Source organism: Megalobrama amblycephala, linkage group LG1, assembly GCF_018812025.1.
Source record: "Megalobrama amblycephala isolate DHTTF-2021 linkage group LG1, ASM1881202v1, whole genome shotgun sequence".
NCBI lineage: Eukaryota > Metazoa > Chordata > Actinopteri > Cypriniformes > Xenocyprididae > Megalobrama > Megalobrama amblycephala.
The window spans coordinates 56237542-56481334 of NC_063044.1; the positions used below are offsets into that span (position 1 = coordinate 56237542).

Consider the following 243793-nt stretch of genomic DNA (forward strand, 5'->3'; position numbering starts at 1 on the left):
GCCACTGCAAGGTCCTTGTGAATGTGGTTAATGTCTGTAAATTACAGAGGAGTAGGCAGTAGTTATATCTGTCAGCCATTCCACACAGGAAGAACAAACCGAATGCATTTGAGACAGATGGGTGTTAAGGTTGCACCGTTCATCTACATTGTGTTGCTGATGTAAATACAGGCAATAGTGAAGTGTGGATAGCAGGGTAATTACAGCTTCACCTCACAGAATATGGGGTGATTACCGCTGTCACCTTGCAAACTGTGAATGGTTCATTAACAAATACAAAATTGACAATGGAAATTGTGAGCTGCAACCCTTATTTGCAACGTTACTTCGTACTTTGACAGTAGTTGAACTTTAATGCTTGTACACCTACACAGAAATTAAAATAAGGGTGAAGTGGAGCGCTTTACTTATGTTTACTAAAAGCCAAATAAAGGCTGCTTATTATTCATTCTCATTGAATCTTGTAAGACAAAACATGCTGCGAAGCTGGAAAACAAGTAACTGTATCAAGGAATTATTTTGTATTAATCTGTTCAAAATGTTTCGAGGTGTTCGCCATGTTTGGGTGCAAAATCCATTTACACATAGAAAGATTGTGTTTTACCAATCACTGAAAATGCCTCAACACACAAAAAAATTATAATAATGTGATTCATATTTATTTAAAAACAGATAAATCTAGTATTCACTTCAAAGAACAAACAAATTGAAACTACATTATGGAAAACGTCTTTGAACCTCTCTCACTGTACAACATAGGACCACCGATTAAGAGCCACGATCACAGAAATCGCCACGATTGTTTCACGATTGCAGTCTTTCGTCTGGGACAGCCAAAAATTGTGCAGAGTATCCCGGGCTTCAGATTAATTGTGTACATTTGTGTCCATCTTAGATTAATTTCAAAGCGGATTTTTTTTTTTTTTTTTAAACTAATGGTAAAGTTTTGTCCCATGTCTAAAGAATCACTGTTCTGTTCTTTTACTTGCTTTCCTTTTGTCTTTTTCCACTTTCTACTCCACCAACTCACAGCAAATTTAAAAAGCGAGCAGGTGGCAAACCACTTACAGCCAGCAAGTTGCCCTAAACTTGTCTCAATCAGCATCCCTGGTTTAAAGTCTTAAAGAGCAGCGGTCCCTTTCGTGTCTCTGAATTATTGAACCGCATCTTCAAGTGAAGCATTTCCCCCTGGAGGATGTGGGGTTTGAAGATGAAAGGCATGTAAATGACAGCAGCTCTAAAACCAGGACAGCCGCGTTCCTCACTGAGCTTCAACGAGCTGCTGGAACTGCTCAGTAAACCGCTGTGTTTTCTGTATTTTGAGTCCATGTCTAATGTCTCTCATGTTTTTGCTGACTGAGACAGGGACTCAAACAGAGGGATGGTTAGTCTTATCAGATTCAGCCTGGAAAATGATCTGTGAAACCTGTGCCATGTTTTTCTCCCTGATAGGGGGGATTCGTTTCAGTAGGCAGAATCTCTTGTCCTTTGAAGCAGCACATATGATTGGGAATGAGGAAATATGAACTATTCTAGAGCTAACCTATTATACACACTTACTAACATCAGCACAGTCCTCTACTAGCTCTTCTAAGCAGAAGGAGTGAAACTGCCATCAGACAAATGCATGCTGAGCATGTTTAAGTCAAGAAGTGCATTTTTTATTGTCTATTGAGACTGATTTTACTGGTTAGGGTCTCACACACTCCAATGACACATACATCTAAAAATAAAAGTGATGCACCAATATTAAAATTCTGCCTGATAACCATAAATGACAGATTCTATGCTAGAATTTTAATCAAATTTCTATAAATACTGGCTTTCTATACGTTTTATTATTATTGTCTAAATTTAGACAAAATAATAAAGTAGAAAAAGCTCAAATAAATAGCTTTAAATGCTACTAATAAATTTAGGCACCACCATAAAATGTATATAAAATGTACAAGATGGACATTCACTTTGAGATTTGCCATGCTTACATTTAACAGTGTTATTATATATTAGATGAACATTAAATGAGCATTATATGATGGCAAATGTGATCTAAATGTAAAAGAGAAAATGAGCATGCACAGTGTGCACATAACCAATGTTATTGTACTAATGTTTTGTGAATTCCTAAAATAATAATAGTAATTTTGAAATTAGCCTTCTTTCCCATTAAATTCTTAATACGTTTCTATGATCAAAACTCAATATATATGTGTATGCTGTTTCACTTTTGTTTATTCTATTATTTTCTCAGCATATTCTAAGCCTTGAACCCAATGCAACACTACCCTAAAAACCAGCATATAAATCAACCAAAGGGGCGTAAAGAAAACTGAAAACAGGGAGAGCAAATGTCAACTAAATGTCAACAAAAACATTGGGCAAACCAATCCTTTTGTTCATATAGCAGAGATATGGACAGCAACAGTGATGTTAGATAATAGAGATACATACTCAAGTACAGCTTTATAGTGCACAATGTTAAAACATTGCTAAGCTTGGCCTTTTGGAGGCTGGCTGATAGAATAGAAAAGTTGTCTAATGAAGCGGTTAAAAGAAAATATTAATTTTAATCAAAACAAATTTACATATGATTAATTTTCTAACAATAAATTAATAATAAATAAAAAACAGCATTTTAGCGCATATGTATTTGCTTGGTTAGCTCATTTGATTTTCTTTCAGATCATTTGGCATCGCATTATGGTGCCTTGGAAGGCAATCTAACACCAGTATCCTTAAAAGGTGCCTTCTTACAAAATGCCGCCTGTTACTGAGGCAACAGAATATGGTTACTTTTGAATGACCATCAATTGAAAAAGATTTTTCACTATACCAGATGGTGTAGTTCCAGCATCTACCAGGAAGTGTTAATTGGGCCATACTAATCAACCAAACCCCTTAACATTGAATGAATATATATCATCACCGCATAATCAAGTCCGATTTTCACACCGCCAAATCCTATCATTTACATTACAGTCTGCTGGCTAGATTATACATGGATTCTCTTCAAAGAAGCATCATGCCTCACATTCTTTTTGAAGCTTGCTGAGAGTAAGCTGCTATCTTGAACTTTTAAAAATGCACAGCTTTTAAACCAATCTCGGTTAATACAGTCTGAAACAGCCACGGTTAGCTAACCTTTATCCCCATTTATGTTTATGCTATTGCATTACCAGTTATAATAAATTAATAAGATCCAAGAAGACGTGGTTTACAGTGAATATATAACAGCTAAGGGTCATTGTTATTCACTGTAAACCACGGCTTCACAGGGCTTGTTGCTTTTATAAAACTTTCATGAAGTAAAATCATTAAAGGGTTAGTCCACCCAAAAATGAAAATTCTGTCATATATTACTTACCCTCATGTCGTTCCACACCCTTAAGACCTTCGTTCATCTTCAGAATACAAATTAAGATATTTTAGTTGAAATCCGATGGCTCCGTGAGGTCTTCATAGGGAGCAATGACATTTCCTCTCTCAAGATCCATAAAGGTACTAAAAACATATTTAAATCGGTTCATGTGAGTACAGTGGTTCAATATTAATATTATAAAGTGACGAGAATATTTTTGGTGCGCTAAAAAAAACAAAATAACGACTTATTTAGTGATGGCCGATTTCAAAACACTGCTTCATGAAGCATCGGAGCACAAATGAATCAGTGTGTATTAATATTGTACCACTGTACTCACATTAACTGATTTAAATATGTTTTTAGCACCTTTATGGATCTTGAGAGAGGAAATGTCATTGCTCCCTATGGAGGCCTCACTGAGCCATCGGATTTAAATATCTTAATTTGTGTTCCAAAGATTAACGAAGGTCTTACGGGTGTGAAACGGCATGAGGGTAAGTAATAAATGACAGAATTTTCATTTTTTGGGTGAACTAACCCTTTAAAAGGCTTCCTTTTACTGGAAAAAATAGTCCCTGACCGTGAACAGCAACAGAAGTTACATTTATTACACCATTAGATGGCGGCAAAGACTGTCTTTATGAGCGAGTCACTCAGGCCCCATTTACACTGCACGGTTCAAGTGACCCAATTCCGATTTTTTCCTCCCATGTGGCACAGATCGGATATGAGTCACGACAGTGTAAGCAGGAAAAAAGCGCATGGATTCCGATTTTCACAGATCGGTTTCAGGCCTCATTCATATGTGGTTATAAATCAGATATGAATCGGATACGTGCGTTTGCGCCTGCAGTGTAAGCGGACAGATCGGATGTTCCCCTGTAAATGCGACTCCTGCGTCATTGAAAAGTGAGGATTTTTTAACATTTTGCGGTACAGACATTGCTATAACAAACGGAACATCTCTAGTTGACTGGCAGATTATTAATTTAATTTGTTTGAGTTAAATAAAAGGCGATCCGACGTTGAAATGTGTTACTCTTGAAATCACACTGAGTGCTCGTTGCCGCTGTTGTTAGTGACGACGGCTCGTGCACAGACGCGCGCTCCAGTCCCTATTCGTTCCATTGAAACCACAAAATAAAAAGCACACAAACTTGCAACTGCCCTTGATATACAATCACTGATGAATGCATTTGTTTTAATGACAAAAAACAAAACAAAAAACAATTGTATAGGATGGCGGATTCGAGCCCATGAAGCTGTGAATATCTACCCGTACCCGAGTATTATTCAACTCACACGCTTCCAGCGGAGCTGCGTACGTATACTGTCGTGAAGAATTTGTATTATTTTTATGTAGGGATGTAACTATTGCATTAAAAGGGTTTCTATATGAATTCATGTCAATAAATTGCTCAATGTACCATTGAAATTGATCTGTGACGTCATATAGGCTATTTTTGGTACGTTTCGCCAAGTGCAGTGTAAAAAGGAGACATCCGATATAGGTCACTTTTAAAAGAAATGTAAGCACGTCGTCCAAAAAAATCGGATATGGTCAAAAGATCGGATCTGAGCATTACGACTTGCAGTGTAAATGCGGCCTCAGTTGCAATGATTTTTATATTGAAACTTGTTTTGAACACGGAACAAGATGCAAATGCTTTGACTAGCGCTGTCAGTGGCTGCATTCCACTCCACTTTTAGACACGCACTCGCAAACTTCCCTAAGCACTTCCCCTCGGGGGAATCCCTGCCGCCTTTTTGAAATGTGTTCCACTTTGTGAAGTGGACCAGGGAAGTTTATATGGACAGACCCTCGCTCCCTCGATTTTGACTTCTTCATATGTACACTTCAGGCAGCTCCATATACCACAATGCAACGTGATTGTGACGTCATTGCATATCGCGTTTAATTTACCCCACCACAAACAACTCTATGATATATTAATATTTTTTTATATATCTAAAACAACCCAAACACTCCTATATACTTATAGAATGCTGCATTAAACAGTTTCGTAAGGGAAAAAAATTTAAAATAAAAATCAACTCCATAGCACTCCATTGATTCCAAGTGATCAAGGGCTTAGGACGTTCCAATACAGCCCATTGCACGAGTTCCGCCAGTAGTGGGCACTCGAGTCAACAAGACTGAGGGAAGTTAGCGAGGGAAGGGCATAAAACAACAAACTGGTACACAGCCTTTATCAGCAGGGCATGGGAAAAATTAAAAATTTAATTTTCCTCAGCATAGTTAAATAGCAAGAGTTCAGTAAATGGAAATGACATACACTGAGTCTCAAACTCCATTGTTTCCTCCTTATATAAATCTCATTTGTTTAAAAGACCTCCGAAGAACAGGCGAATCTCAACATAACACCGACTGTTACGTAACAGTCGAGGTGTACGCCCCAATATTTGCATATGCCAGCTCATGTTAAAAGGCATTACACAAGGGTAGCCAGTATTAACATCTGGATCTGTGCACAGCTGAATCATCAGACTAGGTAAGCAAGCAAGGACAATAGCGAAAAATGGCAGATGGAGCAATAATAACTGACATGATCCATGATAACATGATATTTTTTGTGATATTTGTAAATTGTCTTTCTAAATGTTTCGTTAGCATGTTGCTAATGTACTGTTAAATGTGGTTAAAGTTACCATCGTTTCTTACTGTATTCACGGAGACAAGAGCCGTCGCTATTTTCATTATTAAACACTGTCTGTATAATGCACAAACACAACTTCATTCTTTATAAATCTCTCCAACAGTGTGTAATGTTAGCTTTAGCCACGCAGCACTATCAAACTCATTCAGAATCAAATGTAAACATCCATATAAATACCATACTTATGCGATTAGACATGCTGCATGACAAACACTTTGTAAAGGTCCATTTTGAGGGTTATATTAGCTGTGTGAACTTTGTTTATGCTGTTTAAGGCAAGCGCGAGCTCCGTGGGCGGGGAGCACGAGATTTAAAGGGCCACACACCCTGAATCGGCTCATTTCTAATTATGCCCCAAAATAGGCAGTTAAAAAAATTTATTTAAAAAAATCTATGGGGTATTTTGAGCTGAAACTTCACAGACACATTCAGGGGACACCTTAGACTTATATTACATCTTATAAAAAAACTTTGGATGGCACCTTTAAAAGGACAAGATCGCAACAGACATTTAAACAGATTTTTTTATTATGAACATAGGACTGACCTGAAGGAAAATGCTAAATTTGAATGCAGGTAATACACTCTGTCACTCGATATCTCTCTCACAATACTCTTCTACATAATACAGTAGGCTTCAGTGAACAAAATCAATAGAGAACAAACATATGTTTACGTTGCTAAGACAAACGCAGCAACACACACACTCAGTGGTGCAGTGATACTTATGTAATGCAGTCAGCTGTATGTTTTCGGGAATTTTACAACATCTTCGAACACAGCTCAACCAATCAGAATCAAGAGCCTGAACTATCCGTTTTATAATTTCAATGTGAAACCTACAGGTAGCTAGATATGTACAATTACACACATGATATATAATCAGTGTAAACATGGGTTGAGTGCAGAGCTTTTTCGCATCCAGCCAGAGGATCTTCACATGACTAATGCTGTTCGACATTAATGGAATGTTTAATTAATCAGAGGCCATAGAGCATAGATAAGTAAAGGTTGCCATTTGTCTAAAACACTGTTGACAGGATATCCCACTCGCCTATAAACCTCTGGTGACATCTAACCTCCGCCCCCATTAGCAAGGCTTTAGTGTTACATCAACCCAACCGTCAGGGCCAAACACAGATAAAAGAGAGATGATCATCCTGACATAGTCTAATGTACATTCTAATGTCACATATAGGCCCATTATACACTAAGGGTCTCAAACTAACAGCCTACGGGTTTATGGTTTATATCAGAATTTGTGCTCTGCATTTCACCAATCCAAGTGTACACATGCAGTAGTGAGTACTGAACTTTGGGCAGCCGTTTTTACTGCAGCACCTGTGGGAGCGATTGGGGGATAGATGCCTTGCTCAAGGGCACCTCAGTTGTGGGTAATGAGAGTAGAAGAGAGCGCTGTTCATTCACTCCCCACCTACATTTCCTGCCAGTACTGAGACTCGAACCCGTAACCTTCAGGTTACAAGTCTGACTCTTCCAGCCACTTTATTTTTTCCTGGCTGACATAAAATTCTAATATTTTATTTACAAACATATGGTAGTTGTGTGCTATTACATTTTTGCAGTTAATTTAAATATCTGACCATTATATCATAAACCAAATCGTGTTTCAAGTCACTTAATAAAACTACCTGAAACAAAATTAGAGTCGCTCAAATCTGTTCATCCATTAATAATAACAACCAACTGCTCTAATAATTTTACAGAAAATTCACAGCATAACAAATCTGATAATATTTATAAAATTATTAAATAAACACAAACACTGTTCTAAAACACAGAATCAGTCATGTAGGCCTACTTGGTGATTTACACTATTACCAACAACAAACAATCCTATTCACTCCCCACCAACAAGATTTTAGTCCAATCATAAATATGCAAAAGGATAGGGCTCAAAATATTACACTCAAAATAAAAAGAAAAGAACTCTTACCAAGTTATTTGTTATCTTAGAATCCTAGAATCCCCATTGTTGTGTCCAAATAATTGACAAAAAATTAATCCACAAAAGAAGGTTGTAAAAAGTTTGTTGTTGTTTTTTTCTAGCTGTACACCTCACCCCCTGGTGGTGAACAACACCTGTCTACTGAACCCCAAGTGACTGAAGTTTGCAAGTTTGAGACCCCTTGTTAACAACTTCTCATTTTTAGTCCAACAAATGAGGGAGAGTAACTGGCAGGATATTTCATGAATAGGCCTTTCTTAAAATATGGCATATATTATCTAAGGTCTAAGAGACCATGACGTTAAAATTCATTCTCCGTTCTCACAGAAGCCTTTTTCTGCATCTTCAGCTATTTTTGAATTGATAGACTGAGCCAATCTTTAATAGCTGCATTCTTTCTTCAGTCACATAATAAGTTGAAAGAAAAGGTAGAGGCTATATCAGCCCTGAGAGGTCTGTTAACCACAGCACTGCAGCAAAAAGCTTAAAAAAATGTTCTGAATCATCATTTAGAGCCATTTACCACACAAAAAAAGATTACTCTGTAAACTTTTATTTAATTTTAAGAACTGTAGGAGGTCATTTACTGTAAACAAACTGTGAATTCAATAACTCGATTATTAAGTTACATATTAAACACTAGAAGATGTAAAACCTGTGCAAGTTTCCCTATTTTCTTAACTTCAGGGGGGTGTGTGTGTGAAACTTTTTGTCAGTAGGCCTACAATGCCCTGTAATTTTCTGTAATTTTTTTTAAATATCAAAAAAATAAATGATTAATTAAATTAAAAATGCAATAATGCTTTCAAACAGGCTTTTAAATTGACGTGTAGCCAAGTATGGTGTCCCTTACTCAGAATTTGTACTGAAGACACACCAAAGCTGTCCAGGTGTCCTCCATCATCCCTCTCACTCTCTAGTTAGTTCTAGACTCGCGAGTCGTTTCATCCTTTACAATGATACTAGAAGCTGTAGGCTTTGTTTGCAATATGTTTTCAGTCTGTAGAAGAACTACAAACCATGACTGCTCATTTGACCCCATTTTAGAAGGAGGGTTCTTTACTTTGCATCTAGAAAGCTTAAATTGGGCTCACTGAAATGGAAGCAATGGACATTTCTCTTACACCAACAGGAGTCTTTGATGTGTGTCGTCCCCTCCATCTCTGAATCCTCTCAGGGAGATGTGGAGCTCTCTCACCCTCAGACTGCCTTTCCCTGCTGAGTGCAGATAAGACCATCCAAATAAACAGCACAGCATTGGAGTGCGTGGGTGCTGAAGTTATCCATTTTTGAAAGGCCCCTCATATTTACAGTTCCATAATCTATTTGTAGACAGTTTTTGCTCCAATGTGAGCAAAATTAAAAAATTAAGTCTTTGTTTAGTATTATGAAACAGGTCAGAATGTAGGCTATGTATGAAATTTGTTTTATACAACAATTATATCTGGTCCTTATGTCTGATTGACTCTCAGGGCCTTGTCATACACCCGGCGCAATGCGACGCCAGGCACAACGCAAGTGTTTTTTGCTAGTTTGCTCATCCCGACGCAGTTATCATTTTCACGTCCAGCGCCACGTTGTTCAAATGGCAAATGCACTCACACATCTGTTCACCCATGGGCTTGCTGGTCTGAAAAAGAGGTGTGTTCAGGCATGTTGCTGTTTTGTGGCAACTGAAAATGACTGTGCCACTGACCAACAAAAACCTGTTCTAAAATCAATGGTGCAGTATTTTTATATATATATATATATATATATATATATATATATATATATATATATATATATATATATATATATATATATATATATATATATATATATATATATATATATATATATATATATATATATATATATATATAGGGTGCGTTAGTAATATGCGCCTATAGACGGGTGCACAGCGCGCGTACACTGCTTGTTACACACACAGGGACGCGCAGCAGCACACAAACATTTTTAAATATTAAAAATTAAAGGATTCCAAAACACACACATTACTCATTAAGATACTAGGTACAACCCTTTTGGACCATGCACCGACCATTTTTTCGTTAAATTATCAAAAGAGGATTGTTAAAATAGGGCCCTCATTCTATTGCGCTTTAAAATAACTGTTTTTGCAGGTTACATTCTAGGTGGTGATGAGTAACTTACTTTAAGAGTCATAAATGATTCCCTCAACTGATTTGTTCAAACACTAATTCATTCAGGAACAAACAAGTGACTACTTTCTATTTGAGTAAGTCATCCACTCAGTTGATTCATTCAACAATACTGATTCATTCAGCATCTAAAGAAGTGACTGTTTTTATTAGTGAGTCACTGAATCATTCACTCAACCAATTCAGTAAAAAACACTAATTCATTCAAGAACAAGACATCATTGCTGTATTTTACACAGAGACGCACTTACATATCGTTTTTAAAGCAGCTTTATAGAAAATGTATGTGTTTACATTACAAAATCAGAATGATCTGTTATCAGAGGTGACTGAGTCCAAGTTATGTATTTAAGAATACAAATCATGCAGTTAGCTAACAATGTATTAGTTTAAAGCAGAAACAATGATCTCAATGAAGTGAAGAATACATGTTGATTCTCTCGAAGCACTAGGGAACTACAGGTGCATCTCAATAAATTAGAATGTCGTGGAAAAGTTCATTTATTTCAGTAATTCACCTCAAATTGTGGAACTCGTGTATTAAATAAATTCAGTGCATACAGACTGAAGTACTTTAAGTCTTTGGTTCTTTTAATTGTGATGATTTTGGCTCACATTTAACAAAAACCCACCAATTCACTATCTCAATAAATTAGAATACTTCATAGGATCAATAAAAAAGAGGATATTTTAAACAGAAATGTAAAGCCTCTGAAAAGTATGTTCACTTCTATGCACTCAGTACTTGGTTGGTCCTACTTTTGCATGAATTACTGCCTCAATTCGGCGTGGCATGGAGGCGATCAGTCTGTGGCACTGCTCGGGTGTAATGGAAGCGCAGGTTGCTTTGATAGCGGCCTTCAGGCCTTCATCTGCATTGTTGGGTCTGGTGTCTCTCATCTTCCTCTTGACAATACCAAGAGGAAGATGAGAGATTCTCTATGGGGTTCAGGTCAGGTGAGTTTGCTGGCCAATCAAGCACAGTAACACCATGGTCACTGAACCAGCTTTTCGTACCTTTGGCAGTGTGGGCAGGTGCCAAATCCTGCTGGAAAATGAAATCTGCATCTCCATAAAGCTTGTCAGCAGAAGGAAGCATGAAGTGCTCTAAAATGTCCTGGTAGACGGCTGCGTTGACTGTGGACTACAGAAAACACAGTGGACCAACACCAGCAGATGACATGGCAGCCCAAATCATCACTGACTGTGGAAATTTCACACTGGACTTCAAGCAACATGGTTTCTGTGCCTCTCCACTCTTCCTCCAGACTCTGGGACCTTGATTTCCAAATGAAATGCAAAATTTACTTTCATCTGAAAAAAGGACTTTGGACCACTGAGCAACAGTCCTGTGGCCAGTTGCATAAACATAGCCAGTATATTAAGACTGTGTCTTAAGTACTAGTATGACCAACTAGTGATTAGTCAAGGGCAATCAGTGTTACTTTTTGGTTTCAAATGATAGCAATCTACGTTTTTATGTACTTGATTTAAAACAGTTATGAACAGTCTTAAAGAAAAAAATGTGATGACTAACTTGTAAGAATAGTCTTAGTAGTTTATGCAACTGGCCCCAGTTCTTTTTCTCCTTAGCCAGGTAAGACGCTTCTGACGTTGTCTTTGGTTCAGAAGTGGCTTGGTACGTGGAATGTGACAGTTGTAGCCCATTTCCCGGTGGCTCTTGATGCACTGACTCCAGCTTCAGTCCACTCCTTTTGAAGCTCTCCTAAGTTCTTAAATCAGCTTTGCCTGACAGTCTTCTCAAGCCTGCAGTCATTCCTTTCACTTGTACACCTTTTCCTACCACACTTTTTCATTCCAGTCAACTTTCCATGAATATGCTTTGGCACAGCACTCTGCAAACAGCCAGCTCTTTCAGCAGTGACCCTCTGTGGTTTACCCTCATTGTAGAGGGTCTTGATGATCATCTTCTGGACAACTGTCAAGTCAGCAGACTTCCCCATGACTGCTGTTGGGATTACTGACCTAAACCCAGTATTTATACCCTGAGAATGGTAATTTAATAGATCTTGAAATTAAATATTCTAATAATTTGAGATACTTATTTTTTTATTTTGATGAGCAGCAAGCTGTAATCCCCCTAAAACTGCAACTAGCATCCCAAACGTAGCTAAACCACAGGCAGAACTAGGTGTCCTGTTACAGATACTTGGAACTTTTACGATCAGAAAGAATTTTGCAGAGACTAGTGACTCTGACTTCATTCTTTCTGAGAAAGACAAATAAACAGTCTTAATCCTATGTATTCTCTATATAACCACTTGGGAAATGTATAAACATGTATCCAATTTTCCCATCTCATGACTTTCCTTTTATAGGCTTTATATGTATTAATTCTCTCTTTTTAACTATTTTGGTATTAATGTTCCATAGTTGCAAATGTATAGTTAACTGAAATCACATTGGTAGCATGTTTGGTATCTACGGACTCCAACTTTCGTTTCCTATTTGGTAATTTATGTTACATGTTACTAACTCTGTGACACTTTAGTATTATAAGAATTTAGAAGGTTCTTTTCTCATTCATCCAATCCAGTGTCTTATGCTAATATCTTGCTACAGAACAAAGACTCGTAAAACTTCCCTCTGAAAGGGAAACTCTCATTATCTGATACACTGAGTATCCTTACCCCTTTTAAAGATGGGCCTGTTAAAACTAAACTGATGATTTGCTCAAGGCTGTTGATCTGCTGAATTTCAAACACTGCTGTAATTTCTTGCTTTCCTGTATTCTGCTTCAGCTCTCTCTTTCCCTTGGTAAACTGTATGCATGTATGTGTGTGAATGTTAGAGTATAGTGTTTAGTCTAGTTAATAAAGTCTTGTTCATGTCACACGTAAAGTTGTCTGTGTTTTGCGCTCATATACTGGAGTCCCTATTCATGCAGATCCTGACTACAGGCTCTTAGTAGTACTGTACAATATGATTGTTATTTCCCATAACCTGGAAATTAACATTTCTTAGAATTAATAAACAATTAATACTGTGCATTCATTGGACAACAGGTTAATTGATTGTAATATTAATTTTATTACATTAAGTTAATTGTATTAACTTATCCAAATATTTATAATTAATTATAACTAGTTATAGTTAGATTAATTATTCGATTAACTAGTTATAGTTAGATTAATTATTCATATTTATTTTGAGCTAATTTGCTACATTCAGAGATGTTTATAGTGGCTTTAAAGATGCTGATTCTATTCTGTGTGTGGATGGAGCTTAACTAGAATCAGTTTAAAAACTTATTTTTTGCCATTTTTACCTGGGCATCCCAAGATAAAAACAGAAAAGCAAATGGAAAATAATTAGCATAACTGCTGTTAATAACATTAAGCAAATATAGTCATGTGCATTTGATCTGACATAACTGGAGTACAACGATATGAGATGCATTATGGGAATGCTTGGCTAAAGAGATGCATCTTTAATCTAGATTTAAACTGGGTGAGTGAGTCTGAGCCCCAAACTTTATCAGGAAGGCTATTCCAGAGTTTAGAAGGCAAATGCGAAAATGCTCTCCATCCTTTTGTGGACTTCGATATCCTTGGTACTACAACGAGCAAAATGTGTGTAAAATATAAATTACTCAGTATTAACTTATTGTTTATTGAGCTGTCATGTAATAGCTACTTCGTACCTGCATATAATATTGTGTATTGAATATCAGCACGGCTGAGGTTCATGGTAGAGAGAAGTCTGATTTGTCCAAGCTCAGGCTTATATCCATAGGGTTTGATCTCTTATTTGCCTTGATGAGATTATCTGATTCTCCTTTAGAAGTTGCAGACTGGATCAATACCCTGATTGACATGTCCACACTTGGGAAAGAGAACCATACCCCTGGCACTGCTGCTTGTGATTACCCCATCTGCAAGCCTCTAAATCAGGCAGAGATAAGAGAGGGGAGTCCTGGTACCGCCTTTAACGAGAAGGCCAGAAGAAATAATGAGAAGACTGTGTGTCAGAGGTGCTTCAGAGACCCAATCAAGCAATTCAAATCACTCCCTGAGATGACAAATGAGGTCTTAACCCCTGTTGCAGCGATTGGACCCCTGTGTTTTTTTGAATAGCAGAGCAAATATGTAAGAAGTAATGCGTGGGCCACAACTCAATTAAATGCCTGCCGTGAATTTTCGCCAGCAGCTCTAAACGTTGTTTGACGCACAGAGCTTTAAATGTAGCTGTGAATACAAAGAGAGGGAGAACAACATGAGTCAACATGTCATTTTGCACCACCACATCAGCATTTATGATGTTAATGGGATTTATAATCTAATGAGTGATTATACAGTGGGTACAGAAAGTATTCAGACCCCCTTAAATTTTTTTACTCTTTGTTATATTGCAGCCATTTGCTAAAATCATTTAAGTTCATTTTTTTTCCTCATTAATGTACACACGGCACCCCATATTGACAGAAAAACACAGAATTGTTGACATTTTTGCAGATTTATTAAAAAAGAAAAACTGAAATATCACATGGTCCTAAGTATTCAGACCCTTTGCTCAGTATTTAGTAGAAGCACCCTTTTGATCTAATACAGCCATGAGTCTTTTTGGGAAAGATGCAACAAGTTTTTCACACCTGGATTTGGGGACCCTCTGCCATTCCTCCTTGCAGATCCTCTCCAGTTCTGTCAGGTTGGATGGTAAACGTTGGTGGACAGCCATTTTTAGGTCTCTCCAGAGATGCTCAATTGGGTTTAAGTCAGGGCTCTGGCTGGGCCATTCAAGAACAGTCATGGAGTTGTTGTGAAGCCACTCTGACTTAGGGTCATTGTCTTGTTGGAAGGTAAACCATCAGCCCAGTGTGAGGTCCTGAGCACTCTGGAGAAGGTTTTCATCCAGGATATCCCTGTACTTGGCCGCATTCATCTTTCCCTCGATTGCAACGTCGTCCTGTCCCTGCAGCTGAAAAACACCCCCACAGCATGATGCTGCCACCACCATGCTTCAATGTTGGGACTGTATTGGACAGGTGATGAGTTGCCTGGTTTTCTCCACACATACCGCTTAGAATTAAGGCCAAAAAGTTTTATCTTGGTCTCATCAGACCAGAGAATCTTATTTCTCACCATCTTGGAGTCCTTCAGGTGTTTTTTAGCAAACTCCGTGCAGGCTTTCATGTGTCTTGCACTGAGGAGAGGCTTCCGTCGGGCCACTCTGCCATAAAGCCCGACTGGTGGAGGGCTGCAGTGATGGTTGACTTTCTACAACTTTCTCCCATCTCCCAACTGCATCTCTGGAGCTCAGCCACAGTGATCTTTGGGTTCTTCTTTACCTCTCTCACCAAGGCTCTTCTCCCCTGATATCTCAGTTTGGCCGGACGGCCAGCTCTAAGAAGGGTTCTGGTCAACCCAAACGTCTTCCATTTAAGGGTTATGGAGGCCACTGTGCTCTTAGGAACCTTAAGTGCAGCAGAAATTTTTTTGTAACCTTGGCCAGATCTGTGCCTTGCCACAATTCTGTCTCTGAGCTATTCAGGCAGTTCCTTTGACCTCATGATTCTCATTTGCTCTGACATGCACTGTGAGCTGTAAGGTCGTATATAGACAGGTGTGTGGCTTTCTTAATCAAGTCCATTCAGTGTAATCAAACACAGCTGGACTCAAATGAAGGTGTAGAACCATCTCAAGGATGATCAGAAGAAATTGACAGCACCTGAGTTAAATATATGAGTGTCACAGCAAAGGGTCTGCATACTTAGGACCATGTGATATTTCAGTTTTTCTTTTTTAATAAATCTGCAAAAATGTCAACAATTCTGTGTTTTTCTGTCAATATGGGGTGCTGTGTGTACATTAATGAGGAAAAAAAATTAACTTAAATGATTTTAGCAAATGGCTGCATTATAACAAAGAGTGCAAAAATTTAAGGGGGTCTGAATACTTTCCGTACCCACTGTATATAATATGTATATACCGTATTTTGTATTTAAATTAATATAATATTAATATTAATATTAATATTAGTATTTTATATATATTAAGGAACAAAGCCTACCATCATTAAAATCTCGTTAGGGCACATCTCGTAATGGAAAAAAAACCTCTGTTATTGAAATATTGTAACGGAACAAAACCAACCATCATTGAAATCGTTGATCAAAACCAATTGTCATTAAAATCTCATAAAAGAACAAAACATACCGTATTGAAATCTTGTGACTGACAATGAAAACCAACTGTCATTGAAATCTTGTAAAGGAACAAAACTGACCGCCATTGAGATCTCGTAGGCCTACCTGAACAAAACTGACCGCCACTGAAATCTCGTAATGAAATGTGATGTTTGTGTGCTTTGCATCATATTTTTCACTTAACTTTATTTCCAACTTTTATATTGTCTATTTTGGTACTAAGGTGCTTTATATGCATTGTAAATGTTGTTAATATTGACATTCACTCTGTCATTAGAAATTAATTTAATTTGCAATGGATTTATTTTATTATTTACCCATGGTAGATCTACAAGGTTTGAATGATTCCAGGTGAATCTCATTCATGCAAGAGTATTTAGAATTTTAATTCTAATTTTTCAGAAAGACAGACCTAAAGGCTTTTTGAAGCTGTAAAATTAAAATCAGCACTGTTAATGAGGGATAATGAATTTTGTAGCTGTTAAAATAGCCTACAGCTGATTTTACTTTTTGGTCAGTGAGAGGACCAATATAAATATAATGTCTGACAAACAGTTTTTTGTCTTCACTATGTGCATTTATGACCAGTTTTGTAAGTCTGCATACAGATATCATTGTAAAACAGATAAAAGCCAAAGAGCTGTTTTAAAAGTAAGAACACATGGCCTAATATATCTGAAAACAACAGGGTGATTGATGCACATCAAAGAGTAGTCTGAAATGGACCCTGAACTAGTGAATAGTTTTATGCTCATTACATATTCTTCAATGCTATGTTTCATCTCTTGCAGTCCTCAGTCAACTCTTCAAGTCTTTAGTCCCTCCATTGTTTCTTGCGTCATTCCTAATACAGTACATTTTTGTGTCCTGTTCAAAAGTTTGGAGTATGTAAGATTCTACAATGTTATGTGATTTTATGGATTTTATAAAGTTGTATCCACACATTCTAAGTTTTACAATTTAATAGTCTGATCTTGACCAGACCATATTTATATAAGTCTATATCCTTAGAAACACACCACAGCAAACATATTTATGTTTAAGAGTTACAGAGTTCAAAGGGGTCTGCGTGACAGGAATGACCCTCTTGTCTAGTTTAGGAGGAGCAGCAGGTCTGTGGAAGGCCAGCAGACCTTTATAGTCACTGGCATGAGGTTTGCCCTTGGCAGATGGCACTCTTTTTCCCTCTCATCCTGAGCTCTGGCAGTGAACTCTTTCCCTGAAGGTGTTGTGAAATAGCATGACATGTCCCATCTCTTCACTTTTTGCTATCACAAATACCCATCATCATTAGGTCTCATAGGTCAGTCATTTTCCACTCACAGTACGGCACTCTGGCCAGAGAGGATGTGAGTCAATAATCTGTCCAGATGATGATAGATTAGTGATCGGAAGACAACCGTGTCTCTGACGGTCCCTAGAGACCGGGCTTATTAAGGACATGTAGAGGACAGTCTGTTTCCCTTCTGCTACATGGAGAATCAGAAACGGCAGCACAGCTGATATGCATTTCTAATTTGTTATTAAACAAATAATTATGCGTAGGAGAGTGAATTTGCACTTTGACTTTGAGAAAACTCTTAAGCCTGGAGCTAATCAAGAGCATGTGGGGGAAAAAATAAACCAAGTACGAAAGGGCCACGTGGGTTTGTCTGCTTCTAAAAGACTTGAAAAAGAGGTCATTTTTTTCCAACATTGTTGGAAAATCACACTCTTCACAAATAATTAACGTAGGCTTTCTGCACAATGATGCTAGCAATAAGCTAATTAAAATTATTTTTAACAATGAAACTAGAAACTATAGCTTAATGAGTGAAGGTAAGTGCCTGTCTGTAAAGAGTATTTCTGCTCTTGTCGTGTTCGCGTTATTCAAAGCTCCTTGTCCCTGTTTCACTATTTTAAGTACAGTGAATCCACTATTGACTACTGTGAACTCCACAACTGTAACAGTTCAATAAGTTTACCTCTGTGAAGTCATTTTTAAAAAATAATGATTTAACATCACATATCTTTGACTACAACTATCCTTGTTAAATAGCAATTATGCTCCAGTTTTGTAGTCTGGTCACTTTGAGGCGATTGGAGTTGGAGTATTTTTGTGAAAGGATCTGTGCTGAACAACTCTTTTAAGCTAACAAATGCTTGTTTACTTTTATGTGCTCATATGTTTTATTGTCGTCTGTAAGTAAAACGTGTTTGGTACTTAAATACATTCTGGAGTTGCTTTGTAGATCTATCTATCTATCTATCTATCTATCTATCTATCTATCTATCTATCTATCTATCTATCTATCTATCTATCTATCTATCTATCTATCTATCTATCTATCTATCTATCGTTCTATCGTTCTATCGTCTATTCTGTCTGTTTGTCTGTCCGTCCGTCCGTCCATCCATCCATCATCCATCCTGGATTTTTTAACCAAACAATTTATTTCAATGCGTTGAAATTTACTTTCCTCCACCTACACAGTTGGGCTTTTGAAAAACGTGAATATGGGCCTCTATGTAGTCCCTGGATGTCTTTCTCTCTCTTTCTAATGTTAAGTCTTGGCTAGAATGTGTGTTTATACACTTGTGTGTGTGATCGTGAAAGTGCATGACTGCCACCTACAGAGCACATGGCTCTTCCAGCAGCCGACAAGACAGACTCACTCCCTTTGGGCCTTATTAAAGCCTTATTTCCACCCATGAGAGGCAGATAAGCCCCAGTTCAGTTCCCCCGTAATTATACTTTTGCTGATTTCTTCAAAAAGATAAAGACTGAAGCTGGAAAAAGGGCAGGAAACTTTCTTAGTGGTTTGCTTTATTGATTGAGATGCTGAAAGCCGATGGGCCATTTCACTGGTCTGGGAGATTCAAACGAGGGTATTATGTCATGCCTGTTAAATCTTTCTAATAAAATATTAATTAAAAGAGGGAGGTTCACAAGGTATTTTTCAGCGACCCTTCCGTTGCAAGAACAGGAAACCATTCGTCTCATTACCTACAGTAGATGGACTATGACAGCAGTGATGAAGAGTTCACTTCACTCCATAATTAGAGGCACAGAAGCTAAAGCAAGACTGCATTGATTTCAAGCTGATGTGCGACATTGTGCTGGCGAATCACTTTATGAATCACGAAGGAATGTGATTAAAGGACTGTGTTTTAAATGGCAGTTACCTGGTTCATCCTCACGGTTATCTCCATCCATTTCAGTAAAACCAAAAAATACAGCCCATCTTTGTGTTACTATTACAAATATCCTGCCCAGGACTTCAGGCCATATAAAGCTATGAATCCTAATTAAAGCAGTAAGGTTGCTGCTCCAATGAGATTTAACTTCCAGTTACCTTGTTTCATGACTCAGCGTATAGTGTACCTCAGAGTAAACTTTAGCTGCTTGTTAGCCCATGGTATAAGCCAACACTTCACTGGCTATTTAACTTATGTCCCTCTTCAACTATATGGGCTTGTTTAGTAAATAACTTCAACTGACTTTTATATAATAGTTTGGTCCACTCTTCCTCTTGTGCTTCGAATATTTTATGCCAAGGGGATCAATATAATGTAATCAGTGTGTATTAAAAACATGTGGATTTATTGCTAGAGATGAATGCAAAAGGGGCATCATGCACCTCATTTTTGAAGTGGCACCAGTTGTAATCCTGGCTCATTTCTTTTTCCTAGGATAGATAGGATGTGACCACAAGAAGGGGAAAAACACCTTTTAATCAACTTAGTAATGTATTTCTTGAGTGTAACATGCTATTCTAGTGGTACTGTTTTTTTTAACATTCAAATCCCAACCTAAAATAAATATTTATTTTAATAAACCAAACAAAATTGCTTCGGAACTTAACAGATAGCGATTCTTTTTCATTTTAGGCCCCTATGGCAAACATCAACTACTAAAATTCAGCTACGGAATACATTTTAGCATATTAAAATAGAAATAAGTTATTTTAAATTGTAATAATATGATAATAAATGAAACAGTTGTATTCTACTTTTGATTGAATAAATGCAGCCATAGTGACAATAAGAGACTCATAACTTAAAAAAAAAAAATCCCCAAATAGAGTGTGGTGTATAATTTAAGAATTATTTTTGAATAATTTAGTTGGTTTGGTTAGTTGGTACATTCAAAATCCATTTTGCTCAAAACTTGAGGAGACTATTAGATGTAAGGCTCAGCTATAACAAAGCATATCACACACTACAAAAAGACATGATGAAACAAGAAAAAAGACTTTCATAAAGCATTAAAAGACCAGAGAAATATTGCAATCAAACCTAACAGCAACCCAATCCACATATTGATATTCATCAACATATTCATATAGCATCCCCTCTTTCTAAAAATAATGATCCTTTAACGAGCTGAAAAGTGCGCACGTCACACCTCTCTCACACAATAAAATTGCTCTGGCCAATTCGACTCGCTTCAAATTCAAGGCACTGACGTTTGCCTACAGAACAACCGCTGACTCTGCACCCCTATACCTAAACTCACTAAGTGCCCTCCAGAAGCTTGCGTTCTGCAAGTGAAGGGTGCCATGTGGTATCATCCCAAAGATGCACAAAATCACTTTAACGGACCTTTACTTTGACTGTTCCAAGCTGGTGGAATGACCTGTCGAACTCAACCTGAGCTGCTGAGTCAACACATGACCCATTAATACTAACACTTACTATTATATATATATATATATATATATATATATATATATATATATATATATATATATATATATATATTGCATTTTAAAATAAAACCTGTAGCTGTAGTTTTCCCCTTTTTTATAAGTTTAGTGTTTTGTTCTTCCCTCATATTTAAAAAAAAATATATATATATTTTTTTTTAATTAAAATCCTCAAAATCCTCAAAACCAATCACCTACGGACATCACTTTTGGCCTCTACTGTGTATAAAGAAATTGGTAATATTTTATAAATGAGTATAATATATGATAATCAGATGCCATTTGTATTCTTTCCACAAACCACAGAATCTAGACTGTATTGTGGAATAGGGCTAATCACACATCTTGCCAAGCTGAAAATAATTTTCTATACATGTATATGATACTGTGGCACAAAAAAGTAAAGGTACACATATACTATATAATCAGCAGAAGAAAAAGTACAATAAATAGGGTGTTGTTGTTTTGTTTTTGTTTTTTGTTTTTGTTAATGGCTAAATCTGTCTGTAAGAATATAGTAAATTAGCTGCTAAGCCCCATTTGCAAAGAAAACAAATGTTTAGGTTTAGCATTTGTTTTAAGGTATTTCAGCATGAGACTAGTGCACAAAGCTTACCCATCCACATGTGATAAACAATCACCTTTCCCGTTTAGATCCCTTTGTGAGCCGACTGAATACATGCATGTTTTCACCTGAATGTGATGTCATGTCTCATCCCATCCTTACACATCTCTTTCACGTGCATGCAATCAGAAGTTCCTTGGCGACATCTAAGGGTAGTTGGCAAAGAGCCACAGCAACACTAGCACCTAAAATAACCATTAAATTTTCATGAGATACAAATGTTTTCCTCTGTGTGCTAAGCTTGCTGTATTGCCTCCTGCAGAAACAGACAAAATTGTGCAGTGTACCACAGAGTGCACCCCTTCCACAACCTCTCTCGTGAGGGAATGTTTTTGTTTATTGGCGCAGAAGGGAATATGTGCAAGTCTGAAAGTGCTGCAGTATGTACCTGGGGGGGAGGACTGATTGGTTTTATGTTGTCTTCCTCTGCTGGAAAAATACAAGAAATCATTTTTTCCCCTGCATATTTTATTATTATTATTATTATTATTATTATTATTATTATAACGCTTTGAACTGGAGTGAGCCAGGATTGCTCTAATGCCCCTTCAAAAAAGAAAGAAAGAAAGTGCATATCACCCCCTGTTGGCTCATTTGTCTTGTTGTTATCATCCTGCTTCAAAATTCTGAATATAAAACCCCAAATGAGATTGAATGCTGCATGCGGAGGCCGTTTTGAACGATATAACAGTGAATTGGTCAGCCATGGTGGCATCTGTGACCAGTCAGGGCTCTGGAAAACACAACTGAAAGACACTGATGTGACTTGACTATGAAGGCAGATAGCTGAAGCGCCGCTGGGCTTTCACTAAACTCCAGCACACATGCGCTCATTTTTATTTGTCTGGGCCTGTCAAAGGTCAGGATAAGTAATAATGATATAATATAATTAATCATTTTTATAAAACAAATGTATATATATTTATTATTTTAAAATCAAATGGATTTATTACATAATGTTTACCCAATATTTAATTAAAAAATATATATATTAAAGTATTTTAAAAGATGAATAACAATAATAATACTATATATATATATTACATAAAACTCCCTCATATATTTAATAAAACAGTAACACTTTACTATAAGGTTTCATTAGTTAAAATGAACTAACAATGAACAATACTTCTACATTTATTAATCTTAGTTAATGATAATTTCATCATTTACTAATACATTAAAATAAAATGTTGTATTTGTTAACATTAGCAATGTGATCTAACATGAACTAACAATGAACACTTTTACTACTGTAACTAATGTTCACAAAGATTTATAAAATATGTAACAAATGTATTGCTCGTTGTTAGTTTATTTTAGCTAATACATTAACTAAGGTTAACAAATGAGACCTTTTTGTAAAGTGTTACAAATAAAACAAACTTTTCAAGTTTGTTCCAATTATTGTTTCAGTACATTGAATACAGTGAAAATGCCAGTCATTTTGCTTGGCTATGAAACAAAACGTTAGCCAGACCATATGTTTACAGCATAACTAATAAAACCAGACAATGCACTGAGGATCTATGTGGACACAATCAAAATATCAACCATCAGAAACCATCAGAAAATCAAAGCCAGCTTCCTATATATGCACTTTTTACTTCTTACTAATATTTGCACAATAAAAGACTATCCTTGTCATTACAGACAAGCAATTGGTATTTATTTGACCTCAGAAAACGCCTCCTCTTTGACAATAGCTGCTCTCATTGGGTCTATGTTATGATAATCAGCGTCTTAGGGGATAATTTCTGTGCTTTCATTTTACAATGATGGACCCTCAAGTATTGTAATCATACATAATGATACAAGAAACGCTGAGACATAAGAAGTACAGTGTATGAAAATTGCTTTGAGAAGATTTCCCTTTCTCTTAACACCCTATGAGAACAAACATATTTACGCTTTTCTCCTCTCAAGGGAAATAAGAGGGCTTTAACGTATCCTATAATGTCTGATGTGGGATGAAAGCATGCTGCTAATAAAGTCTTAATCCTTATGAAGTGCTGAGCCTTTACCCATAAACATGTACAAAGTGTTTTATTGTGGTGTCTTATCTGTTACAATGTTCTCATAATGAATCACTCTTGGTAATGAAATGTTTGATTTATCATTTTGTGAAAAAAGCAGACTGTCATATGTCCAAGCTAAACAAACTAATGCTCTTCAAATGTCAACATGTATTAATCAATAATCTAATGCTACAGTTGTTGTTCTAGTTCTATTTTGGTCTGTTTTGGTCTTTATACTCTGTTCATTGTTTAGTCTCGTTTACATCTGTACTTTGTTACTGAATTTCCTGCGTTGTGCAATCATTGCAATCATAACACCCATGTAGTAATAAACAGCACAAATGTTTGCGTTCAACAGAGTGTCACACATGATAGTATTATTATTAATCATGAGAGTGCAAAGAATCAGCTATAATATTAAAAAATAATGAATGAAGTTGGACAGGAATTGGATAGCCATTTAAGCCTCTTAGATGTGACAATGTTCATTTTATTTAAAGGTGAAGTGTGTAATTTTTTAAATATAAAAATACCTTCTTCAGTTTTTGCCTTTTATTTTTAAGTATACTACCATTCAAAAGCTTAGGATCAGTAAGGTTTTTAAGAAATTAATTAATCGAGGACACATTAAATTGATCAAAAGTGGCAGTAAAGACATTTTCTGTATAATGTTATAACATTTTTCTATTTCAAATAAAACTTTCTATTTGTCAAAGAATGCTGGAAAAACGTATCACATTTTCCACAAAAATATTAAGCAGCCTGGATGCCGACAAGAGGGGTGGCTTAGTCCAAGGAGGAGGCCTTCAGGATGGTACCGGTTCTACAGGAAACCAGGGAGGTACTGGCAGCTCAGAAGGCCACTAGAGCGGCGCTGGTTCCGTAGGCCAGAATGGATCCGGCAGCTCGGGCGACCAGGGCAGAACCGGAAGTTTGGGAGACCAGGCCGAAGCAGGCAGTTAAGGGGGCCAGGGTGAAGCCGACATCTCGGGCGACTAGGGCAGAACCGGCAGTTTGGGAGACCAGGGCGGAGCCATTGGTTCAAGGGGCCAGGGTGGAGCCGACAGTTCAGGGACGGCCTCCTTGGCCATGGACGATCTTTCTTGGGCAGATCTGTGGACTCTGGAGCGGGCCTGTGGGCTGGAGCAGGCTCAGGGATTGGGGCCAATGTATGCGCAGCCACACACACCAAATGGCTGTGGCCATAATGGCCAGCGCTGCAATCTCTGAGGGCTCAGGCGTGGTGGCCATGACGGGACATGACTCTGGGATGGCGGCCATGACAGGATGAGACTCTGGAAGGGTGGCCATTTTAAGACTTTGGAGAAGTTTCAGGACACAGGACTCCATAAGTGGCCAGAACCCACTTAACAAAGTTCAAAAAGGTCCCTTGAGGACCCTCATCTGCTCTTTAAGACTAGTGTGGTAAAACACCTTTGATGAGCAGTCAGGAAATGATGTCAGACACACCAGTTGTAAAAAATCACTTGTGTGGTCCTCAAGGGTTCTGCCTTGTTGCTCCAAGCAGAGTAGCTTTATTGCTGCTGTCGTTGGATCTGGAGACACTGTGACCACTGTAATTGGCAGTGCCATGAGATCCATCTTTGAGTAATGGTCAGATCTTCTGTCACGTAATGAGGTACTTAGAAATTCACACAAAGAGAAATAATTCTACAAGGCAGACTTTAATCATCAAACACTCAGGAACCAGAAGAAAACCACATTACAACAATTAAGAACTGACAGAGACTGAGGGAGAACACAGGGTATATATACATGAGACAAACAAAGGACCTTAACAAGATAATTAACAAGACACAGGTGAGGAAAATGATTACTAATTACACATACTGGTCACAGGGAAACTAACCAAAAACACAATGAAACACTAGGGAAATAATAAAAACAAACTCAAACCGTGACAAGACGAAAAGATGCAAATAATTGTGCACTATATGAAACCATGCAGTTAAGGACACAGAAGCACAGTGCTTGCGTTGTCCTTGGTGATGAACTGTATTTGACCTCAGAGGAATAGAAATTGTATGTAAACTCAAGGTCAAAACTTTAAGCTTTTATATTTCGCATCAAAGTCTGGCTCAAGAAGAACTGAGAGTTCTTTGACCCACTTTGCTTTTGTTTAAAATACATTTCATTAGTACTGGAATCACCGAGGGAAAACATTGCCTCACTCAAAAAGTGCACCAAGACACGATTCCTGCATCTTAATAACCTCCAACGTTAATTCAGGGACCTTGTTATCCAACCAAATATTCAGTTGTGAATATGAAAATTACTCAGCATGGCAATGTCTCTCTCACTGTGTAGTTATCAGAGTGCTCTTTTGAGCCTTCATGCTCTGCTGGTCTTCCTGCAAGTGATGGCCTCTAGTCCATTAATTACCTCACAAATAATTGGTGTTTCCAACACTCTCACTGGAATGCAAAAATGCTTGGGTACCTCGCTTGAGTAATTTCTGCTGACTAATGGGTACATACATTATTAACTATTCACTCAGCTGACCGATCCAGTGCTCTCCGCTTGGCCCTTGAGTTGGACTCACTTTAGATATCATTCATTTTAAATGAAAGCAACTCTGTCCAATTAAGAAGATGTCATTATGTTTAAGCCACCCTATTGGATCAAGTGGTTCAACACCATAATGACATGAAAACTTGAGCGAGACATCCAAGAAGCTCAATGGTCATCCTCCTAAAAAAGTGAACAAAGTTTGTACATATTGTTGGGATAGTTAACCCAGAACATTTAAAGGAGAAGTAGTTTCTGCTAAACTAGTGGCACCTAGCGGATTTACAAAATTACAGCATATTTTGCAAATATGCCGTGCTTCCCCCAACTCTAACATCACAATCACAGCTCTGGGTGCTTGCGAAGGCATGTCTCAACAGATAAAATTAGGCAAAAAGGTCCAACATATGAGGAATACTTTTAGCTGTGTTGTTATGTGTCATGAGTAAGCAATTAACACTGTCTAGAGCAAATGCGAACATCTCTCTTATAATAAACTCATCCAGCGTATTTGCACTGAGCACATTTTCTAAAATGACGTGCCACAACTATTTGAGGCTGACTATACTGGACACGTCAAATATAAACTGGAACTTTATCTTTCTGAATGGGTGCATGATGATTTTGTATTGAAGCATCTACTGTAGCATGCTGCATTGCAATGCCCCTTTCGCTTTGGCATGACCTGTTTAACCTTTAAAGGTCTAAATGCGGCACATTTTGACTTGTACTTCTGTTACTGAAGCTGAATGTCTTTCCCCATGTAAAACATGTCTGACAGCCATGGTCCCACACTGTCTAAGCACCCTCTGGCTCCACCTGCAACAACAGCCACGCCCCAAACTCTAGCTATTGGTTGACCTGGAAAGAGATTGAAAGATCTGAACGGACCACTCTCAGTGTTTTGATGGTGCCTGGGGGGCTCGGTGTTTGCACTTTTGGGGGAGATAAACCCATGAATGGCATATTAGTCAATGAACAATAAACCTGGTTAAGATAATGTATTTTAAAATTAAAAAAAATCTTACATTGGCTACTTTACCCATCATCATTTCTGTCAACATTTAGCCTACTCTGCATATCAAACTCATATTTCTTTCAGAGCAATTGACCCTTCACCGGGAGTTTGATTGACAAGCGATCTAACCAATCATAATGCCGAATCTGACATTTTGTCCAACAAAGCAGTCAGCAATTAGAAGATTAACCTCGGTGGACTTGAACTTGAAAAATGGTGTGTACTGACGTCTTTCCGCATTTGAAACAACATTCCTTCTCATGTTCATTCATGTTTATTTGATGCTATTAATTAACTAGTAGGAAGAGATGATCGGTTCATGAGCCGCTTGAGCTGAGGCACTACAGTGATCTGTCATGACACATTAAAGAGCCATAAAACGGTTTTTATTGTTCGAATTTCTTAAAAAATTACAAGATTTGAAAGCTGGGACTTTGTTTTATATCATAAGTAACCTGTTCTGTTGACGTGTTGTCAGTGTCCTCTTTGCTCCATGATGTATTTTTCACTCTGTGTGGCGTGACAGCGCCATGGCTTGTCGGACAAAGCAACAGTAACCAAGGGGGGGCAGGTCTTTGCGAAGGGTCAATTACAATGAATTTGGACTGAAAGGTTACAAAATCAACATAAAATTGTCATAAACTCGATTTAACTATATTATAAGTCTTCTGCAGTCATACGGTGGTTTTGGCTAAAGTCGGCATGAAATTGAAATTGCAATAGTCTTTTCTTCCCTATTGTTGTGATGTATATCTGAATGAAACGGCTTCTCGAACAAGAAAAAAAAGGTGAGACGGGAGTAGATTTTGTCCATTAGGAATTGATTATGGTTGGAATGTTGTGGTTTGCTACACTGTAAAAAATGACCGTGATTTTAACAGTAAAAGACTCTAAAAATGCTGCGGTGAAAAACTGTCAATTGGTTTACAGAAAGTTTCCGTACTATATACGGTGAATAATTGTAATAGATCTAACAGTACATTTAATGTAATTTTACAGTAAAATACCGTTAAATTCACAGTTTTTGGAAGTGAAAAATAACAATTCATTGCAAAAATTTACAGTGAAAAACCGTAAATTGACATTCCCACAATTCCCTGCGTGACACTTCACATTTGATATATTTTCGTTGAAATAACTCTGTTTCTTCTTAGTTTTTCTCAATTTTTTCTAATCAGATTTTTTTTACAGTGTATCCTTGCACCAGAGAAGACAAGAGACATTGATACAAGGAGGGAAAGATATTTTGTTAAAAGATTATGAGGGCATATTATTTTTTTTTAAAAGGATACATTTATTGGATAAATCATTTATAATAAATACTGCAGTATTTCATAAAAAAATAAGGATTGTCAACATTGATTTCAACAGTCATTTTACTTTCTCTTCAGCCAGTTAACCTTCTGCAAGTGGATCACAGAATCAGTGGGTTGAATCTGTGAATGCAATCATTCAGATTTGAGAATGAATCAACCTTTTGCAAACCTAAAAACTGATTACGATATATTCAACAATTACACACACATTATCAGAACATAGCACGTCCACAGATGACAAAAAAATTGCTATGCCATGAATAATTTACATTCAATGTGTATTGTGCTCTCAGCTACAGCTAATGAAATTGCCCTCAAAGCCACAAAAGAAACTAATAAGCCCACAATTTCTCTTCAATAAAAGCTTCTTAATAACAGACTTTCAATTTTATCTAAATTCCCTACCATGGGAGGCAGTGCATTTTTAAAAGCTGCCACCCAATGAATCAATAATTTAGACATTTTATATGGCAAGCATCCACTCTCATTGGTTAAGACAAGCCTTAACAAAATGTTTTCCATTAGAGAGGGCATGCACTCTAGAAGATATAGTGGACTCTTTAGTGACAGCAATTTTAAAGGGCTAAGTGCTGATTGGGTTATACAGCATACAGGAAACTACAATCTAATCTTATACTAATGTTTCAGTGATTCAATTGTATATCTTTTATTTTAATTTATATGCAACTATACATAGGTATATTATATTATATTATATTATATTATATTATATTATATTATATTATATTATATTATATTATATTATATTATATTATGTTTAAACATCAACCCTAATATCTTTCAAACCTAATCCTCCATTGATTCTGGGGCATCAAAAGGAATGATTGTGATACCATAGGTTAGCACATTTAAACACTTTTGGGAATAAGTGCATTTACACTGTGAATTCTCTGTACAATCAGTCTGTCAGACTGAACAAGGTGTCATGTAAAATAACTCATCTGGAATGTTCCATTACAGCCTGATGTACGCGGGGACTTTCACGTCAACATCTCCAAAGAGGCAAAGAATATGTGAGGATCTACTGCACAGACCCACAAATAAAACAAAACAAAAAAGTTCTCAAATGTTTCATGCCCTGTGCATCACTTTGTGCTCATAGATCAGCTCTGAGGGCAGCATCCATAATTTAAGGTCTGCAGCCGAGGAAGTTCAAGATGGGAAAGTGATGTTGCATTTTTCATTAAATTCAGGGAGACAGTGAAAGAAAATAGAAGACTTGTCAAAGCCTGATGTCTGGAAATGGGGATTAATGCAGAAAATCATGTGCTTTTGGGTCCCCGGTGCTCTACTTCAGGGCTCCTCTGCTCCTGTGACTGTTCCCTCCTTTGTTGAGCGGTGCACATAATGAATGATTCAGATGGAATTAGGAAATATCAACACCGGGCCTAATGCCAGCTTTGAGTCAGATTGTGTTTGTTTCTGATTTTGCGAGGTATTTGTTGCATTTATTTCTGTATTCGCCTCCTGCTTTGTTTTCATATTGCTTTATTTAAGGGTCAGAGCAATAAAGCTGCTGGAGCCCTATTGCTTTTGGTAGGAGGTACAACTATAACAACTATAACTCTGTCCCTATGCCGAAGAGTGAAATGTTGCATATAGATAATAGTAATAATCCCAAATTGATGTGCACATTTGAAATAAAAAGCCATCTGCTTCTAAAAAAAAATGTCAGATGAAGATTATTTGCATCTAGAGATGTGAGATATTATGACAGTTAAAAATGAGTTAATGCAGTTATTGATTTTGAATGTACTTGTGTACCTCAAGATAGTGATCATTATCACTTGTTCGTTCACGTATGGCAAAAATACAGTTTTGTGAACATCATGTGCACAGGGCTTGATGTATCTGACCTCATTACACGACCGCAGGTCATTGTCACAATCTGGATGAGCTGTGGAATGAGTAAGTTAAATGCAGTTTGTTGCCCAATATTACTTTCTTGTCAGGCTCAGTTTATGGGTTTCATAAATTGTTCATGGTCGGTGCCTGATACAGTAACTCCTACATCACTGCTATAGGACAAGGGATGGCCAATGTAATTCAGTACAGAATGTTATATTTCATTTACAACCGCTCCGATGGAGAGGAGAAACCTGCTGGTTTTGCAAAGGGCTGCTGTGTAAGAGTAAAAAGGATTGAAAATGAAAAAACACACACATATACACAAATACAGCTTTATTGTATTGTAAAAACAAGGAAGTTTTGAAATCAATCAGTAGAGGTCAAATTTTCTTAATAGAGGTCCATGTTAATGCACAGTAGTGCTCATTTTTCAGTTACATTTCCTTGCACTCGTCTTAAAACAATTATAAAACTGCATTTTGTTTTTTTTATGGTACTTTTTATCACAGCCATGTGGAAGCTATATTTCCCTGTATTATAAAAAATAACATAACTGAATTTACAGAAATTATCCTCTATTATCCTCATAATAGGCCTACCACCAGAGGCACAACATGATCCCATATCACCTTCAGAAATGGAAGGTTTTTCATGTTAAAATAGTTTTTAAAAAGTCAATATAATATAATATAATATAATATAATATAATATAATATAATATAATATAATATAATAATATCCTCCTGAGACCCAGAAAAAAAAAATTGAATTTAGTATTTTTTCACGTCATTACATTGTTTAGAGCATAAGAAACAAACGGAAATTTTTTTTTTTTTTTGAAAAATTATATTTTATTCATATGTCATGCTATGTCCTCTGTAGTGGACTCCAGGATTAAGTTGTGACATAATGACATGTATAGGCAAAAACAATGGGATTTTTTTTATTTATTTTTTTATTCACCAATCAATTTTTAAGCTAAAATTTTTTTTTTACCAAACTTTGTTTAAAGATGATTTTCAACTATGTCATGAAAGACATAACGGAATGAATTGATATACCATTTTACTTATATTTATGCAATATGTGGGTAAAATAGCCATACATGGGTTTTCAATGCATCTATACACTGTATCTAATTTGCATATTAAGGTGTTCTTGGGGCAAAATGTAATGAACAAAGAATTGTAATGACAGGAGTAATAATTGGCAACATTTTCATAGTAATATCTAATAATTAATAGGAATATTGATATAGAATTTATTTCGCTATTCACTTATTGTGTCTCCCAAAATGCCTGATAAACATGTTGTAAGTCCTGATGTCTTCTACAGTGCACATGTATAAAATCGATGTCCTGTTTCATAACAGAAAGTCAAATTTTGATTTGAAATCCCATAACATTTTCTTAAAATGTTGATTTATGACAAACAATTTGAAAATTAGTCATATGTAAATGATAATAACAAAATATTAGCATTTTCCATAAGGGTGTTAAATTTGATCACTAAATCAATGTCAGTCATATTTAAAGACAGAAGAGAGTGAGTGGTCATGGTGAAACCTCCAAACATTTGGTATCTCTCAAAAAGCCCCGAATGTGCTCTTTACAAGACATCCAGACTTAAAACTGTGACATGTATGGTGTCAGAGAAAATCAATAAAATATAATGTCCACTACAGAGGACAAAAGTCTATTCCTGAGTCCCAGGAGGATATAATATAATATAATATAATATAATATAATATAATATAATAATATGTAAACTTTACCTTGTTGGACTGACCAGGGGTTCAAAATTGAACTAGCCTATGCAAAATACATACAGGGCATATGGGCCGATGACCAGTTGCATAAAACACCAGACTGGGGCTCAAGAGTCTAATCATGCATATCCCTTCAAAAGAGCTTGTTGAACCCCTGGGGTGACCCAGTAAGTGTAGAATTAGGCAACTGTGATAACAATCACCATTGTTCCCATGTGCTAATGCATTTAACCCCAGGGGTTGCTCCAGGGGGTGGGCAGTAGCTGCAATTAGTGAGACACAGTGGATAAAAACACATCTGCTAAATGACAATTAACATTGGCTAGCACCTGCCTTTTGCCCACAAAGCTGCTGATTACCCTTGAAACAGATCAACTGTTGAGCAGACAGACATAATTGTGCTAAATAACTAGTTAGCCTGCATGCTATAGTAGGCTAACTAGTGCAAGTTTCTGGTAGCTATCCAAACTGTTTTAAAATCAATTTCATATGCTAAAAAAAAAAAAAAGTTTTGTAAATGTGATCTATCTTTTATTCCTTTTTCATGGATGCTTCCCACAAGGACACATTCTCCATTTCATGTTGCACTTAAAGATAATTCATCCAGCGCTATGTAGGCCTATGTGATACAGTTGGATACTGTAATGTATGTTGCTGCTATTTGCTATTATTTTCCCTTAATAACCATTTAAATGAACATACATTATAGAACTACATTCATCACTTTTCTAATAATGAGATCATTTTAGTTATGAGAGACTCTGGAGCCTGCTGAATATAACCTTTTATGTGCTTGATTGGAATTTTACCCTTTTCCAATTTCTGCCGTACAGCTGTGACAACAGCGCCATCTAGTGTTGTGTTTTCTAGCTCCAGTCATCAGCCTGAAACCCGCCTGTGTAAAGACATGGCGTCATACACAACGTCCCTCAAACACAAACTGTATAGCAGCCGTACAGCAGGTGCACAGTAAAAAATAGTTGATATAGTGACCTTCCATTCACCCAAACCACTTGAGACCAGTTCACTTGGAAATCTAATGAAGAAAATGTCCTGTGCAGTGTCATCCAAGCGGCTGAACAACATTATAATTGAATTACATTCTTGAAATAATGTCTCTCTTACTTTCATGTCAATTATTAGGCTCATTAGGAGACAGAGGTTAACATGAACATTACATAGTCCTGTCAAAGACACTATTTATGAAGCTGTTGCTTTATCTTGGGTCACATATGTGTCTGCTGATTTTGACTCAGTTAACCACCAGATCCTCCTGTCAACCCTCATGTCGAAGGGCATCTCAGGAACCGCACTCCAGTGGTTCAAGTCTTACCTCTCTCAGGTAGGTCCTTCAGGGTATCTTGGAGAGGTGAGGTGTTCAAGTCGCATCATCTTGCTACTGGGGTACCTCAGGGCTCTGTGCTTGGACCACTTCTCTTCTCCATCTACATGTCATCACTAGGATCTGTCATTCAGGAACATGGTTTTTCCTATCACTGTTATGCTGATGACACACAACTCTACCTCTCATTCCAACCAGATGATCTGACGGTTGCTGGTCGCATCGCAGCCTGCCTGACAGCCATTTCTGCCTGAATGAAGGACCACCACCTTCAACACAACCTTGCAAAAACGGAGCTGCTTGTGGTCGGTGCCAACCCAACACTTCATCATAACCTTTCCATTCAACTTGGGTCGTCAACCATATCTCCTTCCAGGACAGCCAGGAACCTTGGAGTGTTGATGGATGATTGTTTAAGCTTCACAGATCATATCGCTACAACGGCCCGGTCCTTGTACAACATTAGGAAGATTAGACCCTTCCTCTTGGAGCATTCCACACAAATTCTTGTCCAAGCTTTTGTGCTATCCAGACAGGACTAATGTAATGCAGTCTTGGCAGGCCTTCCAGCATGCACTGTCAAGCCTCTACAACTGATCCAGAATGCTGCAGCAAGACTGGTCTTTAACGAACCAAAGAGAGAGCATGTCACAGCTCTCTTCATCAGTCTGCATTGGCTGCCAATAGCTGCTCGCATCCAATTCAAGGCTCTAATGTTTGCCTACAGGACAACCACTGGCTCTGCACCACTATACCTAAACTCACTACTTCAGACTTATGCACCCTCCAGAAGTTATGCGCCTTGTGGTGCCACCCCAAAGGGGCACAAAATCACTCTCACAGACCTCCTTCTGGTCTGTTCCTGGCTGGTGGAATGACCTACTACGCTCGAATCCGAGCAGCTGAGTCCTTAGCCATTTTCAAAAAATGGTCAACAGTTGACCCAGTAATTTTAGCACTTACTTTTTATTTATATTTTACTTTTCCTTTTTCGATTTCTATTCTCTTTCTCCATCTCCAAAAAAATGTTAAAAAAAACGAGCACTTCACTGATGAAACTGTGACTTGACACGGCACATACTGTTGTACTCATGCTGATTTGATTGCTTCTACTATTCTCATTTGTAAGTGGCTTTGGAGAAATGCATCTGCTAAATGACTAAATGTAAAAGTGTATTTTATCTGTATTTCATCATTTCAGCTTTCATTAACAAAGTTGTCATTTTTTGACTGTTAAAACTCCTCAAAGTTATACACCAAGATAAAATAGACAACACTTTCTATAAAAAGGCTGCAAAATAGGGCCTGAATCTCTTCTTTTTCCAACAAATGATCACTGAAAGGAGATGCAGTTTTGTTTTTTGTCTATTTATTTTCTATGAGGACTGGGGTTTTGTGCAAATGCAGTTTAAATGTTTACAAATGCAAATGTTTACACTTTCATTCAGTAGCAATTTGTGTAAAAATGGAATAGGGTTGTTGGGATTGTTAACGTTAAGGAGTAATATTAAGACGTTAACTTTTTAAATTAATAGGGAAATCAGGCAGATATTATTTTATTATAATTAAAATAATTTAATTTAGAATTGTAAAATATGACAATGAAACATTATCTGAACTTTAGCTTTTGTTGCTGAAGTTCATTTAATAATGTATTTTTGTTTAGTGCATTTTTACATTTTGTTCACAAAAATTAGTTTGAGACTGGCAGACCCCTGAACTTTTTTTTTTTTTACTTATTTTCTGTGTTACCACAAGAGGGCAGTTGAGCATCAGTTACTGAAGCACTTCACAACAAATACAGCCCATTCCAATGACAAAACTCACAACAATCACAGTGATTTGAAATATGATAGGTTTACATCAAGTAAAGGTTTAGATTGTCAGGAAGATTTTGCAATCACTTGTGCCTCTGGCTTTCCCATGAACAGTTTTGCAAAACTCACAACTACGCATTGCATACATGTGTGGTTATGTGCAAATTCTAGTGCTATGACACAATAGATATTAAAAGATCCATTTAATTACTGAACAAGCAAGAACCACTGTTTTAATCAAAGGTATACGTTGCTATTATCAGGCTCGTTCGGGTGTGACAAATTCTAAGTAACAAAAACATACACACTTGATGTGAATATACAAATGTAATTTTAATAACTTAGCCTATAACTTTTGCAAGTTTTTCAAAAATGGCAACTGTAGTTTCGTTATGATGATCTGGATAATCTAGACTATTTTACTTTCCAACTTGACTTTTACAAAATGTTAGCTTCGCTTCCTGACCTTCAAATAAACTAAATGCATTACATGTAAATTTAATCAATACGCACTTTTTTTCCAAACCAATCAAAATTAGATGTTCATTTATATAGTATGGAAAACAAATGTTTGTCAAATTAATCATGAAATCAATAACCAAATAGCCAATATTTATATTAAAGAAACAAAAAACAAACTCTCTGAAACATTTGTAACTAAATATGTCTGCATGAAGCATGAAGTTTGATTGGGCTTTGACAGAACATACACCTCACATCATGATTCCCCTCCACCAGCGTTTTCTGAAATGCCAAAACACTCATTAATCTAGAAGTGTTAACATGAGGATCATATCAACTAACCCAATTGGCCATTCTACATAAAGCATATTATATCGAGAAATAAAGACAAGGGCAAAAAGAAAATCCATAATGTTAGATGAAGAGCCCTGCAGAGCCAAAGGAGCACACGCTCCAATCGCCCAGGGGCTCATATCGACATATATTTATATTTCTAAGGGGGTCAGAATCCAGCTTGACTTCTACACATCAGTACAAAGCGGGACCGTACATGTGCAGCTCTCCAAATCCTCTGGCCTGGATTTGAAAAGCACTTAAAGGACACTTCAATTTCAAGACGACACAGTTTTTCTCTACTTCTCCTGAGAGACACCCATTCTTATAGCACAGACTCACCTAACCCCTAAACCAAATCACAACAGCCTTGAAATGTAAAATGTCAACAATTGCACCATTTTTATCATAAGCCTTGCTTCCCTTTTTTTTAATGTCTATATGGTTCAAAAAAAAAAAAAAAAAAACAGGTCTGGCTGAATGCATTAGTGCAAAATCATTATTGCAACCATCTCAAGTTCACACAAACATTTAGATCAGCAGCAGTTTCAATTATGACCAAAACATTGTACATTTCTAAAATGATCTGTCATTCAATGAGTGAAAAGAAAAACTGAAAATATACTGATGGGAAATGAGCTGATGCTGACATTATCTGAAAACAAACATTGAGTTATTAGCTTGGCAATGCTAGGAAGCGCAACTATGAGATACTGTGAACTAAAAATAGCCTATTTTATTTGTTGTAATCTTGTAGTTAATATATTTCCAATAAACTGGATACTGACAGCATCATACAACTCAAAACAATAACGCGGTCACTTGACTTATGGGATTCATTTTATGGAAGGCGCAAAAAGAAACAAGTCAACATGCATGGAGGGGTATGAACTAGCCTCCACCGAACGGCATACTGTACTGAATATGCAAGTGTACTGCGCTCCTTGTCTCCTTTTGAGGGAACGCAAATGTTGAGGATTAAGTGGCTTTTATTTCAAGCAGCACAAAGCATACAGAACAACAACTGAACTCAGAGCATTCTGTTGCGTTTATGGGTTGGGGAGTCTGTGATGACGTCGGCGCACTGGACCGAGGACCGCTTCCTGGTGCCCGCGCTGCCAAGGTGGAGGGCCATTTCCTCCGATATGAAAGTGTTCAAGTCCACATCGTGCAGTCCATTCCGCCTGCGCCCTGCATTCGAGCTGCCGCTGACGTGAGTCGGCGAGCCGGGAGTGCTTGAGCGGACGCTGATGCCGGCCATTGCTCCACTTAGACCTGGAAAAGAAAGATGAGATCTCATTTATCATCATCATCATCATCATCATCATCATCACACACACTTTTTCCACATGTCAATGCCACATTTGCTACCCATGAATAATGATACATTTTAAACAAGTTTGTGGTGGGCTTAGCTGGCTGTGGTTTTACACATCCTCTAAATAACAGATTGTTAACAACTGTAGGTGTGATGTGAATGCAACTTCATGTTTCTAGTGTATTAGAGTGATGCGGTGTTTGTAGAGCTATGACAAGCTGTGCTTGAAAATAAACCTTAAGGTCCTTTCAGCCAGATATCTTACTCTAAAAATACTATGGAACGTACAGTCATGCAATCCTTGTACTTGAACCATGTGAGGGTCAATGGAGAAAATTATCTTTTAAAAGGTCTGACAGCCTACACAAATATTTCTCAACTTGACAAAAACATACATATTACACACATATTGTGTGTGTGTATTATAATATTATATATATATATATATATATATATATATATATATATATATATATATATATATATATATATATATATATATATATATATATATATATTCAATTTTCTCCATATATATATATATATATATATATATATATATATATATATATATATATATATATATATATATAATCTGTGCAAAAGTCTTATGCCACCATTAGATGTTGTTTTAGCAATTATAATGACCATATATAATTAATTCTCAATCACTTTATTAGAATATAACCAGAAAATGCAGGAAATTTGTATGAAGTATTAAAAAACAGAATTTATTTATTTATTTATTTTAAATGACTTCTATAGGCTAAAGTGGCAAGTGTTTATTGACCTCCCCTTACACTTGAGCAATAGCAGGAACCGGCTCTCTTAAACCTAAATGGAATGGAAAAACGCTGGAAGGCTAAGAAAACTTTCAAAATATGATGAGAAGTTTCTCAGATTTTCTTCTTTTAGAAACTGGAAGAAGTCCAGGAGGTCACACTAAATACTGATTTTTGCCTAAAGAAGGCATTTTGTTCTGAATTTTATAATTATAATTTTCTGATTTTGTTTTTTTTACTTTTTTTTTTTTTTTTTTTTTTTTTACATATTTCCTGTATTTTCGGTTTGTAACTTAATAAAAAGACATATACAGTGCATATATATATATATATATATATATATATATATATATATATATATATATATATATATATATATATATATATATATATATATATATATATATATATATATATATATATATAAAAAAAAAATCTTTAAGTGTTGTATATATATATATATATATATATATATATATATATATAACACTTATATAACATACGTTTTTGAGATATTTTTACTAGTGGGTGCAGGACACTATACTTCATTTATGTAAGTGAGGATAGCAAAATAAAGTAAACTGTGATATATTATACCTAAAAAAATTCTTCATACAGTGGACTACCAATAAAATTGATAGAAATTTGGGACCAAAATTTATTCAGACACTTTGACCTGACCATGTTTTGCTTAAAGTGTTATCTGACATAATAAAGATGAATGTTTTCTGACACAGTTTAACTCTGAGATCTTGTCATATTTTATTACCATTTTTTAACTATAGTGAATAAACTGTATTAATGAATGAAATGTTCAAGGTGTCTGAATAAACTTGGTTTTGACGTATATACACACACATTATATATAATCTTTTTATTTACATGTAATACTTATATTAACATTTGCATTTTTTTTCCTTTCTTTCTTTCTTTCTTTTCAGGTATTCTTTTTATATGACCATAAAAAATATTTTTGTGTGTGTGTGTGAAAGAGATAATGTATTTATACAATAACCACCATATGTAGACTACAAAGTGCAGTCACTAAATGTTAAGACACATATATGCAATGTCCTAGGTGATCATGTTCAGTCAGCTGTATCTTAACAATGACCGGGAAATAATATTTACCATGTAGTGCTATGGCCTCACAGAAAGGCTGTAAATCAGTCTCTACAGATGATACGGAGTCCGATGAAGGTGGTCGGTTAGGAGACATGACAGTCAGTTTCGGGGCAGCTCTAGAAGTCCTTGGTGGTGGCGCTTTACCACATAGGAAACTTATCAAATCTTCCCTTCGTATAGTTCTCCTTCGCTTTTTGACCCAGGCCAAAACATCTTTATTACGTCGCTGATGACCAATCTGGATTCCTAAGTCAAAGCTTCTCTTATGTGCATCAACACTCTCTGTTGAACAGATCACATTCGCATTAATTATTTATGCAATTTATACAACAAACAACAGTGTGGGGCACTACATGTGTGCAAACTCAAATCTTTAATACCTTTGTAAAGATTAGTCACTGCTGTTGCAGCATTCTGAAATGGAGACCACAATGACAGTCCTTGCTGATGACAGACTCGATCTGCAAGACAGAAATAAAATCAGGGGCGCTCATGTGACCTTAAAGACAACAGAGATTACCAAAATAAATTAGTTCCAGAAAAGTGTTCAGATAGGATTTCTGTTGTTAACCTTTACACCATAAGACTGGGGAAATCATATATTTTCTAACTGCGTAGATAATGCATGTCAAATTCAGCTGGTTTTGCAAAGAATTAAACCATGTTCATACTATTTCCAAGGAGACATTAAAGGGTTAGTTCACCCAAAAATGAAAATTCTGTCATTAATTACTTACCCTCATGCCGTTCCACACCCGTAAGACCTTCGTTCATCTTCAGAACACAAATTAAGATATTTTTGATGAAATCCGATGGCTCCGTGAGGCCTGCATAGGGAGCAATGTCACTTCCTCTCTCAAGATCCATAAAGGTACTAAAAACATATTTAAATCAGTTCATGTGAGTACAGTGGTTCAATATTAATATTATAAAGGGACGAGAATATTTTTGGTGCACCAAAAAAAAAAAAAAAAATAACGACTTATTTAGTGATGGCCGATTTCAAAACGCTGCTTCAGGAAGATTCGGAGCATAAATGAATCAGTGAATCGAATCAGTGGATCGGAGCGCCAAAGTCACGTGATTTCAGCCGTTGGCAGTTTGACACATGATCCGAATCATAATTCAATACACTGATTCATCTGTGCTCCGAAGCTTCCTGAAGCAGTGTTTTGAAATCGGCCATCACTAAATAAGTCTTATTTTGGTTTTTTTGGCGCTCCAAAAATATTCTCGTCGCTTTATAATATTAATATTGAACCACTGTACTCACATGAACAGATTTAAATATGTTTTTAGTACCTTTATGGATCTTGAGCGAGGAAATGTCATTGCTCCCTATGGAGGCCTCACTGAGCCATCAGATTTTATCAAAAATATCTTAATTTGTGTTCTGAAGATGAACGAAGGTCTTACGGGTGTGGAAACGACATGAGGGTGAGTAATTAATGACAGAATTTTCATTTTTTGGGTGAACTTACCCTTTAAAGTGAGTTTTAAATAATTAAAATAGCTCATTTATTGCTAAAATAAGATACACTTTCCATTTTAAACATTTGTACAAGCAAAAGCTGCAATTAAAAGGACACTTTACAAAAAATATTAGGAATTGACAGTCTATGTCACCATTCACTTCCACTGTATGGAAAAGGACATAAATGCAGTGAAAGTAAATAGTGACTGAGGTACCCAACATTCTGGCTAACATCTGCTTTCGTGTTTGAAAGAAATTCATACAGGTCTTGAAAAACATGAGTTAGTAAAAACCTACAGAATATTCATTACCGAATTAAAGAGCATATGCCATTTTCAAGAGGGGAAAAAGAAAAGGTTCTAACATTTACACTTTTTTTATATATAAATATTAATGTATTATTTAAAAAAAAACAAATAGCCAAATAAAGCAAAGGATGCACTTATCAGTACAACAGACTATGAAAGAACAATGAAAGCGACTGGTGACCGTGCCTGTCAGTACCCAACGTTTCTTTTTGTGTTTCACATAAAGCAAGAACTTCATAGAGGTTTGGAACAACATAAAAGCCTGTAAATAAACAGTTTTCATTTTGGGGTGAACTATCTATCCCTTTAAGAGCGAGTTCAGTAACCCAGACAATGACTGTGTCTCAAACCCTAGTGAGCAGCAACCTGGACAGGACACTTTGGCAATACAAGTGTGTTCTTCTAATGTTGCACAAAGGTTGTGGAGTGCACTAGGTTTTGAAACACAGCCACAACAGGACACAAGCTAGCTCACTAACCGGCAGGGCTTTCTCAAAACGTGTGATTTTAGAAGACTATAAAGCGTAAATGTGTTACATAAAAAAAAAAAATCTTAAAAGCAATTACTCCTATACAGATAGTTTAGACGAAAAGAACAAAAAACTCGAATTAAAGGGCGAGCTAGCCGGCTTTCAGGCTACCCGGTTAGCAATAGCAAGGCCAATATAATAACAACGAACAAACTGTCAAACACAGCCAGACCGGCGCGGCTAAAGCTAATTATCATTCACACGGACAAAAACAAGCATAAAACGGTGCTTTTGGTGACTTTAGTAGCCAAATGATACCGGTAAGTGGTTTTTTGGTCGAAAGGTGTGGTTGGATCGAAGTTTACGCGATATTTTTCTAGAAGCGAAAGGTCTTTTTAGGCGAGCTGCTGGAAGTCGGTGGGCCGCTGATAGGGTCTCTTTCTCTGCCCACAGACCTTTATAAAGTTGCGCCACCGCCGTAGCGGAATTCTGGAAGAGATGCCACAGTTTCTCCTGGTTCTGGTCCACCGCCTCCTCGCTCGGTTCTTCCCTTTCGGCCTCGGCCAGGCATTGACGCTCCCATTTGGAGAACCAGTGTTCGGGTCCGTGTTCGTGGATCTCCGCTTCGCTCTCCTCCTTCTTCTCCTCCATGATGAATACTGAGAAACTTCGGTGAACTTCTGCTCGTTTTTTTGAGTAATTTCTTGATCTTGTGGGTTAATTCGCGTTCATGAAATCACACAACAACTGATAAGCGTCGGTTAATTTCCTTATTTCTGGATTTACAGGTCTGAATTAAAACCAAATGAAGAGAAATGTTTTGTCTTTTGTGACGCCGAAATTTAATTACCCAGGACTGTAGCTGTCTACCCCGGTCAGAGGAGCGCTTTTGCCTTGCGCAGGTCCTCGATGTGGGCGGTTCACATTTAAAACACGCCCACTTGTTCTGCGCATGCCCGTCTCAACGCTGTTGCTCTCTGATCATGGAAAGCAGTATAAGAGTCAATGGGTGGAGCTTAAAGGATTAGTTCACTTTCAAATTAAAATTTCCTGATAATTTACTCACCCCCATGTCATCCAAGATGTTCATGTTTTTCTTTCTTTAGTCGAAAAGAAATTAAGGTTTTTGATGAAAACATTCCAGGATTATTCTCCTTATAGTGGACTTCAATGGACTCCAAACGGTTGAAGGTCAAAATTGCAGTTTCATTGCAGCTTCAAATCATTCTACACGATCCCAGACGAGAAATAAGGGTCTTATCTAGAGAAACCGTCACTTATTTTCAAAAAAAAAATTAAAAATTATATACGTTTTAACCATAAATGCTCATCTTGAACTAGCTCTCTTCTTCTTCTTTATTAAAATTCTGGCAGTGTATATGCTGCTAAGTGTGTTACTGCCCTCCACAGGTCAAAGTTTGAACTAATTGTTATATACTTTCAATATTGTATATGACAATTTAGTTCAAACTTTGACCTGAGGAGGGCAGTAATACACTTAGCAGCATCTACACTGCTGGAATTCAAATAGAGAAGAAGAAGAGAGCTAGTTCAAGATGAGCATTTATGGTTAAAATGTATAAAATTGTATTTTTTTGAGTGATGAGTGATGGTTTCTCTAGATAAGACCCTTATTCATCATCTGGTATCGTTTAAAGCCCTTTGAAGCTGCACTGAAACTGTAATTTTGACCTTCAACTGTTTGGAGTCCATTGAAGTCCACTATAAGGAGAATAATCCTGGAATGTTTTCATCAAAAACCTTAATTTATTTTCGACTAAAGAAAGAAAAACATGAACATCTTGGATGACACGGGGGTGAGTAAATTATCAGGAAAATTTTATTTGAAAGTGAACTAATCCTTTAACGTCAGGATCCCATCTGAAGGTCCAGCCACACCCTAACCCCAACCTTACCCTATCCTTAAATCTAATTTAGATTGAGCTCCACCCATCAGGTCCAGAGAGGGGGAGCTGGACGTCATCTGGCTCTGAAAAGTAGGCTATCACACTGCTGTATGTTGTGCTACATGCTAACATTAGCTTTTTAAATGTTTATTAATACTTTTAAATTATCTGAAAACCATTCATGATAGCAGCTTGTAAAGTATGCCTAATTTATTGGATTAATTTAAAATCATTTATTTGACCCACATTCTTGTAGATAAATTTAGCTGCAAGTTTAACTGGAAACTCAGATAAGCTTTGCTGAGGTTTTGCTCAAACAAGGATTTTAGAAATAATGCTTTGATTACATTTCTGAGCAAGTAATGTGGGTGTTATCGTGAGTAGGCTAAACCACTTCAGACCTGTAGGCAGCAAGTTTGAAGATGAAAGCTCTTAGTGTAAAAATCATGTTAAAACCAATTGTAAGCAAATGCCATTGAAAATCTATTCAAAATGTAGGCTACTTTAAAGAAATGGCATTCACTGAGGTTACACAAAACACATAAAATTATAAAATGTACACCCTGAATGCAATGCAAGTTGCTTTGGATAAGCCAAATGCATAAATGTAAATGAAAACCAGCCATAACAGTTCTTCTCTTTGTATGCTATGTGAAAAGGTTTGATGACTGTACTTTGCATTACAACATCCGTAAACAGGATTAAAGTTTAAGTAAAATACTAGATTATTAACTCTTAAAGGAAATCCCATCCTATTTAGTACCCTGTAAAATATTTTGTAGGATGGTACAAATTCCTGTGAACAAATAGTTCACTATTGCATTCTGACTCACAGTGTACAAATGCAATAAGATATATGCTATATTAAACATAATACAATGTGGAAAAAGCTGTCAAGTTCATTTCAGATACTCCACACATTTCCACTCTTTTTAGCATTTATGCTGAGCTGACAAGTTCACACATGTATAGCCTAATTTATAAAAATAAAAAAAACTGTAATAAACAGATGAATGCGTTATATCACACGGGTAGATGCAACATCTGTCAATTCTGTTATCAATTTGCACTGATGTAGAAAGTATATGAAATGAATGCAAGAACACTTAAGGGAGAGAGCATCACTGAGAAAAAGTTATTTGAAGAATCCCTTGAATTGGTTTTTGTCCAAAATTATTTGGCTGAGAATAAAAGTTTATTTGAAACAGAACACAAACACCTTGGTCATGTTCATTTATTAAGAATACGTCAGTCATTAGAGAATACAGAGCATTATTTTTTGGTTGAATATCAGATAAGTTGCAGAGAAGTTTATTTCTGTGACATTTTCAAAACACGAGTGACTACTTATTACCTTATGCAGACAGGACCCATGCAGCTGCTTGTCCTCCTTGCCAATATTTTTGTGCAATTAAGGCGACCTCCCAAACCCCCCTCACACACACCATCCATACTGACTTTACAATGTTGACGACCCTTCTCAGTCAGCAGGAAATAATCTAAACATATCAACAACATGGTCATCACTGTGAAAAAACAGCATATGCTGGTAGGTATGTTTTGAAGCATGGCAGCTGGTTTGAACTGGTTTATGCTGGTCCTTAGTTGGTTATGAGCTGGTTTAAACTGGTCCTGAGCTGGTTATAGCTTAAACCAGCTCAAATAAGCTGGCATGCTTCAAAACATACCTAACCAGCATGCTGCTTTTTTTTTTTTCAACAGGGATGCCAGAGAAATAAGATAGATCACCCCATATGATCAGACACAATAATATTTTTTTAGAATAATCCAGCACTGACTTCAAAGGATGATGTGATTTCCAAATGATTATAAGCGCCATATATTTTATGGCTACAACATGATAAATATTTACTGTGTTGACAGTGTATTTTGCATAATACAGATGTATTAAATGCAGCAGCTATAAGTCCTATAGCTAAAATGAGGGAAATTATCTCAAACTTTCTTTCTTTGCAATTACTTAAAATGGATAAAAACGAGTTAAACTTACAGTAGATGAATATATATAAGAAATAAAAAAAATAATAAAATTGTGGTTTATGTTCGTCCCCTGTCTCAAGAAGAATCAATGAGGGAGTTTTGTTAAAGATTTTTAAAAAACTACACAATTCCGTAATTTTATATATCCCAGATATGTAAACAAAATATTAAATAACAACCACAAATATACGTTGAAACAGCAAAGTTTCAATTAACTCTACTGTGAGGCAGCATTCGTGTTTATGCTGCTCGCGGTGTGCGCCACTGTTTGGATCTCCATGCGGATGTGACATTTCAGAGAGGAGCGCGACCGCCATTTTGAGTTTTACCTCAAACTGAACACCATAAACCACGGGAGCGGGTGAGAGAGGCTCTGGCCGTGACCGGGCAAAATTATATTTTCTCGTTCGAATAGTCATTTGGGATGCAGCTTCAGTGTGCAATTGGGCGTTAGGGGTTCAGGTTAGTTCCACTAATAACGGCGAGGCGAAACGCGGACATCTTTGTGAGTTTAAACTTCTAAATTAGTGCGATTTCACATTAGAGTCTGGTTTGAATGGATAGGTTTTTTCTTCGCTCCCCCCCAGAAGAGGGACAATCGGAGGAGCACACGGACTGGAAATATTGCAGGGGAAGTTGTATTTAAAATAATCTCTCGGAGGCGCATGAGTCGCGCTGTTAATTGTTTTATCACTTTTGCTAGCTTCAGCTGGGCTATCTGTGTTTTCCCCGGCTGCAGGTTGTTGTGAGTTGCAATCGCCCCGCACTTCTACGGGGGAAAGCCGGGGTTTCATTCATCGGGCCTTCGTGAAACAGAAGCCCGAGGCCACCGACTATCCTTAACGTTAGCATCCCTTCACCCAGGCGCCGAGATTGGGCGAATAGCGAGCAAATACGTCCGCGTTTCTCTGCCTGCTCCCCCACCGGCCTCCCTTCCTCCATCCCCAGCGCTGACAGCAGACAAGGCCGAGGTCGTCTTAGTGCAGGCCCAGCCTCAAAGGCTCGACCTGTTTACCCCACCTCCGCGTCTTCCGACTCCCCACCAGCCTCTGCCCGCGGAACCACCATCAGACCGGCCCGAGGGAGAGAAAGAGACCAGGCATCTTCCCATCCTAACAGCCGCCAACATGAACCACCATCACACGCAGCAGCAGAAAGCCGGCGAGCAGCAGCTCAGCGAGCCCGAGGACATGGAAATGGAGGGTACGTCAAGGCCTCGTGCAAAAATAAAAAGCTCACAATCTTTAGTTTAACATTACAGCCAACTTTATCACATCAAGCACGGTATTTAACTAGTTAACAGTTTATTAGCCATTCCCTCTGTCGCATGTTTTGACCCCAATAGCTTGTTAGCCAGCAGCTAACCGTTACCTCGCTGCATGAGTTTAGCCAGTCAGCAAAAAGTCCATCACTTTTGTTTATTATTTACCTCATCATCTGAGTTATATAGCACTCCTGCGTTGCTATTAGAAACCAAACAGCGGTTGTTTTTTTAAATAATACGGTTTATGTGCTCGTTACGCGAGGTGGATTTTGCTCTATTAGCGTTTGGCTGCCTGCATTAACGTGGCGCAGTCCATCTTTAAGCCTTTCTATCTATCAAACTGTGTCAGATTTTCATCTGATTATGTAAGGAGCCCCTCGGCTACACCTGTAGATCGTGTGGGGAACTTTTGAAAAGCACAACGGGGCAAATGCTCACAGAAGAGCTCAACCGTATTCGCGTGCAGAATGGATAAACGTAAGTCAATAATATATTGTTGTGATTCAAAAGACAGAGACGCGTTTGCCGTTAATGTGATCTGAACAGGGCACTCGCCCACTAACTAGTTCACCATTTAATCTGGCAGTTTACTGTCCTTTCAGAACATCTGCTTGTTTAGACATTTCTGAAACAAGTTGAGGCTTCGTTGAATGGTTTTCATCCATAGTCAGCAAATCCTCGTGTCCCGCCACCGTGTTATTGGCTGTTCAGTGCTAGTGTGGAGTCAAATAAACAGCATCATCGGATGATTGCTGGACAACAGCACCATTTTGAACTATAATTCGCTCCTTAACGACAAACAAGATTACGAGCTTTGCAGGTGATATCTAATCAGTTAAGTTGCACTGAGCATTTACAATGTCTTATCAATGTTACTGTTGTTGTTATTATTGGCTTTGGATGTGATCCGCATATGAAGTTGTGCGGCTCGATTAGGGGGAGTGGATGGCAGTTTTATTCCAAGATGGTGGACTGTATTTTGCACAGATCAGACTCATGAGAGGCCTGCCTGCGTATGTGTTTGTTTATATCTTGGTGACTGGGCTGTCCGCGGCACATGATGGCTCAGCAAAAGAGCCGCGATCCAAGTAATTTACTTGCTCATTAGATAGTCTCGGATGACACTGTTTACCCAGAATAAGAGCTCGGTTTGCGGGTGGAAACGTTAGCAGCTCGGCTAAATGTGTATGGAGGGGGAGGGGGTAACTTAAACGAGAGGATCGAATCAAACGAGTCATTAGTATAGCTTATTATTCTCAGCGACACCCTTATTATTCATAATATGGGGGAGTACCTATGCTGTAAGAGTTAAATTTGGATTTGATATGTTTTAGACGTCGTGCGTCAAGGCCAGCGCGTGGGGATCTGCCGACAGCGCGCGGGGATTTTCTGCTTCTTCATTGTATAACGAGTCATGCTGTGGTACCGCTCGCCATTTTTAATGATTACGGCTTGCTTGTCTGTTTTTTTGGCTCGTGCCCACTCTCGATCGCGTTTATAACTCTTTAAAGGTCCCAGAGCATTGGTGTGTTTTCTTACTCGTTGTATTTTTGGATGCTAAATTTTGCGCTGCGTTTCGGCAAAGTTCTGCAGTGCACGTGTGGGGGCGTATCTGATGCTGCTGTCCAGAGACCCGCACTGAGACCTTTCAACACATGCACATATCACACCGCACGAAGGCCTATGAATGCGCAAATTGAGCGCAAGTTACCACTGTGAAGCATGCAGGTTGGCCTGTTTTTAGTCTCACTCATTCAGGCCTCATTAAACAGCAAAACGTCTGGCTCGCATTGTAACTTATTCTAGCCAAGAACAGCCCACTTATAAACAGAAAGAGAACCTGTTTGTTTTGTCTTTACATGCTGTCATGCGTTAACAGATTTTGTTTTACTTCCCACTTTGAAGTCGTAATTATAAATTTGTTGCATTCAGGTTGTTGGAAAGAATAGGAATTGTGGAGGACAGCATGCTACATTTTTGCCTTTTTATTGGGGAAATCTTAATGAAGCCAAACTTTATTGAATGCATCTTGTCAATATCCAATGGATTTCATACATTGACAACCATTTAAACATTCATGTATTGTATTTATTCATCATGCTATCTAGATAGTTTGCTTTAGGTCAAATTAGGGCTGAGCGATAGGGCAAAATAATAAAATCTTTTTTTTTTCTTTTTTTTTTCCTCCAGAAATATTTTTTTGTTTAACTAGTCAACTTAGTTACTACAATATGATTCAAATAACATTCTCTTTATTAACCATCTGGTTAAGAAAAGTTGTATTCCAAATGCACCACACCTGAAGTGATTAACATGCTGTAAATGTAAAAGAAATTACTTGTTGTTTGTTAAACATCTTTGCAGAAAATATGCATGAAATATGAAGGCAAATGTTGTACAAACTTATCTTAAACGTACTCAGAAATAATATAAGAAATGCTAAATATTTCTTAGCCAAAAAGTCATAGCAATAAATAACAACAGTAATAGGTTATTTTTAACGGCAAATGCTTTGTAAAAACAGAAAATAACAGCACCTTTATGCCTGTCACCATCATGCAAACATGAAATATCAAACATACAGTTGGAGTTGTTTACAGGTTTTTGCATTCCATTGCTCTGTTTTTCCTTTTATGTTTGGTGGACGTGTTTGGCTGTTGCACTCGTTTCTCTTGTCTTTTGCAGCATCTCACCCATGAAATGATCAAGTTAAAAAAAAAAAAAAAACTTGCATTTAATAACTTTTTTTTTTTTTCCATTCCACTGCCTGCATCTTGTTTTTATTTTCAACACAATAACACATTTCTGAGTGAACAGCAATGTATTCTACGTTCATAGGGCGTCACACGAGAGCAGTTAATCAGGCGTGCCATCTTGTGGTCGGATCATTTTCATCTCAACGGTTATCATTGCTGTATTGTCAACATGTCTAATTGTAAAGTTTGCAGCTAACATTTTTATTAAAAATTGCGATTTCTCGATTTAAACAAATTCGAGGCAAAACATTAAATTCAAGTTAATCGGAAAAATCGGTCAGCTCTAGGTCAAATATGCTGCTTTTGCTGTCTCAAATAGATATGTAGCAATATTTGCTGATGAGGGAAGGAGGAGGCAGGAACGGGCAAACAATTAGCATAAAATTTAATCATAAAATAAACAACAAAATGAAAGTAAAGCGGTTGCCCCTCATGGAAGACTTTCACATATAAACATAATAAAACAACAACATAAAGTCCAGGCCTGGTCCTCTCTTGTCTTTCACTGTCTTCACTCCTCCTTTTATTGTTCTGGAGATCCTCCGTGGGACTCGAGACCAGTGTGGCGCGCAGGTGAACACTCACTCCGTTCCCACGGCTCTCGGCCCGGCCCTGCTTGCCACAATATATAATGTGCATCAAATGGTTATTTAGATATGTAGATGTTGTGGGAAAAAAACAAATAAAACTGTAAGTACAGCAATTGTTCTCTCCTCTGCCATGTCTCAAGTTTATGGCCTGCCCAACTCGGAAACTCAGGTATCAATGTTATCTCTGAGTTCTTAGTTGTAAATGTAATTTGAGAGGCCGTTCATATCTTATTTCTGATTAGTAAACTCGTATTTATGAAAATTCTGATAGCATGTGAAGTCCTCCTGGTTAGTTGTGAAGTCATATTTTGATGTCAGGTGCACTCAAATGATCACTTTGATCTGACACAAAAAAATACAAGGTTTTTTTTTTTTTTTTTACTCCTACGAAATGATGAAGAATGTGTTTTTGCTAGGTTTTTATTCAATTTAGGAATGTGCTGTAAAAACAGTTGTTCTATTGTAACTGTACAATACTGTTGTATTTTGCACATGCAACATAGTTTTATTGGAAATGAAAAAACATGTAATTTCATTAATTTTAACAAATCACTATAAACACTACAGCCACTGTATCCAGCATACTTTCTCACCCGCCCCCAACTCAAAAACTCAGGTCTCCCACTCGTAATTACAGCCTTGTGGTGGCGTTCATATGCGTTCAACTCATATGATCTTTCCAACTTGACTTGAATGCACCATCTTTACATTGCTTATTGACTACCTTGAAATGTTAGGAATGCAATTTAAGTCATTTAAAAAGAAGTCTCCAGCAGTGCTTCAATGGAGTCTGATGGTTACAGATGAAAATTTTGCTTTGTCACTGGCAGTTCTCAGTGGTTTTTAATTGTGGTTTGGCAATCTTTTTTTTTTTCTTTTTTTTTAATAAAAACATAAATAATCTCTTTGAGATATGTGATATGAGGAATATATATAAATGGGGAAACATGCAATTTGTTGTTAGAGCTACACATGCTAAATTCTTAGTAATCAATTTTTTTGCTGAAAAATGCTCTTGGGTGCATTTGTACTTGTTGCACAGTGGATCTGAGCAGCACTATAATCAGAGTGAGCTTGCAAAAAATCTCATGGGCTGGTGCTTTTTGCATTAGCATTACAGTTGACAAGGGAATTTCCATTTTGTCTTTTTTTTTTTTTTTTTTTTTAGCTGGGGACCCAGATGATCCTCCAAGAATTCCCCAAAATCCAGTCATCAATGGGAACGTGGCTATGGCTGACGGACACAACAACACAGAGGAGGACATGGAGGATGGTAAGGAACATAATGAAGCTCAGCTCCATGCATGTTAACACTTTTTATTTTTTTAATATCTCAAGTTATGAATGGAAGTAAATTTGCAGCTCTAACTATTTATTACAACATGTCACAACAGACACAAGCTGGCGCTCTGAAGCAACTTTCCGTTTTGTGGTGGAGCGCTTTAGCAGACTGAGTGAGTCTGTGCTCAGCCCACCCTGCTTCGTGAGAAATCTTCCCTGGAAGATCATGGTGATGCCCCGATTTTACCCAGACAGACCTCACCAGAAGAGCGTTGGATTCTTCCTTCAGTGCAATGCTGAGTCAGACTCTACGTAAGCAATCAGTAGAGATTTCACTGATGACCTTGAATTAATGGACTTGTTTGTTCTCCATTTCTCTGTGTAAAGTTAATGAATTTCGCCCTTTTTTTAAAAAATGTTTTATTTAATTGGGAATAGTTCTCCCTCACTTTAAGCAACATTTTGTTTAAGCAAGCCTAATTTAACTAACCAACTGCACATTTGTAGGTCCTGGTCATGCCATGCTCAAGCCATGCTCAAAATAATCAACTACAAAGATGATGAGAAATCCTTCAGCCGCCGCATTAGTCACCTGTTCTTCCATAAGGAAAATGACTGGGGCTTTTCCAACTTCATGTCATGGAGTGTAAGTTAACATATTTTGTGAACGTCTCGGCTGAGCTGGTGTTGTCAGAGTGGAGCAGAGCTAATTAGCTGATGTTAAAGTGATGTCTTTGATTTCAGGATGTGACTGATCCAGAGCGGGGCTTTGTAGAGGATGATAAGGTCACTTTTGAGGTCTACGTTCAAGCTGACGCACCTCACGGTGTGGCGTAAGTCATTTCTTGTGACGTTTCCAATGTTGACAAGCTTTTACAACGATAGCTGATGTCACTGTTTTATTTACAGCTGGGATTCAAAGAAACACACTGGTTACGTGGGGTTGAAGAATCAAGGTGCCACATGTTACATGAACAGCTTACTACAGACTCTCTTCTTCACAAACCAGCTTCGGCGGGTGAGGCGTCTGCCTTTCATTATCACAGACAGAAGGGTTTTTTTTTTTTTTTTTTTTGGTGGGGAATTACAGAATACAATATGTACCACTTAATTAGATGATGTTTGCTTGTGATGTGCATGAGTTAAATCACTATTAAAAACACTAGCCCTACTTTTCAAATTGATTTTCCATTGCCTGCTGTAAGCTCCAACGGAATACAGCCTACTTTCCTACTGCATCCCTCACCTAACAGAAGTAGATGCGTTATGTTGAGGTGATGCAGTGTGTGCTCAGGTGTAGCCAAGTGTGGCAATATTTTGAATCATATTGGTAATGTTTGGTTCTTATTAGTGTCATACATCTCACCAGATGGGGATCCACTTTACAGTGGAAAGAAAATGTGATGCGAACAGAGAAAATTTTGCATATCAGAGCCAGTATCAGTGTGTCCCTGTGTTAGCAGAGCACATTTTCTACAGCAAGACCTGTGATTAGCAGTCAAAAATTTCACCATTGTTTTTATGAATAAGAACATGTAAAATGATAAAAGCATGGTAACTTTTATACACTACCATCCAGGTAGGTGTTGCCAAGATTTTTTTTTTTTTTTTTTATGTTTTCTTACATGTACTTCACATTTATATGGCAGTCTACTTTTCAAATTGATTATGCAAGCTTTGGGTCAGTGGAAGTGTTGTTTTATTTTTTTTATTTTACTTAGGCCTATTTCTTTAAAATTAGTTTTTAATGGCATATTGTTTTCAAATGAAAAGCACAGGTTGATGCTGTGCATCTGTCAGAGAATCTGTTTTGTTTTTACTTTCTAGGCGGTTTATATGATGCCCACTGAGGGAGATGATTCCTCTAAAAGCGTTCCCCTCGCCCTGCAGAGGGTGTTCTATGAGCTCCAGCACAGTGATAAGCCTGTTGGGACAAAGAAGCTGACTAAGTCTTTTGGGTATGTTTTTTGTTTTTTTTTGTTTTGAGTGTTCAGTTTACAAATACAATGAATCAGACACTGACATGTCTGCCTTTTGACATTCTTGAGCCATATGTGAAGTGTGAGTTTCATGTTGTTCCTTGTCATTGTCCTTGAATATGTTTTATACTCAGTTGTTGGTATTCTTTATCATTTTTCTAAGTTACTTGTTGTTCCCAATGGTGGGGAGTTATGGAGTCAAAAATTGCTCTGTTGTTTAGTAAGACCCTCTAAATTGTTGTAAGAAATGTTTTAATAAAGGTGCAGTTTTGCTGACAGATCTTAGACTTAGTCATTGGAACATTTTTGGTTACCAGTGCCATTGTAGAAGAACAGCTTTGTTCATAGTCAGGTGACCATTTATGTGAATCCCCTTTTTCCCGTTCATGTTTATATTTAAAAATGGTCTTTTTTTTTTTTTTTTTTTTTTTTTTTTTTTTTTTTCCCAGATGGGAGACTCTAGACAGTTTCATGCAGCATGATGTACAGGAACTGTGCAGAGTGGTGAGTAGCCATCAGAGATCTCCATGGGTCCCTTTGGGTCATTCTCTTTTAACTTGAACTTGTTGATCAAATGAAGGATTAGTCATGTCAGATTAAATGAGCATGATTTGGGTCCAACCATTTTGCACTTTTGCCAATTCTAGTTGTTGGACAATGTAGAGAACAAGATGAAAGGAACATGTGTGGAGGGTACAATCCCAAAGCTCTTCCGAGGAAAGATGGTGGTAAGTCACCCGGACTCTCTCTGTGGTTTCACTCTACATCTGATTCATTGATTCAGCCTCACCACATTTGGGTGTTTTCTCCATTTCAGTCCTACATCCAGTGCAAGCATGTGGACTATCGGTCAGAAAGAATAGAGGATTACTATGACATTCAGCTCAGCATAAAAGGAAAGAAAAACAGTAAGTGTGGCTTTCTTTGATATTCCGTCTTGCTGTCCTCCCTTCTGGTCTAGGAAGGCAATTCTTGTAATGTGGTCTGTAAATGCATGAATTCTGACATCTTGTTCCAAGGATGTATATTTGATCCAGCAAAATCTGCTAATTCATCTTAGACCGTTTCAGATGCCATTTCAAGAAAAATATTATTGTAGGACTGCACACAATCTCAGATTTGCTTGTGTAGAAGTGTTTTACTAATGCATCTTCTTTGCCCTGCAGTCTTTGAGTCATTCAAGGATTATGTGGCTGTGGAACAGCTGGATGGGGATAATAAATACGATGCAGGCGAGCATGGTCTACAGGTGAGGGGTTTACATACTTTATCACCCATCCATGCTAACCAACCCTAAAAGTGTAGTCACATTTACCTTTGAATTGCAAAATGCAGTCTTCTGTTTTCTTTGAATATGCGAGGCTTCCAATTGATTAGCCGTTATAGGTAAATAAATAGGAAAGTGCCGTAAATGGTAAAATTATTTGTGCTGCAAACCAGTGTTTGATTATGATAAAGTAAAATATGATGAATACCAATTTCCAGCATAATTGGTTTTTGTACAGCTGAAATAACTGGAAGTGGATAACAAATTTTCCCACACAAATTTCACATCGGATTCAAGTATCTTTTAAAGTGACCTGAGTAAGCTTTGCTTGAAGCATCACTACACTATTTACAATGGACAACACTCCTACTTTTTCCTTAAATTTAGCCGAAGTTTTGGTAAAGTGACTGCGCCTTTACTCTGTCCTGTAATATATAACTTGTTGTGGATGATACCAGTTTTAATTTTTGCACCTATTCAACTTGAGTGCTGTTTGTGGTTCATTTGTCTTCTAGGAGGCAGAGAAGGGTGTAAAGTTCCTGACCTTCCCTCCTATCCTGCACCTACAGCTCATGAGGTTCATGTACGACCCTCAGACTGACCAAAATATTAAGATAAATGACAGGTAACAACTTTTGTGTGTGTGTGTCTTGTAGATGTAAAAATGTTTTGCCATTTTGACATTAAACATGTCATTATGAAGACTTCGACAGAACAACTGACATTGATACTCATTACACTTTTGAAATACTTTCTGTGATGTATTGATGAATTTAGCATTGGAATAGAATAAATGCTTGTCCTGCAGAGAGGGAGATTACACTTTTAAAATGTCCTTATGAGAGTGACTCATCTAAATGATGTTTGTCGACTGGAGGGTGCACTTTAAGATGCTCTTCCATAATCTCTCTGCCATACACTCTTGTTCTCTCTCTCTGTGATGATGCTAGAGAAATGGAGGCTGAGCTTGATGTTTTGGTCCGCAGGTTTGAATTCCCAGAGCAATTACCTCTGGATGAGTTTCTGCAGAAGCCAGACGTGAAAGACCCAGCCAACTACATTCTCCACGCCGTGTTGGTGCACAGTGGAGACAACCACGGGGGCCACTACGTCGTCTACCTTAATCCTAAAGGAGACGGCAAAGTGAGTGTCACCGCGCCAATAGTGAGAAACTTTAATTTCAGGGGTCCTTTTTTATTTTTTTGTTTATTGGGTTGGCTTTTTGGGTGGTTTGTGGTTGCATGAAATGTTTTGTGAATTTTAGTCAAGTAAAACTTGAAAGCATTGGAGGGCTCCAGACTGAATTTTGTTTCAGATAGTCTTCCAATTAGTTCTTCACACCATTGCTGCTTGTAGATAAACTATCGTTCAAAAGTTTGGGGATGTTATTTTTTCTTTTCTTCTAAATATTAATACAAGGATGCATAAAATTGATCAAAAGTCACATTAAAGACACCAAATTAAAGACTTTTACATTGTCGCACGATTTGTTGCATTTGAGTCAGTTTTGACCTTAAAGACGTACATAAAAATTAAAATAATAAAAAGGTGTTAATGTAGTGATAGTATGATATTCAATATGGTATAAAGTTACTGATCAGATACAATATGGTTTGAAAAATTAGGTTATGACTGTTTTATAAGCTTACATTCCAAGTATAACTGTTTCCACACAAAAAATTTAGCAGTTCTCAGCTGTTTTCAGTATTGATGATGATAATAATATGAAATGTTTCTTAAACACCAAATCAGCTTATTAGGGTTTTAAGGATCATGGCAAAACTGAATTTTCAGCACCCATTACCGCTTTCCTCAGTGTTACATCACAGTAGTAAATTCCACTTTAAAATGCGTTGAAATAGAAATTAAATAAAAAGGCAATTGTAATATTACAGATTTTACTGTATTTATGAAATGTGGCTATGATCCATAAGAGTGTTTTCAATGTGTTTTCAAAAATTTTTCAATAAATTAATAAAGATTTCAAGAACTTTCTTCAGACTTTGTCATTTTGAGTCTATGGAATGTTTCTTGCGTTTGTCTTAAGGCCTTTGCACACTGAGTCTGAAATTTTCGTATGCGTTTTTTCGTATTCGTAATCCTAAAAAATCGTCACGCACAGAGACCTTGCACACTGAGTCCGATGCGTAAAAATAAATGCGTTGCGAAAAAAATCGCAAAACGATACAAAATGAAGTCTTCAAGCAGTGAGCACGATTTTGTTGTCTCCTCTCTTCTTAAAAAGAGAAAAAGAAAGAGGAAATATTGGGTCCATTCAATTCCGAGATTGCATAGAGAGAAAGGAGAGTTCACCACATCAAGGAGCTGCGTGATTATCCCGAGTGTTTCAAAGTTTACTTCAGGATGTCAGTGCCTCAGTTTGATGCTTTACTACTGCCACAATCTGTCTTTATATTCTGTATCTTTGTATTGCGCACGTTGTTTGTCATTAAGTGCTGCTGTTGTGCTGTAGAAGACGTGGATCAACTTGTCAGATGGCATTCTGGATTTTTGCGTTCGCGTACGGTGGCTCTGAATTGTCAAAACGTATCTCAAAATGCGTGCCATGGATGCGAAAAATGCAGAAAATCGAACCTGATCCGAATATATTTTTGACGGACGAAAGTTTCGGAGGCAGTGTGCGAATTTCGGACTCGTTGTGCAAAGGCCTTTATTGTTGATGTAAAGTAAATTGTGAAGTAAATATATATCAAAATGTGTTTCTGTCAGACCCTTAGCTTCATAGGCAGCGTTCCAACTTAAAGGGATAGTTCACCCAAAAATGAAAATTTGATGTTTATCTGCTTGCCCCCAGCGCATCCAAGATGTAGGTGAATTTGTTTCTTCAGTCGAACGCAAATTATGATTTTTAACTGCAACCGCTGCCGTCTGTCAGTCAAATAATAGCAGTGGATAGGAACTTCAACTATAACAGTAAATAAAACTTGCTAAGACAAATCCAAATTAAACCCTGCGGCTCGTGACGACACATTGATGTCTTAAGACACGAAACGATCGGTTTGTGTGAGAAACCGAACAGTATTTATATCATTTTTTACCTCTAAAACACCACTATGTCCAACTTCGTTCAGCTTCCTGTTAAGCAGATAAACATCAAATTTTCATTTTTGGGTGAACTATCCCTTTAAAGCATGGCAATGCTTCAGTCCTTTCTCCCCTCTTGTCATTTCGTTGTTGTCATTCTCCTCCCTTGTCGTTTCCTCCTGTCCCCCCCAGTGCCACAGTTTTCATGTTAGTCTGGAGCCCTGCATTGTATTTGTTTTTTTGTTTTTTAGGCGTAGTGTTTAGTCTGGTAACAAACATTGTTTTGACTTTGCCATTTTGTTCTTCCCTAAATTCACTCTCACATGCCTTCATAATTTTTGTTCAGACGTAATGTTTGTTTGTTGTTCTTGCAGTGGTGTAAATTTGACGATGATGTCGTTTCTCGGTGCACTAAAGAAGAGGCCATCGAGCACAATTACGGTGGTCACGATGATGACTTGTCAGTGCGTCACTGCACTAACGCTTACATGTTGGTGTACATCAGAGAGTCCAAGCTCAGTGAGTGCCGTGAACATAATTATGCCTGCTGTGATGTTAATTTATGATGTTATCATTTTAGCATGAGGTAATTTTATTCCGCTTGAGTGTGACTAAGTGGCCGGCACCTGTAGATGCTGACAGCAATCCAGCCCATATGAAAACCACCGTGTGTTTAGTTGTGGATCTCAGGGCATGTGTTTGTCATATGTCCATCTGTGCTCATAAGTGCTCTTGTCATGTTCAGGTGAGGTCCTGCAGCCGGTCACAGACATGGATATCCCCCAGCAGCTGGTGGAGAGACTGCAGGAGGAGAAGAGGGTTGAAGCTCAAAAGAGAAAAGAGAGGCAGGAGGCTCACCTTTACATGCAAGTACAGGTATGGAGCCACATTATGTCCAATCAAACCAATCATTCTTGGGAATGCAAATGTGCCTTCTAAATGGAAGACTTATTGGTCCACTTGGTGTGCCTGATAAAACGGGTCACTTCAGTTCATGTTGGCAGAGGCCTTAAGTTTAGATCTTTTTTTTAGAGTTGGATTTGTAAAATAATTATGCTATTTTCAGTTTAACAAATACTGCCATCACTCTGTGTTCCTGTAGATGGTGACAGAAGACCAGTTCTGTGGACATCAGGGCAATGACATGTATGATGAGGAGAAAGTAAAATACACAGTGTTCAAAGTTCTGAAAAGCTCCACTCTGGCTGAGTTTGTCCAGAACCTTTCACAGACCATGGTGAGACTTCACTTGATACAAGTTTATTTAGATAACAAAAGGAATTTAGTATAGTTAAAAAAAAAAAAAAATCAGAGCAACATTCATTCAGAATGAGTTTGCTCAAACAACTTAATTTTTATTGTCCTGAACAGCACTACTTGGTTTAACCAATTTTAACCAATTTTCACACCGCAAAAGCAAAACGATCGCCTTCAGCTAATCTGCGCCTGCACGATAGGTGGCACTGACCGAGGCCCTGTTTACACCTGGTATTAAGATGCGTTTTGGATCGATCGGATCACAAGTGTACGCCATTTCAAGCTCCTCGGATTGCATTCAGTGGAAATTATATTCTGTATAAAGAATATATTGCGTCGCTTAATCGTGCTCAGTGTGAAAGGCCCTTTGTGGTTTTATGACTTATAATGAAGTGAACTCAATCTTAACCTTTTCAAAATCATCCCTTCAAAGCAGTGTCATTTTAGTATCTACAGTTGCAATCAAAATTATTCAACCCCCTTAGCCTGCAAGACATTTTGCTGATGAGAACTAAATTTTATGAAAACAATTCATCAAAGGCATCAGTAAACTATTATACAAAGTTTATTAATACACATTTGAGTGGTTTGAGAATGTAAAGTTGATGAGAAATTAAGAAAATTAAACTGGCTCTAAACATGTGTACAAAATTATTCAACCCCCAAAAGTCAAATTTTGTGCAGAATCCTTTATTCTTTATAACCGCCAATAAACACTGCCTGTAAGTGCTTAGAAGCTTCTGTTGCCTCTACTGCAATCTTGGCCCATTCCTCGTTTGAAAAAGCTTCCAGATCACTTATAGTCTTTGGTTTTTATGTTACCACTGCTTTCTACAAAATTCCCCAAATATTTTCACTGAGATTTTAATCTGAAGACTGTACAGGCCACTCAAGAACATTCTACGACTGGTCCCTGAACCAAGCTTAAGTGGATTTGGATGTGTACTTTGGGACTGCTGCCCAGCAGGAAAGTCCATTGATCATCAAGCTTCAGATGGCATTCTTCTGCTCATAAGCTTTGCCTATTTTGCACCAGACGTACTGTTGATCCGTGGGTCCAAAAAGTTCCAGTTTGGAAGTTCCAGTTCACATCCTTCCATTAAACAAACTTCCACAACTCCACAGGTATATCCAAATGAATTTAAGCATATTCAGGTCATCCTTTTATGTTGTTCTTGGTCAAGAGTGGCATTCGGCAAAGCTTATGAGCAGAAGAACATCATCTCCATGGTCAAACATGAAGGTGGTCCAGTCTTGTTATGTGAGTTCTTTGCTGTTGCAGGAAGTAGAAATCTTTACTGTATGAAGGACATCATGTGTTCTTTGAAGTATCAAGCCATTTTGGCAAAAATGTTGATGCCCTCTGTGCAGACTGAAGCTTGATGATCAATGGGCTTTCTGGCTTTTTACCATTTAAGAAATCGTTCACACGTCAGCCTCAAAAAACTGGTCAATTCTGTGATGTCCTTCATTAAAAATTATCTTTAAACGCTGTGCCATGGTCTTTATTCACATGATTGAATTGTCACACATTGGCACACAGAGCTCAACCCTGAATGCTGAAACCTGATTCATGGTGACAATCAACAAACAGCGTAAAAATGAGCTCTTAACATCACCACACAGCAAATAACTGACAACAGTCAGCAAACAGCAAAAAGATATCCTGCTACAGTAACCACATAATTTATTAATGCTGCAAATGCATTCTGGGAGCTTACAAACCTAAAAATCAGCAACATTGTTAATCTTGAAATGAAACTCCGTTAGGCTAGTTAGGACAACATGTTGTTCAAGCTTGCGTTATGTAGATTCAAATTCTCATTTTGTTGGTACTCTCATTTTCTTAATGTCTGAGGTTAGTTGCATTTCTGTTTTGTCCATGAAGATGGAAGATCTCAATGAATTTCATTTCCTCCAGGGTTTTCCGCAGGACCAGATGAGACTGTGGCCAATGCAGGCCAGAAGCAACGGCACTAAACGGCCAGCCATGTTGGATTATGAAGCAGATTGCAACAAGTCTGTAAGTCTGTGCACTCATATTATTAAAAATCCATATATTTTTAAAGGCATTCTTGTTTCATACTTTTCTCTGTATGAGGATAAAGCTGTACATTTCAATGTCACACACAGATGATCGACTTGAGCGATAACGAGAACCCATGGACAATATTTCTAGAAACTGTAGATCCAGAAATGGCTGCCAGTGGTGCAACGTTACCCAAGTTCGACAAAGACCGTGAGTTTCAATGTGTACATTTGTATTATGAATATACTCAGAACACTAACAATTCAGGCTGTAGGTGTTTCACATTTCTTTTTAATTTAATGAAGAGCAAAACGGCCTACAAAGTTTTCGGTTCTGATCAACTTTTTAACCTTGTTGGTTTTGATTTTCAGATGATGTTATGTTGTTCTTGAAGATGTATGATCCAAAAACCAGAAGCTTAAATTATTGTGGACATATCTACACGCCTATATCCTGTAAAATACGTGAGTAATCAAAGCTGCATATAATAGGATTGTTCTCATGAAGTTTTAGTTGTGAAGATCTAATTAATCAGAATTCAATCCTTTATTACATTTAATCCATTCTAACCCTGACACAAACAGGAGACTTGCTGCCCGTTATGTGTGAAAGAGCAGGGTTTCAGCAGGGAACTAGCCTTATCCTCTATGAGGTAAGACCTGTTGGTTTGAATAATTTATCCATTTTTGTATAGAAAATGCTTAGTAGAAATGTATTAGTAATCAGTAATTGGTATGGTTGATAACAAAAATGATTCATTATCTGTACTGTATTGGTAACACTTTAGCAGGGCTCTGAACCGGTTCAAGGAACGTAAACCGGAAACTAACGAAATTTCGACAGGAACGTAACCAGAAACGGAAACAAAATCAAATGCAATCGTTCTGAACAGAAATGCTTATTTGAAATGGCCATTAACTGGATAATAATGTTATTTTATCGTTCCGTTTAATATTTTGATTTGGCAGTCAACCAATCATGTATTCAAATAGTACAGCCTATGCAAATGTGACGCTGATGCATGCAACGTGAGTGAAATGCCCGCGCTGACGCGCTCAGTATCAGCTGTCAAGTCATTATAGGTTAGGTAAGTCACAATGGCAATGCCCTGGCATTAGTTTTTCAGATGATGCGTCACCAATCGTCAAGCATTATGCCTATAATAAATGAAAATGAAAAACGCTTCTTTGAACAGAGTAAACAATAAAACTATAGGCTACATAACATATAAAAATAAAAAGGAATGTTTAGGCCTATAGGCTACGCAAAATGTATTTCACTTAAATAATTAGGTCTACAGATTAACAAAACGAAAGAATGTGCTGAGTTTTGCTTCATTGTGGCGTACTCCAAAGATATAGGAAAGGAAACTGAGACATTCTGCTTGAACGCGCGGAAGGCGCGGCCGCACTGCTTCTCATTCCTTCCAAAGCGTTTGCGCTCCCGTGGCGTCGGTCATTGCTATGCAACCATGAACTGCGCTCGCCACTTTCAGCAAAGAATAAATTGATTTCTAGCCCTTGCATTACCTTTACTACTAGATATATTTACGGAGATAAGATATAAAAAGCACCCTGTACAGCTATGATCAGCTGTTCGGCTGAGATTGATGTTTTGTTACAGAAAGGCCAAATCTGATCAGTTGGTTCTTGTCACATGGCCTGCGGTGCGCTTGCGGCATTCTGAAAAGTGGAGAGTTTTTCATCTCGATACACCTGGAAAACGCACCACACGTGCATTATGAGCGCGCCTGCCGCGTGGCTACATTTGAAATAACTGACTTGCACGCGGAAAAAAAGAAGCAATATGTGAACGGCCCCACAGAACTTCTGAAAGCAAAGCATCGCAAGCATTTTTTGCTTTTCTGTAAGCATAGCTGTTGCTGTGGCACTGTGGTGAAAGAAAGCCACGACTTTTCTCACGCGACCAAGCAAGAGACTGACACGAGAAACGTTTAAACCTGCTTGCAAGAATCAATGTGTGCGCGAAACACCTACTGAACTAGGGAGCTGATTGAGACACACCCTTAATATGCGGTGACAACCCGGCTTCTCTCACTGCCACCTCTGTGTTGCAGAGTAGGTCACGTCGGCAGCTCAACCAATAAGATTAGACTGCCGTCATATCGTAAAAATATTGGCATCACTCTACCATACATATCGCCATGCATCGCGAAATATCGTACTGCGATATATCGTTACACCCCTAGTATTATTAGAAGTAGTAGTAGGCTATATGCAAAAAAAAAAGTTAAAAAATAACATTATTAACCATTATTTTTTCTAATCAAACAGGAACGTTTCGGAACGTTAATAATACTAAAGGAACACTGGAACAGGACCGTTAAAATACTGATTTTGCTCTGAGTGAAACGATTCTTTTTTTTATTATTATTATTTTATTTTTTTTAGCCCTGACAATAAGGTTTCATTAGTTAACTACATTAGTTAACATTAACTAAGAATGAACAATACATCTACAGCATTAATCAATCTCAGTTAAATCTTAATTTCAACATTTACCAGTACATATTTAAAAACAAATTGTATTTGTTGACATTAATGCACTGTGAACTGCAACAAATGTATTGCTCCTTGTTAGTTCACGTTAATTAATACATTAATGTTAATAAATGAGACCGTATTGTAGTGTTAACACTATATTATTTATTTTTTATTTTTTAAACAGTATAAATAGTTTGTATGCTACAATCAAATTTAGGAATTAAAACATAATAGAACAGCATGAAAATATATGATTTGGTTTAGTACTGTTCAAAAGTGTAGGATCAGTAAGACTATTCATTTGAAAATGAGGGTATAATAATTCATATAATTAATATTATAATGATTAATAAGGATGCATTAAATTAATCAAAAGTGACAATTTATAATATAATACGCTTTTGTTGATGAAAGTTGATGAACTTTCAAAGAAGCCTGAAAAAATGTATGTTTCCACAAAAATATTAAGCAGCACAACTGTTTTGAACATTGATAAATATTTCCTGATCAACAAATCAGCATATTGGAAAAATTTCTGAAGGATCGTGTTACACCGAAAACTGAAAGTCAGTTGTGCTGTTGCAAAAATAAATTACATTTTAAAATATATCAAAAAATATTACATTTTAAATATTTTACAATATTACAGCTTTTACTGTATTTTTGGTCAAATAAATGCAGCCTTGGAGAGAGTACGAGCCCCTAAACTTTTGAGCTGTGGTGTATTTCATGCATTTTAATGGTTAGTATAAATGCATACTGCATAACTAGGAATTGGCTTCAAATAGAGACATAGTTAAAACATGATGCATTCTTTTACAGGAAGTTAAACCGAATTTAACAGAGCGAATACAAGACTATGATGTCTCCCTGGACAAGGCTCTGGATGAGCTTATGGATGGAGACATAATTGTGTTCCAGAAGTAAGTATTCATCATCTTAATTTTTAAGTCATTTTGCACAGGTTTGCAGGGCCTTGAAATTGATTGTTTTATCGTTTCACCACTAGGGATGATCCTGAAAATGAAACCAGTGAGCTGCCTACTGCAAAAGACTACTTCAGAGACTTGTACCACCGTGTGGATGTCATCTTCTGTGACAAGACCATTCACAATGACCCAGGCTTTGTTGTGACACTGTCAAACCGAATGAACTACTTCCAGGTTGTTGTTTTTTTTTAAATGGATCATAGAAAGTGCTAGTAATGCAAGCAACCTCTGAAAAATCTTCTCATCATGATTCATTTAATTTTTAGGTGGCAAAGACTGTTGCGCAGAGGTTAAATACTGACCCCATGCTCCTACAGTTCTTCAAGTCACAGGGGTATGTCTTCTAATTTTCAGTTTAATGTGACAACTACCCCCCGTTTGCATCCATGAACCTGCATGTTTTTTTTATTCTCCTTCCTCTCAGATACAGAGACGGTCCAGGCAACCCACTCAGGCACAACTATGAAGGCACTCTCAGAGACCTACTGCAGTTCTTCAAGCCCCGGCAGCCTAAGAAGCTCTACTACCAGCAGGTGAGAGAGAGGTCTTATCTTCCACTTTGCACTTGGCGCTAGGGAATATGAGATCTTCTAAGCCGTTACGTTCGGGGCATCTGATTTATTCATGGTTTTGCCTCACACAGCTCAAGATGAAGATCACAGACTTTGAGAACAGGAGGAGTTTCAAAGCCATATGGCTCAACAGTATGTTTCGAGAGGAGGTAAGAATGTGCTGCAATAATTCTCCATTGAATATACAATTATACCAGCCAGCCCTACTTATTTACATAATGTACGTTTCCACTATGTTCTGCACGCTCATCAGTGTGAATATTTTATCTCCCTTTGCATTAGGAGATCACACTATACCCTGACAAGCATGGCTGTGTTCGGGACCTACTGGAGGAATGTAAAAAGGCAGTGGAGCTCTCAGACAAAGGCTCAGAGAAGCTGAGGTCTGTGTATTCTCAATTCAGTGAATATTGAAAGCCCTGAATAATGGAAAGTGCAATGTCTGTATCATTATTTTTTATCTGTTCAAAGGCAGCTTTGAGAGGTTTTTAAGGGACTTTCCATGAGTGTTTTAAAGAATTGGCCATAAAACTCTTTTAAATAATTTTTGTGTTTTGCAAATTTCTAGTGATACATTTCTAATTAAAAATATTTGGGGCTTGTAAGATTTTTTTTTTTTTTTTGTTGTTGTTGTTTGAAAGTCTCTTAAACCCAACAAGCATGCATTTATTTAACCAGACGCATTGTCAAACAGTAATGTTGTGAAATAATTACAATTTAAAATAACTTTTCTTTTTCTATATATTTTAAAATAAGTGCAATTTATTCCTGTGATGTCAAAGCTGAATTTTCAGCAGCATTACTCCAGTCTTCAGTGTCACATGATCCTTCAGAAATCATTCTAATATGATGATTTTGTGCTCAAGAAACATTTATCATCAATATTGAAAACAGTTGTGCTGCTAAATATTTTTGTGGTAACTGATACATTTTTTCCAGGATTCTTTGATGAATAGAAATTTCCAAATAACAGCATTTGAAAATGTGAATCTTTAGTTAAAGATTGTCACTTTTGATCAATTTAATAAAAAAAAAAAAAACTTACAAAGTGATACATTTTCCAGCTTTATTGTCCTTCCTATAGATATAGGAATAGAGACATTTGATGTATCACTGCATTGTTTCATGCCATGTTAATTTGACATAACTAATAGTTGTCTCAAACATGGGATTTGGATGAGATGTTGGATGAAAATGGATCACAAAATGACAATCCAGGGCTCCAGACTGCAACCAAATGGTCTCATTTTGCAACCTTTTTTTCCTGCCGGTGTGACACAATTTTGTTAGAGGTCGCACTGGTGCCACCGCCATGTTGCCCAACTGATGAGAGCTGCCATTTGTTGCACATAATGCATATGAGAAACGGCAAACGAAACTCGTTTGAGCTGTGAAGCGCAGACCTTTTAGCATCTCAGACAATAATAAACAGCGCAAGCTCAGAACAGGCTCACGTGAGCCGATCGCGATCACAAGATACTGTTACTACACAGCACTGGGAGATCCAGTGAGAAAGAGTTTCAATTTGCCGCAGAATTAATAACATCGCAGCGAGGTGCGTTGGGAGGCATTTAAATTCGGCAAAGTATTCTCTGTTATAAACTACAGGTATCAGATCGAACTGCGCTGACGTGGAAATATTGAGCCATGAATGAAGGCCCTCCAATCCACACAAAAAATCACCAGCATTCACCATGGCTTTAATGTAGTAATGTGTTTTTACATTGTTCATTTCAGGGTTAATGCAAGAACTTTTTAAAGTTTCAGATAAAAAAATATAAAAACATTATCTGCATCTCAATTCAAGCTCAGTGCTTTACTGTCAAATTTCCAGTAAATAAACATAATATTATTAGTTACTGTACTTATTAATGCAAAACTATAGTAATATGATTAAATTACCCCCAGCGCTACCAAATAAGGTGCTGGCGCCACCATCTGTAGAACTTAAGGCCCCCGTATACTTCAAAGTTCTTCTTCGTTCTTCATTTAGGGGTAGAACGAAGTTCTATCGGGGCCTTTAGTGGCTCAGGTGCCACTGCTCTCAAATGTTAGTCTGGAGCCCTGCAATTCTGAGGAAAATCAGTGATATATCAGCCAGTCGTGCTTTAATCACTCACTGATGCTGCTATACGAGTCACTCTGATCATATTTCTGACTCCTTTCACTGGTCACTGCTGATATAATTCTCTCTTTTGCTCTTATAGGCTGTTAGAAATTGTCAGCTACAAAATTATTGGGGTTCACCAGGAAGACGAATTGCTAGAATGTTTATCTCCAGCAGCCAGTCGAACATTCAGAATAGAGGTAAGGATGAGCCCTCAAATCCCATCATTCATTGATGTGCACAACAAAGGACCTATTCCCTAGTAAAGCCTCTTAAAATGTTTTGGAATCTGAGAGATGCCAATTATTTGTGGATGCTGTTCCCTTGGAATAAGTTTAATGTCTTTCGTGGCAGGAAATCCCTCTCGACCAGGTTGACTTGGACAAGGAGAATGAAATGTTGATTCCAGTTGCACATTTCCACAAGGAAGTCTTCGGGACATTCGGAATTCCGTTTTTGCTCAAGATCCGTCAGGTGCGTTAGCGGAGTGTTAGCGAGTGCATGCGTAGGTGGACGGCTGTCATCTGTTTGGTTTGTATATGTCATGCTTTTTAATGTGTGGATTTATTGTGGCAGGGGGAACCCTTCCGAGAAGTGATGAAGAGAATTCAGAGCATGCTTGACATTCAGGAGAAAGAGTTTGAGAAGGTAAGAGCAGCTTTTGCACATTAACACATGCATAATTCAGGTCACTAGCGACCCAAGGTATGTAAAGTGCAAGTATATTTTTTTCTCTAAATCTAAAGAATGAGAATTTGTCAATCATAATACCTCCTTGGACATGACATGGTTTAATGATTTACTGCAAAGCAAGTGCATAATCATATTAGCGTTGTTTAATGGTCAATCTGATGACAAAGCTCTCAGATAACAAAATATATATATTTTTTATGATAAATTGTTTTTAAGAGTAGGCTGTGTGATTCATAAGTTGCAACTTCTACAAGGTGTATGTTTCATAATTTTTTTTTTTTCTTCTCTAATTAGTCAGTTTACCAGCTTTACATTTAATTTGTACTTTTTAAATATAAAGTAGGTATAAGTTGCTATGTTTTAACATAATTACAAATTAAAATTAAATAAAATGTAAGATTTCTCAAATATAGTTTCAGAACATACAAGCAAAGAGTAAATAATAAAGAGGAACAAGAAACATATTACCAACAATAAAAAAAAGTGTTCAGTATCTAAGAGTGATTTTTCTCTTACTCCGCTTTGCTGCTGTTTTATTATTACTGATGGCATCATAGACAGATCTGATAGGCTGCATTCACACTAATGTACAGCTCAGTCCTGTCTGTCTAATCCCTTAAGACAACTGACTGTTTACATTAATTTTGCATCATAAATGCATTTTGAGATGCAACCACTTACATGGAATCGCACAGCCACATATCACGACCGCTCCTCACAAAGTGCATGTGAGCGTTTGAAAGCAGCTTTCTGTCAGTGTTTCGTTTAGTGAATATATAGACCAAATGGCATAAATGATTCCTTCATAGAGCATTTGGAAGTTTAAACACTGAAATATCGGCAGGCAAGACTGCACATTGCAAGCGTATCATCAAGCAAAGCATGCGTTTCTATCGGCGCATATCCTGTGCAGTGAAACCCGCGATTGCCCTTGTAATTCACTTCAACCATTGCAAATTTTATGGAAGATTATTTTATGGAAGGTTTGAAGGTTTTTTTTTTTGCTTGTGTGTGTGTGTAGAATTGGAAGCAAGCGGATTATGGCTGTTTCTAAAGTGCACACAATGCCATCTGCAGTTAAAAAGTAAACTCCAAATCAATTCTGAATTTCTCAGAATCTATCCAGAATTATTAAAGAAAGTCACAAGTGTTTTTTTGTTTTGTTTTTTCCCGTCCTTATTTTAAGCAAAAAATTATAAAATCATTGTTATACATGATACAATGACTTGATTAAAATATTGTATTATGTTATATAGTGATTCTATATTACAGTGCTTTGACTATTTTAGTGCCTAAATTATTAATGAATGCATTTCATGCTGTGTATATTATATTTTTGTAATGTCAAAATCTAACGAAATGTGACCCTGGACCACAAAACCAGTCATAAGTAACACGGGTATATTTGTAGAATTATTGATTTTTCTTTTGTGGCAAAAATCATTAAGATATTAAGGAAAGATCATGTTCCATGAGGATATTTTGTAAATTTCCTACTGTAAATATATCAAATTTATTTTTGTGAGTGTATATGCATTGCTAAGGACTTCATTTGGACATTTTAAAGGTGATTTTCAAACAAGCCATACATCAAAGCTTTTCAGATGATGTATCGATCTCAATTTTAAAACAAATTGACCGTTATGACTGGTTTTGTGGGCCAGGGTCACAAATATACTTATTATTTTGTAATTTTTAAAATATCAGGACAGTTTTATACTATTGGGGCAGTTTCATTTCTGGGTTGCTGAAGACCTGAATATATAATGTTTGATGAAACATTTAAGGGTTATGTGATGATAAATTGTACTTACTGCCATTTTTCTGACAGTTTTTAAACAATGGTCACTAATTAGCAGACCACAGTCCTGATTTACACCCAAGTTGGGTTTCACCCAGACCATCATTATAAAATAAATAAATCGATTGTGTTTTATTTTCTTTTAGTTCAAGTTTGCAATAGTCATGATGGGCCGGCATCAGTATATCAATGAGGAAGACTACGAGGTGAATCTGAAAGACTTTGAGCCACAGCCAGGTATGTCACACTCCTTTTTCCTCTGACATCTCAATCAATAGACCAAGGCATTTATGCGTATGCTAACCTTACTAGGGTTGCACCCATATGAAAATTTTGGCCGGTATGATAATTCTTTGTATTTGAAAGTCGATAACCAGTATATTGGCCGATAAATCTAAATCCAAATTTTTATATAATTTTTGAAAGCCTAATTACAAAAACAAGTTTCACCATTTAAAAGCCATGTCCAAAGCACTTCAACATAAATCAAACATGTACGCTTGCAATAGCATAGTTTGAACCGGTGTAAGTTTTACAAATTAATTTTACACTCTTAAGGCCAACTTTCTTAAAAAAAAAAAAAATAAAAATAAAAAAATCTATTGCCTTACAAATAAATAAAATAATGCAAACAAGTCATTGGGCAACATCATTTACATATGCATATGCCGTGGATAAAATGGAATAGCCTCTGCAGGACAATAATAAAATTTTAATTAAACCATATTGTTGATGAAAAGGATACAAGAAAAACAAAAGTGCTAGTTACTATTAATAACGCATTCATGTTTTTGAAATAGAAACCTCTTAAATTAATATTGCTGTTTCAAATAACAGCACTGCTGCACTGAAGCTAAAGATGATCACCAGTAAATCACAGATCTATCATATATATATATATATATATATATATATATATATATATATATATATATATATATATATATATATATATATATATATATATATATATATATATATATATATATATATATATATATATAATATGTGCGCACAAGCAAACTTGACTGTGACAGTCAACTCTGGTGTGGATGGGCTAAAACACAAGCGTACAAGGAGCATTTTTTCATAGTCGTGTTCTCACTATAATTTTACGTAGCCTGTATGACAGGTTTGCGCTCTACGTGTTGCACTTAACTGTATTTTCCTTCTCAAAGTGATTACAATCATATCTCAAGCAATACAAAACCATCATGGTGAATCATCAGTGCGCATCTGAAGTGTCTCAACTGAAGAAATATCGGCCAAATTTTCTTATCGGTCCAATAATGATAACATTAAAAAAAGAACATATATCGATATATCATGCATCCCTAAACCTTATCATATTCTGTACTTCATCAGGGAACATGTCGCACCCGAGGCCTTGGTTAGGGCTCGACCACTTCAACAAAGCTCCAAAGAGAGGTCGCTACACGTACCTGGAAAAAGCGATCAAGATTCACAACTGACAAGCCCCCACTCTAACCGACGATACTAAAGACTTTAACCAAACCTCTTGTGTGCACCACTTTTAACACCTGCTGTCTGGGTACACAGGCACCATGTATGAAGTCTTCAGCGAATGGAGTGACTGCTGATGCTCCTGTTTTTCTTTTGAGGCTGTTCGATTTGGCTTCTCTAACTATTGACTGCCTATTTGTCTGGAAGAATGAATTGGATTTTAAGAAGAAAGGGGGAACAGTATGTCCTAGACTTTTGTTTTGATTTTTATTTTGTGTTTTTGTTTTTGTTTGTTTTTCTTTTTCTTTTTAAGTTCGTTTTTAAAAGAATTGTTATGGCAAGAAAGCTGCTGCATTGTGAGGTGGAGGCGATGGAAAGAGGAGTTATGTCATTTGCAGAAGATGAAAAGGATACCTCCATCCTTCAACAAAAAAAAAATATCACTGCAAATGGCTGAGGCTTTTGCTAGTTGCCCTGACATGGTTGTCTCATTTTCTGGTTCCTTAGTGCAACTAGTCAATTTTCATGTTTACACAATTCTTCTTTCTCACTTAGTTTGGTTGGAGAAATTCAGTTTGTCGTCTTTGGAAATCCTGTATAATAAAGTAAAGAGCCACAGCATCCGTTTTAAAATAAATAAAAATGAAATAAATTGTCTGTACTTCATCTTGCACGTTGGCACTTAATATCCAAGGTTTTACATTTCTCAGCACTGTTAAATGTAATCTTTGGTTGGAGTTTGATTTGCATATCCCTTTGGGTTTCTCCCTCTTTTTTTTTTTTTTCTTTTTTTTCCCTCTCCCCATAAAGTGTTTTTTTTCCCCCTTCCTTTAGCTCCTCTGTCACTGGCTGTGGGATTATTCTGATGGGGGGAGAGGTGTTGCTTGCTGACGGCTCCAGATTCGTTGTACTGTTTGTTGGCACGAGGCTGCAGACATATAGTAGACTGGTTTGGGACATAGAGAAACCAGCATTAATGAACCAATACAAACTTTTTTTTTTTTTTTTTTTTTCTTCTTCCTTTAAGCACAGAAGGAATGCTCCCTAGTGCATAGTTGGCTTTGTAAAAACAATTAAATTGTATATTTAAAGAATGAACATGTAAAATTAAAAACACCAATTTGTTGGGTACAGATCAATTCAGATGTTCATATTCATTGTGTGTAGTTTTATTTTGGATCCTGGCAGTTTCATTTGGGTTTTTTTTTCCTTAACTAATTGCAACAGTTTGTCTTGTTTAAGTGCAGTACAAAGATGACCTGCAGATCACATCTTTCTTTTTTGATTTTTTTTTTTCTTTTTTCTCTCCAGTCTAATTCCTCCGTGTAGCAGCAGTGTACGACAACTCTTCCTGTATATTGCCTTTTTGCTGGAAAATGTATGTTGAATAAAATTTTCTATAAAAGCTACAGCCATGGTCCGTGGAGAATTGTGACTCGAGATGGTGTTCAGATTGTAATACTGTGCTAGTGTCACATGTAATATGAAGATTGCAGTGTGTATAAACACAACACGGGTTCTCATTAAGGTATTGCACAGGCTTGTTTTATGACAGTTTAGATGTACATATGACATATTTGACATTTTGTAAAGATTCAGAGGCTTTTTACATAAGTGAAAAATTGCTAAACAAGGGTTGTTGTTTTTTTTTTTTTTTAGTTGCGTTAGTTTATTTTAATGCTTGTATTGGTAAAATCTTTAAGTCATTTTGAGGCCCTTTTGTTGAACCACCTTTCTAAATAGTTAAAATTACTGATATTTACATTACATGATGTAATTGTACTTAGGCAGATCAACTTTTTGGTTCCATGAACACCTCAAACTTGTGAACCCTTAACCCCGAGTCCCTTATAGATATACAATCAAAACCATGAGTATTCATTTGTAATTAAAAGACTAAACCAGATGAACACCAAAAGGTTCTTAGTTACAAACATAGCAAAGCATTAGTTCATACAGGCAAGTCTGTACTAAATGACATCTGTGTTGGTCTGAAAGTGTCCTTCATATAGTGTAAGGTGCAACACACATCCATGAGTAGTGTTAAAATCGGGGAAGAGGTGGGGTTAGCAGCATCGCTTCTTCTCAATGTGCAGGATCTTATTGCATTTCGGGCATGTGTGATAGACGTCTTTGAAAAACTTGACGAAGAATGGAATCAGACAGCAGAATAAAACAAACCTAGAAGAGAGGAAGACATTCACAGTCACAGTTTGTTTGGTGCACACATGATGTTTTTATCTGCAAATTCAGATGGACTCTTACCCGCACAGGATGAAGAGTAAGCACATCAACCAGGCGTAAACTCCCACTTTGTAGGTGACGTTGGTTAAGACCTGCTGTTGGCATTGCGTGCAGGTGGCCATTCCTGGATTGCGACCCAGCTCGTATGAATCATAGCTGACGAATTTGTTTTTGGGTTCGGTTGACTGGGACTGAACTACAGGAGAAGAATGTATTGACTTTATTATGTATGTATTTATCTGGTCTTTATTTACCATTAAACTACAGTAAGTTCTGGTCCAATAATTTGATATCTATAGGAACACAAAGTCTTGTGATTGTGTTTATGTGCTATTCATAAATGAAATAAACAAGGGTTCAGGTTGTGATTGGGACACTTTTGAGATGACTGGAAAAAAGTGTCCCAGTCAACCTGAATTCACCCCATGGAAGTCAGTTTCTGAATATATACATCTAAAATCCTGACATCAAAACATGGGCAGCTCTTTCTGTGTGCCCTTTACAACTAACAGTTTTCCTCAGATAACTAACAGGTAACAGACTCACCAGGTCTGGATGATCCCATTTGGATTTGAGAATCTTTAATAGTTGTGCCCTGTGGGGTGAACGGAGTGTGCACATGGTAGACCTTGACGTCGGAGCCCTTGGCACCCTCTACTGTTAATGTCAAGAGGAAAGATACAGGTAGAACATTAATATTTCCCTTCATATCTTTTTAACATTTGCATCACACACACTGGCTGGATTGCTTTTAGTGTTTCAATATGATTATTATAATGATGAGTCATGACCAATGATGACTCTGCAACTTACTTGGTATGACATATGGAGGCGGGTCCCCGGTTCCGTCAGCACTCATTCTGTCTTTGTCTGAGTTTAAACTGCTGGGACAAAATAAAAAAGTCTCAAGATGTGATGTTTGCTATGTTTTCAAATGCTAAAGTGTGATAAAATGACATGGCAACTGAAAGGTTGTACGTTCAAACCCCAAAAACAAGGGCAAAAAAAAAAAAAGGTACTCGAAAACTGTAAGAATACATGTTATGTTTTAGGATTGCTTGCTGTTTACCATTTTGAGTAAGTATTAATAACTTGAATTGTCTGTTACTAGTGAGTACAGACTTCAGAAAATGCTTAAAGATGCTGAAATGAGCAGACCACCTTCAAAGATCAACACCTTTGAGTCTTCTTCCTCCTCGGTTATCATCAATCTATGTGTAGCTGCCTCCCAACTTCATGTTAGCCAGACTTGTTGTGCCAAAATGTATAAAATGCAAACATATCGAGTCATGTGGCATTTATTTCCATGATGCTACGGTGTGGTAAACGCCTTAGATAACAAAAAGACAGCAGTTTCTACAAGCCCAGGCACTGATTGATGCAGTTGTCCACCCAAAGACAGAAGCGGAATGTTGCTCTACTACATGTCTGACTGCGGTACTAATACTCAAATAAGCAAATAACCCCTGATGCCTCTCATGGAAAACCTGGTTTGTATGCATGTAGTCATTAAACATCCAGAATGTGATTTATGTCATTGTTAATCTCTCAACTCTCAAACAGGATCTCGTCTTCAGATTTTTGTATTTTACTAATTGAACTTCTCAAACCAAATATATCAGATCTACAATGTGTATGTACAAGAACATGAAATATTCCCACTAAATCTATATTTCAAAGTGGATATAAATGATTGTAAGCTTAATTGGAGTATGTTTTAGGAGTGTATTAGTAGGAGGTGACCTGGAAACCTCAAACAGTCTAGATACATCAGTTATTTTACAGCTAATGCACACAAAATCAAAAAGCACCATTCATTGTTCAGGCCAGCTTTGATCAAAGCATTCGCTTTGCTTTCTTTCTTATTAAATGATGCATTAAAGCTCTGGCCATTCAGCCATTACAGAGCTTAACATTCAAACAAAAATAAGGCCTCACATTGTTTAATTTACATGTATTCATTTTGACTTCCATATTTCTTAAAACCAACCCTGTTCTCTGTCTACTATTCTGCACAGTGTTCAAAACTCTGTAATGTTACCACTTATAGTGCTTTTGTCTCAGTAAGACTAATCACTTGTTGTATTCCTCATTTATAAGTCTTTGGTATAAAAGCGCCTGTAATTGCTCAAGAAAATGACCTTTTTTGATCATAAGATTAGCATTCTAATCAACAGCCGCTGAACATTTATACTATCAGTTTCAATTCAATTCAACAAACAATTCAAGATAAAATTCTGAAAGCAATATAAACAGCAATGCTATACTGTTTAATTGGTTTGTTAGTAGTTTTTACTTTAAAATCTTGAACCTTTGTTTAGATCATCATAACTGCCCCACCTAAATCCAGAGGCATGCCAAACTGTACAGAGAGCTCGCTTACCTGTCCTGTTGAGGCTGTTGCTGATAGTTAGACTGAAACCAGTTTCTATGGTGTTTACAAGCTTTTCATAGTCGCTCACCTGCTCCACCCCTGCTGCCTTAGAATACATTAACATATTTTGTCATCTTTTATGAATGTTCTGATGACAGAAACAGGAAGAAGGCTGTATTTTTGGACATATCCATCATTGACTCTGAATAACCAGTTTTGCTGATCGCAGTCAATGGCGGGGTATATGAATGAACATACTAAGACTGAAAATGAATGACAAAAAATAAGTGTTGTTTTAACTTTAAAAAGTAAGTTACCTGGTTGCCTTAAAATTTTGAGTTCATTGAAATTAAAAATTTGAGTTAATACCATGAAGGTGATTGGTTTAATCAACAGAAAGTCAAAATATTGTTATCTGAACCACATTAATTATCATACATATATAGTTGATTTGACAAAAGAAAAAACGTTGTAATAACAAATCATGAAAATAATTTTTTATAGTGTATTGTGTTAGCAGGTGTTTTGGTTTTCACTTTTCACACCAAAACCTAAATATTTTGTTTACTATATGTGAAATTGGTCATATGGTAATCAAAACTAGCTGAAGTTCATATCTTACATAGTGACTTCTTTACTCTAACCCTCACGCTCTGTTTACCATCTTTGACATCCCAGCCCCCAGTGATTTAATTTAAAATGAACTTGTATCAAGTTGTCAAAACATTATTTGCAATTATTATTGAATCTGTTAAGAACATTTAAGTAATGTATGTTTATCATTGATGTGACCCCAGTAAAAATGTTTTAGAAAATTACAGGCAGTTAGCAGAATTGAACTGCTGGACTAATCAGAAAATCTTAGTCTCTTATACTCCAAACAGATGTAACATATTTTGGTAACACTTTATAAGAGCACTGTATAAAAAAAAAAAAAAAAAAATAAAAAAAAAGAGAGAGAGAGAGAGAGTTGTTGGTTTAACTTAAAAAAGTAAGTTACCTGGTTGCCTTAAAATTGTTAGTTTATTGACATTAAAATTTTGAGTTAATACAATGAAGGTGATTGGATTAATCAACAGAAACTCAAAATATTATGTTATCTAAACCACATTCATTATTGAAATTGATTTTACAAATCGTGAAAATGTTTTTTTACAGTTTAGGTTTTACAGCATAATGTTTATTTCTGCATGCATTTTAACATTTAAAGTTGTGAACAAAAACAAATTAACAATGAACAACAGTATATTTATAAATTAACATTAACCTAGAATAATAATAAAGCTAGTTTGTCATTGTCAGTTCATGATACCTATTGCATTAACTGATGTTAACAATTTGAACCTTATTGTAAAGTGTTAACTATATTTTTAATAGTTTGATCAATGTCATTAAGAGGAAATCTTTTATTATAATGCGTGATTATGAATTTAATGAAAGTCATCTATTAATGTCAACCTGATATGTTAAGTATAAAACAAGGTGTAAAAAAAAGGGCCTTTGGCTCTCTCAGACCACAAACAGAAGATGTTAAGCAAAACGTTACAGTGGTCTGAAAAATGTGAAAAATCCTTTCTTGAAACTAAAAAACTAGATATTGTTAGCTTCCAGCATAGATATTTATCATTTTTCAGGCTTTTTCTGTTTTAAAGTGTAAACTCTCTGTCTAATCTGTGGTTGTAGCATGTCACACGCCATCACATCAGCAATAAAACTTACTTACAAACAGATTTTGTGAGTGATAAACTTCCCTACAGGGGCTAAGGGTAAAGAAGTCATTAAGATGGATGGGTGAAGGGTATGTTAGCTGCCGGGGAGGGCTTGACTTCATGAGCTCTCCAGGTGTGGCATGCAGGGAGTGGAGGAGTCTGCGTTGCTGATATCATGAGAGTGGGTTCGGCTTCTCAGCTGCGTCTTTTTGAGCGACACTCCTTTCACTGCGGTTTAGCTTGTCCGGCAGCATTCCACCTGCCGTCACCAAACATTATCTGTCCCACATACCATGAAAAGGTTGCACACTTTCTGCTGATGATTACCAAAATTAGATGTTGAGTTTGTCAGGCCCGTAATATTTAGGGTCTGCCAATTTCCTCTGGATGTGCACTGCAAGAGTATGATCTCTGGTTGTTTGTAATCATGCAACTGTACTTTTTATTTATGCTGCTCTTCAAAATGTTGGGGTCAGTAGGATTCTTTTATTCAGCAAGGACGCATTAATTTGATCAAATAAGACAGTAAGGCATTTGTATTCTGTTTCAAATGAATGCTGCTCTTTTTTAAATTTCTATTCAACAAAGAATCCTGAAAAAAAAGTATCTCAGTTTCCACAAAAATATTAAGCAGCCATTTTCAGTATTGGTAATACACTCAAAAAAAAAAAAAAAAAAGATTTTTTGATGCTGTTCAGTTTATTTAAACAATTTATTTTGATTCAACACCATTGTATTGTATTTTCAATCAAGTAAACCCAACCAGGGCTCAATCAAACAGGATTTTCACTTCCCATCATGCTTTGCAAAGGGGCTGAACTAGGAGTGTAAATGTTGAAATAAAGTGATATTTTAAGCAGTTTTTAGGAAGATGAGAAAATGGAAAGATTTTTTTAATCTTTACTGTTCTATTATGTTGGTATTTAAAAGTTTCTGTTAATTAGTAGTTTTAGGGTTACCATTGTGGTGAATTGTTGCACTTGTGCTTGGGTTGAGGACCTGCTAACAAACTTTCAAATTATGTTAATAAGAAAGTAATCACTGTGGTAGTGCTCTGGGTTGCATTTCCCAAAAGCATTGTAAGACTATGTTGATTGTAAAACCATTGCCACCAATGGACTTATGATCAATTTAGGCTTTACAATGTTTTTGGTTAAGGCAATTTAGGATGAATCCAGTATTACATCTAGATTTCTAACACAGAACATCACAAAAGTTATATAAATCACAAAATTAAACAAGAATTAATTGTAAAAATCAATGTATATGAAAACAATTTATTATTTATTCATTTATTTATTGCTTTTTATTTATTTTCCAAAACATTGCAAATTAGTTGGGCTGACACTCTTAAATTAAGCTGTGCCCAACCATAGTAAATAAGCTGAATCAACCTTAATAAATTAAGTTGACCCAACGTAAGTACATTAAATTGGAATAACAGAATTGCATAATGCTGAAATAAAGCAACTTAATCATGTGGAAATCCTTTCCATGATTTCTTTATGTCTGTTCAAAGAGTTATTTTTTTTTAGTGTAATAATAATAATAATTATATATATATACAGCTCCAAATCATCATATTAGAATGATTTCTGAAGGATCATGTGACACTGAAGACTGGAGAACGATCATGTGACACTGATTGGAGTAATGATGCTGAAAATTCAGCTTTAGCATCACAGGAATAAATTACATTTTAAAGTATATTCAAATATAAAACAGTTATTTTAAATTGTAATAATATGTCACAATATTACTGTTTTTACTGTAAAAGCCTTAAATCACCAAAGAAAATCATATTTTCCAGGGGGGGAGAAAAACAATGCAACAAAAGGTCACAAGACGGGGGAAGGCATTAATATCACGTGAGATGTTTTAAACAATACACGTTCCAAAACCTTTACTTATAGCCTTCAGGCCATTGCATGTTATTTCCTAACATACTATAGCTCACTTCATTCAGTTTAACAAAGAACATTTATAAGACTCTAAATTCTGAACGGATGAGATGTGTTCAAAACTGATGTATAAAACCCAACTGTGAACATATATTCTATATTAATACTAACCCTAATCTATAGCCTCCTGTTAAGAATGATACGCTAACTGTCACTTAGCGTATACAGAGTGTATTCTGATCATTGTTCATAACTCCTTGCTGTATGTTTGTGTTTCTATTGCTGTTGCTGCATGTTTATAAAAACAATAAGCCACCTGAGATATGGCTCCAATGGCTTATTGTTTTATTTTGAGTCAGCATGTAATAAATATCCCACCAAACTGGATTTTCAAGATGTGTTTAAGGCTTCATAAAGATATTTTAAAAAAACTAGACTGGATAAATTCAGAAAGTACAGTGATTAGTTGTCATTTAAGGGGTCTTTTTGTCTTTAAAGGTCACTTCCTCACTTCCACTTCCAACAGATCCACAGGAGATCATTGGAAGAGCTTGTACTGTAACTTTCGGGAGAGCGATCAGGCATCAAGATGCGGTCATGCAGGGTGTGGCTGCAACTAAGAAACAATTCTAGTAGAACGTCAACAAGAAATAAAGATTAGTGTGTGCAGTTCCCATAAAGCATGATGACAACCAGGGCAAGAACATTCATAATTCACATTCCAACAAGAAATGGAAGGTACAAGGAAGATCGGCACTCTAAGAAAAGCCAGTAAAAATACGGCCCAAACTACAGTACCATGGTAATACGAAGGAATTTTCATTATTGATTTTTCAGGTGTTTTCCCTTATTTTGAATTTCGCATTGCATTGTGCTGTGTTTTAGGGTGAAAGGAAATGTCTGTAAACTGAACAGATAATATCCTGGCAGAAAATGACCAGTACCTTTTACATTTTTTCTTTTTTTTCTTTAAAAAATGTGGTGAGAAAGACAGCGTGGAGGCTGGAAACTATGCAGAGAATATAAGCATGCTTTATTTTTTTTTAATTTAAGGGTAAATAATAAACAGTTTTAAAGAATGCCTTTAGTTTTGCATTTTAAAAATATGAAATATATTCTTTCCAGTACTCACAGAGCAACACTTTCTGCTTTTTTGCCACCTTGATAAATAAATAAATAGTACTATCAAGCTTTCCACATAGTATTACATGTGTTTCAACCTGAACACATTTTCTTTTAGGCATTATTCACTAATGTATTTGTTAATTTATTATTTATTTTAATTGATCAGCACTGAAATATTTCAACCTGGTGTGAAATGAATTTAATGTAAACATGTGAGATGGACCAGATCCTGGTGCTCCAAACTGAGTGGCAAAGCAATCACAGATCCAGATCCAGCTTGGATAATTCTCAGAGAATGTTGTGGCTGTTGGTTGTACAAAGAATGCATCAGTAAAATCTGAAAGAATCCATGAGCGCATATCTGAGTGCAGTTTGTTCATTGCTAGGCAACTGTACAACTTCTTAACTGTAGGGAGAACTGAACCTATGTGCTTTAAATTTGTTTTTAAGTTAAATGTTGTAAATCATACCTCAGACATATGTGTGTTTATATGTTGTGTTGTTGTAGATAAATATGTTTTTTTTCATGTTTTGTACACTTTGTTTTACTTTATACAGACAAATACAGACCTTGTGCACAGAAAAGTGTAATGTAAGAAATGTAAATTGTGATTCCAAATCATATTCCTGCAATCTGTCTTGCAAATATTTATGATTGCCTGTTCACTGTTTGTTTGTGCATATGTGTGTTTGCTTGGAGATTTCTGTTTGGGGTCTGTGAAATCCATTTAGTCATTTTTTAGTTTCCCTGTTGTCCACTGCACCAAAGAAAAGGGAAATCTTATTCAGAACATCCAGGGATACGAGGACGTACGCCTACACAAACTGTTAGATTTAGATTTTCTGTAAAGGAGGTAAAGCAACCATGACCAGATGGACCAGCAGAAGTGTTTTGTTCCTGGTTATAATCTTCCTGCTGATGCCTCTGACTTGGACACGGAGAGGAGCACCAGCTGAGACATATAAAACCTTAAACCAAAGACTGAGAAGGCTGAATCAGCAGGTTTGTTATGTTTACTATTTAACATACTGTCTTCAAATATCATATTACATGTATCTGTAACATTTCATTCCTCCAATCCTAGTTCATGAGATTTCAACAGATGACCTTCACTCATCTTCAGAGCATTGCTGAAAACTACAACATTTCAAACAGCATTGACTCTCGATTTCAAGTTTTGAGTCTGCAATTTGAGAGGATCTCCAGAGAGCTCCGTGCATTTAAAGAAACAACAGAGCGCAGTCTGAAGTCCCTCAAATCCTGGACTAAGAGTCTACAGAAAAAGACTAAGAGGCTTGACTCCATTCTAGCTAACATGACAAGAGCTTTGAGGGAGAACAACCATCTCAACCTCAGACAAATCCAAAAACAGAGAACAGTGCTCTCTGACCTGTCCCACAAGATCCAGAACCAGCAAAGTCGCATCGGCTCTTTGGAGTCTTTGAGGAATCAGGTTCAACATGGGATGCAGGATCTTCGGGCCTCTCTCAAAAGGCATCAGACCCAGATAATGAAGTTGGAGAGTCAGATGGAAGGGTTGTCTAAGATCATTCCAGCTTCCAAGGCAGGAGTTTTAGATCCCCCCAATTCTATCAGGAAGCAACAAGGTGTGGTTCTGAGGCATGTCCAGCCTAAACCGAAGCCTGAAGAACAAAGAATGAGAGATCGATTGCCAACTTCTGGGCCCACCAAACAACCACAGACACATAAAATAGGACACAGACAACAGCAACCCTGGCAGAGCACTGTACAACCAACAGTTCAGGCTGAAGAGGAACTTTTTCAGCTTCCTCTTCGACACAAAATCCCACATATTCAAGCCCCAAAGGAAGAGGCCAGAAGTAGGTATTTAGAGAACTCTAGAGGTTTTGTGTCTAAAAATGAAATTGAAAATAATAATTGAAAAAAAAAAATGAAAGTTTTCATTCTGACAGTTTGCAATATGGGATGTTTCAGTTCCCATCTGCTTCATCTGCTTTCCCTCGCCTATATGTAAAATGTCTGCTTCCACTGAAAATTGTCACCTATATATATATATATATATATATATATATATATATATATATATATATATATATATATATATATATATATATATATATATATATATATATATACAGTCATGGACAAAATTGTTGGCACCCTTGATAAATATGATCATAGGTGACTGTAAAAAATAAATCTGCATTGTTTATCCTTTTGATCTTTAATTCATAAAATTAGAAAAAATCTAACCTTTCATTGAAGGAAAAGATTTGAAAGTGGGGTTGAACTAACATTATGAAATAAATGTTTTTCTCCAAATCACGTTGGCCACAATTATTGGCACCCTTTTATTCAATTCTTTTTGCAACCTCCTTTTCCCAAGATAACAGCTCTGAGTCTTCTTCTATAATGCCTGATGAGTTTGGAGAACACCTGACAAGAGATCAGAGACCATTCCTTCATACAGAATCTCTACAGATCCTTCAGATTCCAGCTCCATGTTGGTGCTTCTTCTCTTCAGTTCACTCCACTCATTCTCTTTAGGGTTCAGGTCAGGGGACTGAGATGGCCATGGCAGAAGCTTCATTTTGTGCTCAGTGACACATTTTTGTGTTGGTTTTGATGTTTGTTTTGGATCATTGTCCCGATGGATGATCCAACCACAGCCCATTATAAGATTTCTAGCAGAAGCGGTCAGGTTTTGATTTTTATCTGTTGGTATTTGATAAAATCCATGATACCATGTATCTGAACAAGATGTCCAGGACCTCCAGCAGAAAAATAAGCCCACAACATTAAAGATCCAGCAGTATATTTAACAGTGGGCATGGGGTACTTTTTATCCATGTGTGCACCAAACCCATCTGGTGGGTTTGCTGCCAAAAAGCTCTTTTTTTAGTTTCATCTGACTATAGAAGCTTGTCCCGTTTGAAGTTCCAGTCGTGTCTGACTACTGAATATGCTGGAGATTGATTCTGGATAAGAGCAGAGGATTTTTCTTGAAACCCTCCCGAACAACTTGTGGGGATGTAGGTGCTTTTGATAATTTTTTAGGCTTTCTGAGAGTCAAGGCTCAACTAATCTCTGCAATTCTCCAGCTGTGATCCTTGGAGAGTCTTTGCCACTCAAACATTCCTCCTCACTGCGCATTAGGACGATTTAGACACATGTCCTCTTTCAGTCAGATTTGTAACATCTTTATTTGTTTGAAACTTCTCAATTATTGCCCTGATAGTGGAAATGGGGATTTTCAATGCTTCAGCTATTTTCTTACAGCCACTTTCTATTTTGTGAAGCTCAACAAATCTTTTGCTGCACATCAGAACTATATTCTTTGGTTTTACTCATTGTGATGAATGATTAAGGGAATTTGGCCTTTGTGTTTCCTCATGTTTATTCTCCTGTCATGGCTGGACAATTTCATGTTCATTATCACCCTGGTGTGCTAAAAAATGTAAATATGAATGGGAATATACTTCAGAGATATTTTACTTATAAAAAAATTCTAGGGGTGCCAATAATTGTGGCCAAAGTGTTTTGGAGAAAAACATTTATTTCATAATATAACCAACCCCCCCCCCCCCCCCACACACACACACACACACTTTCAATTCTTTTCCTTCAATGAAAGGTTAGAATTCTGCTTATTTTATGAATTAAAGATCAAAAGGATAAACAATGCAGATTTATTTTTAGAGTCATCTTTGATCATATTTGTCAAGGGTGCCAACAACTTTGTCCATGACTTTATATATATATATATATATATATGTGTGTGTGTGTGTGTGACCATTTTTCCCATTATTACTGTCATAACAATTACAAAGACAAAGATCAGATTTCAGATTATTTTTTAATTTATGCCAAATTGTAAAATGTCTAATAATATTTTTTTTTATCCCATTCTTAAAGTTTGCAATGTGGGTTCGATGCTTCTGTTCCCGTCTGCTTCCACTGAAAATTATCTCACCTTCCAGAGGAGATTCCAAACGGGAATACATGAACTCTCTATCTGCACTTGGCTGAAAGTAGATGCAAAGTATGTTGGAACAATTCTTTCTTATGCCACAGAGAACAATGACAATATGCTTGTTCTCTATGGTCGAAATTCTGACGTACTGGGCTTCATGGATTTTGTGATTGGAGATCCAGCGTATTGTGAATTATCTTTACAAAATATCCTGGATGGCCGCTGGCACCATTTATGCATCATCTGGTCTTCCATTGAAGGCAGATTTTGGTATTATTCAGACAGTCATCTCGTATCTACTGGATCCAAGTTCCAGAAGGGCTATGAGATCCCTCCTGGGGGCACTGTGGTCCTGGGGCAGGAACAGGATTCGGTTGGAGGGGACTTTGATGAAGCTGAAGCGTTTGTGGGCAGACTGGCTGGCTTTGCGTTTTGGACTAGGACCCTGAGCCCTGGGGAGGTGTCTGGGCTGGCCGCTGGCAAAGGGGTACCACGAGGAGCAGTGCTCACCCTGGATGATGTAGACCAGATGTTTGGCTCTGTTCAGCACATTACCTGTGAGTGTCTGGAACACTGCATGTAAAGGCACGACAGAATCAGCCAGAAAAAACACCTCTGTATACACATTGTTTTTATATTTCCATTTACTTTGGTAAAACAACACTGTTTATTTTCATTGATCATATTTTACACATTTGGTCTTACTAATTTTTGACTATAAACTTTGCTTTAAATAAACGTACATCATATTCTTGTTGGTCTACATTCAGTCAACAGAGTGTCACAAGGCAACTAGATGTCTTGTTCAGGAAAAATATAAATAAATGAATCAACAAACTTTAATCTGTCACATTTTTTACAATATAAAAAGAATACTGCAAATTTAGCAGTAAACAAACCACAAAATGTATTCATACTGCCAAGCACAACGAGTTCCCAAAATCAGCAATACTGTTCAATGTGAAATTATAAAATTTGTAATTTATTTTTATTTTTCATGATTTTCAAAACTAAATATGTACTCTAGGGTGAATTAAGGGTGATTGGACATAAGGTCAAATTGAACAGTACAATTATACAGAGGTTATTTTCTCATCTAATGAGTTATTTTTTATTTATTTGAGCCTTACTGTGAGACCTTTTTTTTCTTTTTCTTTTTCTTTTTCTTTTTTTTTTTTTTATTAATGCCATAAACCAACAATACAATGAGATATATTCTTTCAAAGTAAAAATACACAGCATCTAAAATGAAATAACAATGCCAGAAGACAAGAACAAAAACCTTACTGTGAATGTAAATGCACTACTGCAACAAAATCAGTAAAAAAAATGTTAATATATCACGTTTCTATTTTCAAAAGTAGGTTGTTTTTATTTCATCTCATCTACATTATGTCCCATCTAAAAAATATGCTTTTTAATATCATCAAAAATATCAGTTCTGAGCATGTTCTTAACCGTTAACCATCTCAGTCACAGACCTAACCCAGAATAACCGTGAACTACATTTCCCAGACTTCCTTTAAAAAAAACAGTTTCTTTCTTGGACCTTTGTGCTTTCCGTACCCTCGTCACGGGATTGCTTATGATTGTTAGTCATGGGGAAGAAGTGTTCGCAGTAGTTGTCAAGTTAGCAGGTTTAATGTATGTATAATTGTCAAAGTGGACATGGCCAACATCGCGAAGAAAGTGTCATGGTCTGGCCGAGGCGAGGATCGCGGAGAGAGGACGCCACTGCTGAACGGAACCGAGGATGGGAAATGCAACAGACAGGTACCAGACAGGCCATGTATACTACAAACAAGATATATACTGGACTCACATTCAATCTGGAATGTTTTGAATTCTGCTTAATATGAATTATCTGCTTTGCTGATTAAATACCGCATGCTTGTTAATTAAGCATGCAAAGGTAGTCGCAGACTGCATGATATTGATAGGACACTTGCACTAACTTCATGTCATTTCACAGTGTTGAAACGAAAACAATATTTTTTAAACCTGTTGTTAGAGGGTAAACCCTTGTAAGGTTCATATACCCTTGTATTTTTGCCTTATGACATGTTGTAGTGTGTTTTGCAACTCTGGATATTTGGATTTTTAACTTCCCATTTCTTTTAACCCTCTTATTCTGCTAAGAAAATGCAAGCACCTGTGATCCTTTGACCTACACTGAATCTGTATATTTTTGTCAGGGCCATAGCTAGAAATTCTGGTCCCCCTTACTGTATACTGCACTGGGCTCCATATGTTGTGGGGTTCTTGCATAACCTGATTTTGATGAGTTCAACATGTTCCTGGGTCAACATTTTTGTTGATCCTGGAACAACATTCAAATCAACCAATCAGATTTGAGGGACAAGTTTACAGATTATGTTAAATTTAGGCTTAAAATCATGAATTGGCGCTTCTACATCAGTGTTATTCATCATTTCCCTCTGATTTTTGGGATAACTTATGGGTAGGGTTAGGTTTAGGGGTAATCCTTGTTCCAGGATTAACAAAATATGTTGACCCAGGAACGCATCTAACTCAGCAAAATCAGGACGTGCGGGGCCCTCTTGGCATGTGTGCCCTTAGAAAAAAAAAAAGGAAAAACTAAAATGAACAACTATTATAGATAAATAGATAGAGTGAGAGAGAGAGAGAGGATATTCTTGACAATGTCACAAAGCATTGTACCAGTAACATAAATATGGTATTTATGTTAAAATATGGTCATCTTTTTTCGTATAGTTGATGTAGATTCTAAATGTAGATTAATGTAGACTCTTGATCGGTGTAATGTGTTTGGTTCATAGTTTTCTGGGGGAGGTATGTTTCATATAGGCAGGCTGAGCACTGTGGACCTTGAGGAGGAAATCACACCTGAAGAGGTAAACTCTGTTTTCCATCAATTCATTTGTATTCATTTTTAAAAAAAAAAAGGAAACTTCAAAACAAAGGACACCTCAATAGCCCTTATTCCAGTCCAGAAGAGTGGCTTTACTGTTTTGACACAGCTGTAGTTTCAGTTTTATTTTCAAAGTGTTTGTGGTTTTTTCATGCTTTGAATGTTAGTGTTGCATGTGAGTCTGAGATAAATTTGTCCTAAAATCAACCATTCTTGGCAGGAGACTCAGGAAAAAGCCCGATTTAATGTACTTGATTATTTGTGAGGACATGTTTCCGATGCGCTGGCAAGTTTGCTCATGGCTGCAAAGAGTTGATGTAGCTAAATAAAGTGTTGTGCTATTCTGATTGCATGAGCATAGAATGACTGTATATGCCCTTGATGAATGTCGGCCGTGCAACTCTGTTTTTTAAGTCTGTTTTTCAATTCACACAGGACATTGTGAGAAGTCGACCGAAGGAAATCCCTCACAACGAAAAGCTGCTGTCCCTCAAATTCGAGGTAATTGAATCTAAATCTGACCTTCAGCCGCCCTCTTCTCTTTTAATTGAGTGTCTGTTAGGAATGCTTTGAAAAAACGGTAGGTTTTCTGTAAGTGAGCTTAAAATGCAGCAAAAATGTAACATGTACACTTTTAAACAAAGTGTCTTTGAAGAGCTGTGATATAAAATGTCACACCTTCTGTTTCAGAGTCTTGATTATGATAACAGCGAGAATCAGTTGTTCCTGGAGGAAGAGAGACGGATGAGTCACATGGTCAGTAGAGCCACCAGAGATTTTCTAATAGAGGTGGAGATGGCAAACTCTGGGTCTGTGTCTTTGGAAAAAATTATAACGGTTAACTTGGATCATGTGCATCTTGTAAGCTGGTCATATAAAGGCACTTTCTGAGTTTACAACCTTAACGGTTGATAGAGACTGAAATGAATGTGTAGTTCCTAATTTAACAGTCCCAGACTGTCCCAAAATTGAGTCTTAGGAGCGTTTCACACTCTTTTATATATATATATATATATATATATATATATATATATATATATATATATATATATATATATATATATAATTTTTTGTTTGTTTGTTTGTTTTTTTGGTCTATGTATACATGCTGTATCAACTCGACCCCGAACACATTGATTTTTTTATTTCAGTCACATTATTTTCTTTATAATTAATATCACTAAATGAATGCATGAAACTAACAGCACAGCTTAGCACATTTTTTCATGGTAATCCCCAAATATTGCTTAATCCAAAACGAATATACCATGCAATCATTTTGAAGTTTTGCAGAACGGCACTCACTGAGAAGCTATGTCCATTTAAAAGCAGTTTATTCAGTGTACTGATAGAACTGACCCTCGTTACTTTACTTTGCAACAGGAAATTGTTATAGTCATTGCAGATTAACATGAAATGCTTATTTATCTGAACCATAGAGTTTCAGATGTCTGGAGATCAATCGATGGGTGATCTGTGGTCTGATTGGGTTCTTCACTGGTCTCATCGCATGCATGATAGACATTGCTGTGGAACGTCTTGCTGGGTGCAAGTACTTTGTAGTCAAACAGAGTATCCTTTTTCTGTCAGTCATGTATTTTGCAATCATCTGATAGGATCTGTTTCTCACGTAAAGTGTATTTGTATAAAAAAAATTATATTCTTTAGTTAATTAAAATTAGCCAATATACTGCAGTTCTTGAACAATTTGTCACAACATAATTTATTTAAATGCCATCAGTTTACGCTCGTAATATGGAAGTTGGTGTAATCCATTTCCTTTGGGACTACATGAATAGTTTGGTCATAACCGGATGCACTGCAATCCAGATCCAGACAGACAGTTTTGAAATTCAGCATTATTTTTATTTTAATCTAATTTAATCTCTCTGTGTAGTTTATTAAATTTACTTCTCAACTGAATATAAAATATGATTATTTCTTCATTTTGTATGCCAGGAAAAAGACTATTAATAGCAATGTTTAGTATAAAAACACATTTTATTCATGGTATTATGCAGTAATAATATAGCTCAGTAATATTTTTAATACAATGCTAAAGTATAGTCTGATATGTGATGTGGTGGTCCATGTATGCAGGATTAAATCCTTTTTCTTTGAAGAAATGACTAAATTGCTAAATGAATTTATTTTTTTGTTTTTGCAGCAATCAATTAAAAAAAATTTTTTTTATGAAAAGGCTTATTTTAATTGCTTGGAAACGGTTTTCTCAGTTTAATTAAGTGTTGTGCATATGTATTTCTTACTGGCTTCAGAGGTTTTTTTTTTTAACCAGATGTTCAGACATTGAGAAGTTCACAGAGCTCGGTGGCTTGTCCATCTCTCTTATACTGTGGGCAGTGCTGAACTCTGCTTTCGTGATGGTTGGCGCTATCACTGTTGCTTTTATTGAGGCAAGTGTTTTCTTCCTGTCAGAATGATATTTGTGTGATTTCTGCTTCCCTTCTGTGCTTCAGAGTCACTTCAGAGAAATCATTCAGCTCTTTCAATACAATGTACTCAAGCAGAAAACAGAATTTTGCTGTGTTTTGGCTACAATATTAATTCTATTTCTCGACATATTTGATCAGATGGGGTTACTTTTTTTACCCAAAATTTTTACTTTTTTTCTGAAAGAAATTAATACGTTTATACGGCAAGGATGCATTAAATTGCTCAAAAGTGACAGTGCAGTGATAATACAAAAGATTTTTCAAATTAAATGCTGTTTTACTATTAATCAAAGAATCCTGGAAAAAAATGGTATTACAGTTTCCAAACAATTATTAATTAGCAGCACAACATTGATAATAATAAGAAATGTTATTTATCAGCATATTAGAATGATTTCTGAAGGATCATGTGACACTGAAGACTGTAATGATGTTGTGCTGAAAATTCAGCTTTGCCATCACCGGAAAAAATATATTAAAAAAGAGCTATGTTAAATTGACACAAAATTTCACAATGTTGCTGATTTTTTTTTTTATCAAATAAATGCAGCCTTGGTGAGCATAAGAGACAAAAATATTTAAACATTTCTGACCCCAAACTTTTGAATGATAGCACACATTTGTATGAATTAATATCTTGTGGCCACGACATATTATCACGTTTCCACGAGTTTATATGTTGTGGCCACGACAAAACCAAATGAACCGAACATGTCCCCTCCCGGTCACCGTACTAACTGTCCAATGACAGTGAGTGTTACAAGTGAGAGAGGATTGGCTCTTCAAATTGAGGCGAAAGTTGATTGGTTGCTCCACGTGTGTACTGTCCAATGGCATTTTACCACTCGATTGACAAATGGATAAAGAAAAGCATTTGGCAAACCGACAAAGAAAAGCAACTGGTAAATAGAGAAAGAAAAGCATTTGCCAAATTCTTTTTAAAAAAGCGATTTAAATGCGCATTTAAAATGACTTACTAATAAACTTTTTATTGTTTTATTGATCTACGTTTTAAAAAATGAATTAAATATCCCATTTCAAATTTGTCTATTTATTTATACATTCAAAAAAGATTTTTAAAATTTATTGTTTTATTGTTTTATTAAACTACATTTAAAAACAGGAATTAAATAAACAACTTTAAATATGTCTATTAATTTGCCCATATAAAAAGTGATTCATTTACATACATTTTTATGTTTGAATTATTAAATTAATTAATTAATTCTTCTTTTTATTTTTAAGTGGCACCCCTGGTCCTCCATATATACCATGTAGCATTTAGTAAGTGGTAAGATATTATTTTACTTTGAACATTGTTTAAAATTCAGTTTTCTTTTTTTTTTTTTCTTAGCCCATTGCTGCAGGAAGTGGAATCCCTCAGATAAAATGCTACCTTAATGGAGTGAAGATCCCTCGTGTTGTTCGACTAAAGGTGAAGTCTTGTTTAGTTTAAGCTCCTCTGTAAGACAACAAAGCAACTTGATTTTTAACTGAATAAAAAAGGTATAAAAATCATTTTGTCAGAGATCTCTAACATTTTTCTTCTTCCACATCCACAGACTCTGGTGGTAAAGGTCTTTGGTGTGATCTGCTCAGTTGCTGGAGGTCTTGCCGTTGGAAAGGTACAATAGAAAATCAGTCAGCTGAGTTAAATGGGACTTTACTTTGAGGTTAACTGACTTAACATCTGCTCCTCTCTCACAGGAAGGGCCCATGATTCATTCAGGAGCAGTGGTGGCCGCAGGAGTATCTCAAGGCAGAAGCACTTCACTTAAAAAAGATTTTAAGGTCAGTTTTCTGTACTATCGGGTCTGCTTGAATCTTACAGTGAACATGGAGCCTCACTGCAAGTTTCTGTTCCCACAGATGTTTGAGTATTTCCGCAGGGACACAGAGAAGAGAGACTTTGTCTCTGCAGGAGCAGCGGCTGGAGTCTCTGCTGCTTTTGGAGCCCCTGTTGGTGAGAAAATATGCAGAAAATAATTTCAAATATCCACTTTTTTTTTTTTTTTTTAAATCAGATAAAGGCAAGTTATGCAAAGTTGCAAAGGTACCCCTATTATGGTATTTAAAAGGTTCCTTACATGCTTCAAAGGTCAAAAAACACTTTCATTTTCTCTTAAAGGTGCCGTAGAACGTGTTTTCACAAGATGTAATATAAGTCTAAGGTTTTTAAGGATTTTTTTTAATTCATTTTTTTTAACTGCCTATTTTGGGGCATCATTAAATATGCGCCGATTCATGCTGCGGCCCCTTTAAATTCTCGTGCTCCCCACCCCCGGAGCTCGCAACTGCCTTAAACAGCATAAACAAAGTTTACACAGCTAATATAACCCTCAAAATGGATCTTTACAAAGTGTTCAACATGCAGCTTGTCTAATTGCGTGAGTATAGTGTTTATTTGGATGTTTACATTTGATTCTGAATGAGTTTAATAGTGCTCTGTGGCTAAAGCTAACATTACACACTGTTGGAGAGATTTATAAAGAATGAAGTTGTGTTTATGAATTATACAGACTGCAAGTGTTTAAAAAATGAAAATAGCGACGGCTCTTGTCTCCGTGAATACAGTAAGAAACGATGGTAACTTTAAGCTCATTTAACAGTACATTAGCAACATGCTAACGAAACATTTAGAAAGACAATTTACAAATATCAGTAAAAATATCATGATATCATGGATCATGTCAGTTATTATTGACATGGGCTGGCATATGCAAATATTGGGGGTGTACATATTAATGATCCCGACTGTTACGTAACAGTCAGTGTTATGTTGAGATTCGCCTGTTCTTCGGAGGTCTTTTAAACAAATGAGATTTATATAAGAAGGAGGAAACAATGGAGTTTGAGACTCACTGTATGTCATTTCCATGTACTGAACTCTTGTTATTCAACTATGCCAAGATAAATTCAATTTTTAATTCTAGGGCACCTTTAATATACATTGCACATCACCAAATTTTTCAGTGATTATCAAACTACTCGTCGGAGGAATTAATCTCTCTAAATCCCTTCTTTCCGCGAGCCTGCTGGCCAGATGGCCCGGTCTGTTGTGATTGGTCTACCGCTTATAGCTCCGAAGGCTACGCTACTCAGTTTGATGTACATTATGAGATGTTGCAACTGTAATTCCTCTACATCAGCATTAACAAGTGTATGTCCAACAACAAACCGATGTGTATAGTTGTAATTTATTGCGGTGCACATGTGGGAACTGTATCATTAACTGTATCAATAACCGTGCTAACGTTAGCCAAGCACTAACGTGAATGACTGATGTAACATTAAAGTTTGTAAAACAAATCTTGCTCCATCCTTTATCATTACTCAGAGTTGTAAGAACGGTAATCAATCTGCATTAATGGACACAAGTTTTCACGGGATGTCCACACAGATTGTAGGTGGGCATTATGCAAGTGTATTAACTTGTGACGTGTGAACTTCCCGGAACTGGGATTCGAATTACAAATGACTCGTTTAAGCGGTTGAGTCGACTCTTCCTTTTGAGAGACAATAACTTTATTTTTGAGGCACTTTAAGCTTTACAACTTTGTAAACTGTTTACATTCACATACAGCTACATTACACACTGCATGAAAGGTAATTTTCAAAAATCCATAATAGGGGCATATTAAAATACCTGATATACTCAAGAGTTGTAGCTGTAAGTGAAAGTACATCATTTGTTCCTCTGAATAAAAGCTCTTAAACTGCCCTGGAATGAATCTTGGATCAGATTGTTCAGGATCATCTTTGAGTCATTGTGTTTTTTTGGCACAGGTGGGGTTCTGTTCAGTTTAGAGGAAGGCGCGTCTTTCTGGAACCAGATGTTGACTTGGAGAATTGTAAGTGATTTTGAAAAAGAGCTTGGGTCCTCATTAAAGAGCACTTTCTATTTCACTCAAGGTCAGCTGCTTGAACCTCTCATCCCGCTTTGTTTCTGATCTAGTTCTTTGCTTCGATGGTCTCCAGCTTCACACTGAACTTTTTCCTGAGTATTTACCACGGGAAGACTGGACAACTCTCCAACCCTGGTCTCATTAACTTTGGCAGCTTTGACAGTGATGTAAGTCCTGTATCTTTCTCTCTCAGTTACTCTGACAAGTTTTTTTTTTTTTTTTGGCTGCCAGTTTTAAGTTTTTCACAGCACTGAGATTTGAGAGGAAAATCAGTTTAAGTGGAATTGACTCTTAAAGCTTTCCAAAATATCAGAAGAAAGAAAAAAAACATAGAATTTTCTAGTGTAGCTGTATTAATCCTGAACTAAATTTAATGTGACTGTGTTTTCTTTTTTTTTTAGAGTCTACAATATGATTTATATGAAATTCCTCTCTTCATTATCATGGGAGCTTTAGGTGAGGGAACATCCCTTTGTCTGTGCATAAAATGCCTTAATAAATTTGTTTACAAAATTAAAATGAGTGGATGTAGCTTTTGAATGATTTTTCTGTTTTTCTTTCATTTTCCAGGAGGGATACTTGGAGCATTGTTCAATTTACTCAATAATTGGCTAACAATGTTCAGAATAAGGTAGGATCGTAAGCTATTGAATATGGAAGGTTGTGGGTAATATGTATTGCATTCATTTAGGAAAAACTTTTTTGTATAAAAACAAATTTTGTATAATGGTGGTAAAAAAATATAACAATTATTGGTGCCGCAATGTATCTAGTCCTTATATTGGCCATTTTAACTCATTTTTTGCAGAAACTTGATAATAGGTTTGAGATTTTGCTAAATGGATGGTAGGTTTAGTCATTGAATTGTAATTATGTATCATTGAGCAAAAGCAGTTGGGATGCGTATGACGACTTTTACAGTACATATCAATCATTTTTCATGTGCCCAACAATTTTCCTGGTTACGCCCTCATGTCAAATTGAGGCCAACAAGTAAAGGAAGAGACTTTCCAAACTTGTGAGAAGTTTAATATAGTCTGAGAATGACTGATACTGAAAACACAAAATAACTCCTAAAAAAACATAATGTTAAGTAATATTGGATAATATTGCTTTTAACAAACCTTTTATTTTTAAATTTGTCAGCTTTATTATTGACACTGTCATTCAAAAGCTTGGGTCAGTAAGATCAGTCAGTTTTTTTTGTTGTTGTTTTGTTTTTTTTAAAGAAATTAATACTTTTAGTGTTTTTTTTCCAGCAGGGATGCATTTAATTAATCAAAAGTAACAAGTCACAAAAGTTAGTTTATTTTGTATAAATATTTTATCCATCCATCCATCCATCCATCCATCCATCCATCCATCCATCCATCCATCCATCCATCCATCCATCGGCCTTTGAGATTTTAACAGGATGTGTCATGTCTCAGGTACATTCACCGGCCGTGCCTGCAGGTAATGGAGGCTATGCTGGTTGCGGCGGTGACCGCTACAGTTTCCTTTGCTATGATCTATTTCTCCAATGACTGCAAGCCATTGGGACAGGACCACACTGAGGAATATCCTCTGCAGGTGTTTATGCACTTACTGTGTTTTCAAGATGTTTTCTTAAATGATAAAATGCTTGAACTTGAACTGATCCTAGATCAGAATGTAGTCTGAAATGCCAAACAGAAACGGTTTGTTATATTGTTCATTTACAGCTCTTCTGTGCTGATGGTGAATATAATTCCATGGCCACTGCCTTCTTTAACACACCTGAGCGGAGCGTAAGGAGTCTGTTCCACAACCCTCCAGGTGTGTCTCTGTGTGGGTGTGGTTGGGTGTGGACGGGCTTGAGAATGTGTGCAGACATTGCTTATCAGACGTGAATTCACAACATCAAGCCTGATGGCCGTTGCAACATTTTTTGAATTATGTGGTGTGTGTGTTTGCATGTGTCTGCCAAGGTTTTAAGCAGATTTAGAGTTACAAGCTGGAAGAAGGCCAGCTAACAGGCAGCTAAAATCTTCCTACGCTCTGGAGAGAAGCCATTTTTGATTGCTTTCCCAGAGTGCTGCAAGTGCACAATAGTCAGTACATAGCCACTAGACTAAACAAACAAAATCACAACTTACCTATTAGCAAGGTTGGTAATGTTTCAAAATGTAATGTGATTATATTGTTTGCTAACATAAAAATGATATGATTAATATAACAATTACTACAAATAATGATATGGTTTTAATATTACTTCATTGCTAGTAGCCTTATGTTGCCCCCTACAGCTGGAGAGCTTAAATGTATGTTAAAGAGAACTTTTCTTTTATTATTATTATTTATTTATTTATTTTTTACAAAATTCAAGTACAAACATTTATGTCATACTTCAATAAGCATACAAGTGTATTCTGTGTTGATACAGTATTTTCAAAAAAAAGAGGGGGGAAAATAAATAAATAAAATAAAATACATAAAATAAAAGGGGGTTGAGGGTCCTATTCTAGTAACATAAACAAGTCCAGCGCGGAAAGAAGTTTCAGGGCATTTCTGTCCATCATACATTGAAGAGATTTTGCAAATAGCTTCAAATCATTCTTCCATCTGTTGAAATGGGGTTTAATTTTTAAATATTTACACCTGTGGATAAAATGTTTGCCTAAAACAATCAGATTATCAAAAATTCTAGGTTCTTATCATTTATAAATGCTAAAGAGAACAAATGCTCAGCCTACTACAGATCACGCAGGGTTGTGCATAGATGTCATTTACATTTTAAAGGGTTCGTTCACCCAAAAATAAAATTATGTCATTAATTATCATGTCGTTCCACATCCTTAAGACCTTCGTTCATCTTCGGAACACAAATTAAAGCCGCGCACACACTTAACAATTGTAAGGCCGATTATGAATGTAAATTGATACTTATGACTGATCGCGCTCAAACGCGTCCAATCAGAGCCAGTTGCGTTCAGTCTGCAATTACAGTCGGTGTTCCATGTGTGAGTATATAAATCGGCTCCAGTCGAAGGAAACAATTGGTATGTGTGTTGAGTTCAGTCTTAGAATGTTTCAGCTAATCTTTAGGTGTGTCCCCGGCTTAACGTAAAATCTGATTGCTCAGTGAGGCCTGCATTGCCAACAAAATCATTTTCATTTTTCAGTGCCCAGAAAGGTACTAAAGATATTTTAAACAGTTCATGTGACTACAGTGGTTCAACCTTAATATTATAAAGCGACGAAAATACTTTTTGTGCACACACAAAAAAAAAAAAGCAACAATTTTTTCAAAATCTAGAGATGGCTGATTTCAAAACACTGCTTCATGAAGCTTCGAAGCTTTACAAATCTTTTTTTTCAAATCAGTGGTTCGGAGCGTGTATCAAACTGCTAAAGTCACGTTATACTATTGAAATTTCGAAACACTTATGATGTAACGAAGCCTCGTTTACTGAAATCACGTGACTTTGGCGCTCCAAACCACTGATTCAAAACAAAAGATTCGTAAAGCTTCGAAGCTTCATGAAGCAGTGTTTTGAAATCGTCCATCACTAGATATTGTTGAATAAAGTTATTTTGTTTTTTTGGCACACAAAAAGTATTCTCGTCGCTTCATATCATTAAGGTTGAACCACTGTAGTCACATGAACTGTTTTAAATATGTCTTTAGTATCTTTCTGGGCATTGAAAGTGTTAATTGTGGTGCTATCAATGCAGGCCTCACCGAGCCATCAGATTTTATCAAAAATATCTTAATTTGTGTTCTGAAGATGAACGAAGGTCTTACGGGTGTGGAACGACATGAGGGTCAGTAATTAATGACAGAATTTTCATTTTTGGGTGAACTAACCCGTTAAGGTATTTAGAAGATTCTCTCATCCAGAGTGATGTACCAACAGTGTTTTAGAATATTAAATGAGACCGTTATGATCAACAGATTGCAAGCATGCCATTTAAAACAATATCTGCTAGGAAAGGTATGGTACTGTGCTAGACTAACTGGGACTCGTCACAGCACTTGCATATTGTAGCCCTATTGTTGGTTTGATTGCTTCTATTGTTCTCCTCATTTGAAAGTCACTTTGGATAAAAGCATCTGCTAAATGCTTAAAGGTAAATGCAAATTTTACTGGGAATATCTCTTTCACAGGAACCTACAACCCTGTGACTTTGGGGGTCTTCGCTCTGGCCTATTTCCTCCTAGCTGTCTGGACGTATGGTCTGACCGTGTCAGCAGGAGTGTTCATCCCCTCTCTGCTCATTGGAGCAGCCTGGGGGCGACTCTTTGGGATCCTTATGTCTGTCATCGATTCCAAACCATCAGTAAGTACAGCTTTACTATTTTTTTGATTACAGCTACATTTTAATTCATCTTAAACCACAAATTCAAGAAAAATATAGCTAAAATGTGAAGAAAGATTAGCTGTATTGTGTTGTTGACATTTTCTAAACTGATAGATTTCGGGGAATCCTGGAAAATATGCTCTAATAGGTGCTGCGGCCCAGCTTGGTGAGTTATCGATGTTTTAGCTTCATGTTAATTTCAGCTAGACATTCTTTAAGGACATGCAGCAGGAATGCAGTCTCGTGGTTTATGGTTTTGTTTTGTTAATCTGACAGGTGGCATTGTCAGAATGACCCTCAGTCTCACGGTAATCCTGATAGAAGCCACAGGGAATGTGACCTATGGCTTTCCCATCATGCTTGTGCTGATGACTGCCAAAATTGTGGGGGATTACTTTATAGAGGTGAGAAGCATAATATCTAGCATAGTTGTTTTTGTCTCCTGTGAACTGGTGATTTGTCTTTCCAGTATTGTATGTTGTTTTTTAAGGGTGTCACAAAGCATTAGTCATGCATGCATGTCATTTATGTTTTGTTCTATTAGAGCATGAAGCACTTGTGTGCTTTTGTCTGACTGGTTTTTGTTGTTTATAGGGCCTGTATGACATCCATATTAAGCTGCAGAGTGTTCCTTTCCTCCACTGGGAGGCTCCTGCTACTTCTCATTGGCTGACGGCCAGGTAACCACATCCTTCAGCCTTACGTGTCATATGATGCTTTCATCTTCTCCGATGCACTCTATACTGACTCTCAGTTCTAGGTAATTCATACAACCATGCAACATTAAGGCCAAAGTAAACGTGAGGGTCCGCGTACAGTGCATGACGCGCAAATTTTGTCACCAGAATAGTACACGCTCCGCACAATTTTTGTAACCGCACATGCACATTGGATTTGTTTTGCACTAATCGGTTGTTCCACAAGGTGGCAACACTGGCCCGGGCCGTAGTTTCATAGTAGAAAACGAAACTAAAGAACAACAACAGAGGTCTACATAGGTTGTTTGCACATGACGTGATGGGGAGGTGCGAAATGCAGATGGAGGGCAGGAAGTGATTTTTCTACATAAGGAAGCACTATAAAACACCCATGTTTTGCGTCGTTTATTGTTGCTCTAATTGATCAAACCGAGAAACCACAAGGAGCTTTTGTCCTTTACCAAAAGTAATCCTGTGTCTGCGGACGGGAGCTAACTACAAAATAAATTAATAAAACTTACTAAAAAACAAATATGCATAATGAACAGATTAATACTTTAGATAGAAACTAAGAAGTATACACTTTAACCAAATGCACACAAATTTTTCTGGTAACATCTGTATTTGTGAGATTTGCGGCATTAAATGTTTAATAGATATTCAAAGACCTTACATTTCAATTATTAGACAGAACAGTTAAAGACCGTAAACTAATGAAGACAAAGAATGGGTGCTTCTGAGCTCAGCGCTGTCAAAATAAAAGTCCTGCTTCTGACTCTTATCAGTCAAACAGAAAAACTTATCAGCCGATGCGATAACAAAAAATGTCAAATATCTTCTGAAATATCATCCTTGGTAATATATCGGTCAGCTACTAGTCTAGTACAGTGTTGTTATAATTTAAAAAAAACACTATTAAAATTGTTTTCATTCATTGAAATAAAGTAAAATGTAATATCATGAAAAACTTAAACGAAAAGTTGAAATGTTGCTAAGTTACTAAAATAGTTCAAGTACTAAAATAACTAAAAATAAAGCTGTATAGAATACTTTTAAAAAAGCATATAGCAAATTGTCTCAAACTTAAGGTAAAAATAAAATGAATACATACTACAATATTATATAAATAATACTCTAATAACAGTGGTGCAGTGTCATATAGTGAATGTATTCTGCACAGGGAGGTCATGAGCTCTCCAGTCACCTGCTTTAACAGAGTGGAGAAGGTCGGAACAATTGTGGACGTTCTTAGCAACACATCCACCAATCACAATGGCTTCCCAGTGGTCACCCATACTACTGAGCACGATGAGGTGACATAACCATGACAACATCACATGCATCCTGTTAATCCTAGTATATTCCAGTTTCAAGAAAGACTAAAAGTTGCCCGTCTTCTTCCCGCAGCCGGGCAAAATCTGTGGACTTATTCTCCGATCTCAGCTTATTGTTCTTCTCAAGCATAAGGTGTGGAAAAATTTAATTATGATGACTTTAGTTGGACTTTCATCTTTATTTGATAGGAAATACTCTTATTGTGGCAAATTCTAATATTCCAGCCCTCTGTCTGTGTCTCAGGTGTTTGTGGAGAGGGCGTCTTCACGTCTCATCCAAAGGAAGCTACAGCTGAAGGACTTCAGAGATGCATATCCACGTTTCCCCCCTATCCAGTCCATCCACGTCTCTCAGGACGAGAGGGAATGCATGATGGACCTCACTGAGTTCATGAACCCGACCCCTTATACTGTGCCTCAGGTCAGTTAACTTACATTGTAGCATATACAGACTGAGACTGTCTGACTTGCATATAAAGCAGTCAACCACAAGTTTATCTGAAATTGATTATATAACAATCGACTAGCATCGGGGAAAAAAAAATAAATAAATTGTGGCTGAGACTGGAACCTCTCCAGTTTCCGGCTTATTCATACATGGAATTATGCCGTGTCCGAGCTTTAACCAGAATGCCACTGTCACACCCTATTGAAATGCAAGAAATGCCACCAGGAAGTGTATTTTAGTTGTCATGACTATGTGGTTTAATCATGTGCAGTATTGACTTTTGTTTTTCATATTTGATTTCAGGAGACTTCACTCCCTCGTGTGTTTAAATTGTTTCGGGCACTAGGACTGCGACATCTGGTGGTGGTTGATGATGAGAACAGGGTGAGTGTATCCACCTATGTTTTACTGTGGTTCAGTTACTATGTTTAACTCACAGCTAATCTTTAGGTTGATATTGGAAATTTAATTTTTTTAATTTAAAAGAGTTTTAAATTTAGATTACCTTTCTATCATCTAATGCTAAGTTAGTTAATATTTTAAAACACTAATTATTCAATAAAACGGTTACATGTAATCTTTAGCAAATCTCAAAATTATTATTATTTTTTTATATAATGGTGGGACTGCTAAATTCACTTGTAGCATTAAAATGATTATAGTTTATTTATTTTAATGTTTTAACCCTAGTAAAAAAAAAAACTATACCAAAATCTATTTAAGATGCATTTATTTCATACAAAATATACTTCAAATCCATTAACATATTTATTGACATATCACTTAAGACTTACTGATATAAAATTATAATTTAAACTTTATTTGGAGAGTTTCTTTACTGCACAATGCACATTTCTTAATATTAAGCCTAAAATGTGTTTTAATATCACTATTAATAAGGATCATATGATCACTATATAATATCAGTCTTTAAATACAAGATATTTAAAGTGTACCTAAAGTATATTTGCAATAGTTCCACTTTAGCACAATCAAATATACTTAAGTATATCTTTAATTTGACCTCAGCACTGCTTCTGCACAATTACAAAATGAGTTGTTCCAAATTAGCAGACTTTAATTATATCAGTTAAGTACAGTTGCAGGGTATTTTTATTAAGCACATAAATATGTAAATGTATTTGTAGTATACTTAGCATAAAAATGTATTTCAGATACGTTTTAGTTTTTTTAGTTTTTTCCACTAGGGAATTTACATATTTTAACCCTTAAATGCATACCTCGGGTCTTTAGTGACCCAGGATGTCATTCACTACCCTTCTCCTTGTTCATTTTTTAAAGTTAGACATAAACCTTCTTGGTATTCCTCATTATATTATTCATTATAAAGAATATAACAAGAAAAAAATCATAAAATTATAAAAGAATGCCTATTTTTGTATTAATTTTTTGTAAAAATTGTATAGGGTTGCAAACGACCCGAGGTATGTATATACATTTTTCTGCACAACAATAATTGAATCTTAGATGACAGAATAAGTGCAATTTATTCCACAAGGTGGCAATGTCTGATACACAATGCTGAAGTGACGACTCATTTAGACAGAAAACGAAATAATAAGAGAAACATTAATGGCTCAGCAATTTACTGCAGGGCAAGTACTGAACGCAATCAAATATGACTGTAACTGTTACTGGATGGATCTGGTGAAGCTGTTAGCGATCGAAATAATGATTTTGAAGATGTTGAAAATAATATAGTTCTGAGAATACGTTTGAGATCGTAAATGGGCTCATATTCGTGACCTCAAACATAAAACTAGCCCATTATTTGCTGAATTTACTGGGAAATGAGCTCTGACGAGGACAGTGATGATGACATAAAACATCTGCTCAAACGGAGCCCTTTCAAGCTCCAAAAGGTAACAAAATATGATTTAATTTATTCTTCTGTAATTGTTACTCTAATATCAGAGGAGTTTTATATTATCGCGACAGGTAGAGATCCTTCCGTGTTAGATATTGATCCGGGTCGATAAAGACCCGAATATGTAAGAATGATTGGCGAAACAGTCATGCATTTAAGGGTTAATGTTATTTTTTTAATTAGATTTTCTTTTTTCATTTAATTTATTTGAATGTATTATAGTGGAAATAGTATAGAAATTGAATATCGGCTAGTAATTGGTTATCTGCAATAACATCAAAATTCAAAAATGCTATGGGTCTTCTAATTCCCTCTGTTTTGGATGTGAAGGTTGTGGGGCTGGTAACCAGGAAGGATCTTGCACGCTACCACATGGGTAAAGATGGCCTGGAGGAGCTTCACCTGGCTCAGACGTGATTGGTCGTCAAGTTCATCCTGAACCCTGCCTTCAGAGCACCAGCTTTGGACCGTAATAACTCAGGGGCTGGTCAGTCTCTCTCCTGTCAAAGATGCCAAACACAAACCTGCAACATGCACAATTTGTCCGACATTCATTATTTTAAGGGCTCGGTTATTTGAAGAATACATTTTTGCTCCTTTATCATAAAGTCAGTTCTGCGTTGATTTTTGTCTGTGGAAATACAGCGAATGAGCACATTATGTTAGTACGTAATGTTAGTTTTGCACTATGTGACTATTTATTACATTTATAATATTTTAGAGTAGATGAGCTTTTCGGGAGCCCTAACTCTCCAAAAGCATCATTTTGTGTCACCTTACATGTTTATCATGGCTAGTTACCATTTGAGACATGTACATCAATTTTTATTGTCATACCAATGATAATGTGTATTGACATGACAATGTATGCATTTTTTTCTTTTTCAACAAGCATTTGTTTTTGCAGTCACAACAATTCCTACACATTATAAATTGTGAATACTTACTTGCTAATGCTTAAAGATAGTTCTAGTAAAATGTTGTTAGCTCAAAGTAAGATATTCAGATGTTCATTATGAATGTGCAGGACATTTCAAGCAACTTTCCTGAAATGGAGTAAAATCTTAAGATTTCTCCCCATTTGTAGCATTAAGAATCCTATAGGTGATACCTTTATGTGCACTTAATACAGACTACGACATATATTGTTACAGGTACTATGGTTCATTACATTTTTGTTCATTTGAAGTTGTTTAGGATTTTTAAATGTTTCTGTCTTGATTTATCAATTTAATAGTATCAAATATTTTAGGGTAGACCTGGCCCTAAAATTAAATACATAAATCCTATTTTTCACGTAGCAAGATTTGGTACGAGTTTAATACTAGCTAGTGATTTTATGCAGTACATTTCCTGAGGGGAGTTTGCCTACAGAATGTGAATTTTCTGCCTTGAGCTGCATTTGTTTTCTGTGAAAATCTATACTTTAAAATGAACATATAAATCACAGTATTGAGCAGTGAAAGATTATGCTAAAATAATTGCCATGCACTGATTGCAAGAAACTGTCTTTAACTGAACATCAGATGAAGCGTCTTGTTGTCTTTGTGCTAAAAATTTGACTTGTAGGCTGTACGCTTCGATGTTTAAAGCCAATATTTTTGTTTTTATTGATCAATGATCTTTTGCTCTGCTGATCTCTACTTTTATATGGATGTTGATTTGAAGTAAAAAAAATACATAAAAAAAATAAAAAATTGTAACCATTTGAACAACTTTGTGAACTAATAAAGCTATGAATCAACAAATGAATTCCTCACGCCTCTTCAGTAATTTTCTCAGATGGCTGATTTGGATTAAAAAAAAAAACTGTTCTAAATTTTGTCAGCTTTTATGAATACACTAGCATATAGATGGCTTTAAAGCTAATTAACATGGATTAAGAAAACTATTTTGTATGTGCAACTGATGTTCTATTTCAGGAAACTCAGCCCATTACTAAGGCAACAACACTACATGACTAAGCAGTATGTTATTTTTCAGCATTTACTTGGCATAATCATTCCTGATACTACACTGACACATTGTTGTGAGGTGTCTAAAAAATGGTGTAAGGTGTGGACATGTGCAAAATGGAATTCTGTGAGTAATGCTGCAAGGATCTCATTTAAGTTTTCATGTATGAATCCCATGTTGATCCGCCCTGTGTTTATTATAATCACTGCTGTCATGTGCAGCTAAATCCACACAGTGATCTCTCTGAGCCTGGGAGAAAGGGCTAATGTAATTACATCATATCTGGAATATAATTAAATAATTTACATAATTTATACTTGTGTAAGTGTATCTGAATGCTGCTGAATCATTAGTGAGTGAGGTCATTTGGGTAGTGTGTTTAACAGCAGTAAATTGTAACCATCCATAGACATTAATTTTAATTTGATCATGCTCCGTTAAAAACAAACACAATTCAGCATAGAGCATTAAATGTGTCCATATGCGGTGTGGGTGCCTGAGGGTTAAGTTCAGTGTGTCCTAATCCATTTAGAGCGAGTCTAAATCTCCTTTTCTTAATCCTCTCAAATCAATAGGTGCCAAAATACATCTGTCTGGAGCATTCGGTCAACTTACATTTTTTACTCCCCCCTATTTATCTTAAATTAGGGTAACATTTATTAGCTTATTTTTATTCAGTGACTTTCAGTTGGTATAGGCTATATATAATCATTTCTGTCATTTAATTTACTCTATAATTCTTGTCTTAGCAACCCAAATACCCAGGTAACAAAAAATATTCTATTAAAGCAAAAAACCCAGTGAAGCCGTGGTTTACAGTGAATTTATAACAGCTAAGGGGGTAACAACGCCCCTTAACTATTATAAATTCACTGTAAACCACGGCTTCACGGGGCTTATATAAAACGGTTACCAACCAATACAAATATTAAAGCCAAAAAATATGTATCTATGCAACTTTCTTGAAGTAAAATCATTAAAAGGCTTCCTTCGACTGGATAAAATAGTCCCTGACCGTGAACAGCAACAGAAGATACGTTTATGACTCAGACATTTATATTGAAACTTGTTGTGAACATGGAACAAGACGCAAATGTTTTGACTAGCGCTGTCAGTGTCAGCAGGGCACAGGAAATCCCATTAAATGTTAAAAGGACAAGATCGCAGCGGACATTAAAATGAATTTTTATTATGAACATAGGACTGACCTGAAGGAAAATGCTAAATCTGAATGCAGGTAATACACTCGGTCACTCGATATCTCTCTCACAATACTCTTCTACATAATACAGTAGGCTTCAGTGAACAAAATCAATAGAGAACAAACATATGTTTACGTTGCTAAGACAGACGCAACAACACACACATTCAGTGGCGCAGCGAAACTTATGTAATGTGGTCAGCTGTTTGTTCTCGGGAATTTTACAACGGCTTCGAACGCGGCTCAACCAATCAGAATAAAGAGCCGGAACTATCCGTTTATTAGAACTTTTTTATTTTGCTACCTTTATTTCTGAATGTTCCATTATTGGAATGGTACATTTCTAAACAAGCAGTAACATTTAAAAATGCTAAATAAAAGAAAAAACGTTCCATGAATGATGTATGGCCTAAATAAAATTTTTGTGCTAACGTTTTGAGAACATTATTAAACATAACATTACTGGAATATTTTTTTTCATAACTTTGTAAATGTTTTTGAACAACTCACTGACGATTTGTATAGATAGATCTGTGGTATAGGCGTATGTAAATCTAAAAGAACGTGTTACATTATTATTACACTACATATAGGCCTAGGCTACTTTTGATATACAAGCGGTCAAAGTGCTATGGTTACCTCATACATTTAGCGCAAATTATCTAGCATTCATGGTTACCCTACTAAAACGCTTGAAAAGGCTGTTAAACATAAACATAGCCTATGCCTATATGTAAAAAAAACAACACACTTTTATGATTCTAACCTTTTGTGTTGACTTCCTTTGTTAAAATTGATAACGACCTCGTCAGTCTTTGAATTGTAATGCATATCAAATGTAATTTAGTACTGATTATGTTTTACACTGTTAATCCTTATGAAGAAGTGATTTAGAAAAATGAGAAACGAGACTACATAAATGAATTTGAAGAAAGCAATTTGATGGCAGAGGAGTCCGAGTTCTTGTGAACTGCTATTCATTAACAAGGTCAGTAGGAGTCATATGATTTTTTGCAGCAATGAATTTCCATGCTGAATTTCCACATTTCTTGTTCATAAATAGTACTTAATTCAAACAGTCTGCACCAAATCTTTATTTTAACATATTTAACAATACAAATTAAGGTTTTTTTAATTAAGCCAAACATGAGAACTAAATTTGCTACATTACAAGTCTAAGGCATCAACACCATACGACAGATGAAGTGATGTGAACAGCTAATAAGGCCTCTCCTCTCAGAGTGAATCTACTAAAAAAAAGAAAAAAAGGCCAAAATATAGGACTAGCACAAATAAAAACATTTCAGAGATAACTTGGCAGGTGGTGCCACAGAGTGAGGAATTTGGGAATGTGCAGTAGAAAATAAACTTTGATTGAAATCATATTCCACATTATTTCTTCTATCAAAAGGCATGTCACCTTTATATCATCCTATAAAACATCATAAACCGAATTCCTCCTGCATCCCAATAGCCACTATATTACATGTATCGTGCATTCGTAGGTTGGTGGGCTGTACAACTCAGCTGTTTGCAACAAAGTATAATAAAGGCAATGGTGCAAGTGTCCGTTTGCAGCTTCCCTCATTTGGGATCTAGAGGTGGAGTCGAGTCAACTAAAGTCCAGGTGACGCATCTTCCTGTAGTCCGTCTCAAATAATCCCATACTGGGCGAGCTCGTGCAACTCCAGATGGCTAAACGCTTCCCATGGACACACCACAGTGATGTCTGTGCATGAAAGAAGTTGGCAGATGAAGCACAGTGAGAAAAAAAAAAATCAGTTTGCAAGAGTAATGGGTTTAGCATAACGCAACACAGTAATTTGAACACTACAAAAGCTACGTTCCAAGGGCTGTACTCACCAGTGCCAAGACCCTCCATTCCTGGGATCTCATCTCCAAATCTAATGAAAAGAGAGAAGAAATTGATCACAAAATGAAGTGTATTTCCTAATAGATCAAGTAGATTTAAATGTTGTCTACTCACCCTTTGACCCCCTTCTTGGGAGGTTTGCTTTTGAATTGTCTTGTCATTCTCTGTTTGAATTTAGGGGGTCCTCTTCTGGGTGTTGTTGGTCCTACTCTTTTTGGGCTCATGGGCGAGTCACTGAAACTGTCGCAGCCATTTCCCGAGCTCATCTCGTACAGCTCTGTGTTTCCAAAAAAATGATGTGGGCTGTAGTGTTTGTAGATGTCTTCTCAGTGAGTGTCAATCTCTCTCCTTGTGGTCGAGGAAAGTCGGCTTAAATACACTCAGACTGGTCCGTGTTTGCGTCAGTGGGTCAACAACAAAGCCTGACAGATTGTCGCAGTCACACAGCGGCAATCCGTTCCAGGTCAACTCGGGCAAATGGCTGGGATTACTTCTTGGATTCTGAAAACACAAACTGGCCTTCATTGAGAAATCTTTCTAAATGGTCAACTCGCATACTTCAGTACACCTGGAGAGTCTGTCATGGGTTATGGTGAACGTGTGTTTCATTTATGGCATATGTAGAGGAAATGAATGACAACAAGATCTTATGCATACTTAAGGAATTCAAGCATGTCAACAACTTTGATAATGACATTACCTTAAATGACTATATAAGCAAGAAAGATGTGTTTCAAAGAAGTGAGTTGGCATACATAGTAATTTTACTTTTAAAAAATCAACAATTGCACATTTCTCTTATGTCAAAGAACTTTCAGATATCTGCAAACACCATCATTCATTGACTTTCCTCAGGAAATAATGAAGAAAGTTGAGAATAAACAAACAATGACTTTTATTATGTTAAAAGTAGCATAAATAGAACAATGACACTGAAAAATCTGTTTTTAACTTCATCTCGTGAAGTTTAACTTACTGTTAAATTATTTTAAAATCGTTTATCTATCTATCTATCTATCTATCTATCTATCCATCTATATAAAATACAAAAATAACTAATTTTGAAATGGTTATTGTGGCCGTATTTAACACAAGATATCAACATTAAAGTGAGAAAGACAACAGTATTATCTACACTTAATATGGAACAGGGCTGCTGACGTTCAGTGTGGCGTAAGCTATGTTAAAAGACTAATTCACTTAAAGTTAAGTCCCTGGCATTGTGAGTGATATTGACCAGTGAGCACCATTAAGAAGCTCTTGTCAAGCAGAGACAGATGTCAAATGTAAAACTGGGATATGAGAGTCATGTGGCTGAGAGCTTTAATACAATTGAGAAAGAACACCTGCTTCTTTAAGAGAAGTGGAATTCAGGCCAACAGGTAAAATATCATCTCATGCAGGCTTTTCTGATTGCACATGAACTGATACAACAATAAAAAGACTTTTATGGACAGTTTAAAGAAAAAGAGACTTCAAAGTCCTCCATTTCCAGTTCACAGCATGATCTGAGTCTCTTTGAAAGTTAACTTCTCTCTGAATTACCCGCCATTCCCTGCAGGCATGGATTATCTGTAATATCATGGAGCTGCTAAAGTGTATTTCGGAGATCTGTAGAGAGCCTTCTGTGGCAATGGCACAAAACTTACCTTGGTCTCAAATCAGTACCTGATAGTATTTCTGTTCTTTTTATTTTACTGTTAAAAATGATTTATGTGCGTAAGGATTATTAGTAGTAGCAGCAGTCAGTAACCATACATACACTTTTATAAATACACATAAACAATGTTTAAAAAAGATGAAATAACACAGACAGACATTAAAGGGTTAGTTCACCCAAAAATGAAAATTCAGTCATTAATTACTCACCCTCATGCCGTTCCACACCCGTAAGACCTTCGTTCATCTTCAGAACACAAATTAAGATATTTTTGATAAAATCCGATGGCTCTTTATGAATGTTTTGTTTTGAATCAAACTGCCAAAGTCACGCCCCCCAGTGGTGAACCATTGAAAATTCGAAACGCTTATGATGTCACAAAGCCTCGTTTACTGAAATCACGTGACTTTGGCAATTTGATACACGCTCTGAACCACTGATTCGAAACAAAAGAGTTGTAAAGCTTCTAAGCTTCATGAAGCAGTGTTTTGAAATCACCCATCACATATTATTGAATAAAGTTATTTTGTTTTTTGTCTTTTGGTGCACAAAAACTATTCTCGTCGCTTCATAACACCACTGAACCACTGTAGTCACATGAACTGTTTTAAATGTGTTTTTAGTAGCTTTCTGGGCATCTGAAAGTGTTATTTATCTTGCTGTCAATGTAGGCCTCACTGAGCCATCAGATTTTATCAAAAATATCTTAATTTGTGTTCCAAAGATGAACGACATGAGGGTGAGTAATTAATGACAGAATTTTCATTTTGGGGTGAACTAACCCTTTAAACACCAATCCTGCTAGGAAAATGTAATTCAGCTTTTAAACAGAAGGGGGTGGTAAGAATCTTAATAAAAGCTGATGAAGTGAACTTGTTTGATAAAGCACAAGGGCCTCAGCAATCCATAGACAGTAAAAGAAATGGACACAGCGACCCCATTGGAACTCAATTGAGACAAGTGAAGCCCATTTTTAGCGATTTTTAGCACTTCCGTTTCTGACGCGCAGACTCAAACTAAGCTTGATGACGTCAGCACCCTGTCTGACAGATGTAAATCTTCTAGTAGCTGTGCGTGCAAACTGCCATCGTTAATCTTGCAGAGATGGCGAGCTTGAGCGGGGAGTTCTTTGGCGTGAGTGAGCAGGAGTAATTATTCTGATTAATTATTTTGTATAGTATTTTAAAATGTAACGCCAGTACGCCATATTAAGTTAATGCATACTATTGCCTGCGAGCTTCTCCTCCTGTCTGTACGGTAAATTCTCTACTGTGCGACAGAGAGTCGAGTGGTTATGACGCAATCGTTAGCCTATTTTTACAAAAACTGTTTCTACGGGCCATAATGTAACATAGAAGGTAATGGAGCCCTTTATACATTGTCGTGTATCTTTAGAAATAAATAATGGACAAATTGAGTCTTTAAACGCCTCAGATGTAAAGTTATGTGCTGTCAAAGTGACGCCAAAATGAATGGGAGTCAATGGGATGGCTAACGCAAGTGAAGTTCTGCTACAAGATGGCGGCACGCGGCCGACTTCAACTTCCGGTCGACTTCCTTGGGCACTGCAGCAATCTCATAAGGGGCCCAAAGTTTACTTATTTTTTAACTTTAACTTAATTAAAATGCTAAAACCTTTTTTTTTTTTTTTTTTAAATCAAGGTATACTATAACAGGTAAACTTACATCATATACACAGTTGAGATCTCACTCAAGATGGTTTTGACCACTGTAACATATAACTGGTTTGTGCAAAAAAGCTTTGAATATTGTATTGGTCAATGAGAGGACATGGAATTCAAACGATTGAGAACCACTTTTCTAGAGAACAAAAACAGGTTTGACCGAGTGATAAAATCTGTGGCCTGAGGCAACTTCTTCAGCATTCCTTCTCCACACAGAATCCCTTCATCCCTCTTCTACTTTAATGCAACTCCAGCAAAACCAGGATCTACCAATCGACTTATGCAAATACTACACGCATAAAAATCATAAAACACAAATGTTGAATGCTACAACAAAGTATATGGCCAAACGTTAATAAAACAAAGTCTAATGCAATAACTGACCGATTTTGTCCAGGTATGCAACTGCTACACATCCAACACATTAAAGGGAGCAACAAATGTAGCCTACATGCTAATCATAATTTATACATAATTGCAAAACTTATAACTTTATACATTTAACATACAGCTTTTGTACATATATTAGGCATATATTAAGATATTTATTCATTTAGTATTAAATTAAATTGCCTTCAAATTGTATTAAAGTCACATTTAACGTTACTTGACGTTTTGAATTTGAGTCATGTTACTCACTACAGCAGAATGAGCGCAGCTATTTGCAGCAGGCATTGTTTAACAGAAACGCAGAAAATCCTGTCGAGGAATTTACAGACATGTTGAGACAAAGATGTCATAAATAGCCTATTTTAGCAGAGGAGTTTGAGCACAAGGCATGTATAGGAGCTCATATTGTGGTGACCCAGATACCTGCTGAGACGCTGCTGCACACTGTACATTGACACTGCTCTGTCATTTTAACGAGTTCCTATGCAGCATGTCATTAATATCTTGATACGGCCAATACAGCATAGTTGTACATAAATAGTTGTAAATAGTTGTAAATCAGTTTGATTACACAGTATCAGATTGACTATGCTAACGTTGCAGTTGCTTGCTTTGCAGCACGTGCAACAAACAGAGAGTGCTGTAACGCTCACTCATGCGTGTCCTGTCAAACTATTTTGACATTTTACATAATTTTGCCATTTTTAGCAATGTGATATTCTTTTGCAAGTAGCTACAAACATAAATAGCGAAGTTTACAAAACCGTAAAACAATTTTAAGTACACTTGGCTGGTGTTTCTTTCAACAGCTGTGTTAGTGTGAGGCGTTGAGTTGTGATTGGTAAACTCTATTTCCTGGTACACACATGATCTGAAAACTCTTGAACATCCGCATCTGCAGTTCTGCAAGACGAGACAAGGCGGTAAGACACTTTTACTTTATTACTTCACTATCTAACTTTGTTTTCCGTGTTAGAAACGATTTGTTTCGCTGTAGGCATGATGCAAAGATGTAGACAATGGAAACAAGATGCATACTGATATTTTTTAACGTTGGCAAAACGTTTTTTTTTTTTTTTTTGGATTTAAGGCTTATATACGTGATCTTTGTTATTTTCATTTTCATTTTTTGAATGACATTCTGATATGGGAACACTGTCTTGAACTGTAGTAGGTTACATGCAGATTTAAACTTGATTAATTCTCAAGATTTCAATTCACACAGTAAAATGTATGAATTAATTTGACAGGAATAGGCAATGTGCTACAGAATGATATTAATATCTGGTTTTTGATTATAATTTGGTGCATTAAAAATCTCACTTATGCCACAAAGACAGTATTAGCCCCATCCTCTAACTTTTGATGTACTTTTTTGGCAAAGTCGTATGTAACCACATCCTCTTTTAACGAAAGACCAAACTGAGATCCTGTTCTGACTGGCTCCTGCATGTGTCAAACACCTTACTGGCATCCTTTATCACTTTATAAGCATGAATATTGAGCAGAACGAACAATTCAAAAGACTTTTACATGTTACATAAGAAATAATGGTCTGTATAATGGATGTATCAACTTAAAGGGGTTTATTTTGTACAATATCCTACTACTTGTTATGCTGCATGGACAGGAAATGTTCATTTTAGTTGAAATTATTTTATTAGCTTCACTTTTCAGAAATATCTGAGCTCTGAATGTTACAGTTGAACAAACAGAATCAAGTATTCCAGAAAGCTGTGTATTAAAAAAGTTGCCACATCACTAGGACATATCAATATTTCACCGTATTTTATTTCATTTAAATTGTCCTAAATATCTCTTGTTGCTATTTGAGTATTAGACCATGGGTAATTTTACTTGTGCATGGATGAGAAAGTTGATTTAAAGTGTTGGTGAATCGCTATTATTCTCTGTCGCCATTCAATCCTTTTTCCTGTCATTCAGTAGCACCTCTAACTGTCTCACAATGCCCTTGCTCTGAAAAAAAAAAAAAAATCTTTTACACACTCGCATAGCAGGCACTAAATATGATGGTGGTGTTGAGTGTCTTTATAGCCAAACTGATATGGTTTAATCAGCACGAGAAGGTGTATTGCTATTTTATTGCAGCCTCTGGAGAATTCAGATATGATTTTCTTTTTTTCTGAAAGCTCGTTTTGCCTTGACATGGTTTAAGGGGCTGTGAAATGATTGGAAAATTCTTGCGATGCCTTTTAGCCTCATATTGATGAGAGCAGTAGAAGACATACGTCAAGGTGCATCACTGTGCTGATTAATAGCCCATAAAAGCTAGTGTGGAAATGATTTTTGAAGAGATGAAAACTTTCGAGGTTTTCTTTTAGTTCTTTCAACAGCTAACGCTGTTTTTCTCTGCACAAATAAACAAGTGCAGTCACTGGAGAAGCAGCCAAAATATCACAATGCCTGACAGAACCCTAAAAAGGAAACTGTGTATATTAACTGGCAGACCTCGATAAACAAGATCTTTGTGTATTGATCAAGACAGCCTTTCACTTCCTTCTTGGGTGTTTGTTGTTCAGGCCTAGGCTTGTGCTGAACTTCCTGAAGTAGTGGAGCAGAGCTGAATCGCTAGTGAACTGCGATTTCGTACAAGCCTCAAGAGGAACCATTCAGAACTACACCAATGTGATTTTATGGTTGTTTCAATTTATTTTACTTTGTTGAGACCCAATTTGAGAGCACATTCAGACAACAGACGACAAGCTTCATATTGTCAAAAGAATGCCACTGATCTAGACCAACTGTGGTTGGATTTAGAAGACTGCTCTTGTTACTTCCTGTTTGTGCAACAGTTTCCAGTCATGCAGATCATAAGTAGAGATGTTTCTTTGTCAAAAATGTGTTCGTGCATCACTTGATCATTAGTCTTTTATGATTTTTTATTTGTCTGTTTTCTCCTTGTAAGTTTCATTGGAAATCACAGGCTGCCAGATAGCAGTGGTCTTGTACTCTCAGCTTAGTGTAGTTTGATAGATCTATTATGTAATCTGTCAAATCCCATTTCAGAGCTGCTTGATTTTTAACAACTGTCAGTCAGTCTAAACTCGAATCCCAGATTGCGCTAGCTGACCAATGTGAAACCTACAAAGTCAGATAGAATAACCACAAGTGAGATCTCTTTAATATCTCAATTTTTAATTCAAAGGAATCAGTTTAAATGGAGAACAAAAAAGATACTTAAAGTCGGAATGAGATGGAAGTTGCGATAGTTTTTCTTCCCTTTTGTGACATATATCTGAGTGAAACTGCTTCCTGAACTAGAAGAAATGTAGGCGGGACTTGATTTTGTCCATTAGGAATTGATTGGATGGTTGTGGTTTGCTATTGCTGTGATGTCATGTGAGTGACAGGCTGTTCCATCAGTAAACATGTCATCAGAAAAGAGATGTCACTGCATGAGGTAGAAGTTATTTTGATTAAATTATTTTAATTAAATTATGAGTTTGAGTTAAAATTCATGATTTTTTTTTTTAAATAACATATTGGTTGAATGCTGCAGTTAGCAGATGTTTGTATTATATTTTTGCTTTTGCACTGACACTTCAGTCTCATGCCGTCTTCATATGCTCTTTTGACATGTCAATCTGCACATACTAGTTTCCTTTGGCTGTGCACAAGAATGAATAATTAACTTCCTATGATTATGATACTTGTAAGTACTTGTAATGTTGCCTTTGTGCAAAGTAAACCTAATTTCTAAAATGGATAGACTTTAAATTCTGATTGGATGTGCCACATTCTATAGCTGTTTTAAAATGTATATAAAAGCACAGCACATTTTATATTATTGCGCCAGATTACAACATTGCTTAGCAAACGTAACTGTCTACAGTTTAACTAATGCAGTTTTGTGATTATGATCTTTTTTTTTAAAAATTTTGATTATCATTACTAATAAATCATTACGTTATTATCTTTTTTGTGTGTTTTCTACACTTTTTTTTTTTTACATTTTAATACTTTTTTTAAAAATTTTATGTATGGTGAGTTGTAAAAAGCATTTCACTGCATGTCGTACTGTTTGTGGTTGCGTGTGTGACCAATAAAATTTAAATTTAAAGACCCATCTAAACAACACCTATATTAGCATCCCCACCAATGCACAAAAAAGTTATTTTTATTATAAGCATCCGCCAAGTAAGGTTCGCTGCATCCTGTGCTGGCCCCCGCCCACATCCAAGTGTGACGTCAGAAGCCACGCCCGTGTCCAATACGTCACCTTGTGACTCCCCATCCCCATTCTGCCCCGGAAACCCAATTTGTTGTATGTAGGTTTCTGATTGAAAGGGTTTTTAGGCAGGTTTTGCATGGGTTTCAGGCATAAGGGTAGGTTTTAGGTAGGTTTCAGTATGTAAGTTTTTAGGCTTGTAAGTTTTGAGTGGGTTTCAGTGTGGTCTGTCATAACAAGAGAAACATAAGAAGTGACTGAAAAAGAATTAGGTTTGAGGGTTAAGTCTTCTCAATGCTTCTTCCTGTTTCAAAGTTAATGAGGAAGCGTGATTTTTTTTTTTTTTTTCCTCCAAACCACTTCACCAGAATCCCATCCTGCAGCTAATTTCATTGGTTAAAGTTACAGTGACGGGTAGGTTTAGGGATCAGTGTTTGGTATAGACCAATAAAATCATTTTCATTTTTGGGTTAGTTCACCCAAAAATGAAATTTCTGTCATTAATTACTGATGTCGTTCCAAACCCGTGAGACCTTCGTTCATCTTCGGAACACAAATTAAGATATTTATGATGATGAAATCCGAGAGGTTTTTATCTCCCATAAAAAGCAAAGAAATTACCAAATTCAAGATCCAGAGAAATAGTAAAGACATCGTTAAAATAGTCAACATGACTACAGTGGTTCAACCTTAAAGGGATAGTTCACCCAAAAATGAAAATTTGATGTTCATCTGCTTACCCCCAGCGCATCCAAGATGTAGGTGACTTTTTTTTCTTCAGTAGAACACAAATGATGATTTTTAACTGCAACCGCTGCCGTCTGTCAGTCAAATAATGGGAGTGAATGGGAATCGATCAATAAGAGTCGAAAAAACTTGCATAGACAAATCCATATTAAACCCTGCAGCTCGTGACGACACATTGATGTCCTAAGACAAGAAATGATCGGTTTGTGCGATAAACCGAACAGTATTTATATCATTTTTTTGACAATTATCATTGTCAGAGCGCGATCAGACCTCACTAAGTGAGTGCTGAATGCAGTTGGACATAGTGGTGTATTAGAGGTAAAAAATGACATAAATACTGTTCGGTTTCTCGCACAAACCGATCGTTTCGTGTCTTAGGACATCATTGTGTCGTCACGAGCCGCAGGGTTTAATTTAGACTTGTCTGTGCATGTTTTTTCGACTCTTATTGTTTGATTTCCCGTTCACTCCCATTATTTGACTGACAGACGGAAACGGTTGGAGTTAAAAACCATCATTTGTGTTCTACTGAAGAAAAAAAGTCACCTACATCTTGGATGCGCTGGAGGTAAGCAGATAAACATCAAATTTTCATTTTTGGGTGAACTATCCCTTTAATGTTATGAAGCGATACTTTTTGTGTGCAAAAACAAAACAAAAATAATGACTTTATTCAACAAATTTATGCCTTTTGGTGATAAATAAAAACCAAAATAAAAATATTTCAAAACACATTTCCTGCTTAAACATTAAAGCACACTTGTATGATAAACAATGCAATTATTTTTCATATTGTTTCTAAAATTGACAAAATTATCCACAAAAAAACTTTTTTCACTCAAAAACTGAGGTGCCTACTCTCAGATAAATGAGGCCTACGATTAATCAGATGGAAAAAGAAATACAAAACCAGTCCTAAATGAAAGAAAACAAGTTGACAAAAAGATTGAATCCAATATCTGGTGATAATATAGCATAATGAGAGATTTATAAGCAATTTTTTGTAAAGCCAGTCATTTTTGACTGGTAACACCACAAGTGTGACAAGGTGAAACCCCACCCCCCTCCCCCCAAAAGTATGAAAATTATCACCAAAAATTTTTTTTAAATAGTTATGACCTGTGTGAACAAAGTCACGAAGTTTCAGTCCAATGCGATAACATTAACTAGTATTTTCTGAAAAAAAAATCTCTGGGTCAAAATGACCCGAACACCGCATGAGGGTAACAATGTCTTTACTATTTTTCTGGACCTTGAATATGGTAATTTTGTTATTTTCTATGGGATGTAAAAAAAAAACAACAACTCGTATTTCATCAAAAATATTTTAATTTGTGTTCCGAAGAAGAACGAAGGTCTTACTGGTTTGGAACAACATGAGGGTAATTAATGACAGAAATGTCATTTTTGGGTGAACTAACATTTTAAGAATCACCTGCAGGGCAGAGTTTCTGCTGAACTGGTTTTGGGGGGGGGGAATCACGCTTATGAGAATGTGACGTATTTGGACATGGGCGTGGCTTCTGACATCACACTTGGATGTGAGCGGATATCCACCGCAGGCTGCAGCGAGACGCTTCTGCCACTTTAAATGCTCAAGCTCTTTGAAGTAGGATGGATTCTGATTGGCTGTCAATGATTTTATCATTCAGCAACTGAAAAAAAAATAATTCTGAAAGTTATTACAATGATATTGTGATCCTCTTTGTCGTTATAATTATTGTTGTGTGGACTTCACTATTCTCATACACTTAGAACGATTATTAACTTATAGTTGTTGTCCTTGGTGTGATGGGCCTTAAATCAAACTTTTTGTAACCTTGGTATTTTTTATATTGCTGTTTTCTGAGTTCTCCAATAGTAACAAAGCCACACAAAGGCTTATTGCTTCATTATACTAAATATAAATACTACTTCAGATGCAATCCAGTGTGTCTTTACCTAGTTCACACATCAGATGATGTGCTGTTTGTGTCATAGCTTTGCACCAGACATGCAGTGAGATGCTGTAATGGGTTGGCACACATAAACCATTGTCCTTACAAGTCTCTTGAAAAAGGCTTCAGCATTGCAGCACCCCTCAGCAAGACGCTACCAACAACAGAGCATCAAGGCCGTGTGAAATGCAGAGGCACGCCCAGTGTAACCTCTGACAGGTCCATGACCCCTGGGAGAGATGACAGAACGACATGCTGGAGAACTACAAACTGAAAGAAAGTCATCTTCGACCAGAGGGGAAAAAAAACAGCATGTTGCCCCTGAAAGAGAGAGTGAGAGAAAGAGAGAGAGAGAGAGAGAGGGGGGGGAGATGAAAGGGGAAACAATGTGATAGTTGATATAAAATGGGGGATGGTAAGAATAATAAGTGTCTCTAGAGAGCAGAAATGTGAAGACAGAGAAATAGAACAGGGAATAAAGAGAACAGAGGGGAAAGGATACTGTGTGTGTGTGTGTGTGTGTGTGTGTGTGTGAGGAAGAGGATGAGATCATCGCAGTCTCCTGTCTAATGAGTGATGGGGTTGGGAGGCGTGCTGAACTGAGGCGGAGGGTTTGCTTCTCATGCCGGTGGAATCAATAGCGTCTGCAGACTGGAATACCGTTCCCACATTACCGCCTCATTGCCAACACTTCAGCCACAGCCGGTCTTCCAACGCGGATTAAGCACAGATCATTTGTGCATTTGTTCACTCCCTTACTTTCTTTCTCTTTCTCTTACGTACTGTCTTTCTACTATCTCTCTGTCTCTGTCTCTCTCCCTCTCTCTCTCACTCACGCTCTCTCTCTCTCTCTCTCTCTCTCTATCCAACCCACACCCAGTGATTCTGTATCTTGTTTTTTTTAGTGGCGGTAGAAAGGATGCTGCTGTGAATTCTTTTTTTATATATATATGTATGTGTTTTAGAAACAGATTTTTCTGTACCACAGGAGGTGTGCTTTCTTGATTTTTTTTCCCCCTGATTTTTTTTTTGTGGGAAACCTTGTGGAAAAGAGCTTACTCACAATGTTGGGCTTGGATGTTTGTGAATTTGGTGGACAGTTTCTTGAACTGCTCTGGTTAACAGTTTGCTACAGAGGTGAGGATGCATTTATGTTGTCTATTATGAGATAAAAATGTTGAAAAGTTGAAAATGAGGTACTAAAATTAACTTGAATGTATGCTGTTTAAACTCTTCAGAAAGACCTCAGATGATCTAATAGACCAGCCCTAAACCTTCAGCTGAAGTAGTTTGAAGCTTGATGTGAATGGTGTTTATAAGTTGCAATGTATCCTAAAACCTATTTACATTTCAAACTGAAGTCATACTGAATGGTCATTTTAGGTGATGACTTCCTTTGTGGGTAGACATTTTTATAGTTTGCATGTGATGCAGTTAAAACAAGCGAAGTTGGATTGATCGATATGTATTGATCGATTGGTTGTTGCTCTCACAACATTGCTTTGTGTGTGTGATCATCATGTTGCTTGTAATTACATGTCACAGATGTTGTTGATTCAGGGCTTCACTCTGCAGAGCTGCTGCTTACTGACATCAATCCAGTGTTGCTCACTCCCACTTTACCTCTTTATTTGTGTCTTCCTTTCTCTTAGTGTCTCCGTTTCACTTTGAAATCTTGGAAGTAATGATGTATGACAAATGAAACCTACTTTTATGTGTAAAGAAGAGAATGAGTGGGGTGGGTTACATTGACATTGCTATCTCAGATTCCTATACAGTATGTGGCTTCTCCATGAACATTCCCATTAATCTCAATGGCAGTTGCCTGGATGACGCAGAGCCCCCCGGAAGTATGTGATTTTGCTCACGGGTGTTCAGTTTTGCAGGTGTTTTGAGGCAGTCACCTGACTAGTCACTCAAGAGACAGGAAACGTATAAATATATAGTCAATTCAACTTAAATTTAAGCACCCCAAAAAACAAATCTGCCACTGGTAAAACATTTACTATTAAAAAAATTGCAACTGTATGGTGTAGTTACAACATGTACCAACAGGGGCTAATGGAAACATGCTAACCAACCAATCCCGACCTGAACCTCATGAGGCGTTTTACAAAGTTGGAATTGCGTACAAATTTGTATGACATGATTCGTAGGAAAACGTATGATTCACAGTAAAACAAAAAGTAAGCATGAACAGAAGGTTGTATGAAAGCGTACAAATGAAATCGTACAAATTCATACGGATTCCAGTTTAGCAAAATGTAAAAAAGTTACGAATTGTCAAAAGACTGTTGGATAAACTTTGTATTTGACTCAAATCTGTTTCGTTTTTTTGTCAAGTCTGAATGTCAAAACAACTAAAACAAAACAAGTTTACAAACCCGATTCATATTAAATCCATATGTGCTTTGAAATTCGGTCAAAATCTGATGTTTTGGAATGTGCCTTAGCCTAATATTGATACACCAGACAATAGCCCTGTCCTTAATGGCACACTTCATATGCTCTTGTAGACTTAAAATGCCCGCTGTGTGGACATGATTGTGAAGTCCATGAGACCATAGGGTGTCCCATTTGTCATTTTAGGATTCAGAGGTGTGCTCATGTGCACCCCCTTTGCGGTCGATTGATATGCATTTTTGCCGAGCGCGCACTGATGCGAACTCCACTGCAGACTTCTTCCCGACAGTCAAAGCAGCGTTCCTGTGCGAAAGTGTGGATTCGTAGGAAGATCGTGAGTGTTAGACGTATAAAACAAGCACTGTATAAACAAACAGATAAATAGTGTGGATAGTAAGATCGGATTTGAAAACCAAACCAGATTTGTGTGCAGTGTGAACAAAGCCAGAGTAGTTTGAGGCAAGGTGATTCCAGTGGAATCAATGGTGTTTAGAGAAGGCCCACAAACCCGGGCTCCAAGGGACGGACCGGTGCACAGGTTTCTCAGCTCTCTCTCTGTTGGACTGCAGGTGCTGACACACTGAGACCCCCTGTGGCCCGGCAGAGCTGCATCACGACTCATTGAGCCTCAGCTGCTGCTGTGCTGTGCTGTGATGGATGGCTGCATGTCAGAGACCTGACACATGTTTAAAGGAGTAAATCAATTAGATTGCATGTAGGAGAAACTGAGATTTAAAAAAGCTGACGTGTTTGTGCTCCCTGTAGGGAAAGGCCATATGAATGAGGAGGATCACATGCATCATTGCACTGCTTGCAGTCAGGTGTTCAACTCTGTTGTTTCACATTGCAGCTGCTGTCTGATTACTGATCCTGAGAACTCTGAATCCTGAATATGTCCCCAACTTTTATGTGTACTAATGCTTATTTTAATGGTTTTATACATTTTTTTTTTAGTTTTTGATCATATTTAAATATATTAAATATTTTGTTGTATTGGTTATGTTTTCAGTTACAGATAGTAGTACTGTTTTATATTTTACACTTTTTATATTTTATGTTTTAATTTTTTTGGCTTAACCATCTTCCCATAAAAAAGAAAGAAAGAAAGATTTTTTTTTAATTTCTTCAAAATGGTTTAACAATTAAAGGCAAAGAAATTAAGAAAGCTATACATTTTATTATTGTAATTTTATTAAATAATATTATTATCATTACTTTTATTAAATTCTTAATGTTTCATTTTACAGAAAAATAGTATTACAATAGTTATTTTTTTAAATTTGTATGTATTTTTGTTCATTTTTATGTAGGAATAATAATAATAAAGGAATATTAATAATTATTATTTCATTGTTATATTGATATATAATCAAATTCAAATATTAAGCCTAATTGTGCAGAACTAAATAAGCAAATCTGGACCTCTTGAAAAATCTAATTTTAAATCGCTGTCACAATTTTTATCAGAAAAATTCCAATTAGATTTTTTCCCCTAAATTGTGCATCCACTTGCCAACAATTTTAAATGTATTTTTGTTATTTATATTACATATATTTTGGCTTATTGGTTATTCTTTCAGCAGATAATTGTCTAGTGTGTGTGTGTGTGTGTGTATATATATATATATATATATGAAGACTTCAGATGCAAAAGCCTCTAAGTGCCATCTGAAATTTTCTTCTAAAATGAGCATTTTTATCAAGCTTGTACATTTATGTTAAGTTATTTCACTTTAATGGCAATGAAAAGGACCTATTAATTGCCGTTAAAGTGAAATTACTGAACCTAAACATACGAGCTTGATAAAAATGCTCATTTTAGAAGAAAATTTCAGACGGCACTTAGAGGCTTTTGCATCTGAAGTCTTCATATATATATATATATATATATATATATATATATATATATATATATATATATATATATATATATATAAATAAATAAATTATATTATATTATAATTATATTATTTATTTATCCTAATACACTTCACAGATTTTCCCCCAAAATCAGTGCAGAAAGTCTGTAGATTTTGTCTGGGCCTGCTTTATTAATTGAATTTCCTCTCATTTTTCTTTGAAATCATTTAGTGAATATTTAATCTTTGTGTTCGACCATATTCTAGATTAGAATCAATGTATTCCTGCTGCATTGTTTCAATATAATACAGCCAAAACCTTCTGTGACAGTGTCAAATGGCTTGAGGCGTTCTGTCTGTAAAACCGTTGAATTGTGCAGATTTCCGGCCTGCTGTGGTTTGTGTTTGTCACTGACTTAAAGGATCAGAGTTTACTGATATGAATCACTCTTGACTCTGCTCTCAGTTTGATTAGCAGAGACTTTGACGGTGTCAAAGTAGTTGAGAAAGTGGAGGATGTGAGGGTTGCAGAGCAGTTAAATTTAAAGTGTTAATATATACAGGGAGTTAAGTTAAAGCAGCTGCTGAATTGCCTTTCATTTTAGAGCAAACTGAGCTCATAAGTGCAGGCAAGATATTCTGACAATTTTTTTTTTACTGTGACTTGCCATACTTTGACACATAAATGAATCAACAACAGTCAGTAGTTTCCATCCCATGTGTTCAAGAGAACAAATTCATCACTTACTGGGAAATTAGCGCAAAATATCTGTAATAAAAATGGAAGTTGCTGCAATTGGGAAAGAAACTGGCCTTTTCTCCCTACATCATAAATGACCCATCTCAGAGCATGCAGACGCAATAAACGCTGTCATGTTATGCGTTTGGATACCTGGTGTTTGAGAACACAATCACAAGACGCTTCTGCGAGGTCCTTGTACCATCATTCTGATATCAGACTTGGCTCAGGCATTTCAGAATGATCAAACCAATATTTGAGATGCTGTGCAATGAAATTGGTCAACTGGTTAGTCCAGTTATCCAATCACATCCTCTGTTGAGTCAAAGTCACATGACTTTTTTGTTGCGCATTGAGAGATTTATTCGGTAAATGCTTTCTTATCAGATAAAACATTTATCCACCTTAATCAACAAATATTTTATGCGCGTTTTTAGTATTTATGCGCATCTCGGCATTTCCACACACTGTTTTCAACTAAAAACTTTTTATGCTTTTCGGCCTTTCATTTACATGACAATGATGTTTTGGGGGCCTGAAAACAAACTTTTGAAAATGGGATTGAAAGTGCAAGTTTTTAAAAACGATGCCATTATCGTCTCAGTGTAAACTATGTGTGAAAACGGTGACGTCATACGCATGCGTATTACATGTTCAGTCTATAGGCACGTAGCGTTTCTTTACAAAGTAAAGTAAAGGCCAGAACACACCAAGCCGACGCCGACGAACTAGTGGCGACGAAAGCAGACTGCGGGGTTGGCTCACGTCGGCAGCGTCTGGGTCCAAAGTTGGCCTGACACACCAAACCAATGCTAAACAGACGACGGCCGAGTAGCACGTCAGTTCTGCGCCTGCGTGAGTTGAAATGCCTTTCCGAACCAGCAGGTGGCAGTAACTGAACAGCCAATCAGAATGGTCAGATGGCCCGACGGACCGACGAGCTCCGACGGCGATTCAACATTTCGAATCGGCCGAAAAAAAGCCGACGAGGACCAACTTCAGTCGACGGTGCGGAACACACTGAGAAAACTTAGTCGGCTTGGTGTGTTCCTGCCTTAACATCACCAATAGAGTTGTCAAAGCTTTGAGCACTGTTGAGCAGATTCGTAAACACCTCTGATTGGCCATTGTGTTCACGTGCTCATAAGATATGTCTGTGATTAGCTTCAATGATCAACGCGTCAAAAACGTTGTAAATAGTTATCAATGATGCTCTTCACTGAGCGCTTATACAGATACACACGGGAGTGTTTGAAAGCAGGCTTCCATCATGGACCAGTCAACACAATGGCCAATCAGAGGTGTTTACATATCCGCTCAACAGCGCTCAAAGTGTCACATTTTTTAAATTTCAGTACCGAAGTCGGTACTTCTGACAACTCTAATCGCCAACTAATGGCCTGGCCTGGCATGCATAATAGTGTTCTTAGTCGTTTTCGTGGATCCGTGTGAACGGAGCATTTTGACGACGTTGCCGTCTATATGCAAAAAACTCAAAGGAAAAACGTTTCAGTATTTAGTACATTGTTGTCATGTAAAACTTACCATTTGACCCTCAGGGGTTTATTACCCTTTGCAAGGGTCTTAAATTCATGTTCGAAGAGTGAGGATTGAATGGACTTCAGAAACCCTAGTGGGCCTTCCATTCATCTGCTGAGGGTCCACTGAATATTTGGGTATGGCTGTTGTGCGTTTAATATGAGAGACTGCAGTTCATCAGCGCTCTTTGCTCGTTCATAGTCCACCTCATTAGCTGTGCACTGAAACCTGCAACACGCCATCAGATGAAAACCAGCATGCTATCCATCACAATGTAGCCAGGCATTTAACTGCTTCTACTGATCAAAGAGGGCCAAAGCGTGTTGCCTTTGAAGCTCGAGATGCTGCACCACACATATTTCACTCCGAAATTATATCTCCGAAGGGCGGGGAAGCCAATTAAAAAAGCTTGTCAGATTCTTCACAGTAATATTATTGCTATTTAACACAGCGGAGCAAGGGTAATTACTGTCATTCTTCTTTTTATAATAAAAATGACCTCTCACTAGTGGCCACTGTGAGAATGGGAGCATGTCTCTAGTGTTCATTAGAGCAGAGCCTCTTAGTTTGTGGGTTGTAATACAAAAAGTGATGACTGGTCCAACACAACCTCATGGCAATTCATAATTATTTTATGTTTTGGTGAATTGTTGGCTAATAATTCACATTTGTAAGATCTCAGTTGTACAAGGGGCTGTTTACACAACACCATTTTCAACTAAAAAACAAAATGTGTATGTTTTACCAATTTGCCCGTTCATTTACAAGACAACTGCGTTATGATTAGCCATTAGCTTGTGGACATTGAGAGGACATCAGTGATGTTTAATGATTTAATATGTATTCTGATCACATTGCATTTTTGAGATGCCTTCATCATTATACAGAATACATGCCCTGAAATGTATCTATAACCATCCTTAACTGCAATCCCTCACTACATAGTTCATTTTGCTTGCAATTTGCAGTGAGAATCTTGGCTTTGGCTCATGGATATGCTTTAAATTGCCCAATTAGTCCAGTCATTTATTCAGTGTGACCAGGCTTCCCTATAGTGAATTTCAGCTCGGGGGATTTGATTTGTGCATTCAGTGTGCAAGATATTTAATTGGTGTGCATTTTTTAGCAATATTTAAACTGTAATTGCACAGGGATAATTAACTAAATAGCCTTATTATGCACAGGATATTGGTCCAAAGGACACCAGTGTGCAAAATGTGTCCACACTTGAGTAAAGTGTCGTAACACTGCAGTCAGTTTAGGCGTTTCCATTTTGCACAAGAGTTGGCTGTTGATTAATACACATTTATGCATAGCCAAATTTCCCTTCTCACACTTCATTACCACTTTCATCTGTACACATTCAGATTGTTTATTTCTCTGTAATTAGTAGGTTAATTGGCTCACTTTGTCTTCTGCAGCTGGAGTACGCCGTATGTCTCAACAGCATTTTGCACCTGGAAATTGCATAAATCATGCAGCCTCCTCATATAAACTATAATCTGACCTACTTGGCCTTCCTCAAATTGTCTTCCTGGATAGTGTTTTTTTCCCGTTGGTTCAACTGATGTAGAGAAGATACAGAATTCATTCCCACACTTTCCTACCTTTTTTGTTGGAGGAAATTGGCTACCCATTTTTATATACAGCAGCAGCAAATGAGTGTCATGGTCCTTGAGCTAGCGCAATCTGATGCAAAAGGAGATGGTGGTATATTTTTATTAGACACTATGAGTGAAAATCGCTCTTATAAAACTAATGGTGTATTAGAGAGTGACCCTCGAAAACACCCTATTGATTCCATCAGATCAGATTTTATAGCCCCATCCTTCCATTATTCCATTTGCCTTCACATTACAGCACTTAGGGTTTTTCTTCTCCTTTCATAATGTAAGAAAGGTTCATCATTACTCTTGATAATCATTGAGGAGGATGTAAACATGTTTCCATGGTTGCTGAGACAGAGCTGGCCTGAAGAGCGTCGACACACTGTACATAAAATCAGCCGGGGCAACATGGGTGGGGGTGTCTCTGTCTTTGTGTGCGTGTGTGTGTGTGTTCAGGAACATCCACCCACTAAGGATTTTCACTTGTAGACTAGAGAAAGCAATGATGTCATTATTTAGAAGTTGTCATTTCCCATGAATTCAGTACACTTTGGTGTCCAGTGAGCGTTTTTAGAGGCACAAAACCCATGTTTGTTTGTTTTTTTGTGTGTGAGAACTATAAGACATGCTTGATAAACTATTATCGAACGTAAAATGAAAACATGAAAGCATCTAGCATGAAAACTAGCTAGTTTTAAACAAATAAAATACATTTTTACCTTTTCTCTCCTCAAAGATCTAGACTTTCTCAACTGTATCCATTACTTTAATTCACAATCATAATATTTAAGTGACATTTTAGTAAAAACTATCAGACTTGTCTAACAGGGTTGCAAAAACCTCAAACCTCAGAACCTAAATAGAAAATAAAACAGCCCATATAATATTGAGCTCCACCTCCTGAGGTTGACAATTTATATTTTCTGAAGGTTAAGAGTTTTAGGTACAATTTTGTACCATATTTGGCAGTATATTTCAGTACAACACTTCCACAAGACTGCTTCTCTAGGGGAGTTATGTGAACATTACGATTCAGCTCTCTTAATTCATATGACAAATTGCTGTCCCTGTTGTTGGCCTCCTACATGGAAAGCAGTTTTCTGGATCTTTATTTTCCTCTTTTTCTCTGGAGAGCAATACCTCAGCTGTCTGCTCCCCAGTAATTATTAGCTGTTATGCTGAAATGCAGTGTTTCTGACAAGTGGCTGAATTAATAAAAGCAATGATTCCTTTAACAGATCTGCTACATCCAGACTGGCTTATTATAATTAAACAGGAACAGCTACTGTACATAAACCATCAGTTACTCTTTTTGCTATATATATTATCAGACTGCAGGCATTTAGTAAGAAACCATCTCTCAAATGAGATGAATAGAAATGGAATTATCAGCGTTGAAGATGAGTGTATTGTTCCGCTACATGAGGATTACAACAAATGACTCTGAATTTAAAAGAGATAAATGTTCAAATCTGTTCTCTCTAGCAGTGTTAGCCATTCTGAATTGGTTTGTGTTTAACAATGTGTGAGAGGAGGAAAGATAGCAGAAAATACCTTCAGTCTGTCTTTTATCAGAGAGTTACTCATCTGTAGAACCAGGAAAGAATCACACTGAACATCACAAACCATGTAGTCTAACAGGTCATAGATTTCACACTAGATTTTTACACTAATAGTTCAATATCTGGCCATTTTATGCTTTTACCAGATGCTCCAAACTTGATCGTGACTGGCCTGCTAAAATCCTTTTCAAAACCAGTCTAGAAATGTGGTCCAAAAACTATTAAGTAATATTAAAAAGGCAAAGTTTTAGTCAGTTTTAATCCAAGTAAGTCAGGACAAGCACAGAAATGTTATAATCTCATAACCATTAACTACACCTAAATTCAGGTTGGTAAAAGTATATAGCCCTAAGTATAACATCTGATGAAATCATTGTAAGCTTGCTATCTGTATGTAAAGATGTCTATGAATGTTCTTTCAAACTTACTGAGAAGTAACCGAAAAAGATTATATAGAGCTTAAGACCATGACTAAACCTATCTAAAACCCTTCATTCCTGTTTTTCTCAGGCATAATGGCTGACAAAGAAAAAGACGTACCAGTGGTTGAGGAAGAAGATGAGCCAGATCTGAACTACCAGCCTCCGGCTCAAAAAAGCCTGCAGGAGATCCAGGAACTGGACAAGGATGATGAAAGCCTGAACAAGTACAAGCAAACCCTCCTGGGCTCTGGACCTGTGGTGGCAGGTTAGTGTACCTTCACAAAAATCCAGGAAAATGAAGCACGCCTATTGCATGTGCACACCATTTAATAATATTATATTATATTAATATTATAATTTATATAATTTATACACTACTGTTACAAATGTTTATTTAAAAAAAAAAAAAAAAGAACGAAATTAATGCTTTTATTCACCAAGAATACATTAAAGGATTAGTTCACTTTGAAATGAAAATTAGCCCAAGCTTTACTCACCCTCAAGCCGTCCTATAGGTGTATATGACTTTCTTCTTTCTGATGAACACAATCTGAGAAATATTAATAAATATCCTGACGCATCCAAGCTTTACAATGGCAGTGAGCGGGATCAAAGAGTATGAGTTGAAGAAAGTTCTTCCATCCACATCCATCCATCATAAACTCCACACGGCTCCGAGGGGGTTAATAAAGGCCTTCTGAAGTGAAGCGATGCATTTGTGTAAAATAAATATCCATATTTAACAAGTTATGAAGTAAAATAGCTTTCGCCAGACCGTCTTTCATATTCAAATTACGGAAAAAAAAAACGGAACTGGCGTCACGGCAGTTTTGAACTGCGAGATTTTTCTTTGCAACTTGAATATGGAAAGCGGAAGCTAGATATTTTACTTCATAACTTGTTAAATATGGATAATTATTTTACACAAATGCATTGCTTCACTTTATGTTTATGATGGATGGATGTGGATGGAAGGACTTTCTTCAGCTCATACTCGTTGATCCCGCTCACTGCCATTATAAAGCTCAGATGTGTCAGGATATTTATTTACATATCTCCGATTCAGAAAGAAGAAAGTCATACACACCTAGGATGGCTTAAGGGTGAGCTTGGGGTCATTTTCATTTGAAAGTGAACTAATCCTTTAAATTCATCAAATACGACATTAAAGACATTTGTAATGTTACAAAAGATTTAAAATAAATGCTGTTTTTTAAATGTTCTGTTCATAAAAGAATCCTGAAAAAAGGTATAACTGTTTCCACAAAAATATTGACAACATTCATCGTTGATAATAATAGTAAATGTCTCTTGAGCACAAAATCATCATATTAGATTGATTTCTGAAGGACCATGTGACACTGAAGACTGGAGTAATGATGCTGAAAATGCAGCTTTACCATCACAGGAATAAATTACATTTTAAAATATATTAAAATAGAAAACAGTTCTTTTAAATTGTAACAATATTTATAATATTACTGTTTTTACTGTATTTTTGATCAAATAAATGCAGGCTGAGCATTTGAAGACATTTTTAGTGGATCAGTTTCACCGAACAACTTCGTTGAATCTTATTGATATTTTAACTCACATTCATGTAGATACACACAAATAATGCATATTGCAAAGAATCTCATCTTCTGAAGATTGCCTTGTCTTCATGGTTAAAGCTGTAGCTCATCTCTCCAGGGATGGCTCTCCCTTCTCCTCCTGCTGTCTAGACGGATTCAGATCCCCCGGGGGAATCCAGTCTTGGTTCAAAGCCCCAAACAATATCCTCTTAACTCAGAGAAAGAATGAGAAGGTGCCTATCACTTAGTCAGAAGAGCACGGCTTTGAACTGCTTTGTTGTTTAGAGAAACATAAAACATGAATTATGATTCCACTCACTGCATAACGCTGGATAATTTGCATTTGATATTCTGTCCTGCTGCATTAATTATAAGATCTGTTATTGTATTTCTCACTCAGTTATTGAGTGAAATAGCTTTGTTTCTTTTCTGTTTCTCTCTATGATGAATTGTTTCTGTGATACTATGATCAAAGCCTAGGATTCCTAATTTCTTTTGCCACAGGGAAAATCCAAATATACACTTCAAATCCTTTAAGTGTGAACTGAAATAGTTGCTGATACAGTGTTCCTAAAGGCATAAAAGGCAGATTAATTTCTTCTTGACTCATGGGGCTTAAAACGTTTGATTTAGATGCAATTTAATTTTCTGTTGAGAATCAATCAAATGCAGTCATTTCTTTTTTTTCCATTCAAATGCAGCTTGTGTGCCAAGGGTATTTATCTTGTGAGTCCTCTGATTCATTAATGATTCATCTTTGTTTTGTTGGTTATGGCCAGGTTAATAATAGCCTTTATTCAATATGCTGGGATGCGAACGGCGGCCTGTGCTGGTATTTTATAGCGTTTTGTCTTTCAGTGTAAAGACTGAAAGATCTGCTTACAGAGCTGAGATCATATATAAACATATTTCAGATATTTGCCAAAAAATGTAACATTTATAATCTTATTAATATAACAATAATAAGTACATTATTAATTTCTCCTTTTGTACTACACGAAAGGAAAAAAATATGGGTCACCATGAGAGTAAATTATGACAGATTTTAAATGTTTGGTGAACTATCCCTTTACCCCTTCACTAGGGCTGAAAACACTGAAAATATTAGATTAAATTTAAGATCTTCTCAGATATAATAGTGGGATTATGCTAGGGTGATCAGTCATATTTGGTGTGTGCATTCCCCAGTGCACAGTTTTGCGAGTGAAAGGCGGCACTTGTAACCATCAGCAGTTGATGAACTGTAGTTTCCACTTTTAAAACCAGCCCACCCTGCATCAATAACACTTCATCAATGAGACCCGTCCAGCAATTTGTTATGTGCAGTTTTACACCACTAGCTCCCTCTTGGCGCTGCAGAAACAATCACTCAGTGGAACAGTAGAGTAAAGCACCTAAATTAAGCTAGTCACCTGCCCTGCATGCTTCATGGGACAACTTCTATGATGTATGGGAGTTCACATATCACTCTCACCCTCATGTTGTTCCAAGCCTATATGCCTGTGTTTTATTCTGTGGGATACAAAAGGAGAATTTTTGAAGTATCTTCACTAAAAATTTAAATGTTCATCATACAAAGCCATTGAATGGCTTCAAAAGACTTGAAATATAGTGTATAAACTGTCTGCTTTTATGTTATTTTCTCTGTGTGTGTGTGTTCTTTTGTCCTTTTTTGTGGATCTTGACAGACATGGTCATAATGCACTATTGTTGCATGGAAAATATTCAAAAAGTCTCCTTTTGTGTTCCAGTGGGGAAAAAAATAAAATAACAGCATGCTGGTTTGTAATGACATGGGGGTGAATAAATATTGGCTGAAATTTCATTTTTGGATGAACTGTTCCTTTAAGGGGTGGGGCAGCCGCAGCTCTATCACTGTTAAATGTGCTGAGACTGCATGCTGGGGTCACTAACCTGCAGCGGCTCTGTGTCCACCTAAACCCTGACAGGCCCGATCTATTTCTGTAATGGCCAGAGCTCCTATGGACACAAGAAACTAGGGAGGGAATACATGTTGTCTCATTAGCAACAGTGACTGACAAGACTTTAAATGCCTCTTTATCTTATAATGAAGGTGATTATGTTTGTGAAAGACACTGTAGCTGTAAAAGACACTGCAAACCTAGTGAGCTGCATTTTAAAGAATTGTTGGCGCTTTCCTGACACAAAGACTGTTCCAAAGATAGGCAACTTAATTATGCTTTCTTTTTTTTCGATTTCTAATTTTCTATGATGTTCCAAAAAGTAGAAAAATAGATCATTGTAATTCAAAATGGTCAGTTAACCAATATTTGTGTTACTTTTGCTCTATAGAGTAATATTTCTTAGCAATATGCCAACATCATACTATTTTACCCCATATTTGTGTGTAATTTTGTTTGTTTACGAGTTATTAAAGTATTGTCCCATTAGCTTAGCAGCATGCTAACTCAAACTCAGTTGAAATCAGTTTTAACCAATTTTGTGTATTTTGTTTTTAATATGTACTTTTATTTGTATTGTTATTTGAGTATCATCTTGTTAGCTTAGCAACTCTATTAAAACCAATTGTTAGTTATGTTTCCTGTGAGGAACTTTATTAGTTTTACTTTAGCCTATATAAAGTTTTACCTCAAAGTCACTTATGAGGTTCCATGACCGATTGAACGCTGTAGGCAGTAGGCATTGAGTCAGCTCACGTTTTGGAACACAGCTTTTTATATTGGTAACAGATAAAACAAAGGAAATGAGTGTGAGTTGTATGGCTGGAGAAACCTGTCTTTCCACAAACCCGAATTGATGATGTTAGTCCACACATATCTGAGATGATTAATGTGTCTTATTTACACATTGACTGGCCAGTGCGTTGCAGGTGCACGTGAAAACCCTGTTTCCCCCTCCCTATTTTTACTCTATTTAGTCCAGTCTAAGTATCTTCCCTGTGGCCTGAGAAACATGATGAATGTGTGGATGAAACGGCTTGGAGAATGATACTTCAAATTGTGCAAAAGATGTGTGCTATTGCTTTTTTTCTAAGCAATCACACTTAAAGTCCCAATTTTGTGGTGGGGGAACAAGCACCACTCACATTTGCTTCAGAACTGTTATTTAACCAGCAAATCATCTTGGTCTAAAAGGGATGCAGCTTCACTGCATGCTGAGAATATTAAACCCAATCATACTGGTTGCCTATTTCGTATTGTTTATGCACTAAGGAAAAAAGGCTGTTCTAATGGATAAGTGGGTTTATCCTATAGGTACAGTAGTTTATGTATGGTTCAATAATAAATGTAGAGAAGACAGTTTGCTGTTTCTCACCTGTTTTATTTATTGCATTGCAGATCCCACCATTCCTAATGTTCAGGTGACCCGGCTGACTCTGATGTGTGACCAGGCCCCTGGACCCATCACCATGGATCTGACAGGTGAGTCTCACAAGAAAAACTAGTCAACATAATCCAGCCATTTAAAATGAGGGCTGTCAGCCAATTCAAAAATATAATTTTATTTATTCAGATTAATCAGATATACTAATACTTACTGTGACAATCCCTCAAATCGGGTTGTTTTATTTGTTTTACTGTAATACATTATTTTTTATTATTTTACACACATTTTTTATATATTAATTGTTCTAAAATAATACACTACATTGACTATTATTTAAGCAATAAGGTACTCGAGGCTAGTGCTGTATCATGAATAAGTCACGGCTGAAGGCCGTTGTTAGACACGACTTATTCACGATACAGCACTAGCCTCGAGTACCTTATTGCTTTTATAAAACGGTTACCACACAATACAAATATTAAAGCCAAAAATATGTATCAATGCAACTTTCATGAAGTAAACTTTCACTAAAAGCTTTCCTTATGCCGGAAAAAAATAGTCCCTGACCGTGAACAGCAACAGAAGTTACATTATTAGATGTAACTTGCATCTAATGCCGTATTAGATGGCGGCAAAATGTCAAGACTGTCTTTATGAGTGTATCAGTCAGTAGCGAAGACCTTTACATTGAAAAGACTGAGACATTGCAACTGATAAATGCTTTGACTAGCGCTGTCAGTCACGGGAAAACCCCTTAAATGTTAAAAGGACAAGATAATACATCGGACATTTAAACAGATTTTTTATTATGAACATAGGACTGACCTGAAGGAAAATGCTAAATCTCTTTCTCACAATACTCTTCTACATAATACAGTAAGCTTCAATGAACAATATCAATTGAGAACAAACAGTTTATGTTGCTAAGTGTGTTGGGGGAGGCGATCAAGGACAGGAACTAACCGTTTTATAAATACTATTAAAGTATTTATTAATATTTTCATTGAGCTTTTTTTGTTTTTTATATTTTTGAGTTTTATTAATTTTGTTGTGCTTTTTAATATTTCTATATAGCTTTAACTATTTTTTCAGTTCGTTTTTTTATCTAATATTTTAATATTTTATCTAATATTTATTTATATTAGATTATTATATATATTAGATTATTTTATATTATTATTATTTATATTAGATTATTATATATATTAGATTAATATATATATTTATAAATATATACATATATATTATATATATATTTATTTTATTTAAATTATTTTTATTAGCTTTAGTTTTATTTAACAATAACAGCACTGACATTGACACCCCTATTTCAAATCCAAAGCATTCAACTTATATTTTTTTGTGTAATTATTGGTAAGATAATAGTTGTGTGGGTTGAGGTAAATGGGCTGAATCTGTGATCTGTGGTTTTGTCCACACAAAGGCTGCTGGTCAAGAGCTGGAAGGGCATTTGCTTAGTTGACACTATTGACAGAACCTCAGTAGCTCTGCACTGCATTCTAATGCTTCAGCTCCCCTGCCTTCAGAGGGATGATGTCATTCCTTCCTCTGCCAGCCAGTATCATGCAAGCAGGCAGGAGATGGAGATCTGCAACACAAATCAACATACACTGCTGTATGTAACCATGTACCCGCCCTCGATACGCTGGAGGGGACTGTCGGTCAGAGCAGGTTTCTGCCACCCTCCTTTGCCCTCGGCCAGTTCAACAGTGTATTTCCCTCTTTAACAATGGGAATACGGCAAAAGGTCACCTGGTTGCTAGGCAATGGGATGATTCTGGACTGTTTAAGTCAGAGCTTTAAAGTAAGAAGCCCTTTTTAGATATAAAATCTGTAACATCGTTGACAGCGTAAAACCTCTACAGCAACATGTTTCCTCTTTTAGAACAAAACCAGAAGTGACTTGTGGTATGAGTTGGTACAGGAAGGCGTTGCCCTCTTAACACAGAATACATTGTTGCGCTTTTGTGTGTGGACTTCCTGTTTAGCAACTTTTATTCTTAAATTACCTCTGCACTGAAATAAGAGGAACAAAACAATGTTTATTGGTGGCCTGATAGCTGGTTAATGGTCAGTGATTTAAAGATTTAGTTCACCCAAAAATGAATTTACTCACCCTCAAGCCATCCTATATGACTTTCTTCTTTCAGTCAAACATAATCAGAGTTATATTAAAAAAATATTCTGGCTCTTCCAAGATTTATAATGGGAGTGAATCGTAACAGTGATTTGGAACCCCAAAAAGCACATCCATCCATCCATCATAAAAGTAATCCATACGGCTTTAGGAGCCTAATAAAGGCCTTCTGAAGTGAAGAGATGCATTTTTTGTAAGAAAAATATCCATATTTATAACTTTATAGACTATAATCACTAGCTTCCAGTAATGTCCGTCCACACGTTCATGAGAAAGATGAGTTTCGGCATGTGATTTAGGATGTAGGAGTAGCGTAAGCTTAGGTATATATGAGTAGACTCCTTTTGTGGTTCAAACAAATAGGGCTGGGCAACAAACTCAAGCTCCTCTGACATTTCTCTTTAAAAATTCTTGTTTTAGACTTCTAATTCATGACCGAAGTTGTGTTTTGCTCTATGCTCTGTGCTTCCATGTTCGTCAATTCGTCATGTGTCAGGTCAAAGTTCACTCTTCCTCCGGAATTGACTTGCGTATGGAAGCAAAAATTCTGGTTTATAAAGTTTTAAATATGGATATTTTTCTTACAAAAACGCATCGCTTCACTTCAAAAGGCCTTTGTTAACCCCCTGGAGCCTTATGGATTACTTTTATCATGGATGTGCTTTTTTGGACTTTAAAATCGCTGTTACCATTCACTCCCCTTATAAAGCTTGGAAGAGCCAGAATATTTATTAATATAACTCCGACTGTGTTTGACTAAAAGAAGAAAGTCATATACACCTAGGATGGCTTGAGGGTGAGTAAATCATGGGATAATTTTCATTTTTGGGTGAACTAACCCTATAAAACTATGTAACTCAAGTCAAAGGGGTTCAGATCAGTGTACTTTTTTTTTGTTTTGGTCATAGTTGACATTTTTAGTTAAAATTTTAGTTTAGTTCAGTTCATTATTTTTCTTATTTTATGTCTCTTTTAATTCATATTTATTAAAATGTCTCATTTTTATTATTGTTGAAAAAATCAGAAAACCCTGTCAACAAACTTTTTTCTAGTAATAATATTCTCTTCCAGTGTGATCCAGATTACTTACACTACCATTCAAATGTTTTTTTTTTTTTTTTTTTAAGCAAGGACACATTAAATTGATCAAAATGATAGTAAAGACATTTATAATGTTACAAAATGTTTCTATATCAAATAAATGCTGTTCTTCCAAGCATTCTGTTCATGAAAGTGTCCTGGAACAAAAAAACGTCCACACTTGATTAAGCAGCACAACCATTTTCAACTAAAAATAATAAGAAATGATTCTTGAGCAGCAAATCATCATCATATTTGAATGATTTCTGAAAGATCATGTGACACTGAAGACTGGAGTAATGATGCTGAAAATTCAGCTTTGTCATCACAGGAATAAATTAGATTTTAAAATATATTAAAATAGAAAACAGTTATTTATATCATAATAATAGTTCACAATATTTCATGAAGTTTTACTGTATTTTTTTGATCAAAGAAATGCAGCCATGGTGAGCAGAAGACTCTTGCTTCAAAAGCATGAAAAGTTTATCTCACCCCAAACTTTTGAAATGAAAAGTACTGTATATTAAATTTAAATTTTCTGTTTTTAAAAAATGCATTTTTGCATATAAATACCATGCTGCAGCTGTAAATTCACACCAGTCAATAAATATAGAGTGAACACTATTCACTATACAAGAAACTGCAGATAAACAGCATAAAATATCATTCCATAGTCTGAGCTGTAAGCAGGAGCGCATTAGAGATCTGTGATCAGTAGCACAGATGTGCCAGAGTCCTGTTGTAAGTGACAGCTGAGCACGGCACCTCACAGTGGGACGTCCACTGGGATGTAACGCTAACCAGACTGAGTTTTTGATGGATGTGACTGGGCTGACACACAATGAAGGAAAAATACTGTGACAGTTAGTGGTGGATGAAGGTGGGGAGCAGAACCTGACTGCACTCAGACTCGAAAAGCACTCAGCGTGACTGCAGAAGTTCTGCTCTGCTGACGTTCAGATTAGAGCAGCAGGAAGCCAGACCTTATCACAGCGCTCTTAATTGAATCCGAATAGTCCATATCTGAGCAGTTGAATATTTTGCAGTGTTTGTCGCATCCCCTCTGAGAGAGATGTGAATAAAGTACAGAGGATGCACTCTTAACCCAGTAGGCTCTTTATCTGTACTGTAAAAAAAACCTGCCAGTTTCAAATATATTTAATGTAAACTGAAAATGTTAATATATCAACCTACTGAAGTACCAAAATCTGTTTTGTAGCTTTATAATACACTGACAAACCACCAAAAACAGGTGGACAAAAAAAAACAAAAAAAAACATGATGAATCAAGGTTCATCACAAATAGCTTTTCCACAAGCTGAGGTAAATACTAGTATATAGGCACACAAACACAAAACACCATCATGGTAACACACAACACTAAAATAATGCAATAAACATTCATTTAACAACATAAGATGTAACATTAAACCATAATTTTAACTGATAACAAGAAACTAAGAAGAAACCATTATTTAAATGAAAAAACATCAAATGTCACATGAAATTCTTTGTTGTCACTGTAAATTATTACTGTATATTGTTTTTCACTTGTAATTTACAGTATTTTACATTAAAATTACATTAAATGATTTTTTCACCATATAAAAGATCTTAATGTTTAATAATTAATAAAATAGTTTTTTTTTTTTTTTTTTTTTTTTTTACCGGAGCATTTTCAGAGTCTTTTACCATTAAAATTCTTTTTTTTTTTTTACATTATATATAATGTAATATTAATATATTTATGGGTCTTATTATGAGCCGTCCTGTGCAAATATAAAGTAATCAGCCAACTTACCATCACATTTAGAAGGATGCAAAATTCAGAACTGTTTTGTCCTTTCTTGGCAGTGCAGGAAATGGATCTTTTAGTAAAGTGAGATTCAGTGAGTTATGTTGATGGTGATGAGGTGTCTGTGTGTAACGCTGCAGCAGTGGGAGTGAGGGTGGAACGGGCCGCTCTCATTCTCACCTCTTGCCAGATTGCAGCTCCTCCAGACTGCTAGAGCCTCCGCTGGGATCTTCCATATTATCCATCTCCATCTATGCTCTCTCACTGCTGTGTGGGAGTCATACAAACGGCATACCAGCTACAACAATTTCAGCAAACTGTGTTCATAACCAACCAACACCTCCTGAAATTTTAAGCACAGGGAAGAAAAGAACACACATCTACAAAAAATAAATACATTTACAGTTCGCAAACTTTTAATGGGTGTGTATGTATGTGTACGGACAATCTAATTTACTTACTAATGTAAGCTGAGCTAATAAGCATGTCATAAGGAGATCACAGACCCCAAGATTTAACTCTCACTGTCGCAGACATGGACTAATCCTCTTGTCCAATCAGGATTATGTTATTACAGTGATTATCATAGCTGGATTGTCAATTACAGATAAGGGATTTCATCTTTGTGATGTAGAAAAAGGTTTTGAGAGGGTTTGAAGCTGCTTCTGTTATACTAACAGTGACCTCACATGTCAGCACATGCAGAGAATCCACTTCAAGATGGAGAATGTCCAAGCCGAGTTCCAGTTCCATTAGATGATAAAGCCTCTGTAGTCTAAAAATAGTATTAATGTTAAGGACACTAATGAACACAGTCTGGCATTTGGCATCATGTGAATGAGCCACAAATCATCATTGATGTTGCTCATTGTATCAATCTTCGATTTCTCCTTCCTCCCTGGTCTCTTTCAGTATCCATTACAAAGCACTTAGGGCAGATTCAAGGGATAAATTGATAACGCAGCAGTTGCACTTTTGTAAGGAAGCTTTTTGCATTGAACTCAGTTGAACTACAAGCAAAAGGATGCAACCTGCAACATAAAGGGCTCACATTTACAACTATGATATTGATTTATGTTATATTTCTTTAAAAATGTGATTATAACCAGTGTTGGGGAAAGTTACTCTTAAAAGTAATGCGTTACAATATTGAGTTACTCCCTAAAAAAGTAACTAATTGTATTACTCAGTTACTTTTTATGGAAAGTAATGTGTTGCACTACTTTTGTTACTTTTTCTAACCTGGGCTTGCTTGTGTTTTTTAATAACAACAACAAAAAAAGAGTTCTATTTTTGGCAAATGTACAGGCTCTTTCACACCAAAAGTGAAATGAATAAGTTTAACGCTGAAGGGAATGCAAATCCGTGCTTGTACAGTAGAGGGCGCAGCTCAAAGAAACCTTTCAGCTGCGCTGCCATTTTGGATTGCAGAAAATAGGATGCACCTTTCTCTGTTTTCTTTCAACATGAGGACAGGAGAGTTGTCAGACTATAAATGGGAAAACAAAGTACTTCCATTACTTATTTGAAAAAGTAACTTATTTATTCAAAAGTAATGTGTTACCGTAGTAGTTACTCAAAAATGTTATCTGATTACATAACTCGCTTTACTTGTAATGCATTACCCTAACACTGATTATAGCAATGCACAATTCTACTTAATTTTACTTTGGCTGATTTTTTTCTTTCTCTGCTTTTTTATTTTTTTACCCAGGTAACCTCGATGCTTTGAAGAAGACGAACTTCACCATGAAGGAGGGAGTGGACTACAGGGTGAAAATCCACTTCAAGGTAAAAATAAATCAGATTGTTGAGCATAAAAATAAATAATACAGTCTGCAGTAGTGGTTACTCTTTTATACTGTTGTCTTAGAATACTGTTGTGTATTCATTTATCTAAAATAGGCATTGTAAAAAATAAGGCTAGTTTTACAATATTGTTTCAATGAGGCTCAGAGCACGTAGATATGAAATGCAAGGCCAGAAGTGGATAGATTGTTTATTTCCTATCTGGATCAGAAATACACACATACACCCTTTCCCAGGCCAAAATGTCCTAAAAATAACACACTTAAAATATTTGTAAACAGTTCGGGGTACAGTGTAAGCATAAAGTGGGTTTGTGTATTTTTTTTGCTTCACAATATAGGTGATTTTGAAATGTTTTTGTGTTTTGTAACAGTTTTCTCAAGAACATTTAATTAAAAGTGGCATCTAGAATCACGGAGTCATACCAGATCATGTTCCTGCAAAATGCCGTTCTTGTGTCCAACAATATCCTTCTATCCCATGATTAATCAGGAAAGAAGTGCTCGATTTAGCTTCATACATGAGATAAAATAGCATTATAGTTCTTGCCTAAATATACTAAAATAGACAGTAACTTAATTTCAATGCAAATTCTGGGAATTCCCTGGAGGGAATTCCTAAATGTCCAAGGATCTAACAGGACCTCTGCTGGCGACTGTGTGCTACAACAGGTTAAATGTCCTGAGAACGAAAATGACATGTTAAATTAATATTTATTCTAATTCATTCCATCTGTTCCCATTAGGTCAACAGGGACATCGTGTCTGGACTGAAATATGTGCATCTGACCTACAGGAAAGGACTCAGAGGTAAGAGCATCTGTAGTCATGAATTTAAATGTTGGCCTTGCTTGGTACTGGAAGTGTTTGAGTCAAGGGTGTATGAATATCTTTAAACACACATGTACTGTTTAAATGTGCATGATCTAAATAAACATCTTACAGTCCCATTTGAAAGTACTATCTGATAAATATATTTTGCTTATATTGATATGTCATGTTTTTGGGCAAATCCTGAGATAATTTTAGACGAACAAAGCTCAAATTATCTGTGATAACTCCATTTTGATTGATCTGATATTATATAAACGAGAAACTATTGATGTTGTGTGAATCAGTATTAATGTTTGTTAATAATGGGGTTATAGATTTGTTAACATAAAGAAAACTGTGGCGTGACGATAATTTAATGTTTTTAATTAAAACGTGCTGTTAACGAAAAGACGACAAGAAAAAAGTAAAAATGCCGCAAAATGTTAACAATATCGGTCATAGTCAATAATCTTGATAAATTGACCTGCTTGAGGTATATGGAGGACTAGGTGTGACACTTCAGTGTATTAATTCAAGCATAAAAACAGAACTAAATAAACTACTTTTACATATTTTTATTAATAGGCATATTTATAATGGTTTATTTAATTAACATTTAAAAAGTAGTTATAATAATAAAATGCTAAATTAATACATCATTTTATTCCTCTTTTAATTAAATAAATTAATAAATCATATTTAAACAACAATTAACAAATAAATTGACATTTTTAAAAGTTGATTTGCTTGATTTGTTGTTGTTGTTGTTGTTGTTTTGCCAAATGCTTCATTTTATCCATTTGTCAGTCAGGTTAAAAAATGCTATGGTGGGGGAATCAACTTTCGATTGAAATCAATCAATCTGTTTTAAGAGACAATCCCCCTCTCACATGTTTTTGGAAGCTTGTTTCCATCATAGAATAAAAAATCTAAACTTTTTATCTCACAATTCAGATTTTTTTCTCAGAACTATGAGATATAAACTCAGAATCTCCAAATTGTGAGATATAAACTCATAATTGCAATAAAAAAGGTCAGAATTGTGAGATAAAAAGTAAAAATTACCTTTGTTTAATTGTGAGGTTGTATCCCACAATTCTAACTTTTCCTCTCGCAATTCCGAGTTTATATTTCACAGAAAAAAGAAAAAAAGGCAGAATTGCATGTTATAAAATAAATTCAGAATTGCAAAATATAAACTTACGATTGCGAGAAAAAAGTCAGAATTGTGACTTTTTTTCCTCAGAATTGTAAGAGATAAACTTGCAATTGCGAGTTATGAAGTCAGAATTGTAAAATATAAACTCAAAATTTTGAGAAAACAAAGCCAGAATGGTGAAGAATGGAAAAAGTCGCAGTTACATTTTTTTTAAATTTTTCATTATATTCCATGGCGGAAACAATATTGCATACATACATGTGGCACTCAAGATATTTACTAAATTTAAAATATATTTTCATCAAAAGACACACACACACACACACACACACACACACAAAAAAAATCAGATGACTCATTGTTTTTTTGTTTTTTAAATATACTTTTTTACCTGTAGTGGATAAGGCAGTGTACATGGTGGGCAGCTACGGTCCGAGAGCCGAGGAGCACGAGTTTCTCACCCCGGTGGAGGAGGCTCCAAAGGGCATGATCGTTCGGGGAAGCTACCACATCAAATCCTACTTCACAGATGACGACAAAACAGACCATCTGTCGTGGGAGTGGAACCTGCATATCAAAAAAGATTGGGACAGTGCAGAGTAAAGAGGTTCTTCCTCTGTCTCTCTCTCTCCCAGATGCATAGCAAAATACCCAATTTATGACTAATGTTTAAAACAGAGACTTAGGCTTGGTAGATATGCAGCTGAAGTTGACTTTGCAAATGGTTAAATAAGAATTAGTCATATAACAAAAACCTTAAAATAATGAAGATGATATTACATATTAAGTGTAATCAACGGTGAGGACATACAGTGACTGGCAGGGTATTAGAGGTGACTTAGATATATAGATATAACAACGGTATAACCAACAATTGAAATTACTCATGCCTGTACTCTCAGGTTAGTGTAAACTGTAAATGTAAATATTACAATGTCTGTATTCTTGCAATGCATTTAGAGTTCTTTACAGAGCCCATGACCAAATCAGTGCATGCTTGAATGTGAGGCCATCGTGTCTGCTATGGCTAATTTCTTGTATTGATGATGTAATCAGCCTGATAAATACATGTGTAGGAAGTGGTTTGTACTAAGTGTTGCTTGTCCAAATGGTATTTCTGAGCATTATCCCCTGCAGAAAAGACCGGCTTAGACTAGTATGAAGTTGTTTGGCTGTTCGCCAGCAAAACTTGGCTGGTCAAACAGCATTTCTGGTGAAGCTGGTTCACTTGTCTTACTGGTTAGTCACTGGCTTTGAAATGCGACATCTGCTGGTCTTTTAAGCTGGGAGCCCACCATCACTGAAGCCCATAGTCAAGCACCCTCCTCATTCCCCAAAATGGTTCAAGATCTGTTCATCTCTGTCCAGCTGTCTGTAACTGTCCTCCATCTAGCTTTGATATTAGATTGTTGTTTTTTTTGACATTCCAAAATAAATACATTTTCTTGTTTATATGCCTGTTGATACTGTTACATTACACCTCCATCTCCATCTCTGATGTTCCCAGGTGAAAAACAAGTACACTTCTATAATGTACTTAAAGTGCTCTATTTTCATGCACTAATTTTGTACTTAATATACTAAACATTCTTCTTTTGTACTTCTTAAGATCATCTAAGTGTACTCAACTGTGCTATTTTGAGACACCATGAAATATGAACTAAAATGTGCTTTTGATATACGATCTCTGTATTTAAAAAATATATTTAGTTACCACTTATAGTACACTATGGGTTCAAATGTACTATAAGTGGTATCTAAATACATTTTTTAAATACATAGTATATTAAAAGCACATTTTAGTTCATATTTCATGGTGTCTCAAAATAGCACAGTTGAGTACACTTAGATGATCTTAAGATGATCTTAAGTAGTACTAAAGAAGAATTTTTAACATATTAAGTACAAAATTAGTGCATGAAAATAGAGTACTTTAAGTACATTATAGAAGTGTACTTTTTTTAACCTGGGTTATTATCTAACATGTGCATATCTTGATTTCCCTTGAACAATTCTCTATTCATATTCAGAAATACTCTACAGAAATGATCAGATTTTACTGTTTCTACAGAATAAGATTTCTTGAAGAAAGGTAATAAATGCCACAGGAAATGTATAAGTTGCATGTGCATTATGATGCCTTTATGAGGGAGACAAATGCTAAATCTTCATTAACTGTGATCTTATAAGACAAATAAGAGAGCACACAAAAGATTAGCTAAGAGCTTGTGTGTGTGTGTGTGTGTGTGTGTGTGTGTGTGTGTGTGTGTGTGTGTGTGTGTGTGTGTGTGTGTGAATTGTCATTTTTGATAACTGTGTGACTCCATAATCAAAACATGATTAAGATGTATTTGATCAAATGAAATCCTCAACATTTTTCAAAATATCCGCACATTATGTATATTTTCTCAAATTCACATTGTGACTGATAATGCAATGTCCTCACAATTGGATGTTATCATTAGTCTACTTGTGGTCTGTATTGCATGATTATTAACAAACATGTTAATTAGGGGGTTCAATGTGATGTAATGGCGGCTGCAGCAAGCAGTAATGTAAGATTTAATCAGGGCAATTTTTTTCAGCTGACTGATTCATTTGCTAAAAATAGATTCTATCGCTTCTGAATTGTCATAACTTTTCATCTTGTATTTTTAATAAAGTTTGGCTTGTCCTTATTTGTATATCTTGTTTCAAATGTTGTAGTTTAGTTCATGCACTAGAGTTAAGTCAATATATCAAATGCACAACAACAGGTGCATGTAGCAGTAATGGCTGGCAATGAACAGTTGCTGCAAACAAAACAGAAATAGAAGTTTAAAAAAAAGTACAGGGAAAAGTTAATATTTGTCCAGTAACAAATGATAAGACAAACCACGCGTATCACTCATTTGAGTGAGTCTGACACAACATGTACCGCCTTCCAAAAGCGTTCAATCATTATAAACTGCATCAAGTACGTCTTTGCTGATTGGCCCTCTGCATGATCGACGTACTCACCAGCCACACATGCTGTCGACACGTCGCAGTGTTGCCATGTCCTCCTTTTAAAGCGTCTTTCAACTTGTGTTTTCATGAAGTCGCTAATAAATATGTTGTGCCAGTTGTTGTAATATACAGTACAGTCCAAAAGTTTGGAACCACTAAGATTTTTAATGTTTTTAAAAGAAGTTTCGTCTGCTCACCAAGGCTACATTTATTTAATTAAAAATACAGTAAAAAACAGTAATATTGTGAAATATTATTACAATTTAAAATAACTGTGTACTATTTAAATATATTTTGACAAAGTAATTTATTCCTGTGATGCAAAGCTGAATTTTCAGCATCGTTACTCCAGTCTTCAGTGTCACATGATCCTTCAGAAATCATTCTAATATGCTGATCTGCTGCTCAATAAACATTTATGATTATTTTCAATGTTGAAAACAGTTGTGTACTTTTTTTTTCAGGATTCCTTGATGAATAGAAAGTTCAAAAGAACAGCATTTATCTGAAATACAAAGCTTCTGTAGCATTATACACTACCGTTCAAAAGTTTGGGGTCAGTAAAAAATTTTATTTTAATTTTTTTGAAAAGAAATTAAAGAAATGAATACTTTTATTCAGCAAGGATGCATTAAATCAATCAAAAGTGGCAGTAAAGATATTTATAATGTTACAAAAGATTAGATTTCAGATAAACACTGTTCTTTTGAACTTTCTATTCATCAAATAATCCTGAAAAAAAATATTGTACACAAATATTTTTTACAATTGTATACATTAAATGTTTCTTGAGCAGCAGATCAGCATATTAGAATGATTTCTGAAGGATCATGTGACACTGAAGACTGGAGTAATGATGCTGAAAATTCAGCTTTGCATCACAGGAATAAATTACTTTGTGAAATATATTCAAATAGAAAAAAACAGTTATTTTAAATTGTAATAATATTTCACAATATTACTGTTTTTACTGTATTTTTAATTAAATAAATGTAGCCTTGGTGAGCAGAAGAGACTTCTTTTAAAAACATTAAACCTCTTAGTGGTTCCAAACTTTTGGACTGTACTGTATATATATATATATATATATATATATATATATATATATATATATATATTTTTTTTTTTTTTTTTTTTTTTTTTTAAATAAACATTAATAAAAAATGTATTTTCTTTGCAGAAAGATGCAAGATGTTATTTTAGGGAAAGCTACTTATTTTGAGAATGTTTTGTCAGTACAGCTTCCCTGTTTTTCTAGTGAGATCTGGCAACACATGTGCAGAAGCGGTGAAGTTTACATTTAGCAATTTAGCATTATCTCTTCAGCTGACAAGATGTCATCAGTATTAAGACACTGTACCAAATTCAGCCCCTCTGGTAGGTGTGTTTTGCCTTATCTGAAACTTTTGCTGTTTTCTGTAGTGCAGTGACCTTGTTTTATTTTGAATTACGTTAAATATGAAGTAGCAATGCAATCATTAATTAGGACAAAGGTCAGAGGACCACAAAAGAGTTGTCAACAACGCCTTCTTACAGTTTTCAGGAAATCATTAGTTATTGAATTAATCTGTATGTTGTAGAAAGCAGAAAATCAACATTTAATGACACGGATCAGGTGTTGTTTTGGTGCTAACTTTTTAACTTTTTACAACTCTAGTCCTTTAATAAGGGCACAGCTTATTCACACTGGGAAATGCAACACTCAATATGCTTACAGAGGTGTAACTAATAGTCAAATAAATGCACTGCGAAAATATCTTGGCTTTTAGTTTTACATATGTCAAATATTAGATCTTTCTCCTGCAGGATTTGTATCACTGCTGTCTGGAAACTGCAGTCATGGGAGAACCTGTGCTCTGCAATACTTTGTATCTTCAAACAGATATTCATCCTCAAAAATTAAAGTGGACCTGGATAGCAGTAATGGTGAGAATTTTAATGCATAATGTGCATTAATAATGGGTTTACTGCTTTGCAACTATACATTTATCAAAACGTGATTACCAGAAAATCTTTTTTCCCTGTTATAATGATTTAATATTCTCGCAGGTGTTGCTATAATGCAGTTTCAAAGTCCTCCGGTCAACAGCCTCAGTCTTGACTTTTTGACTGAATTTGCTATTAATTTAGAAAAACTTGAGCTGGACAGAGGCTGCAGAGGTGTGATCATAACATCTGTAAGTCAACAGAAACATCTGCTTTAGTGGAATCCAGTTTGTCTGTTCATTTCATCGACTGTGCGGTTTTTGTTGTAGGCCCAGCCGAAGGTGTTTTCTGCAGGCCTAGATATTTTGGAAATGTACCAGAAGAGCCCAGAGCACTACACAGAATTTTGGAAGGCTGTACAGGACGCATGGCTTAAGCTTTATGGGTCCACCAAGGTCACAATCGCTGCAATCAATGTGAGTGTCACTATACAGCCTTCTGTTTTCTAATACCTGACTGGTTTAGGTAAAGTATTCCTATTAGGTCAAATTTTTAGTTAACGAATGAATGAATTGTTCTGTTTTCAGGGCTCCAGTCCTGCAGGTGGCTGCTTGTTGGCTATGTGTTGTGACTACAGGATCATGGCCGATAACCCTCGCTATAGCATTGGTCTGAATGAAACTCAACTTGGTATCGTTGCACCTTTTTGGTAAGTGCTATTGCTGTGTTCTTGTTTTTTGCATCTCATTTTATTCTCACGGTAGCTCTGGTGACATTATCACGGTGGTTTTCTCTGGTTATAAACTCACTGACTGTATGCCCTGACGTTTTGTTTCAGAATACACGTAATGCCTGTGAATATGTAAATCTGATTGCAAAGTTTAGGTTTCATATAAAGGGAACTTTTTATAATCTGAAATCCGATTGGATTCATTCGAAGTGACAAAATGAGTGCATGTATACCTACTGTAAAACAGGATGGTAATAAATGAAGATTTTGTCAATCAGGTTTAAGGACACCATGTTAAACGTCGTGGGCCATAGAGAAACCGAGAAGGGTCTTCAGCTCGGTTTACTGTACAGTACTCCTGAAGCCCTGAAGGTCGGTCTGGTGGATGAGCTCGTTCCTGAGGATAAAGTTCTCAGCACAGCTACTGAGACCATGACTAAATGGTTGGCCATCCCAGGTAATGTATAGTAATAGCTTGCTCCAAAATACAATATTTCTGCCTGTTCTTGTTAGTACATTTTGTTCATGAACACTGTTTTTTGCACACAGATCATGCCCGTCAGATAAGTAAGTCCATGATGAGAAAACCCACCATAGACAAACTTCTTGCGAACAGAGAAGCCGACATCATAAACTTTGTCAATTTCACCAAAAAAGACTCCATCCAGAAGTCTCTTGGGGTGTACATGGAGATGCTGAAGAAGAGGAAGTCTTGAGGAGCAGAACACGTGCCTTTTGTTGACATTGCCTTTATGTAGCGCATCAGTGTCACTGTGTATTACTTTGTCCTCTCTTTTGTTACCAGAGGATAACTTTTGTTTGTAAATAAAATCTTTTCAAACCAAAATGGGATCTTATTAGCATGTGGGTAGATGACATATAATTTATCTATTTAACTTTTTTTTTTTTTTTAACATCAAGATTTTACATATGTGTATATGTTAGGTCAAGTAACTGGTTGCCATTTCTTTTAAAGGCTTAGTTCACCCAAAAATGAAATTTCTGTCATTAATTACTCACCCTCGTGTCATTCCAAACCCACCTTCGTTCATCTTCGGAACTAAAATTAAGGTATTTTTGATGAAATCCGAGGGTTTGTGAACCACACATAGGCAGCAACATCACTGCACCTTTTGAGGTCCAGAAAAGTACTAAAGACATTGTTAAAATTGTCCATGTGACTGCAGTGGTTCAACCTTAATGTTATGAAGCGACGAGAATACTTTTTGTGCGCAAAAACAAAACAAAAATAACTTTATTCAACTATTTTTTTCTCTTCCCTGTTATTCTCCTACACTGTTTATGCTGAAGACACATTGCAGCGTTTACGTCTGAACGCCGGCTCCTGCGTCAGCATCACACGCATGCATCATGCTGCTCACAGGTACAGCGTTGGCCAATACTGAGCTGGCTTTCAGACATAAACACGGAAGCTCTGCAATGTGTCTTCAGTGCAAATTGCGTAGGAGAATGACAGAGAAGAAATTGTTGAATGAAGTCGTTATTTTTGTTTTGTTCAAAACAAAAAAAAGTAGGACAGGACTTGATTTTGCCCATTGGTAATTGATTGGATGGTTGAGGTTTGCTATTTCTGTGATTTCATGTGAGTGACAGGTAACACCAGTAAACATGTCATCAAAGAAGAGATGTTGCTGCAAGTGGGAGAATTTTGTTTAAATATTACAAATGCTCCAGAATTTAAAAGAATAATGATGTGCACAAATAAAACATTAATAAACACTGCAGTATTCCATAAAAAAAGAAAAAGAACTTGAGTTGAATTTTTAATCAACTGTTGCCTTCACTAGCTCATTTTTAATAGTCTTGTGGACAAATTTGCTTTTTAAAAATGCAAATACAAATATAAAGCTGCAACTTCACATTCACTTATGCATTTGCTACAGCTATAGCATGATATTGTGCAATTATTCGTTAAAGCAAATGATTTCTTTTTATTCTCACCAAGTGTTACAAGCAGTGTATATCTGCTGTGAGGGAACAACCTTGATGTTTTTCACATGAGCTTGACCTCAACTGGAAAGTGATCGCTCACTGCCAGGCCCTGTGAGAGAGACAGGAACACCTCAGACAGATGAATACACTCGGCAATAACCCAGTCTCTAGAGAGATCCTTGGGTTTAATGTTATAATCCCAATGGGGAAAAACCTGTCCTCACCCAGCTCTGGCTCAATCCATGGGCTTCCACGAAGTCAAAGACCTGCGCTGATCCAGGGGACACTCCTTTCATCATGTCAGAGGTGGCCACAATCCTTTTATCAAGCATATCTTAAGTCATTACATAGCATAGGTTTATCTGATCCAGCTAAATAGCTAGTGATGTCTTCCTTACCTGTCATAAGGGCAGTTTGTGTGTGTGACGGTTGTATCCGCGCTGTCAGGGATGAGCCAGGTGTAACTTTGGTCAGTGCGGAGTCGTATTTTTGACCAATTCGAATTTGACACGTAGCTACAGCCAGCATTGAAGTCCCCCAAAAGAATGATGTTCTGAAATTAAATTTGAAATGTTACAAATCCCCTAAATCATATACTTTATATTAGCATTGTTATAAGTTATGTTCAAATATGTCAATTAAATAGAAGCATCTGTGTCTATGTAGCTCATATACAATCCATTATTCCTCAGTATAGTTACATTTGTGTTCAAACGTTGTCTAGTATCCAAGACGACATCATGCAGAGCATCAATTTCCTGCACAGCGACTTCAGGAGATGTATGCTGGGGAATAAGGGCAAAGTCCCGGATAGCTATGGAAAAGAAAGACTTGTTAGGACTCAGTATTCAAAAATGTTTCAGTTTTTATTGGAAATAATTCAAATAGTGATTTTTTTAGTACATCTCAGTCTCTGCTGAGGAAGAAAAGGCATTTCTTATTGATAAAAATGTGCAAGTGTGTTAGAAAGTTTAGTGTCACTGTGAGCTGTAAATTAATAATTGATATCCTTTCCCTTAACAACTGTCAATAAATAATATTTTCCAAATACAATCAAAATTTCATTATAAATACAATGTACACTACTATTCAAAGGTTTTGGTCACATGACCTGTCAGAAATCATTCTAATATGCTGATTTGCTGCTCAAGAAACAATTATCAATCAATTATTTATCAATTAATTATCAGTTGTGCTGCTTAATATTTTTGTGGAAACTGTGATACATTTTTTTCAAGGTTTCTTTGATGAAAAGAAACAGCAGCATTTATAGAAATACAAATCATTTGTAACAATAATGTAAAAGTTTTTTCAGCACTTTTGATCAATTTCATGCATCCATGCTGAAAAAAAAGTTTACATTTTTAAAATTTTTTTTTTTTTTTTAATCTTACTGACCCCAAACTTTTGAATGGTAGTGTGTATTCAGCCATAAATATGGAAAAATATGGAAATCACATTCCCTTCATTTTCACTGTGGATTTTAGAGTGGCTCTTAACCTCAGAGGAACTGTATTACTGATCACTTTTTTCACTATGAACTGGGACCTCCACCTGTATTAGCGGAGAACATCACAACAAAGGGTTCTCTGTTGAAAGTATCAGTTCCACAGGATTCACATCCATCGTCATACTGGAAGCTCTTTGAAACGGACACTGACTGACGCCTGATGAGAACAAAAGTTTAATTATTCATTTGATGTGAACCACAAGTACACATATTAGTACACATAAATACAAACTTATATGATAAGTGTTACCTGTAAATAAAGAGATATCTCTCTTTGTAGGTGCTCCTGCCCAGGGGCTCACTTACAATGTGCTGATACTCATAAGGAGAGGAACCTCTGATAATGAAAATAATATTTATTTATTTTTATTCAAATAAATACTGTAACTTATAGACATTAAGTAACACAACTTACCCATTTACACTTTCCATCAGTTTATTAGTTGCAGAGAGATCGGAGTCTCTCACCTCTTGGATGAGTACAATGTCATACCGGTGTACTATCTAACAAACACAATACAAAGGTTACCAAACGAGAGGGTGTAAGTATTATATGGGTATTCTGTGGGTGTCGCTCACTTTGGTAATGATGTTAAGCAGAGTGGCATTGGATGCTTTTGTGTCCCCGAAGGATTTGATGTTGAATGCTCCAATCAGAAAGGAGTTTCCAATGTGGACAGACACCAGGAGCACACTTAAAGTGGTAATAATCTTCATGCTGTATATCGAGATGAAGATGAAAACATTAGCACAGTCAATTTGATCTTTAAAAAACAATGTAACTAATGTGTAGTAAATAGTACTCTAATATAAATATGCATTCGTTTCGATTGTATTTTGAGACTTTGCAATAAAAATAGCTTTACCTGCTGCTGTTTTCTGCTTTCACGTGTGCCGTGAGAACGGGGAGAAAGCCTTTTTGCACCACTAAGGAGCCTTTGTGTACTCTACCTCAGCAAGTCCCTCTCTCAGGGAATAAAATTGGTATCACATATTCTAGAGAGTTTTTATTTACCACTACTGTGTAAAGACTCTCTCTCACTTTATCCTTGGGAAATAAACAGATGGGTGATAAGACAATGTAACTTTAAACAGGTGGCTTGACAGATGTATTTAGAAAATATTTAGTTTGTAGCTGGCTGCTGTACCTCAATATTCAAGGAGGACTTTTTTTTTTAAACAATGATCTCTTGTTATAGGGTCAGAATCTCTGCATTGTACTATGTAACTGTTCATATACATTTCCCAATATTCATTCGATTGTAAAGATTTGTTTGTCATCAACAAGAAACTATTATCTACTCTGACATTAAGAGGCTCAAATGATCCCTTGCTGTTGTGTTAACTGAGCCCAACTTAATACACTTAGCCTAAACACTTAATATCTATAAATAGATTGATTGAATATACTTTTGTTGTGTATATTGTGAATACTTTTGTAGGCTATTTCATGTTATGTGTACCATAGGCTACATTGTTAATTGGTCGGATGCTTGGAAATTGAAACCATATGGAAGTTGGTTTTATTTGGTAATAATATGTTGCATATATATATATATATATATATATATATATATATATATATATATATATATATATATATATATATATATATATATATATATATCCTATTTAAAAGTTCAACACCCCCCACCCCCCACCCCACCCCATACAAATAGAAACTTTAATATACAGGATGGCATTCTGAACGACAAAATAATTATAATAACAACAACAACAACTACTACTACTGACTATCTGGTAATCTATAACCGGGAAATTACAAAGAACTTCCATGAAGTTTAACAATGTGTCATTCTTAATGAAGTTCAAATTGTAAATCTTATCTCCCCTCGAAGGCACGTCAAGGGAACTTCGGCGGCTTTCGGCTGATTCCGGAACGGAACGGAAAGGACCGGAAGTGTCTTGCTGGAGTTTGTCGAAGTGCTAACGGCTACGCTAATGCATTACAGAGCGCAAATTGAGTCGTTGACTGAATGTGTCATCTCCATCCAGGACACAAATTTACACATTATCGCCATGTTACCGCAGCATTGAATCTTCTCCACGGCAATAAAAGAAAACGACTACATATCCGTCTGCTTATCCAAGCGGTGAATCTAGGCAGGTTAGGAATTATTTCGCATGCCAGCTAATGATTTCTGCATGTAGCGGTTAGCATGTAAACATATCAAGGAAACGCGACTGACAGTTTGATTATTTGAATGAACTGCGTTCCCACATCATGCTATTATACTTTTTAAAATCTTCTAATTATTATTTTTGTTGGTTCAAAAAAATAAATAAATAATATATACATATATATCCATGTTTGTATTTTGACAGGCAGAAGTACTAACTAGCTGCTAGCTTTTGAGATTATGAGGTTGTCTTTCTGTTTTACGGCTTTTTATGTGTGTATAAAATTACTCAACAGTGTTTTGAATGTTGTTTGCTGTTCCTCATGTTTTAATAGATTACATTGAGGTTACTGTAACTGATACCTCTTGGTGTGTCACTAATATAGTGTCAGTTGTGGTGGGTATGTATTCAACATAACATTTTCATTTGCTTATTTATTATGGTAAAAGTTTATATATTAACTCTTTAACATCTTTTTTTTCTCTTTTTCTTTACAAATGACAACATTTGAGTTGACAGTAAACAGAAAGTAGCATGTTTACTCTCATCACGTTTCTCCTGAGTAGTGAGATCATATTAAACAAGTGGCTAAAAGCTTTTGAAACCAAATTATTGGCCACAATTTTTACACATACGCCATGTTCCATGAATCTTTGAACACATAATGGTCTGATCAATAAACGTAATGGTTTTCAAATGGAGATATATGTTAAGCACTGCTGAATTGTTCATCTTAATTTGTTCTTTCAGGTGTGAATGACCGACGTGGTGCCTACCACCGCCCTCAGTGAAATAAAGCTCCGCCTGCTCTGCCACGATGACATAGAGAGAATAAAAGTGCTCTGTGGAGAGTGGTTTCCCATTGAGTGAGTGCTTGAACCAAATGATCATTTATACCTGTCAAGTATAACACTAACACACTCTGTTATTTGTGTTTTAGGTATCCAGACTCATGGTACCATGACATCACATCAAATAAGAAGTTCTTCTCTCTGGCTGCCACCTACAGAGGTGGAATTGTGGGGATGATTGTGGCAGAAATAAAAAGCAGAACGAAAGTGCACAAAGAGGTATGACTTGCATATGCATTTTGAGAAAATTATATAATGAGGAAAAACTCAAGTATCAGAAAAAAATAACACTTTTTATTATATAATAGTATTGTGGTGAAATACATTCTATGCTTTACTTGGCCAAAGTTTGTTTACAGTGTTTTATAATATGAATAATAAAAGTTTAGATGAGAAAAATATTACTTTGGCCATAAAGAATAGTTCCTCTGGAGCTTTGATGTAAAGGATTGTAATTAAAATCTCACATACCCAAAGCCTTTTTATAGCAGGTGATTAATTAGGTTACAGACTAAATTTCTGCATGAAGCAAAGGATTTGACCTTCATTAGAAAGGATTTTACCTCTTCATAGTACAGTTATACTAAAACTTGCAGTCACTGGCTTTTTTATTACTGTTTACTTTAAAAAGCACTATTTAGGCCCATGTGTAGTTAGTTAGCATATCAAAGTTGTTTATTGTCATATATACGTGTTTCACATATGAAGTACAGTAGAAATTTTATTTGAATGTTTCTCCACAGACTATAGACAACATAGAATAAAGTAGACAGTGTTGCTATGTGCAAAAATAGAATAAAAATGTGCATAAAGAAATTGGTAAAAGATCAGGTTGTATCAGTGTATGGTCCAGTGCTGTTATTGATATTATTACACATTAATGTTGTTGTGTGTTGAACATGTTTACAGCACTGGGGTAGAAATTTCTGAATCTAGTAGCACGGGTTCAAATGGTTCTGAATTTACGGATACAAAGGGGCAGAACATTTCCAGAATTTCTGGAAACTTTTGAGAAATTTTGGAAAGTTTCTGGAAAGTTTCCGCCTCTTTGCATCCCTCCCTGAATGGTCCTAAATTATTTTATTAAACAAGGATTAATTAAATGGATCAAAAGTTACATTTATAATGTTAAAAATTATTTTCTTGAACTTTTTTTTCTTTTTTAAACTTCATTTAGCAGCATAATTTCCAACAAATAATAAGATAGAAATGAATTACAGAAATAAAATACATTTTGAGATATATTAAAATAGAAAAGTTATTTTAAATTGTCATACTGTTTTTACTATATTTTTGGTGAGCATAAGAAAGTTCTTTCAAAAACTTTACCAACCCTTTAAAATATCTCTTAACACTCTCAAGATGTTTCAGTAACAACAAAATTGACATAATTTTTTGTCATTCCAGTATATTATCCCAGCTGATCGTCTGTGTTGCTAACTCAACATATATTTCTCTCCATCAGGATGGAGACATCTTGGCCTCCAGCTTTCCTGTTGACACTCAAGTTGCGTACATCCTGAGTTTAGGAGTCGTGAAAGAGTTTCGAAAACATGGAGTAGGTGAGAGGTGACGTTTGTGTGCTGTTGTGTAACGTCTGCCATGACATATGCTTCCCCTCATAAAACTTGAACTGTATTCAAACAGTTTGTAAAGTCACTCATATCTCTTTCTCTCTCTCTGCAGGCTCTTTGTTGCTGGACAGTTTAAAGGAGCACATCTCCACCATGGCACAGGACCATTGTAAAGCCATCTACCTGCATGTGCTCACCACCAATAACACTGCCATTCACTTTTATGAGAACAGAGACTTTAAACAGCACCACTATTTACCGTATTATTACTCTATACGAGGAGTGCTGAAGGATGGCTTCACCTATGTCCTTTACATCAATGGTGGACATCCTCCATGGACTATCTTATATCCTTTTCTTTATCTCACGAATTTGTGTTCTTGTGTTGCATTTGTCTATGAGTGGGAATATTTAAGGCATTTGGTAATTAGAGCTGCATGTATGTTAATGGGTGATAAAATTTATTAATGATACCAAATCATTTTACCCAATTTGTATTAATGGTATTTTTACATGCACCTTTACAAGTGTTTGTTCCCAATATTGTTTGCCCATACACAGCTTTTCTTAGCAAAATTGTAAAAAGTTAGCATGTTTCAATAGTGCATATGTACTGACAGTGTAGTAAATTCTTCTATTATTTACTGGACTACTGTTCAAAAGTTTGGGGTCAGAATTTCTTTTTTTTTAAGGAATTTAACACTTTTATTCAACAAGGATACATTACATTGACAGTGCAGAAGTGTTCCAAAATTTTTTTGAAAATAAATGCTGTCCTTTTGACAAATATATTGCAGTTTCCACAAAAATATTAAGCAGCACAACTGTTTTCAACATTGATAATAATAACAAATGTTTCTTGAGCAGCAAATCATTGTATCAGAGTGATTTACGAAGGATCATGTGACACTGAAGACTGGGGTAATGATGCTGAAAATTCAGCGTTGACGTCACAGGAATAAATTACATTTTAAAATGTATTAAAATAGAAAATGGTTATTTTAAATTGTAATAACATTTCACAATATTACTGTTCTTACTGTATTTTTGATCAAATAAATGCAGCCTTGGTGAGCATAAGAGACTTCTTTCAAAAACATTGAAATCTTACCAATGCCAAACTTTTGAACAGTATTGTATATTCTCAATTGTCTAACAGTTGGGTAATAATGTAACCTCCAAAAAACACAACATAGTTAACTTGATATACTAGTTTAATGAATTTTAACTGTAAATGACTGGTGGAAAAAGTGTTCCTTGACTCGCGCAGCACTGATTATATTCATCATATAGGTTCGGCACTGGCCAGTCTGAGCCCCTGCTCTATTCCCCAGAGAATTTACCGGCAAGCACAGAATCTCCTGCGCAGCTTTCTGCCGTGGTCGGGCATCTCTTCCAAGAGCGGCATTGAGTACAGCAGAACCATGTGAGGATTGTGAGGTCAGAACAGTGCAGGGTAAGCCTGACTCATCCACCTCTCATGAGATCACCTCTTTCCACTCGTAAATGTATCATTCATTTTCTTCTAAGCAATAATTATGTCTTGTTTATCAGGTGGAAGAGATTGATTTGTTTGGGTCACATCAGATGCCGGGGTTGCTGAAGACCGATATCTGCTCTCTCTGGTCTGGAGCGGTGTATTATACTTGTACATTTTATATACATACTTTAATATATGCATTGTCATTAGTAGATTGCCCTTTTAATATAAACTCTCCTCTTCATGCCTGTAATTCTGCTGCTGTGTAGAAATATTCTATTGTTTCTCCAGATTTTTAATATAAATAGATTTTTTTATTTGTGCCTGTTCTATATAGATGATTTTAGGATTTGATGGTAGAGGAATGCATAATTTTTCATTTAGTCATTTTCATCCATGTCAAGCTCTTGTGTTTTGTTTGTGCAGGAAACACTAAGCATGTATTTCAGCCCCCAGTTTTAAGTTTAATTTTTTTTTTTTTAAATAACATTTGCACAGAGGCAATGAATGTAGTGTTGCTGTGAAGGGAAAATAGGCCACAGTTAAAGAAAACCCTCCATCTCACCAAATGTGTATTGTTAATGTCAAATGCAAATGTGAAAACCTATTTTAAATTAAGATCTTCTTAATTTAGCTAGAGTATTACATCCTGCCATTCCTTGCAATGTACTTTGTTCTTTTAAAGGGGGAAATGAATGTAGTGGGGGAGACATGTTTGAATTTGGGTATATTGCTGTGAATCAGGGATTTACACACAAAATAAACATATTTGAGAAAAATGATGCTGTGTTACACAAATTACAATATCAAAGATGGTATTTTTGTGTTTGACCATCCATTCATGATGTCTTTGTTGAAACACACCAATGTATCTGTGAAGGACGTTCACAGAGAAGCATTTCAAAGTGTACTATCATATGTTATTGGCCTTTTGCATTTTTCCATGTCCTGATCTGTATAAACACTTTTGTTTGAAGACAAAATAGTATGTACGGATAGCTGTTTTTAACAAGTTATCAATATAGGTAATGGAACCACTATCACCTTGTGCTTTTGAGTGTGAAATTGTGTGTAAATCTACAATTCTTCTCTAGTCTGTTTTTAACAGGTTGCATTCTTGTGAATTGGTACATTGTTTTACATTTCATTGTATGACATTTTCATTTTGTGGATAGTAAGAATTAAAATAGGGGAAATGTCTTATACTCTTACAGTTAAAATACATTCTAACCCTAAGATGGTAAATGTGTAGGTGAAATGAAATTTTACCAATTATCAGTCAACATTTGACTAATATTTAGTCAAAAAAGTTAATCAAAGTTGTCCTAAGAAGAAGGTTTTAGGACAACTTTGATTAAAGGTTTTGAGCCACTTCAAATGTTGACTACTATTGTCAAGCACCCTCTAGTGTTCACTGAGAGGATTGTAGACCAGAGGAGATTTTTTTAATTCGTACACAACTTAAATTAAGTTTATTTGTTGTATTGTTATCCATTTGCATCCCTCCCTTTGTCTATTCTTCCTTTAAGACTTGAGCCATGCATTAAGAGCATTTTGAGATGACCTACAGGTAAGAGCGAAATAATAATAAAAAAAGATTGTGCAACTATTTGTTTTGAATGTTCATTTATGTTTACGTTTCAGCCTCGGAATATTTGAAGTTTTACGGTAATTGTCATTTAATGATGTAATTTTGGATGGCATCGGTTTAGTCACGCCTCTTTGGACCCTCATTCGAATCACAGCCAGAGAGAGACCAGCAAACGACAAGCAACTACTTTCTTTCTTGGCTGCTTTTCGTTATCCTCTGTTTCCAACAAACTGCAGTTGTTTTCTTTGGCTCGTGCACATTTAAAAACGGTGAGTAATGCTGTGATTCTTTTTATGAAAGATGATATTCAAACAAAGTGACTTTTATGAAAGTGAAAGAAAAGCGACTTATGCATGCTCGTGAATTATTCGAGAGATTAATGAATTTTAGCGAGAGATGGTCGATGTTTGAAATCTGCCACATTTCAGATTTATAATGTTTTAGATTTAACAGTCTAAACACTGATTAATATCTCTTTCAGACGTCTCTGACTTTAATCTGTTGCATCTTTGCTCGGTCGTTGCCATGATTCTATATTCATGTTGAATATATATATATATATATATATTATATATATATAAGGAATATGTTACTTTTACCAGATATGAGCTTTTGTGGGAAGTTTGAGTAAGTAAGTGAAATAAAGTGGTTTAATTAATGCATAGAGAGACTAGTTGAACGAAGGGAGGGGTCAAAACGCAGCTCGTCGAAGTAAAATTTCTAGTAAACATGTGCCACAATTCTAGGAAATATACAGCAAAGATGCGTTACGTGTAATGAAGGTGTTTTGTTGAAAGACTGTTACACTTATCCTGGTATATTTGCCTTGAAAATCTTTTGCTGCTGCTCAGATATTGACACAGTATTTCAGAAGTCCTGCTGACATGAGATGACAGTGAAAAACAGATCCTCTCTAGAGGTGTGCTCTGGTTTTCAGTTTTGTTTTACCAGGACAAATAACAATGTAACTTTGTGTTCTTTGCTGCTTTTGATTAAAAAGCTTCAAATAAAGTGTTTCTAGTGTTCGGATTGATAAACATATTGTATAGTAAATTCAGATACGTCTGCCTAAGACCTTACACAAAGTGGATCATGTTACATTTTGATTTTGATTAAAGTTACATTAACTATTTTAGGATTCATAAGACATAAATATGAAGCTCTAGGTTTTGATTTTGCTTTAATTTTGCTTTACCATGTCGAAGAATTAAATATTTTTTATATTATATTGTTGTTGTTTTTTTCCCATTTGGCTGCTGTTTTCCATGCACTCACATTGAATGAGGACTGAGTTTCAAAATGAACCAAAAGCAACATAACCGTATCAAACTGGTGGTTCATACAACTTGTACACTATATGACAAGACTTCTGTTGTCATATAATTGTTAAAATGTCTTGAAATATAATGGTGAGTCTTACATCCGGGTAAATCCTAATCGGTGAGTCTTACAGGTTTGGGTCATTCAAGTCATGCACATGAATGCTGTAACAAAGTTGTAATTACGATTTTCTTTTTCGCGTGTCGGTGAGAAAACATGGCGAACACCATGAATACAGAATCTGTATTGATGGTAATATTGTTGAAATGAATGATATTAGTATTTTTAATTTACAATAAAACTAGCTAAATTGAATGTACAATAACAATAGTATTGTAAATTGTAATAGAATATAACAATTCAGCGTACAGCACCTTCATAAATTGAATAAAATTGTTGGCTGAAGAAATTGAAGGCTGAAGATCCTAATGGTGGAGCAGAAGACCACCACAGCTGCGGAGATGGGACTAAAGACCCCCGTGGTGGAGCAGAAGACCACAACAGCAGAGCGGACGGGACTGAAGATCCCCACTGTGGAGAAGAAGACCACCACAGCAGAGCAGACAGGGCTAAAGTTCCCCATGGCGATGTAGAAGACCACCAAGGCATGGCAGTGGAGCCGAAGACCCCCAGGGCAGATCTGGTGGAACTGTAGACCACCACAGCTGATCAGACGAAACTGTAACTCAGAGCACAGAGAGATGGGCGGGGGGGAGCTCAAGGGTGTCCAAGGAGCTATCAAGCAGGGTGTCCTCCATAGTCATAACGGGACCTGCAAGGTGTTTTAGGTTGACCTCTGCGGTCATCTCAGTGCTGGCAGAAAGTTCATGAAAGACCTCCTTGGTCATGTTGGTGCAGACAGGCAATTCAAGAGAGACCTCTGTCGTTATGTTTGGGCAGACAGAAAACTTAGGGACGACCTCCTTGGACCTCCTTGGAACATGAAGTTCATGGGCTGAAACCAACACAGGACTGGGCTCTGGGGCAGGAGCAGGCTCTGGAGCAGACTCATGGGCTAGAAAGGGTTTTGGAGCTGACTCATGGGCTGGAGAACAGTGTGCGGAAAAGTGATCCTCTAAGGCGACTGCGCTCTGAAGTGTGAGACCACCGGGACGCCAGCCACTCTCACCGACATCAACGGTGGGTTCGCCAAGCCAGATGCCAGTCTCACTCGCATAGGGGCCACCTTAATGGCTTCATGTGCAACGTTCATGGTGACTGGAGACTCTGGCGTGGCGTCCATGATGGCCGAAGACTCTGGTGTGGCAGCCATGTTGTAAAGAGGCTCTGGAGTGGCGGCCATATTGTGAAGAGACTCTGGCACGGAGGCCATGTTGGCTGAAGACTCTGGTGTGGAGGCCACTGTTGGAGTGCTGCGTTCCTCCTCTGTGACTCCAACAATAAAAGCAGATCCGCTCATCTGTAATGCTAAGTGGATGTCAAGTTCTAATGTCCAACTTGGATCGTGCAATGGCATAATTGAGCTGAGCGGCTCAGATGGTCCCCCCACCCCCTTTACACTTTCTGCATGTTGCAGCCGGGCAGTTCATGCCGTTAGCTAAATGTGCCTCCGATCCACAGCGAAAGCATGACTTCCTCTTGCCCACTTGAGCAGAATTAAGAGGTGCAAATGACATTTCCCCTTGTTCTGTGTTTTACTGTGTGCTGCACTGCTTGTACAGATTGTAACTTGGCAGGAATTTGAAATGGATCTAGCCTAATCGGCAACAGATTCAATCTGGCTTGCTACTGTAACCGCTCTGTAAAGTGTGAGATCTGTTTCTTGTAAAAGTCTCATGTATACGTAGGCTAAGCACACTCTCTACTAACTGATCTCAAATAATTTTGTTAGTACTGGCCCTGAACTCACATGAAACAAGCTCTCGCAAAGCAGCAACGCTCTGTAAAACTGTCTTGTGAGGAGCCTGAAAGCATTTATGGAAGGCGTGGCGTTCAGCAACCATGTTAGCTTTTGGCACGAAGTAGGCTTTTGACACATCCTCTGCATCCTTATACATTGTACCTGTGTTAGGCAATGAGTAGAAAATCCTCTGCGCTAAGGCAGTGAAGCAGTACAGCTCACTGTCTTTCATCCGGGCCAAGCATTCTCTGACTAATAGGTAATTTTCAATCTGCATCCATGTGCTGAACAGCATAGCAGCCTCACCGGGGCAAGACAGAATAAAAGTCGGGAAAGACACGTTAGCAACAGCCATCTTTATGAACAACGATAGCGAAAAAAAATTGCCTAATCCTCATTGCCAATTTGTTGTCTCTCCAGAGTTAGTAACCAATAAAGCACACAAGAAAGTAGTGAACTTCATTCATCTAGTTTAGTCTTCACTTATGTTCTCCACACATTGTCATTACACAAGACAACACTTTTCAAATTAGTAGTTGAAACACAATTTCACTTATGAACTCAGCAAAAATTATAAAGCAATGCAGATTTTTTTAGCCTATATATCATTTTGTAGAAAGTTAAAAATCTTAGAAAAGTAACATCACCGTCTTGCTCAGAGCAAAGTGATTTGAATGCACCTGATGTTGTCTTCCCAACTCATAAATACAAACTTGAATACACCATAAAAAAAAAAAAAAACATTTGAATTTCATTTTTGGGTGACCTATCTTTGAATGTTTAAGATGCTGTCATTTAGTTTATCATTTCTAATGCGTTGTAAACTCATATGTAAACTACAAGGACAAGGAAAAGGCTGATTACATTGGAGCTTACAATTTCCTGGCTTATGTCCACTATTTTTCACTATTTCTTGTCTTAGAAATGATGTTGTGTCTTTACTCTAAGAACACATTGTGTTATTTACTCATTTCTACCTAGATCATTGGACCATGCTTTCAGTTACGTAACTGATAGTTCTCAAGTTGTAATATTGGATTTTGGAGGGGTGACCGCATACCCCATTGGGACCTTATAAAGACAACTAGAGGTCATAGTGTACTGAGTCTATTACTGTCCTGGAAAATACTGCAGTGTGCTCTTTCCTCATTAGACAATTACAAGGTTATTCAGGCAGAGGTTTTGTTCATCAAGGTTTCTGTGTCTGTGTAACCATTTTATGTGACCTAGTATATATTAAAAAATATGAATTAATACATATTTCATTGTATAGCTAATCCAACCATTGAGTTACTAGAGAGCTTGTTAACTTATTAAGATAGCAAAGAGTAATCAAAACTCAGCTTGAATGTAGTTAAAGATTATTGCCGATAGCTATCTGATCATCTGTTTACACAGACTAGCACAATCTGTTGCACTGCACACTCAAGACTAAGCTCATAGTCAATAAGGAAGGAGGTAATGAAATTGCAAATTATGCTAATTGTTTCTACAGAAAGCACCTTGAAGTTTTGAACTTCCAGAGAATACTATTGAGATGTAAAATTAGTTCAAAGCCTCTTGACACAATAGATTTGGCCTTTTCAACTAGACAAGTCATATACATTTCTTACAAAGATCATATTTTGCAAGCCTGTGTGTGACCTATGCCTTTCATAACTCTTCATATTATGCAATCTTCAGTCAAGTACCAAGTCAATACCAAGTGGGCTGAACCTTATAACCGGCGGAGTCTACCTACCATGCTACTTCGGTTTCTTTGTTGTTATGTACCAGAGAAAATCATGATTCTGATCAGAAGCTGCTTGATCTGTGATGTACTGTTTCTGGATTTTTTTTTCTTTTTTTTCTCCGCAGGTTCTGGAAGAGCTACCTAATGGCCAACCTTGAAATATTGTCCTGAAAAATAACATATATTCAAGTCTCAAAGGGTTACACAATCTGTTCACTGTCACAAAACTGTAACAAATTTTATCATAATTATTATATAATTGTATCAAAAATAAATGTCTGAATTAGTTTTATTCTTAGGACAACAACTATGGGGTCTTTGTGTGTCAGATTTCAGAAACCTCCCCATCTAAATTATTTATTTATGTTTGATGTAAGACAAAAATATATACTCATGAATGCCAAAATATTAAATGCTATGGATGAATATTTGCTGAGTAATCCACTGTAGAGGGAGGTCAAAATTACAACCTTTTTACCTTTTTGGAGCCAATGTACAGGTGAAGGAAAATTACTAAAGAAAGGTGGCAGCATCATTATTTTATTTTTGCACAGAGATTGGTAGGTCTATTAGAAAAATATGATGACTTTAATAATCCTTGTTACATTTTAGGCAAATGTTGAGAGTTTGCATGACTGCGACCCAAGTATTAAAGATATTTTAATATATCCTTTTCGATTCAGATTCTTAAAGGGATCATGAATTGGGAAATCAACTTTTGATATATAAGAGGTCATCATACTATAAGAATATCCTGTAAGTTTCAGAAGTGAAAACGTTCTTGTTAGTCCAATAAAAGCTTTTATTGACACCATGCCCAGCGAATGACTGATCCTGGAATATGCCTTTAGATAAGTGAAACGCTTCCTCTGCAGAAGAAATTAACGCCTACTTCATCATTGCAACGTTAGCCCTGCCCACTGGCGTGTTAGTGAGATGAGGAGGAAAGAGAGATACAGGACAAAAATAACATAACCATATTCCTAGCATTGATCCTTTGAAAGGGAATTAATTTTCAACAATGTGAATGTCTCAGTTGAGCTTTATTTGTATTCGGTATTTCACTGTGGATTCTTTGGTAAATCAGTCGCATTTCGGCGCAGGCTTTGCAAACAGACTTTTACGATTTGGACTCGACAGTAATGCAACATGTAAGTAACTGTTTTAATATTCCAACCTTTCATGCCACGATCTAATGCAACAATGTAATGCAACACTTTTCATGATTAATTACCTTGAGAGCTATAATAGTAAAAATATGCTAAAAGTTTTCGAGAGAGTAATACTTAGCAATTTCAAATTGAAAGATGTTAGCCAATCACAGCAGTGGGCGTTTACACTGAAGTCTCACAGCAGACACGCTCCTTAAAACAGACTGTTCAAATCAGAGGGCTAAAATCAGGGTAGGAAAATTGCCTTTTATTTCTAAATTATGATAAATTTTGATGTAAAAAGCATACTAACGTTATAAGTGCACCCCAGGAAACATTATAAAACTTTAAAACAATGCAGTTCATGACCCCTTTGAACCTTTCTTTTATAATCTTCATTTTGAAGGCCCTGTATGGTATATGGGGATCTCCAACCCGATCTCACAGCAATTCGTATGTATTTAACAAGGTGGCTAATTCGTACTACCTTACTCGTACGAATTAGTACGTTTTTTGCTAAATCGTATGTATTTTACGAGTTGCCAAATTCGTATGAATTCGTACGAATGACCTACCCCTAACCCCGCCCCTAATCCTACCCGTCACTGGGGTTCAGACAAATTGTATGAATTCACGAGTGAGGTTGTAAGAAATCGTACAAATTAGCCACCTCGTAAAGTATGTACGAATTAGTCGTGAGATGGCATTGGGATCTCATTGTGGCTCCATGAATATATTAGAACAGGTTAATTGTACAGATTTTCTTAAAAAAAAAAAACTAATGTGGGTCACTTTGCATAGAGCTGATATTTATTTTAAAGATGAATTTCTGAAAAACAAAAAATTAAACTAGAAATATATTGCATTGTTTCCCTCTAACAAAACAATTCCATAAAATGTACCTGGATATTATATTTAAGGCGTTTGGAATAAAACTAAAATCTATTTTGGGATAAACGCACATAATAAGCTGTTTTCATCATAAATCTGTTGTTGGAAACCCATCATTGCAGGAGGAAACTACCATACTGGATTTGATTAGCTGTTTCCTGGTTGTGTCCTTTGATTGAACAGAAGGTCCCTGCCTCCCTGTTTTTCCTCCTGCAATTCTTTGTCTCAAGGCTGTTTGGAAATTTGGATACGTTACCAAACTATTCGTCATAATCTGACATTTCAAACATGATCTCTGTCCTTTCCTGTAAAACTAAGCTTTGCTTCCCTGTTTTTCTTCATGTATTTAGCATTTCTAAATAATCAAAATAGGTCTGTTAACTTGTATCAACTTGTTGGTTTTTGTGGTTTGGCCCAAATATTTTCACAAACGAATTTGTGCACAAGTTCAGCAGTGGCATTAAGATACTTGTGGTTTAGTTTTTGTTGGGGCAAATGAATTTGACTATTAAGAATTTTTGGTAACACTTCAGTTTAGGGTCCAATTCTCACTATTAAAGCAACACTGTGTAACTTTTTTTGTTCAAAAATGTATATAATAAGCAAGTACATCATGAATCCGTTTTCCAAACCGTGTTTTTATCTTATCCAGAATCACTACTGTTTATGTTCGGACTATTTCAAACTGGTCGTGTTGGCACCACTGTGGAGTAGCCCAGTACCTACGTGACTTGTCATAGACACAAACAGAGAGAAGTAGCTCCGGCTACAATGCTCTTCCACAAGACACATGCAGTTCTGTTTAACAAATGTTAGAGCGCCAAAAGTTCCCTGGTGTTGCTTTAACAAGTTGCTTATTAGCATGTATATTACTAGGATATTGTCTGTGTATTAGTACTTATAAAGCGCATATTAATGCCTTATTCCGCATGACCATATTCTACATCCCTTAATCTTCCCCAGTTTCTAAACTTAATTACCTTATCAAGTATTAATAAGAAGTTATTAGGAGTTAGAGGCAAAAGTTGTAGTTAATAGTTAGTTAATAGTGGGAAAGAATTGGACCCTAATCTGTTCTAAAGTGTGACCAAATTTTTATTTAGATTAAGGGAATAGTTAATGTAAAAGTGAAAACTGTTTACACACTCTTCATGTCATTACTAACCTGTATGACTTTCTTTTGGGTAAATATTTTCTTAATATCATGGAACATACAAAAATGAAATTCTTTATAAATTATTAGTGAAATTTTAATTATTCAGTGAAAGTTTTAATTCAATTCCATTTATGGTGGACTGTTCTTTTAAGGCAGTAAGTTGTATTTGATCATTTCAAGGAGTATCTTGTCTTTTTGTTTGGTGCATATAAACAATGGACAGTGTCTTGAGCTTGCTGTGCTCTAACAGGCCAAATTCATATGTCTGCCACACGTGGCTCTACAAAAACAGGAAATGACTCATTGCTGTAACTGCTACTGCTGTCATTGAAATATTAAGGCATTCTTGAATGGTAGAGACTAAATGTAAAAGTTTAAAACTCATTGTGCTCAAATATAAAACCACTGGAGAAAGTTGTGTTTGCACTTTCATTCATGCGACTTAATGCAGTTGTAACAGCAGGGATCTGAGTCAGAGCTGTCCTTGTCCTTGTGAAACTGTGGGCTGGATTCAATAGTGTGCCGTCACTGTGTGTAGGAACATCTACAGTATAGATGAGAATGTAGGCATCCAGAGTATAGACCTTGCAGAGGTCTTAGTCATTGTAGGCACATTATTTCATCTGCTGCAGGCTATGATGCATACAAACTCTTTGTTAAATTCATCTGTCAGTTTATATCCATTTAGCATGTTGTCCTGTGGGAAAATATGGGCAAGAGTGGGCATGTTATTGGTGCTGAGGTTGGTGTGATGTTTTTTAATATGCTGGTGTGATAATCATTGTTGTTTTATTCTGTTAGGTGTATCCCTTAACTTTTGTTTTGTTGGAAATGTGCATTCATTGGATCATTAAAAGCAATAAAAGGCAATAAAAGCTATGCTGCTCACTTCCTGTGTACTTTATAAACTGGAACTCTTCAGGTGATCTCTTGAGTGCAAACAAACAGCAAATTGTCACCCACGCAACATTTCCACCTCTGTACTTGTCACGCCATCCTGTTTCATAGACCATCCCTCTCCCGGACATGTCCCACAGCTGTTCTGTAGCCTAGCAACTTACCATCCAGATGGGGAGCATTTGGATTCCCTTTATCTCTCCGTCACTGCAGTGTTTATAATCACCACCTTCATAGAAACCCCGCCCACTGTACACAGGCTCCAGGTGGAGTAAAAGAGGGGGAGGTGGTTGACACAAGCAAGGTTGTGCTTTCTCGTTGAAGAACAAGCAGTGCTTGTACCCGAGCACACTGTTGCTGGTGACTAGCCCGGTCACGTCAAGGGCAGAGATGAGATTGATTTCAGGGCTGCTTGTTATTACAGTTGCTAGATCAGGTGCAGATTAGTAAATCAGCCTTTACATACCGTGCATAACTGTCTCCTGGTGATGTCCACTTTTAATCTTCTTTGTTAAGGTTGTTTATCCCTCCCACCAATATTGTCAAGGCCTCTAATATTCTGTAAATTGAGATTCTGTGTACTTTAAGACAGAATTGTTCACAGCCTTTCTAAGCTTCATTTACTTTGTATGCTTTGTGTGCTTCATGTAAAGAGTATGCTAAACATTTGGCTTGAAAGCTCTAGATAGTGATGTGAAAACGCAGGTAAACTTGTGACATTACTTTTGTTAAACTAGTTATTTGTAGCTGTTGTGGGCGTTTTTTTTTTCATCATTGCTGCCATGACATAAGTTTCCTGTTAGGTGATGTCAATGCAAATGTACATGATTCTGCCATACTGCATCAAGTTTTTTCTTTCTTGTGGTAATATTGTAAATCCTTATTGACCTCAAAGACGTAAATTGAAATCACATTTTGTCTATAAAGACCAGTTCTATAGTGCTACTTTGCATACTGCCATGGCCTAGTTTCAGATCTCTGCTCACAATATGGCTTAGTGCCTCTATTGTGGTTGTTTAGGGGCAGAGAGAGTTATTTGCCTACGCTGGCAGACTTTTCAACAGAAAACTCTGGTAGGAGGTGGAGTTAATGGGAAATTCCAGTAAATTCCATAGCTGACCTTAGTGTAGAGGTCAATGCTCATCCTGAGGTCATGTCTTCCTCCCTCTGTTGACCTTTGTCTAATAAAACATGCGAGGTAAAAGCTGGAATGGACAATTTTCCTGCCAACTAGTTCCATACAAAACAAATGCAAATATATTTATTTGTTGTATGTTGTTTTTTTTTGGGGGGGAAGAAATAAATACTTTGATTCAGCAAAGATGCACTAAACTGATCAAAAGTGACATTACAAAAAAATTATATTTCAAAAGAACAGCATTTATTTGAACTTTCTCTTCAAAGAATTCTGAAAAACATCACATTTTCATTGATAAGAAATGTTAATTGAGCAGTGAATCGGCATATTAGAATGATTTCTGATGGATCATGTGACACTGAAGACTGGAGTCATGAAAATTAACTTAAATGTAATAATATATCACAGTGTTACAGTTTTACTGGTTTTTTTTGTTTTTTTTTGTTTTTAATCAAATAAATGCAGCCGTGGTGAGCATAAAAGACATTAAAAATCTCCCCGATCTCGAACTTTTGAATAGTATATACATAGAATTGTTTAGCTTTTTATTTTTAAATACTTATTCCAAAAAATAGTAATACTAAAAATCAAGGTTTATATACACATTTTTTTATTCTTATTCTTTAATAAAAAGTACTGCTTCTACTACTACTACTACTACTACTACTACTACTACTACTACTACTAAGCTAAAAATCAAGGTATAGGTCGACATGACATGACATTTTTTTACTCAATATTTGGCAACAGATCAAGCAAATTTGTTTGTGGTGTTTCTTCACTCTTCAGGAATATACTTTAGCGGAGCATATGGCAAATTTTGGTTTGTGTTAACAATAACAAATTCTACATTTTTCTTGTATCCTTTAATGCTTTGGTAACAAAAAGATTAAAATTATTTTAATTGTAATGAAAGCCCTAGTTTCTCCTTAGCACATTTGTTTTCATTTCAGCAGGGGTGCAAGAGGAAATATCATTGCCTCTTTAGGGGGTTGGTCTTCAAATATTGTCTTTGGTAATGGGAAACCCATTGGAGTTTCAAAGGTTGAGAACCACTGCTAAAGAAACTGCTTTATATGAATAGAAGCTTCATAATTTCTTACATAGTAATGTAAAAGCATGATAAGATCTTGCTGTTTTAATGTATGTGGAACAAATGAGAGCTGAAGGGAACGTTCACCCATGCATCAGTACCTCAACACACAATCAGCTCTGTATAATTGGCCTCGTTTTCTGTTTATGGGCCATGCTGAGTCTGACAGCAGAAAGCTATAATTGCGGTGATGTAATCCATCTAAAGGTACAAAGGGGCTCATTCTCATCTGGCATCTCTCGAGGGGACCGTTTGTACAGTGTTGCTGTGGCAGAGCCGCCTGGGAGTGCCTGGAAAGCCGATTTGCCACTTCTTGGGTGCGATTTGAAATAATCAATTTATTATTTAATATGCTTTAGATGGCTCATATGGCACATCTTACTTGGTCATCCCGCTCTTCTTCCTCAATTTGTGTGGGCCGTAATGGCCCACAGGAGAGCGATGACAGTGGGGGAGGGCGTGCAATTATGCATTCAGTGCCATTTCCTGCTGTGATTACTGGGGATGCTTGACCCTTCGCAGGCCATTTGTGTTAACATGCAGCGCTCCGGCGCTCAGTGCATTAGTTAACAGATCCCACAACCGAGTCCTTCACGAACCTCTAGTGGCCTGACCAAATGCTCTGCCTGCAGAGCAGGTTTGTAATATATTTCTGGACAGGGGGGATCTGTCAGATAGGGCTAACAAAGGCTGAGCGTGGCCTGCAGCATCAACAGTGAACGATCGCATTACTGTCGCAAATGGGAGCTGTGGCCTGCGGCCGCTGGAGGTTATGTTTCAATGCTGGTGATTAACAGGTAATACTGAAAGATAAAATCAAAGGGCAAACACAGTTGACATTCAGTCTGTTTAAAATTGTATATGAATAATATTATGAATAATTAACATTAACATAATTAATCATTTGAAATGAGAGACACAGTGGAGCTTGTATACAGAATATTATACCAGTATTTATTTAGAAGCAGGAAAAGAAAATACAGGCTTTATATCTCATGTTTCAATAGTAAAGTAACTAATTGCTGATCCGAGTCATCCAGTGTTGGGTTGTCAGGTGGCTCCCTCACGCTCTTACATCCACTGCTGTGTACACTAGAGACATTGAGTTAGCCGAGATCTGTGTCAGTATCACAGGCCAGCCATCAGAGGAATTGCATTATTTTTGTCTGTTTTTCAGCAGTAGAAAATTCTCAAAAGGAAGGGAATCGGGTATTTGTTTGTGATGAACAAATACCACATCATCTTATTGATTGCTGTACCTGTGAACTCACTGGAGATTATGGACAAATTGTGATTGTGACCATTTTGGATAATTTTATGTTGAGGGTTGCTTGTAATATACCCAGTAAGTTATGTTAACAAGATTGAAAATTGTGAAAATTGACTTGATTAATTACTAGAACATAACTGCATATATCAATGGTTGCTGGGGATGGTTGGGGGGGGAAATAATGCCATCTGTCAAATACATTTTTTTACTTTATTTTGTGTGTTCTATTTTTGGGCCAGTGAATCACACTCAAAAAAGCTGTACAAAAATAACTTACTATCGATCGCCACTTCCTGCAGACTGGGCTGTCTAACAGCCTGTCTTTCTTACGGAATCCAAAAAACTCCCACAGTGGTGAGTTCAATTTGATGTTTTTCAGGTGTGGTTAGAGTGTTTCGCTTTCATTTCCTCCTTTTGTCACAAAATTTTGTGCAGCAGTAGAAGCTAAACACTGTGTCGTTGTCTTTTTTTTCTGTTTCATGATGGGTGTCAACCATATAGTTGCTGGCGCTGAATTATTTATGATATTATCCTATGTGTAGGATTAACATGATGATAATAATATTCCATTTTATTGAATATCACATCATCAATACTTTTATATATTGCAACACCTCAAGTCATAATATAAAAATTTTCACCCCGGCCTACATTTCACAGAAATCCATTTTGCAGTCACGTTTATCACTCTGTCCTCGGGAGACAGAACCTGTTCTTGTGTGCTATTTGCACTATTTTTGTTTTCGGTTCATGTACACATGCAGACAATTGGTATGTGTGTTTTTTATTTTATTTTTTATTTTAAAGGGAAATACATATTTCAGTTTTAAAAAGTAAAGCTTCTCGCCTTTTCTGCCTTCCCAGTGTCCTCTGAGTGTCCCACCGTCATCATGTCTTCAGAAGCATCATCTCCTGTGAAGGCCACCACCCCTCCTCTGTCCCCGCTGTCGCCGATCTCTCCGGTGTCCCCCAGCTCTCTGCGTCTGCCTGCCTGCCGCCACAGAGACCGGTCGCCCTCCCCCATGAGGGGCTACCTGATTCCCAGCCCCCTGCCAACCCGCCGCAACCGCACATGCTCAGCGTGAGTACAGCAGCACATCATCCACAGAACCATCGACTGTTTTTGATTTCATATGCATGTATCTATACCAGGGATGTCCAATCCTACTCCTGGAGGGCCACTGTCTTGCAGATTTTAAGCTCCAACACCAATTAAACTCACCTGAACCAGCTAATCAAGGTCTTACTACTATACTAGAAACTTCCAGACAGGCAAGGTGGAGCTAAACTCTACAGGACAGTGGCCCTCCACTACCAAGTTTGGACACCCCTGCTCTATACACAATACTGTTCAAATGTTTGGGCTTTAGTAAGATATTTTTTTTTAATGCTCAAAAAATATAATAAAAATTTAAGTAGTTTCTATTTGAAAATATTTTAAAATGTAATTTATTCCTGTGATGGCAAAGCTGAATTTTCAGCATCATTACTCCAGTCTTCAGTGTCACATGATCCTTCAGAAATGATTGATTTCTGAAGTTTTCTGCTGATTTGCTGCTCAATGAACTTTTCTTATTATCACTGTTGAAAAAAGTTGTGCTGCTTAATTTTGTGGAAAAGGTGATAAATTTTTACAAAAGTGCAAAATAATAGTTTAATTCAAATAGAAAGCTTTTTTAAACATTATACATTTTTTACATTATAAAGTGCTTTATATAATATATAACATTTTCCTCTCCCCCGACAGTGCAGCGCGTGCAGCTGAGGGGCCGGTCTTCAGTGGGGTCTGCAAGTGCTTTTCACGTTCCAAAGGACACGGTTTCATCACACCATCAGATGGAGGCAATGACATCTTTGTGCACATATCTGAGTGAGTTCACTGGGCAAACATCTTCAGCCTTCAACAAGATTTCATGCTCCTACATCAAAGCCAACACACATTCCACCACAAACCCAGCTGAATCTGAATCACAAGTATTAACAACACCTTGATTATCAGTGAAGCAGATGTAAACTGTTGTGGAAATTTTTCACTTTTGTTGTCTTTTGAGTGTAGAATCTTTAGTACTTCTATTCCGTAGCTGCGCCGCATACACCTGACCCAACTTCCAAGTTGCTCTTTGCAGAAATTAAGTTTCATTTACGGCCGGGAGATCACTGGTCACGAGTCTCAGTTAATTGAAAAATACATGCACATTTAAATCTTAGTTGAGTAAAAATCAGTGTCATTCAAGTCTTCTGCACCGTGATATGTGACCCTGGACCACAAAACCACTCATAAGTTGCACGGGTATATTTGTAGCAATAGCTAACAATACATTGTGTGGGTCAAAATTATTGATTTTTCTTTGCCAAAAATCATTAGGATATCAAGATCATGTTCCATGGTAAATTTCCTACCTTAAATATGTCAAAAATGTATTTTTGTTAGTGGATAAGGACTTAATTTGGACAACTTTAAAGGCGATTTTCTCAATATTTTGATTTTTTTTTTTTTGCACCCTCAGATTCCATATTTTCAAATAGTTGTATCTCGGCCAAATACTGTTTATCCTAACAAACCATGCATCAGTGGAAAACTTATTTATTCAGCTTTCAGATGACGTATAAATCTCAATTTCAAAAAATTGACCCTTATGACTGGTTTTGTGGTCCGGTATCACATATGTTCTGGTGATTTAGTTTGTAAGGATCTAAGCTAATCATATGACTGTTAGTTATACTGTGTTAAGCACTTTTTGGGTCTTTGGCCTTACATAAAATATTTCTATCACAAAGCACTATCAACGTTAATATGCAGCCCAAATTAGCTCATAAATGTTAGTGGTCCCACTGTATTTGAACTGATCATGAAGGAGGGGCTTTTGGTAATAGAAACATGTGGAGTTTGTGAAAGGTTTTGGGGTCAGGGGTAAGTTAAATACTTGAGTGTGAGAGATAAGACTGCTAGACTGGCTTCTTTCAGATCAAGTGTGTTTGACTAGTGGAAAAACAGATAGATTTGCCAGCTGCCCGCTGTTCAAACATTCAGTACATCAAATTATGTTATGATTCACAGAATGTTGGAAACTCACAGATGAGCATTTACACCTTTTTGCCTATATATATATATATATATATATATATATATATATATATATATATATATATATATATATATATATGCACATTTCCAATCTGAAATGTGCACTTTTTAAACACGTCTTTGCACTTACTGGATTTAGTCAAACACGTTTTGCTGATGATCTCCATTCTTCCAACAGCATCGAGGGTGAATATGTGCCTGTGGAAGGAGATGAAGTTAGCTACAAGATCTGCTCTATTCCACCCAAACATGAGAAGATCCAGGCCGTCGAGGTGACCATCACTCATTTAGCACCAGGCACAAAGCATGAGACCTGGTCAGGAGTGGTGTTCGAATCATGAGGTCCTTAAGAAGTGCAGCTCTCTGACTCGGAACTGTATGATATATCAAAAAGGGTTTCTGTTTCTTTTCTGGAGGTTTGGGGGGGGAACAGGGCTGAATAAATGAATGCCTTTAAGTGCTGTGTGTGACAAGATGGCACAACTCCAAGACAAATGTAAATGTCTTTTTTCCTTTATTTAGGTTCAGGAAAGGAGTTTGTTTGAAATTCTCTTTATTATTTGGTCTGTGTTTGATTATGTGGCATGAACAGCAGTCAGTTGTACTTACATTAACCATCTTTGAATTGCTGATTGATTTGAATACTCTTAAGAACTGATCGTGCATTCTTAACAGGAAGCCTTAACGCATATCTAATATGTAGATTTCCCTGTTTTTTTTCATTCACTGAAAAAAAAAAAAAAAACATGTTCACCATGTATGTTTACATTGTGAAAATATATCATTTTGATCATTGATCATTTTTCATGTGTATGTGATTCCTGCTTCAAAGAAAGACAATAAAATATTCTTCAAATTGTCATATTTATTTTATAACTTCCTCAGACAACATTAAGGTTTTATGTAGAAATTATCTCAATATTTTTTTTCTAATTTTACTACATATAACAGTGTAAACAATTTGCAGGTTTTTTGTAGTTGTTAATATGGGTATCAACAATACACATTTCTCAATTAAATACTAACTTTGCCGAGTACAAACAGACACAGCTTTTACATCTCGAGTCACTGTTGCTGCCTGTCCACAACATTAAAAAGGAACATTTAAAAGGCATCCAAAACATTTCTACATTACACTGACATGGGACACAATATCACAAAGGAATAACACTGTTAGAGAGTTTGTGATTTTATACATTTATATTTGAAGAGTTAATGTCAGTTAAATAAGGAACTGATTCGGCTGTAAACAACGTGGTCTTCACTAACAAAGCTTACACAATGAGCATTGCATAATCTCACTACATTAAGTACATACTGGGGTTTATTTAAAAAGGAAAGGACGACTGAAACAAACCAAGCTGAAGGGATGTTCACTCTTTCAGCTTGGAGCAACTGGAACAGGAGAATCACCCCAAGGATGATAACCATTTATAGGCTGTGATAGCCATTAAGTAAAGATGACCTTGTAGATGTTATCTACCACATACCTTTTTATTACATGGCCTGTAATAAGAAACATGAGGGGATCATGTTCACCTGAGCAGAGAATGGACGCTAAGCTGAGCGGCCCCAAGCTTGTGCTTTTAAAACGTGTTCTGGCGGATTTCTGTTCTATCAGGTAGACGTTCGGCTGTTAAAATATATATCTTTCATTGTCAATTATGAAATCCTGTTAATGCTGCAACATAAGCCCTCACATTACCACAGCAGGTTGTGCTTTAAATGTTTTGTGCTGGCATCATTCTGTTCATCTCACTGGGATTCAAATCAGAGGCTTCGCATCACAGTAACGACAATGGCTCTTTATGATTGAGGAACATTACAGTAAAACAGCCACCTCAATAAAAGGGACTTTCTGATTGCTTGAAGGTTATTGGCTCAACAGACATCCTGTTTAAATGGGAATAGAGGCTCTATAGTTCTCTGTACCTTCTCACTTTTTCCAGCTTTCCATCAGCTCTCTCCAGCGCCTCGAGACGCAATCAGTCCAACAATGCTTCCACGACTTGTCTTTCACACATGCTTTTAATTCAGAGAGGACCGTAATATTCAGGTACTCATTCAATCTGTCGTCATGCAAAATTACAAACTAGACATTTCCAGTGCAGCCATTTCTTTATAGATACTAAAATAGTTCTATTTTAGCTTAATAAATGATATAATTAATAAGACAGTAGTAACTACTTTCATGTAGTTTTAATGTCATACACAGTGACCACTCATCTTTTCATGTTAACTTCCAAAAGCTCAGACCCGGACTGTTTTTATTTGACATATACAGGGAAATAAGAAATATTGCAATCCTGTACTATCTCTGAGGTCTCTATTGCTTTATTCAACTGACTTTCAAATCAAAGGACTTTTTGTGAAACTTTCTGGTCTTGAATAACCTTACTGTTCACAAACGAAGTTGCGACATCAGCAAGAGAGATTTTTTTTTAATATATCATTTGAGTGATGCTGAATTGGGGGCAATACTATTGGGATAATTCCTGTATACTCCTTCAGATCTTCAATCTGCCCACCCTTGGTAAAAGAAAAAAAAAGGGAGGTGGGGGGGCAATGTAGCAGCAGGGCAAAATCTGCATCAGCTAAATAAAAAGAGATAGAAAACAGATTTTTTTTACTTCTTAATTAGACATGACAGGAAGAGAGCGGACGGAAAGAGAGAGAAAGACGGTGATCAATTAATTGTGACAGGCTGGTATAAACCCTTGAGTGGGCTTGGACCCCTATATGTTTCATAATCAAGGCCGACCTGGCAGCCAGAACTCTATTTATGCTCAGCCAGAACGTCGTTCAGGATGTTCAGGAGCTGATGGACATGGTACTCCTTGAAGACAAGAGCGGGGCGGAAACGGATGGACCTTTCTCCACAGGAACCCAAAAACACACCTGGTCAGATAAACAGAAGATTTTTATTTTAGAGAGCATAAAGCCTCTGCATCTTGTGCAGACAGAGTCTAAAATTATCACTATTTGTTGTTGTTATTATTATTTTGTTGTATTTTATAAATGTAATAATAACAACAGTGTTAATTTTAGACCTTGTTCGCACCATGTACACTCTAAAAACTAATTCAGGGGACCTTTAGTCATTACTTATATATATTGTTGTGAAATAAAAAAAATCAAGTTCTGAAATGCTGTTAGACTTTTTACTTGTAATTGTTATTTTACTGAGCTTGGATGACACACAAATTATGCCTATTGATTCGATATACTATCATGACTTGTCAGTTTAAAAGAGTAAATGCTAAAATTAAGTGTTATATAATTTTTTTTGCACAAGATTAATGGTAAGGGAGATTTAGCAGTAATTAGTGTTTTGTTATGCTAATTTAGAAGAGTTTCTGTTAATGTGGGCTTTTGGAGATTTACCATCATGGTGACAAGCGGTGCTTGGTTGACAATTATTAAGTTCATGTTACTTAGAAATGCGTTTTATTGTGTCCAAAAAGTGTCTTCACCTTACTTAAAACATTATGTTGGATCAACTTAAATAGTTGCATTCATGTTGACAATTATTAAGTTCATGTTACTTAGAAATGTGTTTGATTGTGTCCAAAAAGCGTCTTCACCTTACTTAAAACATTATGTTGGATCAACTTAAATAGCTGCATTCATGTTGACAATTATTAAGTTCATGTTACTTAGAAATGCGTTTGATTGTGTCCAAAAAGCGTCTTCACCTTACTTAAAACATTATGTTGGATCAACTTAAATAGCTGCATTCATGTTGACAATTATTAAGTTCATGTTACTTAGAAATGCGTTTTATTGTGTCCAAAAAGCGTCTTCACCTTACTTAAAACATTATGTTGGATCAACTTAAATAGCTGCATTCATGTTGACAATTATTAAGTTCATGTTACTTAGAAATGCGTTTGATTGTGTCCAAAAAGCGTCTTCACCTTACTTAAAACATTATGTTGGATCAACTTAAATAGCTGCATTCATGTTGACAATTATTAAGTTCATGTTACTTAGAAATGCGTTTGACTGTGTCCAAAAAGCGTCTTCACCTTACTTAAAACATTATGTTGGATCAACTTAAATAGCTGCATTCATGTTGACAATTATTAAGCTCATGTTACTTAGAAATGCGTTTGACTGTGTCCAAAAAGCGTCTTCACCTTACTTAAAACATTATGTTGGATCAACTTAAATAGCTGCATTCATGTTGACAATTATTAAGTTCATGTTACTTAGAAATGCGTTTGATTGTGTCCAAAAAGCGTCTTCACCTTACTTAAAACATTATGTTGGATCAACTTAAATAGTTGCATTCATGTTGACAATTATTAAGTTCATGTTACTTAGAAATGCGTTTGATTGTGTCCAAAAAGCGTCTTCACCTTACTTAAAACATTATGTTGGATCAACTTAAATAGCTGCATTCATGTTGACAATTATTAAGTTCATGTTACTTAGAAATGCGTTTGATTGTGTCCAAAAAGCGTCTTCACCTTACTTAAAACATTATGTTGGATCAACTTAAATAGCTGCATTCATGTTGACAATTATTAAGTTCATGTTACTTAGAAATGCGTTTGATTGTGTCCAAAAAGCGTCTTCACCTTACTTAAAACATTATGTTGGATCAACTTAAATAGCTGCATTCATGTTGACAATTATTAAGTTCATGTTACTTAGAAATGCGTTTTATTGTGTCCAAAAAGCGTCTTCACCTTACTTAAAACATTATGTTGGATCAACTTAAATAGCTGCATTCATGTTGACAATTATTAAGTTCATGTTACTTAGAAATGCGTTTGATTGTGTCCAAAAAGCGTCTTCACCTTACTTAAAACATTATGTTGGATCAACTTAAATAGCTGCATTCATGTTGACAATTATTAAGTTCATGTTACTTAGAAATGCGTTTGATTGTGTCCAAAAAGTGTCTTCACCTTACTTAAAACATTATGTTGGATCAACTTAAATAGCTGCATTCATGTTGACAATTATTAAGTTCATGTTACTTAGAAATGCGTTTGATTGTGTCCAAAAAGCGTCTTCACCTTACTTAAAACATTATGTTGGATCAACTTAAATAGCTGCATTCATGTTGACAATTATTAAGTTCATGTTACTTAGAAATGCGTTTTATTGTGTCCAAAAAGCGTCTTCACCTTACTTAAAACATTATGTTGGATCAACTTAAATAGCTGCATTCATGTTGACAATTATTAAGTTCATGTTAATTAGAAATGCGTTTGATTGTGTCCAAAAAGCGTCTTCACCTTACTTAAAACATTATGTTGGATCAACTTAAATAGCTGCATTCATGTTGACAATTATTAAGTTCATGTTACTTAGAAATGCGTTTGATTGTGTCCAAAAAGCGTCTTCACCTTACTTAAAACATTATGTTGGATCAACTTAAATAGCTGCATTCATGTTGACAATTATTAAGCTCATGTTACTTAGAAATGCATTTGATTGTGTCCAAAAAGCGTCTTCACCTTACTTAAAACATTATGTTGGATCAACTTAAATAGCTGCATTCATGTTGACAATTATTAAGTTCATGTTACTTAGAAATGCGTTTGATTGTGTCCAAAAAGCGTCTTCACCTTACTTAAAACATTATGTTGGATCAACTTAAATAGTTGCATTCATGTTGACAATTATTAAGTTCATGTTACTTAGAAATGTGTTTTATTGTGTCCAAAAAGCATCTTCAAATTACTTAAAACATTATGTTGGATCAACTTAATAATTGTCAACATGAATGCAGCTATTTAAGTTCATGTTACTTAGAAATGCGTTTGATTGTGTCCAAAAAGCGTCTTCACCTTACTTAAAACATTATGTTGGATCAACTTAAATAGTTGCATTCATGTTGACAATTATTAAGCTCATGTTACTTAGAAATGCGTTTGATTGTGTCCAAAAAGCGTCTTCACCTTACTTAAAACATTATGTTGGATCAACTTAAATAGCTGCATTCATGTTGACAATTATTAAGTTCATGTTACTTAGAAATGCGTTTTATTGTGTCCAAAAAGCGTCTTCACCTTACTTAAAACATTATGTTGGATCAACTTAAATAGTTGCATTCATGTTGACAATTATTAAGTTCATGTTACTTAGAAATGCGTTTTATTGTGTCCAAAAAGCGTCTTCACCTTACTTAAAACATTATGTTGGATCAACTTAAATAGCTGCATTCATGTTGACAATTATTAAGTTCATGTTACTTAGAAATGCGTTTTATTGTGTCCAAAAAGCGTCTTCACCTTACTTAAAACATTATGTTGGATCAACTTAAATAGTTGCATTCATGTTGACAATTATTAAGTTCATGTTACTTAGAAATGCGTTTTATTGTGTCCAAAAAGCGTCTTCACCTTACTTAAAACATTATGTTGGATCAACTTAAATAGTTGCATTCATGTGGACAATTAAGTTCATGTTACTTAGAAATGCGTTTTATTGTGTCCAAAAAGCGTCTTCACCTCACTTAAAACATTATGTTGGATCAACTCAAAATATTGCTTTGAATTAATGTAATTCTCCCAATTGGCTTAAGTTAAAAATTCTAGTGGAAAACGTTAAAGGTACAATTTGTGATATTTTTTTCCGCTACAGGTCGCTAGAAGCCTATTCAAAACAAAGGCGTAGTTTGATGACGCCAAGTTTTAGAGCGGAAACTTGGGACATGTGGTCTCCATCTCAACGGACGGTGCAAAAGAATAGGGATTGGAGTCTGGAAGAACTCACGTTCGTGGATGCGATTATTAACGTTACTATAGTATGAAGCAGAACAGGACCGAGTGTTGCGGGAGCTGAACGAGGAGCTGGAGCGATTGATCAACACACGCCTCACGAGCAGCGGGACTTTTATTATGACACAGTCACCGGCGCCGCTTCCGCTTTTCCGGTCATGAGTTTACGGGAGCTGTCCTTGTCGACAGAACCAGCGGCAGATGGTAAACAGTAATTATGTTCCATAAATAAATAACACAATCCACCATAAAACGTGCAAGAAGTAAATAAGGAACTGCTTGAAGCAAGCTAGTGGTTTGCTGGACGCTAGACACTACTTCCGCATTTGTCCACGGCACTGTTGTCATGTGGTTTCTACGTCAATAAAGGCGGTAACAAAGGGTAACTGACGTCATTGATAGGCGACTGCACTGCCCTGTGTCACTGTTTAGAATGGGAATTTTCTCAAGATTTACAAGTAGTTGAAAACATTAGAGATATTGTTAGTAATCAGCTGGACAAAATAAATAACACTACCCTAGTGGTTTTTGGATATTTTACTTCAAAAATTTTACATATTGTACCTTTAACATATTTTTTTTTTGTTGAACCAATGTTTTATTTTTTAGAGTGTAAGTTCGCAGCAGCATATTGCTGTATATTAATTATCTAATACTCAATTTGTAATTACAACAACAATAAAAAAAGTTAATAATATTATTAATGCAAATTGCATATTAGATAATATTTGTAATAAAAATATAAGATGCTATAATCGTTGCTATAAATTTTTTTCTCGATCATAAATGACTTGCGTCTCAGAGCACACAGATGAAAAGTTATAAATGCCTGGTGTTTGGAACGCAAATCATTCTGATGAAAGACTAAGTCTCAGACATTTAAGAATGATCAAACCAACATTTGAGATTCTGTGCAAGGAAATAAGTCCACTGGTTAGTCCAGTTATCCAATCACATCCACTCGAGGCAAAGTCACGCGAGTTTATCGTTGCGCATCAAGGTATTATGCGCAAGTCTTCTTTTCATATAAAAAAATGTACCAGCCTCAACTGTATTTACAGTTTCTTTTAATTCTCTCAACAAAGACAGGAAAAATAAAGTTGATTTTGAACCTTGTGTGCGATGGCTAAGGTGGCCACAGCTTACCTTTGTTCCTGGCCTTCATCATGATAATGTTGCGTGTGGTATCGTCGCAGGCATCTATGGCACAGAATGTACCCTGGCCACGGGCGCTACTCAGGATATGAGGGTACTGGTTCTACATGAGGAGAAGCAGAGAGACATTAAAACAAATGCACAGCTCACAATGTGGAAAGTAACATAAATCCACAGCTTCAAAACAAACAGTCATTACGCTGCTAAGATCGATTACAGGCTCTAGTTCTCTCTCCGGCAGCAGGAGTTATTAGGCCGCCCCTCAGATGAACAATGAACGTCATGATAGAACCATTAAAGGTTTTAAAGCCTTTCGTGATGTGAGGAATCAGTCATGTAAGGATATAAATGAAAATGGCTGTACCTGCAGTGCGTAAAGGCCCTGCATCAGAGCCTTCCCGGAGCGCGTCACCTCTTCCAGAAGGTTCTCTCTTCTGATCACATTAAGCACCTCTGATAAGAACAGATTCTTTGAGGGGTCTCCCATCCAGGTGTTGAAGATTCTGTAGGGCTGATGTGCAAACAGTCATGTCAGTTTACAGCTTACTTGTGTAACTAAAGTGTTCTCTCACTCAAGCCATGTCATGCAACCAAAAATGTAGTTTATCTATAGGCAAAAGAGAAATCTTGTCAAACAATTATGTTAAAAAAAACAAAAAAACAAAACAAAAAAAAAAACACTTAGATCCCTTCAAGATATTTAATAATAATAATAATAATAATAATAATAATAATAATAATGATAATAATTTATTTATAAATAAGAATTATTCTTTTCATAATTTAAAATGTATTGCTATAGTAATAATAATTGTTAATACTCTCGTGTCTCCCTATGTGCACTGGTCACTTTAATTTTTCTGGACACTGGACACTTTAATTTTTATTTCATCTTTGCACTGTCTCTGTTTTTGCCCTAAATGTCTCTTTTGCACTGTCTTCTGTTTACCACAGTTTAATGTCTAAAGTTTTATGTAAAGTATATGTTTATATAGATTATGCAGTGATAAGAAATTAACTTTTTTGCCCATCAGCCACCGTGGCTAGTGGTTTTCCAAAGTTACTAGCTACTCAGCATTTTGACTGGCCACAATTTTGACATCAATACCATAGGGAAAAACTGCCATATAGATATTTTTAACATTACCTCATAAATTGGCAGCATGTATATTAGGCTGCTGTCACTTTAAGACCTGACACACAGATCCATTATACTGTTACACATGCATTTTCCTTCTCAACTGTTTACGACCTAACGACTACAGCCCCATTGACTCCCTGTGTCAATGCATTGATGAAATAAAAAATTGGATGTGCCTAAACTTCCTTCAGTTAAACAAAGACAAAACTGAAGTCATTGCGTTTGGAAACAAAGATGAAGTTCTCAAAGTGAACATGTACCTTCACTCTAGGGGTCAAACAACTAAAAATCAAGTCAGGAATCTTGGTGTGATTTTGGAGTCAGACCTGAGCTTCAGTAGCCATGTAAAGACAATAACTAAATCAGCATATTATCATCTCAAAAATATTGCAAGAATTAAATGCTTTGTCTCCAGTCAAGACTTAGAGAAACTTGTTCATGCTTTCATCACCAGCTGGGTGGATTATTGTAATAGACTCCTCACTGGACTTCCCAAAAAGACCATAAGACAGCTGCAGCTCGTACAGAACGCTGCTGCCATGATTCTGAGCAGAACCAGAAAACATGAACACATCACACCAGTCCTCAGGTCCTTGCACTGGCTTCCAGTTGCATTTGATTTTGAAGTACTGTTACTTGTTTATAAATCACTCAATGGCCTAAGACCTCAATACATTGCAGATATGCTCATAGAATATAAACCTAACAGATCACTCAGATCATCAGGATCAAGTCATTTAGAAATACCAAGGGTTCACTCAAAGCAAGGAGAGTCTGCTTTTAGCTGTTACACCAGCCGCAGCTGGAACCAGCTTCCTGAAGAGGTCAGATGTGCTCCAACAGTAACCACATTCAAATCCAGACTCAAAACATATCTTTTTATCTATGCATTTGCTGATTGAGCACTGTGCCAAGTCCGAACTGTTTGCATTTTATTTTATACGCATTATCTTTTTATTCTTTTAATTCCTTTTCCTGTTTTTATTTCATTTTTAATGTATTTTATATCTTTTATGTATCATCTTGTTATTTTTTTACTTTTAATGCATTTTAGATATTGCTGTCTTTTTGAAAGAGCTGGGAGAATTAGGAAGAAAGTGATTAGTTAAAATTTTGGTAAATTTGGATAAGGGGACAAACCATGGGGAAATTTGAGCTATGGTGCATGGTTAAGATATCTCTGGATTACAGTCAGGACACTTTCCAAAGGGGGAAATTTCCAAAGGGGAAATTTGAACTGCGTTGCATAGATAAGATATCTCCGGAAGGGGGATTAGGGCTGTGTGGCGCAGTTTGAGGTGTCTTGGCAAAAGGGGAGATTGAAACTTTGTTTATCAGTTCGAAGTGCCTTAACAGGTAGCTAGACAGTGGTTCTGTTGTGTGAGGACGATCCATTTAGATCCACTCTGATGGACAACAACAACAACAACAACAACAACAACAACAACAACAACAAAACTCCCTGAAACTTCCTAGCTCTTCCATCCAGATAGCAAAATTCTCTGTTTTCTATTCCTTATGTTCTATTTTTATTCTTCTTCTTTATGTAAAGCACTTTGAATTACCATTGTGTATGAAATGTGCTATACAAATAAAATTGCCTTGCCTACGGTCATTCACTGTTTACTTGAATACTCATGAAGACTGGCATTTTGACATTATTTGGTGTGTATTTGACTGTTTAAGCACAATAAGCAGCAAAAAAAGAAATGAAAACGCTGGCCAATCACTGCTTGACACCTGGTATAAATGAGCACTGAATTCTCTGTTTCACATTCGCAGTTGATAAAGCTGACGTTCCCCTGAGGGAGGGAGGGAGAAAGAGCAGCTAGTATTGTCTATCTATTCTGTGGAAAATGAGTATTGGAAGCATTTAATATATATATATATATATATATATATATATATTATATTTTTGACAACACTACATTACACTTTTTTCAGTTGAGGCTATTATTTCAGATACATTTTTAAAAGACTACAATTGACAAATGTATTATATTATATATAAAATTCAACCTGCCAAAGTGGCTACTAGGAGTGACTGTGTTACACGCCACTGCTGAAAACCACCTGCATTTGGCGGGTGTTAATGTCAAATCCTGGTTATACGTTTACTTTATATAGTTAAGAGGAGATTTATATAGGTTATATATTTATGTTTTTATGTGTTATACATTTATATGTCTGTTTATGTTTATATATTTTTACATATGTAGCACCACTGTCCTGTGAGGCATGACATTTCATTCCTTTGTATGTTCCTTTGTATATTCATTCCTTTGTAGCGGAATTACAATAAAGCTCATTTGAAGTTATTTTTATTAATAAATAATAAATTACTCATTTATTATTTTATAATGTTGTATTATGTGTATTAATAATAATAATAATAAAAAAAATAGCAATATCTTCACTGAAAGTCTTTTGTTTAGATGGTCTTTAATTCAATGAGTTATGTAATTTAGTCTTTCTAGCCATTTGTAGTCCAAGATTTTTTATTTTTTTGTGGCTTAGAATTTAGATAAAACTGCACCACTGGAGGTCACTTTACAGAAAGAAACATGTTTTGAACAGTAGGGGGCGTGATTGCTCAATTCCATACAGCTATGAACCTCATGTAAGGACATGCAATCACTTTTAGACAAACAAAGATTGCGAAACTGACAGAACTCATCAACAATGACTCATTAACAAAAACGATAAAGCAGCCAGTTGGAACAATTACTGGGAATGGGATTAACGATTTTGCAAGAGGGGACATTTGGGGAAACAATGACAGCTCTTACTTTGTCTGCTTGCAGTTCATCCCTGTGGTAGTATCCTCCTGTCAGCATCTTCTTGCTGAAGGAAACAATATCAGCAGGGTCGTCCAGACCCCAATGCTCATGAGCCCAGAACTTGCCTGTTGCTCCTCCACCTGTCTGCACCTCATCCACGTGGAAAGCACAGCCATGCTGAAAGAACCAGACACAGATAAACATCTGTCAGCTCACTCTCTGTCAAAACCCATCTTGTCAGCCTGCATAAAACTGCATACAACACCCGCCGGACACAGCCGCTGCGCTTTGCTACGCTCCATTTGAAGTGAACACTTCTTGAGTTTTTCAGAGTGAGCATGGACTTCATCACACTCTTTTCTCTGCATAAAGCAGCCTTATTAAATAATTCCCTTTTGTCTTCTGCCTTATCTCCTTCAGAAGGACTCAATTTAGAGCAGATAAAAAGAACCGAGTCGTGAGTGTCTTTTTTATTAGACCGTACAAAGGGTCTCATTTTAGCCATTTATAACTGGAGTGTCTATCTGAAACGACTTCAAAGCACAGATCCAGTAAGAAAGGATGAGTATGGAGGAAAACATTATAGAACAGTTAGCTTGGAAAAAAAGTGTTTCACCTTGCGCGCAATATTTCGCAATTTGATGAAGAAGTCAGGTGAGGCGTGGTTGTCCCCTCCCTCTGCCTGGATGGGCTCGATAACAATGCCAGCGACCGGTTTGCCCTTCTGCCTCCACTTCACGATGAGATCCTCAACCTGACACACAGACAAGTTTAAAACGCACACAATGCTTTATTTACCTTTATCTTCCTTGCATGTTAAGAACTGGGTAACATTTTGCAGTCTGTCCACTGTAACACAACGATTACCATCTGTTTTTAGTAAACTATGCCGCACTCCATCCAAAATTTTATGTTCCTAATGGATATCTAGTGTCAGATAGTTGGCAAATTAGATATTTCTGTAATATTCCAGATTCAACATAAGTTTAGTTGAAAGCATTTTTGGCATAATGTTGATTAAAAAAAAAAATTGTAAAAAATTGACTCGTCCCTCGCAAAAAGCAAGGCTACAGTGAGACACTAACAACAGAAGGATTCTTGAAGGATTTAATAGCAGAAATGTGAAGCTTATATTTTTGTACTATATACCATTGCTCTGCAAAATTTCAATTGGAATCTATTCAATCAGGAATTTCTAGTAAGGACAAAACATTGAAATGTTTTGCCTTATACAAAATTTCCAATTGCATTTATTCCTATTGAAATGACTGAAAATCATCCATGAAATTTTGACGAGCAAACGCAACTTAAAGCTGTTTAAATACTTATTTATACAGTCGTTTTAAGGGTTTAAGGTTTACACTGATCTGTTTTCATGCTGACAACCTTTAAAACTTTACACAGAAGTTAGTAAACATCTTTTTCCACACTAAAATCATGTTAACACGTTTATTGTTTACGTTTTGTGACGATACTAACGAAACAGTGAATATTTTAAAGGTGCCCTCGAATGAAAAATTTAATTTATCTTGGCATAGTTAAATAATAAGAGTTCAGTACATGGAAATGACATACAGTGAGTCTCAAACTCCATTGTTTCCTCCTTCTTATATAAATCTGATTTGTTTAAAAGACTTCCGAAGAACAGGCGAATCTCAACATAACACTGACTGTTACGTCACAGTCGGGGTGTACACCCCCAATATTTGCATATGCCAGCTCATGTTCCCAACATTATGAAAGGCATTAGACAAGGGCAGCCAGTAACGTCTGGACAGGTGAATCAACAGACTTGGTAAGCAAGCAAGAACAATAGCGAAAAATGGCAGATGGAGCAATAATAACTGACATGATTCATGATAAAATGATATTTTTAGTGATATTTGTAAATTGTCTTTCTTAATGTTTCATTAGCATGTTGCTAATGTACTGTTAAATGTGGTTAAAGTTACCATCGTTTCTTACTGTATTCACGGAGACAAGAGCCGTCGCTATTTTCATTTTTAAACACTTGCAGTCTGTATAATTCATAAACACAACTTCATTATTCTTCATTCTTCATAATCCGACGCATGCATGCCACATGCATGACGAACACTTTGTAAAGATCCATTTGAGGGTTATATTAGTTGTGTAAACTTTGTTTATGCACTGTTCAAGGCAAGCGCGATCTCCGTGGGCATGGAGCACAAGAATTAAAGGGCCAGTAGCCCTGAATCGGCTCATTTATAATGATGCCCCAAAATAGGCAGTTAAAAAATGAATTTAAAAAAATCTATGGGGTATTTTGAGCTGAAACTTCACAGACACATTCAGGGGACACCTTAGACTTATTTTAAATCTTGTAAAAAAAGTTCTAGGGCACCTTTAAAATTTATGGATTGGCACCATTCACTTCTATTGCAAGTACCTCAGTTTAATGTACATTTTTGATTTTTTGGAAGAAAAGACGGGAAACCCACAAATGCTGTTGATTGAGATTAACTTGTACCGAACCCAAAATATTCCTTTAATTAGTATGTGGAGAAAAGTTTTCTGTGAATACACGAAGGAGAGATCTCTGACCTCCTCCAGGCAGCGGGCCTCTTCCTGGGCGTTCTCCCTTACAAACTCCTCCAAAGGGTACTGCAGCTTAGGGAAAGGTGCGATAGGCCAGTCGAAGGACGGTATATCCAACTTGTGAATGGCTTTAGAATGTGTTGTAGCCAGGCAACCTGTAATCCAACACCACACGCATTAATACCAGTTAAAACAAAACAGCCAGATGTCTTTGTTTTGGTCAAATGAAGTCATATGATACAAATAGCTGCAAAGGCAAACAAATGTAAGGCAAATACACGCAGGCTAGGTCAAATCCCTGAATTTTGCTCAAAGTGTACTCTCAGCAGACACATCTTTCAATTATATTCTCATAAAACAACAGACAATTTTCAAGCACCTACCCAAAGTTCTCCCATGGAAAGCTCCCATAAAAGACAAGATGCTCAAATCTGGGCATCCAGGACTCTGAGAGAGAGAGGAAAGACAATAGTGTGTGCATTAAAAATTGTGATTTTGGGGGCCAGAGTTCATAATGTGTCTTTCACAGTGTTTATTCTCTAACCTGGTTGATCATGCAAGTGCTGACTTCCTCCTCAGAGGGGTTGGAGTATCCTCTCTCCTTATTCTGAAACCATTAAACAGAAGTATTAGATATCAGATGATTTAAGAGCTATTCATTTTCATATTCTATCTACCTATCTATTCAAGCACTGACTAAGAGTCCATTCAAGTTAATATGGGATTTACATACCAGTCAGGAATGTTTTTCTGCAAATACATCATATTTTCGTATGATTACCTGCATATATTGATAGCCCTAATATAAAGTAATCTCATTTAAATCAGTATCTTTAACCGCTTTAAGCTTTCTTTTCCAGTATCTTTGACAGATTTAAGCTTTCACCGAAATACAACCAATTTACACCTATATAAAGCAAATTTGTTTTGTGTGAGTCGAGCAGAAACATACTGAGGAAAGTCCACTCACTTTGTACCAGATAAACATGGACTTAAAAGCATTTTCATTGGAGCAGGAACCACAGGCCATGGTTTGTACTCGCGTCATTCCACTGGGGGCAATCTGATGTTGAAGAAAGAGTCATTCACAGCACTCCACACTGGCACCTCTACAATAAACAGCAAGCCACTTCTGGCCAATGTGAAAAAGAGTGCAGTTATGTATTAGATTCAGAGTGATATCTGCAAAGGGTGTTATCAAGATTAAGAAAATCCCAAAGGGCTTTTTTACAACTGCGAAAAACGTTCTGTTCTTCATGTGAAAGGTTGCAGTTGCCTCATTATTGGAGCAGATCCAGACAATCTAACCCTTGCGTAAAACACAATCTTTACTCTCTTCTTCTCATCCATTCATTGTGGGCATTATCAGCAATAATGTCTGAGACATATGCTGTTATTAGCTTTTGTAGAAGTTTGTGGAAACACTGGTCTTTCAAGAAATGCCTTGCTTGTGTTTCTTCAAATCCAACAACACTCACCGACAGCAGGCTCTCGACCAGTTTGTCTGGAAAGTTCTCAGGTGGCAGGATACCAAGTGCCGGCCGGTTGACAAATGCACTCTGAAAACGAAAAATTCACACAAAAAGGATTCACTAAAGGGCACAGTGACCCTAAGAATTTGAAAAAGTAAATATTAAGTGTGTATACACTACCATTCATAAATGTATACAACTTGTGGACACTTGTGAATGGTAGCAAATTTGACACTGAAAATGCAGCTTTACCACTACAGGAATAAATCACATTTTAAAATATAAAAAGGGAATTATTTTTAACTGTAATGATATTTCACAATATTACGGTTTACTGTACTCAAATTCACTCTATTACTTATCAAATAAATGCAGCCTTGGTGAATATGATACTTCTTTCAAAACAAAAACAACAACAACAACTTACAGACCCTGACACTAAAAAGCAGCTCTGTGCACTACACCTTTAAAACTCTGACAAATCACTGCAAATCTAATTTTCATTATACAATCTATAAATAGACACACATACACACACACACACACACACACACACACACACACACACGCACACACGCGCACACGCGCACACACACACACACACACACACACACACACACACACACACACACACACACACACACACACACACACACACACAAAAAAAAAAAAAACACACAGATTTTATAGTCAGATCAGGACTCACCATATTATTTGGATTGGTCATCACTTTCATTAAGGCTGGATGATTGTAACCTAGAAAAGAAGATCAAAAACACTGTCAATCTATTCATTGTACATGCAGTTAGATATCTGAAAAGACACACCAAAGCAAACAGCAATTGAATTGACCTGTCACATCTGTCAATTGGAGATGAAGGCAACAAAACGTATATGGATGCTAGTGAGTTGAGGTGAATAATTGATACAGTCACTCCCAATGACTACAAGTGGCAGTGAGCACAATGCTGATACTACTACTCTTATACAAAGCACCCAAAAGTATTAGGACACTTAAGCCAATTAAACAATTAAATATGTAAGAATATCACTGCAATACATAAAAAATATCAAAACCAATTGAAAAGTAATGCTAGAGCCGGTTTCATTTTTCTTGGTCCCAAAGTCATTTGTAATGCAGATATATGAAGTCAATTCCCCTAATGAAAATGCCTAAATTCTGAACAGCACATCTACTGTTTTATGATTTAAAAGTTAACAAACTTAATTTTGTGAAATGTTTTACCTGAGAAGTCATGGTTTAATATATTTTCACATAATGACATTTATTCATTTGGCTTAAATTACTTTCTGGGGTCTCTGACTGAGACAAACTGTAATTAGAGGTGGGGACAATTCATTGAGATTAATCAATCCTAATTAACAGATTAATAATAAATTAACCGAATGTACTGCAATTTCATTTGTTTCTTGAATAAAAAACAGTTATGGTAGAGTGAGTCTGTAATTAACTGTAATATTTTTTTCCTACATGTTGGAAACTTTGAATTTAGCAGTTAGGGCTGATCCAAAAAACAAAAGGGAAAAACTGTCTAAAATGATTTGTTATGTCTGTAGAACAAGACATGCCCAGAGAAAATTGAATAAATGTTAAGTTTCACATGAACATGTGCCCTACACAACATGTAAGCACAAACAATGTTCAGTGTTTTTTCAAAGTTAACATTACATAAAATTGTGCATAGCAATCCCAGCTACCACCAGCAGAGCGCTCTTGAACACAGTGAAGTTTCAATTGACAAATTATTGCAAAAAACAGAAAACTAAATCACACATACATCATCAGTGTCGTATTATTCAGCATGTCTGCATTTAAAAAGAATAAATAATTTCTTTTTTTTAATCAACATATCTCTTGCTTGAAATTTTTAAAGGCAGCTTAATCAAGTTGACTACCTTTTAAAGCTGCATGTTTACAGCTCACTGGGTGTAGAAACAGTACTAGTTTGACCTCAGTCTGACAGATGAGGAGTCCATTCTGTTCTAAACGCTACATCTGGCTCTTTCAGTCCTGTGAGGTCAACTGAAACATGGATGCCTTTATGTGAAAACACCAGCTGTTACCTCATGGGTCATTTCTGTTATACTGTACATTTTCATGTCCCACCATATTTGTTGGATAAAAAAAAAAAATTCAATTATAATTCTTAAAGATCAAATCATATTAACTTCCTTTTTATAATTTCACAAACAGACATGTACCAGTATTCGGTAATATGGTATATTGCGGTAATGAACGTGGTAATGAATGGTACTGTTATTGTGGCCATTTCAAAATACTGGATGATTCTAAGCAACTTATTACCTGAACTGTTTAGATTTTTTAGAATGCACATTAGCTTCTTTTCCATTAAACAGTTTAATGGAAAATTGGAAAATTTACAAAAGTGTGTGCATTGGTCTGAAAAAATAATAATTGTTCTCAAACAGCCATTCGGATTTTTGTATTTACTATAGTGTTTATTGTTGTTCTTTATAGTTGGGTTGTTGAGCCCTGCTCAACACACCTGTCTGTAATTATCAAGCACTCCTGGAGATCTTAATTAGCTGACTCAGGTGTGTTGTATCAGGGAGCTAAACTTTGCAGGTTGGTAGATCTCCAGGAACAGGGTTGGGCACCCCTGCTATACAGAGTACAAAATGTACTACAAACAGAGCTGGGTAGTAACGGATTACATGTAATCTGGATTACGTAATCAGATTACAAAAATGAAGTACTTGTAATTAAAGTAAACTACTTTTTAAAATACTCGTAATCAGACTACAGTTACTTTTTTATGGATTACTTGATTACATATTATGTACACAATGGCAGTAAGTTGTTCACAATTCATTGATTCTCTTAATTTTTAATTTTTTTAATGTTTATTTTTTTCATAATAAACCTGCCGCTTATATACATTCATGATTCTTCGAGTTTTTTCGGAGGTGAAGCACTCAGGTATATGATACTCTGGGTGTATAGAATACGCAGGGGATGTGTCCCCCCACTTTTAATAAAATGTAAATTCGTCCCCCGCACTTTTTCAAGCAAGTGTGTTCATGTAGAGGTTTTCACTGACCGGTGTAAATACACTATATTGCCAAAAGTATTGGGACACCCCTGCAAATCACTGAGTTCAGGTGTTCCAATCACTTCCATGGCCACAGGTGTATAAATTCAAGCACCTAGGAATGCAGACTGCTTCTACAAACATTTGTGATAGAATGTGTCGCTCTCAGGAGCTCAGTGAATACAATTTGGTGGAAACTGTCAATTAGACAAAAAAAAAGAAAAAAAAGAAAAAGAAAAAAGAAGACATTTCTGTCCCCCTCACTTCTGAAATGATGGCTAGGCCCCTGTATGATACAATAGAAAAAAATGGTCAGTGTCTTTCAATGGACAATTTCTGCTTCATTTGAGCTGCTGAAAAGCTAATAATCAATTAAATCATTAAATAATTTTAAATCAAAAACAATGAAAACACTAAAATAGATTAAATCATTTGTTTTTTTGCTTACAGTACATGTGTCTGACCATCAAATGTTCATGTGTTGTTAGAATGAAATAACTTCAAACTTAGTGTTAGTATTTTGAAGTATTAACTGTCCATACATTGCATACATTTAGTGAATATATTTTTTGGAATATATATTTTCTTTGTATCTGTTAAAATAGTACAAGATTATCCTACAATATATGTGATTGATATATTGTGATATCAAATGGTTAACACAAAAAGTAATCTAAATGTAATCCAAAAGTACTGAGATTACGTTACCAAAATGTGTAATCTAAGAGATTATATTACTGATTACAAATTTTGTCATGTAATTTGCAATCAGTAACTGATTACTTATGAATTGTAATCTACCCAGCTCTGACTACAAAACAGGAATGACCCTTGTATGAATTTTGTTAGTACAGACTAGTAAAATGTTGTGGGTGAAAGGGGGTTGTAAACTAACGTCCCATATATGTCCCAATATCCCATAATGCACTTCTGTCCAAATGATACAGGAGCAGCAAGTGCAAGGGAAATCAAAGCTCATTAAATCTGAGTCACCACCTAAAGGCACATCTGAGAGCGAGAGACAGTTGCTTCACCCAATTTACTGAGGCTGATTAAATGCAAGCTAACGGACCAAACGGATGAGATGCAGACAAAGGAAAGGTTCTCTTTTTGCCTCTCAGGAGTTTTTCATATCTGTACAGGCAATCCTCAAAGGAAGTCCTCAGTTTCTGCCGTTGCTCACATTTAATCCTCCACACCAACGCCTCATGCAAAGCCACAGGACTGTGGACGCTCACATTTACTGAACCACACTGACAGTGACAACACTATAATGTTGGATTGTAAGATCCTTTCCATCTCTAGTGCAGTGCTGTTATTGTTAACTAAAATTATTGCAATCGTTTTTTATTCATTGAAAAAAAAAGAAAAAAAAAAAAAAAGATGAAAAACTACAACTTACTTTATTTCAATTAGATGCCAATGATACATTTCTATTTTTTGTACTATTTTTTTAATACTAAAACTAATACTAATAAAAATGACAAAAGCACAAAACAAAATTACTAAATCCTAAAAATATTAGGGGTGTGTCACGGTACACGTATTCATACAGAGAATTTTCGTTTCATGTCTTTAGGTTCGATACACTTGTGTACCGACGAATACAGAATTGTACCCAATAACCACTTTTAACCACCATTAACCACCAATAATCACAATAAGCTCTGTGTTTTGTTACTTTCTGTAAGAAACAAAGTCTCATCTCTCAAATTCTGTCCATTTTATCACCAAATTCAAACAATAACTGCCGTTTCAATGAATCTCTTAGTTATATCACGTTTGCCCTGTTAGTGAAGATGAAAGCATTTGTTAGTATACAGAAATTGAGTTGCAATTGACTTTCATGAGCTCAAAAACATGTGATCCACTATAATGTTCATCTCTGCAACCTTTCATGCCACAATCTAAATATAAAGCCATAGATCTAAATGTAATGCAACACTTTTCACGATTAGTTAACCTTGTCATTAAAGTTTGTGTGCACGTAAAGGCAGGCATCCCAAAACTTTTGGCAATATAGTGTATATAATATAATTAAATCATAACGCTTTATGATCAATTATAAATATAAATCAACCAAAAAGGGAATTATGTATATATGGAAAATTAATTACAACGGATTATAATTAATAATGAATATATATGGTCTAGAATTAGTTCAGTTTTAGAATTAATTTCAAAGAGGGTGGTTTGTGTTGTCCACAAAAACTTATCAGTTCAATCTTTTATCAACTCTTTAAAAAAGAGGTTATTCTTATGGCCAAGAGGAATAATTTCCTATCCTAGTATTTAACAGTTTAAAAGCATATAGTATAGTGAAATCAAAATGTTAAAGTGACTTGTGTTCATTCATGAGCATCAACAGAGACAATCAAGCGTGAATATAATGGATATAATTCATGAAAGTACGAATACATACAACTAAACCTAAGCAAAGAATACAATATGGGATAACGAAAGTAAAGAAAGAAAGAGAGAGATGATCAAAGAATGGAAAATTCTCTGTGTCTGGAGAATTTCAGTGTGTTCGAGCTGGAGCATCCGTAGGCCTCTTTTCGAGGTCGTGTCTTCAGCGGGATTTTTAACTTGATTGTTAACTTGAAAGTAAAGTTGCCGGAAAATAAGAAAAGGAAGACCGAAGATAGGGATGACTGAGCCCAGATGAGCTGGTGTCCGTTTGTTATAAAAGCAAATCGGTCCACACCATTTTGGGTGAGATGGTCAATAGGTAGAAACTTTTATCGAGAGAACATGTATTTTGTCTCTTTTTAAGACCTAATATGCCTGAATTATAATGGTGTCAGATTTTATCATAACATAACACCTATAGTTGGTTAAGACATTCGGAGAGGAACATTTTGAATCCAAGAAATATATGTGTGGAAGACATTAAAGCAGAGGTACATTCTTACACTTGAATATAAACATATTCAAGATTCATATAGAGATTAACTAACACAATTAAAAGTCGTAACTAAGCTTATATAATATGGAGACATATTATATTACAGACATAAACACAGGGATCCATAGTGTACATTTGGAAATAGTTGAAGTTTGAGTTAATTTCAGTTCTTCTATGTATGTCTGTGTGTGTGTGTGTGTGTGTGTGTGTGTGTGTGTGTGTGTGTGTGTGTGTGTGTGTGTGTGTGTGTGTGTGTGTGTGTGTTGGGCCCTCCACGATGTCTGTCGTTGCCACATGGCCCTTTCTCTAAGAGTGGGGGGATTTGATTAAGTCGATTAAGATCTTTTTAAGTCACCGGAGCATCGTGGTGTTGTTGTTTAGCATCACCAAGGCAATATACCCTGACATCAGGGTAATTTGGTGCAGATGGGCCAGAGCCAGGTTGTGATTTACATGAAAAGGCTAAAAGCTTTCCTAAAATTTAAAGCTGAATCGATCATTGTTGATTCAGTCCAGATGCTACAATATTTTACTTGAACTGTCTTGATTATTTAATGTATAGCCTATGTTAATATGTTTCATAAATCTGTCATGAAAACAAGTTATGACGGCCACTGTAAATGAATATATTTTAACAACGAATTGGAGTAGAAACATAATTTTATAATTAGATTTAAAAGTTAATGCAAAAACTGCCTTATATGCAATTTACATGTTCGCATACAATTTTTATGTGTTGATTATTATATCTAGCCTAAAAAGAAATAGCAACTGAATTTAATTGTTTGGACTTTGTAATATTATCCTATAATAATGCACAATTAAGGGCTCCCTATATAGTTTATAGCATTAGCAGAGATAGATTTTTTTATCCTTAAGAAAATTGTAATTATAATTTAATTTATTTAAAGACAGAGACACAATGTTCAGTAAACCACTGTTTAATAAAAAAAAAAATCTAAAAAAAAATTGTTTAGTTTTCTCTTTGCTGTACCGAACCCGTACCAAACTGTGACTTCAAAACCATTACAACACTTGTTGTCATTACAAAACCTGTGTGATTTATTTCCTTCCATAATAAACAAGACAAGTTCAACATGTTGAATAATTCTAAATATTCAAAAATATGGTGTCAAATCAAAACACCAAATGCTATTGATTATTGTGCATCAAAACAGTTCTGACACTAAAACTAAGCAAGTATTAACTCCAGAGAACAACATTAAAGTCATCATGAAATTGAAGATTCGTATTTTGTATGGAATATATTGCAGTATTTAAGTAAGTAAGTTATTTATTTACCCATGCACATCATTATATATTTTTTTAAATTCATATGCCCTCGCAATCTTTAATCAAAATAACTTTTCCTCCTTCTTGCACTGACATCTGATGACGTGTAGTTCCCCCCTACATTTTTTCTTGTTCGAGAAGCCGTTTCACTTGGATATACATCACCATAGGGAAGGAAAGACTATTGTTTCATGCCAACTTTAATTCAAACTTTCCCATCTTACACTAGATGTGTCAGTGGTCCGCAGAGAGATGCATGTGTTGTAACAGAGAGCAGCTTACTGACTTAGCTCACCAATGGGAATAGAGGAGATTTGTGTGTACACGTCCAGCATTCGGTTGCCGTCCACGTCCACCAGGTAGTTCCCCCTGCTCTCCTCATAGTTGCAGAAGAAATGAATCGCTCCAACATTCTGCAAGCCAAAAGAGAAATAGGTGCTTTGTGATTCATCTGCACACCTAATTTTCTTTTTCTTTTCAGCAGAGCTTCAGCTCCACGTCAGTGAATGGCTAAAAAGGAATCTGCAGGCTTTCACACCAGCTATTTGCACTGATGTCATGTATGTAAAAGTAGTGATTGCACAACTAAATGGTTATTGACACAAGAATTTATTATATAGAAATATAACATGTGAACATCAGGAAAAACTAAATGCTACAAAAGTGTAAAATTTATTCTCTTTAATGAATTTGCATGTACTGTACAACTGAAAAAGTAGATGTCAAGATTTGGACCGTGGCTCATTACCGCAAAATTGTGAGCAATGCTACTTTATCTAATGAAAGTGGCTTTTCCCTCTCCGTAGCTTTGAACCTGATGCAGCATCTATTTTTAGCTCATCTGATGAATAGATTATGACTCTTATGTCTGCTCTTGTGCACGGGAGACAGACAACGGCCAGCAGACACGCACAGGAGCTGCAGCAAAGCGAATCTGTGATATTAGCTTCATCGACGCCTGTCAGCTCACATCTATGTGCTCATCCACAGCAAAGCAGTCAAAAGATGACTGTGACTGCTCCCAAGAACAGATAAATTACTGCCTGAAATACATTCGTCACTCAATAAGCTGAAGACATCCAGGCGGGCAGAAATATTTCTGGACGTCACATCAGAAGTGACATTGTTGATCTAGGGAAGTCACACTTTAGCTTTTGTTAATGATATAGTTTTGTTTTGTATGGCTGAAAAAGTGACTCATTATACTTAAATCATTATGGAAGTACAAACTAAGAGAGCTGCACATTATGTGATTGACACTGGCTGTCAAATATCTGCATTTACAGAGTCTGTAAGACCTCTAGCTAATTGCATAATGCAAGTTTGTTAAAGTACGTTTATGAGTGTACTGATTGTTCATTTCCATGTCTGTCTCACCTGAATCTCTCCAAGTTGTCTCATCAGCTCCTGTTGAATGAGAAAAATTAATCTATTAGTCATTCTGTAAAAAAATAAAAATAAAAATAAGCATGCATGTCCAAACTTTTGACAGAATTTTTAAAGTGAGCCTGCAGTAAAATACCAATAAAAGCTCAATTTAAAAAAAGTGTTATTTCCTGCAGAGACATATCACAAAACAATCTGGTGATAAATCTCATGGTAAAAGAGTAAAAATGCTGAGACTGAACCTGGGACTTTGGACCTGGCACAACAGTCTTCATGGATGGGGCGTCATATTCAAACTCAGAAACTGTTTTTGTGGCAGTTTTGCTGACATATCTGGAACCTAATGCAACAAAAACAGAATAAAAACTGAAATAAAACTACATATTTTTATCATTTGGTTCACTCTTACTATGCAGCATGTATTTCCCATAATTACGTAATATGTTGGATGATATATTAAACTCATAGTTTCTAAAAATGAAAATCATTTTACAAAAAGAAAATTAATATCACCTTTAGCTGAACATGCGAATGAATTTTATATAATTTTACTACTTTGAGCAGATGTTACCATTTATTCCATATCCCTGAGGCCTGAGTGCTGTGTACTGTTTTAATTATTCATTTCTTGCTTTTGTGTAAATGATCAAATCTGGTTCTCGAAATGTGCTGCATAACAGATAATAATCATTCATTCATCCTTTATGAAAGGTTGCCTAGGTTTCAGTGAAGATAACTTCCTGAAAATGCTAAGCAGTGCAATTTAGATGTTTATTTTATCTCAAAGTAATTAACCAACTGAACTCTGTAAGACCTTTTGTACTTTTGCAGTGTATCTGAACAGTGGCCAACACCAATACATATAAAACAGCCACAAAATGCCTTTATAGTCATATTTGAACAGTAGTACCCACGTTCACTTGAGGGGCTACATAAGTTTACCGAAGTGAACAGGATGTCTCATAACTGAGCTACTGATTAATGAAGGACGCTGACAGGATTGGGTCAGTGTGATCAGCCACTAAAGGACAAGACGTGCACAGACTTTTCTACGCATGCAGAATTCACCAGCCAAAGCTGGACAGAACCAGATCCCAGTAACTCATTTACATGGTTAAGTAACTTTGAACTGTGTCCCTCTCAACATTCAGCTCCATATCCACACATCATTATCATTTAAAGGAAGCCTCTCACTTACTAAGCTAAGCATGGAGTTTCATCACTTTGTTAAAAGTCTCTGTGACGGTTGACGGTCACTGGTAGGTTGAGAACATTACAGTTAAACAAGCTTTTAAGACTGGCGGGTATTACAGTCCTCCATCTCAGCATGGTATTTTTTACCTGGAGCGGCAAGACGCAGGTTTTGCTGAAGGAAGACGGCCAGCTGGCGGGACAGAAGTGAGGAAGCCATGTGTAGCACTCAATAAGGCAGAGATGAAGAGTGAGAGAGAGACAGCACACTGCCTGCCTTTCACTTCACCTGAGGAAAGACAAAGAGAGAGATAAGCTACAGGGAGTGGGAAGCAAATTTGGGTTATGGAAAGGTCAAAATCAAAGACGTGCTGAAGGAAAGGTCAGAGGAGAAATAACATCCACAACAGGGATTCCCTTGATCATACATATAGTTATACAGTTATATATGTATTGTTTAAACATACTATTATACACTGTTCGCTTTGTTAAAACAGAAACTAGAAAAAAAAAAAAATTTGTTCAGAAATTTGTGGTTGTGATATTAGAATCATGATCACATAAACATATTACCACACACATTTACATGTCACTCAATTTGCCATTGGTCAGACAAACAGATAGTCCTGCCTCAAACTTGCACCATTGGACAATAATAATAATAATTGTAGGGCTGGCCCCTAATAGTCGACTAGAAGAGGCTTAGTCGACCAAAATGTTATTAGCCGGTTAGTCGCAGTAGAAAAAAACAGCACCAGAGCGATCACTTGCATTTTTCCTGATAATAATGGAAACAAAACTTAAAATACTCCATCAATTTTGGTCATACAGACAAGAGTAATACATCATTCAAAACTGTAAAGTTGTAAAAAACAAAACAAAACTGTAAATAAACACTGTATTTTTATTTGTGTAAACTCACAATAACAAGAAAACGTTGTGCCTTTTTAAAAAAAAAAGAAAACAAACAGGATGCGTTTTCTGCCGTCCCAGTCTCCCTGAACTGGAGCACGTCACAAAAATGAACTGAAACTCAGCTCATAGGCTACCTGACTCACAGACATGAGAAATATTACTATAGAAAGCTTCAAATGTCTACTTTAAAAAGAACTGATTCAAAAATAAATGAAAATAATGATAGAAAATAAACACTCTCTGCTTATGTAATCCATATGAAAGGTGCATTTCTGCACATTCTCTATACTGCTGAGATGGAGAGGCAGCATCAACTTCATCTTAACAGCAGACACTAAAAACAACTAAAAACACTGTATTCTGCTGCCAGTCCAGTAGTTGGCGATGTCACTCTGTAAAGAAACACTATGCACCTATAGACTGAACACGTAATATGCGTCCATGGACATCACCATTTTCACAAATTCATACACTCACGTTTTCAATAAAGTTTTTAAAAATGATATCATTTTTAAAAACTTGCACTTCAAAACCAGTTTTCAAAAGTTAGCATTTTAAGGCCCCCAAAACGCCATTGTTGTGTAAATGAACAGCCAAAACACAGTTTTAGCAGAAAATGTGTAAACACGCCCTTTAGTTTAGTTTTAGTTTTATTTATTTCCAGTTAATAACTTCAGTGATTACATTTTTTTTTTTTTAACTTTATTGTGAATACACACACACAAAAAAACAAAACAAAAAAACCCCCCAAAAAAACATGAACATTGTCCTGAGACTGGGCTTCATACATTATTTACAATCAGAAACATAAACAATTTAAGGCATAGGCTTATGTCCTATTTCAGAAAGTCAATAGCTGGATCTCATCTTCTTTCAAAAACTGGGGTTTTTAATTGCAGTTGTGCTGTCAACTGTTCCATTAAATAAACTTGTCTTATCTTTTGTGTCCATTGCGTAAAGGTAGGTGGCTCAGGTTTTAACCAACAGATTGTTATCATTTTCCTTGCAGTCATTAAATTAGTGATTAAATTTAAACTTATTTCAGTTTATTGCCAAGGTAACATTTTTTTATTTTCATTTAGTTTAAGTTTTCAACTTATATTTCTATATTTTTTTTCAATGAACAGAAATGTTTTTAACAATTTTTGTTTTAAAGTTAGATAACGACAATAACCCTGGCTTGAACAAACTGAGCAATGTTCAGAAAGCACCCCAGAGCCAAAATGTCCTATTTTTAAGGGAAATCAACCTAGAAACAGCTTGTCTCTACAAATAGTTGTCTCACCATATTCATTTGGGACAGAAGGAAGTATTTTAACATCACTATTCAAGCCTTTGCGCTGAAAATTTTTAAAAATAAATAAATAAATAAATAAATCAGAAACGAATTAACTACCAGATGGGAGCAAATCTTACAGTCTACAGAGTGACCTGGGATCAGGATTCAGTACCACAGACAGTTCCTCTCTCCCTGAGCAGCAGGTTCAGCCATGCCCATCAATCCTGTCCTACTCCAGTGGTCCTGACAGTCCCCCCTCACGCCACTTAATTAAAAGCATGGTTGATTGGTGTTAATTACAGCATGGCTTAGACACTCACCGGCCCTCGGATGATCTTTTTGCACTGCAGAACCATCACAGTCGTTCTTGGGACATAGAGAGTCTTGTGAGGACAAGGCTAGGGGCAGCAGACAAGTGACTAACGCTATGACTTTCAAGTACCGCTAAACCTTCCCAATAGGCACAGGGTTCAGGGAACTCGAGCTCACTCTGTCACACTTTGGCGCCAAGATTAATTGGGAAGAGGGAAGAGTAGTCCTGCCTAAGGGAAAAGCTGATGCCTGAGGGAATCCTGACATATCTTCAGCTATTATAATGAGTGAGCATATGCTAAGGGCAGGAACAGCACGGTGCAAGAGTGCAATTATTATGCACAAAATGCTCTTAACAGGAATAAACTCCATGTTTCTGAAGCAATATTGTTCCTGCTTAGTTTAAATGTCATAGTTTCCATCACAGTCTGGACATGGAAAACCTGTGAATCAGTCTTCCTGCTCTACTGAAAGGAAGCTGGTCTTATGTGTTTGCCTGTCCAAAGGAATCAATTCAGCGGGGAGAACTGGCCGCCCGCTGGACAGTATAGCAGACCCTCAGCATCTTTATTTATGTGCAGGAGAGGAGAAGCAGAAAGTGCATCTCTCTTGTGCTCCAGATCTGAGGACGCTTACGCAATTGAGGCAGCAGAAGCAAGAAAAATCCAGACGCTCCATCTCTCAGAAGCATTCCAACCAGACGGCTCGTCAACCGGATAGAACTGGTTCTGAAAATGTGTTACACAAGCCTGTTGTCACGCGCCTGTGAGGATGCAGCAAGCAAAATGGGTTAAACTAGCTTGACAGCTGGGGGCAACAACTTGACTGATGGAGCTGATTTTCCTTTCTTGAATAAAAGAGACTAATTTAATTTCATTGACTAATAGAGAGCGAAGAGCTGAGCGAATGCTGATGGGAAGAGGAGTGCGGATACATCTTTGAAATGATTTATTGTCAAAGCATTAAATGACAACTTCATGCCCAAATGTCAAAACAGTCTGGACACTGTCATCGAAAACTGTATTTAGATAATAATCAGGGTTCAACCAAAAGGAGTTTTATGCTGATCAAGGCTGCATTTATTTAACAAAAATACAGTAAATAAATACAGTAATAATGTGTGAAATATTATTTTAATTTAATATTTAATATTGTAATATATTTTAATTTATTCTAATTTAATTAAATTCCATTATAAATTAAATTAATTTATAATGGAATTTATTCTTGTTATAGCTGAATTTTCATTTTTACTAAATCTTACCTACCATAAACTTTTGAACGGTAGTGTACATTCGTTTTTTTTAATGAAAATTTATAAAATTGGCTTTCTGTGACACAGTATTTAACACTTGTCTAGCTGGCTAACATAGATGTGGATTTGTCGAAATTGCGTTGATCATAAACATTGTTTATGACATTGTGCACTGTTTTCCAGCTAAAGAGTGTTTATGAATTTATATTGGTCACTGAATACACTATATACACATTACAGCTGCATAAAAGCAAAAACATAAAAAAAATCTAAATGTTTAAGGATTATTGATGAATAAGGTTTTTAAAAGTGTAAAAAAACCCAAAAAAAACATAACAGATATAATAAAACCTCAAAATTAATTTTAAGTATTAACAATAAGATTATGTGGTTTTTATAATCAATTAACACTGCTTTTGTCATTTTTTACAAGATTTGTCAAAAATTTGTCATCAAAAACCAAAAATTCAGTTTTACCGAATGACACTTTTGGTTATACCGAATAACGATATTTTCAAACAATGCTAACAGGCTGATATCTAGCTAGCTAGCAAAAGGACAATCAAACATTTTATATTTAGTACAAGTTTTTAAAATATTACAACATTTTACATGTTTTATAGCGGTTGTACCGAATGACCTGATGTTTATGATCAAGAGAAAACATAAATTTTTCAAATAGTTAAGAGAGAGTTAGTTACTTTGCTTCATGACCATGTGGTCCTTTGCAGGTGTCTGAATGATGTCACATCCTGTCACATGATACTGACCGCATGACTTGATCCAAAATTATCCCTTTATAATGGTTACTCCGAATGAGATCAATGAAATTAATTTTTCCAGACATTCTTTCTCATAACAAAGTAATGACTTCTACACATAATTTTAATACTATTTTGCACCATGTTATAAAATCATGTAAGAATAAAAAAATATACATTTATTACATTTTAAGACATTTTAATCACAAATTAAATGGCTGTATTGTATTGTATTTTCCAACTCCCCTAGAGTTAAACGGTTGAGCCTGCTGCACCCATGGTACGGCAGCAAAGTTCCTTGATTATTACGCCGGAATGAGAGTATAGTTCCTAGCCATATCGGCCTAGAAAATCGCAACTTTTCATTTTCCGTCAGTCTTTTTTTACACGATGTAACTACAGAAGAGTCGAGTTTTCAATAGGAAAAATATCTAAACTCTGTGGTCATTTTTGAGTGAGATGCTAACAGTCTAATCAGATTCAATGAACTATGCTAAGCTATGCTAAAGTGGTACCGCCAGACCCGGAGATCGGCTGAATGGATTCAAAAACGGTAAAACTCAACTGTTTAACTCTAGGGGAGTTGGAAAATGAGCCTATTTTTTTTTTAAAAAGTAGAGTGTTTCTTTAAACCGAATGACCTTTTGACACTTCAAAATACCTTTATATGTAGTAAAATATAATTAAAACCTTTTGAATTTAATACAAGCGATCTAGTTGTACTACCTTACATACTTTGAAAATACTTTTTACATATTTTATTATTATTAAGGCATTTGGACAAAAAAAAAAAAAAAAAAAAAAAAAAAGACCTGTCACATCATTGACCCATATATAGGTAAGGGAATTATACATTTGAACAACTGGCTGATTGTTCCCTAATAATGATAATATTATGAGAGACTGGAAATCCACAACCACCATCAAGGTCCTATATGACAAACACAAACATTACATTAGGTTTCTAAGTTAATTTATCTGCTTATTTCCAGCATCAAAATCAAACCAGCACTCTAATCTGATTCTCTCTCAGCTAATCAATATTCATCAGGGGTCTCCGCATGGTCGCTATGCTGGGGGACCATTTCAAAGCGAACAATAGCCGCCTGTGCTGGATTACACAACTCCGAGCCGCAACCAATCCCTCTGCTCCTCTTCCTCACAGCTCAGAGTGTGAACTAAAGTCAGCGGTCCACGAGAGCAATGAGCAACCGCACCAAATGAAAACCATTTTTTAAATGCAAATTATTCTGCTGTTACATAACACAGACTTGGGAGGGGCTCCCCTCTGAAAAGGAGCCAGATAACATCAGTAGAAGTAAGCAACAAGACATGAAAGAGTCTACAAAATACATCCTCAATACAAATATATGAAGCTCATTTTCAAACTTCAGGAGATGACAAAACGTGATTAACCTATCGTAATTAACCAAAAAGATAGCAGAGAGACAGTTTTGGTTTGCACATTGTAAAATAATCATCATAATCCTGATAACCACCAAATGAACTTTGATCGTTGGCTAGTGATAACATCGAGCTCACTAAAGACACCGAGCTGTCAGTGAAGGATATGAGCACGGTTCATTGCGCATAATGCTCATCACTAACCCCGTTAAAGCCTATTGGTAAACTTCATTACACCAATCCCCCTCTGCATGATTTAAACAGCCTATTAGGTCATGCAGAAGTCGCTCTTTGCTACACTCGCTCATATGACTATGGCACAAGATTCAAACCACTCACAAGATTTTCCTCTATTTCATTAAAAAGATAATCTAGACTCTAATACTGAATATGAAAGCTCAATTAAAGGAGTCTAATAAAAAGAGTCAGTCAAAATCTGAGAGGTTATGTAGTTGAAATAGGCATTAAGAGCCTTTAATCATTCTCCGTAGCAAATGTACATGGAAAAGGGCACATTCAAGGGGATTGAGAAGGTAAAACCTCTGATAAATACTGTAAGACGGTTGCCAAGGGAACCAAGGGGAAAAAACAATTGTACAACTGGCTGTCTGTCTTGTCTGGATGGCAGATCAACCTCTGTAGGGAAAAACTGTGGTGCTATTAAAAGGATAAATCTTGGTTCAGAAGCAATAGGAAATGTTTTATGCATGCCTATCAATACCTCCAGAATAAGAAATGCATGGCAGATTCATTTAAAACAAAGCATGACATAGTATTGCAGGACTACCCACAACAAATGCATCTTGAAAATTGGACAGAGACATGTGAAGCTCAGCATTAGATGGGAAGACGCTATGAATAAAATGTCCCACGTACTGTACTACATGTACAGACAAAGATGGGCAAATCTATACATCATGTGCCTTCAAAAACATTCAGCGTTCCTGAAAACCTGCTCCACGAATGCTTGCGCAGATCTTGTGCAATTTTTACAGAAAAAACTGCAAAAATGCTACAATAAAAACCTGTTAATTGATAAGCTGTATAGCTACCTTACCATTTACGGTTAAAATTGTAAATGGTTTAACATTGCATTATATGTTATTTTACTGTAAATGTATGGTTTTTGGAAGTAAAAAAACAAAACAAAACAAGAATTACCATATAATTTATGGGAAATACAGTAAAAGGACATTCCCAGAAGTCCCTGATTGACACATCAAATTTGATTATGTTATATAAATAATTTTGTTTCTTAATTTTTACATGTACATTAGGGTGTTTTACGTACCATTTTAAGCCAAAAAGACAATTTCGATACTTCGAGTAGACTGGTAAATTAACATTAAGTCACTAAATGAAATATACAGTTACAAGTTATTAAATATACAGACACCAATACGCGATCCCGTAATATCGGAAATAATATCAGTATTTTTACAACTACTTTTTGTAAAGTGTAGGAGAAATCGTACTTTAGCTGTATTCAGTGTGCAAATCAAAGACATTATTGTAGGAGAGAGTGCTAACAAGTCTAAAAATTATGATATTGGATGACAGAGCGTAAGCCAAGAGCAGCTGAACATGTAAACAACATTTCACATGGATGTTTTGGAAACACAACTTAGGAGAAAGTCAACAGCAATGTACAAAATAGTAGTGTATAAAAAGTCAACATATTTTATTATGAAAAATGGGGTTTCTTGTAACACAATATTTAAGCGTTAAACAATCTTACTAAATATTATAAACGAAACTGGCCTTTTGGCCTTCTTCCTTGAGAAGTCTTAATATGAGTTTCTGCTAAACACAATGGTCCTATAGATTCCCATATTAATGTAATATGGTTCAACTACAGGTCATCACTAAAAAAATAATTTTCTTATTCAATATTTTTGTCCTATTTTCCCGTAAAACATCTAGACATCCTTAAAACTGCATAAAAAAAAAGCAAACTGCATAAAATATATCTTGAATTAAGTTTGTTTTTATTAAACCATTTCATGCTTTTCTTGCTGTAAGTATAAATCTAACAGAACAACAAAACGAGTCTAAAATTATGCAATTTTGTTTCTTTAGAACATTTTAATACTGCAAAACAGGGCAAACTTGCCGTTATGGACCTACTCAGCATGCTTTAAGAAATAAATAATAATAATAATAATAATAAAAACAACACTAAACGATTAGTGTTTGCAATAAATAGTGTTTACGATTAGTGTTTGAGATGCAATAAATGAGTGCATTTGGCTAATGTTGTTTTTATCAGTCTCAGTCTCAGAGCATAAGTAGCCACACATGAAAACTTACTGCACACAAAGCAGCTGGTGGAACTGAGAAGCAACAGTATCCGGTTCCGACTGGATCTGACCTGTCAAACGGTTCTGAGAGCGAGACGTATGGGGAGAATTGAACCGATGCAGCAGGCCGGTTCCACTGTTTCACAACGCTGCAGTGTTTCATAAGAGACGCGTGTTACAAAACAAGATAGCTATTGCATCAATGTACAGCGAGGCATTCCTGCAGCGACACCTCTAATGCACGATAAACTTATGATTATGAATTAAAAAAACAAACCGCGTGCTTATGCTCCGCGCTGCAGCGTCTATTTCGCTACGCTGTTCGCTGCTGTAAAGACACTTAATGATATTTAAAGACTCACCTTTATGTTTTTTAGCTGTAGGGGAAGTGATATCTAGCAGGTTCTTGGTGGAAGGACGAAAAAGAGAGAGAAGAATGCAGGAGTGAGGTACACAGGCAGACTTTAAAACATCATTTGAAGTCTGGCCTTTTTCCCGAGAGGAGGGTTTTTGCTGGAGGATCCGCCGACTTCAGCCAATAGAGAGAGTCCTGCAGCTCCCGGAAATGTCAGCTCCCTACTCTGAGCACAGCTGTGTACAGTCAGCACTTCATATTTCCCATAATGTGATCGAAGCTCCAGTATAGCAGGTTGTGATTCATTTCCTTGACTCGAATCTTTTGAATCAAGGTCGCTGTTCACCAAAAAGATTCGTTCACTTATTCATTCAGTGTTCTGTATGCCAGTAGGTGGCGTTATGAGAGAGTTATTGAATCATTCGTTCAACCGATTCCTTACGTTCACGACCGACAAGTCTTTCGTTTAAAAAAAAAAAAAAAAAAGTTTTAAAATACTTTGCAAATACATAAAAAAAACATAAAAGTTTAAAAACAGCTGAAGGAAAAGGGATGCTTTAAAACTCTCTTAATAAACAGATAATTTAAAGACATTTAATGTAAAAAAAAAGAAAGAAACAACAATGAATAATATCCCCACTTCTTTCGATCATTTTGTCATAAATGATTCGTTTAGTAGGTACAACCAATGAAATGCTTATTAACAGCCCATACTCTAGGTCTATTGCTATAGTCAGTCTCAGCAGGGTGCATGAACGATTCATTTACTTAAAAGATTCGTTCAAAAACACCAACTCCACTAAAGATACATTACTAACGTTTAGCCAACAATTCATATTTCCCAAATGTAACGAATGCCAATGCTACAGTCAGAGTGCACACAACATTACAAAAACTACATATATGTATTCAAAAAAATGCATTTAATTTCATTTGGTTGGGGAGAATATGTACAATAAGCTTTAAAGGGAACTTTAAAAGGTACTTTAAAATTATTTTAAATACATTTCAAGTGATTGTATTCAGGCTGTCTCTAACTTTCAACTGTGCTTTAAAACAACACAAACAAAAAACAGATTCCAGGTTGATTTATAGATTGAATAGCTCTTTGAACAAGTGGCCAAAGCAATTAAAACTGGTCAAAACTGATTTGTAGTCATCTGCTTTATGAGTCCTTTCCTAACTCTTGCACCCTCTAGTGTTCAGAGAGAGAAATACAACAATAACACTGGCATGTTATATCTGCATAAAACTAATAAATGTTTAGAATAGGAATATTCTAACCCACCCCAACATATATGATGTTATGCATTTTTTCAATGCATGCAAGTGCAAATACCTACAAAGAGCAACAGTTTAGGAGGTCATAAAAGAAGATATATATTTGCATTGATGCTCTTCAGTCTTAAAATTTTTATTTGGTGAAATGAAAATTTGCACAGTTTTGGCTTAGGTAATATTACACTACCTCAATGACAATAAATTTATGTTTGTTTTCGGCATTTCATAAAATATGTCAACAGTAATAGTCTCAATAATCCTTTGAAAAACTTGCCACAAACTAACTCTAAAAATTAGAGCAAATGATCAAACTAAGGACTTTGAATTTCACATTTAAGGAAAAAGGGAATTACAAAGACAGATTCATTCTGCAAACATGTAAATCCTGGTGTTAAAAATAACTTAAAATCCAGTGGTGTTACATATTAAAGTCTTTCTGCTGTCACCTTCCAAAGTTCCTGGAGAGAAGCAGAGGAGAGAATCATTAATGAAATACATTTTAACAGTTAATTAGAACACAATTTACTACAAGCATGAACAGCTCCCTCTAAAGGCCCACATGGTCAACTACCATCGTTTTTATTGTGATTTATAAATAAAATGATAATTGATTGATACTACTGTATACATGATATATGATACTTTTTTTATGATTATAAATACAGACAAGTGCTTCTCACCAGCTGATCCACCCTTTCATACTGAAAGAACTGTGGAAAAGAGATCTTCACAGGCTCTACCATGAAATTCATCTTTCCATCTGTCATCTGCTGTAACTGGTCTAGGCAGTGGCGGAAGTGATCATAAGCTTCACAAGATACGTCCATGTGTCGCAGAGTGAAGTTCAATCTGAATCAGAAATACAGAAACCATCAAATTGTAACAAGAGGTCAAGGTTTTTCTTGGTTAGCACGACCCTGTTAGCCACTGCTGATAAATGCCATAACATTTTATTTAAATGTAAATAATAAAAAAAAAAAAATCAAGCAACATATATAATAGCTAATATCTGATTATATTTACAGTAGATGTTTTTGCTAATATACACCGTGTTCCAAATTATTATGCAAGTGACATATCAGTAGGATTTCAGTACAATAAACATCAGATTTTAGTTTTTCTAAGAAAGTGTTTGTTTGTTTATTTATCCATGTCTTTTTAGATAACTGGTATCAATCTCAGACAAAATAATTTGCCAGGACTATGGAAACCCTACTTAGAGGTCGTTCCACATTATTAAGCAAGTCACAGTTCTCATGCAATATGGAGAGGAAGAAGGATCTTTCTGAAGATGAAAAGCATGAAATGGTGCAATGATGTGCAAAAGGCATGAAAACAACTAATATTGTGTGAAACTGAATGGAGATTATTGAACTATCATAAGATTTGTGAGTGATTTAGAGCACAGCAGAACTCGGTCAGATAAAGCCTTATTAATGAAAGTTCCTGTCAAAAAAAATAATTGTATTAAAAGGACAGCTATAAAAAAGCCAGTGTTGAGCAGCAAACAGGTATTTGAAGTGTATACAAAATTATTTATTTTATTATTTATGTACTAATTATTACAGTTACAATGATGAATATGAATGCTAACAAATGAGCTACAAGGATTCTTGGCTTGGCTACTTGGCTGGTAACATGTAATAGGCCATTCTTTTTGAACAATTTGTTTATTGAGATGTAACAAATTATGCCAATATATTACAGCAATATTATAAAATAAAACCGTTAGATCTCTTTTGTAATAGGCCATTCTAACCTCTTTTCTATGGAGATGTAGGTTGTGCTGGGGTGCTGCATGTTGCTGGAAAGTCTATATAGTGTTCTGAACAGAGCATCTGTAAGGTCGTCATCATAACACACTGAAGAGGAAGAACAAAACATCCTTAACAAATAACAAATTATTATCATTCAGACTTTCATCATGCTCACTGAGAGTGCCTTCAGTTATTCATTCATTATGTTGATACTCTCTCTCCAATTTGTGGTAAGGCATTGTATAATTATATAAAGCACTCCTGGCAAATGTACCATCTGCTGCCATCAAAAATGTGGTATTATCATGTAAGTCTGCTACTTCTGCGTCAGTCCAACAGAACTCCAAATCAGCATCTGGGGAGAGAGGACATATTAGGTGAAATGAGACGACAACCACATGTTGGCTTTCAATAGTCCTATTTCACAAGTCAGCATCACTGGTATTACGAGTGTGAGAAAGCCCTGTCTACTGTACTCTGTCAACTGCCCTTAGATGCACTATACTTCCCACTTAGAAATGGATTCTACAGGAGGTGAGGAAGACTGCACAGCTCTAATAGACAGAGCTGGTTACAATCTCAAGTCTGGCATTCATCTACGCCAATTAGCATCTCACACCTGATTCTCCTTGAATTCTTACCTGTGCAGAAATCATCTGCCATCCAGTCCAGCTGCCGCACCCTTATTTCACTCTCTGTTGGATGTATAGAAGGGAAATTGAGGATGAAGGAAAGAAAAATATCATAAAATTTTCATATTTGTATGAAATACATTTAAAACAATTACACTTAAAGTATTTATGGAAACCAGGAGTGATGGTTTGAATAAAATGGCAGACCAATTTGATTACATCAATGATCTCATGTTTTTACCTGACAGACTTTATCCTTTACACATATGATGTTGTTGACATTTACACTTGTTTATATATTAAGACAGAGAACATTATGTGAATAAATGAGCTCTTTGAAGCTTTCCAGCATGAAACCGATCTATGTAACTTTGCCATGTGTGTTGCACAGTGATACTTGTGCATGGCATCCAGTTATGTGTATTAGTATTTATTTTTTGCCCCTTTAGACTTAAAGACTTAAAGATCCATTAGCCCCCCCACTTTTGTATATTTAAATATTATTTCATGATAATTAATGTATTGTATTTATTGTATTGATAATTAATTAACTGTATTGTCTGAAACATCAACCGTAAACTAAGTTCATGACTTTTTAAAACTACCAGAAGTTAAAGGTGATAGAGAGGATTTTTTCGTCGACTGAGAATCCAAAGACTGTTAGTGAGTTTTTGAAATGAGCGCATGCGTAAGAACAACCCCCCTCCTTCACAGCTCATTTCAAAGGAACGCCTCCCAAAACTCGTGCACGAGTATTGGAACACGAGTGTTTACCACCGGCATTCGCTGTGTCGTGTTTTTTGGATTCATTATGTCGGACTCACCGCAGGTAACTCATAATCTGCAGTTGTTACTCCTGTCTCCTGACAAAAACATTGCATGCGGCGCCTGTGGAGTGTGGAAAGTTACTGGAGCACGCAGCCGCGCTCATCTCTCACAAGGAATGTCATGGCAGTGATTGACAAGCCAGAGGGCCAATCGTTTACGCGATGATCACGTAAACGATTGGCTGATGTTTTTAAGGCCCTACCTCGTGCACAGATGATGTATATTAATATTATTCCTTTCAGTGCACCTAATAAATAGTCTTTTATCAGTTAGTAAAGACAGTTTCAAGTAATATTGCAAAAATGTATAAAACAAAACATCCTCTTTAGCACCTTTAAACGTCATATTCTGCAATAAAACATCACTTTTTAGCACAGTCGTGGCCTAATGGTTAGAGAGTCAGACTGGTAACCCAAAGCTTGCGGGTTCAATTCTCAATACTGGCAGGAAATGACTGACGTGTCCTTGAGCAAGGCACCAAACCCCCATTCGCTGATGTGTGTGTCCAAGGTTTGCAGTGTGTGTGTGTGTGTGTGTGTGTGTGTGTGTGTGTGTGTGTGTGTGTGTTCACTACTGACTACTCCTAATGTGTGTGCACTAACTTGGATGGGTTAAAGGTGCAGTAAGCAATTTCTGAGAATTTCTGTTGATATTTGAAATCACCAAAACAAACACGCCCCTACCCAAAAGGATCACTCCCCTAACTTGATAGCCCCACCCCCAAATTTGCAAACACGCTATGCATAGGTACCTCCTCCCTCATGAGTGGACACGCCCCTTACTGTTGATTGGCTACAAGTGTGTTGTGGTGCTCGGTCCAATTTCTCAGAAATCGCTTACTGCACATTTAAATGCAGAGGGCAAATTCTGAGTATGGGTTACCATAGCTACTTGGCCTTCACATGTCACACTCACTTTCATTTTACGACTTACAGCTAGAAGCACCTAGTGCATACTTTACATCCCAAGTGAAGTAAGACCTTCTGAATGGATACTGCAAATCTACACCGAATATCTTAAAGACTACAGCAGAAACTATCAAGGACACCCTAGCAACCTTTTGCAAGGTTATGCACCACTTTCGATTTCTTCAGAAAATGTAAAAATCTACTTTTACCTTATTACCTTTGGTTAAAGACTTTGGTTGTAGCCCTGATCAAGCACATAAATCTGAAATGAACTAAAGAAATAATTTTCATAGGAACCATTAGCATTTTTTTACAAGCTTCTTTCACAGTCCTGCTGTGTCAACCTGTATTTCTCTAAAGAACTGGCTTGTTTACACAATTACAGAGGCACTAAACCAAGGAGCACATGGCACAGGTGCTCTGCCAGAGGAAGTACTCCTTTCTAATGACACACATTATCAACATGAAAAGCTGTTGTTAATGAGAGAACTCTGCATGAAATCCTGACATGGTGTTAATGTTTACCTTGGGGTTCAAAGTGCTGCTTGTTGAAAGTCACATTTCTCTGACACATGCTCAGAAGGTCTTCACCAACATCTGCAAATCACAAAGAGGTTTTCATTAGTGAGCTAAGGGTGAAAAAGCCTTCATCCATCAAAACAAGCTCTTTATCTTCTGAAGCCAATCACAAAGCTAAAATGTTTTGAAAAGAACTATAACTAATTCACACATTGATTCAGTTTAAAAGACTGCTAAAAAGAAAGAGATGATACTATTAGACTAAATGGGAATGAAAAAGGAGAAAACAGATTAGTGTCTTGTTATATAATGATAGTTACATTATATAACACTGACATGCTAATGTGTTCAAGTACTATTGGTGTAAAATTAAAAAGACAAAATGAAAGGTTTAATAAAGTCCATTAGTCAATGTATGGACATGGCCATGGGCAACCTGACCCACCATAAACTTCGATAAGACGTTAGTTTACAGAGACTAGCATTTGGGGATTTTGGTGGAAGTGAATTCTCCATACCTATACTTATCTTTTGTGTTTACGTCACTTGCGTTTCTATTTAGCAGACAATAGGGATGCACAATATACAGGTTACATATCAGTTATCAGACAATATTGTTTTTACATTTGGACAGCCAGCAATTTCTACAATAACATCTACAACGTTCCTGTGTGTGATTTGTTCTCCAGTCTTGGCCGTCTATTAGTAGACTCTTTTAAGATAATACTGTTGTTTATTGTCTACACCAAGCCTTTCTGAGCTCTTTTCTCTCTCTTTAAAACGACGGCTCTATCTACTCCATGGGTCTGGGAACATCAATCCATACAGACAAACAGGGCTCTAGTAAGTGACCTTTTTTCCAAGGACACTTGCTTGTATTACAAAGACTTACAGAAAACAAATCAAATGAATTAAATGGCAGCAATCATCAGAAAAAAAGCAACAATATAGCAATAACTGCTTTCACACCACAGCCAAAAGTGTTTTGAGGGTTTTCTTGCCACTAAATGGATACTGTCCGTTGTAAGAATGCTACTAAATCATCCTTTGACAAAGATGGATTTTTCAGTGTTCTTGAGCATGCAAAAAAATATTTATTTTAAAACTGCCCAAGTTAATGTGTTAACAATTTGCAATTATTTAATTTTCAAAAAAAAAAAAAATAATTTTGTTGTTGCTTTTTAAATATTACAAATGTTTTCACATGTTTTTGAAAGACGTCTTTTATTCTCACCAAGGCTGCATTTATTTATTTAATAAAAAAAAAGTAATATTGTGAAATATTATTACAATTTTATAGTAATGGTTGTTACTATATTATTACTATATTATTATTAGTAAATTCTTATACTATATTATTATTATTTTTTTTAATTAAAATGTAATTCATTCCTGTTAATCAGTCTAATATTTTGACTTGGTGCTCAACAAATATTTCTTATTAGCTCAAAAGTACAGCAATTTTAAAAAAAATAAACTTTTGTCTCTTCTGTCGATTATTGTAATCCTACTATTCTGACTAGTTTTGAGCCTGTGTCAGGTTTTTGCCACTTAACTGACATAGTCTTTCATATAAAACCTATATCATATTCTTTGGACCCTCTTCCTGCATCTCTAGGGAAGTGCTGGACACTATTGGACCATGTATACAGTTAATAGTTGTCTTATTAATGGCTGTGTTGTGTTCCATTCTTTTTTAAACATGCAGTGATACAGCCAGTGCATAAAAGGGCTAATCTGGACCCATTAGTTACTAATTATCGTCCCATTTCAATTTTTCTTTTCTTTCTAAGGTACTGAAGTTGTTTTTTTGTTGTTTTTTCTCCTCCTTTTTGAAGAAAAATTAAATATCAGACAGGTTTCAGTCTGGTTTTGGTGGACAATATAGTACAGAATCTACTCTTTTCAAAGAGTTGAATGATCTGTTACCAAGTATTGATTCCGGTGTCGTTCTGGTTCTTTTGGACCTTAGTGGAGCCTTCAACACAATTGATCATTCAATTTGTTTGAAATGTCTTGAGCAGTATGTTGGAATTAGGAGATCAGCTTTAAATTGGTTTTCATCCTATCTTAAGGGAAGAGCTTTTTCAGTAGCTATTGAAAACCTCCTCCTTATCTGCAGCTTGTACACGTGGTGTGCTGCAGGGTTCTATTCTAGGTTCCGTTTTATTCTCCCTGTATCTGATTCCATTAGCCAATATTTTTTGTAAACATCAGATTTCATATCATTGTTTTGCAGACGATATTTAGCTTTACTAAAATCAGACATTTTCTCCAGTTATTGTTCGACTGTTTAAGCAATGTTAAATGCTGGATGGCAGAAAATGTTCTTCAACTGAGCAACTACAAAACAGAAGTGTTAGTTTTTTTGTCCATCTGAACGTACAAATATCCATTTTAAGTCTCAAGTTCTCAAGTAAGAGTCATTTTTGACTCAACATGCAAATTTGATAAACAAATAAATTTAGTTGTTTTTTTCAGCAAAATTAAATCTTTCCTTCCATTCAAGTACTTTTTGCATTTATTTAACTATTGCAATTCATTCAATTTAGGGGTTTCTCAATCTTGTCTTTCTTGCCTCCAGTTGGTCCAAAATGCTGCAAGCCAGACTTTTAAAGGTACTAGAAAGAGGGAAAGTATCACATCTGTATTAGGTAGTTTGCATTGGCTCCTGTTGAGTATTGAATCCAGTTAAAGACTTTATTGTTTGTTTAGTCCTTCAGTCCTTGAATGGTTCAGCACCAGATTATTTATCTGATCTTCTTTCTTACCATCAGATCAATAGGTCTTTGAGGTCATCTAATACTCTGTTGCTGTCTGTACCTAGACACATTTCAAATTTAAGGGGGATTGTGCATTTTCGGTGGCAGCACCTTGGTTATGGAATAGCGTGCCCTCATACTTCTGCTCTCCTACACAAGTTTTTAAATCGTGGCCTAAGACATATCTTTTTAAGTTAGCTTATTAGATTAACAAGTTCTGGCATTGCTGAGGTCATAATGTTTGGAATGATTGTACTCGATTGTCTTGTTTTGTGTTATATGTTTTATTGCTATTACTCTAATTTTCTTGCTTGTGCAACACTTTGTTCAGCCCTGCCATTATGAAATGAGCTATAAAAATAAACTAACCTTGAAAAAAGTAATTTGTTTATAAAAAAAAAAATCTAACTGACCCTAAACTGTTTTAACGGTAATGCATATTTGTTTATTTATCAGTTTTTATACATGAAAATATGTAACAGCCTTTAGCAAGGGAATTATCAGCATGTACAATCCCTGATCTGTTATTCTCTACTTTTGCCTGGTTTAAAATGAACTTTTTTATTTAAATTACTTGAACAACTCAATTACATCACCACCTGTGCAGTACACCGTTTTGGCCACCATTGCCATGACAATGCTGGTCAGTCCTGTTCCAGCTCCAAGCTCAAGGACAGTGGCGCCTTTGAACATGCTTGCTTGTGCCAGGATGAAATCAGCTAGTAGGAAAGCACCACGCCAGATCTGCAATGAGAAATGACAACTTCGAACAGCGCAGACGAGTAGACGCACTGCATAATTACCCATTCGCCACTGTCCTCACCTGTTTTCCTACATCCTCCAGAGGCGTCGCCATAGTATGCTCTGTTTAAAACACAATTAAAGAGATGCAAAGTGTTTAAAATCATACAATGTGACAAAACAACCCATTAAATTACACAAATCTCTAATGCAACCCTCACCAATCTTAATGATGTCACAGGCACCATCCTCCTCCTCAGAATCTTCATCCTGGTCGGTCAGCGTCACTGCAGATTGACTGAGGATAATAGGACATACTGGATCCCTGTTATAGGTGGCGCATCTGGGCCTCCTCACCACATCCAGGTCCCCATCTTCATCCCGAGGAACATTTGATGCATCAGAGTTCTCATGGACAGGCGAATCACAGCTTGAGTCCTTCTCATCGTAATCCCGCAGAATCCTAATCTTCGAAGTGAAGACTAGAAGTACAGATGCAAATCCATTTTTAGATATACAAATGGTGTGAACTCGGCTTAGAACAGTCACACCAGCCAAATATGAAAAGATATGTGATTTCTGCCTTTTCTGTACTGGTAATAACCATACATGTGTCTGTTTGATGCCATTTGACTGGAATATTGATCCAGTTTCTAAGAAAAGAGTCTCTACATCATTTAGACGGATTTTTTTTAGAAATGACAAGAAAGAAAAAGGCACCTGAAAAATGACAACACATACTTTTTAAATACTTTTTATAGGTCCATTTATAATGTTAGTTAAGATTTCTTGAAACCAAACTGAATTACATTTTACAAAACCATTGTTTGGCCTTTAAAGATTTTTTTTTTTTTTTTTTTTTTTTTTTTTTTTTTTTTTTTTGACTATTGTAAATATAAATATTTATTTTCTTTATACGTTACCTTTTCAAAAGTTTGAGGTCAGTAGATGTTTCTGAAAGTAGTCTCTTATGCTCACCAAGACTGCATTTATTTTATTTGATTGAAAATAATAATATTTTGAAATATTAGTAAATTAAAATAACCTTTCTATTTTAATATGTAATTTAAAATGTAAGTAATTCCTGTGATGGCAAAAGCTGAATTTTTAGCATTACTGCAGTCTTCAGTGTCACATGATCCTTCAGAAATCATTCTAATATGATGATTTGATGCCCAAGAAACATTTCACATTATCAATGTTAAAACAGAAATCTGTAGATTTTTAAAAACAATGTAAAAATTATTTACTGTTACTTTTGATCAATTTAATGCATCACTTCTTAATAAATGTAAAATTCTTACTGATCCCAAACTTTTGGTTGTATGCATAATTATATTATTATTTCATTTATTATCTGTATTTAGTAGGTGTTTAACAATAAATTGTGTCACAATATATCGTAATACAAAACTGCAACAATATGTATCGTGGATAGTGACAATGTTGTGTATAGTTCACCCAAAATGAAAATTACTGTGTGAGAAAAATTCAAGTTTACAGAGTTTTAGTGTCATTACTACTACTACTACTACACTAAACTACTATATATAATTTTGAATATAATGTATAATAATGCAATGGGGGAATATGTGTGGGTCCTGACAATGCCAAATGTCTTATGTTACCAGTAAAAAAGTAGTCTACATTATTTTAAATATATCTAGTTAATGACAGAGCGCAAGCATATTCATATTTTTGTTTCTGTATTTTCAGCTTCAGAATCGTGAATATATTTATTCTGGTATCAACACTGTCCTGTGCATTGGGTTACTAGCACCAAGTTCAAGCCTATTCATTTCTACCCTCAATGTAATACCAAATTTAGCATTTTAGTTCATTTTTTTGTTATCCTTTTACCATATGTCTTGAAGAATTGCAATAATATTGTATTGTGAGTTCAGTATCGTGATATCTATCGAATCTTGACATGAAGGTATCATTACAACCCAAATATTTAGCATTGTTTTTCCTTGAACCACATTAATTCAAAGAATACTGCATCCAAATGTACTCCAATACAGATAACTTGGGAAAACATGACAACACAACAACAAGAGCATGGACAGATAAAAGGAGTCTAGAGTAGAAATATTAGGCATGGGCTTGGACCAATGACAAAATGTGGAGTTCAAGACTGAAACTTTGGATGGGAAAGAGTGAAGCTTAAAAATCAATCTGGATTATTTTTAATTACAGGCAATGTACTATGGTAAAAAGTGAGATTGATAGAGAAATTATGGGAACAGAACTTTGCAACACAAGTTTAAAATGGAGCTTTCTGGCTAATGGAGTCCGCACAGCATGCATCTTATTATTTAAGAGCAGAACCGTAAGGTTAGGTTTTTCAGTGTCAGCTCCAGTCAAGCGTTGTTAAGGTCACCTCATTTCTGCTGTTCGAAATCAAGTTCTTTTGTTTTTCTAAGAATAGTGATAGGTTGTGTTTGGTATAATTTCAGCTTCATTTGAGCCTAAGCTGCTCAGGTGGGGATAATGAATCACACCCTATTCAACTGCACTCATGGTCACATCAGGGGTTTTAAGGCCAGAATAGGCCACCCAGCAATGCTGTTCATTTCGCAGTATTGAAAACTTTTTTTTTCTGATAAAAAATATCAGATAAATGGTGATAAATGTTGTGTGTCCTGCCATTATCAACCCAGAAAAAAAAAAAAAATACTTTGCCATAACACTGGAACAAATTGATGGCCACATAAGAAAACCCTAGGCCAGGGGTCTCAAACTCGCGGCCCGCGGGCCACTTGAGGCCCGCGGGATGATATTTTGTGGCCCCCCACCTGACATCAAAGTTTAGTGTTAGTGCGGCCCGCGAGTTATTCTAAAACTTTTGTTTTATTTTGTTATCACTTATGGCAGTGGTCTCAAACTGCCGGCCCGCGGGACATTATGACTGATATGCAAAGAAAAAGTCGCCGTTCTATGGGGGCATTCACATATCGCGTCACATAAGCGCCCGCGCCGCATTCTCCTTCTTTCCAATGCGCTTTTGCTCCAGTGGCGTCTGTCGTTGCTATGCAACCATGAGCCGCGCTCTCAACCGCGTCGCTTCTATTATGAGCGCGCTTGCCTAAATCACAGTAAAAGCTCTTGACTTTAAGTCACGAGCGTCGATTTAAAACCACCGAAACGCGTCCGATGCAACCATTAAACGTTACCGATGTTCAAACGGCATCTTGGACAAATGTGTCTCAGGCTGTGTGAGCAGAAGCGCTGCAGGTGTCTGTCAAGAAACAGAAGCGTGTGCAAATGCATTCAGGGATTGTATTTGTTCAGTACAGTGTTGTTCAGTGCAATATTTTAATGTTATTTAAGCTAACATGAAGTAAGGGAAAATACTTCCACTAGATGTTAAAATCTAATAATGTATGTATGAGAGCTTTTTATTTTTTGGCAAAATAAAGTTGATATAGTTATAATATAACTATATCATAACTATATAATATAACTATATAATATAAAGTTATATTACACTCTGTAACAATGAGAGAGACACTGCTGTTTACATTTAGTATGGTAAATAAAATATTTATAGTATAGGTATAAAAACATTTTAGTTGCCCTAATGAAAGTAAATGAGAAATAATGCAAAGGAAAGTAAATTTTCTGAAATGTTGCGCTTGAATGTTAATATGGCCCTCCTATGAGGTGTCAATCACAGAAATGGCCCCCCCCCCCGCCAATTTGAGTTTGAGACCCCTGCCCTAGGCTGTGTGTATGTGTGTGCGATTATAAATCTGTATTAAGTTCATAGGCTAATAACTTTCTAAAGGTATTAGAGTTGCACAATTAATCATTAAAAGATCATTGTGATTTCGATTCAAACACCCATGTAATCTCTCCATGTCTATTAAACTTGACAAAATCACACCGGAACATTTAAAGCTGTGTTGTCCTTGCTGCTGACCCAGAGAGAGCAGCTGTCATGTATGAAAGTCAGGTATGAAACAGCTTTTATAATTGAATATAAACACTTATGTCTATGGAAGCGATCAAAATGGAGAAAATCAGATTTTGAAAGTAACATGGGGCTTCAAATAAGGATTGTGTCGATTACATGGTTACGCCATCAGGTGGCGACAACGCCAGATGTAGAAAGACGAGCATCAATAGTGATGAAAGTCAAAATATTAAACGTCACAGATATATATTTACTGTCTGTTCAGAATTGTGGGAGAATCCCAATCTCTGTTTGAAAAAAAAAAAAAAAAAAATTATATATATATATATATATATATATATATATATATATATATATATATATATATGATTCTCATTTATCCAGAATTGTGCAGCTCTACTGTGTATACAGGGAAAGATTAACAGTCAGTGTGTAAGTACTTAAGGCACACATGGAAACCAAATGGACAGGGATCAAGGCTATGAACACAAGAGGTTACAGGTTATTATAAACTCTCATACGTGAAATACGGAGCACTGCTATGAAAATGTCATTTGTAATCATGCCAAAGTAAGTGTCAAGTGATGAAAAAAAAAAAAAAAACAGAAAGAAAAGCAAGAAATAGCAAGAATGAAAAACGAAACATGGTAAAAAATAATAGCAATGTTCAGAATACCATACAAACATGCACCTACATATGCAGTATTTAGTATACTGTGCACAGTATGCATATTAAACACAGTATGCATAAAAAACCTGAGAAAACCCACCACATTATCCTTCTGAAAATCATTATTTTATGCTGATTTGGTCTTCATAAATCATAATTGGATCTTTATAAAATATATAGCTGTCTTTTAAGTATGAGGATGGGGGTTCCTCAGATGAGGATGGTCATATTTGAGTTTGTGGCATGTAAAAGATTGAAAATCCCTGCAGTAAGTAGTTAGTATACATTCAAAACATAAGCAATAAGATGCACAGATGTCTCACAGCTCTCCTTACCTGGCTGTCCTACGCCATTGAGTCTCTTCATGAGATGGCAAGCGTTTGGTAACAGCAGGTGCACATCAGACAGAACAGTGTCACTTCTAAATGTGACTTGGTCCATGACCACCCCTGCATAGCACTCTATCAAGGACGAGCTCTGGGGAACAGGGCAATTTCATTCAAATACCTCATCATTCTTCCCACTTGGAGAGAAAATAAGTAGTCTGATGTTCTACATGAATGGAAAAACATTTTAAGACAGAGCTACACTAAAGGCAATAAGCAAGAGACTTTTGAGTTTACAGAGCTTTTTGTTTGAGCTCGATTGAATGCGATTAATCTTGCTCAAGCAGATATATCTCAAAGTGGGCGTGACCATGCGCTCAAGACTCTCGCTTTCTTTATGACCGTTCCCTTTATAAAATGTTTGGGTTAACCGGGAAGCTAAACAGAGAGTAGCTGATATTTACCGAGTAGCTGACGAGGAGTTTACATATTTTTGTAGTGTAGTCAAGTGCATTAGATCATACCAAACTATGAGCGTAATATGATGAGATATCTTAGATAAAGTTTATAGCTCAGTTTACGAGAGATTAGACTGGCGTAAGTGTTACATTAAAAGCAGACCGTGTGTGTAAAACCGGTCTGAAAACAGTTCCACAGCAGAACGCGCATTGAATTCATACATGTCAGTTTCATTTGTATTAATATTGTATTATTATGTGGCACATTTACAGGAAGATTTATATTATTATCAAATGTGTTTACAATGTTTGTTTTTATGTTAGTTATTAGCTATAATAATTATTGTTGATTATATTTATATAAGTATTACTATAATAATATTTGTTATTGATAAAATTAGTATTATTATAATAAATTAATGATAAAATACTTAGGGTTTGAATGCAATTAGCCTATGACCACATAACCTAATTCAATTTTATTTTTATTAGGCCTAATAGCCTATTATTTTTATTATTTGGCACATTTATAAACAAAACGATTGTATTAGGCCTACTATCAAATGGTTTTACGTTGTTTTTTTATTATATTATTTATTTATTTATTTATTGAAATTGGCCTAATTAATTTTTTTTTTTTTTTTTTTTTTTTAACAATTTTAATTTTAACAAAATTAAATTTTAATGGAGATTTTTCATCGTAGAGGAACAGAAACCTGCCTAACAACTAACTGATGGGGTGATCTGAAAGACTGTTTACCAATCAAATTAATTCAGAGATCCCTGTGGTAATAATCTGACACAAACAAACAAAGGTTTGCATAGGCCTACTAATGAGATAGGGGAGATTATTGCAATCACGTCTGTGACTAATCACGTTTGCCCTTTTTTAGTCACCAGCGTTATTTATTTATCTGTGCCACAGTTCATAGTCAATCAAAGAGAGAGCAAGCGCGCGCATCTGAAAGTGGACCACACTGCCCTCTTCCTGTACAATCACTTTACAGTTGCTGTCAATGGATAAACAGCACAGCATCCAGCGAGGGGCTTCCAGATGGGCAGCGCTGAGGGAAAGGAACACACTCAAGGTAGCGAGGAAGGAGGAGTTGCTCGTCAAGCACTAGCTGGATTCAGACAAAATGAAAGTCACTTTCACAGGTTTGGCCAGTTTTGTGGCCACCTTTGGTGTCCTCAGCTTTGTAGGTCTCGTTCTGGCAATTGGAACCGATTTTTGGTACATCATTGACACTTCTAAGAGAGAAAACAGCTCATCTGTGTCTCTGAGCTCACATTCTGGACTGTGGCGGACTTGTAACTGTAAGTCACATTACATGTTTGTGTTTGACATTCTGTTTGTGATTTTTAGGTTTTCATGTGGATGGATTAAGTTATTCTCTCTTACAGTTCATAACCAGTGCTGGCCATTTATGAATCCTTTTGGAGCAGGACGAAACTTATCAGATTCACAAAGGCAGATACTAAGTAAGATCTGTGTGTCAGTGTCATCATAACCTCGTATCATGCTCATATCTCATGATGTGTTACTGATAAGCTTTACTCAGCAGACAAAATCAAATTCTTAAAATTATTAGGCTATCTATAATGTTTCAGATATACTACCTAAAACAAACACTTGTTGTGGAAGTAAAACTCCTTGTCATGGCTGTGTACTGAGACTGTATATGTTATATATGTTGCTGTATTCATTAATTGCTTATAAGACACATCTTACCTAAAATCCATTATTTTTTATATGCCATTTCACATATTTTTAGGTTCTTGTTCCTAATTGCTTTCAGTTTTTGTGACATGAACTGTTGTCATTCAAGCAAGACTGTATAGTTTGATGCATCTCAGTAGAACAAACAGGAAACACTTTACTTAACTGAAGGGGAAACTTGACACATCATCAGGAAGCCACACAGATACAGTTTATTATCTGTTAACACTACAGAAACAGATGCAAAATCACTTTTACAGTATAGAGCATTGTACTTTAATCTCAAGATATTGTGGCAATATGACATTACATTTTATAATATTTTCATTTTTTTTTTTTTTTCCCCTCCTGGTTTAAAGTTTTTAAATGAAATTCAACATTTAAAGTTTAACAAGTCATTTTGAACACATCTATGATTGTTGCATATGGGCTGCACACTTCAGAATAGAAACTATTAATGTGAACATTTGCCGCACACAGTTAGAAGCACAGATATATTTAAAGGGGACTTGTAATGCACCTTTTACAAGATGTAATATAAGTCTCTGGTGTCCCCAGAATGTGTCTGTGAAGTTTCAGCTCAAAATCCCCACAGATCATTTATTATACACCTTATTCCTACGCCCCATGATGCTTTGCGCGAATTATGGGAGTAACTTCCGTTAAGCCGTAAACAGTCAGTGAAAGGCTCGCTCTGTGAATGCAATAATGCGTTTTTATTTTAATCTGAGATGCCATTATTCTACTCACCCTTCAACTAACGAACACTGAAAGGACATTTAAAAGTGTAAAAGCATCAACAAGGTACTTTCAACAGGCCATGAAAAAGCGTGATTCTTTCAACGGACGGGTTAAACATAGCTATAGTGATATATATCTGTATTATGTAATATACATTGCTTTAATAAAAAATGTTCATGAACTTCAGCATTGCGTGATACTATTTCAAAGTGATTCCGTCATTTTTACAGATAATAAATTGTATTTACCTCTGAAAACAAACCTGGAAAGAGACGTGAGGCTTTGAGGAGAAAAACGAGAGATTCTTTGTGCATTCCAGTTAATTATTAATGGGATATATCATAAATTATATCGGGAGAACAGACCACAAATGTGCAGTATATGTTGTCATTTTACATACTATTACAGCGGTATGCAAATGGACAAAAGAAAATAATCACGAGGATAGAAAGCAGCGACTGAAAAGATCTCTTGCCATAGATATTCTTCTTATAACACGTCACGTTAAAATACTAAGTGTTACGTTATTCTCATGATGTTTGAAAATAAATCATGAAAGAAAAATTTACAGCTCATTCAGTCAAACTGACGGAAAAGCTTTATTTGTAGGGCAACCTTATGATTTGAAATGATTAATTTCAGTCTTTTTAAATGGAAGTTCCCCAAACCAGAAGTTCCACCCATAATTCAAAACGCAGTAGGCTCATCAGGAATACAGTGCGTTCCAAATTATTATGCAAGTGACATATCAGTAAGATTTCAGTACAATAAGCATTCAGATTTTAGTTTCTCTAAGAGAATGTTTGTTTGTTTGTTTATTTATCCATGTCTTTTTAGATAACTGGTATCAATCTCCGACAAAATAATTTGCCAGGTCTATGGAAACCCTACTTAGATATTGTTCCACATTATTAAGCAAGTCACAGTTCTCATGCAATATGGGGAGGAAGAAAGATCTTTCTGAAGATGAAAAGCATGAAATGGTGCAATGTTGTGCAAAAGGCATGAAAACAACTAATATTTTGTAATATTTAGTTTTATTTACAAACGGGGGTTTTATGTAACATATAAAACAGGATTGGAAAAAGACATACAAAAACTGACAAACAAAAGTAGAAAAACCACCAAATAAACAAACAAACAAATTTAAGGTTAATTATTGCATGTCAGAAGATTGCATTACTGCAGGTTGGAGTAGTAAATCTACATCTCCAGGCATTCTGGACTCCCAGAGGTCTAGAGTCAGATTCATTATGACCCCTAAGCTCACATTGCTTTAGTATGGATGTGTACGTGTGCATAGAAAGGGGTATAAGATCTGAGGTGTCTATATCTTGAATGGAGATTATCAAATTATCATAAGATTTGTGAGTGATTTAGAGCACAATACAATGCACTATGTACTATCCCATGCTGCAAAAAACACCACAGCAATAAAACTGTTTGAAAATGTATTTGTACACCCACTGTAAATGTTTCTCTCCGGAACTTTCATTAATAAGCCTTTATCTGACCGAGGTCTGCTGTGCTCTAAATCACTCACAATTCTTATAATTTGATAATCTCCATTCACTTTTCACACAATATTAGTTGTTTTCATGCCTTTTGCACAACATTGCACCATTTCATGCTTTTGATTTTTTTCGACCTGTGTGTCGATTGTTTCCCTCGTCGCTCCGTGATGAAACGGGCCGTCCAATTAGATTTGAGCTTTAGATCACATGCCCGGAGCAGCTGCTGTTGCAGAGAAGGGCGAGAGTGGTGGCGCTGTTTTGAAAACTAGTGTAAACAAACACTGAAGAAGAGTATCCAGGAGGAGATCATTGGTATCTGAGAACAGATTTATTCTCACATGTTCTTTATACAGAATATAATTTCTATTCATTTTCCACTCAATTATGTGATCACAGTCCATTTGCGCGAGTGTTATGATTATGAGAGCGCGCTTTGAATCTGTCAATCATGTAATCATATCTCCTGCTCTTCCGTATATAAAAATTGAGAGAAACATTTTTCTACAGATGAAATATGAAGACAGATATGATTATGACGATATGTTTTCTGTGTTTTTTATGCAGCTCATGTTATTTAGAAAACAATAAAAGATGTTTATGACAAATAAGCAGATTTAACATTCAACTCATTATAAAACATACAAAGAATGCATATCTACCCATTAACAAATCAAAACCCACTTTAGATTTTAATCAGAGGTTATGATAACTCGATGATGGTTTAAAGTACATTTTGAGCAAAGACATTAATAATCATATAGCTACATTTTGAAATGTAGCTTGTAGCTAATTATACTTTAAGATGTATTCTTGTAAGCATTAGATTGTTTGTGTTTCTAAAGTAGTATCAAACTTAATTTATCTTAATTTAACGCCGAATATTATGCAGTGGATGATGTTAAAGCCATATACAAGATACATACATGAAAACAAACGCATTGTTGGTCGGCGCCACCTAGTGTACAGGTGTGAATTAGCGTTTCGCATTTGGTGTGCAAGGTCCTTTCTTCTGCAATTCGTGTCACTTTTTCGCGTCATGTTCAGTATGAAAGGGCCTTTACATTGTTCAAACTGGAGTCGGGCACTGATGGAGAGACTCAGGAAGAAGTTGAAACTTTTAGAATGCAACTGGATGTTTTTTTGTGAAGCAGTCCGGCGTAAAATGACGGCATGGCAACAACGTACAACAACTCTTCCTCTTCTCTAAAGCAGCCCACCATGGCTTTGTTGCATGTTCTCGGGGGCAGGGTTTATGTACATTTTAGGGTTAGTGATGTCACTAACCCAGGAAGAAATTCGTTGTAGTCCCTACCAGCTGTTTGTTGTAGTCCACAGAGAATTCTTTAAAAGAAAATATCTCCCTTTGCATTGAACTTTGAGCGTCGTAACTTTGCAGATGTTGTTTATGCTCAAACAGCAACATTACACACTAACAAAAGTTAAAAAAGCGAAATCATAATCAACCACCTCTTTAAACATATGTACAGTATTTAAGTCCACAGTTTGCCACAACAAATTGTTCTGGCAAACTGCGTTTTAAGGCTATTTTAAGCTGAATGACTTCACGTAATTTCCTTATAATTTCCTGTTAAGAAACTGAACATAATGCCTTCAGATTGCCCTATTATCTTTGGATTGTCATGGAAACACTTTTCAGTCAGAGGGTAGAAACAGCTGTGGTAAAACACAGCTGTAACAAGTGCACCACAGTGAACCATGGCATGTATTTCACCGCTAATATTGCGAGGCCACCTGCCAACAGACCCCTCAACATTATTTTCATTTGTTTTCCTTTTTCTTTTTTTCCCCTGTAATCGCAATATGGCTGTTGGCCATAACCCAGTAATAATTTCTTTTGTTTTAAAATGAGCTAGTAAATGTAGAACTGCAATTATTGCCACAAAATGTGTATTGATAACTGTACAAAAGTCATTGAGAAAAAAAAAAGCATAAGATAAAGGAAATGGGCAAAATATTTGTATCTATTCCGTACATCAGACATTATAAAAAAATATTATTCCTGTCTGAGCCATTTGAGACACTTGTGTAGGACTGAATGAGATTTTAAATTCACATGCTCTGTCTACACCTGAAACATTATCTGTACCTGCCACAAGAGACTGAAATGAGGTTGTAAAACCAAGATTATCTCAGATTCAAGACCCCTAAACTGGCTCAAATTGGATTTAGTCTCTGTTCTGCTTTGAACAATAGTCTCAATAAGTCTGGGTTTCCAGGGTGTTGCTTTGATTATATAGTAGCCTAGCCTCTGCACAAAGCCAATTACCCCCCTGAAGCTAGTTCAATATGTCATTCCCCTCCATCTGCTCTGGATTGTTCGCCTAAAAGATAATCCTTGGGTAAACAGAAACACCTCATATGTGTTGAATATCATCATGGCTGCTCCATAAAAGGTTGTGACAAAAATAGTGCGGAATAATGTCAGAAATACAAGTGAAATGAGAATGAAATGCACCCGTCCAATGCAATCATCCTACGGATAGACCTATTGTGGCTGTTCCGGCTTGATTATATGATTTCAGTATGATTTTTGATTTAATCGTAAATGTCGCTGTCTGTACTGCCTGTTGTGTTTATTTGTAGCAAATGTCCAAACATGTCAATATGGACCTAACAACTTAAAATTGCTGGTGAATTGGGCTTTGCGTTAACATTAGAATTAGTCTATTCTTGGACTTGTATGTTTCACTAAAGTGAAAAATTACAGGCTAAATGTCTGTGTCAATAAGAGCATTTAAATTCATTTATCTTATTAAAAAAAAAAAAAAAAAAAAAGGTTTCAGTCTTTGTTGTCTCCTTCACCTCACATTATTACTAACAACCCTTTGTGGTCCACTGTGAGGCCATTAAAGAAAATCCATCGCCTGGAACATGCTGAATCATCTTTAATCTTAATGCTCAATATAAAAGCCTCTAATCTTTACAAACTTTCAGATCTCTAATTCTGCTGGCAAGCATGCCCGACAGTATAAAATATGATGTGTATATTTACATAAGTTATATGAATACATAAACTATATATATATATATATATATATATATATATATATATATATATATATATATATATATATATATATATACACACACACACACACACACTAGGGCTGTCAATAGATGAATTCTTTAATCACGATTAATTGCACACTTATCGTGAAATTAAGCATACACCATTTATCTTGTTTAACAAGTCGATTTTGCTATCATTGCCTATATCCAGCGAAGTAAACCATCAGACTGAAGCGTGATTTTCACAAAACTGTGAAAGGTAAATTTAGATGTCTTTCCAAAAAAGGACACCAAATAACCAAATGATATGATTTCATATAATTCATACATTTTTGTACACCAAAGCACACATAAAAAAATTAAAAATAAATAAAAATCATAGCAAAAAAATGTTTCGGAATTCACAGTATAGTAGGCCTATATATAGTATGTGCAACAGCAAGAGCTTGTTTACATTTTAGACAAGTCAAGTTGCGATTCTGAACAGGACCACATGGAGATGCCAAAAAAAAAAACCTAAACCTTGACCTGCATATACTAAAGTAGGCTACATAGCAACATACACAGGCCAAATCCATTACCCTGAATGTGTGTAAAAAGAACGTGAATGTACTGAAATGTGTCTGTGCATAAATACAATGTGCGATCAGTGCGTCGAGAGCTGTGATGTGATTTGTTTGTGCATCAATATCCGGACTCACGCGTGCTTCTGTACGTCACCGCAATCGTCTTTACTTTGATTGCAATCCTCATCCATCAAAACTTTCATAGCAAAAGCTGATTTACTTTATCCAGCCAAAAACATAGTTTTCATATCATCTGGCCATACAGCGGTGGTGGGATGTTTCGACGTTCTGTTCAGACCGGAACAGCGTGATGCGGGAGGGCTCGCGCTCTTCAGATACAATGACACAATATGACAGAGAGTTCGTGTTTTAAAGCGAAACAGACACTGGAATTAATAATTCTTTGTACCATCTCTGATATAATCAACATGGACTTTTAAGATCATCTAACTGCGTGACGTAAATTGTGTGCGTGTATGTTTTTGAAAGGTTTTTATGCGCACCTGTATTTAATCAGAAATACAGTAAAAACAGTAATATTGTGATATTTTACTACAATTTAATGTTTTCTATTTGATTATAAAACTGAATTTTTTAGCATCATTACTCCAACCTTCAGTGTCACGTGATCCTTCAGAAATCAGTCTAATATGATGATTTGATGATCAATAAACATTTCTTATCAATGTAGAAAACAGTTGTGCTGCTTGACTTTTTTTCAGGATTCTTTAGAGACAGAAAGCTCAAAAGAACAGCATTTATGTGAAATATAAATATTTTGTAATATTATAAATGTCTATACTGTCACTTGATCAATTCAGTGCCCTAAAGTAAGATTTTTTTGTAGATACATACATAAATAAATGTATATATCTTTAATTAAAAAAAAAAAAAAAAAAAACTGTACACGTCTCATTTACAGCATGTTAATTGTCCACATCTGCGTTTTTATCAATGTTTTGTAGCCAAGATCCTGTTCAGAAATTAATATTTAAGTAGTATGTTTATATGAAATCACAAGTGGAAGGCATGAAATGGCATCTACTCTGTTGTGTTTGACATAAAGAAGTAGGATAATTTCAAAGGGAATAGTATAGTACTTACAAAGTCTCAAGAGCTGAGCTTTGACAACCCCAGCCTACACAAAGAAAGCCAAATAGCTTTTCACATCCACTCACCTGCGTCTCCTAGGCTGGCTCCCATCAGTTTCCTTTAATGATGATAGACTCATTTTTATTACCAGTGCTGGGCTGCTCTTATTCTGCATGAATACATTGATATTGGACTTAATATTTTTAAATAGTGTGCTATCAAACTGTCAAAATGTTATAAAATGTGCCAGTGCTAAATGCATCTAAGGAAATTGTGGCACAAACTGCATACAATGTTTCTCATCATGATCAATGCAATGGACACAACAAACATCATTATAAAGCTCTTCGAAATTATCCTGATTGGCCTTATTGATTTCCATTTAGAATGAATAAAGAAAACATTTTCAAGAGCACAAATATTTTTGCAAAAGTAGACAGATAAATTAAAAAAATATATAATTGGGAAAATTCCAACTTAACACAGTTTTTTTTTTTTTTTTGTGCCAACCCTGGAAATAACTATTTCCAAATTAGTCCAATCAGCATGACATAGATCAGACCCACAAGTGAAAAAAAATCTGTATGAACTGGCTTGAATTGACACATCCTGACCTCTTCTCTATCCAGACATGCATGGAACATTCATTGTCCTGCTGCCTCTCAGCGTGATTGTGCTGTTTGTTGGAGGAATGCTGGGCTTCATCAGTATGTTGGCACGAGCCTACCTGCTGCTCCTCATGACTGGAGTGCTGCTTCTGTTCAGCGGTGAGTACCACCTTCGCTTTCACCTCTGACTGAGCCAAGTATGGCATGAATATTAATTCTAACCAAGTGACGCTTGACAGAACTGGAGCATCAGACAGTTTTGATAGTAATGAATACACTTCAGAATGTGGGAAAAACAGATGGAAAAAAATACTATTAACAGTTGACTTGGGGCACTGGAATTTGAGAGATAAGCTTAAATACACACACACACACACACACACACACACACACACACACACACACACACACACACACACACACACACACACACACACAGTATTTTGTGTCTTAAAATACACAATTCTGAAAGCAAAGAACATTTTACAGATGCTTAGAAAATTTTTTTTTTCATTCACCTACCTCACCCCCTTGAACAGTAGGAAATAAGAAATTACAAATGTTTTTTTTTTTTCTTTTTTTTTTCAAAGATAGCTATTGAACTCGCTGGTCATAGTTAGACTAGCTTCTAGCAGTATGGCTGCAGAATAGTTTGGTTTCCTCACTGTTAGATGCATTGTATTGACTGGCAAGGAGTATCCTAGCTAACTAAATATTTGAATGGAATGTAAACAGTTGTCATTAATTAATGTTTTTTTGCCATGTTCCAAACTGAAGTACTCAAAACTGGCCACTTCAAAGGGCCCTTCATAATGAAGGATTTTGAAGGGTACAATTGATGGACCCTTCGGGCCCCCATGATCCTTTGCACAGATAAGTTGTTTGACGTCACAGAATGGGTACAGGAGGCTCGGAGTTAGATTTTACCTATAAATGTATGTTTTGTATTTTTCTAATACTTTAATATTTATACAAATTATTTGGTACAATACTATGGTCAAAATGACATTGTAAACAAAAATACTCCAGAGGGTAAACCCTTTGAAAGGATTAGGGCATAGGGATGAGCCCTTCCGAATGGAACGCATGGCATGTGTGATTACTAGGGACCGGGGTGTAACGATATGCTCAGGTCACGATACAGTATGCATCTCGATACTGAGTTCACGATACAATACGTATCACAATATTTTGAACAAAATGAAACTGAAATTAAAATAAGATTCATTTAAAAAAACATTAACAAATTTCAATCATTTTCCTTGTTGTACATACAAGATCACATTTCAAGGTTTAATAAAAGCCTTCTGTATTCAAATTAACAGCTGAATAGCTCTGTCTGTCACTGAAAAAAAAAGGTGGAAGGCACGGCCACACCGCTTCTCCTTCTTTCCAAAGTGCTTGCGCTCCCGTGGCGTCGATCGTTGCTATGCAACCATGACCTGCACTCTCCAAGAGAAGTAGGAAGTTTCAGCAAAGGATAAACTGATTTCTAGCTCTTGCATTACCTTTACTACTAGATATATTTATGGAGATGAGATTTAAAAACCTGTCCTGTACAGCTATGATCAGCCATAGCTGATCGGTTGGTTCTTGTCACTTGACCTGCGGTGAAAGCTTGCAGCATTCTGAAAAATTGAGAATTTTTTATGCGCCTGGAAAATGTACCGCACGCGCGTCACAACCGCGTTGCTTCCATTACGAGCGTGCCTGCCGCGTGGCTACATTTGAAATAACTGACTTGCACGCGAAAAAGACACAGTATGTGAACGGCCCCTAAGACAGAACTTTAAAGCAAAGCATCGCAAACATCTTTTGCTTTTCTGTGAGCACAGCTGTTGCTGTGGCACTGTGGTGAAAGAAAGCCACGACTTTTCTCACGTGACCAAGCAAGAGACTGGCGCGAGAAATGTTCAAACCTGATTGCAAGATTCGATGTGTGCACTAAACACTTACTGAACTAGAGAGCTGATTGAGACACACCCTTAAAGGATTAGTTCACTTTCAAATTAAAATTTCCTGATAATTTACTCACCCCCATGTCATCCAAGATGTCCACGTCCTTCTATCTTTAGTCGAAAAGAAATTAAGGTTTTTGATGAAAACATTCCAGGATTTTTCTCCATATATAGTGGACTTCAGTGGCCTCCAAACGGTTGAAGGTCAAAATTAGTTTCATTGCAGCTTCAAAGCATTCTACGAGATCCCAGACGAGAAATAAGGGTCTTATCTAAAGAAACCATCGCTCATTTTCTAAAAGAAAATTAAAATTTTACTCATTTTAACCATAAATGCTCATCTTGAACTAGCTCTCTTCTTCTCTAGAATTCCAGCAGTGTAGACACTGCTAAGTGTATTACTGCCCTCCACAGGTCAAAGTTTGAACTAATTGTTATATACTTGAACTAGCATATTGTATATGACAATTTAGTTCAAACTCTTCCCTCACACGAAGGTACCTGACGAAACTGATTTTGGACAGACTTCTGGGGCAGTATAACAATTTAATGATCTACAGCAAAATAAAGCGAACTTTGGTGATAACCAAGTACTACAATAGTAATTTTTAGCTAGAATTTACATCAAAAGTGGAAAACACTGGTCACAAATGTACATTTACACACAAACTGACCAACAAACACAACTTTCAGACATCTTTTTTTTTAGCTCCACTGTCACAGAATGGAAAGCACAGGATTGTGGGATATCAAAGGCAGTGGAGGATACATCGATCAGATGAAGGTATCTCATGAGACAGGAAGTGAAGCTAACATTGGATTCTGATGTCCCTTGATGCCTTCCTACCTTGGAATGCATTTTTCAGTTCCCTTTCAAGGGAACTTGCGCTGCGTAGTCGCTATGGGAATGCCTCTGCGTGATGTCGTCGTGAAGCACGTATGAAATCTGTCCAATCGAGAGACGGAACGTCATAGGCGGGTGACGTCACTGACCAGGAACTATAAAGCCGGCCCGAAAACACTCACATTCAGCTTCTGTGTCTTCAGCAAGCGCTACATGTGATCTTGTCTGTCATATTTATTGTTGTCTGTCACTATATATTCATATATTGTGCTATGGCATGCGAACAACTGTTCAAGAAGTGTGTTCATCCCTGCCCGCGTTTCATCCCGGGTGGGGATACACATGAAATGTGCATTGTTTGTCTGGGAGTGCAGCATGCCCAGGCAGTTCTCGAGGGGGCTGCCTGTGTGCATTGTGAGCAGCTACCGTTGAGAACGCTGCGCTCCCGCCGGGCCCTTTTCGAGGAGAGTGGCTCGGTCCACATTCCTCAGGGCTCGGGTCCCGCTTCTGCTGAGGCAGGGCGGCGCCTCATGTCCTGGGGTTCGCAAATGGATGTAGCAGAGGGGTTAGAGACGGGCCCAGCCTTATCTCTGCCTTCACCTGCTGCATCCAATGTATCTATCCGGAGGCAGGAAGCACGCATTGCGGTTTCTTCCACTCCTTTGGATACAGTCACGCTGATGCCGTCTAGTTCTGAGGAGCTGGATGTTGTCAGCATGGCAATGGGAGAATCTGAAGACTCGCCACTTCAATCTCCCGCGAGCGAGGAGCTCATGGAGGTGCTTTCTCGTGTTGTCACTAAGTTAAACATCGACTGGCCAGCTGAGAAGCAAGAGCAGCATGTAAAAAGTAAACTAGATGAACGATTTCTACCATCTAGATCTGCTCAGCCTCCACGTCGGGCACTACCGTTTTTTCCCGACCTCCACACCGAGGTGTCGAGGTCGTGGAAGAGACCGGTGTCTACCTGTGTTTACACACCTCAAACTTCCATCTACAGCAATGTGGTCGGTTTGAGGAAACACGGGTACGGGGCAATGCCAAGAGCAGAAGAGACGCTTGTGAGCCATCTCTCTCTGCAGGCGGCATCGTCCCTTAAAGCCCCAACGTTGCCCACAAAGCAACTGAAAACAACATCAGCACTAGTGGGCAAAGCGTACTCGGCAGCAGGTCAAGCTGCAGCATGCTTGCACACTATGTCCATCATGCAAGCATACCAAGCTGACCTGCTGAAGGACTTGGGGGAAAGTGATGAAGTGGGTGCAGATCTCATTCAGGAGTTGCGTCTTTCTGCCGATTTAGGAGACGGCCAAGTCAGTTGGCCGCTCTATGGCAGCCCTGGTGGCCACGGAGCGGCATTTATGGTTTAAGCTCACCGAGATTAAAGACAGGGATAAGACGTTTCTCCTTGATGCCCCACTCAATCCATCTAGCCTCTTCGGTGACGCGATAACATCTGTCACCGAGAGGTTTCAGAAGGCAAAGAAACAGTCTGCCGCATTGCAGCAGTTTCTTCCCCGCCATACTCAAGTCCCTTCGGCTGCTGGGCGGGAGCAGCCAAAGCCGAGTACGAGCTCCTCGCAATACAGACAACACCAGAAGCAGAGCGTTGCTACCCGTACTCCCCCTCCGAGGAGCTGGGATGCTGGACAACGCTCTCAGGTGAAGCCTTTGAAGGGCAAGACGGATCTGAGGGCCGTCATTGCCGGTAAGAGGGCTTCGTTTAAGAAATCCTGATGCCAGAACAGTCTGAGGGTGGTCCCCTCCGGAGTCAAGCGATGTTCACCTCTCTCTACGGTGCCTGCTTGTCTTCGGTGCCCTCAGGGGGGCGCTCTGCCAACCCCGCCACAATGCCGGGGCGCAGAAGTTCCCCACGTGTCACCCGAGGGTGGCACGCTCTGGTATTGGCACAGAAAGTAGAGACGCTCTTGCGAAAGGAGGCTATAGAAAGGGTTCCTCCTCCCAGCAGGGAGTCAGAGTTTTACAACCGCTATTTCATTGTGCCAAAGAAAGACGGGGGATTGCGTCCGATTTTAGATCTTCGTCAGTTGAATCGAATGGTAGCAAGGCTCAAGTTCAAAATGCTGACAATAAAACGTATTGTGTCACAAATCCGGTCCGAGATAGATCTAAAAGACGTCTGTCCCAGGGACCTGTGCTGGGGGCTCTCAGTCGTTGCATCATGCTAATGACAGATGCATCCCTCACGGGCTGGGGGGCGATCATGAGTGGTCGCTCGACTCAAGGTCTGTGGCAGGACCATCATCTTTCGTGGCACATGCCAACTGCCTGGAGATGATGGCGGTATTTCTAGCACTGAAATATTTCCTCCCAGATCTCAGGGACCATCATGTGTTAGTTCGATCAGACAACACATCGGTGGTCTCATATATAAATCATCAGGGGGGTCTGAGGTCAAGCCCCTTATACAAGCTGGCAAATCAGATCCTCCTGTGGTCACAAGGGAAACTCAGAGCAGTTTACATCCCAGGGTACCTGAATGTGGGAGCAGACATCCTGTCGAGGCAGGGGCAGAGGCCCGGGGAATGGAGACTTCACCCCGAGGTGATGAAGCTCTTTTGGGAGAACTACGGCGAAGCCCAAGTAGATCTGTTTGCGTCTCGAGAGACGACTCACTGTCCACTGTGGTTCTCGATGTCAAACCCAGCACCTCTTGGGCTGGATGCTATGGTACAGCCGTGGCCGAGGGGACCGCTGTACGCATTTTCCTCAGTTGCGCTGCTCCCGGGAGTTCTGGAGAAAGTTCGCCGGGACAGGGCCCATCTGTTATTAGTGGCCCCGTTCTGACCGGCCAGAGTGTGGTTCTCGGACCTGGTATCTCTCCTTGACGGGTCTCCGATGGAGATTCTGATCAGGAAGGACCTTCTCTCTCAGGCGTGGGCGTGGCCTCTGAGGGGGCACAGCTCATAGATTCCGGTCTCTCAACCGAGGTTGTTGAGACCATACTCCAGTCCAGAGCTCCCTCCATGAGGAAACTCTACGCCTTGAAGTGGAGATTATTCACTTCTTGGAGTGAAAATCACCAGTGGGATCCAGTTAACTGCCCGGTTAGCGCAGTATTGGAGTTCCTGCAGAGTAGATTTTCTTCAGGGTTATCCCCCTCCATGCTAAAGGTGTACGTGGCGGCCTTAGCTGCTTACCACGCTCCTTTCAGTGGGGTATCTTTGGGGAGACACCCGCTGATTACTCGTTTCCTCAGTGGCACTTTGAGGCTTAGACCTGCAGTACACACGAGAGTACCAGCTTGGGATTTGGCAAGTTGTTTTGCAAGGCCTTTCTATGGCCCCCTTCGAGCCCATCGAAGAGGTGCCAGAAAAGTTCCTAACACTAAAGACAGTGTTTCTGCTCACTATCATGTCTCTCAAGAGAATTGGAGACATACAGGCCCTGTCAGTATCTCCATCGTGCCTTGAATTTGCGCCTGGTAATGTTAAGGCTTTCCTTCATCCCAGGCCGGGATATATACCCAAGGTCCTTACTAATCCTGTGAGACCTATTGTGCTGCAGGCCTTCTGTCCTCCTCCTTTTACATCATCGGACCAGGAAAAGCTTAACCTGCTGTGTCCGGTCAGGGCACTGGATGCTTATGTCCACAGAGCTGCCATGCGGAGAAAAGCTGAACAGCTGTTTATATTTTTTTGGAGCACCTAGGAAGGGTCTCCCAGCATCCAAGCAGAGAATGAGCAAGTGGGTGGTCGAGGCTATCTCACTTGCTTATGAGTCAGTTGGACAGCCTTCACCATTGGCTGTTAGGGCTCATTCAACCCAGAGTATGGCTGCCTGGATGGACATTTTCTTGCTGAGAAACAGCTGATAAATACAAAAAATCTATATATTTTTTTAAATAATTTTTTATTATTTTTTTATTTGACATGGAATAATTGCTAAAAAAAATCTTTTTTGATGATACTCTCCTATATGTAAGCTGCATCTATTTCAAATTTCGTGGTGATAGCATAAAGAATAGTTTGAAAAATGTTCAATTTTTAAGCCGGGGACACACCTAACGATTAGCTGAAACATTCTAAGACTGAACTGAACACACATACCGATTGTTTCCTTCGACTGGAGCCAATTTTAATCGTTGACAGTCGGAGAAGAACACAAACGTTTACGATTGAGACCGCTGCTAGGCAACACACTGTGCGCGGGATCTTGAAAATGGATGTAAACAAACAGCTGGCACTCTTCATCTGCAGCTATATTTGTGCGGAAAATAACAAAAAAAGAGGAAAAACGCGCAGGATATGGGTAAGGTCCTGGCTGGAGAGGCAACATGGCCTTTGTTCTCTACAGAGAGAATTTGAGGTGAGTAAACTTTGTTAAATTAATCTATTTTTAGAGCTTGCACTCCGTTGGTGTCGGCCGTTGATAAGCAACGATAAGCTGCGATCCTCAATGAAGCTTGTTCGACTTGAAACGGCACTGTACAGACCATTAAATTACCACAGAAGTAACATTATACTACCACAATGCGACCTCAAAGGGCACTTTCACTTTCGCGATCAAAGGGGCAGGGCTATTTATATTCTCTCTGTATATATTGTATCATTAACTGTTAATTTTGTATCCGTATCTTTCCAGATAAATAATATATATACAAAACATGAAAGAAAAAAAAATCTAGTCATTATCTTTATCACTTGTTATTGGCTGGTGCCCCAGGACACTCGCCCAATCCCGTCTATCGATAATCCGGCCCTGTACCTGACACAGCTTCCGCAATAGCAGCTCAGCTTCTTTTCTTATTGCTTCTATTATGGTATTCCTTCGAAGATATGTTGTATAGACATTCATACTCTTGCCAGAGTTCAAGCTGTTTTTCTTCCATACCGGTTGTCCAATGTGTTTTTATGTTGCAAACTTTTTTTGACGCCATTTCGCCGCTTGTTTACAATTGCCTGACACAGTCTCCAAGGAAACAGAGACTTCATCGGTCGCAAATATTATGCTGCCTTCACATGCTCTCAGCGCTATTGTAAAGATGACTTTCCTTGAAAAAAATTGAAGGGGAAAGAAAAAAAGAGACATATTTTTTAAATTTCAGTACCGATTGATACCGAAGTTGGTACTTTTGACAAGTCTAAAATATATACATCAATAATAATCATACTTATAGGTTGTCATTCTGAGGAGCAAGTTGGTCCAAATAAAGTGGGTACTGTTCCATCTTTAATGGTGTTTTGCAAATCCCACGTTGACCTCACAGAGATTTGAGAAATCATCAAAAGTTTATACTGCTGTTGTATCACTGTGGTCATTTTAACGACTGACTCTTCGCAACCTCATCCTTTGAAAGTGTATACAAAAAGAATTTGCTTTTGCATCGCAGAAAACAGCATCTTCTCGAAATGTACACATGAACCAGCTACAGTGTTTGAGGGCGGGTCAAAGTAGATGTTGTTCGCGGGCAGTCAGTGAAGACCATTGGGTATTGCAAATGGTCTACATTGTTACATGAATATGAATGTTATGGAAGTGAGACTGGAATTACTGATGACTCCTTTCAGCAGTTCAGAATCGGTTCTTTCTTTTGGGAGACAATAACTTAATTTATCATGCACTTCGATCTTTAAAACTTTGCAGACCATTTACATTCACAAACAGCTATGTATATTACACAATGCATGAGAGGTGATATCTGAAAAAGCATAATAGGGGCACTTTAAAATGCTGGTGTTTGTTAGTCCAGTTTTTAGGAGTCATTTGTACAGGCCAACTTCTTGCTCTTTTCACTGCCCTCTTTATGATATAACTTTAAAAGGGGTCTTGGGAGCACTGACAATGGAATAAATTTAAGTTTTGACCCATTTAACTGGTGCTACTCTTATATAGAATGAAATACCTACCCACATAATTTGGTTCACTAGAAATCCCTCTCAGGATAAAAGCCTTTCTCTTTCAAGACTGGCTCAGTATGACAGTAAAAAGAAATTGTGTTGCATTGCAGATGCCATGGCAACAACTAAACCCAACATGGACTCTGAACATCAAAACATGCAATCATTGTAAAGCAGCGATGCCCCTAAATGTCATCAGATTACAGATCACAGCCAATAATGACTCAGTTTCTTGGAGATTATTCATCAGCCTCTTCTTTAAATTACCAGCAGAATCTGATGGGCTCTGATGGTAATGAGGGTTCTTAAAAGTCATGGGCTTTTAAAAGTAAAAAGAGCACCAGCATCAATAACTTGCTTTCAGGTACAATGACTCCTGTTGTGCAGAGTTGTGTTAGACTATCATTAGCTCCATAGACCGTGAAATAGAAGGTGGTGGTTCATTTACAAAATATGTTTCCAACGATAAATTCCACTGCCTGACTATAGACAGACCTACACATTTTAGAGGAATAGTAATGTCAAAAATGCTAAACTTTCAATGCTTTTTAAACCATAAGAAACATTTAGACACTTTTTTGAGCCTTTTTTAAAGCACCATATCCTTAATGGCGTCTCCCTGCTCTGTTCCTTACAGCTGTGCTCTCATTGGCTGGAATCTGCGTCTACATGGCGTACTCTGCGGCCGCCTTCAAAGAGGCTGTGAATATCTCTGGCCACAAAACCCTGGAGGACATAGAGATTTACTTTGGCTGGTCTCTGGTTCTGGCCTCCGTTTCTTTTGTTGGAGAACTCTGTACTGCCGTGGCATTCCTACTTACCTCAGCCAGAGTGAGCCAGCTGACCAATCAGGAAGAAGACGAATAATTATCTGATGTGACGTGATCTGACAGGACAGGAGAGAGTTGCACCACAAGAAGGCATTGTAAATGACATAACACTGAAAATTACATCGATGTTTACATTTTCATATTTTTTAAAGGTCAAATTAAATTTCAGTACATTTCAACCTTCACTTTTAGTAAGGTAATAATACATGGTCAATCTTTGAGGCTTGTGAACCCCTAGGGGTTCCTCTGGGAACTGCAGGTTTTTTTTTTTTTTTTTTTTTTGACATTTGTGATAGAAATGCCAAAACTAAATTAATAAAATGAATTTAAAAAATAGAATAATAATAAATAATAACAATAAATATATGTTAATTATACAAGTGAACATGTTGTAAAATGTGACATTTTAATTTTGCAGATAATTTTGAAAGGGTAACAATTAGTCGGTTCAGAATAAAGCTTGGGAATTCTTGATGTATAGAAACACATTTGTTGACAATTGCAATCTAATTTTTAAAACATTTGCTTATTGTTATTTAAGTATGTTATTTATGTTCATTTTGTCCTTTAAGTACTCTACGTCTCTCTGGCATTTTTTCAAATCACAATAAAAGATCGGTTTTGCCTCTTTACTTTGTTAGTTGATTGATGTATTTTGAATATTACCAGAGGGTAAAAGTTATTGCAGGACAGTTGACATGAACCATTAATATTTTATATTAATATTTGTTTTTTTTTGTTTTTTTTAAAGAGGCTGTGCCCCCTGATTTCAATTTTTATGCCAATTTATAGCAACATACATGTTGATTTTCATGTAGACATGCTTATTTAAACCTCAAATAAGAAGCAGCCAGTAATTGCAAATTCATTCCACATTAATTACTACCAATTTGCCTACATGACATCTGACCTTGTTACTTGATTCTGGATTTAGCTGAATAAATATTCACTGTTTTATGTTCGTACATGACTACAATCTTGAATCTCTTTAGATCAGGAAGTAGCAAACTAGATCATTACTGAATTAAATTATGAATATTGCATGAATGAAAGCAGATGCTTCACCCTATCCAGATGGCTGGATCTGTCTCTCACAGATCCACCTTGTTTTAAAATCACTCTGTAAATGGACCACAGACACAAAGGTTTGATAGCATGGCATTATTTTGGAAATTACACTGCAATTTTGCCTTTTCTGACTGATTTCCCCAATTACTGATCTAGACTTGTAGAAAAGACACTGTGATATTTAATGCGTACTGTCAGGGCTGGAGGTCTCTTGCTACAGAGGTTTCATCACATATTTTCATCTCAGTGATCTGAGAGGTGGAAAGTATTGATTTTGAGTTTATGTGAGATGGATTGGAAATAATACAAAGAATAAACAATACGAATGAATGTAAACAAAAAGATGATAATGTATATGATGTGACCACAATCAACTTGAGCTTAAATCCCACATGTAAATGTTTAATGTATATTACTTCTATTTAGTTTTGTCTGATTACATTTTAAAACAGTGAGACATTGAAAATGTAAACTGATGATTTGACAGGCTGGAAAATTACAAATGGGATTTATAATCATTTGTTAACAGAATTAAACAGCAAGTCCAAATACAAAATCAGAATTGGATTTTATGACTACTATTATATTCAGAGCTGAAATTCTGTTCCAATTCAAGTACTAGCTTGCTTCTGAATATTTTAAGGGCTTTCTTTTTGAGGTTGACCTTGAACTCATCTCCTTGAACTCATCTATCTGCAGACGCTTTGATTGTGTT

At 36.4% G+C, this 243793-nt stretch overlaps 14 protein-coding genes across 28 annotated transcripts; 8 read left to right on the forward strand and 6 right to left on the reverse strand.

Moving 5' to 3' along the window:
• Positions 1-35126: 35126 nt before the first annotated feature.
• On the reverse strand, positions 35127-42543 carry lg1h16orf72 (linkage group 1 C16orf72 homolog). The gene is made up of 4 exons (XM_048202892.1): positions 42057-42543; positions 39730-39810; positions 39356-39631; positions 35127-37399 (listed from the first exon to the last, which is right to left on the reverse strand). Exons 1-4 carry the CDS (start codon positions 42250-42252, stop codon positions 37155-37157), a joined length of 798 nt encoding a protein of 265 aa, XP_048058849.1. The 5' UTR covers positions 42253-42543; the 3' UTR covers positions 35127-37154.
• A 3308-nt stretch (positions 42544-45851) lies between these two features.
• usp7 (ubiquitin specific peptidase 7 (herpes virus-associated)) lies at positions 45852-72516 on the forward strand. 5 transcript variants are annotated; one of them, XM_048202932.1, is made up of 31 exons: positions 45852-45870; positions 51288-51392; positions 51514-51712; positions 51908-52046; positions 52145-52233; positions 52310-52418; positions 53228-53358; positions 53829-53883; positions 54027-54107; positions 54197-54287; positions 54546-54628; positions 55162-55271; positions 55633-55810; positions 58066-58210; positions 58437-58567; positions 58794-58928; positions 60870-60971; positions 61082-61187; positions 61349-61441; positions 61562-61629; positions 64304-64404; positions 64491-64644; positions 64737-64804; positions 64895-65003; positions 65114-65191; positions 65325-65425; positions 67250-67349; positions 67504-67623; positions 67726-67797; positions 69790-69880; positions 71009-72516. In XM_048202932.1, exons 2-31 carry the CDS (start codon positions 51350-51352, stop codon positions 71113-71115), a joined length of 3189 nt encoding a protein of 1062 aa, XP_048058889.1. In that variant the 5' UTR covers positions 45852-45870; positions 51288-51349; the 3' UTR covers positions 71116-72516. The 5 variants fall into 5 exon arrangements, with proteins under 5 accessions (XP_048058889.1, XP_048058898.1, XP_048058864.1 ...); XM_048202941.1 differs by lacking the exon at positions 45852-45870 and adding an exon at positions 46259-46712; XM_048202907.1 differs by lacking the exon at positions 45852-45870 and adding an exon at positions 46492-46712 and having other exon boundaries at positions 55633-55789.
• Positions 71929-75825, reverse strand: si:ch211-157c3.4 (Lipopolysaccharide-induced tumor necrosis factor-alpha factor homolog-like). Of its 3 annotated transcripts, none has more exons than XM_048202955.1 (5): positions 75735-75825; positions 74165-74232; positions 73898-74008; positions 73373-73547; positions 71929-73288 (listed from the first exon to the last, which is right to left on the reverse strand). In XM_048202955.1, exons 2-5 carry the CDS (start codon positions 74208-74210, stop codon positions 73174-73176), a joined length of 447 nt encoding a protein of 148 aa, XP_048058912.1. In that variant the 5' UTR covers positions 74211-74232; positions 75735-75825; the 3' UTR covers positions 71929-73173. The 3 variants fall into 3 exon arrangements, with proteins under 3 accessions (XP_048058912.1, XP_048058920.1, XP_048058929.1); XM_048202963.1 differs by having other exon boundaries at positions 74165-74235; positions 75735-75819; XM_048202972.1 differs by lacking the exon at positions 75735-75825 and adding an exon at positions 74513-75678.
• A 4109-nt stretch (positions 75826-79934) lies between these two features.
• On the forward strand, positions 79935-85253 carry LOC125275745 (pentraxin-4). Its single transcript, XM_048202984.1, has 3 exons — positions 79935-81463; positions 81546-82302; positions 84359-85253. The coding sequence occupies exons 1-3, from the start codon at positions 81326-81328 to the stop codon at positions 84997-84999; spliced, it is 1536 nt and encodes a 511-aa protein (XP_048058941.1). The 5' UTR covers positions 79935-81325; the 3' UTR covers positions 85000-85253.
• A 711-nt stretch (positions 85254-85964) lies between these two features.
• Positions 85965-104110, forward strand: clcn7 (chloride channel 7). Of its 2 annotated transcripts, XM_048202997.1 has the most exons (25): positions 85966-86189; positions 87218-87292; positions 87745-87810; positions 88000-88065; positions 88749-88881; positions 89614-89723; positions 91117-91197; positions 91325-91387; positions 91470-91553; positions 91632-91725; positions 93549-93613; positions 93718-93834; positions 94069-94123; positions 94238-94298; positions 95098-95239; positions 95371-95464; positions 97797-97969; positions 98105-98156; positions 98267-98394; positions 98585-98670; positions 99869-100001; positions 100096-100155; positions 100267-100443; positions 100774-100854; positions 102689-104110. In XM_048202997.1, exons 1-25 carry the CDS (start codon positions 86085-86087, stop codon positions 102773-102775), a joined length of 2388 nt encoding a protein of 795 aa, XP_048058954.1. In that variant the 5' UTR covers positions 85966-86084; the 3' UTR covers positions 102776-104110. The 2 variants fall into 2 exon arrangements, with proteins under 2 accessions (XP_048058962.1, XP_048058954.1); XM_048203005.1 differs by lacking the exon at positions 87218-87292 and having other exon boundaries at positions 85965-86189.
• Positions 104111-106589: 2479 nt separating this feature from the next.
• On the reverse strand, positions 106590-111824 carry LOC125275772 (retinal cone rhodopsin-sensitive cGMP 3',5'-cyclic phosphodiesterase subunit gamma). 3 transcript variants are annotated; one of them, XM_048203046.1, is made up of 4 exons: positions 111547-111824; positions 107503-107889; positions 107379-107419; positions 106590-107244 (listed from the first exon to the last, which is right to left on the reverse strand). In XM_048203046.1, exons 2-4 carry the CDS (start codon positions 107652-107654, stop codon positions 107168-107170), a joined length of 270 nt encoding a protein of 89 aa, XP_048059003.1. In that variant the 5' UTR covers positions 107655-107889; positions 111547-111824; the 3' UTR covers positions 106590-107167. The 3 variants fall into 3 exon arrangements, with proteins under 3 accessions (XP_048059003.1, XP_048058995.1, XP_048059013.1); XM_048203038.1 differs by having other exon boundaries at positions 111373-111824; XM_048203056.1 differs by lacking the exon at positions 111547-111824 and adding an exon at positions 110735-111125.
• An 89-nt stretch (positions 111825-111913) lies between these two features.
• arhgdig (Rho GDP dissociation inhibitor (GDI) gamma) lies at positions 111914-143281 on the forward strand. Of its 2 annotated transcripts, none has more exons than XM_048203025.1 (6): positions 111914-112046; positions 128219-128395; positions 133025-133108; positions 139764-139840; positions 140604-140667; positions 142227-143281. In XM_048203025.1, exons 2-6 carry the CDS (start codon positions 128224-128226, stop codon positions 142430-142432), a joined length of 603 nt encoding a protein of 200 aa, XP_048058982.1. In that variant the 5' UTR covers positions 111914-112046; positions 128219-128223; the 3' UTR covers positions 142433-143281. The 2 variants fall into 2 exon arrangements, with proteins under 2 accessions (XP_048058982.1, XP_048058974.1); XM_048203017.1 differs by lacking the exon at positions 111914-112046 and adding an exon at positions 118889-119136.
• Positions 143282-146040: 2759 nt separating this feature from the next.
• On the forward strand, positions 146041-148320 carry eci1 (enoyl-CoA delta isomerase 1). The gene is made up of 7 exons (XM_048203069.1): positions 146041-146194; positions 146624-146743; positions 146867-146994; positions 147073-147219; positions 147331-147452; positions 147752-147930; positions 148023-148320. The coding sequence occupies exons 1-7, from the start codon at positions 146152-146154 to the stop codon at positions 148187-148189; spliced, it is 906 nt and encodes a 301-aa protein (XP_048059026.1). The 5' UTR covers positions 146041-146151; the 3' UTR covers positions 148190-148320.
• Positions 148321-149245: 925 nt separating this feature from the next.
• On the reverse strand, positions 149246-151958 carry dnase1 (deoxyribonuclease I). Its single transcript, XM_048162674.1, has 9 exons — positions 151803-151958; positions 151516-151654; positions 151352-151440; positions 151187-151273; positions 150981-151093; positions 150128-150240; positions 149825-149979; positions 149651-149744; positions 149246-149535 (listed from the first exon to the last, which is right to left on the reverse strand). The coding sequence occupies exons 2-9, from the start codon at positions 151651-151653 to the stop codon at positions 149488-149490; spliced, it is 837 nt and encodes a 278-aa protein (XP_048018631.1). The 5' UTR covers position 151654; positions 151803-151958; the 3' UTR covers positions 149246-149487.
• Positions 151959-152824: 866 nt separating this feature from the next.
• Positions 152825-157765, forward strand: nat15 (N-acetyltransferase 15 (GCN5-related, putative)). 3 transcript variants are annotated; one of them, XM_048203127.1, is made up of 8 exons: positions 152825-153064; positions 153413-153478; positions 153829-153944; positions 154019-154148; positions 155395-155491; positions 155616-155850; positions 156777-156959; positions 157058-157765. In XM_048203127.1, the coding sequence occupies exons 3-7, from the start codon at positions 153835-153837 to the stop codon at positions 156931-156933; spliced, it is 729 nt and encodes a 242-aa protein (XP_048059084.1). In that variant the 5' UTR covers positions 152825-153064; positions 153413-153478; positions 153829-153834; the 3' UTR covers positions 156934-156959; positions 157058-157765. The 3 variants fall into 3 exon arrangements, with proteins under 3 accessions (XP_048059084.1, XP_048059078.1, XP_048059069.1); XM_048203121.1 differs by lacking the exon at positions 153413-153478 and having other exon boundaries at positions 152825-153060; XM_048203112.1 differs by lacking the exon at positions 153413-153478 and having other exon boundaries at positions 152827-153064.
• Positions 157766-158685: 920 nt separating this feature from the next.
• On the forward strand, positions 158686-175030 carry carhsp1 (calcium regulated heat stable protein 1). The gene is made up of 4 exons (XM_048203138.1): positions 158686-158843; positions 171948-172164; positions 172831-172953; positions 174347-175030. The coding sequence occupies exons 2-4, from the start codon at positions 171974-171976 to the stop codon at positions 174507-174509; spliced, it is 477 nt and encodes a 158-aa protein (XP_048059095.1). The 5' UTR covers positions 158686-158843; positions 171948-171973; the 3' UTR covers positions 174510-175030.
• abat (4-aminobutyrate aminotransferase) lies at positions 175019-208681 on the reverse strand. Of its 2 annotated transcripts, none has more exons than XM_048203077.1 (16): positions 208453-208681; positions 200015-200153; positions 198916-199013; positions 198665-198694; positions 197583-197700; positions 190719-190768; positions 190019-190099; positions 189511-189603; positions 189085-189147; positions 188924-188987; positions 188547-188695; positions 186598-186735; positions 185991-186158; positions 182425-182571; positions 182052-182163; positions 175019-177066 (listed from the first exon to the last, which is right to left on the reverse strand). In XM_048203077.1, exons 2-16 carry the CDS (start codon positions 200082-200084, stop codon positions 176945-176947), a joined length of 1503 nt encoding a protein of 500 aa, XP_048059034.1. In that variant the 5' UTR covers positions 200085-200153; positions 208453-208681; the 3' UTR covers positions 175019-176944. The 2 variants fall into 2 exon arrangements, with proteins under 2 accessions (XP_048059034.1, XP_048059042.1); XM_048203085.1 differs by lacking the exon at positions 208453-208681 and adding an exon at positions 208101-208249.
• Positions 208682-209834: 1153 nt separating this feature from the next.
• mettl22 (methyltransferase 22, Kin17 lysine) lies at positions 209835-223439 on the reverse strand. 2 transcript variants are annotated; one of them, XM_048203100.1, is made up of 11 exons: positions 223253-223439; positions 222798-223014; positions 218095-218355; positions 217956-217996; positions 217732-217876; positions 214377-214448; positions 212125-212178; positions 211758-211838; positions 211486-211588; positions 210407-210575; positions 209835-210184 (listed from the first exon to the last, which is right to left on the reverse strand). In XM_048203100.1, the coding sequence occupies exons 2-11, from the start codon at positions 222901-222903 to the stop codon at positions 210152-210154; spliced, it is 1065 nt and encodes a 354-aa protein (XP_048059057.1). In that variant the 5' UTR covers positions 222904-223014; positions 223253-223439; the 3' UTR covers positions 209835-210151. The 2 variants fall into 2 exon arrangements, with proteins under 2 accessions (XP_048059057.1, XP_048059050.1); XM_048203093.1 differs by having other exon boundaries at positions 222798-222939; positions 223253-223438.
• A 624-nt stretch (positions 223440-224063) lies between these two features.
• Positions 224064-242642, forward strand: LOC125275845 (transmembrane protein 114). The gene is made up of 4 exons (XM_048203153.1): positions 224064-224563; positions 224651-224728; positions 232539-232676; positions 241818-242642. The coding sequence occupies exons 1-4, from the start codon at positions 224386-224388 to the stop codon at positions 242045-242047; spliced, it is 624 nt and encodes a 207-aa protein (XP_048059110.1). The 5' UTR covers positions 224064-224385; the 3' UTR covers positions 242048-242642.
• The last annotated feature ends 1151 nt before the right edge of the window (positions 242643-243793 follow it).

What these genes read in the sequence shown, in the direction of transcription:
- mettl22 (XM_048203100.1), bottom strand. Translation starts at nt 222,903, where the DNA reads ATGGACCAAGTCACATTTAGAAGTGACACTGTTCTGTCTGATGTGCAC. An exon ending in GCAGCACTTTGAACCCCAAG is followed by an intron (nt 212,179 to 214,376) that starts GTAAACATTAAC and finishes TACATCCAACAG; the next exon opens with AGAGTGAAATAAGGGTGCGG. An exon ending in ATTTTTGATGGCAGCAGATG is followed by an intron (nt 211,589 to 211,757) that starts GTACATTTGCCA and finishes CTTCCTCTTCAG; the next exon opens with TGTGTTATGATGACGACCTT.
- LOC125275845 (XM_048203153.1), top strand. Translation starts at nt 224,386, where the DNA reads ATGAAAGTCACTTTCACAGGTTTGGCCAGTTTTGTGGCCACCTTTGGT. An exon ending in ACTGTGGCGGACTTGTAACT is followed by an intron (nt 224,564 to 224,650) that starts GTAAGTCACATT and finishes TCTCTCTTACAG; the next exon opens with TTCATAACCAGTGCTGGCCA. An exon ending in AGTGCTGCTTCTGTTCAGCG is followed by an intron (nt 232,677 to 241,817) that starts GTGAGTACCACC and finishes TGTTCCTTACAG; the next exon opens with CTGTGCTCTCATTGGCTGGA.
- usp7 (XM_048202941.1), top strand. Translation starts at nt 46,637, where the DNA reads ATGAACCACCATCACACGCAGCAGCAGAAAGCCGGCGAGCAGCAGCTC. An exon ending in AGAGGAGGACATGGAGGATG is followed by an intron (nt 51,393 to 51,513) that starts GTAAGGAACATA and finishes ATGTCACAACAG; the next exon opens with ACACAAGCTGGCGCTCTGAA. An exon ending in AATGCTGAGTCAGACTCTAC is followed by an intron (nt 51,713 to 51,907) that starts GTAAGCAATCAG and finishes GCACATTTGTAG; the next exon opens with GTCCTGGTCATGCCATGCTC.
- LOC125275772 (XM_048203046.1), bottom strand. Translation starts at nt 107,654, where the DNA reads ATGAGCTCGGGAAATGGCTGCGACAGTTTCAGTGACTCGCCCATGAGC. An exon ending in CCCAAGAAGGGGGTCAAAGG is followed by an intron (nt 107,420 to 107,502) that starts GTGAGTAGACAA and finishes TCTTTTCATTAG; the next exon opens with ATTTGGAGATGAGATCCCAG. An exon ending in AATGGAGGGTCTTGGCACTG is followed by an intron (nt 107,245 to 107,378) that starts GTGAGTACAGCC and finishes TTTCATGCACAG; the next exon opens with ACATCACTGTGGTGTGTCCA.
- LOC125275745 (XM_048202984.1), top strand. Translation starts at nt 81,326, where the DNA reads ATGACCAGATGGACCAGCAGAAGTGTTTTGTTCCTGGTTATAATCTTC. An exon ending in TGAGAAGGCTGAATCAGCAG is followed by an intron (nt 81,464 to 81,545) that starts GTTTGTTATGTT and finishes CTCCAATCCTAG; the next exon opens with TTCATGAGATTTCAACAGAT. An exon ending in CCCAAAGGAAGAGGCCAGAA is followed by an intron (nt 82,303 to 84,358) that starts GTAGGTATTTAG and finishes CCATTCTTAAAG; the next exon opens with TTTGCAATGTGGGTTCGATG.
- clcn7 (XM_048202997.1), top strand. Translation starts at nt 86,085, where the DNA reads ATGGCCAACATCGCGAAGAAAGTGTCATGGTCTGGCCGAGGCGAGGAT. An exon ending in GAGGTCTTGCCGTTGGAAAG is followed by an intron (nt 91,388 to 91,469) that starts GTACAATAGAAA and finishes CCTCTCTCACAG; the next exon opens with GAAGGGCCCATGATTCATTC. An exon ending in TCATCGATTCCAAACCATCA is followed by an intron (nt 97,970 to 98,104) that starts GTAAGTACAGCT and finishes CTAAACTGATAG; the next exon opens with ATTTCGGGGAATCCTGGAAA.
- carhsp1 (XM_048203138.1), top strand. Translation starts at nt 171,974, where the DNA reads ATGTCTTCAGAAGCATCATCTCCTGTGAAGGCCACCACCCCTCCTCTG. An exon ending in CGCAACCGCACATGCTCAGC is followed by an intron (nt 172,165 to 172,830) that starts GTGAGTACAGCA and finishes CTCCCCCGACAG; the next exon opens with TGCAGCGCGTGCAGCTGAGG. An exon ending in ATCTTTGTGCACATATCTGA is followed by an intron (nt 172,954 to 174,346) that starts GTGAGTTCACTG and finishes TTCTTCCAACAG; the next exon opens with CATCGAGGGTGAATATGTGC.
- lg1h16orf72 (XM_048202892.1), bottom strand. Translation starts at nt 42,252, where the DNA reads ATGGAGGAGAAGAAGGAGGAGAGCGAAGCGGAGATCCACGAACACGGA. An exon ending in AGTGACTAATCTTTACAAAG is followed by an intron (nt 39,632 to 39,729) that starts GTATTAAAGATT and finishes TCTGTTCAACAG; the next exon opens with AGAGTGTTGATGCACATAAG. An exon ending in TGAGGCCATAGCACTACATG is followed by an intron (nt 37,400 to 39,355) that starts GTAAATATTATT and finishes TTTCTTTTCCAG; the next exon opens with GTCTAAGTGGAGCAATGGCC.
- arhgdig (XM_048203017.1), top strand. Translation starts at nt 119,064, where the DNA reads ATGTTGGGCTTGGATGTTTGTGAATTTGGTGGACAGTTTCTTGAACTG. An exon ending in CTCTGGACCTGTGGTGGCAG is followed by an intron (nt 128,396 to 133,024) that starts GTTAGTGTACCT and finishes ATTGCATTGCAG; the next exon opens with ATCCCACCATTCCTAATGTT. An exon ending in CTACAGGAAAGGACTCAGAG is followed by an intron (nt 140,668 to 142,226) that starts GTAAGAGCATCT and finishes TTTTACCTGTAG; the next exon opens with TGGATAAGGCAGTGTACATG.
- nat15 (XM_048203127.1), top strand. Translation starts at nt 153,835, where the DNA reads ATGACCGACGTGGTGCCTACCACCGCCCTCAGTGAAATAAAGCTCCGC. An exon ending in GAACGAAAGTGCACAAAGAG is followed by an intron (nt 154,149 to 155,394) that starts GTATGACTTGCA and finishes TCTCTCCATCAG; the next exon opens with GATGGAGACATCTTGGCCTC. An exon ending in GTTTCGAAAACATGGAGTAG is followed by an intron (nt 155,492 to 155,615) that starts GTGAGAGGTGAC and finishes CTCTCTCTGCAG; the next exon opens with GCTCTTTGTTGCTGGACAGT.
- eci1 (XM_048203069.1), top strand. Translation starts at nt 146,152, where the DNA reads ATGTCATCAGTATTAAGACACTGTACCAAATTCAGCCCCTCTG. An exon ending in GGACCTGGATAGCAGTAATG is followed by an intron (nt 146,744 to 146,866) that starts GTGAGAATTTTA and finishes ATATTCTCGCAG; the next exon opens with GTGTTGCTATAATGCAGTTT. An exon ending in GAGGTGTGATCATAACATCT is followed by an intron (nt 146,995 to 147,072) that starts GTAAGTCAACAG and finishes TTTTTGTTGTAG; the next exon opens with GCCCAGCCGAAGGTGTTTTC.
- dnase1 (XM_048162674.1), bottom strand. Translation starts at nt 151,653, where the DNA reads ATGAAGATTATTACCACTTTAAGTGTGCTCCTGGTGTCTGTCCACATT. An exon ending in CTGATGGAAAGTGTAAATGG is followed by an intron (nt 151,274 to 151,351) that starts GTAAGTTGTGTT and finishes TTTCATTATCAG; the next exon opens with AGGTTCCTCTCCTTATGAGT. An exon ending in ACAAACTGCCCTTATGACAG is followed by an intron (nt 149,745 to 149,824) that starts GTAAGGAAGACA and finishes GCTTGATAAAAG; the next exon opens with GATTGTGGCCACCTCTGACA.
- abat (XM_048203077.1), bottom strand. Translation starts at nt 200,084, where the DNA reads ATGGCTTCCTCACTTCTGTCCCGCCAGCTGGCCGTCTTCCTTCAGCAA. An exon ending in TTTCCATGGGAGAACTTTGG is followed by an intron (nt 188,696 to 188,923) that starts GTAGGTGCTTGA and finishes GTTGGATTACAG; the next exon opens with GTTGCCTGGCTACAACACAT. An exon ending in AGGCCCGCTGCCTGGAGGAG is followed by an intron (nt 186,736 to 188,546) that starts GTCAGAGATCTC and finishes TCTGTGTGTCAG; the next exon opens with GTTGAGGATCTCATCGTGAA.
- si:ch211-157c3.4 (XM_048202955.1), bottom strand. Translation starts at nt 74,210, where the DNA reads ATGAGTGCTGACGGAACCGGGGACCCGCCTCCATATGTCATACCAA. An exon ending in GCCTCCATATGTCATACCAA is followed by an intron (nt 74,009 to 74,164) that starts GTAAGTTGCAGA and finishes TGACATTAACAG; the next exon opens with TAGAGGGTGCCAAGGGCTCC. An exon ending in AATGGGATCATCCAGACCTG is followed by an intron (nt 73,548 to 73,897) that starts GTGAGTCTGTTA and finishes CTTCTCCTGTAG; the next exon opens with TTCAGTCCCAGTCAACCGAA.